This window comes from Mesoplodon bidens (genome assembly GCF_964165515.1).
Source record: "Mesoplodon bidens genome assembly, chromosome: 13".
Taxonomy (NCBI): Eukaryota; Metazoa; Chordata; class Mammalia; order Artiodactyla; family Ziphiidae; genus Mesoplodon; species Mesoplodon bidens.
Genome location: NC_138169.1, coordinates 39084111 through 39372468, shown reverse-complemented (window position 1 = coordinate 39372468; position 288358 = coordinate 39084111). Strand labels below are relative to the sequence as shown.

The 288358-nt window shown below is 44.6% G+C and overlaps 1 protein-coding gene and 1 long non-coding RNA gene across 6 annotated transcripts; one reads left to right on the top strand and one right to left on the bottom strand.

Annotated features, from left to right (window-relative positions):
- Nucleotides 1-45638: 45638 nt before the first annotated feature.
- GATA6 (GATA binding protein 6) lies at nt 45639-192743 on the bottom strand. 5 transcript variants are annotated; one of them, XR_014017352.1, is made up of 8 exons: nt 192514-192743; nt 189946-191108; nt 185466-185632; nt 181013-181138; nt 179791-179878; nt 179595-179698; nt 46090-46241; nt 45639-45834 (listed from the first exon to the last, which is right to left on the bottom strand). XR_014017352.1 is itself a non-coding variant. In XM_081252840.1 (7 exons), the coding sequence occupies exons 2-7, from the start codon at nt 191069-191071 to the stop codon at nt 46152-46154; spliced, it is 1701 nt and encodes a 566-aa protein (XP_081108966.1). In that variant the 5' UTR covers nt 191072-191108; nt 192514-192743; the 3' UTR covers nt 45857-46151. The 5 variants fall into 5 exon arrangements, 4 of the variants coding, with proteins under 4 accessions (XP_081108966.1, XP_081108963.1, XP_081108964.1 ...); XM_081252840.1 differs by lacking the exon at nt 45639-45834 and having other exon boundaries at nt 45857-46241; XM_081252837.1 differs by lacking the exons at nt 45639-45834; nt 46090-46241 and adding an exon at nt 161709-163085.
- Nucleotides 192744-226066: 33323 nt separating this feature from the next.
- LOC308627199 lies at nt 226067-229089 on the top strand. The gene is made up of 3 exons (XR_014017376.1): nt 226067-226304; nt 228060-228198; nt 228387-229089. It is a non-coding gene; the product is annotated as an uncharacterized lncRNA (long non-coding RNA).
- The last annotated feature ends 59269 nt before the right edge of the window (nt 229090-288358 follow it).

The following is a 288358-nucleotide window of genomic DNA, read 5'->3' as shown; positions in this document are numbered from 1 at the left end:
GACCCAATTTTGTCTTCATTTCTAAAAGACTATCAGCTTCTCTGTCTTCAAATATTAATCTCCTTGATTTTCAAAATACCTTCATTCCAGGACCCATAACTGGATATGTACCGGGTCTCCTTAGTCTAGCATCCATATAGCTAAATGATTCTTCAAATTTCCATTTCCTCATCTTTCTGTACTATATTCCAGGCGATTTCTTCAACTCTACCTTTGAGTTAAATAATGCTCCCTTTGACTATGACTAATTTGTTCTTTGACTCATCCACTGAATTCTAAATTTCTATATTTTTCATTTTTACAATTTCTATTTTATTTTTCAAATCTACTTACTCTTTTCTTATAAGGTCATTTTCTTTCTTACTATTTCTATAATTTATTTCTGTCCATTTTAAACATTTTTATCTTATGTCCCTTTCAGATTGTTCCATTTTCACAGATTCTTGGGAACCAGTATTCTCATTTATGGCATCTGGAAACTTTGCATCATTGTGGCCTTGTTTCTCACAGAATTTGTGATTTTTTTTTTTAGCTTATCTTCAGCCAAACTTGTTTTTCAGTAGGAGTTCTATGCACCCTTACTTGGGCAAAGGTCCCTTTGAAGAAATGTTTATCTTTGCTCCTATTAAACCAGAGTTTTTAGTCTGACCCAAAGATACTGTTTTTACAGCCCCTCTGGAAGGTTGCGAGCCCTTTGAGTGTCCCATATTGAGGGCCCAGTCCTCAAGGCCATGCCTTGTCACCGTGTAAGCACTAACACCCCCAGCACCCAGCTCCTGAGATGACATCCACGTCCGTTACGCCCACAGGTCATCTTAGCGCCAGCTATAGTTCCCTTCTCTCTGAGTCCCCTTTTTGTTTTTGAAACCCAAGACTTTCTCTTTCCTTGCAGTTTAACTGTATATTTTAAAGTATTTTCTGAACAATTTTTTCACCTAACATTTCTGTTTTTGCAACAGAAGAAATGCCTGCATAGGGTTAATCTTCCAAATACGGTAAACTCAGAAGTCCAGCACAAAATACTGGTCCCAGAGCACTCGGACTAAACTCAAAATTGAAAGTGGCCTCAAAATTCTTCTCAACCCAGAAACAAGTACCAATTTGTCAGAGTTAACATGGGAAATGAAAACTTTCTCCATCCCTGTGATACTACGGGAAGAGCAATTACTTTTTTCTCCCCTCAGGCAATTCAGGAAAAATTCAGTAACAGATCTCCATGGATCCTTAGAGAGAATTCCTGATTCCCAGCTTTTAGCCATATTTTTTTTCAAACTAGGGGGGTGTCTAAATGAGGATCAAAATAATAGTAAGGAAGGACATTCCCTGCATTGTACAGATGGACGCTCTGTGGACCAGACGGCTTGCTTCCTGTAGCATGCTTAGACTTCATGAAAATGAAAACCTAACCCTGCCTTGGAAGTATCGAGAAGGAGGATGCTGGTGTTTTATGCAGGAAGAACTAAGCAGGTTTGAAACATTTGGAGCATAAGAAGTCATTGATTTCATGGATTTTATTATTTTTATTTTTGAATAGATGGCCCTTAATGTATTAAAGAACCTTATATTAGGTTAAGAAGTTACAACACATAAACATTTTAATATGTGCCCGATAATACTCCTATATTTTTACCAGCCAATGTAACACAGAGATAGCAATCATCCCACTAATCTTCTCTGTTTATAAAGTTGTTAGTATTTTTAAATCTGGGACAGAAGTTCCACTTTGCAGCATAGATAATCCCATTCTATTCTCTTTAGTATATGTCCAGCTCTACTTATAACTCGAGTTTTACTGAAAGTGGAAATGTCATTAGGAGCTAAAACATTATGTTAAATAATCAACATGCAAAATAATCTTAATAATAATAATGCAATAATCAACATGTAAAACAAAAACATTATTTAATTTTTAATTTAATTACCTAAAGCTACAAGGTATTAAAGATTATAATTATGAAGACTGTACAAATGTGTGAAAAAAATATCAAAAATCTTAAATAAGTTCATGAAAATGGGTGCAAAAATGTCCTCTGTCTGCTGTAACATACTATAACACTAAATAAACACTAAATAACATTAAAGTGTTATGACAGAATGAAGAAAGGTAAGCCTCAAAATTATACTTCTCCTCTATTGCAATCATGTAAAAATCTATGTTTAAATATCAATAAATAGAAATATAGTTTGGAAACGTATTTAAATAAAATTATTTTATTTAAAAAATATTCTTGGGAATTCCCTAGTGGTCCAGTGGTTAGGACTCTGCGCTTTCACTGCCCAGGGCCCAGGTTCAATCCCTGGTCGGGGAACTAAGATCCTGCAAGCCATGCGGAGCAGCCAAAAAAAAAAAAAAAAAATCTTAAAACTATTGACTACAAGAAAATGTATCAAATGGTAATAGTGGTTCTCTATGGGCATTTTTCTTTCTTTTTGCCTGCCTGTTTTTCCTATATTTTCTTTCATGAGCTTGATTATTTGAAAACCTTTTTCAATTGAAAAGAGTCTATTTGCAGTAGAGGGGATCTATACTATCTTGGATTTATTCAACATAAGTGGTTCATCCTTACGTGGAATAATCACGCACGTTCTGATATTGCTTCCAAACTCATGGCCCAGCGTTGCTCTGTTAGGAAAAACACCATCTATGTGAAACAGTGTGGCTCAGCTGCTGACTTCTCCAAACCCATTTCCTTCTCTCCTGGCACATGGCTAGATGTCTTCCCAGCACACGCCACAGGTAGGTGTGTACCTGTGACCAAATTCTAGGCAATGGATCTGAGAAGAAGTAGCTGGTACCATTTCCAGAAAGGCCCACGACAGCCTTTCCGCGTGCAATGCTGCAGGCTCTTCTCACTCCTTGGGCATCATGGAGATGAGCACCGTGATCCCGGAGACCTCACATGGACGATGAGCCCGGACATGACAGGCCTCACAGCCCGCCCACCTTCGCTGCTTGGAGAAGAGCTGCCCACTGATCAGATATACTCATTTCCGATCTGATGCGAGCAAGACGTTAAGTTCTGATTGTGTTAAGCTACTGAGATGGGAGTGTCTGCAAAAGAAGAAAAAAGAAAAGAAACGCTCAACTAAAGGAAAAAGACAGAGATGAGGAATGACAATGAATTCAGTTTGAAAGTACAATAAAAGTCAACTTTGAATAATTGGATCTCTACAGCTCTTCCACATCAGTGGTGTTTATATAAGAGTAGTTTCCTCCAAAGTCTTCAGCAACTCATGAATCACGGTGCTTATCCTCACCCAGAGACAGCTATGGGGACAAAGGGAAAGAGCCTGCGATGGGAGTGAACTCCCATGGGCCCCCGTGCTCTCGCTTCAACCTTTATCCTTGCCAAGGGAGCCCTGGGAACAAGCAGGATATCATCCCCAGGTGTGAGGAGCCTCCCCACTATCTTTACTTCACCCCAATACTTGGATATTCAATGCTCAGATATTATCAGATCCCCCGCCATTCTTGGACTCATCCTGCATTAAATATCTGACAACCACGAGCAGCCTGTGTGGTGTGACTATAGTGGAGACGTATCCACAAAAGACCTGGGTCCCGGGCCCCATAGATAAACAACGCTGAAGCTTGCACAGAGCCCCTAAATCTCCCTCTGACTGTTTTTCATCTGCAAAACAGACGTCAAGAAGATTATGGGCCACTTACCTCACGGAGCTGTTGCGAAGGGCAAAGTGAGATCATAGGCTTAAATAAGATGCGAGGTATTGTATTTATTTCTAGAACTGGCAGAAATACAAAACTAACTGACTTCCTAGCCTTAAGGAAGTTGCCTGAATACTGTTTCATATGGACGTTTATCACAAGGATTTTGAAGATCCCTCAAACAGTTCCCTGCTTTGCCTAAATGAGCCAGCGACGGTCCATCTCTTTGGACAATGAGAGGTTAACATAAATCTGGGACCCTGCTTTAAACAGTTACAAATTCCCATCCTCATCTTGACTTTTTTAAAGTAATTTTTATTGGGGTATATAATTGATTTACAACGTTGTGTTAGTTTCTGCTGTACAGCAAAATGAATCAGTTATACATATACATATATCCACTCTTTTTTAGATTCTATTCCCATATAGGTCATTACAGAGTATTAAGTAGAATTCCCTGTGCTATACAGTAGGTTCTTATTAGTTATCTATTTTATATATAGTAGTGCGTATATGTCAATTCCAATCTCTCAGTTTATCCATCCCTTCTTTCCCTCTTGGTATCCATAAGTTTGTTTTCTACGTCTGTGACTCTATTTCTGTTTTGTAAATAGGTTCATTTGTACCTCATATTGATAAATCCACCACTGCATTGGACTGGAATACACAATAGTTACTATGTTAATAAGTCTTCTGCAAAGTATTTCCTGTTCTTATTTAATGTCTGGGAACATTATACACGTCTCAGAGGTTAGAATGGCACATCTCTTTCTCTGGATCACCTTGCTGCTGTTACATGTCATTCTTCCCTATCATGTTCTTCACCTCTACTTTAACACAGTGTCCCCAAGTCCTAAAAATGTTCAGCTTATCCACGTCACTGAGAGGCCAGATTTGCAAGGATGCTTGCAGGGGAATGCAGGAAGTTCAAATTTGGCTGTGCTATTAAGTGCATTTAGAGGAACACTAGTTCATGGTCACATTCAGTACAGCTGCTTGATGTATTAACTCACATTCAGGAGTCCAAAATTTCATGTGTGGCTGCTTCCTGTTTCCAGTTTTGAAGGAACCTGTCGGATTTCTGTGCAACTGCACGACAGCTCGAGGTGGTAAAGTGGCCGGTGAACCCTCTCTGTTGTTTGAAGTTTGGAACAGGACGTTTCTTCACCCTGAGCTTCTGCAAGGCTCTGACAAGCAGACAAGAAGACAGATGAGCCGGCATGTGGAAGAGACCTCTTCCCAGAGTTTAAGTCCCTTGCAGGAGAGCAGGACACTGAACTTGAGGGTTGATTCACACAGGGCCTATCTTAGTGAAAATTTTCTCATAACAGTCATGATCTAGAGCTGCATGCAGCTGACTAGGGGGATTTAGAAAGGACATACCCATAGTTTGATGCCTAAACTTGGTGCTATTCCATGATGGTTAAGAGTGAGAAGAAACAAAAAGTCCAAGAAAGCTGAAAGGAGAGAGAGAGAGAGAGAGACACAGCCGGCACGCCTGAGAACTGATTGAGACAAGTCTTGACCTTGATTTGCTTGACTTGACGGTCACAATTATACACATCAAAGAGGTGGCTGGGTGTGGCCTGGATGCGGCTGGGCATCCTTCAGTTGTTTTTCAAAGGCAGAGTGCTCCACAGACACTGAAGCCACACTTCCTGGGTTTAAGTCAGGGCTAGTCCCTAACTTGCAGGTTACTTAAGCTCTGTGCCTCGATTTTCTCATCTGTAAAATGAGCATCACAGGTGTGCTTACTTCACAGAGGATTAAAGTAAATCAGTGCAGACAGAGTGCTTGGAACAGTGGCTGCAGGCACCATTTACAGTTGTCACCATTCACTGCGCTTGTGAGGGACTTGGCCAGTGAGCTCTGCCATTTCTCCATTTCAACAATGTCTCTTGATTGTGGCAAGAAACTGACGGATCCAAGACGAGCAGGCAGAGAAGAGGGAAGGAAGCAGGGCACAGGGTGGTGATGGGAGAGGATCCAGGAGATCCCACTGATTTAACTCAACTGGACATTTAGTGAGCACTTACTCGCCAGGCATGCACTAGCCCAGGGGCGTTCGAGGATGAACTAGACTCAGGCTCAGTCACTGAACCGACTCCCAGCTCAGCCGGACTCGTGCCTCACCGCCTTGCCCATCTCTACCTCTAGCCCTTTGCAAAGCTGGTGCCCCTTCATCTCCCACCATCCAGACCTTACCTGTCCTTCAGAGACAATCCCCTGACCCCTGTCTCTGTTCAGGGACACCTCAGCAACTGCTATCACTTTATATGAATTTGAGGATGACAGATTAGTAAAGAAAAGATTTCATGTCTTGCTACTCACCCGAAGTGGACTTCTCTGTCTCCCTCCTCCCTACGCGCACACACATACACACGCATGCACACACGCACACACAAGCACACGCACACACGCACACATGCAAACACGCGCGCACACACGGCCATAAGCCAGGGTGCAAAGGAAAGGCCCAGACCTTGACAAATTACTCTGTTTCTTTGAGCCTCTTTGCCCCAACCTCAAATTGGAGGTGATAACTATGTACGTACCTTGAGGGGCAGCCGGGAGGATTGAATGTGCCTCGTTCATACAAAGTGCTCCCTTCATGGTAGCTTTTTGCAGAACCATTGAATAGATCTGTTTTCATTTCTTTTATTTTTTTTTTTGTGGACCGCGGGCCTCTCACTGTTGTGGCCTCTCCTGTTGCGGAGCACAGGCTCCGGACATGCAGGCTCAGCGGCCATGGCTCACGGGCCCAGCCGCTCCGCGGCATGTGGGATCTTCCCAGACTGGGGCACGAACCCATGTCCCCTGCATCGGCAGGTGGACTCTCAACCACTGCGCCACCAGGGAAGCCCTGTTTTTATTTCTTGATTGGCTTTGCCACTGACTTTTCAGTAGGAAATCGTATGGGAGGCAGTTCAAAATGGTGCTGTAAAGTCATTCCTGTTTCTTGGCTGTGTGGCCCCGGGTAAGTGACATAACCTTTTTCTGACTTCATTTCCTTATCTATAAAATTGGAGTAACAGGGGCCCAGCTCACTGAAGTTTTGTGAGGATTAAATGAGATCATGTATGCAGGCACTCAGCACAGGTGCTGGCATATTGTAAGTGTCCAGTAAATGTTAGCAGTTATTATTATTATCATTATTATTATTACCGTCGTTATTATTAAGGCTGAGCAAGAAGCGGAGGACAGTTGACGCCACTAACAGAGATGTGCTTTGAGCGACCTTCATGTGCTGAGGAAAATCCTCCTTTGGCTTTCATTTCTTACACTGTCCAGTGGACAGTTGGAATTATCTGCCTTGTGGACAATTTATTCTAAGAAGCACTTATTCAGCGTGCTGATGGCGTTTGATCTCCCTGCTTTTGACTTGCAGACCATCAAGAGGAAAACACTGTGTGATGTGTATGTAATGATATCGTGGTTTCCTTCTAAATCTAATGGAGCAGGAAAGATAATACCATGTTTAATGCAGACTTGTGTGTAGCTGTCTGAATGAGGGTTCCAAGCCCTAAAACCAACACCGTTTACCCAATTGCCTTTGAAGAAAAGTAACTGTTAATCATAAAGCGGAAAGAATCTTTGGGAAAACTTTATCAGTATGATCAGTCTAACACGGTCCGATCCATTTACTCAGGCACATTAAGTGCTTCTGGGTTAACCCTTGCTGGTACTGTTCTTCTCCATTTGGGGCGACATGTCCTTATGGGCTGTTCTTACATAGAATGTGACGGATATGCCATCAAATTGTGCAAAGAACAAAAAGAACATCCTGGTATCGGTTCCAGCAGCTCCCTGTGTGTTCGTTTCCAGCAAATATCAAGTCCTTCCATCTTTCACCAGCCTGTATGTGGGGAGAGATGAACAAAATGTTCTGATGTGTAAGCTTCTTTCAAAACTTCTACCAGGGAAGCAACTTGAGCGATTGCGCAGGGAAGGTGTGGGTGTATTATCCTGGTCATGCTTAAGGAACTTGGAAAACAAAGTCAGAAAATGGGGGTGGGGTGGGTGGGGAGTTATGTCAGAGATAACTTGGCAGTGGAACAAAAGCGAACCAACGAAAACAGCACAACCTGAGAGAGGAATCGAAGAGGCCGGCAGAGAAAGGGGACATCAAATTGACAACTTAGCCAGAAATCTGGACACTGTAAGACGGGGTCACGCCCCGGACTGAATTTATTGCTGCTTTCCTTGTTAACTCGCCTCATGTTTAAAGTCAAAACTGCCACAGGGATCTTATCTTCGTAATTTGTATGATCTGCCTCAAAATCCGAACCCTGAAAGAAGTCTCCTCAGCTTTGAGGTTCTTACCCGAAGGGAGGAGAATGATGCCGCTCCCATCAGAGGGGGAAAAAAAAAAAAAGCAGAGGATTTAGGGATGCTGAAATCTTTTTTTTTTTTTTAAGGTAGTGGCTTTGAAAGGAGGTTCTGAATGCGGCTTGTGCTCCGAGAAATGAGCGAGGCAGGGAGGTGGGGGGAGGACCGGGCCGATGGAAGGTGGCAAGGACACAGGTGAGGGAGACGCGTGGACGCCGGCAAAGGAGTAGAGGGGAGCGCGCCCGACCTCTGGGCCCCAGACAGCGGTCCAGCCGTCGCCACTTGTCACGGCTTGTGGTGGCAAGAGGATTCTGCTCCCTTCTCCCGCCCCAGGAGATTAAAAAGTAAACCTTAATATGAAGCCACGTTTTGTCAGTTCCAGGTGAGTAGAAAAGATTTCCTCCCGAGCCAAATATAATGTCACAAATGAGGTGCGTAACGAATGCAGCCGGGACATCACCTTTGGGTGCAGGAAAGAGAGGCGCGCCTCCTCTCCCTTTTGTGTCTGAGAAGGCGGCGCCCAGAAATGCAACAGAAAGGCGGAGAGGCGAGGGCTCCAGCCTCTTCTCGAACGCGAGGAGGCCGCAGTTTGTAAGGCGAAATTAAAAATGCACAACGTGTCAGCTCCGGAGGCTGATGATGTTTGTGCAGACATACCACGCCGGTGGAACGGTCCCAAAATTCCGCGCAAAAGGCGGAGGGGAGGAGGTAGGGGCGCGGCTGGGCCGCCCCTCCCCCGCCGCCTTCCTGCGCCGCAACCTGGACTTGACCCCTGGGAGCCTGGAGCGGCGCTGCTGGGGCCGCCCCGCCGGAGCCGGGCGCTGAGACTGGCCGCCCGGGCCGGCGTCGCCGCGCGCGCCCGCAGACGCCCGGCCGCGCCCCTCCGCGTGCTCGCCGAACCCGGCGCGGAGTAGCCGGAACCCGGGCCAGTCCAGCGTGGAAATATTTCAAACGCCCAGAGCCCTTGTTTGATAGGGGAGTGGGAGTGCCGATGGAGCAGAAGGGGGTTCTGACTCGAAGTGCTGAGAGAACGGACAGCTCAAAGGCCAGGGTTGAGAGCAGAGAAGGGCTGCGTGAGCCCCGGGTCGGATTCGACCCCGAGGACCCTGGGCCGCCCCCGCTGGGTGGTGCTGGGCGGGTCGCTCCAACCCTCTGGGCTTCCGTGTCCGAACTGTAAACCCAGGCACTGGGCTAGGGCATTTCCAAGGGCCCTCCAGCCCTGACATTCTGTGATTCTTCTAAACCTCTTTAATTTGTCTCATGTGGATCAAGACTCCAGGCAAAAGGAAAAATAAATCCATAACGAGGAATTAGCTAAAGCTCAGCTCTAGAGAGAGAGCCCCTTCCCCAAAAAAAGAAAGTTTCAAATAACCCCAAACACTAGAACCCAGTGCATTTTAACTGTTACTCTTTATAGATTATTTATTTCTTTAGTAACAAAGGTAATTGATTAGAGCTAGTGCTGAGGAAAAAATGTTCCTGGGTCATTTGTCTTTTGGAGGAAACGTAAATCCATAAATCCTCTGTCTCTAAGAAGTAAAACTCTCTTCGTCTCCAAAGTAGGCAGATCTTCCAAACAAGTCTTCTTTCTTCTTTCTAAATCTTTGCTCTTAGCCACCTAAAATCAATGAACCTAAAATCACTGGTTTTAGGTGATCTAGCCACCTAAAATCACTCGCCCGGCTTTCTTTTCCTGAGTTTCGTATACTCTTTCGATAACGGGAGAAACGAAAGCCTCATTCTACAGCCATGACCTGAGAAAGCTGTGCCCAGGAAGAAAGATATTTAGATTTTATTCAGAGAGCGTTTTTAATCTGAAACAAAATGGGTTTTTATCTCCTAAAAATAGTATGTAAAATAATTTATAAACTAGGTGTTACTTCAAGAATCATGTTGTATATCTGTGTATCTCTGGTTGGGAAAAGGAACATAAGATCTTCTAGTTACACCACGGAATGTACGACATGTGGATGATTCAGAGGCTGGCTAATCTCTCCCCACGTCCCCCAAACAGTAACATTAACAATCAGGATTATATTTCTAACATTTGTGGTTTTAAAAGTAATGAGGATTAAGGTGATTGACTCAAACTCTAGTTCTTACGGAAACAAGGTAACCAAGTGTTCAGTGATCATCAGGCAAAAGCTCATTCCAATTACAGCCTCTTAGATAATCTTCCAATATGCCCAAAGTAAGTGTTCCGCTGAGTTCCCAGCTCCTCCCCGACCTCATTCCTGCCCACCCCCAAATGTTCCTTCTCCAATCAGCAGTCTCCTCACTCTGGACTGGGCGGGGCAGGAGACCCAGCAGGACACGCCCCCCCCCACCTCCCCCAGCTTCCCAGGGACAGTCCTTGCAGTGGGGTGTTTGTTGTGCTGACCTTCTGAGTGGGTGACCCACAGAGAAGGACATTGTGTGCGGTCACTGGAGTTTTCTGGCCTCATTTGTCCCTGCCCATGTCCATGAGGCGGCCAGGGGAAGGCGGGAGAGGAAGTGGGAAAAAAATGATTATAAGGACATGCAGGACAAGAGATTGCAGCTGCTTTGGTGACAAAGAATAAATGGACTCGTGTTTCCTTCAAGGAATTGTTTTAAGTCAAAGGTGGGCCTGGTGTTCACAACGCTCTAACCAGCCTCTCTTCTCACTTCCTTCTACGCATGCCCAGCCGCTCTCCTCAGAGAGCTCCTATTCAAGGCCAGTGCCAAAGACCCGATGCCCCGGGGTCCAAATCCCACTTCTGCTTGAGGACCACAGTTGCAAATGGAAATAATGATAGCTGTAACTCAAAGGGTGCTCTGAGATTGAAATAAGTTACTATATGCTTCGAACAGTGCCTAGCGCGCATGCAACTTTCTAAATGTTTCCCTCCGCGGTTGTTTTGGTCAGCTGGTGGCTGCCTGCCTTCCTCACTGCTGCTTCAAGCCATTCCTAGCAATGATCCCACCTTGTCTTGTCCGGGAAGCAGGGAAGTGTTACCAAATCTGCGTTTGAAAAGATGTCATGGAGAATCTAAAAAAGTGTAGAAAACTCAGGAAAAAAAACCTCTTCCTGGGAAGGCTGCCATTTATCAAATCCAACTCAATAAACTCCACTTTGTACATGATTCCATTTAAACTTTAATGGCCCCAAGGTAAGTATTTTTACTGCATTTTATAAGAAGGAAATGAAGACTCAAAGAGGTTGCTTGCACAACTACGATTGGCACACAACAATAATAAATAACAGTGATTACCTGTTATGTTCCAGGCCTTAAACACACTGCATGTCTTCACTCATTTAATGCACCGGATGCCATTATTCTCCCCACTTTACAGCCGAGGAACTGAGGCAGAGAGAATAACTTACTTGCCCAAAGTCCCCCAAGTACAGAGTGAACGACAGCTGCAGTAGAGTGCAGGCCGGCTGGCTGCCCGCCCAGGGGCCCAACCACAGGACGTGCCGCCCTTGCTTGTGCATCATACCCCGCCCCCTGCCGCAACGGGAGAGTCTTGGCCACACGGACGTCCGCCTCCCACTGCCAAAGGCTGCCATCGCCATCCAGAAAGTCCTTGAGAACCGCAGATCTATTAAGAGTCAGCCCCAGGAGAAACACAAGCCACTATAATATATCATCCCTCTGTACTTGAAATTTCAAGACAGAATGAATGTTGATTTTTCTTTGTTCTGTTTTTTTGTTGTAGAGAAGTAACTTGCTCAAAGTCGCACAGCTGCTAAGTGGTGGAGCTGGGATTTGAACTCAGGCATTCTGTCTCCCAAGTCTGTTGTTCTGAACCACCACAAAGTACCATGTTTCTCTGGTTTAAACAGGTAATTCATATCTCAGTGAGGATGAAACAGAAAACATAGGCAGCAAGGAGAGGCAGTGAAGAGCAGAAGCGCTGCCACCAGACTGCTTGCTCCAGTCCTGACTGCGCTGGTCAAATGTGCAACCTCCGCTTGGTTTCTTAAGCTTTCTGCACGTCAGCCACTGCCAAAGGGGGAAGCAAAAAGAAACTACCCACAGGACTGTGTGGGGATTACACGGCATAAATGCTCTGGGAAGGTCGGCCATTGTTATTACGGTGTGCAGGTCCTTTCTGAAACCTGGAGATCCAGTTGCGTTTTTGATTCAGAATTTTTCCAATTTTAGAAGAGTAGTTCCATGCATTCCTTGAATTATGTAACTCCCCCGACGGCGAGGTCTGGGAGTCCAGAGTAGCATCCTGTAAGCAAACATATTAATAATTCTGCACAACCCGCTTGACACTCTAGGTGGGCAAATGCAGGTTATAGTGGCCTCATGCGAGTTATGAGATATGAAGAAACTTGCAGTGTTCAGGGCTTTTACGTTTCAGATGTGGAGAAGGATTGAGGATGTACCTCCGGTGAGGTTCAAAGCAGGCTGATTTCACTGGAGGGCGTAGAACCAGGAAGTGAGGGGAGTCAAAAGGTACAAACTTCCAGTTAGAAAATAAATCCATCCTGGGGACGTGATGTATGGCCTGGCGGCTGTAGTGAATAACACTGTGTTGTATATTTGAAAGTTGCTGAGAGTAGATCTTAAAAGTTCTTTTCACAAGGAAAAAAATTCTGTAATTGGGGATTCCCTGGTGGCGCAGTGGTTGGGAGTCCACCTGCTGATACGGGGGACACGGGTTTGTGCCCCGGTCTGGGAGGATCCCACATGCCGCAGAGCAGCTGGGCCCGTGAGCCATGGCCGCTGAGCCTGTGTGTCCGGAGCCTGTGCTCCGCAGCGGGAGAGGCCACTACAGTGAGAGGCCCGCGTACAACAAAAAAAAAAAAAAAAAAAAAATTAAAAATTCTGTAACCGTGTGTGGTGACAGATGTTAACTAGACTTACTGTGATCATTTTGAAATATATATAAATAAATTCAAGGGAAAGCTAGAAAGGAAGCTGCAGGTAAGACCCAGGAGGTGATCATGGGGGAGAGAGACGGACACCAGGGGTTCAGGGAGGGAGAGTCTTGTCATCGTGGGGCAACAGTGAAGGGCAACAGTGTCAGCTCAGCCAAGGAGTGACAGGGACGAGCTGGGGGAACAGAGCAGTGCTCGGCCCGCACCATCCCTTTTAACCCCGGAGCAAATGAGCCCTTATTTCGGGATTGACAGCAAAGGCACCCACAAGAGGTAGAAGGGGAGACAGAGGCTTTACCTCCCTAGCAACGGACTCTGGTTTTCAGCCCTCTGAGAACAAGAGGGATTTTGTGGACTTTTCACAAATGTGTGTCACCGGCAGCACCTATTAAGCACTTGCTGAATACCAGGCATGGCTTATGCTGTCACGTGCAACACTTAATCCCCAAACAACCCCGAGAAGTAGGTGTTGCCACCATTCCCGTTTTATGGATTTAGGGCTGTTCTGTAGGGTTTTGCTCAAGAGCTCACAGCTGGTCAAGGGAGAGACCTGGGTCTCCGGCATCCAAACGCTGCACTTTACCCAGAATGCTGGCCAATGCCGTGGGACTCACAGATGTGAAGTGACAGGATTAAGGACCCAGTGCTGCCATGTGTAACTCATTTCCATTCCTGTGACGGTAATTTGGCTCTTAAAAGATTGGCTTGCCCTTCTAGTACAAGAAAAAATGAGAACAAATGCACACGGCTCTGATTTTCAGCTCATAAGCACTCTGCTCAACAGCTAAAATAGACCATTTTGAATTGGAGAGTGAGGCAAACAGAAGCCCTCGTTGTTATAGTTAATTCAATTTAATTAAAGCCATAAAAGCAAAGCACCGTTTTGCAGTGGGTACTGACCATTCTGATTTGCTTGGAGGGCTCAGAGGAGTCGTGCTCTTATCTGATGGGCAGGGACTCAAGCCACCACCATCACTCAGCCTCGGTTACAGCCTTTCTACCTTGACTCGGCCCATTATTCTTTTTTTTTGCGGTACGCGGGCCTCTCACTGTTGTGGCCTCTCCCGTTGCGGAGCACAGGCTCCAGACGCACAGGCTCAGCGGCCATGGCTCACGGGCCCAGCCGCTCCGTGGCATGTGGGATCTTCCCGGACCGGGGCATGAACCCGTGTCTCCTGCATCGGCAGGCGGACTCAACCACTGCGCCACCAGGGAAGCCCGGCCCATTATTCTTTTGTGCACTGTTTCTCTTCTGTATTCTTTTGTTTGGAAGGTGATCTGCTGTGGTTCTTTTCCAGTGGTAGTACGAACTGCACTTGTATTCCCTTTCCCCAAGAAGCCCCCAGTGCTGACATAAATCTCCTATTTTCTTTCCCTTTTCTAGTTCTCTCCAGCTCTCAATATTCTGTCCCTCTCTGCCTCTGCATTCTCTTCCCCTTCTTGTCGACTACCTTAAGCTGACCCCAAACCATCTCCCTGGGAGGCCAGTGAGCTCACTGGCAAGACCAAGCCAGCCCGGGGGCATCCTGTGAGGATGGGGGCTTTGCCTTGTTCATTCAACCCCAGATGGGCAGCATTTACTCCGAAGGCGGAGGGCCTGCCGGAGGTGTAGGGATGGTCCCGCCTCAGCTTGCTCACAGCCCAGATGCAAGAGACACACAGGAAACAGGCAAGCGCAGTGCAGTGTGAGGCCTGGGGTGGCAGATGCATCACCTGGAATTGCTGGGGCACCGGAACAGGGTGAGGGAGCACGTGATAACGCAGAGCTGCTGGTGGTTCCCATCTTCGCTGAGCTGGCTTACCACGCGCTGGGAGAGCCGGCCTCTGCCTGTTCACCCAGGCCCACCTCTACCTCTTCTAGCTTTCAATGTCTGGATCATTTTTCTATCGTTCAATCACATGAATTTTCCTTTCTCGCCTCAGCCTTTGCTCGTGCTGTCTGGACCATGCTTCCCGCCCTCCCCTCCCCTCTCCTGGCTTATGACGTCTCACCCTTTACATCTCCAATTAAATGTCCTTTCCTCCAGGAAGCATCCTTAGCCCACCAAGCCCAGGCAGCATCCCATCTGCTCGTTCCCTTGGCACCCTGCACTTGGGTACCTAACACTTATTCCTCACCAATGTTATCACCTGTTTGTTTGTTTGTATTCCATCCTGGACCACCAGCTCCTTGGAAGCAGGAATGGTATCCCTATTGTTTGCCTCTCCAGGCCAGAAACAGTGTTAGGCACAGAGTAGGTGCCTTATCCAGCTTTGCTGGAGGCACTAAGCATGGCTACAGAGGAAGAGTGGTGTGAAATGAAAGCAGAAAGGTAAGCTGCAGCAAATCACCAACATCCCCAGCTGAGCGCTGAGCCCTGAAAGAGGAGACAGAACAGGGAACCAGAGCCAGAGGTAGCTCATCCCAATTTGGATGAATTTTCTCCAAGAAGAACAGAGAAAAACCCCGATGGCCAGAGCCATCTTGAATTCTCCTGTAATGGCAAGACAGCAGAATCAAATGGTGGGACCTAAACTTGTGTCAGCAGTTTCTCATCAGGATTAACAAGAGGTACTTTGTTCATATCCTGAAACAAGCGAGAAGCTTCTGGAGACACGAAGAGACTTACCAGTAACAAAGAGGGTAAGGCTGTCTCACTGTTGGGACTGCACGGCCGTCACTGAGCATCTCCCTTCAATGACTGTTTCGCAGTGCTTCACTGCCCATGGCTGGCACTGCCACCTCTACTGGGGGCCCCTCAGATGCTGGAGCCCAGTTTGCCTGCATGAGGGGAGTGCCTGGGAATTTGAAACCCCAAAGGCAGCCCTTAGCCAGACACAGGAGAGCAAACACTCCATCCCCTGAGCCCTGAGCTGGAGGACGCAGATGGAGGTGCACCTGCCCTGCTCACAGATCCTGCAGGACTTGGCTTCATATCATCTTCCCTTGGCTGTCTCCACACCACCCACCCAGGAACACTTACAAAAGACACCTGCACAAGGTTCCTGTCTCCAGGTTGTGCCTGGGGAACCTGGACGGCGTCCTGAAGCTCCGACAGAAGCAAGCATTCTGCTGGGAGAGGGATGCCCTGCTCTCCATCCACACCCACGGCATTGCCGTGGAAACCACAGCCATGGGAGGTGAGGGCACACTCTGAGATAGTTTCCAACCCTAAAGGGGAATTTTTAACCGAAAGGAGATGTTTCAGTTTTCAACTCCTCCAAAAGGAATTCAAAGCCAGGTGCTTTTGTGCATTTGTCATCCGGTGGCATCTGGTGGCCTCACATCCAACCCCCCGATGCCCCAGCCCCAGGAAGGAGTCCCCACCACCTGAACTGAACGTGTCAGGGAAAGGAGAGCGAATGATTCCATCCAGTTCTCCAATGGATGGTGCACCTTTCAAAATGTCCCTAGAGGGAGAAAATTGTGTTTGGGGTGTGTCTATATTCAAGGAAATATAAGGTTGTAAATGGTCAGTACTCCTAATTTTCTATGTCAGGTATTTATCAAAGGAAAAAGTTTCAAATGTTTATGGGTGGAGAAGAGAAGCCTTCAACTTCTGTAGGTCAGCTTTTGGAAGTCTATATGCTACGAACGTACAAAATTGTTCACACATTCTTCTTTCTGAGCTTTACCTCCGTTTATGTTTCAGTATTTTACATGGATGTGCTGCCAGGTAAAAAGAAATGTCAGGTTAGTCAAAAACAAGAGTTTTAAATAAATAAGAGGGAAAAATACAACTTTGCCATGTTGTCCCCTGAATAAGCAACAGAGATTCCTGAGCTGTTTATTTAAACCCTGAGGTTTGGCTTCTACACATGAACATTAACATCATTTTTGAGTAGTCATAATTTCTTTTCTCAGTCTGGCATCAGTCAAATTCAAGAAAGACTGGAAGCAGCATTTAAAGACCACGATGCCGTTCTAGATGGCAAAGCCTGCCCTGCCCTGCACCCAGCCCTCCCTTGACCACCCAGCAGCCTGGGCCTGGGGCCTTCAGCACCAGGTCATCCTTGACCTGACTCACCCCACCTGGACCCAGGGCAGTCTCTGGGCCTCTGCTTCCTTTTAGTGCCTGAAGCTCCTCCTTGAACCTAAAGCGCAGACAGAGGGGTCCCACCTAAACCTGGGTCAGCTTCCCTGGCTTCGCTGGCTAGCAAGTAACACTATGGCTTCTTGCAGGTGCCCTGCAAGGAGTCTGTATCACTAAGCCCTTTGTTGCCTGAACCTGGGAAGTCAGCTGAGACCCCAACCCCCCTTCAAGTGTAATTCTGCTTCTTTACTCCACACCAACCCTGGCACAGTTGTACCCCTTCCTCTGGCTATCCCAAAAGATCTCTTCACACCAAATCATTCACCGGGTCAGCAACGCTACTGGAGACTTTACTGGAGGGGGTCAAGAGGAAGAGGGGGTGTGGCGCACACCGCTCAGCACCCAGCTTCCCGGCTCTCCCTGGCTGCCATCCATGTCTTGGGGTGTCAGCATCGTCCCCCAAAAAGGACATTTAAATACGATTGAATACAACTGCTCCCGTGCAGAAACATATGGATGGGCACCCGGAAGTAGAGTAATTGCTTCCGGTTCACTCAGCTGATAAGACTCATAATCGGAATTTGAGCCCAGGTCTGCCTGAAGTCCCACTCCAATATGTCAAGCTGTCTCTCCAGGATGGAGTCACCTGCCTGGCACCTCATTTCTTCCTGTCTTCTTAGTCCCTTTCCTCACGCTGACCTGGTCCCTGATTTCATCCCAACAGCTGGGGCCCTATTACTGACTGTGGGCTCCCTGACCCCTTGCACACACTGCCCGGGGGTCCCCACTCTGCCCACCTCCCTGCTGTGCCTGTCCTTCCCTCTGAAGAGGGCTGATCACTGGGCCTGCCTCCCATCTGCTGTCGCACTTTCTCTGTCCATCTTTTTTTTTTTCCCGGCCGCGCCTTTTGGCACGCGCGATCTTAGTTCCCCAACCAGGGATTGAACCCGTGCCCCCTGCATTGGGAGCTCGGAGTCTTAACCACTGGACCACCAGGGAATTCCTCTCTGTCCGTCTTACTGGACCTCTTCCCATCCCCTGTGGCTGGGCCCCTTCCCTGCACTCTGGGCCACCTCCCATCCTGCTCGGTGCCTAAGGCAGCCGCCACGGGGCCATGCTGACGGTGTTCATTGTTTTCAGAAGACAACGAATCTCTCATCTCTTCCTTTCTCGTCCTTCCTCTTGGCCTGTCACAGGCAAAGGACATCTGCCCTCCTAAGAAGGATGGTTTCTCCACTGTCCCTAATGAGCAGGCGGCTCCAGGAAGGACCTCAAAATCGCCAGCGTTTAATGGAGTGGCCAAGACCTCTCCGTCTCCCTTCTCTCCTCTTGACTCCTTGTCTGTTGGCTGAGAGGAGAGCCGCGCTGGGAAAGGTTTCTGGCGGATCCATTTTCTCCCCACTTCCTCGGACTTTCCCGTGCAAAGCTAAAAAAAGCAATTCATCTCTGTGCTCAAACTAAAAGACAGAAGCTGACTCCCACCATCTGGGCAAGGAGATGGGGGGTCTTGCTCATTGTGTGCAGGTATGGAGGCCCCCAGCCTCAGGGAGGAAACAGAAATAGCTCGAAGGAGCTGGAAGGGACCTTCAGGAGGGGGCTGGTAGGCATCTAGTGTCCAAGAAGATAGACACCATTATCACAGGTATCAACACAAATATTACAGCAGGAGCTGAAATTCGCAGACAATCTGGCAGCCACTTGGGACTTTCCGAAGGGTCTCACGTGGTCCACCAGCGTGTGTGACCCTGGACCACATCAGCAACGCAGCCCCCAAGCTGTGGAGGCTACAGATCAAATGGAAGTCACCCCTGGGGGTACCTCCCTGGTGGTCCGGTGGGTAAGACTCTGCACTCCCAGTGCAGGGGGTCCAGGTTCAATCCCTGGTCAGGGAACTAGATCCCACATGCATGCCACAACTAAGAAGTCCGCATGCTGCAACTAAAGATCCTGCATGCCACATCTAAGACCCGGCGCAGCCTAAATAAATAAATAAATAAATAAATAAATAAATGTTAAAACCAAAACACACCAAAAAAACCAATTGCATGATACCTACACATAATTTAAAAAAGAAAGAGAAAAAGAAAGTCACTGGGGACTCTGGGCCTGTGCTGAAGAGCTGTGATATGTGCGGCTCCCTGGAATGAGCCAATCTCACCATCGCTGTTCCATCACTTGTGTCTTCCCACCTCTTCCCAGCCTGGCCCCCCGCAGTGCCTTCTCCTCCTCTCAGTTTCCTATTGTCTGCACCAGCCACTGGGCGTTTAATCAGGTGTGGTCTTGCGGCACCCCCAGCATCCTATATGGAACTTCTACCTTCTGCATTATTCTTTAAACAGGTGTGTGTGTGTGTGCGTGTGTGTTTGTGTGTGTCCTGGTGTGGGAGCTCCTGTTGGGAGCAGTGGGTAAGCTCTGCAGAGTTGAGGAGACACAAGCTTGGAGTCAGAGAGGCTCGGCCCCTCGTTCTGGTCTGGCTCTGCATAAGGGACAAGTCTTTCTGAGACACCCCTTTAAGGTATGGTGGATAACACTGGACTGGAAGGAACTGGTCTCTTCTCTAATTTGTCTGCAGTGAGGTAGTTCCAGGGATAAGTCCAGGAATTATTGGGGAAAAACAATAGAAGCAACTATACTCCAATAAAAATTAATCCAAAAATAATAGAGCAGGCTTTAAAAATACATTTTTAGAGATTCCAGGGAAGCAAGTAAGCTAGAAAATGTAATCAGGGTAAGGACCTGGGTGGTTAGAGGATAGATGATAGATTGATGATAGATGATAGATAGATAGATAGATAGATAGATAGATAGATTTAGATAGATAGATGCTGTCTATAACCAGAGAATTAAGAAAGATTCATGTTTAGGTTGGAAAATCAGGAGACTTTCCTGAGGTGCCCCAGAAAAATTTCCAGTGAAGAAAGAAAATTGAGAAGCCACCTGATTTTTAAGAGCTGTTCATGAAGATGTAAGAGGTCATTCCACCAGGTCACAACTCCTTGGGCTCAAAACCAAAAGATACTGTTTGGAACCCCTAAAGTAGCATCATCCCATGAGTGAGGTGAAAGGTAACAGTGGCTAAGAAAAGATCTCCTGAATCACTATAAATAAGGAAATGGATGTCTGTAACTTACCTTCCTGTACCCAATATCTGCTCACTCCTCTACAAAAAGCTTTTGGTCAAAAATGGCTAACGGACCTGATGGATCCTCCTTCCCCTCTGCCTTCTCCACTCCCTCCCCTCAATTCAGGTGGCCCCTCTCTCCTCTAAACCCCCAGGGTTCCTTATTTGACCATCTCATACCATTGAACTAGTTAGCTGTGCACATACCTGTGTTTGTCAGAAAAATGGCCCCCAAGGATGCCCACATCCTCATGCCCGGAGAGACTTTGAAGGTGCAATAAGGAGCTGGGGATGGGGAGATTCTCTGAATTATCTGCGTGGGCCCCATGTAATCACACAAATCCTTTAAAAAAATTTTTTTTCAAAAAGAACCTTTCATGCTGTAGTCAGTAAGAAGGGTATGTGATGACAGAGAAATGCATCCTAGCTGGTTTTAAAGACCGAGGAAGGGAGCCACAAGCCAAGGAATGCAGGCAGTTTCTGGAAGCCAGGAAAGACAAGGAAATGGAATCGCCTCTAAACCCTCCAGAAAGGAATGCAGCCTCCATCGCATCGTGATTTTTGCCCAGTCTGACTTCTGATCTCGGAAATACAAGACAGCAAGGAAACAATACACTCTCCCCGCAATGGACTGCAAGCCTTCTGAGAACAGGTGTCTTTTTCTGTTTCCTCAGTTGTTACACCTGTACCATCAATAAGTACATGTTGGAAAAATGAACACATGGACAACTGAAGGATATATGTACACAGAGCTCACCACCAAGGACGGCACTGGACCAAAGGAAAGGCAACAACCTCAAGGTCACAGAGAAAACAGGCTCTTGAGCCCTTGGGTGGGGAGGTTGAAAGCTGCCACCTGTGACCTCCTTTTGCTGAATGTCCTGCCCCTTTGGTTAGGTAGGAGAACGATACACACATAGGGGAAAAAATTCCAGAGAAAGATGAGACCGTATCTAATTAAGCACTAAATGGAAGAAAAGGGCTGTGCGAAGGTAGGATGAAGAGAAATTGAGTCTGGAAAGGGTTATTGATGAACCTGGACTTGCTCTGGCCTTTGCAGGGCGGCCAGGATTGGTTACGTGGAGCAGGTGGTAGGGCTGACTCCAGGAGACTGGCTTTGCCAGGAGTTGAATCATAACAAAGAATAGTTACATAGTAGAAACAGCCTCCATCTACTGAGTTCTTCCCAAATGCATCAGCTCACATAATCCTCCCAAAGACCCTCCAAAGTGGTGTCAAAGACATCTTGAAACCTTTTGACGTTTGTGTTCTTGGTTGTCCAGCGTCTGATCCCCCTTCTCAGGTGTGGGGAGGTTCTCCCTCTACGAGCTTTGGGTTCCCTTTCTCGCACTGTTGACAAGACCCTTTGCTGCAGAGCCCAGACCCTTGCTTTCTCCTCCCCCACTCCACCCCCCACCCCCGGCAACCAGGACATGGACATGTGACCTGGTATAACCATCAGATTTTAATCAGGAATAAGCGGCAGACAGAAAGCGGACAGGGAGACTTTGTTCCAGCAGCAGCTCTAGTAGCAACATCTGGATCCCAGAGGCAGTAGGGCGGATGGAGCTTCCCTTGTTTCCAGCACGTTTTCTGAGCCTGGTTTGATCCAGCCCTTCTCAGTGATTCTTTGAGCTACTCAAATCCCATTAGAAAAGTCTTTCTGTACCTCAGTTCGTCAGAATAAATCCCTGTTATTTACAACCAAGAACCCTGGCTGATACAGTAGATTAAAATTCTTATATTGCAGGTTAGGAATTTGAGGCTCAGAGAGGTGAAGTGACTTGCCCAAGGTCACACAGCTCATACCTGTTTGATTATAAAGCTTGTGTTCTTAACAGTACTACTCATTAAATGTTCAAAATGAGAATTGGATTATAAAAGTCTTCTTTTGTGGTTACTTCATAGATGGTATATTTTTCTAAGGGATAATTAGGATAAAACAATTATATAGCTGGAGATAGTATGTATCAGTACAAACCTTGTAAAAGGCAAACTGGGACTATGTACCAAGCCCCTTAAAGTGTTCAAGTCCTTTGAGTTAATGATTCCATTTCTGGGCCTCTGTCCCAAGGCAGTGTTTCTTAACCTTTTCTTTTTATTATGGCCCATTATTAGGTAATATTCTTAGACACTTTTCTCCTTGTCTCCCCCAACCATTTTATACCACAGATATATTATATGTTGTTTTTTTTAATTTATTTATTTTTGGCTGCATTGGGTCTTCATTGCTGACAGGGCTTTCTGTAGTTGCAGCGCACAGGGGCTACTCTTTGTTGCGGTGCATGGGCTTCTCATTGCGGTGACTTCTCTTGCTGCGGAGCACGGGCTCTAGGCGCACGGGCTTCAGTAGTTGTGGCACTCGGGCTCAGTAGTTGTGGCGCACGTGCTTAGTTGCTCCACGGCATGTGGGATCTTCCCGGACCAGGGCTCGAACCCGTGTCCCCTGCATTGGCTGGTGGATTTTTAACCACTGCGCCACCAGGGAAGTCCAAGATACACTATATGTTTATGTATTGCATTTATATCTGTGCTTTATCCATTAAAAGAGTAAGATTTATTTTACCCCCAAGAATCAGCTTTAGTTCCCTTAAGGGCGATTATCACTAGAGTTCATGTTCTAGGTAAAGAAATTCATGTACAAAGATGTTCAACACACATTAATTAAATAGTTAACAACTGAAGATGCACAGCAAAGTGGAATAATATATCTACCAATTTGAATATTGGCCATTTGAAATGATCTTCAGTGAATAAAAACCTGCCATTTAGAAAGTTTAAATATACTTCATAAACAACTCAAGTGAAATAGGAGATATAAATTGAGGACATAGAAAATTTAGAAAATACTATTAGTAAAAATACACTACTGCCCAAACAGACTTTTCCCAAAGGAAAAAGCATTGCCTGAAACATTTACATTATTAAGTTGCAAAAACATACATAAATAAAAGCAATTTGAGTTTAATTCAAGAAGTTAAAAAAGGGCAATGAGGGGCTTCCCTGGTGGCACAGTGGTTGAGAGTCCGCCTGCCGATGCAGGGGACACGGGTTCATGCCCTGGTCTGGAAGGATCCCACATGCCGCGGAGCGGCTGGGCCCGTGAGCCACGGCCGCTGAGCCTGTGCATCCGGAGCCTGTGCTCCTCAACGGGAGAGGCCACAACAGTGAGAGGCCCGTGTACCGCAAAAAACAAAAACAAAAAAACAAAACAAAAAAAAAAAGGGCAATGATAATAAAGTCTACAAAGTTTGTGATCACTTTTAAAATGCTTATATTAACTGAAAATTCTAAAAACCAGGATAAAATTATTTTGATTACATGGTTAAAACTTGATGAAACAAACAAAAATATCATAGATTAAAATATGAACAAGATATCATATGATCATGAGAGTGGGGGCTTTGAATAGTTTGATTGTGGACAATTTTTTCTTCCTTATACTTTGCCATATTTTCTAACTTTTTTTAAAATAAATTTATTTATTTTTGCCTGTGTTGGATCTTCGTTGCTTCACACGGGCTTTTCTCTAGTTGTGGCGAGCAGGGGCTACTCTTCGTTGCGGTGCGCGGGCTTCTCATTGCAGTGGCTTCTCGTGTTGCGGAGCACGGGCTCTAGGCGCGTGGGCTCCAGTAGCTGTGGCTCGCAGGCTCAGGAGTTGTGGCTCACGGGCTCTAGGGTGCAGGCTCAGTAATTGTGGTGCATGGGCTTAGTTGCTCGGCGGCATGTGGGACCTTCCTGGACCAGGGATTGAACCCGTGTCCCCTGCATTGGCAGGTAGGTTCTCAACCACTGCACCACCAGGGAAGCCCTCTAACTTTTTATAAAGTGCTTGTATTCCTTTCCGATAGAAAAACAGTTTCTGTTTTCCAGGGGGGCTACTTCCCCAAATGGGGTCTGGCTAGGTTATGTAGGCCTGAAGGTCCCCAGAGGGACGGGCGTCTGTTCCACGCTCTCTGCCACTGCCTCACTCTCTCCCTTGCTTAACACACTATCCCCACTCCCAGATGCCAAGTGTACCACCGAACCGGTGAGTGCAGATGCGGGAGCCCTGAGAAGGGGAATTTTCTGTGGTTGAAGCAAGTCTGCTGGCAGCCCAGGAACTTCCGTCCACCCAACGTGGGGAGGCTCAGGAACCCAGGGCAAGTCTGTTGGGTCCCAAACCTCTGGACAGGTTTTTGCAGGCTGACATCGGAGCCCATCCTGGAGAGAGGCATTCCATCCACCACGCTGCTGGTGAGATAATGGGTGTGAACGCTCTCCTCTCCCTGGGGCTGAAGTGACCTCGTACAATGACACAAGCAGCAGAACGGGCACTCTCGGCCAGCAGGCACCACCGAGGCAGGTTGATCGCCTCTAATGACGAGCATCACGCCCGCTCTAGGGCCTGGGTCCCGTCAGCTCTGAAAAGTCAGTGCTTCGAAATGTCATTTAGCGTCCCTGGGGCATTAAGTCACTTCAGATCCAGGCAGATGCTCCCAGCGCCCAACTCAAAGCCCAGAAGAGCCTTGGCCCTTTGCCTGGTCATGTGGCCTGAGATCAGGGGAAGCCTGGACTATCTCTGGCCTAGGTGCACTGCCTGGCTCTAGAGGAAAACACCTGCTAGGGACTGAGTTGTGTCCCATGTAATGTGTTTGGTGAAGCTTTTACCCCTGAGGTGACAGTATCTGGATACGGGGCCTTTAGGAGATAATTAAGGCTAAAGGACGGCTTACGAGTGGGGCCCTAACCCAATAGGATTGGTGACCTTATAATAAGAGGAATCTCCCTCTCTCTCTTCCACTGTGTGAGGACATCGCAGGAAGGCAGCTGTCTGCAAGCCAGGAAGAGAGATCTCACCAGAAACCAAACCTTGCCAGACCTTGATCTTGGACTTTCCAGCCTCCAGAACTGTGAGAGAAGAAATTTCTGTTGTTTAAGGCATGCAGTCTGTAGTAGTTTGTTACAGCAGCCTGAGCTGACTAAGACAATTTCCTTCGCAGGTGGGGACATGAGGATACTTCCCCTCCAGCTACTCAGTGGGCCCCAAAGAGAATCTTCCTGACTCACCCCTTCCTCCATGCCTGAACCTTTGCTTGGACCCTCCTCCATTCTCACCTGGAAGCCCCTGCAGGTTCCTCAAGGCTCCCTCCACAGGCTCATACCACTCCAAAGTGCCCACCTCCATCTGATCACGTCCCATCATTTACAGGACAGAGACCACACTCAAATGTGGCCGGGCAGCTATTCTTGTCTGCCTTGCTGACTGTGGCTGGCCTGCATGCACCCAGCCCTGCAGAACCCTTGCAGGCCTTGTGTGCACTGATGCTCCCTCTCCCCAAGCCCCTCTCTTCTCTCTTCTTCATCCTTCTCCTCTCGGTCCTCCAGGCCTGAGCCCAGGGAAGCTTCTCCGGGAAGTTCTTCCTGACAGTGCCCTGCAGTCTGTGCTGGGAGCCTGTTCTTCCCCGCTAGGAGCACTTACCTACTGACTTGGAATCGTCTACATGTCTGCTACTCTCACCCACCCGCTCTCCCTGGCGGGCTGTAAGCTCGTAAAGGTCAGAAACCGTATCCTGTCTCGTCACAGTGTCCCCAACCTTACAATGCTGGGTGTTTACTAGATGGTCGGGGAGAGCTCAGGAGACATGTAAGTAACCAAGTCCTCCTTCGGGGGTGGAGGGGTCCCCACCATCCAGGTGTAAAAAACGCAGGGGAGGCTCCTCCCCAGCCATCAGCATTCGCCCCTCCGCTGCAGGGTCTTCTGTGCTCTCTCTTTTCCCATGTTACCTCCACCTGAAGCTGGCAAAACAAACGCCCTCTCATTCGGCACATTAATTTTTTTTAACATCTTTATTGGAGTATAATTGCTTTACAATTGTGTGTTAGTTTCTGCTGTATAACAAAGTGAATCAGCTATACATATACATATATCCCAGTATCTCCTCCCTCTTGCATCTCCCTCCCACCCTCCCTATCCCACCCCTCTAGGTGGTCACAAAGCACCGAGCTGATCTCCCTGTGCTATGCAGCTGCTTCCCACTAGCTATCTACTTTACATTTGGTAGTGTATATATGTCCATGCCCCTCTCTCACTTCGTCCCAGCTTACCCTTCCCCCCTCCCCATATCCTCAAGTCCATTCTCTACCTCTCCATCTTTATTCCTGTCCTGCCCCTAGGTTCTTCAGAACCATTTTTTTTTTAAGATTCCTTATATGTGTGTTAGCATACAGTATTTGTTTTTCTCTTTCTGACTTACTTCACTCTGTATGACAGACTCTAGGTCCATCCACCTCACTACAAATAACTTAATTTCGTTTCTTTCTTTTTTACATCTTTATTGGAGTATAATTGCTAAACAATGGTGTGTTAGTTTCTGCTTTATAACAAAATGAATCAGTTATACATATACATATGTTCCCATATCCCCTCCCTCTTGCATCTCCCTCCCACCCTCCCTATCCCACCCCTCCAGGCGGTCACAAAGCACCGAGCTGATCTCCCTGTGCTATGCGGCTGCTTCCCACTAGCTATCTACCTTACGTTTGGTAGTGTATATATGTCCATGCCTCTCTTTCGCTTTGTCACAGCTTACCCTTCCCCCTCCCCATATCCTCAAGTCCATTCTCTCGTAGGTCTGTGTCTTTATTCCTGTCTTACCCCTATGATTTCATGACATTTTTTTTCCTTAAATTCCATATATATGTGTCAGCATACAGTATTTGTCTTTCTCTTTCTGACTTATTTCACTCTGTATGACAGACAGACTCTAGGTCCATCCACCTCATTACAAATAGCTCAATTTCGTTTCTTTTTATGGCTGAGTAAAATTCCATTGTATATATGTGCCACATCTTTATCCATTCATCTGTCGATGGACACTTAGGTTGCTTCCATGTCCTGGCTATTGTAAATAGTCCTGCAATGAACATTGTGGTACATGACTCTTTTTGAAGTATGGTTTTCTCAGGGTATATGCCCAGTAGTGGGATTGCTGGGTCATATGGTAGTTCTATTTTTAGTTTTTTAAGGAAACTCCATACTGTTCTTCATAGTGGCTGTATCAATCTACACTCCCACTAACAGCGCAAGAGGGTTCCCTTTTCTGCACACCCTCTCCTGCATTTATTGTTTGTAGATTTTTTGATGATGGCCATTCTGACTGGTGTGAGGTGATACTTTATTGTAGTTTTGATTTGCATTTCTCTAATGATTAGTGATGTTGAGCATCCTTTCATATGTTTGTTGGCAATCTGTATATCTTCTTGGGAGAAATGTCTATTTAGGTCTCCTACCCATTTTGGGATTGGATTGTTTGTTTTTTTGACTGAGCTTCATGAGCTGCTTGTAAATTTTGGAGATTAATCCTTTGTCAGTTACTTCATTGGCAAAGATTTTCTCTCATTCTGAGGGTTGTATTTTCGTCTTGTTTATAGTTTCCTTTGCCGTGCAAAACTTTTAAGTTTCATTAGGTCCCATTTGTTTATTTTTGTTTTTATTTCCATTTCTCTAGGAGGTGGGTCAAAAAGGATCTTGCTGTGATTTATGTCATAGAGTGTTCTGCCTATATTTTCATATAAGAGTTTTATAGTATCTGGCCCTACATTTAGGTCTTTAATCCATTTTGAGTTTATTTTTGTGTATGGTGTTAGCAAGTGTTCTAATTTCATTCTTTTACATATAGCTGTCCAGTTTTCCCAGAACCACTTATTGAAGAGGCTGTCTTTTCTCCATTGTATATTCTTCCCTCTGTTATCAAAAATAAGGTGACCATATGTGTGTGGGTTTACCTCTGGGCTTTCTATCCTGTTCCATTGATCTATATTTCTGTTTTTGTGCCAGTACCATACTATCTTGATTACTGTAACTTTCTGGTATAGTCTGAAGTCCGGGAGCCTGATTCCTCCAGCTCTGTTTTTCTTTCTCAAGATTTCTTTGGCTATTCGGGGTCTTTTGTGTTTCCATACAAATTGTGCAATTTTTTGTTCTAGTTCTGTGCAAAATGCCCTTGGTAGTTTGATAGGGATTGCATTGAATCTGTAGATTACTTTGGATAGTATAGTCATTTTCACAATGTTGATTCTTCCAATCCAAGAACATGGTATATCTCTCCATCTGCTTGTATCATCTTTAATTTCTTTCACCAGTGTCTTATAGTTTTCTGCATACAGGTCTTTTGTCTCCCTAGGTAGGTTTATTCCTAAGTATTTTATTCTTTTTATTGCGATGGTAACTGGGAAAGTTTCCTTAACTTCTCCTTCAGATTTTTCATCATTAGTGTATAGGAATGCAACAGATTTCTGTGCAATAATTTTGTATCCTGCTACTATACCAAATTTATTGATTAGCTCGAGTATTTTCTGGTAGCATCTTTAGGATTCTCTATGTATAGTATCATGTCATCTGCAAACAGTGACAGCTTTACTTCTTCTTTTCTGATTTGGATTCCTTTTATTTCTTTTTCTCCTCTGACTGCTGTGGCTAAAACTTCCAAAACTATGTTGAATAATAGTGGTGAGAGTGGACAACCTTGTCTTGTTCCTTATCTTAGAGGAAATGGTTTCAGTTTTTCACCATTGAGAATGATGTTGGCTATGGGTTTGTCATATATGGCCTTCATTATGTTGAGATAAGTTCCCTGTATGCCTTCTTTCTGGAGGGTTTTTATCATAAATGGCTGTTGAATTTTTGAAAAGGTGTCGAAAGTTTTTTCTGCATCTATTGAGATGATCATATGGCTTTTATCCTTCAGTATGTTAATATGATGTATCACATTGATTGATTTGTGTATATTGAAGAATCCTTGCATTCCTGGGTTAAACCCCACTTGATCATGGTGTATGATCCTTTTAATGTGCTGTTGGATTCTGTTTGCTAGTATTTTGTTGAGGATTTTTGCATCTATGTTCATCAGTGATATTGGCCTGTAGTTTTCTTTTTTGTGACATCTTTTGTTTTGGTATCAGGGTGATGGTGGCCTCGTAGAATGAGTTTGGGAGTGTTCCTCCCTCTGCTATATTTTGGAAGAGTTTGAGAAGGATAGGTGTTAGCTCTTCTCTAAATGTCTGATAGAATTTGCCTGTGAAGCCATCTGGTCCTGGGCTTTTGTTTGTTGGAATATGTTTAATCACAGTCTCAATTTCAGTGCTTGTGATTGGTCTGTTTATATTTTCTATTTCTTCCTGGTTCAGTGTCAGAAGGTTGTGCTTTTCTAAGAATGTGTCCATTTCTTCCAGGTTGTCCATTTTATTGACATATAGTTGCTTGTAGTAATCTCTCATGATCCTTTGTATTTCTGCAGTGTCAGTTGTTACTTCTCCTTTTTCATTTCTAATTCTATTGATTTGAGTCTTCTCCCTTTTTTTCTTGATGAGTCTGGCTAATGGTTTATGAATTTTGCTTATCTTCTCAAAGAACCAGCTTTTAGTTTTATTGATCTTTGCTATTGTTTCCTTCATTTCTTTTCCATTTATTTCTGATCTGATCTTTATGATTTCTTTCCTTCTGCTGACTTTGGAGTTTTTTTGTTCCTTTTTCTGTAATTGCTTTAGGTGGTTTACTTGAGATTTTTCTTGTTTCTTGAGGTAGAAGTTTATTGCTATAAACTTCCCTCTTAGAACTCCTTTTGCTGCATCCCATAGGTTTTGGGCCGTCCTGTTTCCATTGTCATTTGTTTCTAGGTATTTTTTGATTTCCTCTTTGATTTCTTCAGTGATCTTTTGGTTATTTAGTAGCATATTGTTTAGACTCCATGTTTTTGTATTTTTTGTGGATTTTTTCCTGTGATTGATATCTAGTCTCATAGCATTGTGGTCGGAAATGATACTTGATATGATTTCAATTTTCTTAAATTTACTAAGGCTTGATTTGTGACCCAAGATATGATTTATCCTGGAGAATGTTCCATGAGCACTTGATAAGAAAGTGTATTCTGTTGTTTTTGGATGGAATGTCCTATAAATATCAATTAGGTCCATCTTGTTTAATATCATTTAAAGCTTGTGTTTCCTTATTTATTTTCATTTTGAATGATCTGTCCATTGGTGAAAGTGGGTTGTTAATGTCCCCTACTATGATTGTGTTACTGTCGATTTCCCCTTTTATGGCTGTTAGCATCTGCCTTATGTATTGAGGTACTCCTATGTTGGGTGCATAAATATTTACAGTTGTTATACCTTCTTCTTGGATTGATGTGTTGATCATTATGTAGTGTCCTTCTTTGTCTCTTGTAATAGTCTTTATTTTAAAGTTTATTTTGTCTGATATGAGAATTGCTACTACAGCTTTCTTTTAATTTCCATTTGCATGGAATATCTTTTTCCATCCCCTCACTTTCAGTCCGTATGTGTTCCTAGGTCTGAAGTGGGTCTCTTGCAGACAGCATATGTACGGGTCTTGTTTTTGTATCCATTCAGCCAGTCTATGTCTTTTGGATGGAGCATTTAATCCATTTACATTTAAGGTAGTCATCGATATGTATGTTCCTATTACCATTTTTGTAATTGTTCTGGGTTTGTTATTGTAGGTCTTTTCTGTCTCTTGTGTTTCGTGCCTAGAGAAGTTCCTGTAGCATTTGTTGTAAAGCTGGTTTGGTGGTGCTGAATTCTCTTAGCTTTTGCTTCTCTGTACAGGTTTTAAGTTCTCTGTCGAATCTGAATGAGATCCCTGCTGGGGAGAGTAACCTTGGTTGTAGGTTTTCCCCTTTCATCACTTTAAATATGTCCTGCCACTTCCTTCTGGCTTGCAGAGTTTCTGCTGAAAGATCAGCAGTTAACCTTATGGGGATTCCCTTGTATGTTATTTGTTGTTCTTCCCTTGCTGCTTTTAATATTTTTCTTTGTATTTAATTTTTGATAGTTTGATTAATATGTGTCTTGGCATGTTTCTCCTTGTATTTATCCTCTGTGGGAATCTCTGTGCTTCCTGGACTTGATTGACTATTTCCTTTCCCATATTAGAGAAGTTTTCAACTATAGTCTCTTCAAATATTTTCTCAGTCCCTTTCTTTTTCTCTTTTTCTTCTGGGACCCCTATAATTCAAATATTGGTGCATTTAATGTTGTCCCAGAGGTCTCTGAGACTGTCCTCAATTCTTTTCATTCTTTTTTCTTTATTCTGCTCTGCAGTAGTTATTTCCACTATTTTATCTTCCAGGTCACTTATCCATTCTTCTGCCTCAGTTATTCTGTTATTGATTCCTACTAGAGAATTTTTAATTTCATTTATTGTGTGGTTCATCATTGTTTGTTGCTCTCTAGTTCTTCTAGGTCCTTGTTAAACATTTCTTGTATTTTCTCCATTCTATTTCCAAGATTTTGGATCATCTTTACTATCATTACTCTGAATTCTTTTTCAGGTAGACTGCCTATTTCCTCTTCATTGGTTTGGTCTGGTGGGTTTTTACCTTGCTGCTTCATCTGCCGTGTGTTTCTCTGTCTTCTCATTTTGCTTAACTTACTGTGTTTGGGGTCTCCTTTTTGCAGGCTGCAGGTTCCTAGTTCCCATTGTTTTTGGTGTCTTTCCCCAGTGGCTAAGATTGGTTCAGTGGGTTGTGTAGGCTTCCTGGTGGAGAGGACTGGTGCCTGTGTTCTGGTGGATGAGGCTGGATCTTGTCTTTCTGGTGGGCAAGACTGCATCCAGTGGTGTGTTTTGGGGTGTCTGTGACCTTATTATGATTTTAGGCAGCCTCTCTGCTAATGGTTGGGGTTGTGTTCCTGTCTTGCTAGTTGTTTGGCATGGGGTGTACAGCACTGTAGTTTGCTGGTCTCTGAGTGGAGCTGGGTCTTAGCTTTGAGATGGAGATCTGTGGGAGAGCTTTCGCCGTTTGATATTATGTGGAGCCGGGAGGTCTCTAGTGGACCAATGTCCTGAACTCAGCTCTCGCACCTCAGAGGCACAGGCCTGACACCTGGTCGGAGCACCAAGACCCTGTCAGCCACATGGCTCAGAAGAAAAGGGAGAAAAAATCAAAGAAATAAAATAAAATAAAATAAAGTTATTAAAATAAAAAATAAATTATTAAAAAGAAACAAATTAAAAAGTAATAATAAAAAGAAAGAAAGAAAGGGCTTCCCTGGTGGCGCAGTGGTTGAGAGTCCGCCTGCTGATGCAGGGGACATGGGTTCGTGCCCCGGTCCGGGAAGATCCCACATGCCGCGGAGCGGCTGGGCCCGTGAGCCATGGCCGCTGAGCCTGCATGTCCGGAGCCTGTGCTCCGCAACAGGAGAGGCCACAACAGTGAGAGGCCCGCGTACCACAAAAAAAAAAAAAAAAAAGAAAGAAAGAAAGTAGACAGGAACCAAACCAAAAAACAAATCCCCCAATGATAACAAGTGTTAAAAACTATACAAAAACAAAAAAAACCCGGACAGACAGAGCCCTAGGACAAATGGTAAAAGCAAAGCTATACAGACAAAATCATACAAAGAAGCATACACATACCCACTCACAAAAAGAGAAAAGGGAAAAACATATATATATATTGAATGTCATTCAAATGGTCCTTCTTTAGCTTTTGTTCTATGTTGGGTACAAACTTAATTATTCCTTTCTGAGAAGCTCAAGTACTGTCTTCTTCAGTGAAGAATGTTGCAATAGTCTGGATGAGGAAGTATCTTGAGCAGGACGGTGATTCTCCCATGGCAAAGTTTAGCTTTTTCACTCTGTAAGAATAACCTCAGCCATTTTTCCAAATATGAAAACTCAACTTCACGCTCTGCAAGAAAACTGTAACTCTGGTGCTGTTTGACCACAGTGCAGTGAGCTTCTGAGCTCTATTAACTCCCCAGCCTCCAGGACCCTTCAGTGGCAGCCTGTGTGGCTACATCAGTGGCACTTCGTTGAAATCTTGAGACCCTAAGGATCCTGCTGCTGTCTATATTTCAAAAGGGAGCCCAAATCCAGGCCAGTGTGTTGTCAGTTGCACAGTTTCTAAACCAGAGGCTTCGGTAGTCAAGGGATGTGCTTTTATTTCTGAATCTCTCCTGTGAGCCCCCTGAGCTCACCGCTTTCTTGCTGGTGGTGGGTGAGGCCCTACTCATTCCTAGCTCTGCAGCTTTTATGTCATGAGCTTTCAAACTTTCTTTGAGCAGCTCTTTTTCCTGGTTGGGTCCAGAAACTGGCTCTTCGGCACATTCTAAATGAACACCAACCACAAACCTTCCACTCTGATAAATCCACAGCTGCAACATTAAACAAGATGATATGGTGGGTGCCCTGAGCAATAAGCAAGCAAACATATTATAGCATGTAAAATTTTAAAAAGAGTTTTTAAACCAGGGGCACAACGTCAGTCTCATGGCACTGAACTGTGTCCCAAGCATAAGCCTGCATTACCTAATGAGCTGGGCTTGCATCTGAGCATTAAACCTCCTTCCAGGGGCACCCGCCATATCTTCCCCTCTCTCGCTCTGTCTCTGTTCTTTCCCAAAGCCTGTGGGGCAAGGGTCACTTTCCCTCCTTGTTTGCTTCCTGGCAACCCCTGCCACTCACCTCCAGCTTTGGCTGGATCCTTCCTCCATCGCCTCCTAAGCCCTCAGAGTAAGGCTGGTCCCCTCTGCACACCAGATGCTCTTGCATTGGCCCCAGCCTGAAGCTCACATCAAGCCCTCTCCAGCTCTAAGGAGGCTCCTTGAGCCGCTCAACAGGGAACCCGTAAGAACCTTTCTCCTGCATCCCACACCAAAATGCCCCCAATTAAGCTGCACGTCTTTTGTCATCATGCATTCATTCACACACTCATTTCGTCCACTGTTCATTCATCCATCCCCTAATACAGGTACCCCCTGCTTTTCGGAAGTTCGCTTTACACCACTTCACTTTTATAAAATTTCAAGGACTCTTTATTAATATCTATTGCTGCCTAACAAATTACCCGCAAACTCGGTGGCTTTAAACAACACACATTTATTATCTCACCATGTCTGTGGGGCAACAGTCTGGGCTCGGCTTAGGGGGTTCCTCTCCCATGATTGCCTCTCATAAGGCAGCAACCAAGCTCCAAGGAAGGATCCATTTCCAAGCTCACATGGCTATTGGCAGATTTCTGTTCTTTGGGGGTTTTCGGACTGTGAGCCTCAGTTTCTGGCTGGTTGTCACCTTCAGTTCCTCTTCACATGGTCCTTTCCAACATGGCCAGTGGCCCCACTGAAACATACAAACCAGGAAGGCAATAGAGAGTCTGCCAGCAAGACAGAAGTGGCATCTCTCATCACCTTTATCATAATTAGAAGCAAGCTGCTAGGCCAGCCCACGCTCAAGGGGATGGGATTCTACCAGGTAGTGGGGATCATCGGGGCCTCTGAGAGTCTGCCTCCTACAGTCCACTTGGGGAATTGCAGGCAGTCTTGTATGGAGGGCGGTGCAGAAGCAGGACAGTGTGGGCAGGTAGGTAGAGACCCCGAGGGCTTCATAAACCGAGCAAACGAACTAGGGCACCGTCCTGTGAGAGATGGATTCTGCTTCTTTTCTTTTACTTCACGTTTTGGTTTCATTGCGTTTCTGAAAATCACTTCAGCCTCCTTTGCTCCCGGAGACCCTCCTTAGACTTACATGGCCCACAGCGTCAGTTCCCAATCTCTTTTCTGCGTTTCCATCCCCCAACAGGAGTCGGCTCACCTGTCATTTAGAAACACCTCAGTAAGACTGGCACAGGTGCAACTGAACTCTACTCAACCCCCCTGACCGCAAACAGATGACACCCCCAAACCTATCAGCTAGGCTTCAGTAGAAGGTTGCTTTTGGCTGTCAGAAAAACCAGGACAGATGAGGGGCGGAGAGGGAGGGGGTCAGGCAGGACTGTACCCGCTTTGAGACCCAGCCTCTCCCACTGGTTTCTGAGTTGTTCCCTAATCATGGTGCTGCCACCAGGCCTCAGTCATTACAAATCCATCAACAGCCCAGCTGTTCAGCGAGCAGCCCCAGAAAAGCCAAAACTTCCCAAACCGCAACCAACTTTCCTTGAGGAAATGGCCTGAAGTCATGATCCCTCATTGCTGGAAATGTCACTTGACTGTGATTGTCACCATGATGACTGTTCTTTCTTTTCATCTAGGTTGAAAAAGTCCACCATTCTAGCTGCTAGAGATTTTTACTGGCTTCCTTACCTTGATCACTTTTCCTGCACGTGTAAGAGAGTGTTCTTGCCAAAGCTCATTTCTCTGGGCTTAATAAACCATTTTATGGGCTACATTTTTTGGCAGAAAGCCCTGTCCTCCATCCTTTGACCTGCGGACTCTGCACGTACAGAACTAGTGCTGAGTAAGCACTACCTGTGCAAATATCAACAGCCATGCCCGAGACATAACCCCAGCTTCCATTCGGAAGCCCTGGGGACTCCTCTCCTGTGATCCTTAGATCCCTTTGGCCTCCATCCTTGCCCCACCCATTAGTAATCTCCTAGGAAAAGGAAGAAAGTTCCATGATTCGTGGATTTTGAGGATTTCCACCCAAGTACTTCTTGCTGTCACCCTCACTGGTTACTGCACATCCATTTGGAGGATGGCCGCCTTTTAAAATGGATCATGACCACTTTCCAAGTGCAACAGCTTTGATCTCTCGGCCAGAGGACATCTGCTCGCCTGCTATGACATTTTTACCTTCTAGGTTCAGGCCAGAATTGTCCCCCTATTCCCCGAGCCCGTCTCCCTGCTGTAGTATCACTCGTTCTCCTCCACCTTTGTTTCCTAGGCTTCGAGTTCTCATCCTCTCGTTCCAACACTTTCGCCTCCTCCCTCCATGCCATATTTTACCTCGGACCAAGAGAAACACTGCGGCTGACAGGCCATCGTGGTGTCTTTGAAGTGTGCTGGCTCTGGCTGGAGACGCAGCTCACTGGAATTTCTTAGAAGCCTTCTTTCTGCTTTGTCTCCTTCTCTGTTTATTCACGGAGGAGAATGTCATGTTCAGGAGGGAAATTACCAGACACTCAGTTCTCTCTGCGAGTCAGCAGAGGATGCATTTTCCCGCTTCCTCCCCTCCCTCAAAAAGCGACAGTGTTGACCAAAGCCCCCCCCCCACCTTCATCTCCAACCTCATCCCCTCTTCCTGCCAATCCCAGCATTTCCCCTTCCTGGGAGAGGGGTTGAGGTTGAAGTCAGGGGTTATCCACCTGCCCAGAAGAGCCTGGCCAGAATCGCCCCCCTAACAATGAAACATTTCCTTTGGTTTCACCTGATCCCCTGTTCCCTTTGTAAAATACAAAGCCAGGCACGGGCCTCAGTGGGTTGCCAGGAGATTTGTTTAACTGCTTCAAAATCATTATTTGCACGCGGGAAAGCTTGGAACAAAAAGCCCTTGTCAGTGTAAAAATGCCGCAGGTTTAAGCCTTGGTTTGGGTCCCTTCTGAAAAAGAAGTGCAATTGTACAAATAGCAAGGGCGCCTGAGGGCTAAATGAGCTATCAGATGACCTGGTAGGCTCGAGAAGAAACCTAATCTGGCTCGCAGCCTCTGTTGTCCTCGTACACTGGTCAGTTACGCCTCAAGATTGACCCTTGTTTCTCTGCAAGTCATGCCTTTGTCTCCAATCAGGGGGTGTGCAGTGAGGCCTGCTGGAGGAGCCAGCAAAGATGAGCAAGGGAATGGGACAATCTGAGGATGCAGTCAGTGGGCACACGGTGCCTCGCACTTACAAGGACCCAGGAAACATTACTCAGTGAGCCATTTGGGCTACCGAGTCCACACCCACCGGTTACCAAGCCAGGATGAAGAAACGGGAGTTCAGGTAGCCCCCAAGACTCTTGCAAACCTTAATTCAAAGAGGAAGAAACTGACAGAAAACCGTGCCCGCCTTCCAATCCCCACCTCCTGAGAAAGCAGCGTGGTGTCCGGAACAGCAGTGAGTCATAGAACCTTAGTGGGTGTCACCCTACCCTCTCCTGGAAGTGGAGTCCTGGGAGGCAAGGAGAGGGCCCAAGGCCACACCGCAGTCTTTCCCAAATGGATTAAAAGTCTAACTTTCAGTCTGTGACGTTCAGTCACTCAGACGCAAGCTCTAACAACAGCGTCCCTTGAAGGTTTGCTAATAAAAATGAAGTCGTAATTGTAAAGTCCTTACCAAACAGCACTCACGAATGCTCTGCCTGAAGACTAACAAAGCAGAGTGGTAACACCAGGGTAGCCCTGGGTTCCCCACAGAGACCCCAAAGCCAGCACATGGACAACTGAACTTGGTAGCACTGCACACCCACCCCTCACACCCTCCACCTCCACCAGAGCCCACTCAGTGATCGATGGCCCCTGGTCTGCTTCCTGCTTCTTGCCTGGATTTCTGCCCGCCTGTGACAGCCTTCCCAGCACTCTCCCTGCCTCATCCTCCACTCCTTCCAATCCAATCTTCACAGGGAAGCAAACAGTGAACTGTCCAAAATGCAAACTAGATCCTGTTGTTCCTCTGTTTCAAATCCCTTGATGCTTCCCCAGGTCTAAGCAGGAGAACGTGCAGACTATATCGTGTTGCACAGCCAGCCTTGCGTGATCTGGCCTCTGCCTTCATTTCCAGCCTAATTTCTCCTGTACCTCTGCCCTGCCATGCAGAAATGCCTATAGGCTCTTTAGCACCTCTGTGCCTTTGCCTGTATTATTGCCTCTTCCCACAAGGCCACACCTAACTTTTATCTCCTGAACATGAAGTCTACTCATCCTTCAAGTCTCAGCTCAAATGCCATCTCCTCCAGGAAGTCCTCCAGTGCCACCATAACTCTTGTAGCAATTTGTGCAAACCCTGATCATGTTGCAGAATTAATGCTCATATTTCAGGGTCTCCATTAAACGGTAAACTCCTAAAGAGCAAGGACAGAACTCTGTCCAACTGTGTACATTCCGGCACATTGCCCGGAACGTAGGGGCTGGTTTATTACCAGAAGAGATGCTGGTTTATTAGAAGAACTGAACTGATTTATTGAGCACCTACGATATGCCCAGCACTAGGGCGACAGAAATGAACAAAACAGAAAAAAAAAAATCACGGTTTTCTGAAGTTTATATTATAGTGGGATAATAACCAAATGCTTAACCATATAACCAAAGGCATAACTATATAAGGTCAGCCAGTGACAAGTGCTAAGGGGAAAAGTAAAGCAGAATGAGGAGATGGGGATGAAGGGGTCACTATTTTAGATGGCAGGGGTCAGAGACAGTAACTCTGAGAGGTGACATTTGGGCCTGGACGCAGATGAATAGGGATTCCCGTCATGGGGAGAAGAATGGGGAAGGGCGAGTACCAAGACCCTGGGGTGGGAGTATGTTGGGCGTGTTTGAGGGACAGGAAGGAGGCCCCCGTGTCTGGTGTGCAGGGAAGGAGGGAGGGGAGGAAAAGTCAAGGCTGAAGAAATGGCCAGGCCACATATGCACATCTGAAAGGAGGATTTATTTTAAAGAGAAATAATAAAGACACAATTCAAGAGGGTGGTTATTTACAAGGAGGGAGGGGGGAAGACATGGAGGAGAATATAGGTTGCTGTGAATTACTGTCAATATTCTCGTCCTGGGGTTTACTGGTGGCTTCATGGGTGTTCGTTATAGAGGGAATAAGTAAGCAGCAAAGCCGTGCATGAACCGAAGATGATAAAGGGTCACAAGCCAGGAATGCTCACTAATCTGATTCTGCACACTGGAGAGAGAAAGTAATTCCCCAGGGCTAAAACTTTATTCTGAAATAAATGTCTATATACCTTGTACTTAAGAAAACCCTCTAAGTTAATACCTGCTTCACTGAGAAGTTCTCTCCAAAGGTTTTGGTGCTTTTTCTCCCCCAAGTAACATGGGAGTTGTGGCTGCTGTTCTCAGTTCCTTCTACCCGATGCTCTGAGCAACCTGTGGTTCAGTGTCTGGACCACAGGATCAAGTGCAGGAGAGACGAGGCTCCACGGTGCTGGGCAGGCGCACAGGACAGTGAGCCCTAATGCTGACGCTGGCTCTCACTGGAGGATGTCAGAGCAGTGCAGTGAGGCAGACAGACCCAAGTTCAAGTCCCAGGTCTGCTGCCACTAGTGCGCTGACCTTAGGCAAATCCCATGACTTCCTGAGCCTCAGGTTCTCAAGTGTCAACTTGGAGTGTATGAGTCCCGCAGGGACTACTTTGCTGGAGCAGAGAACCACAAACTGGGGGCCTTAAAACCACAGAAATCTCACAGTTCTGTACCCTGGAAGGAGTCAACAGGCCATGTGCCCTCTGAAGGCTCTGGGGAAGGAGCATCCCTGCCTCTTCCAGCTTCTGGTGGCTGCCACATTCCTTGGTGTTCTTTGGTTTGTCACTGTCTCTGTCCCTGTCTCACCTGGCATTCTTCCCATGTGTCTCTGTGTCTTTTTATGGGCTTCTTATAAGGATACCCGTCAGTGGATTTAGGGCCCACCCCCATCCAGTGTGACCTCATCTTAATTAGTTACATCTGCAAAGACCCTTTATTCCAATATAAGATCACATTTTGAGGTTCTGGGTAGACATGAATTTCAGAGGGATATTATTCAACAAGGTACGTGGAGAAGATGATATATAACAAAAAGGGCCATAAAAGGAATTAAATTAAATAATGTATATAAGACACCTAGCACAATGTTAAGCATTCGTCTTCACCATCATCATCTCAGAGGAAGAATCCTATTTCTGAAAACATTCCTTCCTGTTAGCTAAGGTGACCACAAGCGAAATGGCCAAATAGGCCTAGGTTCAAATCTTGGCTGGGCAACCTCTGGCAAATTACTTAACCTTTCTGAGCTTCAGTTTCTTTATCCACACGGATGGACATATATATCCAACACTTAAATGTCATTTACTGTGCAGGAGGCACCGTTCTAAAAGATTTATGAATATTGTCTCAGTGAATCCTCAGAACAACCCTGTGAGCTAGGTATCATTATTATCTCTATTTTACAACCAAGGAAATTGAATTAGCAAGTATTTTATTTAAGACAGTTGTCTAAGGTCACATAGGAAGTAAGTGATGGAGCCAGAGTTTAAACCCAGGCAGTCTGGCTCCAGAATTCCCCCAAGATTAAAAGAGAATAAATAAACGGATGTATTTTTGTGCCTGAATATTTGTTCTGATTTAATAAAATGCTTTCTGGAAAAAAAAGAGAATAAATAATAACATAAATAAATAAAATATGTAGCCAGCACTCACTCGCTACACAGCAGTCAAAAAATGGTGGGACGGTAACTAGGGCTCCCTCGTCCAAAACTTTCCCCTTTGCAGACCTCAGGGATGCCTTTCCTCCTTCCTCATTCTCAGTTCAGATGTTCTGGTTGTTATTAATCCATATTTAAAAGTCCAGGCTGCTCAAGTTCCATTCAGTGTCCTGTGGCATCTTGCCCTCTTTTTCATCTTATTCTCATTCTCTCCAGTGTCCTGTGACCAGGATGCCTGGGCTTGGGGGTGGGGAGTCAGAGAAGGGGAGGGAGCTGCAGCTCACTCTCTGGCAACTGGGGAACGTGGAGGGGGTGGGTGCTTCTCTCCTGGGGTGGGGACAGAGTTAGGCAACAGACTGTAAGACACATCTCAGGGACGTCCGCCCAGCGGGGCCACCCACTAAACCCAGGAACGTGTATGCTGTCCTTGGTACAAAGATCCCTGAGAGATCCATCGTGGAGCAAAACCTCTGTTAGATTTAGGAAAGCCACCACCAGAGAAGAAAGGAAAATTCTCCTGTTGAGGAAGCCGCTCCATGATGGTGGCAGAGGCAGGAGGAATGAGTGGTCCCCTGAGCATCCATCCTGGGGCACCTCTCCTCTCACCCTGCCCCACTCTACCATGAGCAGGAGGTGCTCGCACAGCTCAGTCCAATTTTCTGGGGCTCCGTGGCCCCCACCTTCTGGTGGTCGGGGTCTGCCCTCTGCCAGCTGGTGCGGGAGGAGACGCAGGAACCCTGCCCCACCCGGTCCTCCGTCTACCTTTTTGGCCATTGCCAGAATCCCAGCGGGAACCCGCGCTGTCGCAGTCATCAGAGAGTGTGCACATTTACCCCAGGACGGGGGAACCGGGTAGACCCAGGGATCACTTAAGCAACTCTGGGCAAATTTGTTCACCCTCCCCGACAGACCAAAGTCCTGGAGCCAGGCTTTCTCCAAGAGGTAAAGTAGGGGGCAGCACTTGGCAAATGGTGACGCAAGCGGTTTGCCGCTACCGCCCCACCCTTCCCCTTTCAGGGTCCCGCCCTCTTCTCTCCTGGGGACCTCGTGCCCTTGTGCCATGTGGGAACACCCACCCATTTAGCAGTCCTGCCTTCCCTCCTTTCTTCCTCATGAGATACACCTTTCCTCGCCCCAGACTTTTGAGGGCTCGAGCTCATCTTGGTAACAGTGGAAGTTATTAAAGGAACAAATCCCTGCTAATTTGTCAGCCAGCTCCCGGGCTGCACCTCCTGGGGGCACCACGCCTGCCTGGGTCAAATGTGGGAAAGCTCCGGCTGGTACAGAGTCTTTAGGTAATTCCTAAATTTGCCTGCTCTGCTGGGGGCTGCTAAGATGTGTGCAGAGCTCACACTTGCTGGGCGGGGGCGGGGGGCGGTGGGGGAAGCTGAGTCGGAGTATGAAATTACCAGACCTTCACTCAATCCCACAGACACAAATGACGAGAGCTACACGACGTAAATAAGAAAGCCAATGTAACAAGTTGGTAAGTATGTACTTTCTCTCCTTTCTTCTCCCAACTTCTTTAAAAGACATAAAATTATATAAAGCAATCATTATAATAATGGGGGAAAAAAAGAGTTTACACTTGATGCTGTGAGGCGAGGGCAGTTGCTATGAACTGGTTACTAAGTCCCTGAAAACACACTAACAGGAAGTAAGCAAGTCTCTGTTCTGGGAGCAGGGGATGCCACACACGAGCCTGGGCTCCAGGCAGCCTCACGCTTCACGGACTCCTCCTCAGTCCAGCCTGGCTGCCGCCACCCTCCCTCCAGAGTCCCCAAGACCGGGCTGTCACAGGGCTCAACTCAGCCCAGACATTTTGACTGGGATTTGGACTCATGGGGATTGAAATGAATTGTGCCCTCTGGGAGCATAAATTATAACCAACTTCTTTTTCTATCTGAACTCACTTGGCTTGCCTTTTAATTCTGTCTGTAATGCATGGAAAACCTCAGCTTTTTCCTTGACTTATACCTTCCTCATGCTTATTATTATATGATAAGTGTAGCACTATATATGCATATATATTATAGTGTCTATATATTGTCTGTTCCAAGTACCTCGTGTAAGTGGAATCATACAATATTTGTGTGTGTATAAATTCCACTTATATGATGTACCTGGAATATTCAGATTCCTAGGACAGAAATCACCAGGGCCTGGGAGGGAGGAAAGGGGAGTTAGTGTTTAAGCGGGGGGGGGGGGGGGGCGGTCAGAGTTTTGGTCTGGGAAGATGAAAAAGTTCTGGACATGGATGCTGGTGATGGCCGCACAGCATTGTGAATGCACTTAATGCCACAGAACTGTGTACTTAAAAGCGGTTAACGTGGGGTGACTTTTATGTTGTGTATATTTCACCACCAATATATAAAATGTACAGTGTATGTACCTATTAGCTCAACTCTTATTTAGATATACTTATGTAACTATTTTCAGACAGTTTAGATTTTCCTTTTTGCTCTCTCTCCTCCATTGTATGCCTTTGTCTGAGCCTTTTATGGCCTAGCTATTTTCTGGGTTTAGGTCTTACACAACGGAGGGGAGCATCCCTGGGATAAAAACCCATGGCCCTCTCTTCCCTCTTCTCAGTTGCTTTTTTTTTTTTTTTTTTTTTTTTTTTTTGCGGTACGCGGGCCTCTCACTGTTGTGGCCTCTCTCGTTGCGGAGCACAGGCTCCGGACGCGCAGGCTCAGCAGCCATGGCTCATGGGCCCAGCCGCTCCGTGGCATGTGGGATCTTCCCGGACCGGGGCACGAACCCGTGTCCCCTGCATCGGCAGGCGGACTCTCAACCACTGCGCCACCAGGGAAGCCCTTCTCAGTTGCTTTTAAGCAGAAAGCTTTACTAGTTAAAGTCCGTGATTTTCAGTGGTACATTTAATAATTCATAAATCATGAGAGGTTCAAACAGGTTCAAAGTTTAAAAGTTTAAAAGTTTTGCTGAAGCTTTAAAGTTTAAACTGTCAGAAGCTTTGACAAAAAACTTTTCCTGTCTGGAATATTTAAGATTGTTGTGCCATATTAGATTCAGGACTCCGCGATATACTCCACTCCCAAAACGTTTCTCCTAAGGAAATCCTGGCATCGTCTGCATGGTGATGTTCCTCTGTGGCGTGGACACGGCAGGTCCAGGAGACCAGCAGGTACCGGAGCAGCCTGGGGATGGTGCGGGAGCTGTGACAACCCACACTTTGGGCGGAAAGGCACTTAGTCGGCCAGAATCGCCTTTGTGTGTGGATTTCTCTTTAAAAGAAGGGAAATTGTAAAATGAGATCCTGGCCAGCGTGTGTAACAAGGTCTTGGCGGCGGAAGAGTGAGTTGTGCATATCTGCTATTTCAAAATCTGGAAGCAGAGAGGCCAAATCTTCTGCTGGCCTGCCGCTGACCTCTGATTTTTTAGGCATAATTACTGTATTTGCATGTGCAATTGAGTGTGGTGTCAGCCGCCCACGCCAAAACAGCTTTGTGGAGTTTGTGGGACAAGAGCAAACACCGTCACTTCCCTCGCAGACTGGGTGACCAAGCCCGGAACGTGTACCCTGATGCTGCATATACTGTGTTGTTCTGATAACGTCACTCTATTTCTCAGAAACCTACTGTGGGTCCCAGTGGCCTTTCAGGTCAGATCCAAGGCCTTAGTCACGGGCTTTCAGAGCCACTGTGCCTCACACCAGACACTCACCTCAGACCAGCAAACCCTCACTTCCCACCCGCCCGGCTCCCTGCAGCCTCTGACACTTTCCACTTGCTGTTCCTCAAAGCTGAGAAGATTTTCTTTCTTCTTTTCACCAAACACATCTTTGCCTTTCCTCCAAATTCTCCTCTACCGTTGGCTTCCACAAGCCATCGGCATCAACGCCAAGAACAAGGTCAGCAACATCGACATCTTTTCCCAGGTTCCAGGATTTGGTGACGGCAGGTTGTAAATGCTCCCATGACGCAAATGAAGTTATATGGACTCCCAACACGGGTAACCACCCTTGGACAATAATGACTGCACTTTCACATAAATTACCAGCTTTGATCCTAACAACCTCCCATCCACACCTTTTTCCTCCTGCGGTGACACTTCAAGGTGCTCTGCTGGCTTCTCCAAGGATTCCTGATGAGAAAACCCAACACCGATTTTCAGGTCTCTCCTCGATGGCCGCTTGGTGGCACCTAACACTCCCACCCCTGTTTTCTTAAACCTTTCCACCCTCTTGACTTTAATTTCCTTGCCTGCCTCTGTGACTTGCCCAGGTCGCCTTCTCCAGCCCTTCTCCTCCTCCTGCAGCGAGGGCACTCACATTCAGCTCCCTCCAATACTCCTGGTCAAGCTCCTTCACCTGTGGCTGAGCTACAACCCATATCCTAGTGAGCCCAATTCTGGGTCTCTCCTCCTCAACTCTCCTGGGTCCCAGGGCCACTGTCCGTGTCCCCACTGGCTCCCAAACCAGAATCCAGCAAACTCAGCAACCATGAATGGATTGCCCTTCCACCTGCAATGAAAACTGGTAAGACACACGCCCTGCCCACTCTCCACATCCTTCTCAAACTCGATATTTCGTTTTCTTTGTGCAACTTCTCCTTCCGTGCGTCCTGTTTAGTGTCTTGTTGTCCAGAGTAGAAACCTCAGGGTCACTCTTAGTGTCTTCCCCCCTCAAGTTCCCGGTCTGACCTGAGAGCAGCCCCTGCCGCCTTAGCACCACCCACCGCTCTCCCCGCTGCCTCGACTCCAACCTGCTATGATTTCCTTAATTCCTGCTCTACTCATCTCTGGTCGTGAACTATTGCAGTTCCCTCTTTTCTGGTTGCCCTTCCTCCAGTCTTTCCCTGTTCCAATCTTTACACGGTCTAACACAGAAACAGTCAGGTCACTGACTGTCGACAGTACCATTTCCCAAAGCTATAGTCCACACGCTTGGACATGAATACAATGCCTTTCCCAGCCTGGCCCCCATCAACCTTAACAGCTACATAGTCCCCGACATCCTCACCCTCCTCCTTCTCTCTTCACTCTCAGCTCCAGCCAGACCAAGCTTCCTTCTGTTTCCTGAGACTGAAGTCTCATTCAGTCTCCATACCTCTGCAAGTACAGTTTCTCCAATGTGGATGGCCTTTATCCTACTTTCTGCTTGGTGAGCCCTCATTCATTCACGGGGTCCAGCTCACTTCCACCAAGAAGCTTCTGAGGACTCCTCTGCCTGTGGAGAGACACACCCCTCCCTCCCGCTCCTGGACCGCTGTGCTCCATGCACACGCCCCTCCATGGGACAAGCGTTCCTCACCTGTGGGTCTCAGGACGGCTCATCTTTGAGCCCTTAGTGCTTAATACAGGGCCTGGCACTGCAGGTGCCCATCTCTCTTCGGAACAAATTAAATCTCATGGCAGCGCTTAATACAGGGCCTGGCACTGCAGGTGCCCATCTCTCTTCGGAACAAATTAAATCTCATGGCAGCGCTTAATACAGGGCCTGGAACTGCAGGTGCCCATCTCTCTTCGGAACAAATTAAATCTCACAAGCGTTCCTCACCTGTGGGTCTCAGGACGGCTCATCTTTGAGCCCTCAGCGCTTAATACAGGGCCTGGCACTGCAGGTGCCCATCTCTCTTCGGAACAAATTAAATCTCATGGCACCAAATGACACCCTCTGGATAATCAAGTGCAGGTAGGGTGGAGAAGCACAGCCCCTAATTCAGATTCTTTGTTCGTCTCCAGTTGCAACCTCATTGAAATTTTCACCATTCCTGGATAAGTGTGAACACTTGGAGAGAAAAGAGGGAAAATTCTCATTTCAATGAATCTTCTCTCCCCAGCGGACTCAATCTACCTTTCTGTGTGGGTTGTAAAACTCATTGATCCAGTGGCATGTGTTTTAGGTATCCCATGTAAAGTTCAGATTTCTACTAGAGTGGCTGTAACTCATTTTGTGCTAAAATCATGCAGATATTGGTCTGGTTCGTAGTTGACTCTCTTTTCTGGCATATGAATTAAGGATAATTTAGAGAAGTACAGGCACCGTGATATTTGTGGGTAGGTTTTCCTTTGCTTCAGTCTCTGGCGAGATGACCCTTGCATATGTCAGGTTTTGAAGTCAGACACTCCGGGTTTAAATCTGGCTCCATCAGTGTGTGACCTGTAGCATGTCTCTTTCTGCCTCAGTTTCCTCATCTGTAAAATGGAAAAAGTGACACCTCATAGGCCTGTTGTAAAGATTAAATGAGATCATATCTTTAAGCATTTATCACAGAGGAAGCCCTCAAGCATTGCTACCACTCACTGTGCTAAGTGCTTTATACATTATGTAACTATATACACATGCACAGACACACACATATTGCCTACCACAACATATAATCCTTACAACAAGTCTATATTCCAGGTACTATACTTACCTCCACTTTATAGGTGAAGAAAATGGAACAGATGAAGTATCTTGCCCAAAGTCACACAGCTAGTAAGGAGCAGACCTGGAATTTAAACCTAGGCAATCTGGAGTCCGAGTCTATGCTCTTAACACCCATCAAAATGCCTCAGTGCACTCAATAAATGGTAGCTATCATCACTATCCTCATCACCATCATGATCATCATCTCCATCATCATCATCTCCATCCCCATCGCTATCCAGGATGTCACCATGTCTGTCTATCTCATTACAAAATCGCTCTAGCAGGGCTGTTTACTCAGTCAGCCCTGGGGTGGTAACTTCGTTGCATAAATAAAATTGTATTCATCTGGCAACCTCTGGGGCTGCCCCAAAGGCCAACCTCGTGCGACGCTAATTCTTGGATAGTAGGAAAGACTGTCAAGGGAGGTCTTGGGATTCCGAAGAGTCAAGCCAGGATACAAGCTGGCCCAAAGCAGAGCGTGTGGCCCGGCACCACTTCATTCCACTTGCTTGTCTTCCATCTTTTAGCTGCAGAAAGAGGCCAATTGATTCCTTCTTCCCAACCAACTCCAGCTAGACTGAGAGATTTTGTAATCATGTCTGTCTCAGATCACAGCCCACAGAAATCAGACACAGAAATGCTCACTTGGGCTGTCCACGCGTTCCACCCCTGAGCCAGGAAATGAGAACTCTTAATCCAGTGTCACTGTTTTGTAGTAAAAAAATAACATTACTTGTAAAAAAAAATAAGAGGAATTCAATGTATCTTAGTGCCATGGGCTTGTTTACCAAAATTTCATTTAGCCTGTGTTTCCTTTTCTTCCCTGTCATCACCTACATTTACTGACTGTCCTTCTTTACCTACTTTCCCCCAACTCTCATCTCCAAATTTATTCTTTGGCTCGACCCCAATTAAGGGTCTTTACCCTCTGTCGTCCATACAAAACATGCTTTCCTGAAACACTCTTGCTTTTGGAATCAGGCGGGTCTGCCTTTCAATTCTGATTGCTCGGCATTAGGTGAGCTGCTTTCCCTATGCCTCAGTTTTTACATACATAAGATGGCTGTAGTAACAGTAACTAACACTGGCTGAGAATTGACACAGGTTGATTGCTATGCAAGATGCCTTTTCCCAAGCTTGCAGGCAAAATTACTGAAGGAAGGAAGTGACTAGAAGGTCCTATTCGGCACCTGGCCTCTCGGCAGGAGGCATAGTTCCACCCTGATGGAGAGAATGAAGACTGAGTCACCTGTCAGACCAGTGCACACAGCGCAGCACCACAGGCACCATTTAATCCTCAGGAAAATCCTATGGGGAAGGTATTGGCTCTACCCCCCTTTAGAGATAAAGAACTGAAGTTGAGAGTAACTTGCCCAAGGACACCTGATGACTAAGTGGCAGAGGAGGGACTCTTAGTTACCATGCGATACAACAATAATAAACAGTAGCAGCCACAATTAGCGGTCACTGAGCTTTTATCGTGTGCCAGGCACCGGTCCAGGAGCGGGACAGGGATGGTTTCATCTAATCCTCACATCAGCTCTATGAAGTAGATACTATTCCGAAGTCCATTTTACAAATGCGTAGATTGAGAGGAAGGGGTGTTAAGTGACTCACCAAAGGTTGCGTGCGTGGTAAACCGACAGCCAGAACTTAGAACCTGATGGACTGAATTTAGAGCCGGAACCCATCCCATGCTGTCTCTTTAAAATGAAATAATAAAATATGCAGATAAAGGGCTTAGCCCAGTGCCTGGCACACAGCAATCTTGAATATATTATCATTGTCGTTGTTACCACTATTTTAATGATAGTCAATATTTTAATATTGTTCTGCTCTGCAAGGCATCTCTTGGCTCGTCTGTAGGATGTGAACTCCAAGCACAGATCTGAGTGGACAGAAGCCCATATTCCTTGAGTCATTTGATCTTTGCTTATCTTAACTGCCTTCTGCAAATGTCGATAACAAGGTCCCCATCCCAACCTCGATTTGTCATCGCCCCAAGTTTTCTCTTCCAGCAGTCCTTCAACTAAAATGATCCTGGAAATTGCCTTTTCTTTTTGTAGCAGCTCAGTATTAGTTTTCTATTGCTGTATAAAAGATTATCTCAAATTTAGTGGATTGAAACAATACACTTTTATTACCTCACGGTTTCTGTAGGTCAGGAATCCAGGCACGGCTGAGCTTGGTCTTCTGCTCAGGGTCTTACAAGGCTGCCATCAAGGTATTGGCAGGGCTGCATTCCTTCTGGAGCTCAGAGTCCTCTTCGGAGCTCATGTGGTTGTTGGCAGAATTCAGTTCCTTGTGGTTGTAGGACTGTGGGCCCCTGGCTTCTTGATGATTATTGGCTGGAGCCCACCCACCCAAGTCCTAGAGGCCCCCCACAGTTCTCAGTCACATGGCTCTCTTCATGGGAAGCCCACATCAGAGCAGCTTGCTTCTTCAAGGCCAGCAGAAGAATCTCTCCCCCAGTCTGCGAAGATGGAGTCTTACAGAACAAAACAACTGAGGGAATGAGATCCCATCACTTTTGTCATATTCTATTGGTTAGAGGAAATTACACGAGTTGGGTCATTGAAGCTCATACTGGGGTGTGTCCACAAGTCTCTTGGCTTCAAATTTAATTCTTCCCCCACCTCAACTTCCTTTTCTTCCCCAAACAGTACCAGGTCCCATTTCATCTTCATTTTCACATCCACACAAAGCACTTTCTTACTGTTCTATAAATTTCTAAAATTCTTTCTTCTTTTTTCCACATTTATAGAATAGTAGGAGTCCAAGCCTAGACCTCTCATTTTCTTTCCATTTCACCCAGGACTATAGTTTATTCATTTTTAACAGCTTATTAATATGTAATTTACATACCATAACATTCAAAGTGTACCACTGGGTATATATTTAGAGAATTAGGCAACCATCCCCATGATATAATTTTAGATCTTTTTTCATCACCCCAGAAAGAAACTGCATACCTTTAGCAGTCACCCCCCCACACACACATTTCCCCTGTTCCCTCAGCCCTAGGCAACAACAAATCTGTTTTCTGTCTCTATAGATTCATCTGTCCTGGACATTTCATATGAATGGAACCATACAATATGAGGTCTGTTGTGACTGGCTTTTTTCACTGAGCATAATGTTTCTGAGGTTCATGTGTGTTATAGTACAAACAATATTATTATGGCTATATAGGAAGTTCAGAGTGTTGTAGACAAAACAGCCATGAAATGAAGGAGTTTAACTTACAAAAATAGGGTTAGAAATAAGCATCTTTACTCATTTTTCCACCTCTCAGTTTTTTTATAAGAGCTTATTATACATAAGTCCCTGGAGAGAAGAAAAGATAAATATGATTCAGCCAATGACCCTTAAGAAGCTCAGGCTGATAAAGAAACCAGGCAATTCACAGGTATAGAGAACAAACTAGTGGTTCCTAGTGGGGAGAGGAAGTGGGAGAGAAGCAATATAGGGGGAGGGGAGTAAGAGGTACAAACTATTATGTATAAAATTATCTGCAAGGATATATTGTACAACATGGGGAATATAGCTAATATTTTATAATAACTATAAATAGAGTATAACCTTTAAAAATTGTGAATCACTAATTGAACACCTGTAACTTATATAATATTGTATAGCAGCTATACTTCAATTAAAAACAAGCAAACAGAGGGTGGGAGGGAGGGAGATGCATGAGGGAAGGGATGTGGGAACAGATGTATATGTATGACTGATTCACTTTGTTATAAAGCAGAAACTAATTAAAAAATTTAAAAAAAAAAAAAAAAACAAGCAAACAGGGCTTCCCTGGTGGCGCAGTGGTTGAGAGTCCGCCTGCCGATGCAGGGGACACGGGTTCGTGCCCCGGTCCGGGAAGATCCCACATGCCGTGGAGCGGCTGGGCCCGTGAGCCATGGCCGCTGAGCCTGCGCGTCCGGAGCCTGTGCTCCGCAACGGGAGAGGCCACAGCAGTGAGAGGCCCGCGTACTGCAAAAAAAAAAAAGAAACCAGGCAAATACACAACTGATACACTATAGTTTTGCCAGGTTATTCAGCACCCATAAACATCAGAGAAGAGGAAATGCAGAGTGAATTTTCAACTCACTGGGATAAAACAGAAGCCAAAAGTAATCTAAGATGTGAATTGTTTTTTAGAAAAGTAGATAACGTTAACCCATAGTCTTCGCTTTTAGTTATACAGAGCTTGATGGTTTTTTTGATGGGGAGGTTTGGGTTTTGTTTGTTTGTTTGTTTTTGAGAGCTGTCACGCGTGGACCTGGCAGAGCCTAGGGGCTCCCAGGTCCCGTCAGAGAGCTGGGGGGAGGGGCAGGCTTTTCCCCTGGGGCTGGTGTTCCCTGTCCTGGCAGCAGCCCCAGGAATCCCGCAATGCATTCTGTAGCGATCAGCCCATGGATGTGTGTTCCAAGCCTGGAGGATTTTCACTGCGACTTTGCAATTTTTCTTTTACCCAGAGGTCAGCATTTGACTATGGAAAACAGTTCTGACTCAGACAAGCGAGGAATGATGAGCCTAAAGGGTTCTGTCAGCAGGAACTAACCTACATGTGGGAACTCTGGATGTTTCACAAAAGGGCAAGTTCAAGAATCCTTAAGACTAAGAGGTGTCTCTCACATCAGCTGAAGCAAACAGTAAAATAATGACACATTTACCACCAATGGAATACTCATAGTGTTCTCAAACATTCCTCTGGGATAAGCAAGATTCTTGCTCAAGATGTTCAGACGGGGCCTCACGATTTCAAACTCCGGTCATGGAGCAAGGCCAGGGGCTCGGCTGTGGGACCGGCCCCTCCCATGGCCAGCAGCCCAGCCCAGGCCTCAATCACCAGCCCCGGCTACCTTGGAGCTGGGGGGTTCTGGGATCAGGCCTACGGTGGCCTCAGGAAGATTCCTCACCCCTCAGCCCCTCTCCCACCTGGCTCGCTGCTCTGAAATTCCACCCTTAGACATTTAGATCTTTGCTCCAATGCAAATACTCCTGGGAGAAGAAGCACATTGTTTATTAGCCATTTACACCTCAGTGCAAACGTGTTTATCAGAGCTTTTGCCAGCAAGTGTTTTTAGAGGAGAGAAGGTGAAAGAAACTCAGAGAAGAAAAACATGCTTGAGGATGAAGAGAAAGTAACCCAAAGTCACAGAAGGACAGAAAAGGAACACAAGGGGCACCGAAGATGAATAAACTCCGCCTCTTCCCAGGAGTGCCTACCTGAGAGGATGAAGAGCTGACCCAGATTTGGGTTGGGATCAGATGGGAGTCGGGGGGACTCAACACTGTGCCCCTGGCTATGGGGCGGGGGCGGGTGGTGGCTCAGGACCTGACCCCTGGTTTGGACGCCCAGCCTGTCTTCTCTCCAAGCGGCGACATGCTCAAGGAACAAAGGCACGTTGAGCTCACCAGTGCTGCCCAAACAAAGCAGGAGGAAGCCAACACCTGTCCTTCCAATCACCGAGAGAGCTTCATTCCTCTTTAGAGCACCACCAAGAGCCTGGAGTCTACTTAATCACACACAGCCCTTCTGCACTGAAAGAAAGTGGACGGTGTTTGTCTAACAGAATGTGACCTCAAGCCCTGTGAGGGGAAGCCTCACCCGGTACTCACGCCGGGCTGCGTCTCAGACCTGTCAACAAGGTGGACCCCAAACCCGCGAGAGGCTTGCTTGTTTATGTGACATGATGATTTCACAACACTCACAAGGGATTAAAACTCAGAGCAGTCCAGTTCTACTGCAGGTCAGGGACCCCGATGAGAAGCTGTTTCAGAATTAATTGAATTGCACTCAAAAAAATCTGCTTGGCTTCCTATAGCTAGTATTATTCCAGAGAACCATAATTCATAGTCAAGCCTCTCTTTTTTTTAATGTTTTTTAAAATTTTTATTGGAGTATCGTTTTAGTTTCAGGTGTACGGCAAAGTGAGACAGTTATACCATAACCAAACCTCTTTGATGAGCCTGAATTTCCCAAACTTATAGTCAGTTTAGGTTACTGGTAACAAACCCACAGAGTTGGACTGTCTCTGTGTGCAGACCAGACCTGGGATACTGATGAATAATGGTGAGTCAAGGGACACATTTAACATCAGCTCTAGATACGTATATATCCACATCTTCATTTTTAAGATGTATGCATTTAGAAAGTTCTTTTTCAAAAAAGATGTGAATTGCTAACCTCAAAGAACCGGAGAGATTTACACAGAATGCTCCCCAAGTGACTTCATCTGCTAAAAACACAGTTTAAAAGCCTGGAAGAGAAAGACCCAACTCTCTTTAATTTGCCAGACCCCCACTTCTCGTTCTAGAGAATTTCATTCTTCTGGACGTTAAGAAGGAAAATGCCTGCCTCAGGAACGACAGTGATAACAGATCCTCCTTGCAAGTGAATGTCTAATGAACTGTAAAACCCATCATAAAACACTTCATATGGCTTTAGTTACTCCACAAGCCAAACTATGCCTGAGGTATACAAAATTATACCTTGCTCATCTTTTCAGATGCCTTAGAAACCTCTATTGAGAGTACTCCTTTTTTCCCAACCCAGGGTTTTTGTTATTCTTTTTTACCTTTCTTTTTGGTTAAAAAGATTGGAGAATCTAACTGTCTCTCTCTTCCTAGAGAACGCTGGCTCTGAAATGTTTTTTAAAGTGTGTTTGTGGCATCTGAAAGTTCCCTACCCCCCGCACTCAAGTTCTAAAGTTTGAAAGAATACATCATTCGTAGTTTGATGTATATCCAAAACCGAGAACACAATGCAAGGGAGTGTTTGCCATATTTCACTCCACAGTGGAGTCACAGTTTTTCCTTAGACGTGGTTTTAGCATAAAGTAAATAGTATTTCCAGGATTGCTGCCAAATGCAACAATACAAATAATGATGACCAAAAACAGCAAAGTGTGAGTGGACCAGAAGTGATGATGTTTCATAAGGAAATCCCAGATACGTGCTAAAGATACTTTGGTTTTACGTGAAGATTAATTAATTAAACCAGGTTAGCAAAGTCCCAACATATAGAACTGTACTAGGAGAGAATTCAGTAGAAACTCAACAAAGATACAAATAATGATTCAACGCTTCTTAGCAGAAATGATGAGTTGTATCTCAACAATTAGCGATTCTGAAAATGAATCTCAGAATAGTCTGTTTGGTTTCTTTGTTTAGGGGTTTGTTTTTGTTGTCATTTGTTTGTTTTTAGTATTGGTTTAATAATTAATAGTGACTGTTTTCCAGATCTCTAAGTTGCTCCATTTCCAGATTACAAGGATTTCTAGCAAATCATCATCACGTCAGCATCAAATTATTCATAAAACAACCATATGAGTTTCCCTCCTTAATATTCTTCAACTGAGTGTGGTGTGGAGCAAAGAACTAACATTTATTCCATACAGGAATTTTGCCAGGCTGTTCCAAGATTTTCTCATGTAATCCTCACAGCAACACTATGAGATAGGTACTAGTATCTCTATTTTACAGATAAAGAAATTTAAGTTCTGAAAAGTAGATTATTCAAGTTCAAATACCTTGTAGGTTCCAGAAGTGGAAAGCAAACAAATAGGGGCTTTAGAAGAATATTGCTCTATATATCCTCCTCTACATCATTCAAGCAACTCAAGTGAAGGCATTAGCTTAGTTTGACTGCTTTGGATGAGCGTGCTTCAGACAGCTGCGCTTCTTTGGGACCGAGGCACGCGCATTACAGCTTCACTAGTGTGGTTGGTGCTTTACCAAAATGATGAAGAAAAGATATTACACAGTACTATAATATGGTATAAAATCACCAAATCAAAATTATTCTTTCTCACTTCTCTTTTATTTTAATTGAGGTAAAAATTAAATTTTTAAAATTTTTATGTTATGTAACATAATGTAAAATTAACCATTTTAAAGTGTACAATTCAGCAGCTTCTAGCTTATTCACAGCACTGTGCAAACAGCACTTCTCTTTAATCCTTCAGACTAAGTCAAGGGGTAAGTCTGTTTGGTGCTGCTATATCTTTAATAACTCTAATATTTTATGATCTCTCTTTAAAAAAAAAGGGAAAGCAAGCTTAGAGTCTTTGGTAAATAAGCATACAATTAGAATTTGATAACCTAAATTTGGTGTTTTATTTGTATTTATTTTTTATTTACCCTGAATTTCTATTTACATAGTAACAAAATTTCCTTATTAAGTAAATATTTTCAGTGAAATGGTGAGTTGATTTAAAGAAAAATTTTAGGTAAATAGTTAGCATTAGTGGTACATACATATGGCAAAAATCACAAAAGAGGTACCTCTGCTCATCTGGTGGTTGGATGGAAAGTGATAAGGAGGACAGGTGATGGGCATTTAGAAGGAGGTGGCTGGGGACTTCCCTCCTGGCGGTCCAGTGGTTAGGACTCTGAGCTTCTACTGCAGGGGGCAGGGGTTCAATCCCTGATTGGGGAACTAGGATCCCACATGCCATGTGGCATGGCCAAAAAAAAAAAAAAAAAAAGGGGAGGCGGCTGGGGCAGGATGAAATAAGCTGTCAGAACGTCATAGGGATAAGGGGCTTGGATTCAGGAAGGTAGAGTCTCATTATAGATTCTAGAAGGTGGGCTGGGCCTGAGTCTTCTTTCCTGCAAGTCCACTGGTCCAGCCTGACTTCTACCCTGGTTCTGAAGGCGTGGAGATCCTGGCATTGTCTCCACTGTCTGAATTACAGAAAAATACCCCACGTCAGAGCAGGAGCAGATCCCCTCTCTGGCTGGGCAGGCAAATGAAAGGCAGCCACCCACGAGGGCTGCCTCTGAAAGGGAAGGGAGCTCGGAGATGGGCTGAAAGAGTGGGTCACACAGCCCAACAATGGCAGCTGTAACACAAGCAGACTTCAGTCTCTCAGATAACTGTTAAGGAAGGAGGGAAGGAAGAGAGGCAAGGCCAGGGTCTACAGAGCAGTTGTCCGTTTGCCTTCAGGCTGTTTTCGATGAAGACTGGGGTTAGAGCGGGATGGGCTTGACCCGGGTAAGGTGTCGTCTTCCCTTCCACAGATCTGCTCGCTGGGCCTGCTGGTGCAAGAAACTGAGTGCGAGCCGCAAGAGTGAAGCTCTGCTGCTGGGAGATGCTTCTCCGCCTACAAATCTGTTTCTAATGATTCACCATTTGTAAATGGAACTCCCATCCCAGGCTCTTCGTTAGTAAGAGGTTATCAAGAAGAAAAAGGGGGCGCCCATCTGGAGATTAAAATCCCTGATGCCGAACAGATTGTCAGGAAGATTTCCAGCCCCCTAGATGTGAAGACAATGTACACACACACACACACACACACACACACACCCCAGAGCTGCCTTAGCCAGAATATTCATGTATTCTAGGTGCCACACGTATACTGGACTATCTACTATATGAAAGACAAGGTCCCTCCTTTTAAATCACAAATACATGTGAAAGAAACAATACATTAAGCCACAGTCCTATACAAATTGGTCTAACACCATGTAAAGCGATGCCACCCCCTAACATCTAGGAGAGATCAGATAAATGGGAAAAAGAGTTAGATCCCTAGAAACTGCATTACCCTCCACTCACTGCCGCGTTTCTGTTTTCCTTCCTGCAAAATTTGTCCCAAGAGCTGGTCATTGTCCCCTGTACACATCTTCGTGCTCACCCCCACTTGGCAAGGTCACCAGTGACCTCACATTGTCCAGCCCAATGGCCACTTTCCCGTCTTTCCTCCTCCTTGATTCTTGGCAGTCAGACCCAGTTGAGGGCTCTAACTTGAAAAGCTCTCTTATCTTGGCTTCTGTAACATTAAGCTCTCCTGATTTTCATCCGACCTCACTGGCCACTCCTTCCCAATCTCCTTTCCCTCTGTGCTACTTTCTAGAAGTGGGAGAACACCAGGGTCACGGTTCTTTTCTCCATCGACAGCCTTTCCCAGGATGACACCATGTAGTCCAGGGGTGCTGAAGACCACCTGTAGGCTGACAATTCCTAATTGATATCTCAGTCCTGACCCCTCTCCAGAGTTCTGAACTCAAATACCCAACTATCTCCTTGATCGCTCTTATTGTGTGTCGAATAAAGTACTTGGAATAAAGTACCATACAAACCTTTAACTGTGGTCTAAAGGCCATGCCTGACCTGGCACTGCCACCCTCTCTTGGGTCCCAGTTCTAGCCATAACGTAAGCCAAACAGCTAACCTGAGCCTCTGAATTTTGAGGCTTAGTTCTTGCTAAGACAAACGGATATCAAGAGCCACAATTTAAGGTAACTCATCTTTCCTAGTGGTCTCTCCCTTTTAACTCATCTTAGACTTAATCTAACTATTTTTGCTTGGCTATACACAATATCTTATCTGGGATCTAAAGATACATGATATCTTAGCCATATCATGGGAAAGAGCCTACATGAATCAATTATCAATAGCACAGCCAGGAGGGGAACAAATTTAAATAGGGAAATGTCCCTTGTTCTAAAGGAGTGGATTTGAAGATTCTCAAAATTTTGGGGAATTAAGTCAAACAAGCGTAGGCCACAGATCCCAGTAAGGACATTTTTACTTTCTCCTCTCCTTTCCTGGTTTAATCTCATTGACCCTTGAGCTTAGTGTGATCTGCATCTCATAATTGTTTGACTTAAGTAATTAATGGAAATTACCAGGCCATAAAGACAAGGAACAAAGGTACATTCAAGAACATCATGGGATTTTATGACTAAAATGAAAAAATGTTAACCCTAACCCCACTCCAAGGAAAGGTATGAAGACATTAAAGCAAACCCATGAAAATAAATGTGTTGAATCTCACATGGTTCCCATTTCATCATTTTTCTTCAGTAAAATTAAATTATCAGATTACATCCAGTTAGACACATTTAGGAGTGGAAAGCAGATAAAACAGACCAGTTGAGGAGAGAAGATGTGTATAAATAGAACAACTATAGAGCAACCTTAAAGCAATCTTCAATTCACTTACAGTAATTTGGTACATGCAGACCATGGTCAGAAATATTATGTATAAAAAACAGATCACGCGGGCTTCCCTGGTGGCACAGTGGTTGAGAGTCCGCCTGCCGATGCAGGGGACGCGGGTTCGTGCCCCAGTCCTGGAAGATCCCACATGCCGCGGAGCGGCTGGGCCCATGACCCATGGCTGCTGAGCCTGCGCGTCCGGAGCCTGTGTTCCTCAACGGGAGAGGCCACAACAGTGAGAGGCCCGCGTACCGCAAAACAAACAAACAAACAAAAAACCAGATCACTGTGGGATGGGGTGAGAGCAGAGAGTCTTCAGGATTCTGAAGGGAAGGGACCATGTGGATTAAGGGAGAGGAGGCGAGAAGCTTCTCCAAGGAAGGTACAGCATAAACAAAGACATGAAGATGGAAAAATACGAGTAAAAGAGAGAAGAGAACATGAGGAAAACAAACTTACTGGAGTAGGACGTGTTTAGTGAGATACTCTGTGAGAGAAAATGTAAAAATATGATCTACTGAGCAAGGCTTATTGTTAGCAGGTTAAGGAGTCCAGACTTGAATTAATTAGTGTAAGATCTTCATCAGGGGAGAGAGATGCTGAAAGCAATGCTGAGCCTGGCGGCAGCCTGTGGGATAAACAAAGTGAAAAAATGAAAAAACTGGTTAAGAGGCTGCTTCAGTCATTTATATGGGTCTTGATAGGGACTTGGCTTTGAGAGGTGGCAGCTGAAACTGACACCCAGGGACAAATCCAAGAGATTCTGAAGTCTCTTGGAAAGGTGCTTGTGAATGATTGTACACAAGACGTGAAGGAGAGGAAGGAGTGAGTGGAACCCTGGACGGGGCAGCGGTGGTGGCACCGAGCAGGAGGAATTGCTGACGTATACAATGCATCTTTCAGATTAAATTTTGTAACACTTATTACTGAGTTAGTCATTGTGGAACCTTTCTTTTTAATTTCTAATTCTAAGACACATGGTTAAAATTAAGATTAATATTCTTGTTGGCTTTAGTTTCCTATAACTTTAAAATTTACAAAGTGTCTGCAGGGGGGTGGGGCAGGGGGGATGGAGTATACATATCAACATAGTATATACTCTCCAGATCATGTTTTAATCTATAACAGGATAGCAGAGCAGCGCTACATGTAATCAAAACATATTTTACTAGGAGAGGCAATCAGCACTCAAAACCAAAATGGTTCTTGAATGAGTATCACTGGTATAAGACAGCTAACTGACCTTTTAAGTATCGTGTAAACCTGACATTTTCTGCTCTTTTTTATAGTTATTTCTGTAGCAAGTTGAAAGTGGTGCAACTAATGCCAAAATCTAAAGAGAAATAGACCCTCCGCCCAAAGTAAGATAGACACTGGGAAAGATGTTAAAAACCTGGTGAAAAGCAAAGCATGCAAATTTCAGGAAGAAAGAAATGTTCATATGTGAAATGAATGTAAACACAGAGATCTGCCAGGAGGAACGGGAAAGACAGGGAACGAGCAAAAACTCCCACCAGTGAGCGGAGGATTTAGGAGAGAGAACGTTGGTAAACAGAAGATTCAAAAAGTAGAAAATGAAATCTTTACCAGAGAGTTTAGCCTTTGACACTGTCAAGAGTAGAATCTTGAGGGCTTCCCTGGTGGCGCAGTGGTTGAGAGTCCGCCTGCCGATGCAGGGGACATGGGTTCGTGCCCCGGTCCGGGAAGATCCCACATGCCGCGGAGCGGCTGGGCCCGTGAGCCATGGCCGCTGATCCTGCGCGTCTGGAGCCTGTGCTCCGCAACGGGAAAGGCCACAGCAGTGAGAGGCCTGCGTACCGCAAAAAAAAAAAAAAAAGAAAGAAAGAGTAGAATCTCTTCTCAGATTCTTGCACCTTCAGTGCCAGAGCAAAGGTGGCATCATTCATGGTGCTGTGGAGGGTAAAAGAGAGCCAATGGGAACAGGAATAAGTTCTTCAATAAAAGAACTATGTTCAGGATCTCTGCCATAGTATCCCCAAAGGCAAGACTGTAGAATTAAATAGTTCCTAACCTGCAATCCCACTTCTGGGTGTATATCTAAAGGAAATGGAAACAGGATCTCGAAGAGATATCTGCACTCCCATGTTCACTGCAGCATAATTCACAATAGCCAAGATATGGAAACCACCAAAGTTTCTGTCAACATATGAATGGATAAAGAAGATGTGAGATATATGTGAATATTATTCAGCCATGAGAAACAAGGAAATCCTGCCGTTGATGACAACATGGGTGGACCTTCAGGGCATTATTCTAAGTGAAATAAGTCAGACAGAGAAAGACAAATACTGTATGGTCTCACTTATACGTGGAATCGAATAAAGCCAAACTCAAAGAAACAGAGAGTAGAGTGTTGGTTACCAGGGGCTGAGGTGTGGGTGGGAGTGGAGGAAAGGGGGAGATGTTGGTCAAAGGGTACAAACTTCCAGCTAAAAGATGAAGAAGTTCTGGGGATCTAATGTACAGCATGGTGACTACAGTTAATGATAGTGTACTGTATCCTTGAAAGTCGCTAAAAGAGTAGATCTTGAATGTTCTCACCACAAAAAAGAACTGGTAATTATGCGATGTGATGGGGGTGTTAGCTAACACCATGGTAGTAATCATTTTGCAATATCTAAGTGCATCAAATCAACACATTGTACACCTTAAATTTACACAATATTACATGTCAGTTATATCTCAACAAAGCCAGAAAATAAAGTAAAATAAAATAAATAGCTCTCCAAATTTAGATGCCATAGGTGAGATGATAGAAGGGGGAGGAGTTGGGAATTTATTTGACATTATGGTATATATCAGGAATTTCTAATTTATCTCCAATATCTAATCCTCCCTTTTTGCTCAGTAACAGAATTCCCAAATGTCAGCAGGGCACAGGGCTGCCTAAAATAAAGACTATAGTTCCCAGCTTCCCTTGTAGCTGAGGTGGATCCATCAGACTGAGTTTTGGTCAATGGATATGCGGAAGTGTTTGTGCAACTTCAGGAAATGTCTTTAAAAGAAGGGAGCGTGGCTTGTTCTTGTGCCTTTTTCATTCTTGGTCACTGAGATATAAGTGTGATGGCTGAGACTGGAGAAGACATCTCAGGCCTTGGGGTGAAGGCCACACACACTAAGGAGCCAGGGTCCCTAATGATAACAGAACCGCCATACCAACCACGGAGAATGTTTCCTTGACAGTGAGATAAACTTCCGTCCTGGTGAGTCCCTGATAATGACCTGACTAATAAAGTTATCCTGAGAGTAACTAGAACTTACAGAGGCAGGACAGGCTCAATCCAAAACAAACTGGTATGAGGCTTCTAGCACTAGAAAGCTGACAAGGTCCTTTCAAAATAAATATTCGGGTAAATCTGATCAGTGTAAACAGACACAAGTTTTAGCTTGAGACTGAGAAAAAAAGGAAAGTAAGGTAACAGAACCACCTAATTAGACATCTGACAGGGTCGAGGTTGGTGAAGATGAAGTTGACATACACAGGTAACTTCTGTGCTTAGAAACATGCAAAAAATTTAAAAAGGATTTGGCTCTTGAGCTGAAAATGAGGGGCTTTACACGGTAGTCATTAGTAGAAGAAAAATCAACAATGCACCAAGAGCTTTCCATTACAAACATGAGAGAGGGGGAAGCGTGTTTCCAGAAAAGAGGTACCTTGTGTGTGAGGCACAAAGTCAACCACAACCTTGGAAAAGTCTTGCAGAGCTAAGAAAGAATTTCATGGTTAAATCATGACTATGGCGTTACAGAGTTTACTATAAGCCAAAATCCGTGAGATGAAACTAAAAATGTTAACTGAAAGTGTAGAAACCACAAGATGAGGAGAGGCAGAAAAACGGTGGATCTCGTGTTATCATACAAGCTGACGAAACACTGCTGGGGATCAAACAAAGGATGCCTCTTTAGAATTCACAAACAAAGGAAATATCATGTCTTGGCTTTGAGTGCCAGATAAGAACTTACATAGGGAGTATTTTCATAGGAACCACTATGTATAGTAGTTACAACACGGTTTAGTTCCACATTCTGGCAGAAAACTCAACAAAATCCATTAATCAGTTACCCATCTTTAAAAAGGGAACTGTGCCCAACACACAAGCAGTAAATGGGAAAGGTTAAAAGGAATCACATAAGGAGAAATTAATTGATAAAGCCAGGTTATTGCTTAAACATTACTAGAAGCCCAAGAAAAGCATTTGCCAGGAATTTTTTTAATTTATTTTTTAAAAAATCTGCATAACCACTAACTGTTAAAAACAAACAAACAAACACCTATATTTTAGGAGGGGTATTTTTTTTTCATGTAAAGATTGACCAAATGAGAGGGACAGAGAGACATAGAGTTTGAGGGGCAGGTGTAAACCAAAAATTGGGCGGCAAAAAGTATGTAAAGCCTGGTCAAGAGCTTCAAACATGGGGGTAAGAGAATATGACAGCCTGGCTGGGAGTCTGAGGGACCCCTTTCAATCATGGTGCAAAATATTTGATTCAAGATGAAAGGGGAAGACAGAGAAAGACGAATACTGTATGATGTCATTTATATGTGGAATGTAAAAAACAAAAACAAAACACAACTCCTAGAAAAAGAGATCAGATTTGTGGTTTCCAGAGGCAGAGGTTGGGGGTGGGGAATTGGAGGAGGAAGGTTCTCAAAAGGTACCAACTTCCAGTTATAAGATAAATAAGTGTAAAGGAGCTGTTGCAGTGGAGGATTACTGGACTGAATGTCAATATTATGACATAGTATGAGTGTGTTTCCTTGTGTGGTAATTGCAATCATTGTTGCTTATGTTGTGGTCATCCATTTACAATGCTTGGTGTCCGTTTATTTATCTCTTGTAAAAATAAAATACAATGTGTGTGTGTAAAAAAAAGATAAATAAGTGGTAGGGATGCACTGCATAATGTGATGACTGTAGTTAACAATGCTTTATGATATATATGAAAGTTGCTAAGACAGTAGATCCTAAGAGTTTTCATCACAAGGAGAAAATTTTTTTTCTCTTCTTTTTTGCTTTTTCTTTTTAGAGTATCTACATGAGGTGAAGCGCGTAATCATTTCACAATATATATAAGTCAAACCATTATGCTGTACACTTTAAACTTACACAGCGATGAATGTCAATTATATCTCAATAAAACTGAAAAAAAAAAGATGAAAGGGGAAAAGAGAGACTAAATGAGGTTTTTAGGGAAATTTTCCTTCCCAAATTCGGTTTGGAAATCCACTGATGGGAGATATTAAATGTCCAGAATGTTCTAGACATGGCTGATGGAACAAAAGTCATCACAGCCAGAGAGCAGCTACTCAAGGTCCTGAAGGAGCCGTTACCCTCATCAAAGCGTGACCCTCAGTAAGAGTCTGATCCACACGAAAATCTTGAAGAACATGCAAACTAAACAGGAGGTTCGCTTACACAACAGGTTAACTAGTAGAAGATAAACCAAGCAGAAACCCTACCTATTTTTTAAATGTACCAAAATGGGGGGAAATCATGCTAAGTTAACCTAATATTTCAGGAGAGAAAGAAACACGAAGACAAGGAGAATGCATGGACGTAATTTATTTAGAGCCTCGAAGCTCTTTCCATGGATGCCTGTAATAGAACAGGGCCTGTTTTGAAAAACAAAAGAAAGCAAAACAACAAAACTCAGCACTGTTTTTCATGATGAAGGAATGATGTGTGTACACATTGTATAGAAAAGTGCTGAATTCTTTCAATCTCTCTCTTCTCTGAGTCCTTCTCCCTCAGGCAGCCCTTTCTCCATCCCTCTGCCACACCTCTTGGCCCTGAGGGCTCCCCTCTTCACCCTCTCTTTCTCCATAATCCTGGTCACGGCACACTCTGCACCACACCGCCATCACCCGCTCAGACCTAGAAGGCTAGCGCTAGCTCGACGGTATTGAAAACCTTAACTACTTACAGTTCTTTGTGCTCTTAGGAAGACGCAATTCACACAGTCACTAAGATAGAAATTGTTTCAAAAAAAACTTAAAACATTGTTCTATCTTTGTGCACATGGGAAAAAATGATGATAATAACAAAAGCTAACATTTGTTAACAGCATTTACTATTACTGCTATATTATATTAACTCCTTTCCTCTAACACCGTCATCATCATCACCTCCCCTTTTCACTCATGAAGAAGTTAAGGTCACCCAGCTTACTTAGCAGAACATGTTTCTGATCCCTGCTCTTTAGTCTGGCTCCAGAATCCACATTCCTAACTACTATCGCGTATGGACTCCGTCTCTCCCCAGAGGGAGTCCCTTCCTGAGTTTTCTGTCTCTGTGGATGGCACCCCTGCACATCCACTAACTCCCTCTCCCTCACCCCATCCACTCGGCACACTGGGCCTGCATGGATTCCTGTGGCAGCCTCTCCCTCCCTTGTGTTTCTGCAGGAGCATGTCCATCTACTCTCTCTGTCTCTCTCTGTCTCTCTCTGTCTCTCTCTGTCTCTCTCTCTCTCTCTCACACACACACACACACACACTCCGTCTTTTCACCATATGTAGCCAGAGTGTGGGGTGTCCAGCTCTTAAAGCCAGCACTACAGCTTCTTGTCTAATAAGATTAAAAAAACAAATACACACACACACACAAAACAACAAAGCAACAAGGAACACAAATATCCACTTTTTAAATTATTAAAGATTTTGAGTGTGTAATCGGGTGTTGTAAGACCAGATCTCAACATTTCTGAACGCCTGAGGGTGAAATCAGGGACAAGATGTATTGGAAATCTTCCAGAAATTTTCTTCCTGTGGCTCTAAAACTGGAAGTAAGAACGTGTCTCCTGGGCAGGCTCTTCTTGGTTCTGGAAGGGAGCAAGTCAATGACCTCAGGGTAGTGGCCACTCAGGGTCCATGTGGCAGTGGACACTGGAGCCTGTCCCAAGCCAGCCCTCCCAAGGATTTTAAAAGGAGAATGTTTGGAGCAGGCTAGCTCGGGGTGGCCCTGGCTTGCATGTTGGTGAGAGGAGGGGAGCCCTGAACCGGTGGGGGAAGGGCAGGTCTGACAGCACTCGAACCCCTTTACCCTTCAAAGAACAACTGGGTGCCTGCAGCAGTGACCCAAAGCAGAGAACCAGACACAGTGCCTCTTTGGGGACAGAACCAGCAACAACGAAGTGTTCTTGGAACACAGCAAGGGCGTTCCTCCAGCCTGGGGCACCTGGGTTCTGGGCCAGCATAAGGAGATAAGTAGAAACGAGACCCTGTGGATTACTGGCCATATAAGGGGGAGAGAGGGGCAAAGAGAGAGACTAGATTACCTGCTTATCTAGGAATGTGGGGAGTACAAAATGTATTAATTTTCTTAGAAAAGGTGGAATGTGATCTTATTTGTCTCTCCTTATACATGAAATGGGTCATATAAAATTATATTGGTTATTATTATAATTACTCCCTTTCTCCATCCATCTCTGAGACCATGGCCTAGAACTTGCACCCCCTTTGACTTTGCCTAAGTCAACTCTGTATATCACTGTGTCTGACCGTGCTCTGCCATGACCTCATTTCTTCATCAAAGGGAGCCTTACACTTCAGTGAGAAGTTCATGTTCTGGTCTGGTCCTTCAGTGTCTAGGACCACATAATGCACGTTATCTGTTTGCTCTGTATGATCTGATGGCTGGTAAATTGATTCACACTAATTAAACCCACAAAAGGCTGATTCATGAGCTCAGAGAACAATATGTTAAGTTACAGAGAAAGATAAAACTGGCCTGAAAAGCAAGGACGTACATTTGAAGTGGACATTGTGTTTGGGGTAAGTCCACCCAGGAAGCCAAACAACAAAGCAAAGCATTGCCTTGTCGACAGAGAATCAAAGCAAAGGAGTTAGAATACTGTCTCATGATATTTCTAGAAAGTTCTGGTAGACTGAGAATTTGCCTTCCATGATTGCTATGCTTGAAAAACCAAGACAAGTATTTAGAATATGTCCCTCTCTCTCGAGGGTGCCAGAGTGACAATGATAAATTCTCACAGCCCAGCGCTCATTTTTCCCATTATCAATGAGAGACACTCTCATTCTGTTTGTACGTGTTACTATGCTTAGAACTGCTGAACTTGCAGGTAATTTGCAGCATCATATCTTTTTTTTTTTTTTTGCGGTACGCGGGCCTCTCACTGTTGTGGCCTCTCCCGTTGCGGAGCACAGGCTCCGGAGGCACAGGCTCAGCGGCCATGGCTCACGGGCCCAGCCGCTCTGCGGCACGTGGGATCTTCCTGGACCGGGGCACGAACCCGTGTCCCCTGCATCAGCAGGCGGACTCTCAACCACTGCACCACCAGGGAAGCCCTGCAGCATCATATCTTAATGGATAACTTAAATTGTGCCAAATAAGTCTAAGCCTTGTATCATCGCACGAAGGGCTAAAAGGACACCTGCAATCATCTAGCTCCCTGGTTTTTGAATTGTGTGCCATGGATCCAAGGGGCTGCTGAATTAGGAAACCACAGGTGTAGGGAGGAGCCTGAGCAGACAGGCTAGAGCTGACCACCCCCTTGTAAGGAGTGTGGATTCTTCAAAGAGCAGAAATCATTGATATGTTTTAATATCTAGGGACAGGATGAACTTCACATTTTAAATAACCAATTTGAAGAAAGTGACTGGAGGAAAGCAAAAGCAGAAGTAAGAAGACCACCTAGGAAGGTACAGTATTTGTCAAGGGGAGATACAATGATGTTGGGATCAGGGTAATAGCAGCAGAGCTGGAGAGAAGTGGATGGATTGGAGATGTCAACTTAAAAGCAGAATAGATAGCACTTGGCTAGTGAGGGAGCAGGTGTTATCAAGGGTTCACTCACTTATTTATCCCATCCAGAAAACTTATTGAGTGCTTACAATGGGCTGGGCCCTGGGCTAGGTGCTCATCTAGACAGCCAAGTCTCCAGCCTTCCTGGAGCTGATGTTCTAGTGGAGGGAGACAGACAATGGACAAGCACACAAGTAGGTAAAATATTAACGTGCTCTGGACTTCCCTGGTGGCTCAGTGGTTAAGAATCTGCCTGCCATTGCAGGGGACACGGATTCGAGCCCTGGTCCGTGAAGATCCCATGTGCCACGGAGCAACTAAGCCCGTGTGCCACAACTACTGAGACTGCTTCTGGCGCCCATGAGCCACAACTACGGAAGCCCCCATGCCACAACTGCTGAAACCCGTGTGCCTAGAGCCCGTGCTCCACAGCAAGAGAAACCACCGCAGTGAGAAACCCACGCACTGCAACGAAGATTAGCCCGCACTCGCCGCAACTAGAGAAAGCCCTCGCACAGCAATGAAGACCCAATGCAGCCAAAAAATAAATTTAAAAATACATGTATTAACGTGCTTGGAAAGAGCCTGGGAAATCAGTTTTCGGGCTCCATGAATTGTTTCCTGTCTCTCAGGCCTCACTGTCCTGCTCCACTTCTTCTCCAACCAACCAGCTGTCCACTCTCCTGAAAATCATTTCATATATTTTATCCAGTTTTCAGTCTGTAAGATGGAAGGGTGAATCTACCCCCTGTTAACCCCTTCATGGCCAGAGGTGGAAGTGACCTTTTCTTGCATGAATTTAATATAAGGGATAAAGGAAAGGGAAGAGTCAAAACTCACCACCAGGTTCTGACTCTAATAGTACAGTAGACGGTTGTGAAGCAAAACCAGATGGCTTTGGATTTATTTTTGTTTCTTCCTTTCTTCTGTTCTTCTTCTTTTCCCTCCTTCCTTCCTCCCCTCCCTCACTCCTTCCTGCCTTCATTCTCTCCTTCCTTCCTTCTTTCCTTCTTTCCTTTTGTGTATGCGTGTTTTAAAATTTGTTTTGCCTTGAAGATTCTTGAGAGCAGAGTGATGGTGGCAAGGATGGAAATCAATAGACTGGTTTTGGACATGTAGAGTTTGAGATGTCTGTAAGACATGTGAGGAGGAGTAGGCTAGAGATATCCTTCAGCATCTGGGCATATGGAGATGTAGTTCACCAGGATGGAGAATCCTGTAGAAAGAGCAGACATTTGGAGGGAGATCTGGAACTCAGATGTTTGAGATGTTAAGTTTGAGATGTTTACAAGACATTCCAATAACAGTATCAAGTTCACAGTTCAATATTTACATCTGGAGCTCAGAAAAGAGCACTGGGCTACAGCTATGGATTTGAGACTCTTCAACATATATGTAGAATTTAAATCATGAGAAAGGATGAGTTTACTTCAAAAGAGAGAGAAAAAAAAGGGAGAAAAAGAGAGGAAAAGGGAACCAAGGAGAGGAGGCAAGACAAGAAGGCCCAACAAAAACACACCATGAGGAACATCAGCAGTAGAAGCTGCAAAAGAAGATGAACCCTCAGAGGAAAAGAAAAAGGAGCAGCCATAGAAGAAGCGGGAAACCAGAGAGGACATTTTCAAAGGAAAAGAGTATTTCAAGAGGGAATACCAATTGGTTCAAGTGATACTGAGAGGTCAAGTAAGACAAGAATTTAAAAGTATCCATTAGATTTAGTAGCTTGGAAGTCAGTTTCGGTAGGATGGAGGAAGGGATAAAGAATGAATGGGAGGTAAGTGGAGGCAGCATATGCAGACAGCTCTTCCATGGGGAATGGAAAAGTAGGGTAAGGGACTTCCCTGGTGGTCCAGTGGTTAGGGCTCCGTGCTCTCACTGCCAAGGGCCCGGGTTCATCCCTGGTGGGGGAACTAAGCTCCCACAAGCTGTGCAGTGCAGCCAAAAATAAAAAAGCAGGGTAATCCTGGAGAGACATGATGAGTTAGTAGAGGTTTGCTGTTTATTTTTAAGATAGAAGACACAGAGAGTGAGAGAGTGTTTGGGTGATAAAGCCAAGAAGTCAGGAATGCAGAGAGAAGGATTAACAGAAGAGCAACTCTCCTGAGAAGGCTCCTGAAAGGTCCAGGATCCAGAACTCACTTTCTAACAGCCCTGCTACACCCTTCTGTCAGCCTTAGCAGGTCTCCCCTAACCGATGAAGATCTCTCTAAAAGCAGGGAATGCCTCCTCAATTCTTTTCTGAGCCCATGTGTGACATGGCATAAAATAAGTGTTTGATGTATATTTCTTCAACAAATTAGTGTATACATCATGCAAATGAATGAATAAGATTTATGTTGTAAAATCTGCCCTGAAAAGGGGAGCAAAGACATCTATGTATTTAATTACCTTGAGATCAGAAGACACTTTCTGTAGATTTTGGATAATGTCCCCAGAGTAGAAAATAAGCACAATAAAAACAAAATTCTTATTATTCATATTTTGGAGGCAAGGAATGTGATTTTTTTCCAAATTAATCACAACTGATGAATAGCGACTTCCTGTGTAGATCCAGAGGCTTCTTCCAGCATTCTAGGGTGAAGAGTAATTGCTGTATTTCACATCTGAAATCCATCCTCATTTATCAAAAGACACTTTAGTTTGGAAGTACTACATAATTATTTCCATTATTTCCATAACACCTCTATGTGTTGACATAGTATTATTATGCCATCAATTCTCAATCATTAGGCTAGTGATAGAATCAAATCCCGGGTAATCCAAAACAGTGAATAATAAGCTGAGTTGGAGACAGCAAGCAGGTTTGTCATCCTAATCTGGGCTCATTTGGGCTAATAGCCCATATCAACCTACAGATGACAGAGGTTCAGCTCAGAACCATTTGGTGTGGCAAGGGTCTGCTGGGGATTTTTAAATATCTGAGATTTATTCACAAAGCAGATCAAGAACTGGCTAAAGGATAGACCCCTCTACAGGAAGAAGGTTCTATAGTCCAAGGACATGGCAAAAGGCAAAATTGGATTCAGAGGATTTAGAACTAAGAACAAGAACTAAGAAACCACCCCGTCCTTCTTCCTCATTTTACAGATGAAAATAAAACCCAGAGTGATTCCACGACTTGCTCAAGGTCACACAGCGAGTTAATGAAACACCCTCCCGATAAGTGACTCGTGTTCCTCCCAGTCCAGCACGCCACGTCATCTTCATCCACAAAGAGTTCTGGTTCCCTTTTGTCTTCTCCAGCAAGAAGAATTGTTTTCAAATTCTAAAGGACATTTTAAAATGTAAAGAATAAATTGGACACCAAGATAGAGATGGCATTAAGGGAAATTCAGATTTTTGAAGCTTATGCTACTCCAGATACTTTCCCAGCTGTTAACTCATTTACTCCTTTCAAGCCCCTGTGAGGTTTTATCCCCATTTACAGATGAGGAAACAGAGGCTACATAGACTAAGTCATTTACTGCAAGTCATATATAGCAAATGATGCAGCAAGACAAGAATGAGGTCTACACTCTAGTCTGCTTCCCTTTTCACTACAACATGATTCAAGTGGGATCACACCTTCCAGCCTGGACAGATCATAATCCAAAGTACTGAAAGACTCAAAGATGTAATTATGCAACCACTGTTGGCAATCTTTGGGGGGAAGAAAACATGAAGAATAAAGAGGTGCCAGAAGACTGGAAAATAGTTTTTGATTGTGAAATTCGAGAAAGCCTAGATTCTGGGAATTACAGTTTGGTCAAAGCAAATTCTTGATGTCAAATCTTGGCAAAATTCTAGAATAAAATTACTAACTAGATGGCTTGTGAACCACTTAGAAAAGAATGCTGTGATCACGTGGAACCAACACGGGTTCACTAAGGTCAGGATGCCAAACCATCAAACATATCCACTAGGAAATGAGGTTAAGTCTGTTGGGATGTCATTGTGGTCAAATTGAAAATACGTGATTGAAATTATTGGACAGTTGGATATGTTCACAACTGGTTGCCAGTGGCCTGTCATATGACCCTGCCTAATATAATTCCATTAAAATTTTTAGCAATATCTTTCTTTTTTCAGCTTTGAAAATTGTCAGTTTTGTGGATAACTCAGTGTTCGAAGGGAGATGTTATACAATAAAAAGCAGTAATCATTTTGACAGACTGAAATGATGGTTACCCCTCAGTTTTAGATTTAAGAAGGAAAAGTATAGTTATACATGTAAGTAAAAATAAATAGATGGGTAGATGATAGCAAGATGACAGTCAGATAGATAGACAGACAGACAGATAGATAATAAATAGATGATAGATAGGTAGATAGATAGGGAGTCAGAGAAGTTCCAAATGGAGAAAATGTGACTTGACCAAAATTTGTGGGAGAAAAAACTAAACTTTAATTGACCACAAGCTCAGTACAAACCAACAGTAACACACAGATGCCCTCTAACATAGTGGACAAGAACTTGAACTTCACCATCAGCAAAGCTGGACTCACAGTCCAAGTTCATCACTTAATAGCTGTGTGACCTTGGGCAATTTGCTTAACTTTTAAAGCCTTGGGCTCCTATTCTATCAAGTGAGTATTCTACAATGTCATATTACTAGTGATAGAACTTGGTTTACAGTTCAAGTCTTCTGATCCTCATCCAGTGCTTTTTCCATAGAGGGCTACCTTCAAATGGTTGAAAAAGACATTTTAAGAAAAAGGATTAGAATTATTCCATGGGATCTTAGAGGGCCAACCAACATCAGATCAATGGAGGGGCTTTATGAAGAAGCTGATTTCAGCTCGAGTCCTGGAAGAACACCATGCCTGGCAGGCCAACATGGAACAGGCCCTTGCATGAAACACAGCCTTCATGGCACCGTACAGAGCAAACAGGCAGCAGGTGTATGATCAAATGTCGGGAATACTGCTGCAGTCATCCAATGAGGATGAGAAATGGGGCCAATGGTCTCTGAGGTCTCTCCAGCTCTAGGATTTCAGAAATTTCTATGATTCTGGGTTTCTATGATTTTGCAAGTGACGTGAAGAAAGGTTTTTACCAAAGAATCTATCATCGTCGACTTGGCTTTATGACAAGCCAGATTTACATGTATTTGAAGGGACAGCAAAAGAAATTCCCTTTCTCAGCATTCACCAGAGAGTGAAAGTAATAGCACAAATGAGTCAGAAGCCCCCCCACAATTCCAAGCGGCCCACAGAACAACCTTGAGCTTCTCCCCTATTTTCTAGCAATTACTTTTTTGCCTTTCGCCAAGTTTGTGTAATATCACTGGCACTGCACGCACCCCAAGTTTGTTTGTCTGCTCTGTGCGTCCCCTGCTGCAGATGCCTTAATTTCCTTGTGCTGTTTCCCATCCCATGGAAACCTGATGTAAGCAACTTCATTCTCCTTAAATCATTAACTTATTCACTCATTCATTCATTTATTCATTCAGCCAATATCTATGACTCACTACTTATAAGAAATAGTTCCCATTTGATGAACACATGTCACGTGCCGGGAGTTTTGCACACTTCAGCTCAACTAATCATGTAAGCAACACTAGGAGCTTTACACCTTTTTAAGATAAGAAGATTAAAACTCACAGAACCAAATGAATCCACTCAAGATTGCACTGCTAAAAAGTGATGAAACTTTGCTGTTCTCATTCTACTCCACTCTTATAAGTCAGGCCCTGTGCTGTGAGTAAGCTGGAGAGCAGAACTACAGTCTCTTCTATCCATCAGCTTACCCCTGGACAGTGAACATCCCATGCACACAGATAACTAACTTAGGGGTCTGTACATGATAATTACATAATACACTTTGGACAGAAACATGATTAGAATAGCCCTCCAGGGAGCAACTTGATAGTATATATCAAAAGTCTTTAGAAGCTGTAATCGTTAATTTTACATGTCTACTTGACTGGGCTAAGGGATGCCCAGAGAGCTGGGAAGACATTATTTCTGGGTGTGTCTGAGGGAAGAGATTAGCATTTGAATCAGTAGACTGAGTAGAGAAGATCTGCCCTCACGAATGCGAGTGGGCATCATTCAGTTGGTGGAGGGCCTGAATAGCGCAAATAAGGCAGAAAAAGGGCGATTGCCTTCCTCTCTTCTTGAGCTGGGACATGGGACATCCATTTTCGCCTGTCTCCGGACCTCAAGCTCCTGGTCTTAGCCTTGGTCCCTGGGATTTACACTGTCCCTCCCGTCTCCCCTCCCCCAGCCTCCGCTCTCCCATTCTCAGGCCTTCAGCCTCATCCTGGGACTTACCCCGCCAACTTTCCTGGTTCTCCAGCTGCTGACGACATATGGTGGCCTATCTCAGCCTCCATAATTGCATTAGCCAATTCCCATAATAAATCTCCTCTTATGTATCTACACTGGCTTTGTTCCTCTGGAGCACTAATACAGAAGTCCATATTATTTGACATTAAATGATCGCTTCTGATAATTTAACTTTCCAGCTATGATGTAGTAGGTTTTAGCAGACTAATACTCCCAAAGAAAACAACTAGAAAGCTGAATATAATACAAAGGAACAACTGTTTGAGGTCGTGAAAGAGCTGCTTGGACAGCCAGGACATGAGAAGCCAAGATTCTAGAATGAAGAGAAGATCTTTGAGGTAACCCCAACATTTTGCATGCAGCTGTTTTTCCCCCATGACATTTGTTGCTTCTCGGTAGAATGGTAGAAGAAGCTGGAAAACGAGAAAAAAAGACAGCTGCTAAGAAGCAGGACATCAACAGATCTTTTAGCAATCCCACAGGATTGGAAAGACAAAAAGTAAAATTGGGGGAGTATGTAAAAAGAACAAACTTCCAGTTTTAAAATAAATAAATCATGGAATTGAATGTACGGCATGGTGACTATAGTGGATAACACTGTATTATATATTTGAAAGTTTCTAAGAGAGTAAATAAAAAATTCTCATCACAAGGAAAAAACCTTGTAACTGTGTGTGGTGATGGATGTTAACTAGACTTGTGCTGATCATTTCACAATATACATATATCAAGTCACTATGTTGTACACCTGAAACTAATGTTATAAGTCAATTACATATCAATTTTTAAAATTCCTCCCTGTCTTAGACCATTAGGGCTGCTATAATAGAATACCATAGACTGGATGGCTCATAAACAGCAACCGTTTATTTCTTACAGTTCTGGAGACTGGGCAGTCCAAGATCATGGCACCAGCAGGTTTGGTGTCTGGTGAGAGCCTGCTTCCTCATCTTCTCACTGTCACCTCATATGACAAAAGAGGAGAGGGATCCCTCTGGGGCCTCTTTTATAAGGACACTAATCCCATTCATGAGGAAGTGAGCCCAACATTTGACAATTACCTTTGAGGTACTTTCCAAAGTCTTAAGCTACACAGGGGAGCTATAGTATTCTCACTATAATGAAGATTAAAGAAAAAAATATTGGAGTTTAAGACCTTCCAGGAAGAGACTCCTCTAGTAAATACTAATGCTCTAGTAAATAGTAGGTATTAGTTGGGACATCTGGACATTCACACCACAGAAATGAGGATGAGGAACAAACCAAACAGAAACAAGCCTTGCAGAGACTGCAGCTCAGTCTCAGAACAGTCCTACTTGAACTGCCTATTGGAAGATGGTGTAAATCCTTTCTGGAGGAAGATTGTTTCATCCAGAATACTTCTTACATTTTTTAATACAAAATGCCTGACCCTAATAAATAATTACCAGCCATGAAAAGAAACAAGACCAAAAAGTAAGTAGGCAATAAAAACAGACATACAGGTAACCCAGATATTGGACTTATCAAACAGACTTTAAAATAATTGCAATAACTGGGATTTGTATGTTCAAGAAAATTAATGACAAAATGGAAAATTTCACTAAAAAGGGAGAAGACACACAATGGGGTAGAAGCAATGTATTAAGAGATAACATCCTAGATATTTCAAAAACTCACAAAAGTCATCAAGGAAAATTCAGAGATGCTCTAGAACCTAAGTGGGATAAACATAAAGAAAACCACAACTTTGTATAGCCTCATAAAACTGCTGGAAACAAAGACCAAAATCTTAAAAGCAGTCAGAAAAAACACAGACCCGTTATATTCAGAGGAGCAACAGACCAAAACACAAACAAAAAACAAAGGAATGATGTCTTTAAAGTACTGAAAGAAAATAAATACCCACCGAAAATCCTATATCCACTGACTGAAGATATCCTTCAGAAATGAAGATAAATTAAGGACATTTCAGGCATATAAAGACAGAGAATTCATTGCCATCAGACTTCCATTAAAGGAAGTACTATGTTGTAATGGATGTTAAATAGACTTATTGTGCTGATCATTTCACCATGTATACAAATATCAAATCCCTATGTTGTATACCTGAAACTAATATATGTCAATTATATCTCAATAAAAAAAAGAAAAAGGAAATATTAATGAAAATTCTTATATAAGGAAAATAATACCAGGTAAAAACAGAAATGCATGAATAGAAAGGGTAAATTAGTGACATTAATTTTGACAGTATCAAGAAACAATAAAAATGTTTTGTAGGGTTGGCAATGTATGTAGAATTAAAATGCATACCAAAAATAACAAAAAGAGGCAAGAAGACGAGATGGGTTATGTTATTCTTTTTTTTTTTTTTTTTTTTTTTTTTTGCGGTATGCAGGCCTCTCACTGTTGTGGCCTCTCCCATTGCGGAGCACAGGCTCCGGACATGCAGGCTCAGCGGCCATGGCTCATGGGCCCAGCCGCTCCGCGGCACGTGGGATCCTCCCGGACTGGGGCACGAACCCGTGTCCCCTGAATCGGCAGGCGGACTCCCAACCACTGCACCACTAGGGAAGCCCGGGTTACGTTATTCTTTAGGAAGCTTTGTGTAACATGAAATGGTAAGCATATAAATCAGATTAGAAGCCAATAAGTCGAGGAATGATATTGTAATCTCTAAGGTAACAACTAAAAGAATAGTAAAAGGATGTATAACAAACAAGCTAATGAAAGGAAAAGTGGAATAATAAAAAACACTTGATTAAAAGAAAATAAGACAAAAAGGAGAGAAAAGGAACCATAAGACAGGTGAACATAAAGAAAGCAAATGTTAAGAAGATAGATATAAACCAAATTATCTCAGTAATTACATTAAATATAAACAGAATAAGAGCTCCAATTAAAAGACAAATATTGTCAATCTGTATAACAACCACAAGAACAACAAAACCAAAACAACTATGCAGCTTACAAGATACACACCCTAATATGAGGAGATGATTGAAAGTCCTCAATCACAGAAAGATTGAAAGTAAAACATGGGAAAAAATAAACCATGTGTATGCTAACAAAAAAGTGTTATAACTACATTAATATCAAACAAAGTAAACTTTAAGGCAAGAAATACCACTAAAGATAAAAGATATTCACAATGATAAAAACTCGAGTCCATCAGGGAACTATGATAATTCTAAATAATATAGTTTCACAAATTGAAGAACTAAAGGAAAAATATACAACTAAATGACAGTAGGAGACTTTAACAAATCTCTTTTAGCATATGAAAGAAAAATAGGCAAAAAATTAATAAATCAGTAAGGATATAAGAGATATGAATAACAAAATTAACAAATTTGATTTAACATATGTAGAATACTTTACCCAACAATAAAAAAGTGGTCATTCATTCCAAGTATGCATGGAACATCTACAAAATTTGCCTTATGCTTTCCATAAATAAATTCTCCAGAAATTTCAAATTATTAAAATAATTCAGAGCATATCTGCTGACCACAGTGAAACACCTGAATGTTTGGAAATTGAGCAATTCACCTTTTAAAATAATTAATATTTTTAAAAATCCATCCTGAATCAAAGAATAAATCACAATAAAAATTAGAAAATATTTTGAATTATACTATAATGGAAATAGACATCAACCTTCAGAATGTGGCTAAAATTATGCCTAAAGGAAAATGTGTCATGTTAAGTGCATCTACTAGCCAAAGAAAAAGGCTGAAAATCATCTATTTACTCATCCATCTCAAGCAGTTAGTACGTAAAATGGTACATTGAATCCAAAAATGTAAGAAACAATAAAAATAACAATGTGAATTAATGAAATAGAAAACAAATGTACAGAAAGAAAATCAATCAAGTTGCTTCTTTAAAAAGATAATAAGAATAAACACCTAACAAGATCAATCAAGAAAAAAGAATGCAAAAGTTGCCAAAATCAAGAATGGAATGAAAAAGGAAACATCAATCCTACCAATTCTTTAGACTTTAAATAATAATAAGAGGGCTTCCCTGGTGGCGCAGTGTTTGAGAGTCCGCCTGCCGATGCAGGGGACACGGGTTCGTGCCCCGGTCCGGGAAGATCCCACATGCCGCGGAGCGGCTGGGCCCGTGAACCATGGCTGCTGAGCCTGCACATCCGGAGCCTGTGCTCCGCAACGGGAGAGGCCACAGTAGTGAGAGGTCCGTGTACTGCAAAAATAATAATAATAATAATAATAATAAGAGATTGGCTCAGCCACTCCAGGTGGCTGGGTGGGACCTGAGGTGACAGGGCTGGTAAGGCCCCAGAGGAATCACTGTCCGGAACAGAGGCAGGTCTGAGGGGCTTGCTGACCCACAGTAGAGCCTGAATATGGACTGTCAATGGGCCCCACTCTGCTCACGGACTCTGATGGCAGCAGTCAGGCTGACAGACCTTCCTCGTTCTCCAGGCCTTCACCCGCCCTGACCTCCACCCAAATCCTAAAGCCACAAGTGAGGGGCACCCACTCACATCTCTGCAGCCCAGGTCCCTGTGTCCAGGCCTGTGAGGTTCTCCTGGGTGGGGTCCCGTTTCTGACAGCCAGTGAGATGGAGTGTGGGAGGAGTGTTTCAGGCAGAGGGACGACCGTGTGTAAAAGCTGGGAGGTGGGACTGAGCCAGGAAGATTCAGAAAACCTGGGTTCCTTCTTGTGTCTGAGGGGATGGAGAGCATGAGCAAAGTCATGCCTGGAATGGCTGAGGCACTGGACTTCATTCTGAGGGTCTTGGAGGGTCGTGAACAGGAGGAGGATGCAGTCTGAGTCAGGGTTTTAAGAGCTTTACAATGTATTCAAATGTCAAGTCACTATGGTGTACACTCAAAACTAAAATAATGTTGTATGTCGAGTATACTTCAATTCTAAAAAAAAGAAAAAATAGATAAGTTGTACTTCATCAAATTTTAAAACTTTTGTTCATCGAAGGATACTCTCAAGAAAATGAGGGGACTTCCCTCGTGGTCCAGTGGGTAAGACTCCGCACTCCTAATGCAGGGAGCCTGGGTTGGATCCCTGGTCGGGGAGCTAGATCCCACAAGCATGCCGCAACTAAAGATCCTGTGTGCAGCAACTAAGACCTGGCGCAGCCAAAATAAATAAATAAATATTAAAAAAAAAAAATGAGAAGACAACCCACAGAATAAGAGAAAATGCTTGCAAGTCATATATCTGGTAAAAGGCTAATATCCAGAATATATTAAAAATGCCTACAACTCAACAAGAAAACAAACACCCCAATTCAAAAATGGACAAAGGACTTAGGCATTTCTCCAAGGAAAATGTACAAATAGCCAATAAGCACATGAAAAGATACTCAACACCACTAGTCATTAGGGAAATGCAAATCAAAGCCATGAGATATCACTTCACACCCTAAATAAGATGGCTCATAAAAAAGAAACAAAAAATAACAAGTGTTGACAAGGATGTGGAGAAATTGGAACTCTTGTGTATTACTGGTGGGAATGTAAAATGGTGCAGCCACTGTAGACAACACTTTGACAGTTCCTCAGAAAGTTAAACATAGAATTACCATATGATCCAGCAATTCCACCTCTAGGTATAAACACAAAAGAAGTGATTCAAACAGATCCTGTACACCCATGTTTATAGTAGCATTATTCACAACAGTCAAAAGATACAAACAATCTAAAAATCCATCAACAGATGAATGAATAAACAAAATGTAGTATATGCATGCAAGAGAGTATTATTCAGCCTTAAAAAGGAATGAAATTCTAAAAAAAAAAAAAAGGAATGAAATTCTGACACATGTTACAACATAGGTAACCTTGAAGATGCTATGCTAAGTGAAATAAGCCAGACAAGAGGACAAATATTGTATGATTTCATTTACATGAGAAACCTAGAATAATCAAATTCATATGGACAGAAAGTAAAATAGAGGTTACCAGGGCTGAGCGAAGAGGGGAATGGGAATTTATTATTTACCGGGCACAGAGTTTTTGTTCAAGATGCCGAAAACATTCTGGAATTGAATAGTGTACAACATTGGGAAGGTACTTAATGTCACTGAATTATACACCTAAAAATGGTTAAAGTTGTCAATCTTGTGTTAAGTATACGTTACCACAATTTTTTAAAGTAATACAGAAAATTCAATCAACATAATTCACCAATTAACAGAATGAAGAAGAAACATCATGATCATTTCAATAGATATAGAAATACCATTTGATAAAATTCAACACCCATTTGTGAATAATTTTATGTCTTCGCTTACTAGGGATAGAGGAAACTTAACTAAATATCTGTAAAAATCTTAACTAAGTATCTTTTTTAAAAAGCTACAGCAAATGGGGCTTTCCTGGTGGCACAGTGGTTAAGAATCTGCCTGCCAGTGCAGGGAACACAGGTTCGAGCCCTGGTCCAGGAAGATCCCACATGCTGCAGAGCAACTAAGCCCGTGCGCCACAACTACTGAGCCTGTGCTCTAGAGCCCGCGAGCCATAACTACTGAGCCCGTGTGCCACAGCTACTGAAGCCCATGCGCCTAGAACCTGTGCTCCACAACAAGAGAAGCCACCGCAATGAGAAGCAGGTGCACCGCAACGAAGAGCAGCCCTGCTCGCCACAACTAGAGAAAGCCCGCATGCAGCAACGAAGACCCAATGCAGCCAAAATAAATAAATAAATAAATTTTTAATTTATTTTTTTATTTTTATTTTTTTTTGCTTTATAACAAATTTAATCAGTTATACATATACATATGTTCCCATATCCCCTCCCTTTTGCGTCTCCCTCCCACCCTCCCTATCCCACCCCTCCAGGCGGTCACAAAGCACCGAGCTGATCTCCCTGTGCTATGCGGCTGCTTCCCACTAGCTATCTACCTTACGTTTGGTAGTGTATATATGTCCATGCCGCTCTTTCACTTTGTCACAGCTCACCCTTCCCCCTCCCCATATCCTCAAATTAATTAATAAATAAATAAATAAATAATTTTTTTTAAAAAGAAAGAAATATTAAGCTATAGTAATTAAGACAATGTAATTTCAGCACAAAGATAAGTAGAGCGATAGAACAGAATAGAGAATCTAATATCTGGTCATATGTATAAGGTCACTTGACTTATGACAAAGGTGACATTACCACAGAGTAGGAAAATGATGGATGGGTCTTTTTAATAAATAGTGTGCTATCGATCAGGGACCCCAAAGGGGAAAATCAATTTTGACCTCACACCAGACACAAAAATCTATTCCTGATGGCTGTTGATCTAAATGTACAATGAAACTATAAATCTTCTAGGAGAAATGATACGAGAATGATCTTGTCGGTGGAAACAGATTTAAATGGGACACAAAGAGCAATGTAACAGTGATTCTGGAGTCAAACTGCCTGAACTTGAAATCTGATTCCGATCTTGGGCAAGTAATTTAAACTTTCTGTGCCTCTGTTTCCTCCTTTGTAAAATGAGGATAATAATAATAAGCAGAAGATTATTTTGAGGACTATGTGATGATACATGTAAAAGGTCCAGGACGGTGCCTGGTGCATAGCAAGCACTTACCAAGAGTCACTGTTATATCCTTTCTGTGCATATTGCCAAGCCCTCCTCTGAAGGGGAGGGGCTTGTTTTCATTTCTCATAGAAACTTTATGTTCAGTGCCTTGACATACGACTTTTTTATTTTTTAACTAGGAGATACCCATATTGGAGGCACCGCATTACCGTCCACAGCATTTGTTGAATACCTGCTGCGGATGTGGCTGGAGGGAAGGGAGACGGAGGTGAGGAGGATGCTTATAGAGGAAGCAGCGGACAGATTCCTTCCCCGTCCCAAAAACCTCCCGCGTCGTTGGGCAGTAAGACACAGACCTGAGAAACCACTGGAGAATGTGACAGCACTTAACTAAGAAAACGCTCCACTTCGCAGAGGAGCTAATCAGAAAGCACCACCGCATTTCCTAGGTGCTAACTACACAGAGAGACGTGAGGGTTACATGGAGGAGGGAGAAATCAAAGGCACAGGTGAGGCAGCGACACTGAGTCGTGAGAAAAAGTCAGGAGCAGCCGCCCTGGAATACAATTTATAAAAGGTGGCAACCCTTCACACTGGCAGGACCTGTTCTAGTTGCTTAAGAAACACCCAGAGCTGGAATTGCCCGGCCCGGGATTACAGGTTCTGGCAGGGAGAGGAAGGGGAGGAAGTCGTCCGGGGGACACCCACCCGCGGCCCTCTCCCCGCTGACGTCAGCCCTCTCCCTGGCACTTTGTCAAGTGATAGCTCTAAGAAGTCCTTTGTGTGCCAGCCTGGCGCTGCTGGACGACCCACGTCCAGCAAAGGCCCGTGTATGCATCTTCTCCATCCCACTTTCAGTTTCTTATTTAACCAGATTTGGGGGCGAAACGGTCTCTCGCTACTATTCAGAATCCACCCCCAAAATAAGATGACTAAACCTAAAAGAAATGAAATTCGAAAGACTCATAGGCAGTTTATGGAGCTCACCCACGCAGAGAAACACAAAGGTGTGAGTCCATAGATTCGCTCATTTGTGGCTATATCCTTAGATTCTTTCTTAACTTCTCCCAGTCTTGCATACTAGGTACTCCAAACTTTATCTGATGTAAGTAGGTGAATTGTCAATTTATGGATTATCCAAGCTCTATTTCTTTTTTGTTTTGTTTTTTGTTGTTGTTGTTGTTGTTTGCGTTACGCGGGCCTCTCACTGTTGTGGCCTCTCCCATTGCGGAACACACGCGCAGGCTCAGCGGCCACGGCTCACGGACCTAGCCGCTCCACGGCATGTGGGATCTTCCCGGACCAGGGCACGAACCCGTGTCCCCTGCATTGGCAGGCGGACTCTCAACCACTGCGCCACCAGGGAAGCCCCAAGCTCTATTTCTTCCTCTTCCTTCTATTGACTTCATTTTTTGCTATTCACCACTTATTCTAGAATCTTCATCACAGGATAATGGGAGCGGGCGGGGAGGAAGAAAGAGGTTGAAATGCATATAATTAAATGTCAGAGAAAAGGTGGAAAATATCTGAAGTCAGGATTTTTATATTTTTTAACTAGCATTACTATATTTGGTTTTCCTTTATCCAGCCTCCCTCTTAATATTTTTTCAAAGATTCTCCCCCTGCCTATGATAAATCATGAAGGTCATTTAAGCTTGGATATTGCTTGGTTCTGGCTGAGAATATATGACTATATAACTTCCTGTTTAGACATGCTTTCTGAAGATTTTGTTATTACAAATAATTTTTTCGATTATTGAATTCCAGATGTAATGAAAGAAAAGCACACTTGAATCGTTATCTTCCTAGACTGTAAGGTCTAGGAAGTTCTTTCAACAGGAGCAGAATCATCTTCCCCCCTCAAAACATGTTCTTCCTCTTTTATTTTAAAAATATCTCAGTGGGTGGCACCGCCATTTTCTCAGTTGTTTAAACTAGACGGCTGGGAGTCACCCCCAACTCTCCCTTCCCCTCATTTGTGGTTGCCCCAACATTCCCTACTGTTTCTTACCTTGATGCCTTTCGCAACCCAGAAACCCTCCTTGATCCATTCATCACTTTCTGCACCTCAATCCATTCAGGTACCCCTATCACTCCATTCCCTAGGTTGGCTCATCACTCCCAGTTTATGTGTCCATCCCCTCCCCCCTGTTCTGACTGCCTTCCCTCTGCATTGCCAGCCCCTAACTTGGCACACAGTAGGTGCTCAACAAATATTCACCAAATCCATTGTGTGAATAATTGCATAGGAAACATGTATATTTAAATTGTTTAGAAGTTAGGTATAGAGAACATAGCAGATGAAAGAGTAAAAAACAAATATGTTTTTGAAACTTTTTCATTGCTTTGGATCCAGAGCACAGAACCAGTCCTTTGTTCTTCCCACAAATCAGTGGCACATAGCCAATGCATTGGATTGCTTCTGCTTCCTGAATAATCAGAGTAAACATCTATTGCATTACTTATTAAATGCAGGTGCTGAGTGCTTCACGTGGATTGTCTCACTTAATCCACTGAACTACCCTGTAAGAACTAGGTAAGAACTAGTATTACATTTGAGGAAACTGAGGCTTAGTCAAATTAATGTTAGTTGTTGTTGGAGCTGGGATTTAGAATTTGACATCTAACCCCAAAGTTCAGGCTCTTAACCATTATAATCTCCATGAGAGTTAGGGTCAGAAGGGAGGATACTGGTGAAAAGCATGTAGAGTCGAAATTACTCTTGGAAATTCCTTTTCATCAGAAATCTGCACCTCTTGGGCAGGAAGTTAGAACCTGTGTTGTAATTCAGAGGCAAAACTCATGGTCCAGGCCCTCTAGACACAAGTCCGATGCTGTTTCAGTCTTCACCAAAGTCTTCTATATATTTGACTTGTCTCCTTAACAAACATTTCAGTACTTGATACCACAGCTTGACTTTTCTCTTGCCAATCTCTATGACCCCTGTTACACTGAGTCACATTGGAGAGGGCCATCCCATCTCCTGAAAGCTCAGCACAGCCAGCTCTTGCACTAGAGTTGAAACTGACCACTGGCTTCAGATGAAGGTGATATCTTATGTCAGGAAGCCATGCTATACAGGAAGAAAAACTGCTAGAATCACACTCAGCAGGAGGAGGTGTTTGCACAGAGATCATGTAAGAAAGCCCAGTTGCGAAATAGCAAATTCCTCTGTCCCCATCCTGTCTTCCTGTGGGACATGGGGTGGACTGGAAGGCCTGGTTGTCAGGCTCCCTCCTCACTCAAACTTATGCGTATTTGAGCTCATGTAAATTAAATACACAGAAGGAATGATTCCATTACAGCAGGATGCTCCCATGGCCTTGAGGGTCAGGGCATCCGTTATGGACAATGATATCCATTTTTATTTTGAGATCTCCATCTTGGGGAAATGGGATAACTGACATGCAGTTCTTCCTTTCCTTTGATCTAAATCCCTTAAGCTGCATCTTAAAATGATCCCTACCTGCCTTATACTTCTCAGAGGTAAGCACTGATGCTCCATCCCCAGGGGGTCAAAAGACGTACTTGAAACCCCTAAAATTTCTGTATTTCTTTCCTTTGCAATAATATAATTAAGTCTGATGTGTGCAAGGTCTTTGAACCATAGATTGATAGATAGATGAGAGATAGATAAATAGATGATAGATAGATGATAGATAGACAGATAGATAGATAGATGACAGATAGGTGCAGAACTGAAAATAGGGGCCAATAAGAGCTTCTTAAGTTCCTTTGAGAAAGTTTAAAGAAACCCACTGTTTTCTCATGGGAAATTATGATTTCCCATGATTCCCATGATTTTTTTGTTTTTTCTGTTTACCCCAAGCACACTAGGGCCAAACTCTAATTAACTTTAGGTAAAGGAGGTCAAGAACAGAAGGACTGAATATTTCTGCCCCGCAAACTGGTTCATCTGTACCATTTTTCTAGGTTCCACATACATGCGTTAATATACAATATTTGCTTTTCTCTTTCTGACTTACTTCACTCTGTATGACAGTCTCTAGATCCATCCACCTCTCTACAAATGACCCAATTTCATTCCCAAAAGGACTGAATTAACCTAGAGGAATCATCAACTCTCACAGAACACAAAGAGCACAACAGAATCTACTGTGTGATTTTTTTTTTTTTGCTGGACATAGTAGCTTAGCAACGCATATTTACTTCCTGTTATAAAAAAGATAGGTGCTATAAAATGAAAAGTTCCTGAATGGTGAATCATTTATGCAGCCACAGTTTTCCTTTAGAAATTACGTGCAGAGCCTTAGGAAATAGAAGGTGATCACGAGCCATCCTCGTATAGGAAAACTCTATGTCAGTAACAAGGTGGAGGACTGAAATAAAATTCTGCAGCAACTAGTCCAAAGTTTCCAGCAGAAGCATCCCAAAGCAAATCAAGGTCCTCCTCGTGCTGGTGTTCAAGGCCACGACCACCCACCACAGCTCAGGGAGCCCAGCAGGCAGCAGAGAGAGCTGAGTTGCCTCCCAGCAACTGTTTTTTTTTTTTTGGTGGAGGGGTGTCCATGGTCACCCAAAGCTAGCAGGTGAGACCAGGCCTCTCCGCTCCACACACACCTAAGGCTGCACACTCCATCTTCAGGCTCCTGTGTTTTCAACTCTTGCCTGATTTTTTACAATTGTGGTAAAATACACATAAAATAAAATTTGCCATCTTAAGTGCACAGTTCAGTGGCATTAAGTACATTCACGCTGTTGTGCAACCGTCTCCACCATCCTACCCCAGAACTTTTTTCATCTTGCACAACTGAAACTCTGTCGCCATGAAACACTAACTCCCCAGTATCTCCCTGCCACCCCTGGCAACCACCATTCTACTTTCAGTCCCGTTGAATTTGACTCCTCTAGCTACCTAGAGAATCATAAGTAGAATCATACAGTATTTCTCCTTTCCTGACTGGCTTATTTCACTCAGCATCATGTCCTCAAGGTTCATCCGTGTTGTAGCGTGTGTCAGAATCTCCTTCCTTTTCATGGCGGAATAATATTCCATGTGTCATAGTTATTGTGTGCTACTGTAGAATATTTGTGTGTGTGAGGGAAGTAAGAGGCTGATTATGTAATTGGCCCACTCCTTTCACCCCCTATAGGATGAACTTGCTGCCTGGATATCACTTTGTCCCTATCACTAAAGGGGCCACAGAGCGTCCAGAAGAAAAATCCCCTCTACAAAATATGAGGCCCAGAGTTTAAACCAAGATTCTAAACTGGAATCCATGGTTGGGCTCCCAGACGTCTGTGAATTCCCTGAAGCAGAAATCAAAATTGTGTACCTTTGTCTTTTTCTGGGGAAAGAGTCCTTATTTTTTATAATCTTTTCAAAAGAGTCTTTGACCCCCAAATGCTAAGCATCACTGGTCTCAGATACACCTCATTCAGGCTGAGTTGAGAACTGGATGAACTGCTGTTGCTCCTTCTGTCTCAGTGCGTGGTTCCACGAGGATGACAGCGCTTCAGAAATACCTACACCAACTCTCCACTGTACCTTGAACCCCAGAGCACCTGCTTCTCGGGAGCATGTTCAGAGAATTAGGGAGATGGCTGTGCTTGGTCTAGTTATTCTCCACAGTGTATAAGAAACTATTTCTGCAATGACAGAAGAAAAGTTAATACTCAAAAAAAATTTTTTTTTTTTTTTGCAGTACGCGGGCCTCTCACTGTTGTGGCCCCTCCCGTTGCGGAGCACAGGCCCCGGACGCGCAGGCTCAGCGGCCATGGCTCACGGGCCCAGCCGCTCCGTGGCATGTGGGATCTTCCCGGACCGGGGCACGAACCCGCGTCCCCTGCATCGGCAGGCGGACTCTCAACCACTGCGCCACCAGGGAAGTCCAATACTCAAAATATTTTCACTAGATTAAATTCAAAATAGTATGGTAACGGGAGGTAGCAAAGACACCCGAACTGTGGTCCCGGATCTCGAGGAGCATGAAATCCAGTGAGAGGCAGGGATTGGACGCCGTCTGTGAGCACTAATGAGCTCAACACAACCAGCGAGCGACACGGATGTGGGGCATCGACTGGATTTGCTGGAGGCATTTTCCTAGGGTCACAGTCCGCTTAAATCACACTGCCCCATGGAGAAAACTCCTATTCATGCTAAGGTCTAGGAAAAATCAGACTTCCACTACAAACCGGTAGGCTTTCACCTCTTGGACAAGGAAAACTATATAACTGACCTCATCGTCCTTCAAAATTTGGCCACCAGGAAGCTCAGACTCTTATTTCTGGCTCAACAGCACTGACTCTGTAAGTCCACATGATCTCCATATATTTGTTTTATTATCCAACCTTCTTCCCCCATTCCTCAAACTTGACCTTCGTGTTTTCTGTGGGCTGGATTCTATTTTTGAATTTTATTTCTTCATTGTGTGTTTTTGCTGCACGCTGGCCCGATCCTTTGCAGAACGAGGTGTGTTGTCTGTGATACAGACGATGAATGGGAGCTGGGATAGAAACAGGAGACGCGATTGATGTCTGCCATGCTGGCTGTTTTCTGCTGCCTTTCAGAAAACTCTCCATCTTTCTTCACCTGCTCTGTATCTCCCTGCCAGGCTGTGTGTTGGCAGTGGCTGCATCCTTTTACCAAAGTCCCCCACTCTTATCTGGCCGCCTTCTCCGAGGCTCGTAGCTATAGCTGTCCTGGGTTTTTTTGTTTGTTTGTTTTGTTTGTTTGGCCATGCTGTGCGTCGTGTGGGATCTTAGTTCCCCGACCAGGGATCGAACCCATGTGCCCTGCAGTGGAAGCACACAGTCTAAACCACTGGACAACTAGGGAAGTCTCCCGGCTGTCTTGGGGTTTTAATAACTCTTTCCTCCTCCTGTCCCTTAGCTAGAAGTGGTAACATCACTTCCTTTCTACGCATGCTAGCCCCAGGGTGTGTCCTCAAACCTTACTGGCTCCTTTCAGCCGTGCCCACACCTCTGTAAGTATTGGCCGTGAAGTCTCAGCTATTCCACTTGAGTGTGAGCTGATGGTGGCCGGCGAGGCTCTCAGAATGAGTCGGATTTTTGCCATTTCTCTCCACACACAGTCTGTTCCAGTCACGGCGCTTTACGTGTATGTCTGTGACAGCACCAGCTCCCTCTTGCCTCTCAGTCTTTATACGCTCTGTCCCCGCCACCTGAAACCCCCAGTCCTCGAGCTCATCCTCCTTGATTCCCTTCTACGCACTCCCGGTGACGGTGTGATGCTACCGCACCAACTAATCCCACCGACCTGTCACTCTTTGTTTCTGAGTCTGTCCCCTCCACTGAACTGTGAGGGCAGGCTTATGTCTGAGTATTTGTTTTGTTCCCAGAACCTGGCGTTCAATTTTAAAAAAATGTTGAATGGAGAAATGAATACATGAGTGAATAAAAACACTTCTGGATTTTCCATCAGCAGTGCCACCTCTGGGCTGTGTCCTGGGGCATGCCTGCAGGGCTGCCAAGGTGTCCTCCTCTATGGCCAATGGAGCTGCCCGCACCCAGCGCAGGCCCGGTGCTGCCTGGAGAAGGCACAAAGGTGGGATGGGCTGAGTCCACAGAGGGCACCCGAGGGGGTGTGCTTGTGGGGACTGAGGGAAGACGAAAGATGAGAAGGGGAGGGGAGGTCACCGTAGGCACCATCGTGGGACTCTTGGGCTTGAATTGACTTTAAGATAACTGGAAGTCACCTAGGCTCCGAAGAGCAAGATGGCGCCACCAAAAGTGACCAAGAGAAGGTGAGTTTGGAGATGGATATGGAATAAATGTAAGAGGAGGGATGCCAAGGACAGGGCATCTGCTGAGGGAATGGGGTGGCAGTTAAGCCATGAGACAGAAGGAGGAAAAAGACCAGAAGTGGATCCCACAAAACTGACAGCTCCCACTCCTTTCTGGCATCTCCCCAAACTTTCCCCCAGTCCCTGTGTGGCCATGGCAACCTTAGCCACTGCCCTGAAGCAGAAGGTTCCAATAACGGGCAGCTTTTGAGTAGAGTCAGTAAAGTTTAGTGACTGAGAATGTGGCCTCTGGTGTCATAAAACCCTCCTCTGAGTCCTAGCTCTGCCCCCACTAGCCGCGTGGCCCTGCTCAATTGACCCACTCTCTCCAAGACGCAGTTCTCTCATCTGCAAAGTGGGACGACCATGGCACCCACTGCCTGTGGTCTGTTGAATATTAATTTTTTCCACACGTAGAATGTGCAGCTTATCTGGCACATAATACAAATTTTACTGGTTTGTTTTATTCCTTTTATTTTATGGATAATTTCTAAGGTAAAGCACCATAGGGAAATCAGCTAAGATACTAAGTAAATAAAATCATAGAAGTTCTACTAAATCTGTCCATCATATTCCATATAAGAAGGGAAAAATTCTGACAGTAGCTTACAATGCTAAATCATAAACACCACAAAAGATTCCGCATTTCGAATTTCTATCATCATTGGACGCAGGTTCAGCTCTTTTCACACATTATCTTGACCCATGACAATGACCCCTAAATTCAGTATAATCTCCCCCACTTTGAGGACAGGACGAGGAAACGGAAACTGAGAAGGCTGCTGGCTTGCTGAGGCCACAAAACTGGAAAGAACAGAAAGTAAGAGGTGGCCTATAGTCTGTGCCTGTCCTCCAGGCCACTGTACCTTCTCAAAGTGACATTTTCAGTGGTCCTGACATTATTTACATGCAGCTGTTAATCAAAAAATATGAAACTCAGTGGCAATGTCTATTAGAAAACCCCTGTGTGTTTACAAAGGAGAATATAGTAGTTAGCGTAAGTGATGAATTTTAAACTGCTGACCCATGACATCCATCACATGTACAGAAATGTATTCGAAATTCTTCATTTGAAGTTGAACATCTGTCGAATTGGCTTCCTTTGCCTGCATAAGCTGGTCCCCTGCAGCATGTGGGGAACGTCTCAGCCCCCACTGATGTTGGCACTAGGTGATCAGCATGTACGGGTGAAGCTTGCACCCGTGCCCTGGAACATCTCTGAAATTCTTGTCTCCATGTGTAATGTTTGGACCGTCTCTGAGCACCATCACCCAGCCTGTACTACATCCTTGACACGTCTGCAGACACTCTGAGAGAGGTGGAGTTGAGAGAAAGAAGTAAAGCCCAGAAATGATTGGGCCCTAATAGTTCCAGCCCTACACAAGTGCTATTTTGGTATCTGGCCTTGTACCTGACAAATGAATGGGAATTCTGAGTGGAAACATAGATGTCCATTAGTAGGAGAAATCAAGGAGGAAAGGGTGGGCCCCTCTGAACACCCTCTTCATTCTTAGCTACTTGTTCATTTGACCTTGTTCCCTCAGAGGACAGAGAACATGCCAAGGTCTTCCAATGTCTGCACCCAACTGCCACTTTCATTTAGCTTGTCCTTAAAATGTCCTACAAGAAAACAAAAGCCAAATTATGATAGCACACACTTTAAAGCCTACACGATGCACCCATGTGTTGTGATTTCACAGCAAACCAGGGAAATTGGCAGGGCTGGTAGAATTATGCTCATCTTACAGATGAGGAAACTGGGGCACCGAAGTTAAGGCAATTAGCCGAGGCCACGGAACTGGAAAAAGCAAAACTCAAATCCAAGATCCCATTGGTCTCAGTCCAAGTCCAGTGTTCCTTTATCTCACCTTATATTTTTTAAAATCTCAGTGCTAGAAGCAAAAATGCATGGATAACATTTGGGAAAGTAGCAGGACAGGGCGCCACAGTGAGGCGCTGTCCCCCTCAAAGACCCCCAGGGCCCAGCCCTATAAATGGGTGTCTTGACCTGCGTCACTAAGCCTATACCTTACCCGCTGTTGTGGCCTTGCTCCTCTCTGCTCTGACAGCCACTCTCCTCCACAGGCCTGCTTGTGTCAGGAGACACCCGAGGTTGCAGCCAGGGTCCCCTCATATTACCCCAAACAACAAGAAAACAGGAACCGAGCAGGATGGCTCATCCTTGACAACACAGCTTGATCCCTTCCCACTCCTGCCCAGCCCTGCCTTGTCCTAAAGGGCCACTGGCCACATCCCGCCTGCCCTGTGAGGCCCACCAAGGCTGAAATGCACAACTCCATATAATATTTGTCATCTACTGACTCCTCTTCCCCAGTTTACAAAAGGGCAAACCGAGGGGGCTTCCCTGGTGGCGCAGTGGTTGAGAGTCCGCCTGCTGATGCAGGGGACGCAGGTCCGTGCCCCGGTCCGGGAAGATCCCACATGCCGCGGAGCGGCTGGGCCCGTGAGCCATGGCCACTGAGCCTGCGCGTCCGGAGCCTGTGCTCCGCAACGGGAGAGGCCACAACAGTGAGAGGCCCGCGTACCGCAAACAAAAATAAAAACAAAAACAAAGACAAACAACAAAAAAAAAGGCAAACCGAGGCTCAGAAATAGGAACACTGGTTGAGCCCAAGGTCACGCAGCCGGTTCATGGCAGAGCTGGGAACCAGGGCCCGACAAAGGCTGCCCTTTGCTTATCTGCCGTTATCACCCGCGCACACGCAGGCGCAGTGCAGGTTAGCAGGGACCTCGAGGCGCTGCAAAGGCGTGGTGAACGGGCCTGGGAAAAGGGCCCAGCTTTCCTGGATTCCAGTATGGGACTCCAGCCATGGGATCACGTCACTGTCCCTCAGTAAATCAATCTGGAAGTGGACAGTGAGTCTCACTAGAACAAGGCTGTCAGGTGTGAGGGTATTTTCCAGATGAATATTAGGGAAAAGAAAAAAAATGGAGTTCAGATTAATGCAGAGATCTATGGCCCAAAATACCAAAAGGGAAAGTACGGTAGTTCACAGAGGCTGAAAAAGAAAACAAAGGAGGGAAAATTGAAACAAAAGCTATCTCTTTGACGATCTGCCATTTCCTTTTTTCCAGTTGCTTTTTTTTTCCCTCTTGGGAAACTGGCATCTGTCTCTCCCCTCACCAAACACATAACGTGTAAAGACAGGACTTGAATAGCTGGTCTAATGAGGCATTAATAGAATGTGACTGCAGAGACCAGGTATCCATGGTGCCCTGAAGGACACCAGGCCCTTTGACCATAGCCAGGCAAACGATGTCCCACCTGCTTGGGAAGCTGTTTATTGACACTTAGAGGTTTAGACAAGGCCATGAGTTTTAAACAGGCCCCTTTCCTGAATCTTATTGTCTGGTTCCATATTGTTTGAGAAAAAAAAATTAACTTTCCATAACATGACTTATACTGCGCTTTCATTTAGCAAAAGCAAGGTTTAAAAAGAGAGTTGAAGTCTTCCCTCTGGCGCAGTGTTTGAGAGTCCGCCTGCCAATGCGGGGGACACGGGTTCATGCCCCGGTCTGGGAGGATCCCACATGCCGCGGAGCGGCTGGGCCCGTGAGCCATGGCCGCTGAGCCTGTGCGTCCGGAGCCTGTGCTCCGCAATGGGAGAGGCCACAACAGTGAGAGGCCCGCGTACCGCAAAAAAAAAAAAGAGAGAGCTGAGAGCTTAGCAGAAAACAAACAAATATGTAAATAATCCAAAAAGAAGGAAAATCCACCTCTAGCACAGTCACCTTTTTTAAAATTTGAAAGAACTACTAAACTTTCTTGAAGTTGTAAACCAGGTAAGTACTTAAAAGGAACCCTGTGATAATGAAGTGGTTCCACTCTGTCACCAAATGAACATAGATGATTCTCAGTTTTCCTTTCTTATGGCCGGAGTTAAAAAAGGCACACCTCCCCATGCTGCTTTAGCTGGTTCATCTCACCTGATTTCACTCCACTGGTTGGTGTGGTACACAGGATTTTTAGGAACAGCCCCCAATATTCCACACGCTAATGTCCAGAACATGGGAATGTGATGGATGATCATATCATGTTATATTATATGGTATTGTTGACCTTAAAAGGGGGAGATAATCCAGGTTGTTCTATTCTAGTCACATGGGCCCATGAAAGCAATGAACTTTCTCCAGCTGGTGGCAAAAGAAGATGGTAGAAGAAGACAGAGGGATTAAAGCATGAGAAGGAATGCAACATTGCTGGTTCCAAGATGAAGAAGACCACCTGCAAAGGAAGGCAGGCAGCCCCTAGGGGCAGAGAGTGGCCCAGGTTGATCAACAGCAAGGAAATGGACCTCAGCCCTACAACCACAAGTAACTGGATCCTGCCAACAACTAGAATTTTCAGCTTGGAAGTAGAATCTTCCCCAGAGTCTCCAGACAGGAGCCCAGCCAGCTGACATCTGATTTCTGCAAAGCCCAGTGGAGCCTACCTACCCTCATGACTTACAGAACTATGAGTGGGTTTTGTTTTAAGGTACTGTGTTTGGGGTAATTTGTTATAGCAGCAATAGAAAACTTATACAGTTGGCAAAGATGACAGCACTCAAACACTGGGACAGAAAAAGAAAAAGAAAAACATCAGGGCAGGACTGTGGAGAAGGAAAGGCAAGGAGGAGATTTCAGACTGGGACTCTCTAAATTGCCACCTACTGCCATTTCAAGTCCTGGTCTCGTCAACTCAGATCATCAGAGAAGTAACTAGAGAAGTCTCTTCTGATCCTTAAGAACTTTGTTCTCTTTCCAAATAGTGAGTTTTTCTGCTCCTGACCAATGGGTACCAGATTGTCATCAGTCAGGCAGTTCTGCTAGGTGACATGAGGACGATCAGAGCTTTGTGAAATATCCACCAGGCACAGCCTCCTGGCAGAGAATGGTGGGTGCCCAGGGCCATAGCAGGAGGTCAGCGTCTCAGAACCTTCAGTCTCTAGAATCCTCCCCCATACCTCCCTGTCCTTTCAGCCACTAGCTCCCCCCACAAACGCTTCCCTTTTTCTGTTGGCTTTCCTCCTTTTCACAGTCTTGGCCAGATTCTACTTATTTTCTTGAAGGCAGTCACAATAGCCAGAAAAGAAATATTATTTGGGAGGAAAGTTATTGTTGAAGGGTTTACTCTCCCTACTCAAATCCCATCTTTTCCATAAAGTTGAATCAATTTAAAATAAATTTTAAGTAAAGGAAGATGATGGGAGGTTTCAGGGATCTCCTGGAATTTAAAATATCAGATTCACTCTTCTGTATTTCACCCAAGGGCTCTTACAAATAAAAGAATGAGCCTTCCATGTCACTAAACTCTTTTGGATACTGATCCAAAAACAGAAGGAAAGTGTTTGTATTTCATATCTCTCCTTCCACCTTCCATCTCATGGGTCTGGACTCCCAACTCACTATTGTAGACAATGTATTGCTTTCTTTCTCTGGGGGATAAATGTCCAGTGGAGAGGGAGTTATAGTCCTGGGTAAAGGAGTGGTGTCACACCAACACCCCTCCCCCACTGTCTACCACTCAGGTAATTCCCCAAATGTAGCAGCCAGGCCTTCACTGACAAGCTTGGAAACTGCTTTTTAATGGTGAATGACTCCCTCAGTTTTCAGAAAACAAATGTATGTGTCCAAAGTTTCCAGAATCTCTATTTCCAGAGTACCTCTCTATTTCCAGAGTACCTCTCTATTTCTCACCCTGTGTATAAAATGGAAGTGATGTTCCATGTATTTCTGTAGAGACTGCTTATTATGACCAGAAATATTTATATAAAGTGTCTATACAGTGGGTTATATGTAGCAGACAACCACTGGATGGAAGGTTTTCTTTGATTCATAATGATTGTGATCATTCCCTACTGCCCTCTGAGCATCTGTACCGAGATGTCTCAAAGTGTCCTCAAACTTAACACCTCTAAACCTGAACTCATGATCTATATTCCCAAACCTGCTCCCTGTCTGCTGCATTCTGCTTCTGTCTAATGGTACTACCGCCCACCCAGTCACCCGGGCTACCTTACTTCGTGTCTTCTTCCTCTCCTCCTCCCCCCTCCTCCCCCTTGTCCTCCTACTCTTTTACTTCCTCCCCCTCCTTCTCCTCACTCCAGAAGGATTGGGCTTTATGTCCTGAGCATTCTATCTCCCAAAGATGGCTTGAATCCATTTCACTCACACTGTATTAGTCCAAGATTTTATTATTTTCTGCCTGGATGACAACAAAAACTATATAACTGTCTATCTGTTTCTACTCCACCACAAACCATCCTCTCCATTGTGCTCTACAACGTAAATCTGATCACGATGTGCTCATCACCAAAGCCCTTCAGTGACTTTGCACCGTGAACAAGAGAGTGCCCAGCTCCTGGTCACACACAAAATGCCCTCCACAGTCTAGCCCCTTCCTACCCTTCCTGCCTCATCTGCTGCCACCACCCGCCACTCTGGCCTCCATTCCAGCCACTCCAGCCACTCCAGCCTTCTGGCTGCTCCTCAGAGGTGCCGTTCCTTTTCATTCCTCCATGCCGTTGCAGTCACATTGCCTCTGTTCAGAATGCTTGTCCCATACTTTTCCACTTGGGAAACTTCCTCCTCAAGAATTGATTCGAACATTCCTTCAACTTGAAGATTTTGGATATCTGGATATTGGATACTGAATCAAAATTAATCTCTCCTTCCCTATATTCACATAGCATTTTCTAACAGCTTTATTAAGATAAAATTCACATACCATAAATTTAACCATTTAAAGTGTACCACTCAATGGTTTCCAGTATATTCACAGTTATACCACTATCATCACAATCTAATTTGAAAACACTTTCATTACCCTTAAAATAAACCTTATACTCATTAGCAGTCACCTCTCCTTCCTCTGCCCAGCCCTAGGCAACCACTACTCTGCTTTCTGTCTCTATCGACTTGCCTATTGTGGATAGTTCAATATAAATGGGATCATAGAATATGCAGAATCATACAGTATCTTTTTTGACTGGCTTCTTTTCTTGTTTTTAAGGTATATTCATGTTACACATACATCAGTGCTTCATTCTTTTTAATTGCTGGATAATATTCCATTGTATGGATATACCACATTTCATTCATCCATCCATCAGTTGATGGACATTTGGGTTGTTTCCACTTTTTGACTATTATGGATAATGTTGTTGTGAACATTAGTGTACAAGTTTTGTGTGTCCCATTGGAGTGTGCACACAACTCCACTGTGACATTTCTCACTATTATAATTATCTTTATATTCCTTTATATTCCTCTCCATTGAATCTTCTAGGGCCTTACCACTCTCAGGAACTGCCAAGCCATAAGCAAATCTGATGATTGAATGAATGAAGCTAATAATAAGCGGACACTTTTTTTTTTTTTTTTTTTTTTTTGCGGCACCCGGGCCTCTCACTGTTGTGGCCTCTCCCGTTGCGGAGCACAGGCTCCGGACGCGCAGGCCCAGCGGCCATGGCTCACGGGCCCAACCGCTTCACGGCATGTGGGATCTTCCTGGACGGGGGCACGAACCCGTGTCCCCTGCATTGACAGGCAGACTCTCAACCACCGCGCCACCAGGGAAGCCCGACACTTTTTTTTTTGTAGACATTTTTTAGAGCAGTTTTAGGTTCACAGTGGATACTCTTTTGAGCAAGGTGGAGCATGCATGGTCATATTTATTTTCAAGTAAGCAAAAGAAGAGTTTTGCCAATAAGCCAGGAAGTCAGTGGCAAAGTAAGGACAAAGTAATCCTAAACTCAACTAATGAAATAAATGACACCAACACCTTCCATGCACATGTAGATACCGCTTTATGGCTTCCCTTGTCCTTTCATAAGATCACCTCATTTGATAGTGTGAGGCTGGCAGGAAAGGCTGCTATGAAAACCAAGTGAGGGACTTCCCTGGAGGTCCAGTTGTTAAGACTCTGCACTTCCACTGCAGGGCACGCGGGTTTGGTCCCTGGTTGGGGAACTAAGATCCCATGTGTCCCGCAGTGCGGCCAAAAAAGAAAAACAAGTGAAGTGCCTCGGTAAACCGAGGCCATGTCTGCCTGCAGGGGAGGATGTTGAGCGCTTCCCAAAGCCACCCAGCAGGATCCCAGCTCTTCTCTCCCCACACCCGCCAACCCTCCCTCAGTCATGTTGGCTCCCGGCTCAGTTTTGAGACCCACGATTATTCTAATCACTTATTTTTAGTCCCCTGAGGGCATGGGACATAATACCTGCAAGAAGCCACTGCAGACCACACCTCCTTCGAACTCACATGGAAAACCAGCAGGATGGCTTGTCCAGAGGTCAAGGCAGAAGAACTGTCCTCAGACACTCAGGGCAGGACCACTTGCTGGATGAGTCATCTCTCTTTGAATTTCCTGTTGGATGATTTAGACATTATCATAAAAACTCCCATGGGTTTATCTCCAGAACGGCCTGGAGTTCACCTCCCTGGAGAATATGCCTCATCCTCTTTTGAGCTGATTAGAAATGACGAAGCGCATTCAATGAAGAGAGCTCAAGCCTGACTGGTTGCTATTTAGAGCACCTGATGGGCCATCCAGACCTCTGGGTGCCTCCCCACCCCTGACTCTGTGCACTGAGAATGCATGATGACACTGTTTCTCCAGACACCTTCAGTCACCCCTGAAGTTCAGGAGGTTCCTGGTGACAGCTCAGGATGCACAGACCCTAAAATAACTGATTAGGAGGTGGGTGCTATTTCTTTTTTTAAAAAATAAATTTATTTTATAACTTTTTTATTTTTGGCTGTGTTGGGTCTTCGTTGCTGCCCTCAGGCTTTCTCTAGTTGCAGAGAGCAGGGGCTACTCTTCATTGCGGTGCGCGGGCTTCTCATTGCAGTGGCTTCTCTTGTTGCGGAGCTTGACCTCTAGGCACACGGGCTACAGTAGTTGTGGCATGTGGGCTCAGTAGTTGTGGCTCGCAGGCTCTAGAGCACAGGCTCAGTTGTTGTGGCGCATGGGCTTAGTTGCTCCGCGGCATGTGGGATCTTCCTAGACCAGGGCTCGAACTCATGTCCCCTGCACTGTCAGGAGGATTCCTAACCCCTGCACCACCAGGGAAGTCCCGAGGTGGGTACTATTTCTAAAACAGTACAGCCTGTTCTGTTTGGGATGCGAGGGGATTACTTCACGTTATCTATTCCCATCACAGAGAGATGCTTTTCTGGCCTCCGGAGTACCGGATCCCAACACCTACTTCACTGAGTGGCGCGTGCACACGCTGGGTCCAGGAATCCCAACCAGGTAAAAGGTAAGAGTTTTGCCTCCCATCCCAAGGGAGGGATATTTGAAAACATTCCATCAAGAGAACAAGCATTCAGGTTGACATGCTTGCTGTGTAGGAGGAGGGACTGAAACCCTGGAACTCATAGAACTCCCAAATGACCTGAAAGAGCTGAGAGCAAGGCTCAGTCCCAGCCAAGGAGAGCAGCGCCCTTTCCCTCAAGCATGTGACAGGTGATGTCAGGAGAGGGGAAAGTGACCAAGCCTGTATGCCGCTGTGCCAGGAGGAAGGGTGCAGTGTTGGACCTCAGCTTCCCACAAAGGGGGAGAATGTATGTGACCCGAGATCACCCACCACAAGCCGGAAGTGGGGAAGAGCTCAGGCTGCCTGGGTTCGGATCCTAATTCTGTCACTTGCTAACAGGGCACCCAAACCATCCCTCCTCTGAAGAAGGAAGTCAATGTTAATATCCAGTGTGTAGGATTTTTATAAGGACTAAATGAATATTGACAGTTTAAACCTTTTTAAAAGGTCTGGCACATCAAAAGTGACATGTGTTTATAAGATGAATTTTAAAAGTTCGACTGTCACCCTGACTCGGGAAGGATTTTCTTCGAACCACCACACACTGCTGCATTTCTCTGTTAATGAAGCCTGGGTACCAGCAATCAGAAATCTCTTCATGCGGCAACTCTTCTAAGACCTGGGACTAAAGATACTGTGAGTGATGAAGATGTTAAAATAGTAAAAAATAATAATAGTAATATAAATGTACAATTGAACAAAGGCAGAATCTGAACTGGCAATATAGGTAAGACCATTTATTCAGATCCTTTTTAACTATCAAAAGACAAGGAACGGGCTTCCCTGGTGGCGCGGTGGTTGAGAGTCCACCTGCCAATGCAGGGGATACGGGTTCGTGCCCCGGTCCGGGAAGATCCCACATGCCGCGGAGCGGCTGGGCCCGTGAGCCATGGCCGCTGAGCCTGCGCGTCCGGAGCCTGTGCTCTGCAACGGGAGAGGCCACAACAGTGAGAGGCCCGCATACTGCAAAAAAAAGAAAGAGAAGGAATGCCTGTGATTTGGGGGACTCTTCTAAAAGTAAGCTTGGGAAGGAAGAAAATTTTGGTTTGTTTTAGTTTTTTTTCCTCAATCCCTAAATACTTCAAACTACATAACAGATTCAAAAAATGATTATCATCCGTTTCTGTCTGAAGCAGGAAGAAACCTTCATGTGACAATGGAAGGCAAGAACATCCTTGGATCCAAATATGTCAAATGCTCTATGACCTGTTTCAATATTTTGGGGGGAGATTTTTATTCATTACAAAAGAAATTTAGCTTTTCTATTCAGGGACACACTATGAGACAAATTTCAACTCTGGGCTGTGGGGCGCACCTGTGCAAACAGACTCTCCCACTTGGACCTGCCAGAGCCTGGAGATGTGCGTCTGTCACCATCCACCCGCAGAGTGTAGGAGGGAGGGGGTGCAGGCAGGCCTGGGGTGAGACTCCGCCCACAGGCTGGGGCTGAGGGTGGCTTCACTGGCACTTGGATGTAAGCCTCAAACACGCAGCGGTTCTGACCACAAAAGCTGCTGCAAGACACACTATCTTCCTATCCTTTCATTAGTGTGTTTTAACTAAATGTCTACCGCCACAAGGATTCTCACTTCAGCAACGCTATCTGCCACTTGCAATGGGAAACTTTTCTAGGATTTGAATGTTGTCCGCGCTAGGACATGCCTCTCACTCAGTACCATTTTAAGACATATAATGAGAGAACCATGAATATGTGTTTTCTCAAGAGGAGCATCTCAGGAACATAAAATCAAATGCATATCCAGAAGAAATGTCTGTTAGGCTTCTAGAAACAAAGACCAACAAGAATATTTAAAATCATGAAGAAGGGGGAGGAAGAGAAAAAGAAAAATCTTAGATGTAAAGCAGGTGTGACAAGGTTTGCTTTCCTCATCAGTAAGAACAAAGTAAATATTAAGTAAGATTCCTTATTTTATTGCACACACACACACACACACACACACAAAATGGGTGGCAGCTCGTTCCTTCACTTTGACAAATACCTACAAATACCTATGGCACCTGCCATGTGCCAGGCCTGCTCTAGGCACTGAGGGTCCATCAGTGAACTCAGATGCAGGGCTCTGCCCTCCTGGCACTTCCTCTCCCGGAGCAGGAAGACAACAAGCAAGTGAAGCATATGGATTATTGGTCGGTGCTCAGTGCTACAGAGGAGAATAAAACAGGGAGCGGCCACCTGCCAAGCAGGAAGACAGCCTTCTCCAGAAACTGAGCCCTGACTCGAGCTTGGACTTTCCAGAGGCCAGAATTGTGAGAAAATATATTTCTGTTGTTTAAGCCACCCAGTTGGTGCTATTTTGTTATGACAGCCCAAGCAGACTTGATTTGGGTTGGGTAGCGTGGAGGGGAGGAGGATGCTGTAACAAATACCTACCATGCGGAAGAGGCTTCGGGACTGGGAAATGGGTAGAGGCTGGAGGAGTTTCGAGGCGCATGTGAGAGAAAGACTGCATTTCCATGAAGGGACCATTGGTAGAAAGATGGACCTCAAAGGCAATGCTGATGAGGGGCCAGAAAGAAAATGGAGCAGTGGAGAGACTGTCTCCATCATCTCAGAGAACAGAGAAAGAATGTTGGCGGAAATGTGGATCCGAAAAGCCACTCTGGTGAGGTCTCACATGGAAAGGAGGAACATGTTTTTGGAACTGGAGAAAAGGCCACCCTTGTGATAAAGAGACAAAGAACTCGGCTGAATTGTGTTCTAGTGTTTTGTGGAAGGTAGAACTTGTAAGCAAGCGATCGGATTGGATATTTAGCTGAGGCGATTTCTAAGCAAAGTTTAGAAGGCTTCGCATTGGTTTCCCCTTACCACTTACAGTAAAATGCAAGAGGAGAGAGAGAAATTGAGGAAAATTTAAGCCAAGAAGAACCAGAGCTTGAAGATTTGGAAAATTCTCAGCCTGTTCATATTGCAAAAAATGAGAAGAATATGTTCTGAAGAGAACACTAAGGGTGTGGCTGAAACACTCACTCTTTGATAAGGAGATTAATATGGGTATGAACCACAAATTTAATCCACTGCCCCCGAAGAAGCCCAGAAGAGACGGGATTATACCAGCAGAAGCACTGCCAAGACCAGGGAGAGAGAAACGAAAGATGAAATGAAAGAAGGCTGTTGGATTTCTTGGATCCCACAGGACTGCACAACAGGGCTGTGAATGTTCGCTGCTCTTCAAGAGAAGAGAAGAATGACCCCAGAGGTGACTCAGATCATCGGGGCTGCCTCCATATTGGTTTCAAAGGGTGGAGCCACCACTGTGGTTTCAACGGGCTGAGCTGCCATGACCCAAAGCCCCTGGGGGCGGGGTCACTTGGCAGAGCCTGGAGTAGGGGGTACCTGCACCTAGAAGAACCGGGGACGCTTGCCTAGAGCATGTGAGTAGCCAGAAGGCAGAGCATTGAGCCAAAAAGGAAAATTCGTGAGCCTTAATATCTAATAGAATTCTCCTTGCTCGTTTTTGGATTTGCTTAGGACCCAAGGAAGCCAGTGGGGCTCAAGCAGAGTGAGTGAGGGGGACAGTGGTGGGTGAAGTCAGAGAGGAAACGGGAGTCAGACCACATGGGGGCTTGCAGAGCTCAGACTTCATGGGTTTTTTTTTTTTTTTTGGCCACACTGCACAATCTTTTTTTTTTTTTAAGATTTATTATTATTTTATTTTATTTTTATTTTTATTTTTATTTTTGGCTGCATCGAGTCTTAGTTGAGGCACGCGCGATCTTCATTGAGGCATGCAGGATCTTTCGTTGTTGCGTGTGGGCTCTTTGTTGCAGCACATGGGCTTCTCTCTAGTTGTGGCATGGGTTCCAGGGCCTGTGGGCTCTGTAGCTTGCAGCACTCAGGCTCTCTAGTTGAGGCACTTGGGCTCAGTAGTTGTGGCGCAAGGGTTTATGTGCCCCGCGGCATGTGGGATCTTAGTTCCCTGACCAGGGATCCAACCCGTGCCCCTCTGCAGTGGAAGTGTGGGGTCTTAACCACTGGACCGTCAGGAAATTCCCTCATGCTTCATTCATGAATCTGTAGTGAGTTATAATCCACACGTGGTGCTGGGGATATAATAAAAATATCCTCAGGTTAAAATAATAAAATGTAAATATAAAATCCTCAACGTTAAAAATCACAAAATAGGGTTTCCCAGGTGGCGCAGTGGTTGAGAATCTGCCTGCTAATGCAGGGGACACAGGTTTGAGCCCTGGTCTGGGAGGATCCCACATGCCACGGAGCAACTAGACCCGTAAGCCACAACTACTGAGCCTGCGCGTCTGGAGCCTGTGCTCCGCAACAAGAGAGGCCACGATAGTGAGAGGTCCGCACACCGCGATGAAGAGTGGCCCCCACTTGCCACAGCTAGAGAAAGCCCTCGCATAGAAATGAAGACCCAACACAGCATAAATAAATAAATAAATAAATTAACTCCTAGCCCCCACATCTTCTTAAAAAAAAAATCACAAAATAAATGTGAATAAATTCTACCAATAAAAAGGTGAGCTTATTTAAAGAAAAAGTATAGGGCCCCTTGAGGGTGTATAAAACATCACCCAAGCTGGGGGGTGAAGGGGGCGTTAGAAATGTCTCCTTGAGGACGAGACATCCCAGTTGAAATCTGTGATAAAGAGAATTTAACCAGGAGGACGGGGTGAGGATGCAATTGAGGAGAGAGGATTTCAAGCAGAGGGGAGGCCTACATGAAGCCTCTAAGGTACGTTGAAGACCAGTGGTTCCAGGAGGTGAAAGGTGAGCTGATATTCCTGATCCAAGGGCAAGTGCACAAACAGAGCTGGAACAGAGGCAGGGCTGGATCTTACAAGGCCTTGTGAAGTACGCTTAGATTTTGAACTTTAGAGTAAGGGGATGTCAGGATGATTTTAAGTTAGAGGAACATCATTTTTCCATGTGCATTTTTAATGGAAAACGAATCATAGGAACAAATAGGAACCAGTGGAGACCTACTGGGAAGCCCTCACAAAATGTCCAGATGGGGACTTCCCTGGTGGCACAGTGGTTGGGACTCCATGCTCCCAATGCAGGGGGCCTGGGTTCAGTCCCTGGTTGGGGAACTAGATCCCACATGCATGCCACAACTAAGAGTTGTCCTGCCACAACTAAAGAGCCAACTAAGGAGCACATGTGCCACAACTAAGGAGGCTGCCTGCCACAACTCAGGCCTGGTACAACCAAATAAATAAATAAATAAAATATTAAAAAAAAAAAAAGTCCAGATGAGAGATACCACAGGTGGGTCTGGGGCAGTGGTTATTATATATCACCTGAAGCAGTCTGCAAAGGCTCTCATGTGATTCCTAAGCCCAAGCATAAAGCAATGAAATGGATCATCAATGCAAAGGAGGGAGCAGGGCTGAAGCAACAGGCCCCAGACAAGGAATTCACAGCTATACTCCCCATTGCTGGGGACAGAGTAGCGTAAGGTGACCTCCACTAGTGAAAAGAAGAGACGAAGAAAAAGAAAAAGCTTGGTGCATACTACTGCCTGTGCTGAAGCTTTGAGCAAGTTACAGCCCCAGGAGGACAAAAGGACCTGGATATAGAACAGATTCCTCACCACCACGAACTGAGCCAAGCTGCCTGCCAGTTCTGTGACCAGCTCTGTAATAGCCCCAAATCACTGCAGGACCAAAGTTCTGAAAAAGCATTATAAGCCTGGATCTGGGCAGGGGGCCCCAGAGAACAGGTGGAGGAAATCTGAAAACCACTAGAGAGAGAAGTGTAAGACAAAGGGGGGAAAACTAATTCAATGAAAGAAAGTCAACAAAATCAACAATCTGAATAAAACCAATGCCAAATTAAATGCATCTTCTAGAATACTATATAAGTATATTATATAGAGAGGAATAAATTTCATTTTAAAAGTATAAGAAATTAGGAGACAAAAACAGTAAGAAATGAGACATGAACAAATGGATATAAATAATATTAAATCTTGGAAGTAAAAAAGATTGTCATTAGTATAATAACAAATAAATGGGACAGACTCTAGTCTAAACAAAACCAAAGTGTTCACTTCGGCAGCACATATACTAAAAAATCGGAATGATACAGAGAGGATTAGCATGGCCCCTGCACAAGCATGACATGCAAATTCGTGAAGCATTCCATATTTTTGGACATGGAAGCAACCTAAGTGTCCATCGACAGATGAATGGATAAAGAACATGTGGCACATATATACAATGGAATATTACTCAGCTATAAAAAGAAATGAAATTGAGTTATTCATAGTGAGGTGGATGGACCTAGAGTCTGTCATAAGTAAGTCAGAAAGAGAAAAGAAAATACCATATGCTAACATATATATATGGAATCTAAAAAAAAAAAAGTGGTTATGAAGAACCTAGGGGCAGGACAGGAATAAAGACACAGACGTAGAGAATGGACTTGAGGACACGGGAAAGGGGAAGGGTCAGCTGGGACGAAGTGAAAGAGCGGCATGGACATATATACACTACCAAATGTAAAATAGATAGCTAGTGGGAAGCAGCCGCATAGCACAGGGAGATCAGCTTGGTGCTTTGTGACCACCTAGAGGGGTCGGATAGGGAGGGTGGGAGGGAGACGCAACAGGGAGGAGATATGGGGATATATGTATATGTATAGCTGATTCACTTTGTTATAAAGCAGGAACTAACACACCATTGTAAAGCAATTATACTCCAATAAAGATGTTAAATAAATAAATAAATAAATAAAAATAAACAAAACCAAAGAGAGAATATCATATAATCAGCAAACTTGCTAAGAGACTAAAACTTAATTATTCCAATCACTAAAAAAAAATGACAATTATGTAAGATGAGAGAGGTGCTAATTTTCACTCCAACGGCAAACATATTACAATACATAAATGTATCAAAGTAACACACTGTACACCTTAAATTTACACAATGTTATATGTCAATAATATTTCTTTTTTTAATTTTAATTTTAATTTTTTAAATTAATTAATTAATTTATTTATTGCGGGATCTTAGTTCCCCGACCAGGGGTCGAACCCAGGCCCCGGCAGTGAAAGCGCCAAATCCTAACCACTGAACCTCCAGGACATTCCCCAATTATATTTCAATAGAAAAAAAAAAAGGTGTGGGAAATTGCCTTATTGTTCTAGGTTACTCACTTTTCCCTATATTCATGCCTTTTGATGCGTGACTTTGTGGTTGTTTGGGGGTTTTGTTTGGGGGGGTGTCTTTGTGCTGTTTTTAAAATATATAGTGTTAGTTGTTTTACATTAGTAATAATAATGAAAGTGAACTTTTATTAAGTGCTTACTATATGGAGAAAGTGTTCATTTGACTAATTTTCTTACAGGGTTTGTAGGGAGAATTAAATGCAGACAGTTTTACATCACAAAAGCAGGAAACTGTTGAAAGTATTTAATATCCTACGTGGGGTTTACATAGTTTGGTCCGTCAAAGTGTGCTGTTGTTTTCCTTTGAGTGATAACAGACAAAATGTGGATGCCACATTTTAAGACTGACATGGGTAAAGGAGAGTACTTCCTGAGGAAGTGATGGGATAGCAAGAGTATGGGAAACAAGGCCTGTAAGGACCAGTGAAAGGAAGTGAAGGTGTTTATACTAGAAGGAGAAGGCTTCAAGGAAACACAAGAACTGCTTTCAAACCCAACAAGACAGTGTGTGGAAAAGGGATTACATTTATTCTGAGTAGTTTGAAAGGACGAACCCTAACCAATAAATGAAACGCGTATGATCGTAGATTTTGGACCAAAAAAAAAAAGGAAAATGCACCAACAATTCAAGTTGTCTAACACGGAAGGACCTGTTGCGTGTGAACCAGTGGGCTTCTATTCCTGGATGTCCACGAAGATCAGAGCTTTGGAGAAGCAATTCGTAAATTAAGTTAAAAATTATACCAGATGATATGAAAAGACTCTTCTAAATCTAAGCTATTATATGACATCTCCAATATTATAATCCCTTTGTTTCACTACACCTGCTACTGGATATTGAAATATATGCTTTATATATAAATCTCCAAAATGCACCTATGGTGAGGTCAGTCTGCATAAAAGTGATGTTCGTGAACTTCAAATAGACGCTACACTGAGTGAGAATGAGAGGCTATTGTTGAATTAACGATTCATCATTTGGGAAAGAACGGACCTTTTCAAAGAAATACAGAACAATATTTAAAGTCTACAAAAGGAAAGTGTATTAGACCATATATCTACGTCTTGTGCATCCTTAGTATATGTTTAAAACCACCACATCCACTTTTGACCAAGCCTCAGTTCTGTCGGCTACTGAGGATTGAAGAAATCTCATTAAGTAGAAGCAAGAAGAGTCCCCGCCCTCAGTCTCAGGAGCCAGCAGGACTCTGAACCCTCCAGGGGATAAGAACAGTCCTGCTTCTGGCCCAAAGCACAGGGTCTCCCCCCACACCCATGCTCTCCAGGGAGGTAGACTGTGACCTATTCATAGTAAGGAAGAAAAACTCAGAGGACTTAGGTGTGCCAAGAAGGGTCTTTTTTTTCTTTCTGAGTCAGCAGCAGTTTGAATGCTCTAGCTCAGTGCATTAGAATGGCCTTCAGGATGGGGTGGAGGAGGGAAAAGGGGAAAGGGAAGGTGCATCACAAGGAGGTCCCTGGTGGGGTCACCTTGATTAGGGCGGTGATCATCCAGATATGCATGTGAGATAAAATTGCATAGAACTAAACACACACACACACACACACACACACACACACATATGCAAATACCGGTGAAAGCTGAATGAAACCTGTAGCCTGGTTACCAGTTTTGTACCAATGTCAGTTTCCGTACTTTGATAATTTCCTAAAGTTATAAGAGATGATACCAATGGGGGAAGCTGGGGGAAGGTTAAAGAGGACTCTGTACTATTTATGCTACTTCTTGTGAGTCTAAAATCATTTCAAAATAAAAAGTACAAAACAAAAGAAAGGAGGAGGAAGAGGAAGAGGATGGCCCTTCAGTCACTTGCCTCAAAGCTGTGAATGAAGAGGGAAATAGGAAAAAGAGGGAAAGAAGACAAACCCCCATAAGAGCTGGATTGCCTGTTTCCTGGATCCCCTAGTTGCATGAAGTCCCTACGAGGCTTCCTTCTCTAGCCTCACCTCCCTCAAGTCCATCTTCCTCTAGGCCACCGGATATACTTTTTAAAAATCTGACCAGGTCTCTCTCAAGCTAACCCATCATTAACAGGGTCCCCTGCCCCCCTGCTCCCCCCACCCCACGGACTTGGCCATCTGGGGATGCCTGCACAAGCCTTGCCTTTTAACACTTCTCACTCGGCTCAGCTGATGCCACTGCCTGTTACAGCCTTTCCCTCCCCCTTCAGCAACTCTGCCTCCTCTTTCAAGTCATCAGCTAAGAAACCCAGATTCTGAGGTGTCTCTCCTCCCCATCCCAGGGCTGAGCTAAGTCCCCCTCCCCGGTGCTCTGATTGCTTGGGTCCGGGGGATATATTCAGTTCTGTCTGTCTGGGCACCATCGACTCAGAAGAGGAGCCCAAACAGTCAGAATGGAGGCTGGACACAAACAGCAGGTTTGGCTAAACCCAACAGTCTGACGGACTTTCAGGGGAATTCCCCTTCTTCACCCCTCAATCCAGCACATTGTCTTGAAATGACAAGTTCATGTCTCCCCCCACCCCAGACTGACAGCTCCTCAAAGCAGGGATGGTCTTTCTTCTCTGGACCCTTGGAGCCTAGCAGAGCGCCCACCGCAGGTTTGGTTCTCAACAAATCTATGTTCTGATTACCTGACCTGGAAGACAGACTTCCTGGCCACATGTTGCTTAGAAGCAACCACTTCACGTCCAGATCCATAAGGCAGGATGAGTAGTCTTTTCCTGAGATTGTAAAGAGGCAACCAGAGAAGTCACTGCTTCCAAAGTGGATGCAGCATCCAGGTTGAACCAGAGGGAGGCCATGGAGGCCGAATTGCCAGAGCCAATGGCGTGGCTCCTGCCAGGACAGTGACCAGTCACACAGCCAAGGGACGGGCTCCTCAGAGATCTGGGAACCTGACCAGAGTGGAACTTTCCTGAACACAGAAAGAGGAGTATCTCCCATAAATAGAGAAATTCATCAAATTTAGAAATGTGCTGATGCAATAAAGCATCACAGCAGCAAAAAAGCAGTAGTAATTAAGGTTGAAAGCTGCACGCAATTCAAAAGCGACCTGTCCCTGCAGCTAGCCTAAGTGTAAATATGGGGCAGCAACAGTAGGAGACCCAGATCAGCAAGGACACGCAGGTAAGCCGAGGAGGACCAGGACTACCAGGGCTGGCCTGTCTCTCACACTCTGGGGTGAGGTGGATGCCACAGCTAATTCTTCTGTAGTCTCTTCAAAGTTCCCCAATTTTATTTGGGTACTTTTTAAAAAATTTTTATCTTATATTGGAGTATAGTTGATTAACAATGTTGTATTAGTTTCAGGTGTACAGCAAAGTGATTCCGTTATACATATAAATGTATCTATTCATCTTTGAGTTCTTTTCCCATGTAGATTATTACAGAATATTGAGCAGAGTTTATTTGGGTACTTTTCAATGTAGATTTCCAAACTTCTGAGTAACAGACACTCAGCTAAGGACAGTTAAAGGAGAAACAATTTAAAGTAGAGTGGAATTAGTCATCATCTCAGCCTGATGTCAATGCCCTTACTGTGACTGCCCATAACTGAATCTTCCAGGCCTCCAATCTCATAGACACTGGTTATCCACTGGGGCTCTGACTTAGGGAATTCTAGAGATCAGGCCTCCTCTGACCTTGCAAAGCCTCTGTGATTTGGCCGTGGTTTGCACTTAGGGAAGCCCTCAAGTGTATATGACTCAGTAAGGCAGTTGCAGAGGAAGAAGAGGACAAGTTCAGCCCAGTGATGCTTTTGAAAGGACCTGGGACTCATATACATCAAATATAAAGTCCTTCGGGCCACCAGGGCAAATCAGGCAGGTCAAGGCTTCTCCCCTTCAAACACATCGCTCAGACTGCCCCTTCTCCTTGAAGGCTGCCCTAGGCATCCACTGAGACCTCACCATTTCATTTGTCCAATTTTATTCTGGAGGGGAGGGCTCTCAACCAGCGGATAGGGGTCTCCTCTCTCCTCCCCCTCCACTCCCCAGCCCTTTAGGATGTCAACTATGGACAGCTGCATCCACCCATTGTGGGAAATGGAAAGCAGTGGGAACAGGGAAGGATGCTCAAGTTAACTGAAGACCCATTTTGTGCCAGACACTTGTCACAGACCAGCTCACACACAACAAGGAATAAAGGGCTTCACTAGCAAGTGAGAAAGATCACTACTGAAAGACCCTTTTCAGTTCCAGTTTGATCATTTCTCTTTATCATGTCCATTATTCTCTAAATTTAGGGTGGCCCCATGTAGAAGTAACTCTGCCACGATCGTTGCCTTCAGCTTGGAATCAGAGGAAGTCGGGTTTTTGCACCTTGCCTGGAGCTTCTGAAGGCTAATCTCGCCTGGAGTCAAAGGGGAATGCCCGGAGGTTTCTAATCGTGGGAGCTGAGGAATGCCTTAGGACAGGTCTGCTTTTCAAATATATTTACATTCCAAGGTAATGAATGGGCAGTACCTGGAAATTAGTCAGGGAAAGTGTTATTTTTGGTAAATGCCAACCTCCTGAAAAGCAGCCCTCCCTTTTCCTATTACTCCCACAATAGCTAAAGAAGAAAAGGGATGGACAGTGGGGAGAGGTCAGGGAGAAGCATCCGGGGTTATTTTCCAGCTGGGCTTTATGCAGGGAGTGGAGTAATAGCAAGTAAGGACAAGAGTGCTTAAATGAGAGAAGTCAGTGAAGAAGCAAAGTTTTTACAAGCAGGTGCCATCTTGGGGCAGTTTGTGATTCTAGAGCTAAAAAAAAATTTTTTTTAATCACCTTTATGTTTAAAATATAAAGACTGGAAGACCACCGTGTGAAAGTTCAATCGCCAGACCATGCCTTACACCAAGGGAGTGGAGATTTGCTGAAGAGCCTTCCAAGGCCAGCCCCACACAGGGAGAGAGGAACTGCCCTCTGGAGAAGGGGCTTGAGGGGCACCTGAGGTTTATTTCCCCCAGAGAGTCCAGAGGGCCTCTGTGGGGGTCTCGTCAGAGACTGCCTGACTCAGAGAACATCAGATCTTAACAGTTCCAGCTCCTTCATTTTACAAACGAGGACACTGAGGTCTGCAAAAGTGATCTGCTATCCAAAGGTTCAGAACAAACTGGCAGCCAGCACCTGTATGTAGGAGCATTTTCCCAAATGTAAAGCATCATTGTGAGCTAACCCATATTCCTCACCCTGAGCAGAGGGGCTGTCTCCTACAAGAGGCCGCGCAGTGGCCTGTCCCACCCGTCACCAAGGGCTCCCAGACAACCAGAAAAAGCTGCTGAGAGCAACACTCAGACTTCACTTTTTTTTTTAAGCCAAATGAAAAAAAAAGTAACCCAGAGTCTTCATGACTAACAGTTTCTAACACAACTGTGCAAAGTATTTGCAGAGCGCCCTTAGCAGAGCCATTTGGAAAGTTTTGTATTGTTTTCCTAGAGGCCCACGTGCTGCCTGAGCTCACTGTGAGCGTGAAAGACTTTGCCCTGACACTCTCCGCTTCCTGCTCATCCTCCTGTTAGCAGGATGTGAAGCGGGTGAGGAGGATGAGAGAGACTTCCTGCGGCCACACAGCTAAGCCTGGACTGACCCGAGCTGGAGGAGGAGGCTCTGTCCAGCAGAGCCAGGGAGAAAGGAATCTTGTTTCCTCTTAAGTCACCCAAGAGGTGGCACAGAGGGATGTGTAGGAAGTCAGTTCATTGTTGCTCAAGTCACAGTCTGTTGCTTAAGCAGGAGGGTCACAACTCTGATTATCTTAGAGCTGAGAGAGAAGGGGGAACTGAAGGAAAAGTTTCCTCAGTCACTTGGAGAAGCAGCAGCATTGGCTGAAGAGCTGCCAGTGGCTCAAGAAGGTCACATGACGCTCTCAGCCCCAGAGCCAGGACCCAGGCACCCTGAGTGCACTGGCCTCCATAACCAAAGGCCAGTGGGCACCCCGCTCAGCTTTATGCCAAAAGCAAGCAGGAAAATAAGTCTGGTTTTGAAAGCTGCTTCTCTATATTTCAGACAGGACCTTTCACATGCTTGGGAGGGGGCCCAGGGAAGGAAGACATTTGGGAACCATTGTTAGCTGGAGAAAAAAACACTCCCACTGTAAACACGTATAAACGCCTGGGTAACTTAGCTGCCTAAGATCCTGTCGAGAACTTTTACTCGTTACACTTGTTATTGTTACCATTGGAGACATTGCCTCCTACACATCCTTCCTTGCTCCTGGCGGGAGACATGTCTTGATCAAAAGCAAAGAGTATCCATGCTCCTGTTCCAGTTTTGAAGGATGGGGCTGGATGGGGGTGAGGGGGAAAGTCCACTGTCAGAGGCGTTTTCCACCATTAATAAGAAATGGGGATTTTCATAGGCATCAGACAAGCAAAAACATTTAGTCCAAACAGTGACTTCTGAAAAGGAGAATACAAGCCCCATGATCCAGAAAGCTATGAAGAGCAATTTAGGAAAATCCTTCAGAAAGGGGACACTGACAGCAAGCTTTCTATCAGACGCACAGAGACACGGTACCATCACAGCCAGGGACGGAATGGTCTCCACTAGGAATTTACACTAAAGAAGGCTTAATATAAATAAGGCAATCTGAAATGGAGCTGCATTTTTTCCCCCATTAAATCAGGGAAAAATAAGTCCAAATTTATTTTGCCATCAATGAACAACTGAGATCGAATGTGGGAGTCCATCCCTCAAGGTCCAGGTCCAAATGCCACTTCCTCCTGGAGGCCCTCCTGGATTTCCCAACCAAAAAAAATCATCCTTCCTTTGTGATCCCACAACACCTTCCTCTTACCTCTACTCATTTCCTCTGCTTTGTATGAGAGTCATTTGAACACATAACTTCTCCTTCCCTAAACTGTAAGTGCTTTAGAGGAGCGGTCCCCAACCTTTTTGGCACCAGGGACCAGTTTCATGGAAGACAATTTTTCCATGGACCGGGGAATGGGGGAGATGGTTCAGGCCGTAATGAGAGCTATGGGGAACAATGGGGAGCAGCAGATGAAGCTTCGCTCCCTCATCCACCGTTCACCTCCTGCTGTGTTGCCCGGTTCCTAACAGGCCAAGGACTGGTGCTGGTCCATGCCCCGGGGGTTGGGGACCCCTGCTTTAGAGAATGGAGTCCATCTTAAGGACTTTTGAGTCACATGAAATTAAATCCCAAGTCAGCTTGGTATGAGCTCTGAAACCTTAAGCAAAGTGTTTAACCCATGTAAGACAGTCTCATCATCTGTAAAGGGACATCATAATATTACTGACCTCATTCTTTTTATTCAACAAATATGTACGTGCCGGACACAATTTTAGGTACTGAAGCCAAAACAGTGAACAAGGGGCAAAGGCTCTACTCACATGGAGTCTTCATTCTAGAGGAATTATTATGAGGAAGTAAGATAAGACATAGAGAACGCTTTGCCTGGAACATAGTAAGCCCTAAATAAATGTTCACTTAATGGCCTATTAAATCAAAAAATCAGTGAATGAGTGAAAGATTAAGAACCATGGACAAGTCTTTCAAGGTGAAAGCACAGCCTTTATTCTCTAAGTGCTTTGAAAATATTTATCCACTTCTGGGAGTCTCTCCTAAGGAAATAGCCTTTTTGGGAGGGACTTACTATTCACTTCCTAAAGACTGGAAATTGAAAAACATAAAGATTGTACTCTGAGATTTGAATGTAAAAAGCACATCCAAAGCAAGGAAAGGAATATTGGTAACGTAGTCCTCAACTGTAGAGAGAAATTAACTCTTTCACCCTGGAGTCCAGTGTCTTGGTGAGAAATAGCCCACAGTATTTCTGATCTAGTTTTTTTCTGAGTTGAGCGCTGGAACCAAGATGTTAGAAAATGTTCTTCCATCTCACGTGCAAGAGAAAAGAAGTTGGGGCGTTGTGATATTTGCTATGGCCTTCTGCCTCTCTCCTCCCTCTCTCACTGGGGAACCCCTGTTTCCAACATCAGGACCATCCGTCCTCAAGGGTTCCCTCTTTTCATTGAAGAAGTGGCGAGGGTTTGGCGAGCTGCCTTCCTTTGCTCCGACCCAGCTCCAACTCCCACCTGGAGGAGACTTAAAGGAATTGTTTGTGTCGGAAGTGGCTCAGCCTGCCTCTCAGTCTTCGGCCACCCCACCCGCCCTCCTCTTGGCTTCACCACCTAATTCCCAGCAGCTGGCTTTGTTGCCGCAACAAATGGGAACTCTTTCTTAATGTGGCCCAGAGGTGTCTGTAGACAGCCAGCCCTGGGACACCGCTGGCCACAGCTGGCTAAATGTGGCTTTAGAAACTTGTTTGTGCCCCAGTGTGACTAATACTTAACCTACCGGCTGGCTGACAGGAGACCTCTCTCCTACTCATCTGGCGCTTGGAACACAATCCACTGGCTTCCCAGCCCTTAGCAAACTCATTCATAGGAGTGGCAGGGGGACGGAGTTTGGGTGGGACTGGAAGATAGGGCCCCCAGAGGCCCTCTCAGCTGATTGGGAGCTTATGGGTGGTCTGAGTAAAAAGCAGGGAATCCATACAAAGGCCTTTAACGTTCTCCTGTAGTTGAACATGTCTTTGCTTGCAAAATAACGTCATGTTTAATTACAGAAAGCTAGGGTCAAAGCAGTCAAGAACTTAGAGTGATAGGCGGCACAGAACAAGCTTTGGGTTGAAAGAATTGGTAAATAAACAAATGAGTGAGTGAGCACATGAGTGAACAGACTGATAAGGAAACATGGAGGAACAGGGGAGGCAAACAGCCTTGCATTCTAAGAATTTACCCAGCAGGTACCCTCCTTGCATGTCCGATGACTAATGAACAGATTAAATAAATTACGGTACATCCCTGTTATGGAATACACCACCATGTGACTGTTAAAAAAGTGAAACGTATTTATACATATGGATATGAAAGTATCTACCATCTACTTTGTGTGAAGAAGACAAAAGCTAGGAACAGAACAGCATGAATAGCACGCTACTATTTGTGTGTATATTTTTAAAAATATATGTCTATAAATGCATAGACTATCTCTAGAAGGGCACAGCATAAATAGTCACAGTGTTTGTGTGTGGAAGGAGAAAAAGATGCCTGGGACCAGAGGTAGATGGAGACTTATCACTGTGGCCCCTTTCACATCTTTTGAATTTTACATATATTATATATTCCAAAAAATTAGTACATTTTTATCAATAAAAAATAAAATTAAAAGCATAAGGTAGATTTATATCTATAGAAATAAACATATCAATCATATATTAAACATGAGAAAAGTCACACAAAATATATACAGTATGAAACCATTCATGTTTTTAAAAACACCCTGTGTGTGTGTGTATACACACATGTGTATACGTTAAGACAGTTTAAAAAGTCGTGGGAAGGGAATGGAAAGGGGCTTTCACTTCTTATTCTGTATATTTGTATATTATTTAAAGGTTTTATAACTTATGATTGTTTAGTAATTAAAAATATAAATTTAAAAATGAAACAGCTCTACACATACCGATAGTTATCATCTCTAAGATAGAGTGCTAGTTAAAAAAGGGAAAAAATCGTATGTATATTTTGCAACCATTTGTGGGAAATGTGCACATGAATGCACAGAGATTCTCTGAAAAGATTTATGTGGAATTGGCACAATGGTTCCCCCCCATGGGAGGGAAAATGAGTGGCTAAGGCAGCAATCAATGGGGAAATTTCCTTCCATGGTGTACAATTTGAATATTTTGTAATCTTGTGCCATGTGTACGTAGTTTCTAGTCAATTTTTTTAATTATTTCAATTTTTAAAATATAGCTCTTCCTTATTAGACTAGATTATGTCAACAATAAGATTAAAAGCCTAAAGGAACTTGGAGAATCAAGTGGTTTATTTCCCTCCACACATGTGCACACGATTCCCATTCTAGAACCTAGTGTTTGCTTGGCACCCGTGAAAACACCGCCTCAAAAGACTGAAACACAACTCTTCTCCTGTGCTCTCAGCACTCACCATGCTTTGGACATCCAGCCTAGAGCCCCCACCCTGCATAAAACTATACGGAGTCAAGACTCAAATCAAACTACCGCAATATGTGCTCGAAGAAAATTATTCTGACGATTCAAGAATTATTCTATTTATTCAAGTGACTATTATGTGCAGAGACTGGCAATTCACACTCCCATTTGTCTCTTAAACATGCCAGCATCACCAACCAAACACCAAATGAATCCAGTTGGATAGAATGTTGATTTTTAATTCTACCTTCTTCAAAGCATGGAGAGTGGGTAGAAGGTATCTTCTGCCAAAATTCCCCTCCTCTGGACAAAGTCACAATTTCATTTCTAGTCACAATTTGTCTAGATGTTTAATGAGTAGCTCTTAAAATAATTGCTTGAAAATTGGTCAAAGTTGTCCAGAGTCCCAGAAGAGGGTCCCTTCTGTTCCCACTGCGCCTACCCTGACCCAGACCAGGGCCGGGGGCGGGGAAGGGGGTGCAGTCAGCTGCCACTCAGCCTCTTCACTGGTCCCCTCCCAGCTCCTCCCTTCTCGCCCCACTGGGCGCCACTGACTAACAAGGTGATTCATGGTTCTCCACGAATACCTCACTCTCTACCCGCATCAGCACCACCACTGGAAGGTCTGCCCGTTTCTTGCACAGTCTGAAGCCTGCCATCAAGTCCAGCCTAAGCCTCAGCACTTCCCTGTTTCTCCAGCCACCATCCTGGACAGCCCTCTTCTTCCTCACTATAGAGTCCTTCTTTTATACTGACTACAATTCATTGTGCACCTCCTGGGACACTTGATGCTCTGCTTACTGGGAGTTCCGTGACTCGTATTTGCTGGTAATAATTACAGTGAGAAGGACCTAGGGCTTGGGAGGCGGAAGAGAAGTGCGCTGAAAGGACAGGAGTCGGGTTTCTGTGGTCCAGCCTGGCAGAGAGGAGGGAACCAGGTCAGATGCACCAGGGCCTTATCGCCACCTTCCTGCCCCTGGGGGAGAAATCTGGACGGGATAGGGTGGGAGAGGGCGGGCAGCCTAGCTCTTTGGGACACCTCAGGCCTGGTCAGGAGAGGGGTCTAAGGGCAGAAACTTTAGTGCTCCGCCCACATCCCACCCAGCCCTCTCTCCCCACCCCCACTTCAAGAAGCTTTCAATCCTACAGCTCTGCCCTCAGGCTCTTCTCTGGAGGACCGCCCTCAGGTTACTGGAACCACTTTACCCAAAGGGCAGGGAGCAAGAGGGCCTGGGAATTCTCCCCCCAGGGCAGCCCTGCCCAGTGAAGGACAGGTACTGGGATAACTCTGAGGCGTAACTCACCTTCCAGGATTCTTCCACAGAGTTGGGCTGAAGCCACCCCCTGGGGCACTCCTCCTGAACCGAGCCCTGGCCTGGGGACCTTGGCTTCCCTGCCTTGCTTTTCCTGCTCCCTTGCCTGTCTCCCCAGGGAGCAAGTCCTGATAAATCACAGGTGCGGGAGGCCTTCCTCTGGGGAGCTGGAACATGGTTTTTTTTGGTTTTGTAATTTCCTAAAATACCCAAGTTCTTTTGTGTTCTGGGAGTATTGGCAACACCGGGAGATGTAAGATAACAGAATGGTGCTTTGATTTCTCCTGTCCTTAAATCTCATTGACTAAACCAAGATCAAGGGCCAAGTATTAGACTTTATTCATAATTATTACCTCCACTTACTGGACCCTCCCTATGCAAGCACTGTGCCAGGAGGTCTAGGCCCACTCTCTCTCCCTCTCTCTCTCTTAATTCTTCAACACAACCCTCCATAATAGTATCCCCATTTCATAGATTAGGAAACTGAGACTCTGAGAAATGAGGTACTTGGCCCAGGGTGACAGAGCAGGGACCAGGCCTGCCTACTTCTGCCACGTGCATGTTTAGCCCTGATTCTAGACTCTGCGTCTGCCCCGTCCCCCATGCCCCCGCCAGGACCTCAAGATCAGACTTACTCATAGTTCTTTACTGATTGTTCTGAATGGGAGAACCCTCAAAATAACCAGAAAGAAGCCTCAAAATAAGTAGATTGCAAAGTAAAATAACCAGTTTTACTAAAATCTAAAGTAATATTGTTGGGGGTTGGGAGGGATTTTAAAAACAGTCTTAAGATCACAGATTCCCATCATCCCTCCCCCATTCCCCTGAAAAGGTCTGGGTGAAAAATAGATCTGAGGTCCCCATGGTTGTTCTGATTTCAACTTTATAACTTGATAACTTCCACTTTTCCCCTAGTTATATGTGAGTTTTAACTTCCTTTTTCCCTCTGACCTCCCAAATAGGCCAGGTGAGAATTTTTATAGAAATGTTCTTTGTACACATATAAAAAGTAAGGGGGAAAAAGTGAACAATGAGCTTTTCTGGTTGTCAGGAAATGATATCTACTTTATAAAACCAAACTCAAAACATATTGTGGGTCATAGGAAAGAGTGACACACAGATGTATGTAAAATTCTTCTCAAAAGAGATTAAAAATTAGTCCCTTTGAGATTAATCTCCAAAATATACAAACTGCTGGGCTTCCCTGGTGGCGCAGTGGTTGAGAGTCTGCCTGCCGATGCAGGGGACGCGGGTTCGTGCCCCGGTCCAGGAAGATCCCACATGCTGTGGAGCGGCTGGGCCCATAAGCCATGGCCGCTCAGCCTGCGTGTCTGGAGCCTGTGCTCCACAACGGGAGAGGCCACAACAGTGAGAGGCCCGCGTACTACAAAAAACAACAACAACAACAAAAAAAAAAAAAAAACCCCAAAATATACAAACTGCTCATACAGCTCAACAACAACAACAAAACAAACAACCCAAAACAAACAATCGAAAAAAGGACAGAAGACCTTAGTAGACTTTTCTCCAAAGAAGACATACAGATGGCCAGTGGGCACATGAAAAGATGCTCAACATCACTAATTATTAGAGAAATGCAAATCAAAACTACAGTGAGGTATCACCTCACACCAGTCAGAATGGCCATCATTAAAAAGTCTACAGATAACAAATGCTGGAAAGGGTGTGGAGAAAAGGGAACCCTCTTGCACTGTTGGTGGGAATGTAAGTTGGTGCAGCCACTATGGAAAACAACATGGAGGTTCCTCAGAAAACTAAAAATAGAATTACCACATGATCCAGCAACCCCACTCCTAGGAATACAACCGAACAAAACTATAATTCAAAAATATACATGCACCCCTATGTTCATAGCAGTGCTATTCACAAAAGCCAAAACATGGAAACAACCTAAATGTCCATTGACGGATGAATGGATAAAGAAGATGTGATACATATATACAATGGAATACTACTCAGCCATAACAAAGAACAAAGTAATGCCATTTGCAGCAACAGGGATGCAACTAGAGATATCATACTAAGTGAAGTAAGTCAGAATGAGAAAGACAAATACCACATGATATCACTTATATGTGGAATCTAATATATGGCACAAATGAACCTATCTACAAAACAAAATAGACTCATAGACATGGAGAACAGACCTGTGGTTGCCAAGGGGGAGCAGGGGAGGAGAGGGATGGACTGGGAGGTTGAGGTTGGTAGATGCAAGCTGTTACATTTAGAATGGATAAACAAGATCCTACTGTATAGCACAGGGAACTATTCAATATCCTGTGATAAACCATAAGGGAAAAGAATATAAAAAAAGAATGTCTATATGTGTATAACTGTGTCACAGAGACTGCCACAACATGGTAAATCAACTATACTTCAATTTTTAAAAAATTGAAAAAAAATTAGTCCTTTTGTTTGCTTCATTAATTGGAAAGTAGTTCCACGTGTTAGCTTACTAGGTGGTTATTAACATATATTAACAGCAACACAGCACTGTTATGGAAAATACTGAACACTGCTTATCTAAAAGAAAAATGAAAAGAAAGCTCCATTGTAGTTATTAAGCTCGCTGCCCCTCTTATATATCTTTGTTTTTGGCTTAACTTGTGAGCATATGGAATAGGACCTGCAACCTTCTCTTCCCTGGGCAGCAGGGTCAGTGGAGGGGTCGGGGAAGGGAGGCGTGTCTAGGAAGCAGCAGTGAGAGCGAAGGGAAACCACAGAGGTGGTACCAGGCCCAGTGGCCAAGCCAGATGCAGGAAGGGAAAAATGGGGGACCACAGAGGCAGCCGACCAAGGAGGCATTGGGAGTAGCGGGGAGATTGATGACATATGGGGGTCTGAGGAAGTAAATATATTAAGGACCATGGGAACCTGTTTCTCATCATCAGAAAAGAAATTTATGAATATTGAAAAAGAGAAGGCTAAAAAGAAAATGGAAGTGTTAGATTAGAATTAGATGTATCAGTGTACACTCATTTTATATGTGTACAGGAATATTGATGTATATGTGTGTATATGTCTGTGTATGAACCAGATCTTGGGCTTCTAAATTCCATTCTTCTCTAAAAAGAACAGTCCCTTAGAGAAGTGGCTGATTCCTAGCCTGAGGCAACGAGTCTGGAGCATGTGGTGCCACAAAGTAAGGAAAAGCTAAAAGAATGATGGGGCATTACAGCGCCAGTTTGAAGAGGTTCCCACTGGTCAAACATGTAGCACTTTGAGCATCAAAAATAAATAATGATAATAACAGATAGCCCTACAACAGAATACTACTCAGCAATAAAAAAAGGATGAAATCTTGTCATTTGCGACAACATGGATGGATCTTGAGGGCATTATGCTAAATGAAATAAGTCAGACAGAGTAAGACAAATGCCACACGATTTCACTTACATGTGGACTCCAAAAAACAAAACAACAAACAAAAAAAACAAAACCCAGACTCTTAGATACAGAGACCGGATTGGTGGTCACCAGAGGGGAGGGCTATGGGGGTGGAGGGGTGGAGAAATGAGTAAAAGGGATCAAGAGGTACAAACTTCCAGTTATAAAATAAATAAGTCATGGGGATGTAATGTACAGCATGGGGAATATACTTGATAATATTGCATTAACCTTATATGGTGACAGATGGTAACCAGACTTATTGTGGTGATCATTTTGCAGTGCATACAAATGTTGAATCATTATGTTGTACACATGAAACTAACATAATATTGTATGCCAATTACACTTCAATAAAAAAACCAGCCCATTAAATCATAGGAATTTATGCATTCATTCATATATATGTGGATATTCTATATCACATATATTATATATGTGAATATTTTATATATATGTATATATATACATAAATATATAACAAGCAAATAAATGGAGAAGGAAAAGTTCTGCTTACAATGGAATGTCAGTAGAAGGCAGAGGAATGATAAAAATAGAAAACCATTATTTGACAACCATCATAGAGGTGGTTGATTCAGAAGGCAGTCATCAGGGGAGACTCGGACTGGTGGGAACAGGATATTGATGTGGTCTCCTCACAAAATCCTTATCATTTATGAAGGGAAAATGGAAACTTTATGGTGAGAAACATCTCCCACGGTGACATAGCTGACAACTGCTCAGTGCACGGCATCATTTCTACAGGATTCCTGCCAAGAATATACGGCCTGAGTCTGGACAGGAGGAGGTATCAGACAGACCCAGGGGTGGCCCACCCTACAGAACAAGAGGCCAGTCCTCATTCCACTCAAGGTCCTGAAAGAGAGGGAAAGACCAAAGAGCCATTCCAGATCAAAAGACACTGGAGACACTTGACCACTAAACGCAACACAGGATCCTGAATTGTCTGCAGGACAAGAAAGAAAGAAGTGACATCATTGGGACAGTTGGCAAAATGAGAATGGGGTCTGTGGATGAAATGATAACACATGACAGTGACTTGGATGGCTGTATACTGGTTGTGTAGGGGTGTCCGCGCTTTGGGGAAATACACACTGGAATAATGAGGGGTGATGGAGTAGCATGACTGCGAGTTATTCTTAAGTGGCTCAGAAAAAGACTACGTACTAATTATTTATCTATGTATATTATGTGTAATTAAACTATATATATCGAGAGACAGAAGGCAAGAAAAAGGCTTGCACATATAAAATATTAATAACTGGGGAATCTGGGTGAAAAAGATACTAAGTCTCTTTGTACTGTTCTTACAACTTCTATAAGTTTAAAATTATTTTAAAATAAATTATTTTTAAAATATAGGAGCTAGGCAGGACTTGAGGTGACCAAGAGAGGAATTGGAATGAAGAAAAAAAAAAATGAAATGGGAGGTGAAGAGAAGAAAGCAATAAAGCCATATATGACCTTTTCCCCCTTGTCCCTTTTAAAATAAATGACTTGTCCACAAATAATAAATGCTGGAGAAGGTGTGGAGAAAAGGAACCTTCCTACACTGTTGGTAGGAATGTAAATTGGTGTAGCCACTATGGAGAACAGTATGGAGGTTCCTGAAAAAACTGAAAATAGAGTTGCCATATGATCCAGCAATTCCATTCCTGGGCATCTATTCAGAGAAAACTATAATTCAAAATGATACATGCACCCCCAATGTTCGCAGCAGCACTATTTACAATAGCCAAGACATGGAAGCAACCTAAGTGTCCATCAACAGATGAATGGATAAAGAAGATGTGGTACATATATACAATGGAATACAACCCAGCCATAAAAAATATGAAATTTTGCCATTTACAGCAACATGGATGGACCTAGAGATTATCATACTAAGTGAAGTAAGTCAGGCATAGAAAGACAACTATTACATGGTATCACTTACATGTGGAATCTAAAAAATAGTACAAATGAAAGAAGTGACCTCATATTTACAAAACAGAAACAGACTCACATACATAAAAAACAGACTTATGTTACCAAAGGGGAAGGGGGGCGGGGTGGGAAGAGAGATAAATTGGGAGTATGGGATTAACAGATGCACACTACCACATATAAAATAGAGAAACAGCAAGGATTTACTGGATAGCACAGGGAACTATATTCACTATCTTGTAATAAACTACTATGGAAAAGAATTTTTAAACAAGTAATATAGATATATATTCCAAATCACTTTACCACACACCTGAAACTAACACAATATTATAAATCAACTGTACTACAATTTTTAAAAAATTTCCTAAAAGCCAAATGGAAAAGGAAAAAATAAAATAAAATAAGTGGTTTGGAAAATATCTGAAATATAATTCCAACGGGCTCCCTTGCATGCCAAACCCAATTCTATGTATTAATATTGTGAAGTACGACAAGCAGGAGCTCTGTTGTCAGGCAGACCTGGATGCAAACGCTGCTGCAGCACTTACAGCTCTGCTCCTGGGCACATTATCTACCTTCTGAGCCTCAGTCTTCTCATGTGTATAATGGGGATGATCACATCTATCTCACAGGTTGTTATGCAGATTGGGGGGAATCAGACCACATGGGGTCAGTTGTTGAAGCAAAGTTCTCACTGAGGACTCACTATTATTTTGGATTTACACCGCGCATCATTGAGGTTTGGATTCCTGAAAGCTTAACTTTCATCCGAGTTTGTTGCTTAACAGTTTGTGTTTAAAGGACAGTTTGCTTTATTAGGCAATCCAAAAAACTGTTGCAGTTAGGGATCAGGATTGTTATATGCAGAAGATGGGATAAAAGGAACTTGAGGCACATTTATGATTCTGACACCTGGTGAGACGCCCACTGTTTAAACAAATTCTAACTTGCTGAATGTTATTTATCTACCCTGTGCTTGGCAGGATGTGTGCAGCAAAATCACCTCCATCCCCTTCTGAAACAAGTACCCGTCAGTCACACTCCTTCTACTATGCCCTGAAATGTATGACATCTCAAATAAAAACGTCTGTTTCTGACATTTGCTGGCCTTGTGGTAGGGTTTCTGTATTGACCAATATTGACTCATCAGTTTTCTTTTACTGTGAGCCCCTCAAACTCCATCTTCGTAACCCACAGAGGTAGCCAGTGGTGGGTCCAGAATTTCTATACAGTAGAGCATGAGGTTAAAAGGAGAAAATTCAGGAATGTGTCTTGAAGAAGTGTTTTTTATAGCAAGCATATCTTTGAGGCAAGTTTAATAAAAATAGCAATGTTCCTTTAGAATTATACACAGAATTCAAAAATAACATTGTCCAGGTCCAAAGATATTATGAGGATGACTATTTTCATTGCTGGGTAAATTTAGCAGGGACTGATGGAGACAATGATGGTGGCAAATCCACCTTTGGTGGCTCAGCCACTGGCACATAGTCGACTCTCATGCCAGCAGAGCCCTGTCTTGCCCGCTGAATTGTAGAGACTTTTAGATTCAGTTCCCAACCAATGACCAGGCAGAGTCAGTCACTCTACCTTCACTGTGCTATGAGGTGTTTCTCTTTCTATCCTGAGACTCTTACACTCACAAGCAGGAGAGAAAGCCAGTGCACGTGAGAAATAAAGGCAAATACAGCCCAAAGAAGGTATGTAACCAATCACAGCTGTGTAGCCCCCGTGGTGGGGGACTGTAGGAGTGACTGCAGGGATGGGCCGGTTCCTTTAATGGGGAAGAAATCTGGGGAGGGGGCAAGGTCAGCAGACCCGGCACTCATTGCTTGCTGCTCATTGAAAACAACAAGAAAGGTAAACGTTATTTCAGATCCTCTTGCCAAGGTAGATGATTAAAGTGGTCATGGGGAACCCGTTCAATATTTTTAAATTGATGACACCTCCCCCAAAGAGTCTAAATGACTGAGCCACCCCCAGATTCCCAGGTTCAGCCCTTCATTCTTTCCAGGGACTGCTAATAGCCTTGACTTGCCTATCTCTCTGATGATCTTTCCTGCAAGAATGGAAGCACGAAAGGCCGCCTTTTGGAGGTGTTGGCAAGTGGACCCAAAGGCAGGGCCATCTCAGAGGGCCACCCTGCATCCACGGCTCTGGATGCCTTTGAGTCCATGGCCAGACTTCTTGAAAGAACACAAAAGTTTGAAGCTCAGAACATTCTCTCCTATCCACGGAAGCCATCCTGGAGATCTGAAACGGTAACTAACTGATCATTAATCACCAGGAACAGGTTTTGTGGGCAGTACAAACACCCACCATTAACTTGGATGGCAGATGTCAGTAGGTGAGAACGCGGGGCTCTGAGTCCCAGGAATGCGTTTCTCCAGGACTGGAGGACGGTGAGGTGAAAAGAGAGATTTAGGAGATGCAAGCTCTTTCTCGCTTTTCTTTCTTCCTTGGATTTTTCTCTATCTTGGGTAAAGTTCGGTTTTTAGAAGATCAAGCCAGGTTGTAAACACAGTCTTTAAAACCTTTGCACTGCTTTACTGCAGAATTTATGATTTGTTTACATTTGAGGTGAGGAGAGGTAATCCTGAGGCCTTCGGGAGACTACTCAAAAGAAAAAAGGGAATGCAGGACACACGAATAAAAATACTTCCTTGTTCCATCCATGATTTGTAGGTGCAGAATTCTCCCAGAGAGAAAGGTCATGCCCTAAGGAAATTGACCTAACCAGCCCTTTGTAACCATTAGAATAAGCCCCTGAGGTCTTAACAGAAACTTCCAGAAAGCCACAGATTTCAGGATTTGGAAAGCGCACATGAGAAAAGATGGGACAGGTGCCTCCGGTGTTGTCTTCTGGGAACTAAAGGACCATCACCAGCTTGGCCTGGGATCTTCCCTAAGTGGAAACGCAGTGCAATCGAGTCCAGGGCCACAGAGCAGACGCCTGGAACGAGAACCTTCCAAACAGAAACCCAGGCATGAACTAACCTTTTGGTGAGGATTTTGCAAAAGTCAGAAGCCAAAGAGAGTGACTTAGCAGGAATCAAATAATCCAATTTATGTTTTTCAACATAAATCAAAGATTTAAATTCCTCCCTCAGAGTTACACAAGGATTTGTCATCTCAGTAACAGAAGGTTTAATATAAGTGAACGGACAAAGGAGAGGAATGAAAAGACCTGGGCTCTAGTGAGAGCTTGTACCTACTACCTACTCATACCTACTGGTTATGTGACCTCCAGCAAATGACATACTCAGCCCCAAGCCTCACCAGCAATATGGGAACACTAGCACCTGCCGCTCAAAGGTACAATGAGGATAAGAGGGCACGTGAAAGTACGGGAAAATGTTAATCCTATAAAATGCAAAATATAATAATGGTGATAATGGTTATGATAAATACTTTTGAAATAAACTATCAGCCCCTACTCTAGAACGAACAGGTTTTAGAAAAAGAGAAATGTTCCTGTTTTCTTAACAGGCCACCCAAGAGGGCAGCTGCAGCTTCTGCTGGTCAGCCTCACCTGTATGAGTTCCCAGCTCAAGGTGAGTCTGAGACTTCTTTCTTCAGAGGGAATGTTGAGGTCACGGCTGGGAGTGGGCATTGCCGTGAATCACTGGTGTCAGTCAGGAAAACTGGGTTCCATTCCTGGGTCATCACTAACTATCTCTGAAATTTCAGGGAAGTTATTTGATCGCTTTGGACCTCCAGTGTTTAGGTCTGAGATAAACAATAGGTTTCCTAAGTCTTTTCCAGTTCTAAATTCCTATGACTCTCTACCAGGTAAAAATAATAAATAGTTGACTTCAGGATTTTTTTTTTCAGTATAAGTCCCGTGTTAAGTAACAAAAGGGATTAAGCTGAGATGGATTGTGAATTGACATCAAGCAAGAACTAACTTGGATTTTGTTGAAAAGATGTTTTTAGTTACTGTACAACTCATATCTACACTAGGCTTGTCAGCCATTCTTACTGCTTGAAAGACAAGATTAAAAATCTTTAATCATTGATTTAAGGAATTTGAGTAATACTGTTTGGCTTTTTCCCAAGCATCGTCAATGTTTAAGAGAGAATGTGTCAATATTTGGGTTAAACAAAAGAAAGATGCAAGAACATATGCACCCTGTTGGTTACTGAGATAGCCCCCATTTCAGAAATGAGGTAGATTTTGTGGCCAGCATAAAGCTGCCCTGGTGTCAAGCTGGAAGAAATAGAGCAGGAAACAATTTGAATTCATGCAGATTCCATACTCTTTAAGGCTTCTTTGAACCCAAAACATGTTACCTAAAGTACATTGGATTACGTCACATAAGGATGGAGGGAGCCGGTTATTCAGAGGTTTAGATTTGTACCATGTAATTCCACAACATAAAGAAGATAATGTGAGTGAGAAACTGTGAACAATAAAGCTATGTAATAACAGAGCACTCTCGGGACTTCCCTGGTGGCGCAGTGGTTAAGAATCCACCTGCCAATGCGGGGGACTTGGGTTCCAGCCCTGGTTCGGGAAGATACCACATCCCGCGGAACAGTTAAGCCCGTGCACCACAACTACTGACCCTGTGCTCTAGAGCCCACAGGCGGCAACTACTGAGCTCACATGCCACAACTACTGAAGCCCGTGTGCCTAGAGCCCATGCTCCGCAACAAGAGAAGACATCGCAATGAGAAGCCCGTGCACTGCAACGAAGAGTAGCCCTCTCTCGCAGCAACTAGAGAAAGCCCGCGCACAGCAACGAAGACCCAACGCAACCAAAAATAAATAAATAAATAAGAAATGGTCATTTAAATAAATAACTAAATACCAGAGCACTCTCTTTGATCTGGATCTACAGCACGCCAAACCACTGAGAGATGAAATTTCCAAGCAAACCTGAGAAGACATAAATGACTTCTGAAACATTTTCAGTCTATCAGGTTCGGGATGCATTTTGCCGTTGCCTGAATTTCTGGAAACCTGCATCATTCGTTCATGAGTACATTAATTCACTCATGCCTAATAAGCCACGTGCCAGGCTATGTAAGGTGCCTGCTGGGTGAAGGGCCTGGCTAGTGCATCCCATCAACTTCCTCTCAATACTCCCGTGAGTGAGAATGGGTGGCTGTGGACTCTGTTTTAGGACAGCAGGGTGGAAAGTGACCTCTCCTGCTCTTGGCTCCAGTTCTCTGACATGAATGGGGAAAATCAGTAAGACAGGGTATGGGAATTCCCTGGCAGTACAGTGGTTAAGACCCGGTGCTTTCACTGTCATGGACCCAGGTTCGATCCCTGGTCAAGGAAGTAAGATCCTGCAAGCCACGAAGCGTGGCCAAAAAAATAAATCAGCTTTGGGACTTCCCTGGCGGTCCAGTGGTTAAGATTCCACGCTTCCACTGCAGGGTGCACAGGTTCGATTCCTGGTCAGGGAACTAAGATGCCTCATGCCGCATGGCGCAGCCAAAAAAAAAAGATGAGGGCAAGCAAGTTGTTGAGTCCTCCAAGAGTAAGGGGACTCAGTAGGGCAGACAGGGAAAGAATGCTAACAATGGAAAACTCACTTTCTTGCCCCAAAAGACATCACCATGTATTTCTTTTAAAAAAGCAAGTTACTCAGAATGGACTGAGGGGTTTTGTCTGCCTGGGGCAGTACTAGAAAAGTGCCTGACACTTAGGAGATGTTCAAAATTTGTTGAATGTGGATGAAATGGACTTAACACTTAAAACACCGTTATAAAAAAGGTAAAATTTCACCTCAGTCTTGGAACTTGATTTATAAACACAGGGCCCCAAGCTCACCCACATTATGGATTCATCAGATATTATGGCTGCAAGGAGCCTTATTTAGCACAATTCCCTTGTCTTACGGATGAGGCATCTGAGGCCCAAACTCCCTACGGTGACTATAGCAGGAGCACTGGCCTGGGAGTTGGAAACATATGCCAGGCCTGAAAAGCAGCAGGCAGGGCAGTATGCTGGTTAGGACCACGGGCTCTGAGTGAATCTGGAATTCACCCCAACTAGATATATGGCCTGAATATCTCTGAGCCTCAGTTTTTCATCTGTAAAATGGAGATTATGATAGTACGTACCACATTACACTGCTGTAAGGAGTAAATAAGGGAAAACATGTCATGTCACTGCCCCTGCGAAACCAAGAAGAAAAAGAAGATTCTCGGGGAATTCCCTGGTGGTCCAGTGGTTAGGGCTCTGTGCTTCTACTGCAGGAGGCACAGGTTCAATCCCTGGTCGGGAAGCTAGGATTCCACAAACCTCAAGGCATGGCAGGGAAGGAAGGAAGGAAGGAAGGAAGGAAGGAAGGAAGGAAGGAAGGAAGGAAGGAAGGAAGGAAGGGAGGGAGGGAGGGAGGGAGGGAGGGAGGGAGGGAGGGAGTAAAAAAGAGAAAGAAAGATGATTCTCTGTGTATTTATATGTTGTAGTGTACACGTGATCTCAGCCAGCCCAAGGAACATCTGTGCTCCTTCTACACTGAGAAGAAATCATAACCATCATCAGAAGCATCATCAGGTGCATCTGAGGGACATCAGAGCCAATCTCTGCTGGTTGACGGTGCCCTCTCCCGGGCATCCCCTCAGCCACTGAGGAGAGGAGCTGAGAGGTTGGGGTCTAGGGAGCACGGACAGTGTCTCGGTCTCTCCAGGCCTCCCTGCTGCAGACTGTTTGGGAGGAAAAAATGACCCAAAGAAATGACAGAAAGGCCAACTGGAGTGTAAGAGCATAACTGCAGGATATGCCTGAACTCCAGTGCTAACACAAAAGGACTGCAGAGTAATGTAAACTTTACACAGCATCTAAGACAGTGATCCCCAACCTCTTTTGGCACCAGGGACAGATTTCGTGGAAGACAATTTTTCCACGGACTGGCGGGGCTGGGGGATGGGGAGGGGAATTGTTTCGGGATGATTCAAGCACATTACATTTATTGTGCACTTTATTTCTATTATTATTACATTGTAATATATAATGAAATAATTATACAACTCACCATAATGCAAAATCAGTGGGAGCCCTGAGCTGGTTTTCACTTGCCACTCACTGATAGGGTTTCGATATGAGTCTGCAAGCAATTGGTTTATTATGGTCTCTGTGCAGTCAAACCTCTCTGCTAATGATAATCTGTATTTGCAGCCGCTCCCCAGCGCTAGCATCACTGCCTCAGCTCCACCTCAGATCATCAGGCATTAGATTCTCATAAGGAGCAAGCAACCTAGATCCCTGCACGCACAGTTCACTGTAGGGTTCGTGCTCCAATGAGAATCTAATGCTGCTGATGATCTAACAGGAGGCGGAGCTCAGGCGGTAACGCAAGCCATGGGGAGCGGCTGTAAATACAGATGAAGCTTCTTTCCCTCACCTGCTGCTCACCTCCTGCTGTGCGGCCCGGTTCCTAACAGACCACGGACCCATACCGATCCATGGCCCGTGGGTGGGGGACCCCTGATCTAAGAGAAGGGCTCATGGGGTTTCACAGGAGGAAGAGTTTCCATTGCATTTGCCTGCAGCAAATTTTAAAATCTTTATTAAATATTTTCTGCACCCTCCTCACCTGCTGTTCCCCCTCTGCCACCCCAAGCATTTCTGTCTCTGCTCCTACCCCGGGAAGGCCTGACCTGCTGGCTCCCCTTTCTCTGTTGGATTTTTCCTCTTCTGATCCCCCAACTTCAAATTCTTCTTACTTCCACTGTGTAGAGCTGGTCAGCACCCACAACCTCATATTCTAAACCTGGCTCATTTCCAAAGATGGCACCAGCAAGATGGTGTCCATCTAATAACACCCAGCATCATTAGATGGCAGCTGTGGTTATAGACAGCACAAAATGGCCCCATTGCATCTTAACCTATTGCTTGTATCCTATAGTGAACATACTTAACTGTTCAACCCAGTATCCATTTGATCCCTTTTCTTTCTAGGGATTTTCTTGATCTTCTGAGAGAGCTATGAGTTGCCAGCTCTCCCCTACTGGACACGAAGAAAGAGCCTTAACCTTGACTGCTACTAGCTGCCATCCTACAGCCCAAGATGAAACAGCTTTGGGACTGGCAGAGGGAAATGACTGGAAAAACCTGGGTCTTAAAAGTTTTTGAGCCTCTGGACCTCTAGCCTAAAACCAGTCCTAACTCTGATTATTATATGACTATCTATTTGGTTAAGCCAGTTTCAGCTGAGGTTTTTATTTCTCACAGTCAAAAGCATCCTTGGGGGCTTCCCTGGTGGCGCAGTGGTTGGGAGTCCGCCTGCCGATGCAGGGGACGCGGGTTCGTGCCCCGGTCTGGGAGGGTCCCATATGCCGTGGAGCGGCTGGGCCCATGAGCCATGGCTGCTGAGCCTGCGCGTCCAGAGCCTGTGCTCCGCAGCGGGAGAGGCCACAACAAGGAGAGGCCCACGTACTGCAAAAAATAATAATAATAAATAAATAATAATTTAAAAAGCATCCTTGGATAGGCCCCGTTGTTTCCCAAGTACTGACCTTAATATCCAAATAGACCACAAATTCTTGAAGGACACAAGCTTAGATTGCTTTTTTTTCTTAATTTATTTATTTTTTAATTTTGGCTGCATTGGGTCTTCATTGCTGCAGGCAGGCTTTTTCTAGTTGCGGCGAGCGGGGTCTACTCTTCGTTTTGGTGCACGGGCTTCTCATTGCAGTGGCTTCTCTTGTTGCAGAGCACAGGCTCTAGGTGCTCGGGCTTCAGTAGTTGTGGCACGTGGGCTCAGTAGTTGTGGCACGCGGGCTCTAGAGCACAGGCTCAGCAGTTGTGGTGCACGGGCCTAGTTGCTCCGTGGCATGTGGGATCTTCCAGGACCAGGGCTCAAGCCCAGGTCCCTTACATTGGCAGGCAGATTCTTAACCACTGTGCCACCAGGGAAGCCCTAGACTGCTTTTGTATTTCCCACAGTGCTTGGGACACCACTACATACATGGCAGGAGTTTGAGTATTCAACAAGGGGCTGGTTTTTTGATAAGATCCTTGAAGCAAGGGCCCTTGGTTTTTGTACCTTCACCCTGAAGTATTAGTTTGAGCTCAGACACCCATCAATAAACAATTATTAGTTAATGAAAATAATGGCTTTGGATATTCTGAAATTTTAACCATTTGGAAGTCATGATTATAAATTACAACTCTGAGCCTCAGGGAATTTGAACCTTCTTCTCTATCACATCCTCCATATTTCTAAGAATCAACTTCCACATAGGCAGGATCTGGCCAAAGCCGCAAAGCTGCAGAATCTCAGTGGTTTTGACTAAACGTGTTGTTGAATATGGAAACATAGCTTTTAATGAACATATTTTAATGAACTGCAAAGAAATAACCCTTTCAAAGTAAATTCAGCTAAGATTTCTCCAAAGGTCAAAAGAGAAATAAAAACTAGCTTAGTCAAGCAATCAGCCAGTAAGTGGCAGCTCCCATCCCACAGAGCTTAGACTGTGTTTTTTTCAGGAACCATACAGCAAGCAAGATATCCAGAAGGACCCAGAGACTTTGCCAAAATCACAGCACACAGCAGCATGTACAGTCCTTATTCCAAGGATCAGCTCTGACTTGATGGCGTACATTTCAGCAAATACATTTTCACTTGCACAGAAAGTCTGTTCAGAAGCCACACACATTTTCTGGAGGCCTTCAGTAAGACTCTACATGCACTAAAGGACCTGGCATTTGTGCTGAGTTTAGGGAAAGAAGATACATTTATCAGGATTTCTGACAACACATTGAAACCCTTGTGTGTTAACCCAGGACAGTGTCTTGGTAATTTATATTTCCTGCATATTTCAGTGATCAACCTGCAAATTTCTATTCCAAGCTCCAAGTCCTCTCTTTTTAAAAATATTTTTTAAATTTAACATCTTTATTGGAGCATAATTGCTTTACATTGTTGTGTTAGTTTCTGATGTATAACAAAGTGAATCAGATATATGTATACGTATATCCCCATATCCCCACTCTCTTGCGTCTCCCTCCCACTCTCCCCATCCCACCCCTCTAGGTGGTCACAAAGCACTGAGCTGATCTCCCCCTGCTATGAGCTACTTCCCACTAGCTATCTATTTTACATTTGGTAGTGTATATATGTCAATGCTACTCTCTCACTTTGTCCCAGCTTACCCTTCCCCCTCCCTGTGTCCTCAAGTCAATTCTCTACGTCTGTGTCTTTATTCCTGTCCCGCCCCTAGGTTCCTCAGAACCATTTTTTTTTAGATTCCATAAATATGTGTTAGCATACAGTATTTGTTTTTCTCTTTGTGACTTACTTCACTCTGTATGACAGACTCTAGGTCCATCCACCTCACTACAAATAACTCAATTTCATTTCTTTTTATGGCTGAGTAATATTCCATTATATATATGTGCCACACCTTCTTTATCCATTCATCTGTTGATGGACACTTAGGTTGCTTCCCTGTCCTGGCTATTGTAAATAGTGCTGCAGTGAACATTGTGGTACATGACTCCTTTTGAATGACGGTTTTCCAAGGGTATATGCCCAGTAGTGGGATTGCTGGGTCGTATGGTAGTTCTATTTTTAGTTTTTTAAGGAACCTCCATGCTGTTCTCCATAGTAGCTGTATCAATTTACATTCCCACCAAGAGTGTATGAGGGTCCCCTTTTCTCCACACCCTCTCCAGCATTTATCATTTGTAGATTTTTTGATGATGGCCATTCTGACCAGTGTGAAGTGATACCTCATTGTAGTTTTGATTCGCATTTCTCTAATGATCAGTGATGTTGAGCATTCTTTCATGTGTTAGTTGGCAATCTGTATTTCTTCTTTGGAGAAATGTCTGTTTAGGTCTTCTGCTCATTTTTGGATTGGGTTGTTTGGGGTTTTTTTGATATTGAGCTGCATGAGCTTCTTGTATATTTTGGAGATTAATCCTTTGGCAGTTGCTTTGTTTGCAAATATTTTCTCCCATTCTGAGGGTTGTCTTTTCATCTTGTTTATGCTTTCCTTTGCTATGCAAAAGCTTTTAAGTTTCATTAGGCCCCATTTGTTTATTTTTGTTTTTATTTCCATTTCCCTAGGAGGTGGGTCAAAAAGGATCTTGCTGTGATTTATGTCAGAGAGTGTTCTTCCTATGTTTTCCTCTAAGAGTTTTATAGTGTCTGGCCTTACATTTAGGTCTTTAATCCATTTTGAGTTTATTTTTGTGTATGGAGTTAGGGAGTGTTCTAATTTCATTCTTTTACATGTAGCTGTCCAGTTTTCCCAGCATCATTTATTGAAGAGGCTGTCTTTTCTCCATTGTATATTCTTGCCTATTTTATCAAAGATAAGGTGACCATATGTGTGTGGGTTTATCTCTGGGCTTTCTATCCTGTTCCATTGATCTATATTTCTATTTTTGTGCCAATACCATACTGTCTTGATTACTGTAGCTTGGTAGTATAGTCTGAAGTCAGGGAGCCTGATTCCCCTAGCTCCGTTTTTCTTTCTCAAGATTGCTTTGGCTATTTGGGGTGTTTTGTGTTTCCATACAAATTGTGAAGTTTTTTGTTCTAGTTCTGAGAAAAATGCCATTGATAGTTTGCTAGGGATTGCAATGTATATGTAGATTGCTTTGTGTAGCATAGTCATTTTCACAATGTTCATTCTTCCAATCCAAGAACATAGTATATCTCTCCATCTGTTTGTATCATCTTTAATTTCTTTCACCAGTGTCTTATAGTTTTCTACATACAGGTCTTTTCTCTCCTTAAGTAGGTTTATTCCTAGGAATTTTATTCGTTTTGTTGCAGTGGTAAATGGGAGTGTTTTCTTAATTTCTCTTTCAGATTTTTCATCATTAGTGTATAGGAATGCAAGAGATTTGTGTGCATTAATTTTGTATCTTGCTACCTTACCAAATTCATTGATTAGCTCTAGTTTTCTGGTAGCATCTTTAGGATTCTCTATGTACAGTATCATGTCATCTGCAAACAGTGACAGTTTTACTTCTTCTTTTCCAATTTGGATTCCTTTTATTTCTTCTTCTTCTCTGATTGCTGTGGCTAAAACTTCCAAAACTATGTTGAATAATACTGGTGAGAATGGACAACCTTGTTTTGTTCCTGATCTTAGAGGAAATGTTTTCAGTTTTTCACCATTGAGAATGATTTTGGCTGTGGGTTTGCTGTATATGGCCTTTATTATGTTGAGATAGGTTCCCTCTATGCCCACTTTCTGGAGAGTTTTTATCATAAATGGGTGTTGAATTTTGTCAAAAGCTTTTTCTACATCTATTGAGATGATCATATGGTTTTTATCCTTCCATTTGTTAATATGGTATATCTCATTGATTGATTTGCATATATTGAAGAATCCTTGCATTCCTGGGATAAACCCCACTGAATCATGGTGTATGATCCTTTTAATGTGTTGTTGGATCCTGATGGCTAGTATTTTGTTGAGGATTTTTGCATCTATGCTCATCAGTGATATTGGCCTGTAGTTTTCCTTTTTGTGACATCTTTGTCTGGTTTTGGTATCAGAGTGATGTTGGACTTGTAGAATGAGTTTGGGAGTGTTCCTCCCTCTACTATATTTTGGAAGAGTTTGAGAAGGATAGGTGTTAGCTCTTCTCTAAATGTTGATAGAATTCGCCTGTGAAGCCATCTGGTCCTGCACTTTTGTTTGTTGGAAGATGTTTAATCACAATTTCAATTTCAGTGCTTGTGATTGGTCTGTTTATATTTTCTATTTCTTCCTGGTTCAGTCTTGGAAGGTTGTGCTTTTCTAAGAATGTGTCCATTTCTTCCAGGTTCTCCATTTTATTGGCATACAGTTGCTTGTAGTAATCTTTCATGATTCTTTATATTTCTGCAGTGTCGGTTGTTACTTCTCCTTTTTCATTTCTAATTCTGTTGATTTGAGTCTTCTCCCTTTTTTTCTTGATGAGTCTGGCTAATGGTTTATCAATTTTGTTTATCTTCTCAAAGAACCAGCTTTTAGTTTTATTGATCTCTGCTATTGCTTCCTTCATTTCTTTTTCCTTTATTTCTGATCTAATCTTTTTTATTTCTTTCCTTCTGCTAACTTTGGGGTTTTTTTGTTCTTTTGATCTAATTGCTTTAGGTGTAAGTTTAGATTGTTTACTTGAGATTTTTCTTGTTTCTTGAGGTAGGATTATATTGCTATAAACTTCTCTCTTAGAACTAATTTTGCTGCATCCCATAGGTTTTGCGTTGTCATGTTTTCATTGTCATTTGTTTCTAGGTATTTTTTGATTTCCTCTTGGATTCCTTCAGTGATCTCTTGGTTATTTAGTAGTGTATTGTTTAGCCTCCATGTGTTTGTATTTTTTACAGTTTTTTTCCCTGTAATTGATATAATCTCATAGCATTGTGGTCAAAAAAGATACTTGATATGATTTCAATTTTCTAAAATTTACCAAGGCTTGATTTGTGAGCCAAGATATGATCTATCCTGGAGGATGTTCCATGAGCACTTGAGAAGAAAGTGTATTCTGTTGTTTTTGGATGGAATGTCCTATAAATATCAATTAAGTCCATGTTTTTTAATGTGTCATTTAAAGCTTGTGTTTCCTTATTTATTTTCATTTTGGATGATCTGTCCATTGGTGAAAGTGGGGTGTTAAAGTCCCCTACTATGACTGTTGATTTCCCCTTTTATGGATATTAGCATTTGCCTTATGTATTGAGGTGCTCCTATGTTTGGTGCATAAATATTTACAACTGTTATATCTTCTTCTTGGATTGATCCCTTGATCATTATGTAGTGTCCTCCTTTGTCTCTTGTAATAGTCTTTATTTTCAAGTCTATTTTGTCTGATATGAGAATTGCTACTCCAGCTTTCTTTTCTTTGATTTCCATTTGCATGGAATATCTTTTTCCATCCCCACACTTTCAGTCTGTGTGTGTCCCTAGGTCTGAAGTGGGTCTCTTGTAGACAGCATATACATGGGTGTTGTTTTTGTATCCATTCAGCTAGTCTATATCTTTTGGTTGGAGCATTTAATCTATTTACATTTAAGGTAATTATTGATATGTATGTTCCTATTACCATTTTCTTAATTGTTTCAGGTTTGTTTTTGTAGGTCTTTTCCTTCTTTTGTGTTTCCTGCCTAGAGAAGTTCCTTTAGCATTTGATGTAAAGCTGTTTGATGGTGGTGAATTCTCTTAACTTTTACTTGTCTGTAAAGGTTTTAATTTCTCTGTCGAATCTGAATGATATCCTTGCTGGGTAGAGTAATCTTGGTTGTAGGTTTTTCCCTTTCATCACTTTAAATATGTCCTGCCACTCCCTTCTGGCCTGCAGAGCCTCTGCTGAAAGATCAGCTGTTAATCTTATGGGGGTCCAAGTCCTCTCTTCAACCCCATCCTATGCCTGGACTCCCCTATCCTGCATCTAGAACTTCTCCCATGCTGTAAGGGCTACTGAAGTCTGCTTTTTCCTGCTGACTCCCTGGGAGTCAAGGGCATTTTCAGGCACCCTACGTGAAAATGAATTTCATAGAATTCGCCACCACCCGTCACCCTACTAACTGCATGTACAATAATGGAAATAGTTTATTTAACATAGATATGTGTTAATGTCTACACTATGTTTATCTATATCTCCATTGTCCCAATGATCATGAACTTCTAAATGGCAAGGATCTTGTCAGATTCACTGAAACTGAACAACAGGGAAAAACCACAAATAGTGAATAGGGTTTTCACTGTTCCTTCTCCTTTGCTCTGTGCTTGCTGCTTCTCCAACTTCTACTTCCTAGAGCACCACCAACCTCAGGTCATCTGCTTTCTCTCCCTACCTTCCCATTTCAAAATAAATCTGTCCTTTGCCCCAACACCTTAAAACTCTGCTCTCTGCTATATTTTCAAATAAACTACATTATAATGAGCATACCTTACTATATTGTCCTGTGAAGCTAACACACAAGCAGGACAAATGAAGGGAATTTGAGGTAACAAAACAAGGAGAGATATTTTGACCCTAGGAGGTTCCAGAGAGCCATCGAGTGGGTATTCACATGTTTTTTTTTTTAAGGACCCGTAGGTATTTATTTATTTATTTATTTATTTATGGCTGTGTTGGCTCTTCATTTCTGTGTGAAGGCTTTCTCTAGTTGCGGCAAGTGGGGGCCACTCCTCATCACGGTGCACGGGCCTCTCACTATCGCAGCCTCTTGTTGCGGAACACAGGCTCCAGACGCGCAGGCTCAGTTATTCACATGGTTTAAGCATTAAAAGCCAGCCTTAGAAAAGCCACCCCACAAAAAGCAGAGCTTTAATAGGTGGCATTCGTAACAGGACAAGAACAACAAGAATCACTTCCTAAACATACTTCTTTTACTGTTTACAGTGCACTTTCACATAAATTGTCTTATTTTGATAATGATGATACTGACACATGTACTTGCGTGAAACTAAAAGCTTACATCCAAGTGTCTCTTTAAACACGCCACTCATCATGTTATCACACAGGACAATGGAGCCATTTGTACTTTTGAAGGCGATTTTTATGAACTTAGGGAAACAACTATTTTTGTTTGTAGGTTCACTCTTCTACTTCCTCCAGATAGGCAGGAAGGGACTTGAAGCCATTTATATCTTCTTTTCTATTACATATCTCTGTAGTGTGACCATCTCCACACCTCGGAATATTCGTGGGAGGGGAGGAGAACCTATGTCTTCCTGCTAAGAAACCTAATAGCAAGGCAAGCAATATGTCAGGAAGCAGTGTTCTTCAGCCAAGGAAATATTTATGACTTCTTGACCCTTAAATACGTAAAGGGAGATACCCTTCCTCATCCTCTCCCCCACATCCCCACCACCCTATCCACGGTGGGATGAGATAGGTGACTTCAGGGAGAGGGTGGAAGCTGGGAACCCCAGGAAATTGGGGGGGTGGATATCCCCGGGTATCACCAGCATGTTAGACCCAACCCAAGACATGCGCTTCCAGCCAGGACCTCTGCGCCGTCACACAAACGTACACACCACAGGGGTGTGCCTGCCAAACCTCCAGGTGGTGGAACAATTCTTGCTTCTACCCAAACACACATTCACAACTCCCCGGATTCCAACTAGGAGTAGGAGGCAGAGAGTGGAAAGGCAGGTCAACCAGATACTTCAAGATGAAACATCCCAGGTATGAGGCCAGAGGCCAGGTGGCTCTGCATTAAAGAAAGGTGGCAGTTTTTGTTTATCTAGAAAATGCAGGAGGGGAGGCCTGGCACACTCAGATACCCATGTCTCTATTCTCTTCATCCAAACTGAAAGTTGAGCACCACAGATCACTGGGAGAAGAAGAGATTTCACAGCATCTTAGGATATAACAAAGTCTAGCTGCCGTTTTCCAAAAACCTTACTCTTTGAAAAATACCCCGGTAGATATAAAGCCTAGTCAGGTTAGGTTTTATAGGAGAGGCATTAAAGCAAATGCAAGAGTATTGCACACTTCACTTTTCAGTGTCTCTAAAACTCTGTTCTACAGAATACCTGGGTTTCCATAGTCAGACTCGATGGGGAAATGCTACATTTGATTCCCTGCTCAAGAAAATTCCTAATGCCTGAGAGCATATGCAATGCTTTCTAGTTGGATGGATGGACGGATGGATGGACAGATGGATAGATGGCTAAATAAAAATCTTTATATCAAAAAGAAAAGAGATAACAAGTGTTGGTGAGGATGTGGAGAAAAGGGAAACCCTGTACACTGTTGGTAAGAATGTAAATTGGTGCAGTGAGAACTGTATGGAGGTTCCTGACGAAATTTAAAATAGAACTACCATATGACCTGGCAATAATTCCACTTCTGAGTATTTATTGGAAGGAAGTGAAATCACCATCTCAAAAGGTATCTGCACCCCTATGTTCATTGCAACATTATTTACAATAAAGAAAATGTGATATATATGAGACAGAATATTACTCAGCCATAAAAAGGAAAAATCCTGCCATTTGTGACTACACAGATGAACCTTGAGGGCATTATGCCAAGTGAAATAAGACAGAGAAAGACAAAAACTGTATGATCTCATTTATATGTGTATCTAAAAACAGCACACTCTGAGGGAAATAGGGAGAGGTTGGTAAAAGGGTACAAAAAAGTTGAATAAAATCTGAGGATCTGGGCTTCCCTGGTGGCGCAATGATTAAGAATCTGCCTGCCGATGCAGGAGACATGGGTTCGAGCCCTGGTCCGGGAAGGTCCCACATGCCGCAGAGCAACTAAGCCCTTGCTTAGTTAATAATAATAAATTTTTAAAACTTAGAAACCACACTTATAAAAAGGAAGAACAGATTGTTGGTTGCCAGGGGCAGGGGATGGAGATGGAGGAAATGGGTGAAGATGGTCAAAGGGTACAAACTTCCAGTTATAAGATGAATAGGTCTTGGGGATGTAATGTACAGCATGGTGATTAGAGTTAACAATACTGTGTTGTATACTTAAAAGTTGCTAAGAGAGTAGATTTTAAAAGTTCTCAACATAAAAAAAATACTGTAACTACATAAGGTGATGGATGTGTTAACCAACCTTATTGTGGCAATCATTTTGGGGTATACACACATATAAAATCAGTACATTGTACACCTTAAACATGCACAATGTTATATGTCAATTATGTCTCAATAAAGCTAGAAAAAATTAAACTAAAATCTCTAGCCCCTAGGTGGTTGCATCTGGGTGTGCCCACCTGTACCCTTTAGTTTGCCAATAGTTCACTTTCTGAGCTCTAAGAAACTGCTAGAACAGCCACCTTGGAGACAGCTGATGCTCTTTGATGTTTAACAGTCTGCCAACCTAGGATCTCTCACGTATATTAAAAAGCTTGCGTCTGTTTGACACCTGTAAACTAAACAGGTCCAGAAGAGTTAAATAACAAAGTTAACACTGGGGATAAAAGGCATTTGCCTGAAAAGTTACATTTTAGAAACTTCTTGCAATAAACCCTCTCTGAGGGAGACAAGATCCTTTTAAAAAGCAGAATTCCAGTGACCACTACAATTTCTAGCACACACTCAGAACATGTTTGTTGAAGGGACACATGGAAGAATAAATGCATTTCAAACCACCTCTCTGAGACTGAATTCGCAGACACATGTGCCAAGCATCAGATCAGTCACTTTTCCAGCTGTTCTCATGCTCACCAGCTACGGGATGATGGTGCCACCAGCAACTTGAAGAAATAATCTGAGAGATAGGCGTTTTGGCTTCCCATTTTTATGAAAGTCTGCTTGTTCCCACAACCTTATGATTTTCAGAAACTGACCTTCTAAACTTCTGGCCTGGTCAATTTCAAGGAATGCAGTAAAATCACTGAGTTCCACTCCAGGCTTAATCCAGATGCCCTGGAAGACCAGAGTCATGAACCTCTGATCGTGGAACATAGATCTTCTAAATGGTTCTCTCTGCTACTGATTTGCTATAACCTTTCAAACAAATAATATCCACAAAATGGATCTGAACCCAGGTTCAAAAAGCGATTGAGCAAAAGAAGCCAGTGAAATGAAGAAAAACAAAGTGGAGAGATGACACGATGTAAATGTCAGGCTCAGCCTCTCAGTGGCTCACAGAACTTCCAGACAACGGTCACCCAGCTTTCTGTGCAGAGCCAGGTCACCCTGCTGGCGCCTGCGCTGTACTGTTCTCGGAAAGGCAGGCAGAGGAGGGGCCAAGACCCTCACTCTGGATGCTGCACATACAGCACCCACACCCATCCCTCCCCTGGTCCACTCCCCACTTAAAATAACCTGTTCTGCACACCATTGTGAATGTACTTAATGCCGCAGATCCATATGCTAAAAAATGGTTAAGATGGTAAATTTTATGTCACGTATACGTTACCACAATTTTTTAAAATGAAAAAAGAAATGTACTCATTACCAGTGGAAGAGCAAACCTAGCATTGATAATATGTGTGAGGACAAGTTAGCCTTTATAATAGCAATAATAGTTAACATTTATTGACTAGGGGACTAACTTAAACACAACCCATCCACCTAATAACCATATGTGGTAGAGACTAATATTACTGCCATTTCATAAATGAGGAAACTGAGGCACAGAGAGGTGAAGTCACTTGCCCAAAGTCACACAGTAGTGATATTGGATGTACCAAGAGACCCTAAGGACAAGATGAGCAATTTATGTAATTCAATTAAAATGTAATTTAAACACTTATGCTTCTCTATTAGCAGAGGGCAAAAATGTTCACTTCTGGTAAGGCCACAATTTACTGGAGATCAAATCAGCATTATCACGGCAGCTCTTCAGCATTTCTGGAGCAGTTACAGCATTCCAGAAACACCTTAGAAGTGACAACTCTCCTTCAACCCACACGTCAGAATATTTCTGTTTAGATGCCTCATGTGGGCTTCACATGGTGTCTAATGGGTTCTTTAGCTGACCGGGCTTTCCTTTCCTCCCCTCTTCCAATTCTATTTCCGGAAAATACCCGAGGCTGTCATTTCTGGGCCTCCTGTATTGACCATTTCACCAATACAGAGTCCAATGGGGTCTCTGGTATTTTAACAACACAAGAACGATACCCATGAGACAGACAGAAAGACTGTAAGAAGAGACAGTGGGAGCAAATCACGGAATACTCACAAAGACAAAAAAGGATGAGATTACGCTAGAAGTTACCATCACTTTCCATGTCAGAGAGACAGCCCACTAGACAAATACATAACACGGCGTTCAAACTCTGACGTAACAACTGAGCGCCTGAATCCCTTACCTTCTTCTGCCTCACCGTCCACTTCTATAAGTGGAAGCAGACCTATATCTACTTCACAAGTTGTTATAAGAATAAAGAGAAAATGTATATTAAAATGCTCGTTGAGCTATAGAACAATATGTAAATAGAAGTATAGGTACCCTTCCTATGCAAGTTATATAAACATAACAGCAAATTCATAACCACCAACACATTTCAAATACAAAAACAGATTCTGCATTAGAAAGAACCCTTTTGTAGAAGCAACCTACTCAGCTAAGTTGTTGTAAAACCTGAAGTGAAGGGCTCTTACCAGATAGGGTTTTGATTTCTCTCCTACTTGATGTAATTTTTGTTCAACTCATGAAAGACCTTAGCTAAAATTATCTAGGAAGGTTAAGTATATATCACTAATATCTTAGGATAAAGTCAAAAAGGATAACAGAGAATGGATGTCAACAGAAGACGGATGGTCCCCCTGGCTTGATCCAACAAGGGGTTTGTATACCTGAAAAATCCTCTCTCAAGTTCACCCTCCGTTCTGAAACTTCAAGTATTAAAATATAGAAACTGTCGAGTTCCGGTCCCACTGTTCAATGTCATTGAAGGATTATCCCAAAGCTATTTGCTTGTCATTCCCCTGAATTCAACTTGACGGGACTCAACATGCTCCATGGAGCTATATCTGAGTGGCCAGCACCCCATCCAAGCATCTTCTCGAGTGGCAATATCCCCCAGTAGCAGAAGCCCCAGACATCGCGTTTTCTGAAAACACAGATGACAGCTCAGAACTGCCCGCTTCCTGTGAAGCCTCTTCCCTTAGTGGTCCTCCCAGGAAGCCCCATTCATTTCTAGCACAGGTCCAAGCTCCCTCAACATTTCTGCACATCTTCCGATCACTGACACCTTATAACGACAACATTCCCTGTTGGCCAGGTGCCAGCAGGGCTCTCTGTTCTCCATGGTGCATGTAGAGGCAAGGCCCTTGCCTTGAGGGCTCGTGATGTAAGTGGGATGAGAAATAATATTGGGGGCTTCCCTGGTGGTGCAGTGGTTGAGAGTCTGCCTGCCGATGCAGGGGACACGGGTTCGTGCCCCGGTCCGGGAAGATCCCACGTGCCGTGGAGCAGCTAGGCCCGTGAGCCATGGCCACTGAGCCTGCGCTCCGCAACGGGAGATGCCACAACAGTGAGAGGCCCGCGTACCGCAAAAAAAAAAAAAAAAAGAAATAATATTGAGCTAAGACATCAGATCCAGAGACTGATACAATTCAAATGTATGTTGTTCCCCTCCCCTCTCCATCCCTCTGAGAACAGATCTTCAGAAAGGAGCCAGGAGCGAAAAGATGGATCAGTCAGACGAGACCCTTCCAGGGATGGGGAGACAGATGTTTTCGAGGAGTCCAAGAGGCAGATTTGGGTTGAGGAATGACAATGAGAGAGGGAGTAGGAGAGAATGCAGGCAGAAGCGTAAGTAGGAACCTAGGACAGATATTTTAAAGCGACTGAAAAAGCACTTCAAAGAGCAGCCTCTTGAGACGGTTTGAAAGCACTGAGCATCTCCCTCCAGTGTGGACAGAAACAGAAGAGTGGCGCCATCTGCCCAGCTGCCTTGTTTTCAGTTGTCACTGCCGGTATTTCCTTAAGACAGAAGACAAAGAATCTACACACCAAAATGTTGCTGACCAGCTCACTAACAGAAAATCTAGAAAGAATCAAAATGTTCATCAAAGGAATTGGCTAGTACATTCAAAGTGTCAACGTGATAAATATGGCGCAGACACGGAAAATTATCATGATGAAGGCAACGCATATGTATGATATCATATTAAGAGAGAAAAGTACAGTACTAAATGGTTACGTTACAGTGAGGTTGCCACAATACCAAATGCCCCGTGTGGACAAAGACTAAATGTTACAGTCACATTAGGATGGGAGTGTTATGAATTTTTTCATTTTTTTCAAACTTTCTTAGCATTCTTTTGACATCCATCTTTTCAGTTTTAAAAGTCTTGAATGCTATGGTGGTTTCATTAGTGGAGGCATCCTTCCACTGTTAATCCAAGTAGCTCAGAAGGGAAGAGAACAGGAGGAGTCGGTCTTCTATTTAAACACCCACCTATAACCTCCACTGCTTTAATTCGGTAGAGGGGTGCTAATTAGTAATTTCTCACATTTGCTAATGAATAAACCACCTCCGGGAAAACTGGTCCGAGGTGTGGAACACAGGTCACCGGGGGGCCCAGCTGAGTTACTGGCTTGGAATGGAAGCTGTAAATTCGAAGACGCTAAACAGCCACCTGGACCATTTGCCTCAAATCCTGATAATCGGGCTTCCCTGAGGGCCTCGTGGTTTCACCCAGTTTCCTCTCTGTTCAGGTGAGACCTTAGCTTGGCATGCCTGAGCCCCGCCTAAACATTTCACTCAGCCTTGTTTTCCCGGGTAGTTTGTTTCTTAAAACTTAGCTCCGTCGATAAAAATGAGGCTTATTTAAGCGCTTGGCAACAACAGCATCGCCAAATGAAAAAAAAGAAAAGTCCTTTTAAAGAATTGCTTTGTTATATTGTTTTCCACCCTGCTCCTAAATCTCTTTGAAAGTTCTATCTTTGGAAAAATCCCACAAACGCAAACACACACAGGGGTAATTTTCTCCCTCGATGGCTAACCAGTAAAGCGTCACCTATTTTGCTGACCTAGCTAGTATTTAAGCAGCATAAGTGGCACCCCAGGTCTTAGAAGACCAGAAACCTTGGGATGCCCGAGGAAGAGTCTTGGGAACCGTGGTTCATGTCGTCCACAGCACCCACGTCACCCACGTCGCCCACGTCGCCCACGTCGCCCACGTCACCCACGTCGCCCACCGGCATGCAGCTGGGGCTAGTCATTTCCCTCGCTGGATGCCTGCTTCTTCATTATCTGCAGGACAAGCACCAGCCACCCTGATGCTATCATTCACCCCTTCGTTTACCAGACACTGTCATGAGAATCAAATGAGATACAGAAATAAAACGTTTTTGAAAGCTTTATTCGTATGTTAGTAATATTATTAAATAAACCAAAAAACTGAGCAAAACTCATAAAAGGGCGTGTTTCAGGCATGTTAACTGCCCGAGGAATTGACGGTGAGGGCACAGCGTGGGAACTGGGCTGGAACGTCTATAAACTAAGGTCCGGGCTGCCTGGTGTTAGCAGAGCCCTTGAAAGAGCTACCACGGGTCACAACCATCCATTGAAGAACACAGAGGAAACGCAGCCCAGAACAGTGGAGAGAAGCCGAGGCCAGCGGCCGGCACTTGCGGGCGGGCAGGAGCCCACGGCCAGAGCCCCAGGCCTCATTACCGTCCGCATGGCCCCCTCCCACCAACTCCAAGCCCGGGCTGCTCACCACCAGCGGTGCGGGCCCTGAGTCACCCACATGTCAACACCCTGGGTTTCCCTTGGATCCTCTCCCACTGGTGTTGCCAGATGATGAGATCATGGCACTTGACAAAATCCTCTCTTTCAAAAGCACCTTTTATCCAAATGGATAAAAAAAGAATTCAACAGGCTTTATCTGACTGACTGCCCCATCTTTGGCAAAGCTCAGGGCTCACATATTCAATTGTAGTTGTTGTTTTTAACATATATCTTTAGAGCAGTTTTGGGCAAAATTGACTGGCAAGTACAGAAAGTTCCCACGTACCCCCGTCCCCATACATGCACAGCCCCCCACTGCAGACGTCTGCACCCGGGTGTCACATCGGTAACAACCCCTGAACCCCTCATCACCACAGCCCAAAGTTGACATTAGGTTCACTCCTGGTGTCGTGCATTCTGTGACCGATGCCGTTTTCAAGGAAGGAAGCCTGCAAAAGGGGATAGGAAATTCACAAACCAGTCAGTAAGCAAGGACTCCGCTCTCCACACCAGAACACCCGTCTGTCGTTCGTAGTGTGATGCTTTTCTTCTTCAACCATCAAGCCAGGAAACACTTGATGTTTATTAACATGTGGGACAAGTTTGTTTGTTTGTTTTTAAGTCATTTAAACCAGTGCTCCTCAAAGTTTCATGTGAATATGTATCCCCTGAGAATCTTATTAAATCCAGATTTTGCTTGAAGAGGTCTCGGGGGTGCACCAAGATGCTCCTACAAGCCCCTAGGTGACACCCATTCTGCCAGACCACACCTTGAGAAGCAAAACTCTGGCTTCAAGCTGTGTTTGCAGGGCGGGGAGCTTTCCAGCTAAGTGGGTTTGGGTTAAAATCATAGCTCAGCTCTGAAGGGAAAGGAAGAGAAGGGAACGGAAGGGAGAAAGGAAAAAGAAATTGTAATTTGGGGTGTTATCAACTTCATACTTTATTGAGGAAGAACTGTTTTCCACAGTTACTATTCACTATTATCATTATCCCGTAAAAGGAAAGGATATTTTAATGCCAAAAAAAAAATAGAATGGACATAATCCTAAAATAAAGGGCATTCTTAAAATTTTTAGGTTTATGAAAAACTCAATGGTATCTCCTTATTTTTCTCATTTTATTGCAAACCAGCAATCAGAAGTGATCACTGGTTCTTAATCTACTTTGAGTGACAAGTGCCTTTGAAAATCTGATGAATGAACCTTTCCCCAGAAAAATGCACATAACTATATTCATATAAAATTTCACATCACCTGCTCTTAGCTGACAATTTAGCCTCTACCTGACTCACTAATGACTTTATCTTCTGGTCATCACTAATGGCTCTGAGGTCCTCTGTAAGCTGTAGTAGACTCAGGACAAAGTCCCACACTCAGGCCCTGAGGCTCTCAGGACTAGCCTTCTGCACAGTGGCACACATTTTGATGAGAGGAATAACAAAGATGGAGCTTCTTATCCTTTTGCCTGGACCCTGCCCATCAATGATACTGCCAAACCCAAAAAGATCTCCCCAGAAAAGCCCCAAGCCCAGAAGTTCATCTGAGTCCAGGATCAAAAAGCTCCACCTGGTAGTGTAAGGTCTTTGGAATCTGGGAAGTAGACCAGGGAGAGGGAGGGTCACCCCGAAACAAGATCAAGGAACACAGATTTAGGTCCATCTGGGTCTCACATCCAGATCATTCTCAAAGTCCTATGGAAGAGGCAGCAAAAAGTAAGAGAGCTAAAAGTCGGTCCAGATTCAGCCCGGCAGGCAAGGGTGTAGGAATGGGGTAAGGGGCACCTAAAAATCCTAGAAACCATGTCTGGTGACACCTAGGAAATGAGGGATTGGCAGGTACACTCATAAAGTGATGTGTGTGGGTGATATCATCACTGCTTTTGAGTGATGAGCAATGGAAGATGCTTCTTGACCTTGAGTGGCAGGTAGACATCAGTGCTGCTCAGAATGGCCTCTCAGCCACCTGTCTGAAGATGACCTAACCTACCTGCACCATCCAAACACCCAGCTTGTAGTTCCCAAGGTCACCCATGCAGAACGGATGAAACCATTTACAACATCCCTCTGGAAAAGGCCAGACGAGGAAGAAGAGAATTCTTGGTTGCAAGCCTCAATTCTGCATATTAAAGAGAGGAAAATCGTATTTGCCACTTACCCTTCCATCCGTCTTCCTTGAAAGGCCTGAAAATGTCAAGTCCCTCATCTGTGCTGCCAAGGGGGGTATTGCTGCTTCCTCAAGTCTGTAAGGGTTCCTTGCTCCAACATCACAGAACGTAGGAAGGATTGGGTAGCTAAATGGATGTTATTCTTGGAAATAGGTCTCCCTCCCTATATGGATTATCAACCCACTTTTTGGCAGACAGAAATTGAGGGAAATCCTTAATAGTGGCAGGGGTCAGAGAGAGGTTAATGAATAGGTTTGGGGAAGTAGGCAATCTTTCAAGCCACTAAAACCAACTCTTACCTGGAGAATGTCAAAAGAGGTGATAATTTGACATATTTAAATGTAAATGTCTGGTGGATTCAGACATCTGGCTGTGGGTTAAGTTAGCCACAGGTAACTGAAAACTGCCTTTCTGCCCCACAAGGGGTTCAAAACTACTGGTAATGCTCTATTTCTTAAGCTGGGAGGTGGGTATCTGGGTATCTCATTATTTTTATAATTATTCTTTAAATTGATTATACGCAACATATATGCTCTTTTGATTGTATATTTCATTAAAATAAAAAATTTCATCTAAACAGTTTTCTCTGTTTCCATTGGCCTCTCTACCTGAAGTTAGCTGAATGCCAATTACTAGACCAGATTTGAGAGAGTATCGTTTCTGTGTCTTTAGGTCTCTCCCTCTGCACTTCTTTCCTTTGTTTGGCTTCCTGTTTCCTGACCCCGCTGGAATGTGAGCAGTGAACCTTCAAGAATTTGTGAACAGGACTTGGGCCAGTCCCAGCCTTTGTGTGTTCAGGACAGAGGCTGGGCCACCGGGACCCCTGACCTCCATGCCCAAAGGGAGAGACAGACCAGGTGAGCAGAACGGAGGACTCCCTCCTGGGGGCCCGCCTACCGTGGCCTCCACCCAGGGGAGAGTCAAGAAGCTGTCGGACAGGTGACAAACTACATGGGGGGTAACATGGGGCAAGGGCTCTACAGAAACACCCACTCAAGGCCTCTTTAGCGCTCTTTTTCTCTCTTTTCTCACCATATAAATGTCAGCCATCCACTGTAGGGAAAGATCCAGAGTCTGGTGAAGGAGGAGCTTGCCTTTCCACTTTGGAAAAGAAGAGAAAGAACCCAAAACCCTTAGCCCTTGGTTACAGTCAGCTCTGCTGGAAACGTCTTCATTTACTCCATGTAAACTTGGACTTGAGACTGGTGCTGGTTAGTAACCAACCTGAAGAAGATGTGAATCTAAGGGCACACGTGACACCAAGTCCCTACTGCAGTTATCTGTGGAGTGTCCATTACAATCACATTTAATGAGGTGACTTTTGTTTTGGGGTTTTTTGGGGTTTTTTTTTGTCCTGCCGCACGGCTTGTGGGATCTTAGTTCCCCAACCAGGGATCGAACCTAGGCCTCCTACAGTGGAAGCGCGGGGTCCTAACCACGAGACTGTCAGGGAAGTCCCCATTACAATTACATTTAGAATGCAGTGATGGGACCCCCAGCCACAATCAAAGGAAAGAATAACTGAGAACCTATCTTCTCTGAAGAGCAGAAAGGTTGAAAGAAAGTGATTAATCATAATTAACAATAATTTAGGGCTGGAATGAAACCAGGTGGAGAGAGAGAGTGAGCCCATCCTGGTCCAGCACAAATGATGCTGTAAAAAGCGTTGTAAGGGGGCTTCCCTGGTGGCACAGTGGTTGAGAGTCCGCCTGCCGATGCAGGGGACACGGGTTCGTGCCCTGGTCCGGGAAGATTCCACATGCCGCAGAGCGGCTGGGCCCGTGAGCCATGGCCGCTGAGCCTGCGCGTCCGGAGCCTGTGCTCCACAACGGGAGAGGCCACAACAGTGAGAGGCCCGTGTACCGCCAAAAAAAAAAAAAAAAAAAAGTTGTAAGCCCTTGTGCTCAGCCTGCCAGAGGGCAGTGTGGGCTGGCCTCAGTGCCCCAGCACCACAGCACTTTCCAGGCAAGTCGGGGCTTTTCTCCAGTACCCATAGAGTCCTGTTTTTAGTTAGTTAGTTAGTTAGAACACTATTTACCATTATTTCTTTCACTGATGGTATTCTAAGTCTTTTGATGTAAAGTTGTTTTTTTTTTTTTTGCCAGTGATTTGTTTTGTTTTCTTTTTAACTTTTAATTTTATATTGGAGTATAGCCGATTAACAATGTTGTGATAATTTCAGGTACACAGCAAAGGGACTCAGCCGTACATATACATGTATCCATTCTCCCCCATAAAGTTGTATTTTAAGTAATTTTTTTTCAATATATGAACCTTTCGAGGCCTTGGGGAGAGAGTGACAGGGATTAAAAGCCAGGATTAACTAACTCAAAGATGTTGACTCCAACCCTGGGATGGCAATCTCCACTCTGATGCCTCCCAAAATTGTTCTCAACTGAAGGTTCTATTTTTAATTACTTACATTGATAAGGTACTTGAGAAAGAAAACAGTATTTCTTGTAATGATTCATCACTTCTTCCTAGAATGGAAGAACGGCCAGTTCCTAGAAGACAGACCGTCTGTTGTAAAAGTAAAGCAACATGACTTAACCCTCCTTTTTCACATTTGACAAGCTCAGAAGGTGACCACATCCTGATGTGGGGTTCTTTTTTTTTTTTTTTTTTAAGAGAAGGCAGACATTGACATCTCTGAAAGTGAGCATCTTGCCTCAGACCACATGCCGCGGAGCAACATACTAGTGGCACTGCAGGGTTCCAGAACATCAGAAAAAATCCAAGGGAAGAGAAAGGAACGCACTTTTATTTCAAGTTTACTCTGTGCCAAGTGTTATGCTTGGCAGTTCACACACAGCATTTCATTTAATTTCATGACGACCCTGTCGTGACATCCCATTACTCCCATTTTATAGGTGAGTAAACTGAGGCTCAGGGAAGTTAAATTCTATGACCAAGTTCACACAGCTGCTAAGTGGAAAAGCTTAGGTTTAAGTCCAGTTCAGTCTTCTTCCAAAGCCTTGGTTCTTTCCAATATACTTTACATATTGCTAAACTTCAAGAAAATGAATGCAGAGGGTGTGTCTACCTATAATTACCCTGGAGTCTACCTATCCCTTACCCTGGAGCTTCCACTATGAACATGTCTTTTTAATGAGACATACTTTTAAAAATATTTTTAATCGAAAAAATACCTACGGGGACTTCTCTGGTGGCTCAGTGGTTAAGAATCCACCTGCCAATGCAGGGGACATGGGTTCGAGCCCTGGTCCGGGAAGATCCCACATGCCGCGGAGCAACTAAGCCCATGCACCACAACTACTGAGCCTGCTCTCTAGAGCCCGCGAGCCACAACTACTGAGCCCGCGTGCCTAGAGCCTGTGCTCAGCAACAAGAGAAGCCACCGCAATCAGAAGCCCGTGCATCGTGACGAAGAGTAGCCCCTACCCGCCACAACTAGGGAAAAGCCCGCATGCGGCAACGAAGACCCAACGCAGCCAAAAATAAATAAATAAATTTATTTTTTTTTAAAAAGACCCAATGCAGCCAAAAATAAATTAATTAATTTTTAAAAATACCTATGAAGTACTCACTAGATGAATGACATCATCACATTACAGTGATAAAAAAGGCATCACTCTTTTGGGCAATAAACACATGTGACATCAATTCTTAATGCTATTTGAAAACGGGGGCCATTTTCAAAAAAAGTGAAGCAATCACAAGCTGTAAATTCCTACCAAGTCTCTGCAAATCTTGTACCAAAAGAGGAGCAGAGAAATCCAGTGCTGAAAAGTGAGGAAGGAACTTAAAGTACATCAAGTCTAAATGTCACCCTTTGTAAGCAAGTAAGTTGAGGCCCAGAAGAGCCCAGTGACTTGACCCAGGTTACACCGCCAGACCACGCAAGAACTGAGCCCAGAAGTGAGGGGATGGCAATAGGCAGCTCCTACACTTCTGCACAGCACCCCTTCTACAAAACTCCCCCTTGGTAAGAACCTTGAGAGAGTCCCCAAGTAATACCCAACACAGAATACTGATCCTGAGTGAGTTCTAACAGATCCCTAAGGCCCTCTCCAAGCTGTGTCATCACAATGTCCACTTCATTTAAGCCCTTTAACCTTGGACTGAAGCCCAGTTGCTAAGGTTCGATGGCCAAGCTTGTAGAATGTGACGGTTAACTCTATGTGTCAAATTGGCTAGGCTATGGCACCCAGTTGTTTGGTCTAATGCCAGTCTCTGGATTGAGTACAGCAGATTATCCTCTATAATGTGGCTGGACATCATCCAATCAGTGGAAGTCCTAAGAGCAAAGACTGAGGTTTCACAAGGGAAAAAACTCCCCTCAAGAATGCAACATAGAGGCAGAAGACCTAAACAGACATTTCTCCAAAGACATATAGGTGGCCCACAGGCACATGAAAAGATGCTCAACATTGCTAATTATTAGAGAAATGCAAATCAAAACTACAATGAGGTATCACCTCACACCAGTCAGAATAGCCATCATTAAAAAGTCTGCAAATACTACTCAGCCATAAAAAGGAACGAAATTGGGCCATTTGTAGAGACGTGGATGGATCTAGAGCTTGTCATACAGAGTGAAGTAAGTCAGAAAGAGAAAAACAAATATCGTATATTAGCACATATATGTGGAACCTAGAAAAACAGTAGAGATGAGCCGGTTTGCAGGGTAGAAATAGAGACACAGATGTAGAGAACAAACATATGGACACTAAGGGGGGAAAGTGGCAGGGTGGTGGGTGGTGGTGTGATGAATTGGGAGATTGGGATTGACATGTATACACTGATGTGTATAAAATGGATAACTAATAAGAACCTGCTGTATAAAAAATAAATAAAATTAAATTTTAAAAAAGTCTACAAATAATATATGCTGGAGATGGTGTGGAAAAAAGGGAACCCTCTTACTTACTCTGTTGGTGGGAATGTAAACTGGTATAGCTACTATGGAAAACAGTATGAAGTTTCCTTAAAAAAAAAAAAAAAGTGTCACCATACAATCCAGCAATCCCACTCCTGGGCATATATCCAGAAGAGATAAAAGCTCTAACTTGAAAAGACCTAAGCACCCCCACGTTCACAGCAGCACTATTTACAATAGTCAAGACATGGAAGCAACCTAAGTGTCCATCGACAGATGAATGGATAAAGAAGATGTGGTAACATATATATACAAAGGAATATTACTCAGCCATAAAAAAGAGTGAAATAATGCCTTTGCAGCAACATGGATGGACCTAGAGATTATCATACTAAGTGAACTAAGTCAAAGACAAATATCACATGATATCACTTATATGTGGAACCTAAAAAAAATGATACAAATGAACTTATTTACAAAACAGAAACAGACTCACAGACATAGAAAACAAACTTATCCGGACTTCCCTGGTGGCACAGTGGTTAAGAATCCGCCCGCTAATTCAGGGAACACGGGTTTGAGCCCTGGTCTGCGAAGATCCCACATGCTGCGGAGCAACTAAGCCCGTGTGCCATAACTACTGAGCCTGCACTCTAGAGCCCATGAGCCACAACTACCGAGCCCATGTGCCACAACTACTGAAGTCCATGTACCTAGAGCCCATGCTCCGCAACAAGAGAAGCCACTGCAATGAGAAGCCTGCGCACCGCAACAAAGAGTAGCCTCCGCTCGCCACAACTAGAGAAAGCCTGTGCACAGCAACGAAGACCTAATGCAGCCAAAATAAATACATAAAATAAGTAAATTTATTTTTAAAAATTGTCTTAAAAAAAGAAAACAAACTTATCGTTACCAAGGGGGAAAGGAGAGGGGAGGGATTAGGAGTTTGGGATTAACAGATACACACTACTATATATAAAACAGATAAACAAGGACCTACTATATAGGACAGGGAATTGTATTCAGTATCTTTTTTTTTAATTGTCATTTATTTGCAGATAATATAATTGTCACCATAGAAAATACAAGACAACCTAAGGATCTTTTTTTTTTTTTTCTGGCTGCATGGCATGTGGGATCTTAGTTCCCCGACCAGGGATCAAACCCATGCCCCCTGCACTGGAAGCACAACATCTTAACCACTGGACCAACAGGGAAGTCCCTCAATATCTTGTAATAACCTATAGTGGAAAAGAATCTGAAAAAGTATATATATAGGTTATAAATATACATATATATATGTATGTTATATATATATATATATATATATATAACTGAATCACTTTGCTGTACACCTGAAACTAATACAATACTGTAAATCGACTATACTTTAATTAAAAAAAAGAATGCAACATAGTAATCTTGCCTGAGTTTCTAACAAGAATTCAGACTCAAGGCGCCGACATCAACTCAACCTTCAGACTCGGCAGCCCCCACAATAATCGAGTGAGCCAATTTCTTAAAATAAATATCTTTAAATAAGAAGAAAGGAAAGAGAGAAAGAAAGAAAGAGATAGATATCCACACACAGGGAAAGAGACGCATATATATATATATATATGTACATAAACTTACACATATGGTTCTCTTTCTCTGGAGAATCCTGACTAAAAGATGGAGAATGAATGAATGATGTTGTTCTAGGCTGCACACAGGAAGCAGAAAGCAATGAGTGTCTGTCTTGTGAAGGCACCACGCTAGCCCCATGCCTGGGGTTGCAAACGTTGCTCCTCCCCTCACAAAGCTGAAGTTGAGTGAGGCTTCAAGGCTGATGCCATCAGCCTTGCCATCAGGTGGTAACATTGCTCATCTTGAAGTAAGGAGACTGAAGCCTGGAGTGGTTAAGCAACAAGGTCAAGCCACAGAGCTGGTATGTAGAGCCAGGATCTTAACCCAGGTTTTCATGGCTCCAAAGTCCACAGTGTCCCCATTTCATCGAGTCCCTGATTTATCTATAACATCATGAAAGTCAACAGGGGAGGCTTCGGGAAGAACAGAGTGGGCCACAATGTCAAATGCTTGAAAGAGGTCAAGGAAGGAAGGCTGAACCGGGAGTAGCTCCTTCCACAGACCCGATCCAAGATATAACCAGCAACCAAAGGCTTCCTACCGTCAGTTCCGAAATAAAAGAGTCTCTCGCCCATTTGTAAATGAGGGGAGGCGCCTTTGAGAATTTCTCTTAGAAGGACCCAACTGGAAAGTCCATCATTGAATCTAGTGGTATCAAAGAGTCAGAAATATTCATTGTAGACTCAAGTCATTAACAAAATGTAAATGGAAGAATAGAATTTAAGAAAAAAAAGAAGTCCTGGTAAAAGTACAAAGAATAATAAATGTGTAAGAAAGAGTAAATAGGATAAGAGTTATAGAAATGTTAAATATCATGTAATCAAGCAGTGTGTTCCACAGGGACCAGTTGGTATTTGGCTTTATAAGTGATGGGAAATATACAGCAGGTGCTCCCAGCATGATTTTCCATGAAAAAGATGCCTTTTGTTCTCAAAATACAGGGTGCTCTGAATTAAGTAGAGTGAGTTTACAAAGTTCATTCAACTGGAATCATCTCTCTCTCCCAGCCAGCCCAGCTACTGGTCACTGCCCAGCTGATTGGAGCCAGAGATCTCCCCTCTGCCAGATTCAACACGAGGGGAGAATGAAGAATGCAGTCTCTTATTTACAAGCTGTGAGGCCTGCAAAAACTTTGCAGAGTCTATCTCTCCATTTGGTGATAACTGATCTCCAGGGGCTCAGAAAGGGAAGCTGTTTGGGTTAGCAAGTGTAGGTGTTTGTCCCGATTTCCTCCTCTCACAATGCTTTCACTTATTCCAGCAGATGCAGCCTGATGATTCACTGGAGACCAATGGTCATTTGTGCTGCTCCCTGGAGATAACTCAGAGCTGGTGTTTGGGGATGTACGCAATCTTTGAAAAACCAGACTGGCCCAAGTCTCAGTAGCTTGTTAATTCCTAAACTGATGAATGAAGCAATGCTCAGAGTAGTAAGAAGTTGCCAGCCTCTGCCAAAGGCCAAGCTTTTGCTCACAGTGGTTGGTTCTCAAGTTTCACTCAGTGATCTCTCAGCCTAGCCCAGAGCCAAGACCATTGAGCAAGGACTCTGGAAACACAGGTTCCATACTGATACACAGGACTTAACCTCTCGAGACTCAGTTTCCTCAGCAGGACCTCAGCAAGGTCCCTTCTATCTCTAAAGGTATATGAATCCATGATTTAAGTGAACAAGTGCACTTATATATTTCCTTAATCAGACAACACCAAGAGCAGGGGTTTCCCACCAACACCCAATACACCAGCCGTGCAAGTAGAAACTGCATGTTGCCCCAGAAAACGCAAGAGAATCAACTGAAAAAAAGATATCAAAATTCAGAATGATTCTAGGAAACAAGCTTAATATACTCACAACTTAATATACTAACTTAATAACTAACTTAATATACTAACGACAAATGAGAAGAGTTATACTAACATCAAAAAGTGTGAAACACCTAGGAATAAACTTCCCTGGAAACATGCACAAGACCTACATGAAAAAAAGTTTAAAATGTTCATGAGGGACACAGAAAAATATTTAAACAAGTGAAAACACACACTTCATCTTGGACAGGAAAACTTAACAAAATAAAGATATTAATTCTCCCTAAATTAATTTAAATTTTTTAATATTATCCCAATAAAAATACCAATGGGACATTTTTTAACTGAACAATGGTTCTAAATTTTGTATGGAAAAATAAATAAAAATAGTGATCAAACTCTTATTTTTAAAAAGATTAATAAGAAGGGGCTAGCTCTCTAAATATACTGCAAAGTATGATAGTCAAAGCAATTTGATATCGAAGCATGAATAAACAGATTATTGATACAGAATAGAAAAATCCAGAAATAAACCCAAATATATATAAAATTTTATGTTAAATATATATCCACATAAGAATTTATACAAGAATACATAGACATATGAGAATCTACATTTTTTTAATTCCCATTTTGAATTAGTGGGAGGTAAATAGATTATTCAGGAAATGACACTGGGACAATCAGGTTGCCATTTGGAAAAACATAAGGTTGAACATATGTATACTCTACATATTACAAACAACCAAAAACAAAAATTCCAGGTGAAAACAAAGTGTAAACCTTGAAAGCAAAACCACAGAAGTCCTAGAAGAAAACATGGGATTTTTAAAAATAATCTTAACAGTGGAGAAGGTTTTCCCAAATACTATGCAAAATTCCAAAATCATAAAAGAAAAGATTGATAAACTGAATTACCTTTAAAAAAAGAAAAGATCATCATGATTTTTTAAAAACATAAACAAAGTCAAATGAAAAACCAGGAATAAATATTTTTAAAGTATATTTCAGACAAAGGGCTAATTTCCTTCATGCAAAGAACTTCTCAAATCAATGAGATAAATAACCTGATAGAAAAAGGAAGTAAAAATATGAACAGAAATGGGCAAAGAGTTCACATAAAAGGAACTACACATGGCTCTTATCATAAGAAAAGATGTTCAATCTCAGTCACAATAAGATAAATGCAAAACAAATCTCAGAGATACAGAATTGACAAAAACCAGAATGTTGGATAACAGGCTCATTTGACTAAGGAAAAAAAGGGCACTCAAAATTGCCTGTGAGAGTGCAAATAGGAAAATCCTCTAAGAGCAATTTGGCAATTTCTATCAAAATTTAAAAAGTAGAGATACCCCTTGACTCAATAATGCCACTTCTAGAAACTCATCTTATAGGTATATTTGTATATGAGTGAAATGACACAGATGTGGGATAATAATTGCAGCATTGCTTGAATAGCAAAAGATTGGAAACAAATGTTCTTCAGTAGGGCACTGATTAAATAATGAACTACCCAGATATACTAAGTGAAAAAAGAAAACTGCAAAGCAATGTGTACAGTACACTACCACATGTGTTTAAAAAATATTGAATATTACTTACATATGTTTGTATATGCATGGATAGTCAATGCATATAATCAATACAAAATCTAAGAAGTTTTATCTGGGACAGGAACTGAGTAGCTAGGAAACAGGCATGAGAAGGGCAATTGTTTGTCACTGTACTCTCATTTATAACTTTTAAATTTTGTACTATTCAAGAAATTTCAATTACCTCAAAGGCCCACAAACTGCAGATTCTTCAGCCTTACACAGGACCTGCAGAATCAAATTCTCTGGGGAAGGAGTCAGGGGCTGCAATTCTAACAAGCACCGTGTGTGATTCTCATGCAGAGAAGTTTGAGAAGCCCCAACAGAGAGCATCACTGGTAATGCAACTTATCAAAATAATAATAGCAACAGTGATGTAAGCAGTAATGAACACGTATTTAAAAAGATAAAGCCTAAGATACCACTGCCAAAATCTTGCACAAGTTTTCCTGAAAAAAAAATGCTCTGGCACAACCTAGCATAGAAAGAGTTTACACCACGAAGAAGTATTCCTTGTTCTCTCTGGTGTTTGGCTTTAACCACTGTTAATCATTTCACTAGCTTTTTATCCTTTGCAAAATGCTTTACCCTAATCTTTTGAAATAGGTAAGAGCATAACAAGCCTTGAAGTTACAGGAAGAAGAGATAAGTGAAATGTTCAAAAACAGCACACCTCCAAATTCACTACTTTCCAGCTAACAACTATGAACCCACCTTCCGTGTTCTAAAGTAACTTACGTCTAGAAGAAACGTATACATTTACTAGGTTTCTTCAATCTAGGCATGGCTGTGCTACAAATCACAATTGTGTATTTCTGAGATGCTAGGGGAGAGAGAAAGGGCATAGCCCCAAGTCTCAGACAGTTCTGTCTCCCCCTCTGTGTTCTTCAATTTATTCCCCTGTAAATCAAGGTGAAAAAACAATATGGTGGGGCTTCCCTGGTGGCGCAGCGGTTGAGAGTCCGCCTGCCGATGCAGGGGACACGGGTTCATGAGCCGGCCCGGGAAGATCCCACATGCTGCAGAGCGGCTGGGCCCGTGAGCCATGGCCGCTGAGCCTGCGCGTCCGGAGCCTGTGCTCCGCAACGGGAGAGGCCACAGCAGTGAGAGGCCCGCGTACTGCAAAAAAAAGAAAAAAAAATATGGTAGAGTGATTAAGAGCATGTGCTCTGCAGCTAGAATGCCTGGGCTCAACTCCCAGCTCTGCCACTGTGTAACCTTGAGCAAGTTATTTAATTTCTCTGTGCCTCCGCAGACACATCTGTAAAATGGGGATGGTACCACCTCACTCACTTGGTATGGGGATTAGATAAATCAATACATGTGCAGCACTTTGTATAGAAACTGGCACATAGTAAGTGCTAGATAAATATTTGCTATTATTATTTCAGACCAGTCTTGGCGTACTAAAGGAAAAGAATTCACAAAAATAATGGTAAACCCAGGGAAGGGGTGGAGAGACAGGGAGGAAAACTCTGTAATGGCTAAAGAGAAGACACAGAAGGCAAACAACAATGAAAAGTTGGTTGTTTCCAAGAAATAAAAAACCAACTACAAGATATTGAAGCAATGGGCCAAGCAAAGCAAAGCTGTTTTTTCCTAGTTCTGTGGACTGCCCGGCAGCCAGACGTTTCCATTTTCCTGTCTGGGTCTGTATCGCTGTATAAGTTTTATGTCAGGAGCCCCAAACCAAGCAGGTTTGGTGTTGGGGGTGGCAGCACCTCTTACCAAGCCCCTGTGCTCATAAATATGACCAGGACTGTCACCCTCACTGTCCCCTAAGGCAACAGAAGGGCTTTGCCTCCACAGAAAAACCCGAGGTGGTGAAGGGACCGGAAGAGCTCAAAGGGAATCCCAAACCCACCAGCTTCCCTGGTCATGCATGGACTCAGGGAGCCCAGACCAGACCACAGACCCACCATCACTTCATTGCATACAATCTGCACATGGGACTGTGGGCAGCACATGCAGATGGAAGGGACCTCTGAGACCACACTGCCTGATTTCTCCATTTGATGGTTGCTGTGGAGACTGAGGTGCCGAAAGAGGAAATGACCTGCCCCTAGATGATTATCTTACCACGGGGACCACTGATAACTGAAATAGAAGCCCTTTTACTAATTATGCATTATTTCATCTTTAATTGCCATATTTTAGCCATTCTTAAAATGTCCATTCTTTAAAAACAAGAAAAAGCCCACTACGTAAAATAAGTATCTCGTGAAAATAGTGACTTCAACTGTGGAAACATCTCTTCCGTGTAACAGCGGCTGAGCAGGAAAAATGGTGAAGTAGCAGCTGTCCCCCTAGTTCTCCAGGGCAGATTTGGGAGACGCTACACAGTGCTTGGAAGGGTTGCCCACTCTGACCTGAAGCTCAGAGCTGCACCTCCATCATCCTAGCTTTCATTTCGAAGCTGTTTGGAACTACCAACCATAATTTATTTATCCAAAGTTCCTATGAACTTACTTGGGCTCTTAGCCTAATATCTTACAGTTGAACCAACCGAAAACACCACGATTCCTTTCCTCTGCAGGTCCTCACAGCCATCACTTTGTCCCTGACACACCCCTCCCCAGAGGCCACCGCAGAGAGATCTGCTCAGAACCAGCCCCAGCTAGGGAGTCCGCCACAGAGAATCCATCCTGGGGTCTCAACTGGCCAGAGCTGCAGGTACCAAATTTTGGCCCATGGACTGTGTTTTGAAAGATCTGGCCTAGCAAATTTATTTTTTATTTATTTATTTTTAAACATCTTTATTGGAGTATAATTGCTTTACAATGGTGTTTTAGCTTCTGCTTTATAACAAAGTGAATCAGTTATACATATACATATGTTCCCATATCTCTTCCCTCTTGCATCTCCCTCCCTCCCACCTTCCCTATCCCACCCCTCTAGGTGGTCACAAAGCACCCAGCTCACCTCCCTGTGCTATGCGGCTGCTTCCCACTAGCTATCTATTTTACATTTGGTAGTGTATATATGTCCATGCCTCTCTCTCACTTTGTCACAGCTTACCCTTCCAGCTCCACATATCCTCAAGTCCATGCTCTGGTAGGCCTGTGTCTTTATTCCCATCTTACCCCTAGGTCCTTCATGACTTTTTTTTTTTCTCTTAGATTCCACATGTATGTGTTAGCATATGGTATTTGTTTTTCTCTTTCTGACTTACTTCACTCTGTATGAGACTCTAGGTCCATCCACCTCACTACAAATAACTCAATTTTGTTTCTTTTTAGCAAATTTATTAATATTTGTTTCTCCTTTTAAATAATCAAACATATCTGATGGCCCATCAGAGCTTCCAAACAACAGAAGGTAACTAGTTTTGTCACCAAACTGACCTGCTATTACAACCCAGAAACAAAACGCATTTTAATTAGCCTGAGCTGCCTTATTCTGAATAAATGTTTGATTCCCTGCTCTGCCCTCCCACCCTCTCTCCACACCTTCTCAGAGTCACGGGGATCCGAAGATCCCGAGGACAATGCCAGTATATATACTGAAGCCACCACACTGCCTCGAATTGAAAGCAGCCTGGAATCTGGCAGAGCCAAAGACTTGCTGTATTGCCCTCCCAGCAGCAAAATTTATCTACAACCTGAAATTACATCAAATTTCCAAGGACTGGGGAAAACATTTCCCATGAGCAAGAAGTTAATTTATTTGCAGGGGAAAATGAATGGTTCCTCTGCTTTCCTGACCCTCCCATAGGCACCGGGAAACAACACGAAGTGACCCTGAGGAGAGACCCCAGACAGAGCCCTCACTTATGTAGGATGACCTAAAATCAGCCAGGGCTGACAGAGGACATAAATTCTGCAGTGCACAGTAATGGGTCTGAGGAGTCTTTAAGCCAAGATCCAGACTGGACCTCTATTTAAATGTACTCCCTAGGGCTTCCCTGGTGGTGCAGTGGTTGAGAGTCCGCCTGCCGATGCAGGGGACACGGGTTCCTGCCCCAGTCCGGGAAGATCCCACATGCCACAGAGCGGCTAGGCCCGTGAGCCATGGCCACTGAGCCTGCGCGTCCGGAGCCTGTGCTCTGCAACGGGAGAGGCCACAACAGTGAGAGGCCCGCGTACTGCAAAAAAAAAAAAAAAAAAAGTACTCCCTAGTGAGAAATAACTTGTTTTTTTGTATGTTACACTTTGGGGGAGGAGTGCTGAAATTGTGTATTTGGAAAGAATTATCAAACTTATGCCTTATACAATTACAGGTAAACAAGTTATTGAAAAGGCCCAGGTTAGTGGAGTTCATTGTGTTAGGACAGGCCACAAGAAGCCCTCTCCCCCACTTTCTGCCCCTTGTAACTTATTTCACAAATTCCTTCCACTTTGTGTTCAAAAAAAAAAAAGAAGAGGCACTTTAGAACCTAATGGCATCTTAGGATTAGAAGAAGCACTGTTTGCGACCATCCCCAGAAAAAAAAAAAAAAGATCCTTTGGAAGACCCAATAAGAAAAATTCATTTTCCAATCAAAACATTTTAAGTCTAACATCTCCCAACCCACCAGAAAGCACTCAAAGTAATGAGAACCTTAAGAAGAGGACCGTAAGAAGAGGAAGGGGGGAAAAAATGAGTCAGTTGGGGTAATTTCCTTCTGCTGTTGACCATCCCTGTTCTGTAAAACGATCTGCCAAACTCAGACTAATATCTCCGAAGCAACCATCTCTGCCATCACCTGGGCTGGTGGGGATCCCTCATTTCATTCTCCCCAGCTTTGTTCAAAAGTGCGGGTAAGCCAAGGGACATCAGACTCTCACAGGCCATAAACTTCAGATCCTCCACATGGAGTAAGACATCCAAACACCCATGTGCTAAGAGCGCACGCCACCCTCCTTCAAAGTCAAGTTAACACTTAGTGCTGGCTATGTGCCAGGCACCATGCTAGGCACTTCACATGGATCATCTCATTTAATCTCATGAGTTATATGCCTTATTTTACAGATGAGGAAAATGAGAGCTGGGTAACTTGCCCAAGGTCACAGAGAGCACGGACTTGAAACCTCGTGGTCTGACTCCAGACCCTGTTCTGTTAACCACTGTCCCAGCCCACCATAGGGTGTCAGGGTACAAGCGAGCTTCCCCAGACACACACGCACACACACACATCCCAGGCCTGAGTCTGGCTTCCAGCACCACCCCACCACAAAGGAAGACTTCCCTTCTCCTGATTCAGACTGGACGCCATAGACCGCTGTAATCAGTACATGAAAAATGAGCCACAGTTAGGGAGCCAAAATGAAATGCCATCATTCTGTGTTGTGAAACAGCCTCCCAATTTCCTGAAATCCATGCAGCAACATAGAAAAAACAAAGGGGCTGTTCAAATCATTTTATATCTTCCGCTGAGTGTAAAGACTTTAACTTCAAATGAGCTTTGAGATATCACAGCACTTTGTAAAAGGGAGGCGCGAGAAAGGAAATCATTCTGTTTCTGGGCCACAGAGTATTTTTCATTCAGAGGAAAAGAAACTCTGGCCTTTTTAAATGTTTTTAAGGATTGATCCTAAACAGAATGCTTATAATCACAGAAATGTCTTATAATACTGGGTCCTTTTCACTTAAAAAGTTGTCCCCAATGCAACTTGAGAGTTGATAACTTGACTCCATGTGCCAACTTCAAATGAACCAAGGTATAAAACAGCTCCAAAAGGACAATTCATTGAAAAGAAGGCCGTAAGGCAATTTGCAAACATCACATGCACTTGCTTTATATGAATAGCTATAGCCACATACAGTATCAAAATGAAATTATAAGGGAAGGAATTCACTGTACAGAAGACAAAACAATACCCTTTTTATTTTTAAAACTCTGGTGAAATAGGTTTCCATATGACATCCCATTTTTTAAAAAATTAACGTAAACCAACCTGCCTGTGGGTTAGTCACACTACAGAGACCTCATCATAGTGTGTACAGATGCCTAGAGTATTTACAAATGTTATTTGTTAGGTAGTAAAGTTTTGTTGCCATTTTTCCAGCACATATTCCACAGTAAAATAAAGGGGAGATATTGGTGTTCTTGTACAAAAATTCTTAACAAATGGATAAGGCAATTTACCTGAGAGAAGATTTGTTCTTGAAATATTTCTCTTTTCACAATTGGAAATATAGAAATGGGATGTAGTTGTAAAAGAAGCATAAGAATGTCTAAGTTTACATTTTTTCTTTTAAATTATTTAAGTACCATTAAGTTAAAATGTTTACATTCATTATAAAAAATGTTGTTAAATCTTATGCAAATGATTTAACACTGATTGCTGCAACGCAAATTGCACTTTAAAAAAAAATTATTGTATACATGGAAGAAAAATATCTTTTGTTTGCTACCCTGTTTACAAATTCAGACTGACTTCAGGTCAGCCACACAATATGAACTTTGAGAAACGTCAGTCACAGTGTATGTTACAGTTACGATGCAGTCCTGCAAACCGAGTGATATTTTTGACAGGAGACCTCAAGAACCGACTCAGCCTCCAGAGGCGTGTACCAAACGAATGGTCTTCTCCACGAACGCATGTGAAATCTGGGGGCGGAAAAGGTATGAAGAAATTCTGGAATAACCAAAACCGATCAGAAGACGCACATGAATTGGGGCAATACACATAAAACTTTTGCTTAAAAATCTCTCTCAATATTCCTTAGCAGGCAAGGCCCCGGTTCCTAGTCCAGGTTTCTGGAAGTGGCACACTGGACATCAAATCCCCTGGCCGACCCAGAAGTGGCCGTGGCTGGGGAGGCTGTGGGCTGCTCCGGCCCTTCTCCCGAGCCGGTCCATCTTCTCCCTGGGTCTTCAAGACAGGGCCAGGGTGGTAAAGGCTGAGCAAGCCTCGTGGGAGATACATCTCTTTCAAATAAAGGCACGGAAATCCTGTGTCAGAGGAAGATGTCCAGTCAGCATCCTCAGCCCAGTCCGGACTGCTTGCCAAGAAGATCATGAAGGCGGTCCCGCGGGCCCCGGCCGTGTCCTCCTCCTGGCCGCTCAGGCCAGGGCCAGGGCACACCAGGAATCCTGTCTCACCGACGACGTGACTTCGGCCGGCGAGGCCAGGCTGACGCCGATGTACAGCCCATCTTGACCTGAGTACTTGAGCTCACTGTTCTCGGGATTAGCGCTCTCCCCTGCTCCAGACATCACCGAGGCGCCTGCCTGATGGAAGACGGGGACGGAGGAAAGGAGAGAAAGAAGAGGAGAGACAGTTACCAATAAACTGTCAGGCAGCTGGTCCCTGCTAGGTAAACATTCGGGGACAAGTGAGAGGGTAGCACAGCTGGCAGAGCTGCTCACTGGGCAGTGCGGTGCCACTGACCTAACTCTAGCGATTTCTGCTCTTAGAAACAGCTTCTTATTCACATCACTAACTCGCGGCAGGAACCACCAGGCAAGATGTGCAGCTGGACGCAGGTAGGACAGGGGAACTGCAGGTGGCCTATTTGTAAAAAGTGCCCAACGCTCAGATCTCCGACAGTGAAACAAACCACACCACATAGGTCAACAGGCCTTAAGGATGCCCACACAATCTAATCACTGCAAAAGAGAAAAGGCAGAGCATGGCGCGTACACACACGCGCGCGCACACACACACACACAGAGGAACCACGAGGCTTAGCAGTTCTATCAAAGTCTGAGAAGGAAAGATACACAGTTCAGCAAGACCTGATAAATGAAATTTTTGAGCACTGACTTCATGGAAAATTAACCCATGCATACACAGGATTTAATTCTTCCCAAAAGCACAGGCCACGTTTGAAGCAGACCATGTGATAAAGAAAATGCTAACATCCTATATCTGTCATGATTGTGGCAATTATTTCTTGAAGCAAAAGGTCACCTTTCTCTTGTTTCATTCCTTCCTTCCTTCCATCCAAATAAGAAAAGCCAAATAGCAAACATGATATAATTTAGTAGAATCAAACCAAAATAACTAAAATCATGTTTAGACTATGGTTTGAGAAAACAGTTGCATTTGACTTTTTTGCTTTTAAATCTAGCCATAATCACATACTTGTGAATCATGCTTTCTTTCCTTCTAAAAGCTCTGAAGCCCATTATTTCTTCTGAGCTTTCAGGGTTCCATTCCATAAACTACTGGATACTTGTTTTTTAACACAGGTAGAACATCTTGTACTTTTCAAAGCATTCCTTTTCTACATTCACAATCCCATTAAATCCTAAAACATCCATCTGTCTGGCCAAGTTGATGGTACATCCACTTCAGGGAAATACAGGGCACCAGACACTGAGCGAACTGAATGGAAGGGTCCCAGACCCTCTGTGGCTCCACTCAGGAGCCTAGTAGTCAGCGTGGTCCTACCCTCTCCCGGAGAAGATCTGGTTTTCTCTCTGATCCTCACAATAACTGTATGGGACTGAGAGGTAGGATTTCGGGAGGTCTGACCATGGAACTTCCTGTCCGCCCATCCCAATCCCCTCCCAGCTGGACAGGCCAAGTGTGGCCCCCTCCACAGGTAACGAATCCTTCCCTTCCCTAGCAAAAACGAAGGTTTGTGCAAATCCAGCAACAACAGTCCCTACCCCTGCCCCCAAACTTCTTTTAAATAATACAAACTTAAAGATGTAAACCAAGGGCTTTGGGTGCCTAAAAAAGCAAATTTCACAAACTCACTGAGATGTCTAAAATTTAAAATAGATTCTTGTGAAATAGATGAAATAATCCTGTCAAACAAACTAAAGCTATGGATTTAGTTACACATACAAATACGGTGATTACTTTTAGCTCAGAACCTCGGCTATAAGCAAACTCAACAAAGATCCAGATTTAACCCACAAAGAAATACACAAAAGGATGATATTCAATTACAAAAAGAGTCTTCATTTTAGAAAAGAGCTATCATACAACTAGTAGAAAGAGTGAGCTCCCTTATAAATGACTAATGTCATACCCAGCTTGGTATTATCTACCTATTCCCCAAAAAGGCACATTTGCATTTATCTGACTAAATCTGACTTCACCGCAGCAAGTGCTATTTTCTGAAATGGAGGGGGTGCCTGGACTGGCCCAGAAAGCAGCCCACCTCAAATGGCCGGAAATGCTGAGACAGCAGAGGGGTCTGCGGTCACCACAAGTCGCAACAAGAAACATGAGCAGGGCCCCTCGGCCCCGGGGCCGAGAGACAGTCATTCCCAGGTTGTGTGGGGAACTAGGACACGCACGCACTCGAAAGTAAGACCACTCAACAGTTCTCGTGAGTTTCTGAGCGGCTGAGACAGGGAGGTGGAACAAGAGGTCAGAGAAGGAATCGCAGAGGGGAAAGGATGCCTGGGGACAGCCGCAGGCAGCCTGCACGGTAGGACCAGCTTGGACTTTCAAATTCTACCCTGGTTCAGCCACCCACCTCCTGAGCTTCCTCCTCGGGAAACTGACCCTACCTCAAGTATGTTTGTGATGATTAAGCGAGCTAATGTGTGCAGGCGCGTCAGAATGCCTTGCCATGTTAAACATTCCATGAAGGGAAGCTATTGTTGTGGGTGAGGAAAGGGTGTTCAAAATTGGAAGCATGCAGGATGTGGAGAGGTCTGTTCACAAGACAAGACAGCTGAAAGGGAAGGATATTAAGCAACGAGTCAGAAAAGATTCTGTGGGAGAGAGAAACTAGAGGGTCTGACCTAGAACTTTCTGTGCCTCAGTTTCCTCACCTAGAAAATGGAAATAATGAGGCACATATGTCAGAAGGTTGCTGCAAAAGAATTAAATTAGTGTATGTAAAGCCCTCGTGAAAGTGTCTGACAATAGTCAAGACTACATACGTATGTGCTATTGACACTATGAGAATTTTGTTACTGTAGTGAAGGAGCGTGGACCTAACTGAATCTCCCCAATGTCAGCCTTCACCAGGCGAGGTGCTGCCATCACTGGGTGGGACCAGCCCTACGAACTCAGCCAGAGCTAAGTGAAAACCACCGCAGCCATGACCTTATTCTAATCATCACTGATGGCTCTGCGCAGAGAGAAAGCAAGGTGCTCCTGCAGCCCTTCAAAAGGCTCATTGGCCCTTTTTCAAATAAGCCGCATTAAAGAAACCTTAATACCCTGAACATTAGTCTTATACCTGAACAACAGTCCCAAAAGCTACTGCTGAAATACCTATTTATTGTCTTCTTTGTTCAGACAAATATGTTAAGCTGTATGGCAGGCAAACCCCAAATTACGTGAGTGATGAGCTCCTGAAAAAAATATCAGCTTGCTGGAAATCAAAAGCAACATCTGAGTTTGTCAGAAAAAAATAAAACAAGTACTTGTGCCCAAGGTTTGAGAACCTTATTTTTAAATGGGGATATACTATTTAAACACGGAATGCTGCGATGCACAGCGTTTTTTTCTATGTCAGTCATACCTCAGTAAAAAATAACTTGAAATTTCATGTCACAATACATAATGAGATCATCATGATGAGATCAGATGGGATGGATAACGCCAGCCCCCTCATCCCTGGCTGGAGGGGTTATACGCTGGCGCACGCCTTAGAAGGTAGTTAGCAAAGCCATCAAGAACTTTATACCCTACTTAGCTCTGTAATTTCACTTCTGGAAATGGATTACAAGGAAAAAATTCAAAGGGACGGAAAGGCTCCCCACAGGAAGACATCCATTGCAGGGTTACTTATAATAGTGGAAACCATGGAAATAATCTAATGTCTCATAATATGAGGATGGTTTGGGAACGAAGGGATATCTGCTTAATGAACTATTATGCAAGTATTAAAAATAATAAGATCAATTAACAAAATGGAAAAAATCCTGTAATGCAATGCTAAGTGAAAAACAGCAGGATAGAAATTCTAGGTCATGATTACAACTTACCCATGTGCATGCAAAAGTATTTCAAGAGAACCCAGTGGGGGTGGGAGACTGGGGACCACCTGAGAGGGCCCAACCAGTTAGCCGTCTATACCGTCCTTTTGAATATGTTAACTGAGTGGCTTACTGCAGTCTAACTCCGGGGGAGAGGAACAGAAACATGAGGCACCAGTACTTGAGAAACGAGCCAGCCTGGACAGTCATAAAGCAGCATGAAAAACAGTGGGGAATCAGAGTGGAGGAAGGATCGGATGGGCCCCCATGCACCCCTGAGGACACCTCTGAGCCACCTGGCATAGGCTGGAACCCAGCCAGCCATGCACATGTGAAACACAGTTCCAGGTACGTGAAAACACCAAACACAGTACACAGATGGGTGCAACAGTATAACCTGAGCTCTTGAAACTGGCATTCTAACAGCAGAAGAAGACTAGAATTAGCACAACTCTCCTTAAGAAAGCCGGCTTGTCGCATTGTCATCTTAAGTGCCTTCCCTTTATTGGGGATATTCAAGAGTTACCTCTCAAGAATCAGTTCAATCTGGGATAAAAAAATCAGAGATAACTTATTAGGACCCTGGACCCAGTACACACAAACACACACACACACACACACACACACCAATATAAATGCCAATTGGTTAAGGTTTTCCCACGTCTACTTAAATCCCTGAAAGGATCAGATCGCAGACATCTCAACACGGCGAAAGCAGGCACGTCACTAACCTAAACCAGCCTAATCCCCCGAAAGTTCCTGGACAACAGTAGAGGAGAGTGTGCCGAACGCCCACAGCCGAGCCATCCTTCCCTCTTTGCGAGGCAGCTCGGACAGGCGAGGTCCTGGCTCTTTCTCTGATCAAAGTGCAAGACGAGGGTGGAGCAGAAATCTGTTCTGTGTTATCACTCCCAGCTTATCGGCCTCCACCCTCCCACTGACGACTGAAAATGGAGGCACTTCCTGTTGAAAGAATGTGTTATCAGCACCGACCCAGGCCGGGCTTAGCACTGCAAGCAGGCCGGGTCAGGTGGGGGACCCACAGCAACTGGCCGGACGCCCCCCTCCTAAAGGAATAAATGACTTCAGGGACAAGTCGCGGCTGCAGAGCTGGACATGGAAAATATCCACTGGCCTGTGGGGCAGCACAGTGATCTTTGGATTACCCAGATTGTTTTGCTGTGAAAATAAGCCTTCGCTTATTTTCAGACACGTATCTAGATGTCAAGGATTTCTGACTTGATGAGCTCCTCTAGCCGATGCCCAGCAGCGTCTGGCTCACAGCAGGCTCACCAACCATGAGCCTTGTCACATCCCATTACAGGCAGGCCCAGAGACAGCCTCCCACAATACCCAGGAAGCAGCTCTGGAAAGGTGACACGTCAGAGCAAAGGGAACCCTTAAAGGACACAGCCTTTCCAGAAGAATTACAGGGGTTCTCTGGCTTGTGAATTATAAACAGGAATTTCATTTTTGAGGAAGAAAACCAAAAAGGAGTCCGCTGGGGTGTGCTCTGTCTGCCTGCCATGCTACAATCTCTCCTAAGGCTGCCTCACAATCTGGAGAAACAAACCTCGGCACCCCCGGCAGGCTGGGGGGTGAGTGATCACTCCCAGAGCACAGGATTTTGAAGATGATCACACTGCCTCCTCAGTTTGGATTCGGGCTGTCAGCTTCCATGGCCTCTGGTCTGTCCTTCCTACACATCTAAGCAAGTTGTGGTTACAGCTTTTCCTTGTGTGAGGGGGAGCCAGCCGCCCCTCACTGCCAAAGCTCTCTTCTCTGCTTTCGTCACCTCTAGGTTAGACTCTGTGGTGTTTGATAGCATCCTTCCTCAAAAGAAAAATTAAAAACTAAGTCTAAGTTCCTAACAAAGGAGAAACACTTTCAGATAAACCTTAACTTCCACTCTAAAAACCAAGGTCATTTCAGTTTGGATGGAGGGAAGAGGACCAGTCACAAAAGTGACCCAAAAGTTGAGAAGGTAACACTAGGAAGATACACAAACACACACGGGTTCTGTCTCCACCAGGACACGTGAAAACCATCAATCACAACAAAACTCTCTAAGTCTCCCACAAGGGCTCAATAAAGCTCAAGAAGGGAGAGTCACGGTCACCTCAGCCGATGACCCAACTCAGTGTTTAGCAGAATAGTTTATTTTTTTGTAATTTAGCAAACAAATTCCTTACTGAGGAGAGCTCACTGGCTGTCCCCTTGACCCCTCGTGCCCCTTCTGGGCCTGAGCTGGCAGGGTTATATCCATAACCAGGATGCTGCTCTTTTCAAGGAGGGAAAGAATTATTCTATACACACTCTACTCTGGACAAAGGAGCAAACTGTTTTATGCATCCGTACATACACACAGCAAGCATGTCGTGATAAAGAAAGGCATGGCCCCAAGTTTATAAGTACTCTGGGATTATCAGTAAAACACTGATGTACAAATATAAATTGCAAGAAGAAGGGTTTGTCCCACAACTTGAAGTCATTGGCCTACTAAAGAAAAAGTTTATCTTCGGAAATGAATCAAAATGGATGGCTTTATTCTAGTCAAATTCAGAGATAAAAGATCCAGAGGTAAGATTTAAAACCTGATGGATTATGATCTTATTAAAGACTGGCTTTTTAGGAGCTTAGATGAGCATCTTCCTCTGGACATATCTACTAGACAAAGCAGACCACGGTCCAAGAACCAAGCAGCATTTACAAGAAGGCATTATGAAAGTGCTAAGAATCATAACGAATGAAAAATTGTTGCTATCAGGGAAATAAAAGTATTTAAACATGGTTACTTTGTTAACACAATAGCTTTACATCTCTAAATTCCCCCCATTAAGAAAGGGAATGACATTTATGTCTAATGTCTTGGGATGGAAAAAATGCCATGCAAATAAAGCACATCGTTATTAACTTCCAAGGTCATAGTTAAATAGTGCTATTCTTCTTGAGCTTCAAAGCGGTCTGCAGGCATCTCCCACTTATGCTACACTACACTCCTAAGGACCAGATGGTAGGAATTACTCTTCCCCTTTAGTAGAAGGAGGAAAACCTTGGCAGTTTGCTATAGTCACACACAGAGCTGGAGCTAGCGCTTGGTTGCCTGACTGCTTCCTTCCAGCTGCTAATCCATGAACCCCCAGGATAAACTTCAGACCATATTCAGGCTTCACCATGAATCAAGCGACTGAACATAAGGAGAGCTTTAAATTAAAAGTATTTCGCATTTAATAGGATAAAAATATGATTCTGGAGCGTGTGCACCAGCTCTGGTGAAACCATGCCATGCTAACAACTACCAAAAGGGGCAGTACACTAAGTAAATTATCATTTAAATATCATCAGAGGGCTTCCCTGGTAGCGCAGTGGTTGAGAGTCCTCCTGCCGATGCAGGGGACACGGGTTTGTGCCCCAGTCCGGGAAGATCCCACATGCCGCAGAGCGGCTACGCCCGTGGGCCATGGCCGCTGAGCCTGTGTGTCCGGAGCCTGTGCTCCGCAACGGGAGAGGCCACAGCAATGAGAGGCCCGCGTACCGCAAAAAATTTTTAAAAATAAATAAATAAATATCATCAGATAATGACTTGGAATTGTTCACTCAAAAGACTCCAACATGACATTGAAATCAATACCTGTTATTTGTTCAAAGCTTTCTTAAAATCTGAGGTCAATAACATAATTTCTTTTTGCTCTGGCTCACAAACTCTTTTGAGTACTGGCCCTGATATGATAGGTAGCTGAATCACGAATGATCACATATGTCAACACCTATCTTTGGAGATGCTTTTTGTAATTATTAAAGTTTCAGAGAAAATTAACAAATAGGTCTAAACACAGAGTTAACAGATTGTATTTAATTCATGTCCATTAGATCTTCATATTGCTAGTAACTCTTTTGGCAGACACCCATGAAATGCATAATAAATTACTTTTTGTTCCAGTAAAGGAATTCATTTTCTTCGAAGATTCATTTAGCAATAACATTTCAGAGTATCCTAAGCCAGATTTCTTAAATTTGGCTGTGTTTTCCGTACACATTATTTCATGTTTTGTGACAATTTTTGTATATTCTTATAGAGGCAGGGGGGGAAAAACACTGCAAAGCATCTGTAATTCGAAAAGAAAAGGTGTGTTCTGAGATGAAGCCTTCTAACTTGAGGCCATATGAAAAGGCAGCCCACACTTATTCTTTACCTAGTATTCTGGCTTTCAGATTGTGATAATGAGTCAGTTATTAAACAAACCACAGTCCTGTGATAAATTGGGTGGACGTATATGTTATCAACTATTTAAAGAGCAATACAGTTTTACTGTTTCCTAATATACATACAGGGACATTGTCATATTAATGTAGTAAGTGTATTTCTAATCACCATCCTCCCCATGACACACGCACGCGCACATGCACACAAGAAGAAGAAAAAAAAAAAAGAGGGAAGTCTAGAAAAGGCCTTCAGATCAAAGTGAAAGTATGCAAACTCCACATGCTTTCACATTCCCTGCCAGGGTGACGTGTGACTTTCACGGCGAAGGCCAATGTGGTCAGACAGGAACGTGAGTGAGTTATTAGAAGGGTCTGTGAAAGAAGAAAAGAAAGGGAGCCCGGCACATAAGGAGCGTGAAGATAAAATGCCAACAAAATATTTATGTTCATGGCTAGCAGCAAGTGGCGAGTGGGATATTAATAACTGTGATGACTGCCAACTCCCTGGGAGAGGTGGGAGACATCGGCTCCAGCCCCGGCTGCAACGCGGGCTTGTCTTATGACCTTACGGAGTCACTCCGGATCCTGGTTTATAAATGAGGCAATAATAATACCTAAGTGCAACCCTCTCGCAGACCGTCATGGGAGATTAATGCCTTTTTAACTCTTTTTATTCATTTAGAGAAAAGTATCTTGGACTATAAACTCTGGGGGGAAAATGGACACTTGCCTCTTAAGAAATGCTTTTTTAATGATTTTGTAAAAATTAAATTGAAGGCAATTTGGACATTCTAAAAGTTCCAACTAACTTGGCACTCACTGTGTATGGGTTTAAATGACACCTTCAGAAGGATTTTAATACTGCGATTTAAAGTATTTCATATTTTAAGGGAGACTTTTTACCATCACATGCACAAACAACAGTAAATTTTACTACTTATTATTTTTTTCTATTACCCAACTAACAAAGCCTTAGAATTATAATACATTTTATTGATAAGTATAATGTTTAACAAGAAAATTTATACAATGTGCCTTGTGTATTGGTCATGAGAAAATCACTTCTCTAGTGCTATTTTCCTAGCTGTACTTGATGCTGAAGTGATAACCAAAATTAGTCAGATTTCTTTAAGAACATGTTATTTCTTCTCTCTAAAGGCTTCAGCAGCACATATACTATCGCATATTAATCCAGTATGCCATAGGAGTAAAAACACTGACTTTGCCTCTGCCAGACCTGCGTCCAAACCCAAGCCCGGCCTCTTAATCTGATACATAACCTTGGGGCTATTACTGGGTCTCACTCCCCCAAATGGAAAATGTAAATAAAAACACTTCATTTGTACAGTGATAATTGGGAATAAAAGAGAAAGGGTATATAAAACATCTGGCACTTAAAAGGTACTTGACAGAGCTAGTTTCCTGCCTTCCTACATCCACAATCTTATGAGAAAGTACGAGAAAGAGAAGAAACTCCCCCAAAGCAACCATACGGTAATTAATCCACTAAGGCCTGGCTCTCAAGTACCCTAAAGGCGAGCGTGGAACATTCAAGGTAAGAGTTAAGCAGGGGGACTTCCCTGGTAGCGCAGTGGTTAGGAATCTGCCTGCCAATGCAGGGGACACAGGTTTGAGCCCTGGTCTGGGAAGATCCCACATGCCGCGGAGCAACTGGGCCCGTGCGCCACAACTACTGATCCTGCGCTCTAGAGCCCGTGAGCCACAACTACTGAGCCCGCGTGCCCCAACTACTGAAGCCCATGCACCTAGAGCCCGTGCTCCACAAGAGAAGCCCGCGCACCACAACGAAGAGTAGCCCCCACTTGCCGCAACTAGAGAAAACCCGCATTCAGCAACGAAGACCCAATACAGCCAAAAATAAATAAATAAATAAATAAATAAATAAATAAATGTATTAAAAAAAAAAGTTAAGCAGGAACTTTGGTCCCCACTCCAGCAGCCTCTTGAATCTTCGCTTCTTCACACTCAAGTTCCCCTGCATGAAAGCAACTCGTACTGTATGCAGATCCTTCATGAATGTTCCTTTCAAGTATTTAACTACTACAGAAATAGTTAATAATAATAGAAGCTATTATTTTGTGACCAATCATAGTTCCAAGTAAATCCAAAGTGATTCAGCTACTCAAAGAAAAAGACAGTGGAATATAAACTTGCTAATAAAGAAATAAGCTACGTGACTCGAGCAATGTTTTCCAATTTTCATCACAGGATACAAATATTAACATATAAAATAAAATCTATAAAAAGAATATAGAATATTAACCTGCCAAGTACCTAACCTTTCTTCAGAAGGTCTTATAAAGACAGCCAGATATCCCAACAAATGTCAGTCCCTAAATCATTGCCCCTCAGCTACGGAGCACTTAAGCACTTAACTCTTTCAAACCACTTCTAGCATGAGATTTGGCACCATGCAGCTCAGAGGTATTAATTCTGACAAGGTCATTGAATAAAGCTATTACCTAGGACTGACTGCAGTAGGGAAGTGGGTCCCGCTAGGCATAGAGCATCCCAGAAGGATAAATGAGGCAGGAATGAAGATACCTATTCAACACTGAGAAACTGACCAAACATGGGCAAGGCCCGCCCAAAGGCAGAGAACCAGCCAGAGAGGAATCTGAGATGTGGTCCTTGTCTCAGTCTAAGGATGCCTGCCTCTCTCTCTGTGGAAGCTGTCACCAACAACAAACCACAAAGTGAGGAAATGAATTACACTTAGACACACCATCTTTAACACGGCACCATTTGGAAGGGTCACCTGGCAGCCACCCTGAAACCATCTTGCCCCAAGGAGTCCCTCAGGTCAGGACACGTCACCCGCTCCAAGGAGGTAGTTTTCCTTATTAACTGTGAAAGGAAACCCTGCTTGTAAAATGTACAAACAGGCATGCTAACATTTGTTTACATTAATTATCAAAATGCACCCAGTTAAGGATGTTTTAATTGTTGGAGTATAACAACACATTTTTGGACAGAAACACCACAGTGGGTGTTAGAGAAAGTCCATCATTTAGAAATGAACATAGTGTGGACCCTACTTAAGGCTGACTTAAAATTGACTTGAAACAGTTTTAAATATCTGCCTTCCACCTAATTTATGCATCTCAGCTCCTGCCTTTGGCTTTTTCTACCCTACACTCCAGCCACACTGAATTCCTAAAACTATGTCCCTGAAGCATCATAGTTACCATGCTCTTCTTCCTCCTGGAAACCTCTATCCCAATTTTTCCCCCACAAAAATCCTACACAACTAATTCAAATTTCCTCTCCTCTGAGAAGCCATTTCCAACCCTGTGGTCAGAACTCACGGCTCCCTACTTTCTTTTTTTTTTCTTTTTTGTTTTTTTGTGTGTGTGTGGTAGCGTGCCTCTCACTGTTGTGGCCTCTCCCGCTGCAGAGCACAGGCTCCGGACGCGCAGGCTCGGTGGCCGTGGCTCACGGGCCCAGCTGCTCCGCGTCATGTGGGATCCTCCCATACCAGGGCACGAACCCGTGTCCCCCGCATCGGCAGGCGGACTCTCAACCACTGAGCCACCAGGGAAGCCCACGGCTCCCTACTTTCGACTCCCAACTTTGTTGCTCATTTAAAACACTTTCAAATCTGACCAGCAGGAAGATCTATCTGTCTATACACACATGTCCCCACCACGACCACCACGTTACCAACAATCTGATGTCCAGGACCTTGTTTTACTACACTGAAAACAGGGCATCCCGTAGCATAATGCTTCTTAAATGGAACAATGACCGTAGGGCAAGGGCTAGTCAGATAGAGTTCATCTCCATTTATTTCAACATTATATGTTTAATGATGACTTCAACGTTTTATTTGCAGTTTCAATATAAACTTAAGTAGGCTTTAATTTTTGTTAAATAATTATCTACAGAACTACTTGTAGGCAGGCAAAATATGTTCAGTGATTTTTTTTATCCTCAGCCATTGTCTTATTGCTCACTTTATCAAATTAATCCTTCCTGTCCCAAAGAAAATTAAGAGATAACTTTATAAATTGGGGGATGAGTTATAAAGTTTTTGTATATTATATGTTACATACATATATACAATATACATATGCATTTTATATATGTGTGTATATATGTAAAGTATCCTCCAGTTTTACAAATTTTTAGTTACAAGTCCTAAGAGGGATAGACTATATAGAGACTACTTATTAAATCTTATTTGGGAATTGCTGAAATAGAATGTTACCATATTTGCCTCCTAATAACAACAGACATAAAACATAACTCAGTCAATAAATGGAATTCAATGAAAAATTTAAATATTCTTACAATCCACAGTGACTATAAATGCCAAAGAAAATCTGATGTCCGTTTAGGTCAACTAAATAAACATTTTTCAGTAAATCTACAGATAAAGAAGATTTCAGACTGAATGAAAAAAAAACATTTGGAGGAAATTTATCTTCAAAAGTCCAAAATTAATGAACTGTATCAAAAATTAAGTTCAAAAAAATTAAGTTCAACACATTTCTTAACAAACACAAAGAATTCCATACAAGAAACTGATTATAAAATTCTGATAGGACTTCCCTGGTGGTCCAGTGGTTAGGACTCCACGCTCCGAACGCAGGGGGTCACGGGTTCGACCCCTGGTCAGGGAAGATCCCACATGCCACATGGCAAGGCCCCCCAAAATAAATAATTTTTAAAAATGTTTTAATACAGAGAAAATAAGGAAAAGAAAAATGAAAAATAATAAGGTCTAATGAATAGTAAATAGCATATAAATGAAAGCAAATAAATCATTTATTGCAATAGTTTAAAAAAAGAATGCCAAAGGAACAAAACAGGGGCTATTTTAATACCAGGCTGCCCGGCAGCAGCAACGGTCTTCCTGTTCTCATACAGGAGACAAACTGCCCTCCCTCTGCCTCCAAAACTTACACCACACCTGCACAGCCTGCAACAGAGAAACTGAGTCATAAGGGAGCAGGTCAGCAACCTGATGACCATCAGAAGAAATGAGACAGAGGTCTAGTTAAAACACAAAGGAGCAACACATACATAAAGCTAAGACATGCCACAAAGTCAACAAAATGAGGCTTCAGAGCAGTGCAAAAATGATTTTCGTGTGGTCCAGAATACTCAGCTCCAGCCAGGCTTGCTCAGGTGCCAGGTCACGACAGTACCACCACTGAATAGGCCCACATGCAGGGACATCAGAACTTTTAAAAAGTCCTCTAGGAATGCCTACTGGTGATCTCCTACAGATGACTTCTCAGAGGGGAATTAAAACAGCAAGTCTGATAGGGTCTCTGCAACGGTCTCTGTGCTTTAAATCACAGTCATTAAGGAAAGGTGGAGGAGCGGGTTTGTTGCCACTTGTATCTCTAAGCAGAGCGTGTGGCCCGTTTCCTTGTTCCACTGGGAGTATGCCTACGATTGTCCTTTGTTTTGTAGCTTGGCTGTCCCTATTAAATGAGGACAACCCTGCAGGACTAATTTCCACCCCGTCAGTCACAGGGGCCGCTGGAGATCCACGGGGCAGACCCATCATCCCTGGAGGTTTTAAACGCCAAGCCGAAGAAGGACCCAACCTTGCTGTGTGGATATAGTAACATCCCCCTCACCTACAGCGCTCACAAAATCCTATAAAGCAGTCATTCACCACGCCAGCTGCCCTCCAACGTGATAAACTGGGACCAAAATGGGAAAATGTCACTTCTTTGTCAACACAGACGCCTTTCACAAATGCTTCTGCCAGTTGCTCACAGATAACGGCTCCAGCAGGCTCTTCACGGCACCGCCGCTGCCACGCGCACGAAGAACCGGCCGGCCCAGGAGGGTCTCAAAAGTGTCCAGGGACCAACGGACACACACTGGCACTCCTGGGGAAACCACTGAGCCTGCTACAATTATCCTTGGAGGGGACAGTTTCCCAAGGCAGCCAGTCTACTGGCTTTTGCCGGGTAGTCAACACCCACATCAGGAAGGCACCGATGCTGGGAGACTCCGTGATGGGCTGGCCATCCGGAGAAAATCCACGAGCCCAGTGCCAGCCCAGGCCAGGAAGGGCGTGTCCCTGGAGGGAGGAGGGGATGATGGGCAATCCTCCCCCACCAAACCCCCCCACCCTCCCCTCCCCCGTCAAGCCCTGACCTCACCCCACCAGCTTCGGGAAAAACTGTCAGGAAGCACTTCTGAGGTCACCTGGGCTCGGAGAACTGACCACTCCCGGGTCTGCAGCTCACACCGCTGGTTCCCACAGAGGCTGCCCGGGCTCCGGGAGTGATGGGGAGCGTGCAGCAAAGACCTTGTAAGGAACTGCTCTCCAACTCCCCCAATCTCTAAAATACTTTTTAAAATATATTTTTTTAATACTAAAATTGCTTTGCCTCCCGGCCTCTGGTAGAAAACTGAGCCTTCCATCCGACGGTACTGGCCGACGAGCCGCCCCTGGCATGCTGGGTCCCAAGTGAGAGACAGATGCAGGGACACCAAAGCTGCCGTGGGACTAGCTGCTGGACTCCCGAGGTCCTTCTTCCATACAAGTCCGGGCCTGACCCTGTCACTGCTTTTGCACTGTTCCTCCCCTGGAGGGCAAAATTGATTGGACTTGCAAATAGCCAATTTTGAAATTTTACATCACAAAACCAGAAGGGCAAAACAGACTCCGCCCACTAAGGTTCCAAAGCCCATTGTTGGGCAAATCTCTATTTCTGTGCCATTTATCATTCAAATTTAGCTTTTGCCATGCTAAGCTTGGACTGTAGCACCAACAAAAGTGAGTTGGAGCTGGCAGCAATCCACTTTTTAGCCAGGAGAGACAGATACTGAGGCTGAAACCCTAGCTGGTCCCTCAATGCTTCAGAAAACCAGAACATCCCTTCACCTGATTTAAGCTGCGCAATTGCTTCTGAGGACTTAGGGCACAATAAAGGATATTTTAAAATAATATTGACCTTTTCATTTTCTCACAACTTCTATTTACCACTTTAGACCCTTGAAGTTACATCTTACCTTCCTGTAAAAAAAAGTCATTCACCAGAGTTCACCTTTATAAAGGCTAGAAACGTTCTTTAAGAATATGTGTCCAGGGCTTCCCTGGTGGCGCAGTGGTTGAGAGTCCACCTGCCGATGCAGGGGACACGGGTTCATGCCCCAGTCCGGGAAGATCCCACGTGCTGCGGAGCTGCTGGGCCCGTGAGCCATGGCTGCTGGGCCTGCGCGTCCGGAGCCTGTGCTCCACAATGGGAGAGGCCACAACAGTGAGAGGCCCGCGTATCGGGGGGGAAAAAAAAAAAGAATATGTGTCTGCAACAAGCAAAAAGGCTTTTTCCCTTTGGAAACTCTGAACGAACTTCTTGTTCATTAAAGAAAAAGAGTCCAAAACAGTTTGAATTGGAGGAGTCAAAGAAAAATATCAAATATACCTTTAAGCAGTTAACAACTTTTTTTTAATGTTTAATTTTTGTTTGTTTAAGCCAGTAAAAATACCAGCTCCCTGGTTCCTGGTTCAAAGACAGCTCAAGGGCAGTAGTTTCAATTTCACCTGTGGCGATTGTTCAAAAACACAAATTTCCAAGCCCCACCCCCAGAGACGCTGACTCAGAAAATCCAGGGTGGAGCCCAGGAATCTGTAGTATTTCAAAGTACCCCAAATAAAGCAAAATTAAATGTAGAAAAGAATTACTAAGTAGGAATTTTAATGCTAATGTTTCGTCCTAAACCAGTCTCAGTGTAATCCTCACCCGGGGCTGTGAAATGCTGCTGCACAGGTCGGGCCCTGGATCTCTGAGGACCAGGGTGCGGCCCGGTCATTTTTAAAGGGCATTCCAGGTAAATTTGGGAAACACTAGGGTGGGAAAGTGCTCTTCATTTGAGAAAAACTGAGTTTCAATTACAGCTTTACTGAAACGAAGTCCGTGATCTTCACAAAGACCCAGGCACCCTTGTCCTCAGGGGCGCGAAATCACACACAAACCGAACTGCTCACAGGCTGATCACCAGGCTGAAATAAGCCTGGGTACAATCAAGGTGCATTAGAAGATGGCAAGGCTGCCCAGCCCAGCAGAGGACTGTTAGGTGAAGATCAGCGAATACAGCAGCACATCACATGACTCATTGTGATGAGCTTTGCTCTGGGTAGATGATTTTTTTTTTTTTAATGTAAAGAAGGAAGAGAAGAAAGAAGGCTGGAGTTGATAAGATAAGCAAAAGCAATTTAAATGCCATGGGCACTGGGATATATAAAACCACTGAGCTGGTACTTTTCCTGATCTACATTAGAAATACATAATACATGTATATACATTAGAAATGTATATACATATACATATATATATATAAACTCAGATAAAAACCTGGAAATAAAAAAAATTTAAAGCACTTCAAACCAAAACTTCTTGCCTTTACTTGGGTTAATTTAACCATCAAAAATGATGTAGATCTTAATTAAGAGGTTTGTAAAGTACTTAAGTTTGTCATTTTGTTGACATTTAAATGTAATTTCCTCTAAAAACTATTCTTAGGTATCAGCTAACAAAACTGAACTGTTGGTTTAGATTATTGTACTGCCAGATAAGATAAAATTTGAGATAATATACCGGGAGAGCAACCCACTAGCTGAGAAGGAGTCTATACAGTTTTAACACTTACCCCTGAGGCTGTCGGTTGTGTCGTAGGGGAAGTATTTTTGCTGCAGTCATCTGAGTTAGAAGAGGTGGAAGTTGGAGTCATGGGAACAGAATTATTGCTATTACCTGCAACAATCAAAATTAACCTCATAAATATACATATATTCTGCTAAGTTTGGCAAATACTTGACAGTCAAATAGTATTTTGTTATATTTACCAGAGCAAGCTTTTGACTTATTTATGTTCTTAGGTTTTCGTTTCCTCGTTTGAATTCCCTCTTTTTTCATAGCAAGCGGTCGAGGCACCTAAAAAATTGTTCACATAGGCCATGAGTTTAATAAATATTATATCGAAGAAAAACCAAACTAAAGACCCAACCTCAGTACTGAAAGCCCTCATTTAAAAGAACTTGGCATAAATGTCAATCCAATTTTTACATACACTTCATAGATTCGAACTGCATAAAGACTACACTTTCCCCATCAAATGCAGAGATTCCTCCAGAAAAAAAAAAATAGGGAGGGTGATTTGCCAGGGAGAACTTACTCCTTCAACTTAATGTTTATTGTTTTAAACAACTTCAATTACAGAGTAAAATCACTGAATACATTCAGTGTAAAAACACTGAATACATACAATAAAAATATTTTTATTTCAAAGAGATCATGTATTCTTCTCCTTACATATACCAAGGATAATTTTCTTTTTAAAATTGACATATAATATCTTGCACTATCCTTAAAATGTAGAATCTAACTATAGCTATCAAATAGAGCTATTCCTCTTTTGTATAAATGTATTTGATTGCATTCACATTTTTTAAACTATAAACTAGTTAGTGTGAATTTCTAGTTGGTTCCATGCTACTTTTTCTTTTTAAGTGTACAGTTTTTTAACATATACACACTACTATATACAAAATAGATAACCAACAAGGACCTACTGTATAGTGCAGGGAACTATCTCAATATTTTGTAATAACCCATGAGGGAAAAGAATCTGATAAAGAATACATATATATTCTACGTATATAATATATATATTATACACACACATACGTGTCACTGAATCACTGTCCTGTACACCTGAAACTAACGAGAACATTATAAATCAACTATACTTCGACTTTACAGCTTGTTTCTTTAAAGCTTACTACCATCTTATCAATTCTAAAACGCAGTTTCCCACATTTTAGTATTTCTAAAATTGGGATGTCTTACTATGGATTTGTGTGACAGTTTAATTGGCAGTATTTTTTGTTTCTTACTAGTAAGATAAAAGTTTCTATTATAATTAACAGGACCCTTGAGTCGCAGAGGTACATAGAGAAAATCAGATTTTTCACTTTTATGCCCTCTCTTTTGCTGATTTTTTAAACTGAAACTATGTACAAACAAGACACTGAACGTGTATACACATGAGCAGAGTAGGTGGCGCACCCCATGGAGTTTCATGTAGAGTCCACAAGCATTGCACACAGGTTCACCCTCAGCGTTTCTGCGCCACAAAGTGGTGGTTGTGGTGTGACAGTTGGCACAGGACAATCCAAGCCGGCGGGAGGAAGGCTAGAAAGCAGCACAAGAATGTAAGTGTACAGATATATGATTTTTATGCATATGCTACATACATCAATGTATCACGTCCCTGCCATCAACAAGCATGTACCTGGTTATTATAAATAAGAGGTCCCTTGAGAAAAAAACCTTGACGTGTAATTAGGTTGACCTTCCTGGACCAAAGTGTGCTCCATCCAATACATAAGATTGATTTGCTCCAGCCCATTAGCATAGATTAAAGCAGTCACAATGCTGGTCAATGCCTGCACTCACTGTTGTCAGCCGGCTGAGACACAAGAGTAAAGAAATGAGTTTCTCTGTGCCCCCTCCTCTGGAATTCTGCTCGCACAAGGGAAACCAAGCTTCCTGGACAAGAAATGTTTTCTATCTGTGTGTATTGTCAGAGGCTCTGACAGACCTGGTCCCAAATGAGGAAATTGTTCATTGAGGAGAAACTTCTAGATTTTTTTCTCTTTTTATTTTTATTTTTTTTTTTTTTTTTTTTTTTTTGCGGTACGCGGGCTTCTCACTGTTGTGGCCTCTCCCGTTGCAGCGCACAGGCTCCGGACGCGCAGGCTCAGCGGCCATGGCTCACGGGCGCAGCCGCTCCGCGGCATGTGGGATCCTCCCAGACTGGGGCACGAACCCGTGTCCCCTGCATCGGCAGGCGGACTCTCAACCACTTGCGCCACCAGGGAAGCCCTTTTTTCTCTTTTTAAAAGAGGTTCTAGGGGACTTCCCTGGTGGCACGGTGGTTAAGAATCCGCCTGCCAGTGCAGGGGACACGGGTTCAAGCCCTGGTCCGGGAAGATCTCACATGCCGTGGAGCAACTAAGCCCGTGAGCCACAGCTACTGAGCCTGCGCTCTAGAGTCGGCGAGCCACAGCTACTGAACCCGCGTGCGTAGAGCCCGTGCTCCGCAACCACGCCCTGCAACGAAGAGCAGCCCCCCGCTCACCACAACTACAGAAAGCCCGCCTGCAGCAACAAAGACCCAGTGCAGCCAAAAATAAATAAATAAAATTAATAAAATTTAAAAAAAGAGATGCAGTCACAAACCACCTGCCAACATGTTAAGTGGCTTTGGGGAGTCTCTGCTTCACCTGAAAACTGAGATATCGATCTATTTTTCAGATATGTGCAGAGGAATAAACAAGAAACTGTAGAAGGGCCTATATATATTCACAGAAATGGATTTTGGAAAATGTACCAAAATTTTGGAAAGAAATATATTTTAATACAACTCATTAATTATCATCATGATTGCCTATTGCATGAATTTTTGTATTATCCATTTTACAAAGGATTTGCAAATTTTACAACATTGTGTTAGTGCTGGCATTGTCTTATATATGGTGATGCTGCTATATTTTATTTAGCCTGTCAACATAGTACTCAACTTTTGTTCATACAAAGGGTTAAATTTATCAGAAGAGGTCAACAGTCTGTCACTCTGATTTCTATGTTCCCTTTATACGCATAAACATCCTTATATGGAATTTATTTCCTCTAAATTATTATGTGTGAATTATAAAGAGGGGCTATTTAAGCTAGTATAAATTCCTGCCTAGAATGACAAAAATCTAAGTTTGTTTTTAAATTACCTAGATAGGCAACTAAAACCCTGCTGTGATTTCAGTTAAAAAAAAAAAAAAGCTATGGGGAAAATCCAGGGACCATAGCAAGTTGAAAGATACAGAATTAGGGAAGTTGGTCATGATGATTAATTTAAGAAAAGAAGTTATAAAGAATGGACACAAAAACACAGACTGAGCATTCACTGAATATTCAGATTAAAAGACAGAGAGTTCCAAAATCTTCATTGGCAAATTTAAAAGCTAAAATTGAATTTTGCTTTTATAACTCACATCTTGTATTGCTGTAGCATACTCTTTACAGACAAGTTGTAAAACCAAAGAGACACTGGGAAGCCTTTTAGTACTGCCACCTTTTTAAGAAATCAGTGCTAAGAAAGAATCAATTTGACTTTCGGTTGAAATGAATATGTTTGGCTAACAGAACTGTTTGGGAAATTGCTTGTTAAAATGATGAAAACATAAAATCTTACACATCAGGGCTTTTTTTTTTACTTTATGGTTAAAAGAAAATAATTTCCCAGAAGAGCACTCCTTTCTCTTCATAAATGTGAAATCAGTAAACTAGGGACAGGAAGTTTCATTCTATAAACAGGTCATTTATGACAGTTTCCAGTGGAATTTGGAGCCAATGTGAGGCAAACTTGTTATCAGAATTTGCCATTATAACAAAGAACTTTATGACTGTCAACTGCAGATCATAAGTGAAGCCAGTCCCCATAAACATGTGAAATGAAGGTGAGTGGGTTATAAAAGTTCCTGTAACAAGTGATCTCAGCTATATTCATCACTGACAAGGAATTCAAGTTACACCATAAATCTCTTATTTTGCAATGTATTACAAGTTCAAATTCAGTGATTGGTTCTGTACTGCTAGCTAAACAAACTTGGGTTCAATAATCTGAGAACTAACTAGATCCAGCAAAACAATAAATAAGAAGCCCACAAGGAGGACTAATTGATAGACACACCCTTCAATTGGTATCATTTATAACACATTTACCAAGCACATTGGCTGACCTTGGTCACTGCCAAGACACCTGCTACACAGAAGGAAAACTCAGAGATTCAGAGATGTTAAAAACTGGGGTTTTTTCCTGTTAACAGTTACTTTTACTGGTAAGTGCACAAAACTAATGCCGCCATCTAAATATGGATGTTACTAGATCAAATTTAAAATGCCACTAGAACCTAAATTCTGCCAGTTTTTTTGCTCAATCTTGAGAAAATGTTACCTTCTGGACTCAGCTCAATGCGCCTTTCCAAAAAAATAATAATCAGTTTCATTGTTCATACATTGGCTAATACATGAAAACAAGGAACTTCCTTGGAATATTTTCCGGCAGTACTTTTTCTTTTTAAATATGATGCATGTAAGAAAAATGAAAACCACAGGGAGTCAGGCACTGAAGTTAAGGATGCCCTTTGAAGAAAAGTTTAAGCTGTGGGAGACTGTAACAAGTTTAAGGCACATACGCTCATTAAATTAACCTCGGTCACTTTATTTTAAATGCATTAAAAACAAAACAACCATAAAACTAATTGCTTCTCTTTAAGGTGTCAGACTTACATTGTGATGCAATTTCACTCTAATCTATTTAACACAAACAACATGTGTAGCATTTGTTCCTGCTAATTAGAGTATAACAATTAAATAAATTACTTGGATACTTAAGATGTCTGGCATCTAACTGTAAAATATTTTACTTTAAAAGGTATTAGAGTATGAGGGCTTGGCTAAACAAATGTTAGCCTTACGGTGCGGCTTCTGAAAGCTTTCATTTATTTTCTCCAATCACTACAGCAGTAAATACCCTTTCTTTCTTAACAACACACAAGACAATAAGAGATTAATCCCTGAAGAAAATCAGAATTCCCACACTTCAATAAAACATAGTGAAATGTGTCGGGATGGTGAAAATCCTCTACTTGCAAAAAACATGCAGACTGCATTTTCTTCTCAAGTTCTATGTAGTTCTCTGAACAGCCACATTTCAAAATAACAAAGGTTAGAGTAAATAAATTTTTCACCCGACTCAAGGACAGTCCAAAAGACGGATGGAATTTGGAGCTAAAACTAGTCTGGCTCCGAGAAGAGGTGGAAGGGGCCCAGAGGTGGAAGGAACAGAGTCACAGGGGTCCAGGAGGATGAGGCTGTGGGGAGAAAGGGACTGTGGGCTCGCTGTTGTCATATCCATTTGAGGGGGCATGTTACAAAGAAGCATGATTTTTTTTTCAAGAATAAACTCCAAACCAGACCAAAGACTCCACCGTGAAAAAATAATCTCCTTCCTTCACCTGACCTGGGGCTGTAGCCTCAGTTTTTCTCCCTGGAGGTTACTAACATTACTCATTCCTTGTATCTCCTTCCAAAACTATTTCAGTGCATTTACATCTAGAGATTTGTAAATATAGGGAGTTCTGGTACTTTTAAAAGATGGTAGCACACTACATCTTTTTTTTTTTCTTTTTCTTTTTTTCCATTTAAGGACGTCACTCTCCTTGTGTAAATTTGGGGGGAGGGCTGCCTCCGTTCCCCGGTCTCAGGTTTCGGGACCTGCGCTCGTGGGCGCTCAAACGACCGGAGAACCGGGCGTACCGCTCGGGCCGGCGCTCGGCCCGCCCCTGGTGCCCCCGCGGGGACAGGTGCGGCCGGGCGGGGCCGGGCGGGGAGACCCCGGCCCCTGGGGAAGAAAGCTGCTTGGGGCCGGGCTGCAGGGGAGGGCGGCGCTCGCACTCACCACGCGCTTCTGCGGCTTGATGAGGGGCCGGCTGAGGCCGTTCATCTTGCTGTAGAGGCCGCAGGCGTTGCACAAGTAGTGGCCGGTGCCGTCCCGCCGCCACAGTGGCGTCTGGATGGAGCCGCAGTTCACGCACTCGCGGCTCTCAGGCAGGTCCTCCAGCAGGTCTGCGGGGACGAGAAGCCGGTGAGGTCCCGCCCGCCCGCCGGTCCGTCCGTCCGTCTCCGGGGGCCTCCCCGACACCCCAGCACCCCGAGCCGCAGTGCCGGCCTTCCCCACCGGGCTTTCTGCTCGGCGGCCCGGCCGGGAGCCGGCTGTTGATGTCATCGCGATCGACCTGTTGACCAACACTTTGTCCAATACTTCTGCACCCCTGGGCGCGCCCAGTGCAAACCCCAAGGCAGTCGGAGACAGAGCTGGAAGCGCGGCTCGAATCATCTGCCTCCTGTCTCCAAGGACCTCAGAGTTGAGCCGTGGGGAGGTCGGTTTGGGTCCTCTGACCCCTTCTTTCCGGCTGTTCCCAAGCTTTTCAAAACTGAAATCCATCATAATTACAATATACCACTTGCCAAACCCCAGCAAGCCTTGCAATATTAACAGTGATCACTGACCCCTGCCCTAACCCACAAATATCCCCGGACAAAGTGAGGCTGTCTTCTTTACTTCTATCTCAAGTTAACTTTTTGAAGGTATTTGCTGTAACTACTACTCTTCCTTTTCCTCAGTAAAAAATAGACAAGTGAAATTAGAAATACTGTTCTTGGGCACTTTTGCCAATTAATTAGAAATGACTCAGGGGGTGGGGAAAGCACTAAAATATTAATAAACACACAGATAAATGTTAAGCTTGATTTTCATGCCACAAGGACCAAATACTAAAATATTATGATTTCAAAGTGGGTCTTATTGCTTCAATCTACAAAACGTCTACAAATGGCTGATGCTTTACCAATTCAGAAAATGACTGAGACTGTCCCAATGCTAAATAAATTTTTTCCTATTTTCCTGCACTAAAATTTCAACTTATGTCATCTATTTAAATTATATTTGTCATTTGGCTACTTGGTTAGTTTTCCAGAGTTCAAAATTAACCTAAACCTGCTAGTTTACTCTAAAGAAGCCTTTAGAGTAAATGGTTTTAACATTTATTACTTCCCCTTGAATCAGTTAAATATGAATAATTATCTAAAATGAGATAGGTTCTTATCAAGCACTTTTTAAATAGACTTTAAAATATCTCCAGTCTAGAGTTACTTATATTATAGAAAATTTAAATGTTACAATTTGGCTTTCTTTAAGGAGCATTTTTGAATCAATTTTTAAAGTAAATAAACATTACACTTCAAAGTTTATTTGAAGAGTATGCTAGCAAGCCTTCCTATTCTTTCTCTTTCTATTCATGAGCAGTTTACAGCTTGTGTCTACCATCAGCTTTTGTAAAGATATTTAAACGGGATTTGGACATACAGAAATCTTTCATTCCATTAATATTATTTACCCTGCAAAATAAGTCTCCTTCCTCCTCAAGAAATAAGTTTAAAAGAAACTAGCCTCCCACATAACTCGAGTTCAAAGTTGTCATGGGGATACTGCAACTCAGAACACATCACAAAGATTTATTCTTCTCCGCCCTAAAAGCTACTATTGACTACGGTAATCAGTAAAATGCTCAGGACTTCAAGGACACTGAAGTTAAACAAGGTATTTGTCTTTGTTGTTGACTTTAAAATGTTACCTATCAGAGCCCCTCTCCATGGAGAATTGGGGCATTCCCTGGAGAACCCAGCCCTACGCCTGGCCTCCTTCTCCCGGGCTGGGAACAATAAAGACTCCCCGGAGAAGACAGTGTGAACGCCCCAGGTAAATCTCTTTAGTCAGCTGAAAACCCAGAGACAAAACTTAAAGTCTACTTTGGATAAATAAAATTTAAGAAGTTTGTTTTTTTAATTAAGTAAAATCTACAGCTCCCATTGCCTCCACACTTTTCCCCACTCCTCATTCAGCAGCTGCAATCCTATAACTAAAATAAGAAAAAGCTACTTTTTACAAATCTCGAAATCTGACTGTGCTGGAAGCTCTCTCACCATTTCCCCCCAATTCATCCTCTGTCTCCTAACCTGGCTGCTTTGGGTGGCCCTGGGCAGTGACAGGCTCAGGGGAGAAGGGCAAGGCCAGCGAATGTCATCCCAGGACCGAGAATGGAACCCAATTCAGTGGCAGCTTGGGAGGGCACTGGCCTCTGGAGACAGAACTCACCCCAAAACTCCCCACCAGCACCAGCACCAGCACCAGGGAGAGGTGAATGGAGCAGGTTCCCAGAGAACAGCCCCCTACTCCACCCCGCACTGTGCAGGTTGAGAAAGCTCAGGGCTCAGGTTTTAGCCCTGCCCATTTGCTCGAAAAAGAGTGCCTCCAAAAATGGTTTGTTTTTAAAAAAAATCAAAGTGGAGAAGCAGAGAATCAGTTAGGAAGCTGGGAGGAGGGGTGCTGGGGGTCGAGGTCTCTCTAGCATGGGAACACCTGTAATGGACAAGCAAAGTTAGGGTCATTCATCTCCCCCACCCCCAGACTGGCTTATTCTCAGCAGCTTCCTGCCTTCTTTAAAGACTCTTTATGCAAAAGCTGGGTGTTCCGAAACCCCTTTCCTTTTTTTTTTTTTTTTGAAACATGCTCTGAGTCTCCACAAGATTTTTCTAACTTTGCAGTGTTCTACCCAGAAAGGGAAAAAATTAGTGAAAGGATAGGCTAAGTTTAAATTGAAAAACTTACAACCTGTCTGTAATTGCACCCTACCACCTCTAAAAGGATTTTTCTCAGAAAACCAATTACTTTAAACATCCAAAGACTCCGATTATGTCTTTTGGACTGCTTCTCTGTCCTGTGTAATGCTGGAAGAGGGCAAAGGGAAACGGAGGTCACGCTAAGGTGCATCTCCAAGCAGGCAGAGCTGCCCCCTACCCAGCTCACACAACCTTTCGGATTCCCTGCTGGATGCCTGACTGACAGAAACCTCACAGCCTAACCACCACCCCCTTCCATCCTTTGAAGATCCTTCTCCGGGTCTCTCTGCTCCCGGGAGCCAGATGTGGGTCCCTATGCAGCAGGAAGGGTGACAGGGCTCTGTGGTATCAAGTCTCCAAACTTCAACAGGGCCCTCCCCACCGCCCTACTCTACACACAGACCATAAAGATGGTCTCCAGGACCAGCTTTGCAAGGAGAGGAGAGGGGATTTTCAGCCCAATGTTACTGAGAGAGGGCAGTTCAAATAAGATCCTTCACACCTTCAGGCCACTAGCATTCCCAGGCTGCCTCTGAACACAAGGCTGGCAGTGCCTCACTTGACCCTCACTAATTAGGGTCCCTAAAAGACATGCTGTCCCTAAGTGAAGGGCTCTCCCGCAAAGCCCAGACCTGGGGCCTGAGAGCACCAGGTAGGGTACCTTAGGCTGATGTGCCTCCTTGTCTTTGCCACTTCTTGACTCCCACAGCTCCCCTCAAAGAACAACGGCCAAAAAAAGCCCATTTTTTTGTCTTAGGAGACTGTCAGGTTATATCAAACAGGTTAAATACAAAGAGAGACCTCTGAAAGCACAACGAAGGACCCAGAACGCTGAAGCTGAGGAAAGAAGCCAACGTGCCTCTGTCAGGCCAGACAACAGTTCACACCCTCCCTTGTCCTTGAAGAGCAGGACAAACACTCTTCAAGATGAGGCATTTGCAGGAATTTTGACAATTGTGTTTTCCCAGTTCACTCCAAACTGCCCCCAGACACTGGGATGGAAAGCATGAGTGGGATTAGAAACTGAAAAATTGTTGGCCTGGACTCCAGAGGAAGAATAGGTGTGAGTGCTCCTGGACCTCTGGTCCCAGGCTGGGGGGCGCAGGCAGGAGCAGCAGCCCAACACCCTGCCAGCGTGCTGATGCCAAGCAAAAGGGCCCCGGCACCAGCCTTCCCTCGGGACAGTCACAAGGCTGACCTCTCTTCTTGCCCTCTCACTGAGGGTCAGGGAGATGCCAACTAGGCCCTTTTCCACCATGGACCACTTTAAACACTCTCCTTGAGGAAAACACACGCAACTCCCGACCTTGGGAGAGTTGAATTGGGTGTGACTGTGTGTATTGGAGGAGAGGGTGAATCGTATGCCCAGCACGCTCCTAAAGTTACCCTCCAAATGGACTCTCACGCTCCCACCCACGCAAACTGGAGTCTGCGACCAAGTTCAGGCCCTGTCCGTTCCCTCCTGGGCTCATTTTTTCCAACTGCCCACTCCAGTCACTATCCATCAAGTCCCTGGACCTCCTCCCAGACACTGAGGCATATCTGCGCATCTAGTCTCTCTCGTTCAAAACAGAAGCACCACAACAACGCGGCCAGACTCCAGGCACCCAGACAGGACCGCCCTGGAAACAGGGCCCAAGTCAAGTAGCCACTCCACACCCCCTCGCGCCCCGACTCCCATGCCGCGGCGCGACCCTTACCTGCGCTGGGGCCCCGCGGCACAGGGAGCGGGGCTCCGGCGCGGCTCTGCAGGCTGTGCAGCACCGGGGTCTCGAAGGGTCCGGCGGGCCAGGCAGGCGTCAGCGGTGCACCCACGTAGGGCGAGTAGGCGCTCGGGTGGTGGTGGTGATGGTGGTGGTACGTCCCGTTCAGCGGCCGCGCGGCCGACAGCGAGCCATACTGGTGCTCGCGGCCGCCCATGGCCGCCAGACTGCCGCCTCCACCGCTCACGCCGCCTGCGCCCCCGCCACCGGCCGCCGCGTAGCCCCCCGGGTCCCGAGCCGCGCCGTTGGCCATGGGCGGGCTGGGCGAGTAGGGGAAGCGCGCCGAAACGTGCGCCGCGGCGGAGCTGGCGCTGCCGGGCCCCGCCGCCCCGCCGGCCGCCGCGCCGCCTCCGCTGCCGTACGGGGGGCTGTCGGCGGAGGCCTGGGGCCAGCCGGGGTGCGGGCCAGCGCCGCCCGCGTGATTGGCGGGCCCGCCGCCCGCCCCCTGGAGGTACGGCAGGCCGGGCAGCATGGAGCCCACGCGCGTAGTGGGAACGTAGACTGGGGAGCTCGCTGCGGCCGCGGCCGCAGCCGCGGCGGCCGCCGAGTGCACGAAGCCTCCGGGCGCGCCGTCGTAAGCGGCGGGCCCCTGGCTGGAGAGGGCGGCGAGGGTCTGGTACATCTCCTCGGGCTGCTCGGGGGCGAAAGGGCTCAGCTTGGCTCCGCGGCTGGACCACAGCAGCTTGCTGGCGGTCGCGGCCTGGTCGAGGTCAGTGAAGAGCAATAGGTCCTCCCAGCTCGACAGGGCGCCCCCGGGGCCAGAGAGCCCCGGCGCCGAAGGTCCGTGGGGAGCCCCGAAGGGATGCGAGGCGTAGGGGCTAAGCAGCAGCGAGCGGGCCGTGGGTCCCGCCGCCGCCTCCGTGTCGAGCTGCGGTGTCCTGCAGTTGCTGGCGCCGCCGGGGCCGCGCTCCCCACCGCGAGAGCAGCAGGAGGAAGAAGAGGAGGAGATGGGGGAAGGCGGCGTAGAGGGCTCCCGCGCTGGAAAGGCTCCGGAGTCGCTGGCGTCCGCAGGCGCGGCCCCGAAGCGCTTCGGCAGGCACCAGCCGCCGTCAGTCAAGGCCATCCACGGTCCGGCGCCGCTCCTAGCTGACTTCTAGCTCCTGAGACCGGATGGGGAGGGAGACAGAGTCGGGAGGAGAAATAAAAAAGGAGTTATACAAAGCGCAGGCTGCACAACATCTCACCTCCACTCCCCTCTCTAGCTAATGAGATTCCTCAGAGATCCCGTTTCTGCCCCGGGCTCAAGGGGTGGGTAAGGAGAGGGGCATGGGGCCTGCGCAGCCGCCACAGGATCTTCCCAGGACCCGGATACCAGCTCTCCCTCACGCGCACGGCTCGGGTCCCTTCGCCCTCCCCTCCCACCCCCTCCGCAGCATCCTTCATCAGCGCGCGCGCCAGACCCCAAGGGTGACTGCGAGGCTGGCCGAGGTTTTCCTTCCGCCCCGAAGTGGCTCCCTCCTGGCCGATGACACACAAAGGAACTTTTTAAGTAGCCATGCGTGTCGGCGCTGCCTTATCAAATTCCTCCGTACGGGGGTCGCTCGCCCGGAATGCCTCAATATGAGAGCTGCCCGCGTGAAAATCATTAGCACAGGGAAGGCAACCTGTTCCCGAAAACGAAACCGCCGCGTTCTCCCATACTGGCTTTCCCAGAGCTTCCCGGACTGCGCTGACGAGACAGAACGCGAGCCCCAGAGAGAAATGCAACCCAGCCCTGGAAGGTGGGGCCGCAGGGCGGAGACCGCAGTCTCGGACTTTCGGGACATAAGCAGTTCGGGGTGCGTGCGGGGCCGGAGTCTCCTGCCCAACCCGCGTCCCCGCGGCGCCGCACACCTTAAGACACCGCTCGCCTCTGCAGCCGCCAGCGCGTGCGCTCACGCCGGCCGCGCCACGCCGGCCAGACCACCCCGGCCCACCCCGCGGTCATCCCCAGCCGCGGAAAGGCCAGACCGTTCCGGAATCGGACGTAGCGGGGTGGAGCGGAACGCAGAGAAAAGGAGGGGGAAATGTAAGGGGGGACGCGAGACCGCCCCGGAGCCGAGGCCACCCCAAAGAGTAGAGCAGGAAGAATGACAGGGAGACAAGGAGGGGGTGGAGGAGGGAGGCGAAATACAGCCGGACTGGCCTTCTCGGGGCTGCTTTTCCAAATCGCCTGGGCTCATCGGAGATAACCATACTAAAATTAATACCCACACACAGACCGGGACTAGATAGCAGGAAAGAAGTCTCTGCCCGCCTGACTGCCGGCTCCCGCCCCTTTGCGCCAAGATAACTCGGAGATAAGGCTGCGCGCAGATAAGCGCTTCGGGGAGAGGAAAAGACACCAGAAGTCGGTCCGCGGTGTCCCGGGAACCTGGGTGCCTGCTGGGAGTGGAGAAGGTAGAAACCCTCGGAGCCGATCGCGGCCCGCAGAGGGCCGGAGAGCCGAGGCCGACGGGCCAGCGACGGGTGGGGGGTGCAGAGGAGGAAAGAGGAGAGATCGAGCAAGAGAGGAAGCAGCCGAACCTCGGGTGGGCGCTGCGCATGGAGAACAGCCGTGGCGGAGGGGGCTCCAGAGCGCTGAGAGAGGCCGAGGGCGCCGGCAGGCGAGCGCGAGTCCGGGGTCTGCGCGGTGTTGCTGGTGAATAAAAAGGAGAGAGGAGGCGCCTCTTACAGCTCTGCCGGAAAACTGCAGCCTGCGCTCCTGATTGGACTCACCGAGCCCTAAACAAACAGCGCTCGCCGAAGGGTGCCAGGCTGTGGGTCGGAACTGCGCTCTGCGAGCAGCTGGGCGCTGGAGGTGAAGAGGAGGAGGAAGAGGAGGAGGAGGGAACTAGGGGAGGAGAGAAAAGAGGGTGGGGAGGAGACGGCGGGCGGCGGGGGGAGGGGAGAGCGCCGCCCGGGCAGACAATGAGCCCCGCGCAGCCTGCGGGTGTGGGCTAAGCCGCGAGCACCGTCCTGGGAGTAGGGGCGAGTCCATCCAGGGGGCGCCGATCCCGGGGACGCCGGGGGAGGGGCGGAGGTGGCAGAACGCCTGACCTGGCTGGTGACCCACACCCATTCCTCCTCCCCCAGTTACACGCGCGCTCAAGGGGGCGGGGGGGGCGGCGATGGCGCTGGAGGAGTTGACCGTGCACAGCCCCACGCAGCCACCGCAGCGGGAGAGACGCGCCAGCTCCCTGGTCAGCGCGCCCCCCAGAATAAGGGGGGAAAGTGCTTTCCTCCGTGGGCCTTCCCCGCTCCTCCCTGCACATTAAATGAGCTTTTAGCTCCGCAGTTGTGTGTGACCGACCTTAAACTTTCCCGACCTCTTCTCGAGACCCTGAGGCTCAGGTCGTAGTGGCCGTCGGGGGTCTCGTCTCCTGTGATCTAGGAAAAAAGGAACTCGAGTGCCCAGCTCCCTATCTCTGCCCTGGTTTTTAGAAATGTACTAAATTCCTGGGAAGTTTCGGGAGGTTCACGTCAGCCCTCCCCAGCTAAACTACGGGAACTTTGGGGGTCATGGTGTACGTAAAGGTTAGTCCATGAAGTGTGCAGAATGGAAAAGGGTTTCCACGCCGGTCACCCTCGGAGGTGGTCTCCGAGTTTTGGTGTCCCGTTTGCTCTGAGCTTTCCCTGGAGAACTTCAGGTAAGTATCAGATAAGTCGTTGGAAAGAGGAGAGGGTCACCTTCCCTGGTCCCAGCGCGAAATACCGCTTCTCCACCCCCATCCTCACATACACACCCCTTCTTCGCTCCTTCCAAATGGTTATCACAACTGTGTACAAACTGATACGGTCCTTAGCCAGCAAAGGGACTGGAAATGAACGTCGCGGGGTTATCAGCGCCGATCTGTCAGCGGGGAGTCGCGCGGCCGCAGGTTCCTCCTCGGCAGGAGCCGTGATATATGTCTCGCTCCCTTTCTCTCACAAAAAGGATTTCTTCCGACAGATGTGACCCCAGAAGACTGTCGAGAGAGAATTTTAACTAGGGCAGGAGCGGTTGTTTTGTGGTAATGGATTTTTACACTCTTTTTTTTTTTAAGGTAAATCGAAGTAAATGATTTTCTAAAGGTCAGTCTCCCTGAAAGCGTTTGGGCTGTGTGTGTGTGTGTGTGTGTGTGTGTGTATGTTTCCAGTTGGGGAAGAGAGAGGAGCCTGAGCAGAGTTGAGCCGGGGTAGGTAGGGCCATAGTAAAATAGGGTTTCGAGAGATTGTGAGACCTCCTGGCTAAATGTATGTTTCCTCTCTATGTGACTGTGAGCTACGAACCTGTGAATCCTAGGGGACAAGGGGACAGGGCCTGGCAGAGCGGGGGAAGAAAGAGCGGAATCGAAGAAGTCGGCGATTCTTTTTTTTTTCTTCTTCTTTTATCATTCTTCGTAGTAAATTGCTGCTAAACACTTTTGAATTTTAAATTGCTACCGAAAAGGTCCATAAACCGTTCTCATCCAATTTAGTCACTTTTATTACATTCCTCTTTGCCTCCCCCAATCACTGCGGCGGCTCCCAGTTTCAGCGTGGCCGCAATTCCGAAAAGGCTGAAGGTAGAAAACTCTGGAACGGAGACTGGCGACTGGAGCAGGATCCAGGGGCTTTAAAATTTAACCTGAGTTCGATCGAATGCGTCTACCAAAGCAGATAACCCGGCGTCCGCCGTCCACTTAACTCCGACCAGGGCTTCCAATGCCTTTCTTTTGTTTTTTACGTGAGTTCCGATCAAATTTTTACGTAGACTGAGTTTTGCAGAAGCTCCTTTGTAAGCCGTTACAGAAAGGTTGTGGGCATTTGATTTCCTTTGAGTCCAACTGTTCTTAAATATTTCTGAGGTTTGCTCTCAAAAGCAAAGTTTTCTTTTTAAAAATTCATATCTCAATGAGGTGATTTCTAATGAAGACAAGTTAACAAATAAATGAATCCTTTGGCTGAGTTGGAGTCTGGGCTGTGAACGGCCTCCAAGCCTGAGCCCCGAGGAGAACGAGCCCCGGGCGCGAACCTGATTCCTGCTGTGTGTGTGTTTCTTATATTTGCAATTACGTGGGTGACCGTGTGAATTTCCTTGGACAATAGTTGACCCCAGGGACCGGCTTTTCCCGCCAATCCGCAGCAGCGGGGAGAGGGTGCGCTGGCCCCGGCACGGCTGAGACAGAGGTGAGCGGCAGGACGCAGACCAACTCCACAACGTGCGAGTTCTCAGGCTCGAGAAAGGACAAGGCATTTTACCATCTAGATCCCCAATCAGTTTTGAACATTGCTTAAAACAAAGGTGGGGGCAGGGAGGTCATTGTTTGCTCTTTTGCAGGGTCACAAGTTGTTTTCTGTTTTTTTTAGACTGGTCTTGTTTCTCTTGTCAGTTAACAGAGAAATAAAACAAAACTGTTTGACCCGTGGAGTTTATTCAGACAGAATGCCAGGTTGCCTGACTGTTCCAGTTTGCAGTTTTCCCAACGCATCAGCTTTGGCCTTGGGGACAACACCCCCGGGGCCCCGGGGAGCGGCACATTTTCAAAGCCACCCCCCAGGGACCCGAGGCCCGGCGCTCTGAGCTTCCTCTGAGCGCCCCAGCTGGTCCGGGAAGGCCGGGGAGATTAGGGGGGCGCAGAGGAAGAAGTGCACCCCAAGAGCTGGCGATGGCTCCCACAGTGCTTCAGGTAGACGGTCATGCTCTTAGAAGTTTTCTTCGTGTTTCCTTTCCTTTCTTTTTTTCCATTTCTTTCCCTAACGCCTCACTCTTTTTGGTGGATTTGCTAATCTGGAACGAAATTGTTTCTCTCGGGACTGTTGAGACCCAAGGAGTGGCCCCTCCGGAGCGAGCCTGCCTCCGCGAGCGGCCCTCCTCACCCTCGGAGGGGGGCGGGGTGCCTCCCGGGCGAGGCCTGTCCCCAGGGCTGATTTATTTGGGCCGCGCGCGCCACCCCGCTCTTGGCGACTCGAATCCAGCCCGAACCCAGCCGCCGATAGGGCAGGGGGCGGGGGCCTGGCGGCCAAACTGGAAGGGTGTTTGGGAGCCCAGTTGTGCGCCGCTTCTGGACGAGCCGCGAGGCCCCGACGAGGACCCGCGTCTTCCGAGGATCCGCCTTTACGCCCGCAAACTTAAGCTCATCCTCTTATCATTTCACCAAGCTCCTGGGTGCTCCAGCGACGTTTCAGGAAGAAAAAGAATACATACGATTTCTGACTTTAAAGCATAGGTTTTAACTTGAGAAGTTTTGTTGTTGTTGTTGTTGTTTTTAACCAGATTTATGGGGCCTTCTCGCTTGTACCATATTTCTTCCCGTCCCGGGGACGCTTTGGCCAAAGGACACTTGGTCACCTCGGCGTCCTCCACCCCCGCCAGCGCCCGGGCCCACTAGCCGGGTCGGGGCGGCGCGTTCTCCGATTCAACTCGGTGGCTGTCACTCCGACGCAGGCCATCGCCCAGGGCCCTGACAGTGGTTGGAGGGAGGGGGGGCGTTGTCGTTGTTTTGTTTTTTAATTCTCGAAAATCCCAAAATACTCCTTAGAAATGTCAGGTGGTGACGGCGGAAGCGCGGGACGTGCGCAGCCTAGAGGTCGCCCCAACCGCGTACCCCGGCTCCCCACCCCCTGCCCGCCGCTGGTCCCCGGACTCAGGAAGGCGCAGCGCCCACGCCGGACCCCGGGCGGCCGCGATCGCGGCCCCGCAGCCCCGCGCCGACCCCGCGCGCCGCCGGCGGCCGCCAGCGCGGCGCGGAGGTGGGCTCGCGGCGGCGGCGCGCGAAAGGTCACCGCGGTGGCATTCCTCTCCGCGCGCTGTTTACGTGACTTAATGTACTTCATCCGCCGCGGGTAAGTTAGGGCCGCGATAAGGGGGCGGCCGGAGGAGGGTCGCTGTAAAAGCCCCACGCTGGGCGCCTTCCAGCCCTCCCCTCATCCATTAACCTTTTTACTTTCTTCTTCCCTCTCTCTTTTAAAGCTTGTTATCTAGGCCACCCAATGACCGACGAAAGATTTTCCCTCCCTGCTTCTCCCAAGGCCGCTTTAAACCAAATAAATTTAGCTATTAAGGGCCAAGATGTCTGACAAAAGATCGAAAGGTGTCTTTCCGTGATCGCTTAAAGAAGCGAAGGAGAAGCTTGTGGCTCTCGGATCCCGATAAGACATTCCACACCGGCGCCGGCCTCCCTCCCCGAGGCCTGCTTGCGTCCCGACACGCTGAGAACCCCACTTGGTGGCCCCAATCTCGGATGGCCGCCAAGTGGGGAGTGCCAAGCCCTGGGGTCCCGGGAGCCGGGGACTCCAGGCCGGAGCTGGACTCCCCAAACAGCCCCCCTGCACTAGGCAGAAAAACTAAACCGAACTCAGTGGGACCCATATTACCTCCCATTTGGATTATTTTCTGATACTGAATAATACTACAAAGCCAAACCACTCCTAACCTCGCGCCCCGCTCCCCGCGGTTTGCCGAGCTAGGGGCAGTGTTACTCCCCATCTCTGGTCGTCCGAAGCAGACCTTTTGAACCCCAGTCAGAACGTGGTGGGTGGAAGGAAGCCACCGGCGTCGGGATCATACAGAGGCTAATGGTGAGGGTGTGGACCCGCAGAATAACAGTGTCCAGGTTGTAGGCAGCAGTCCAAATACTCAGCCATCCTCAGGTTGAGTTTGGTTATGAAGTGTGGTATTTATTATTAGTACTATTAATTACTACAGGCTTCACTACATAAAGCCTCGGGCTACCGGCTGGGCTGAGGCCCTGACCCTGGAGTAATCCCTTCCCTCTCACCAAAGGTGAAGCAAAAAATAATCCAGTTTCCTGATCCAGGACTGAGAAGTGGGCTTGGGGAGTCAGATGCCATGTTTTCAGTTTCCTGCACAGAGCTGCTGCTTCTCCCCTTAAGTAGATGGAGAATCCTCCATACTCCAGGTCCACTTAAGCCTTTTCTACCACTTTGAAATACGGCAGGATAAGAAACTGGGGGTAATAGATGAGACCACTCTTGGCTTCGCTGCTATGGGGCTTCTTCCCACAGCTTCTGCCTTTCCCATCTGTTCTTCTCTGGCAACATCAGAGACAGGACTCTGAATTCCAAAAGGCAATCCAGTATCTTCAGCGTCTGTCTGTCCTCTCATGCTGGGCCCCAGAAGTTAAAAATGTCTTTCTTCTCACTTCTCCCTCCAAATAAGGTGAAGTCCCAAATCATTCACCTTAGCTAATCCTAACCTCTTACCCAGCCTCTGGAGGTGAGAAAAATCAGAGCATCAGAGGGAAAGGGACCATTTATGCTCTTAAGAAGGTGAGAGCGATGCAGAAATTTCCATCCCACTAGACAGGCAAAACCTGGGCTTTCTCTGGGCTTTGCAGGTATCACTAAGTGTTTAGGCAATGCCCATTCCAGGGTCAGGGTGCAGATGCCACTGCCCCAGAGCTGTTTCAGCTCAGAGACCTTTGTGACTGGTTTCCTAGTGGGGAAGGAGGCATTGGGGAAGCAGAAAAAATGAGATGATAGGCTTTTGGTGATTTGCTAAGTGACTAATGTCCTCCTTGAATCAAAGAAAAAAAAGTGCCCAAGAAATTAAAAAAAAAAATTTACTGCGTTTGCCACCCAGAAATATGACCTCTCCAACTGTGTTGCAAATATGCAGAGAATTAGGACCAAAAGGCTGTCTACTCACATGCAGTCCTTCAGTTTCCTGCACTTGCCCGACAGTACAGAGTATGCACTGCACAAAGAAGAACTAGAAGAGGTAGCTACTAGTTTTGAAGTGTTTACAGTCTGGAAGGTTTGCAGTTCTGTAGAGCCGGTTAGGCAAAGTACCACAGACAACTTTCAAGATGGAGGGAGATGTCTGAGTCTTTTTTCTTTCTCTAGAAAAGTATCCATGCTCGGATTTTCCTCTAGGCTTCACAATGAGCTTATTAAAAGGGGAGGGTGGTGTTCTAGCTCAAACACTAGGGAATTCCTAGGAGCCCAGACTCTGGGCCAACCTTCCTGGGTTTGAATCATGACCCCACCCCTTCCTAGCTGAGTGACGAAGACAAATTGCCTAACCTCTCTGCTTCAGTTTCCTCATCTTTAAAATGGGGTTGATAAAAGTACCTCCCTTACAGGATCATTGAGAGGATTAAAAGCATCTTATGTATCAAGGGCTAAGAGTAACCAGCATATCGTAAGCATGAACCGTTTTTACCAATATCTATATTGTAATAGACTCACACCTACTACATCAGATTTCAATTTTTGGGGAGACCCACCTATCCCCCAGAGCTAAATTAACTCCCAGGAAAGAACTTCTTTGAGCACTCATTCAACTTTGAGACCTGCCATTCACCAGAGGTCTTGGGCTTTTTCTATGTACCAGCAGTGAGGACTTTATTTATCGCATTATGGTAGGAAAGGGTGACGGGGGAGACAAGTGTAGATCTACTTTTTTTGGTTCCTTTGAAGAGGAAAAATTCCTTGTTCCCCTTGCAAATGCCAGCAGCAGACTACAGGACAAAGATAATAATCTTAAGGCTTGTCCTCTGCTCTGAGAAAAGAACTCCAGTCCTCCGAAGCACCCCTCTCCCTGGAAGCTTCTTTCTGGCAGGAGATAGGAGTGAATTAACAGATGGGGCCATGAAGGAGGGCAACCTTGAGGACTGGCGTTAGATATAAGGGAGAAAAAAGAATTACTTAAATTGACCTGGTCATCTAACTACTCTCATGCTTTTTGCCTTTCAATTTGGTATTGCTGTTTATGCAGGAGACTTATTCTACATTCATCACATTTTGTTAAGGAATAAAAAAATAAATAAATAAAGTTCTGTGAGAAGCTAGGGGACCCAGTATCGATAGAGGAAAATCTAGACCATTCCAGACTTTTTCCAACTGATTCTCTTTCTTTCTGTTTTTCTTTTTCTTATAGCATCCCATCTTCTAAAACAAGATCTAAGCTGCAATACGAAAACTTAAAAAAGAATCCATGGGACATAACAAAGAATACGGTTCTCTAGATAAGATGATGGGGAAAGAGCTTTGTTTTTCAGGAGGCCAAGTCTGGAGGGAACATAAAAGTCTCCCACATTGTGCAGGTCTCCAGCCACGTTTGTGCCCAGAGCCTGTTGTTCTCTTTCTCTGACGGTCGTGATCTTCTCTCCATTTGATTTACTGAGTGCTGTCATTTCTCTGCTCTTTACTTTCACAATCACACATTCAAACCTGATAAAGTTCAAGACCCTGAATACTTGCAGCTTTCCCAGATTTACAGTCCTGTTGCCCCCCACCCCAGCCAGCGGTCCCCCGGCTGATTGAATCCTCATGGACAAAAGCCATGGCGGATCAGCAGAAAGCCAGCAGGTCCACAAGGGCTGGATCTCCAGAGAACGATATCCCCCATGTCAACTCTGTTAGTCAAAGTGAACCTTGGTAGCTTCCTCCCCCTAAAAAGTGATGTCAACATTCTGTCATTTTAGTTCCAACTTCCAGTTTGTAACCTGCCTGTGGGTGGGGACAGGAACGGTAACTTGCAAATTTTACAGTTGGTGAGAATTGGATGTAAAATCCTGGTCAGCTTACATGATTTTCCTGGATCTACTAAACAGCCTTGTGATCGAGGACAAGCCACTTAACCTCTCAGTGCCTCAGTTGCTCCATCCATAAAATGGTAGAAATATTACTTTCTACAAACATTAATCACAAACCAATGACTTGAGTCCTCCTCCCTGTGTGTAGCTCTGTCAGGGCCCCAGTAAGACCACTAACACCTGTCTGATCTGGCTGTTTGGATTCTCCCAGGTTAAATACAAACCTACAAGTTAATCTAAATACTATACCAATGGGCTAAACAAAAGGAATGATTCATCTCCAAAGACTGATCAGTTAAATTAGGCTCAAGTTTTCAAACCGCTGAAATGTCTTATGATGGAAGATGCTATCTAAATAATCTATTCTTTGCCTATAAATATGTCATAAGTCAACTAAATCACAGAACAGTGACAAAAAGCCATCAGTGACTGTGAATGTCCTTATTTCCAGTATGGTGACTATATGGGGACTTCATATTTATGACATAAGTAATTATTTTACATGATTTAATGTTTTCATTTATCTTGAACTATCAGAATTTTCTAGTAAGGTAAGCAGAGATTTAAGTAGGTTTTTTTTTAAATCATTGTTGCAAATCCATGAATTAAAAAGGTGTGATTTCCCCCCCTCCTTTTTTTTCATATTCTAGAAAGCTAAACTGTCATAATATCCAAGAGGAAAATTGTATTCACCTGTTAGGAAAGAAGCTGAATTATTCCCTACCTTCTTCAGAAGGCATATTTTTAATGTAACCAATCAGGAGACACCGATTAGAGTATATTACTATGTTGCTTTTTTTCCTGACCATAACAATGTTTACTTCTACAGAGGTGAATAAAAATAGAAACTTGACTTAGTGGATATCAAATAACTTTTTCTGGCTACTCCTGAGCTAGGTGACTACTCTGTTTATAATCCCACAAATTAAAGACATGCAGTTATCCAACAAAAACAGTGGGAATATTACACCATTTTTTAAAAGACTGACTACCACATAGCGGTGCCCAGCCAGCTCTAGCCAAAAACCACAGTGTGGATCCACAAATAAAGCTGTCAGCCTTTGCATTTCAAAGGCACCTTTCTGTAGAGAGCTCGGCTTGCTCTGGGCAGAAGTGAAAAACACTCGGTGAATAGAAAAGGGTCTACCCAGTGGTTGAGCTGGTGGGCCGGCAGCAGAATCCGTCCACACCTCAGCATTATGGCTAGATTAAGCTCCTGAGTGGAGGTTGAGAGCTGGGGGTCTGGATTCGAATCCCAGCTCTGCAGCTCATTCTCTGCGTCCTTATGCAAGCTACTTAATCCCTCTACTTGTCATTTTCCTCATCTGTAAAAAAAAGGGGGGTGGTAAGAACAGTAGCCTCCTCAAAGAGTTTTTATGAAGTCTCAATGAGTTAATATTTAGTAAATGCTTAGAAGAGTGTCTGGCTCAACATGCAGACTATTTGAACCATTTGATAAACAAGGAAAAACACAAACTTCTATTTCAGGCTGCCTTCCTAGAGGAAGAGGGATGAGGGAGGAAGGGAGGATGCCCCAAGTCCTCAAAAAAGTTAGGTAGGAAGGCCATCAAAGGCATAAAGAAAAGATATGAGAAGAAGCCTTTAAGAATGTCAAATATTTCCTACTGGGGATTATTTAAGGTCATAAACTCACCCTTTCTGTGTATAAAACCTTCCAATGTGCTGTCTTTACAATGACAAATGTGCCGATATCTTGATCAGTGAATAGAGTCATAAGGTCTTGCCCAGCGTATCGTGTTTATATCAGAGGCAAAAGTGAAGGTTGCAGAGGCAATAAAACTCTCAGGGCGCAAATATTTTAACAGCTAACACATGTAAAAATTCTTCTTTCTGGCACTTCGGTAAATTTTCTCACTTGAGGAAGCCCTGCTTGATGGCTAGAACTTGGCCCTGGGGTTGCGGCACCAATTCTGTCCTTGTGAGCTCCCCAAGTGTCCACAGTCACAACTGGTATGACTCTAATGGCCATGAGATCCATCCTAAAACCAACGAAGGCTAACACGTCTTTCTCCACCACACAATGGCCCTCTTCTTTCTCCACTCACCCCACCACATTCTCACGATTATGGCTGCCTTCTCGATGCTCAGGCAGCACTGTGGTCATTGGGACGTGAGGTGGGTCATAAGTGGGTCATCTTTACTGCGTCCCTGTGCTCCTCTGGTCTGAGACACCTGGGGGCTCGGATCACGTCTTGCTCATCTTTGTATCCTCATGGATACATGCGGTGTCTAGCCAGACTCTTGAGTGTGATCATTTTGAAAGTTTTAAGATACCACGCTCCAAGCCCAAAGCATGAGTTCCAACATTATTAATATCAGACTTTTCTACACTAGAGATAATGATCTCTTTATCTGAAGTTTTAAAATTCACTCTTTTCTCCTACATCCTCCTAAATAGAATTTCAACCAGAAGGTTTGAACGTCGACTTTTGACGGGATTCTATATTGAATAGTGTTGATTATCAAATGATATCTTTATAAGCCACTTTCTGATCCAATAATCCTAATACAAACAAAACCTGACTGTAGCCTGTGGAAATTCGCTAATTCCAAGTACTGTATACTTGGTCCTTAAAGGAGCTATTGTGAGGCTATTATTGCAGCAGACGTGTTCCTTTACTTCCTAGACTCTGTCTCAGTTTTTATGGACTTTATATTTCACTACGTTCTACTACTTCTAACTTCAAAATACTTTCCACATTTTTCTCTCTTAATTCAGCCACTTGAGAACATTATATTGTCTGTGTTCAGAATTCTATATTGGCCAATAATTTATTAAGCCAATTAGAGCACTTTAAAAGAAGAATCAATGGCAAACAGTCAACAGCATCGCCAGCACCATGAACACGAAGTGGAGGTGTAAATTCCGTTTTGAGTCCTGGCCACATACTCCTCTTTTGTTTCCATCATTCTAACGTTAAGGAAGAGATGTCAGTCCTGAGAGCAAAGGACTTTTGCCAGTAGGTATAACAAAGGAACAGATTTATAACTGGCACCTACCAAAAATACAATAGGATAAGGTCACACCAAAAAAAGTTAAACAGCACGAGAGAAACAAGGTCCCTTCTGAAGGATTCATTTGAATACAATGTCAAGTTCCTGTCACTTACATTTTCCACTGTGTGGTCAGGGCAGTGAAGATTGCTTTTCAGCTGCAGGGACTTGCCTGGTGTGAGAGCGGGTGCCCTATCTGGAGAAAACCAGCCATCCACTGCACCACGGTCCTCCCTCCCTGGAAGCACCCAAGTACATGGGAAACAGGGCAAGACATGCTAAGGACATGAAGTTCAAACATTCTCACACAACACCACAAAATATAGAGCACCTTACAAGGATACCGTCCATAAAGTTCCTGCCCTACAGAATCCCTTTTTAAAGAATTGTCACCATAAGATATCCTACCTAATTAGAAGCACCCCAATGAGATTCATAGCACAGTCCCGAACCCACCTCAAATCAACTATACTTCTTCTGTAACCATCAAGAGCAAACATCAATATCATATTTTCTCATATTTGCTTCATCTCTCACACGGATGCAGGGACTATAGGCTGGCCGTGAGGAAGAGGCAAAAAAAGAATTGTCTCTCTCTTCCTCCCTCCATGTACCAAACCAGGGGTTCACTGAACCCGTATTAGTTCTGGACATAAACCTAAGGAACTCATTCAAGAAAAGCAGCATCCAAACAGCTACTCTTTTGCCTACGGAGCAACTGCCGGGCCGCACACAGGGGTCCTGTTGAGACTTCTTTGTAGGTGACCAAAGAATGAGCAACAACAGGGCAGAGAACGGGGATTGATGTGGAGGGAAGAGCTGTTCCAGTCCACACCCTCTGAACCTCAAGAAGGAAAATGAGATCTACTGAATCGAGATATATAGGGAAAGCCCAAGGCAACGCTATGAAATACGTCAGATTGTCTTTCAAAGGTCTCTTGTTCCCCTACCCAGTGCTGTGTAGCCAACAGGGACTGTCATCAGTTACCTCACATTCAATCCTTCCCTTCTTCCCTTTCCCAACAGCCCACCCCAAACAGGTAGACACCAGGCTGATCTAAGTAAGGCTACTGGGAGTTCATGGGCTAATAACCAGGCCATCAGAGGTGATACACTCCTGTTTCAGCAGAGACTTTGTATAGTATGGTTTCTAAAAGGCGTGATTGGTGGAATTTCAGACTCCTTGGCAGTCCTGTGGGAGAGATTTTGGGGGACGAGTCTCTTAGTAACATTTAATTCAGGTAGGCTATCTCCTGCCACACCTATATGTGAAGTAAGTTTTACCCAATCACGATTCCAAGCATGGATCCTTTCATTTCAAGGCACTCTCTCTGCTTACTTGACCAATTGTTTTTCAATCTATAACTTAAGTGTTGAGCCCAAAGTATTACGAACCGTTGCATTTTTGTGTTGAAACCATCTAAAGATGACAGATATCTCTGCTCTTAGAAAAAGTCCCTGCTTTGACTAACCCATGGGTAGAGAAGGAGAAAATTACTATTTGCTTTTGCTTAGAAATATGAGCCTGTTTGGATCTCTCAAGTTTCCATAAATCTGACAACTCAAAAAATGAGTTTACTGTAGGAAATATGGTATATAAGTATTTAGAGGCAAGATGTGAGCACTATTCTAGAATTTCAAAAATGGTTAAAATAATGATGACAAATCCTCAACTGCTGTGAAAACAAACAAGATACAGCTTGCTGAATGGCAAATGAACAATTGGCAGATGCCATATTATTCAAGAATGCTGCCCTGTTACAAGAACTCACTCTTTTTTTAAAAAAATAAATTTATTTATTTATTTTTGGCTGTATTGGGTCTTCCTTTCTGTGCGAGGGCTTTCTCTAGTTGTGGCAAGCGGGGGCCACTCTTCATCGCGGTGCGCGGACCTCTCACTGTCGCGGCCTCTCTTGTTGCGGAGCACAGGCTCCAGACGTGCAGGCTCAGTAGTTGTGGCTCACGGGCCCAGTTGCTCCGTGGCACGTGGGATCTTCCCAGACCAGGGCTCGAACCCGTATCCCCTGCATTGGCAGGCAGATTCTCAACCACTGTGCCACCAGGGAAGCCCAAGAACTCACTTTTACTTACTTTCTCACCCTTGTGAGAAACCTGAGACCCAGATGATCCCCAAAAGTTCATTTGTAAGTTGCTTCCAAGAAGTTGGAGCAGATTTTCTTATAGAAATAATGTGATAAATGATGGTTAGAGCTCAAAATACCACCCCTCCCTTCATCATTATACAGTATTGTATACATGAACACTGTTTTCTAGTATTGTTCACTGCAAGTATATACCATTTAATCTACATTCCTGGTTAATATGAGCAATTGACTGCCATTCATAACATGTCAGAAGGAAGATACAGCCCCTAGAGATGGACCATATGATGCCTAGATATGAGACACCCCCAACCCTCTTTAAAGGTCCCAAGACGCAGAAACTCTCTCTAACTGGATTGAGCAGTGAGAACGGTCATGTGTGGATGTAACTGAAGTTCAGAGTCAGTTTAATCCAGGAGCTCCTGCCCCATTTCTCTGCCACTCCCCCTGTATATGTCTCTCCCATTTGTTGACTTCATCTTGAGGTCACTTCTCTCAGGTGGCAAAAGGACTTCTTCTGGCATCCAGCAGAAGAGGAAGAAAACCCTGGTCACAGGATTCTAAGCAGGAGTCCTGCAATTCACTTTGATTGGTCCCTGTAAGTCATATGCAGCCCTGAACCACTGACCTTAGCTTGGGAATGGAATGGGCTGATTGGGTTAAGCCGATCAAGAGGTAAGGTTGAGGGCTTCCCTGGTGGTGCAGTGGTTGAGAGTCCCCCTGCCAATGCAGGGGACACGGGTTCGTGCCCTGGTCCGGGAAGATCCCACATGCCGTGGAGCGGCTGGGCCTGTGAGCCATGGCCACTGAGCCTGCACGTCCGGAGCCTGTGCTCCACAACGGGAGAGGCCACAACAGTGAGAGGTCCATGTACCACCAAAAAAAAAAGAGTTAAGGTTGAGATCATCTCCCCTCAAAGTACACGGGTGATGATGTAAACTAAAATGAAAATGTGGGCCCACTGAGCTGTATGAAGGGGAGAAATGGATAGATAACCAACAATATCCACTAAACCATCTTTCCCTGTTGACCCCAGCCCCTGCCACTGAAGGAACGTGTTATATGGCATGGTGGAGCTAAGGAAGCTAGATTAGCAGGGGCAGGCACACAAGTGTGGGGATCAGAGGAAGGAAATGGCAATGTTCTGCTCTGTTCACTCCATCCTAGAGTACCCTCTACCCCCAACCTCTAGGAGCCCCGTAGATCCCCACTCTGTCTCAGATCCCAGCTACTAGACCTTCACTCTACCTTAGAACTTTAGCACCTACCACCACCACTAAAAAAGAAAATATCAATAGAAAAATACATCTTTTCCTGCATCATTTAAAAGTGGCTACATGTCTTCCATCTTCCTCTTCATTCCACTTCCTTGTCGAAGGGAAACTCAAGGGCCCTAGGAATTCGACTCATGCTTTCTCCCCTGACAAAGTGACTCTGGTACTCACTGACTTCCCAGCATACTTTGAGACGAAACTGTGGTGGCTTTGAATCTACTCTTTAATCGACTGTCTGTAGCCAATCACTCACTAAAAACTGCAAGTTCAACCATGAGGCTGTCTAAAGAAATACACAAAGAAAGTGGGATTAATACTGCTTTCCCAACTACCTCATATTAATAAAACTACATATACCCAACTTTTGGCAGGGTATCCTCTTTTTGACTAACAGTGGGCACAGTGTCCATCCCTGAGCCATGAAGCTATAAAATATAATAAACAGGCTTGTGATTGGAAAATAGGCTGGAATTAGATTCACGACAATCAATGAAAACACAGAAGTAAAATATAGAAAGGGTCAATTACTCAGGCTTCTCAGCAAAATTGCCCCACATAAAGACTGATTTCAATCTCACTCCCACTATACTCCAAAAATCCCGCTTTCTAAAATGGTGGTTTCCCACTGCAGGACTGGCTCAGAGCCCAGGCCTGTATCTCTAGAGCTTTCCCCAGAGTTCCAAGTAATGCAGACTTTGCTTGACTGGAAGTGGAAGGCTGGAAATAAATTGTCCCATTAAGTGTTAAATGGAAAAGAGTTAAGCTATTGTATTGCGATAATAATAATTTAGCTGTTTGTAATGGCTCACGGTCATTTGAAATGCTGACTTAATAAAGAGATGGGCACATGCTATATTTAGAAACTGACCATACCTGCCGTAGGTCCTGAGCAAAGCTGACACCTGCTCTGCAGTCTCAGAGGCGGAATATGCAGTCGCAGAAAAAGACAAGCACCAGAATGGAATTTTCTTTCTGATAATGGCAAATAACTTTTGAAAGATTTGGCTTTTATTATATATCATTTTTGAAAATGAGGTTTTTGTTTCTGAATGAAACAAATATAGTCCTCAGAGTAAAAGTAAATTTTTTTAAAGTATTCTCTTTTTGACTGATTCCTCTCTCAAATAGTTTCGCCTTTTCACTAGCATGATTTTATCCTCTGTAAAGAGAAAATCACTTTTAATTTGGGGTCATGAATACAAGGACGACAATCAGCATAACAATATTGGTTGTTCTGTGTTATTATCGCTCAATTTGGGGTGTCATTGCCCCTTTGCTTTATTGCACAAGCTTTTTTTAAAAGGGCGAACTCTCTCTCCTCCATTTGGGTTGCGGTTTCCAGGAATGTTTTCCAAATTATCCACTCCCCTGTGATTTACCCTTTGCAGGGGCCCAGAGTTAAGTCTGGAGGAAAAGGTTAGTTCACTCTCATCACACTGGAGGCTGTTTAAATGGAAAGGAGCTGTTTCGAAACCCTCATTTCTCAACTGTCAGCATTTAAAATATATGGGGCAGTCGCAAATGGACTTAAATGGACATAATCTTTTGGAAAGTAACGTGATAATCAGCTTTAATAGCCAGAGAGTTTATTGTGCAACATTGCAACACTCTTGCCAATGGTGGCAAACTGTAAAGAATTTATATGACCCACAACAAAGAAGTGGTTAAACATGGCACATCCACACAATGGACCATTCTATTGCCATTAAAAACATGTTTTTGAAGAATATTTAGTAAATAGGAAAATGTTCATCTTTATGGCCTAGTCATCTCTGTGGCTAGTGAGATAGGGAAGCCTTTATTTTCTCTTTCGTGCGTGCGTGAGTTTCTCTATTTTACATGTATCTATAATGAGCATGCCTTGTTTATGAAATAAGAAAAAAAATTCCAGGAATTCAGGAAGGCTGAGGCTGGGCCCTCATCCTGGGTGTGAAGTCTGGCTGTCAGTGGGTCAGTGGATCAGGGAGCAATATTTATCCAGCGCCTACTTTGTACCAGGCACAGGGATGAATACTGGGGATACAAAAATGACAAAAATAAAATTAAATGATGCCAATCAGCAGGAGTGGCTGGGCTGAGGCACTCGGAGTTCACAAGTCTTGATTATGTGAACAAATGTGGATGCTTGGTGTCCCCTTGGTCAACTCTAATTACTGGTACCCTAAGGATAAGAAGCTGGTGTAACAACAGCTGTCTTAGTAACTTTTTTTTTTTTTTTTTTTTTTTTTTTTTTGCGGTACGCGGGCCTCTCACTGTTGTGGCCTCTCCCGTTGTGGAGCACAGGCTCCGGACATGCAGGCTCAGCGGCCATGGCTCACGGGCCCAGCCGCTCCATGGCATGTGGGATCTTCCCGGACCAGGGCACGAACCCGCGTCCCCTGCATCGGCAGGCGGACTCTCAACCACTGCGCCACCAGGGAAGCCCTTAGTAACTTTTTAAAATGCAAGATACCAGGACTTCCCTGGCAGTCCAGTGGTTAAGACTCCAAGATCTCACTGCAAAGGACCCAAGAAGCCATGTGGTGAAGCAAAAAAACCCCAAAAACTCCAGGATACCAATCATCAGAAAGTCCACCTAATCCAAAATTTCTTTCTCCTATATGCTATTTTTAGGAGAAAAAATAAATGATAAGAAAACAAGGTAACATAAGAAGTGAATATTTTTTTAAAAATCACCTCATCTCCTACCTCCTTTTTAATGGGACTGTGCAATGAGTTCTCTTTCATGTTAATGTAAGATATTGTCTAATTTTTTTTCCAGCCAAATTTCATTCTCTTTTTTTTATAGTAACTTGACTAATCCTGCACATCTAAGGAGTGGCCTAAAATGTGCATTTGATTCTAAAGAATACTTTTCCTACATCTTTGTGTTTGGATTCTTTGAAGAGTGGGAATCCTGCTATATATAGAAATGTTTAGTTGACTAGAACTTCTTAACCATTCTGGATAAACGGAAGATTCTGTATTTAGAATTTCAGGTCATCGTGAAGAATTCAGCTTGAGATAAAAATAATTTTTGTAATTTATGTCTGCAAGAAGCTTCTGTTTAAATAACTATTGTTGCTTGCAAATAATAGATTGGATTACAATGGGTGAAAATTTACATAATAATTAGCCAAAAGAATGATAGTCTTATTGATAATAATTTTGTTCAAAAGCAACATCTTTTCTTGAAGACATATCATGTTATTAAATACAAATAGAAGTAATGTAATTTTTAGTCAGTCCCAGAGAGGAACTAAAAAACTCCAGGCACTGTGGCTATGTGATCTAGGGTGGAGTATCAACACTCTTAGGTTTCATTTTTCTCATCTGTAAAGTGGAAGTGGCAATGGCTACTTTCTTATTACTTTACAGCGATTATTTAAGGATAAATCACGTAGTAAAAACTGCCTGTGATTCCTTCGCAGAACGATCTATAATTAGCTGAAACTCAGAAAATCAGGAGTCAGTGCAGATACATGAAGATGCCCCATCATCTCCAAGCCTTTGTCTGGATACCTCCACCTTTGGCAGTCCCCAGGTGTTTGGGTAACAGGAACAACAGAATAAGCAGTAGGTAAATATTCTCTTTTTTTGCTTTAACAAAAGTATAATCTAAGGCTGTATAGGTAAAAAAAAAAAAAAAATCTATAAAGCCTGCCCAAGGTAAATCACAGCTAGTATTCATAGAAAGAATAATGAAAGTAGAAAATCACCATCTGGAAAACACCACAATAATTGGTTCAGGGATGAATCATCACCGAAAGCTAAAATTAGTTAGTGAAAGTATGATAAGAAACAAGATTTTTACATAGTCTCAGAGTAGATCCCTATAATATTTACTAAGGAAAAAACAGTAACTTTATGGTGGAGAAACCTGACAAAGACCACCTTAACTAAGTAATTAAAGTTATCATTTCTTGTAATGAGACAGATCTACATCACGTGCCTCCCCACATAGATGCTCTGAAAAGGACCCAACATCACTCTGGTGGTACACAAAAATTCATGAGGAAATACAAGACAACTCAAATTGAGGGTCATTCTATTAAATAGTTGGCCAGTACTTTTCAAAAGTGTCAAAGTTGTGAACAACAAAGAAGGATTGAGAAAATGCTCTGGATTAAAGGAGATTAAGGAGATGCAGACAGCTACTGCAACCTGTAATCCCTCATTGGATCTGAGACCAGAAACAAATGGTGAAAGTTGAATCAGGTCTGTAGATTTGATAAGAGTGATGCATCAAAGATAATTTTCCAATTTTGATCATTGTATTATGTAAAATGTTAACTTTGGGGGAATCTGGATGAAATGTATACAGGAATTCTTTGTTCTAATTGGTGTGTTTTTCTTTTCTTTATTTTTTTTTTTTTGGTACATCTGGAAAAAAAACTGTCAAAGATAGGCAACTAGATAGAAATTTCTTAAAATTGTTTTTATGAAAGTGATACTCAGAGGAAATAAACAGAACTGTGACTTGATGGGGACTTTCCTGATGGTCCAGGGGTTAAGACTCTGGGCTTCCACTGCAGGAGGCACAGGTTCCATCCTTGGTCAGGAAACTAAGATCCCGCATGCCATGTGGTGTGGCCAAAAAAAAAAGAAAAAAGAAAGACGACTTGATACACCATGTCAGGGAGTCTCAAAAGGCCCCTCTTAAGAATTAGAGAAGAAGATAATTTGAGAAGTCGTTTTCTTTTCCCTTTGCCAAACATAGAATCATAGAATCTCAGTACTGGAAGGAACCTTAGGGAGAATATTGATAAGGAAGAAACTAGCCACAACCTTAACATCCAACAATAGGGGAATCATTTATTATGCTTCACACACTCCATGGACTTCTGCAGCCATTAAAAGTTATCCTTATTAGAAATCATGTAGCAAAATGGGAACATGTTTGTAGTAAAATTTTATTCCTTTAAAAATCAGGATGCAGGGCTTCCCTGATGGCGCAGTGGTTGAGAATCTGCCTGCCAATGCAGGGGACACGGGTTCGAGCCCTGGTCTGGGAAGATCCCACATGCCGCGGAGCAACTAGGCCCGTGAGCCACAATTACTGAGCCTGCGCGTCTGGAGCCTGTGCTCTGCAACAAGAGAGGCCGCGACAGTGAGAGGCCCACGCACCGTGATGAGGAGTGGCCCCCACTCGCCACAACTAGAGAAAGCCCTCGCACTGAAAGCAAGAGCCAACGCAGCCATAAATAAATAAATAAATAAATAATTTTTAAAAAATCAGGATGCAAATTATATGCACACTTTCTAAACCCAATACCTGAAGTATACATACATGAAGAAAGGCAAAGGAAATACATGGTGAATTTGGTTAAGATGGTGGGATTGTGGGGAGAATTGTTTTCTTTTCCTATTTTCCAAATTTCCATTTGATATTTTAAACATCAAATGTTTTTAAAAAGAAAAACTCAGGGGCTTCCCTGGTGGCACAGTGGTTAAGAATCTGCCTGCCAACTCAGGGGACACGGGTTAGAGCCCTGGTCCAGGAAGATCCCACATGCTGCAGAGCAACTAAGCCTGTGCGCCACAACTACTGAGCCTGCACTGTAGAGCCCACAAGCCACAACTACTGAGCCCGAATGCCTAGAGCCTGTGCTCCGCAACAAGAGAAGCCACCGCAGTGAGAAACCCGCGCACCACAACGAAGAGTAGCCCCCTCTCGCAGCAACTAGAGAAAGCCCGTGCGCAGCAACAAAGACCCAATGCAGCCAAAAATAAATAAGTAAAATAAATTTATTTTTAAAAAAAGAAAAAATGAAAGTTCTCCTAACTTTGAGCCAAAATTTACCCTCCTCTATGATAAATTCTATATCTTCTTTCACACGACTGCCTTGCCTACACCCACTCAGCCATAGATACTGGGGACTTTCACACACATGCCAACCTGACCCAGACACTGGGCCATTCCCATGGAGGCAACCGGCCTTCTTAAGCTCTTACTGCCCTGGATTTGATGTCAGATCTTTTACGTTTAGGAGATGAGTCCTGGGAAAGCACGTGAGTGCAGCTTTAACATCGCTGAGTTTGCCCCAAATTCACTAGGCTTTATCTTGGTTCCCCTTTTTCACTTTCATTCCTCCGTGGGGTTGAAGTTTCACTCGCCTACTTGGCTGTTACTCTGACATCCTGCCTGGTCCTTGCCAGTCCCCCTCCTCCTCTGGGAGCTGAGCTCTAGTCCTGTGTATTGGTTTGCTAGCGCTACTGTAATAAAGCACCACAGGCTGAGTGGCTTAAACAACAGAAATACGTTGTCTCACAGCTCTGGAGGCCAGAAGTCCAAGATCAAGGTGTCGGCATGGTTGGTTCCTCCTGAGGGCCGTGATGGAGAGCTCTGGTCCAGGCCTCTCTCCCTGGCACCAAATGTCCACCTTTTCTTTTTGTCCTTCACATTGTCTTCCCTCTATGTGTTTCTCTGTGTCCAAATTTCCCTCTTCTTAAAAAGACACTAGTCTTTGGATTAGGGCTTACCCTAATCCAATATGCCCTCATTTGAACTTGATTACATCTGAAAAGACCTTATTTCCAAATAAGTTCATATCCTGAGGTTCACTGAGGGTTGGACTTTTTTTTTTAACACATTCTTTTTTTTTTAATTAATTTATTTTATTTTATTTATTTTTGGCTGTGTTGAGTCTTAGTTGCTTTGCGTGGGCTTCCTCTAGTTGCAGCGAGCGGGGGCTACTCTTCGTTGTGGTGTGCGGGCTTCCCATTGTGGTGGCTTCTCTTGTTGCGGAGCACAGGCTCTAGGCACGTGAGCTTCAGTAGTTGTGGCAGGTGGGCTTCAGTAGTTGTGGCTCTCGGGCTCTAGAGCACAGGCTCAGTAGCTGTGGCACACAGGCTTAGATGCTCCGCGGCATGTGGGATATTCCCGGACCAGGGCTCGAACCCGTGAACCCTGCATTGGCAGGCGGATTCTTAACCACTGCGCCCCCAGGGAAGCCCCGGGTTGGACTTCTACATAAGAACTTGAGGTAGGGTGGGGAAGAGGACACAGTTCAACCCATAACATCCCCAGGCACGGAGGGACTATGGCTCTAAATGAGATTAGACCACCTGAGAGCATCAACATGCCTCTGACCTGGCACTTTCTAGATACTCTCTGATAGTGATTTCTTTTTTTTTTTGGCTGCACAGCTTGTGGGACAACCAGGGACCAAACCAACCAGAGACCAAACCAGAGACCAAACCCACACCCTTGGCAGTGAAAGCTCAGAGTCCTAACCACTGGACCACCAGGGAATTCCCCACTCATAATGAATTTTTTATCAGACCCCTTTTTAACAGACTCATGATCCTTGGCTACAGGGGGTTATTAACCTGGCTAGGGGGTTTTCCCCATGGGTGAACTACAAGTGTATCTGTGAAACTGTGTAACCCAGATTGGGACTTGAACCCACAGTCTTTTTTTTTTTTTTTTTTTTTTTTTTTTGCTGTATGCGGGCCTCTCACTGTTGTGGCCTCTCCCGTTGCGGAGCACAGGCTCCGGACGCGCAGGCCCAACGGCCATGGCTCACGGGCCCAGCCGCTCCGCGGCATGTGGGATCTTCCCGGACCGGGGCACGAACCCGTGTCCCCTGCATCGGCAGGCGGACTCTCAACCACTGCGCCACCAGGGAAGCCCACCCACAGTCTTTTAATTGAGGTCACACACCTGGTCTCAGAAAGAATTCAGTGAGAGACAAAGTGATAGGTAAGAAGTGGATTTATTTAGAGAGAAACACACTCCACAGAGAGTGTGGGCCATCTCAGAAGGCAAGAGTGGCCCCAGAGTACGGGGTTGTCCGTTTTTATAGGCGTGGGTAATGTCATAGGCAAATGAGTGGGAGGAGTATTCCAGCTATTTTGGGGAAGGGGTGGGGATTTCCAGAAATTGGGCAGCCACCCACTTTTTGACCTTTATGGTCAGCCTTGGAACTGTCATGGCGCCTGTGGGTGTGTCATTTAGCTGATGTGTTACAATGAGCAATAGTGAGGCTCGAGGTCTGCCATCTTGGACTTATTAGGTTCTAATCAGTTTATGTCATGTCCTCGGGCTATGTCACCGTTTTAAAGGTTGTGTTCTGCCCCTTTCCCTCCTTTTTCATCTGCCCATTGTAAAGAATCTGTTTGTCTTGTCACATGAATTTTAACATTATATTTGTCAATGAAAAAAAGGAAGTACTGTTTGATTTTCTATAGTCTCAGTTGTTGAGACTTTTAAATCTTTAAAACTTTTAAATTTTAAAAAATTTTAAATCTTTATAAAAATATTTAATTTTTAGGGGTGGCTTCCCTGGTGGCACAGTGGTTAAGAATCCACCTGCCAATGCAGGGGACACAGGTTTGAGCCCTGATCTGCAAAGATCCCACATGCCGTGGAGCAACTAAGCCTGTGCGCCACAACTATTGATTCTGTGCTCTAGAGCCCACGTGCCACAACTACTGAGCCCATAAGCCACAACTACTGAGCCTGTACTCTAAGACCCACGAGCCACAACTACTGAAGCCTGCACACCTAGAGCCTGTGCTCCACAGGAGAAGCTACCGCAATGAGAGGCCCACTCTCCGCAACCAGAGAAAGCCCACCCACAGCAACAAAGACCCAATGCAGCCATAAATAAATAAATTAATAAATAAACAAGCAAATAAATAAATAAATAAAAGAAATCAGGGTCAGATTTTCCATTAAAATTTTTTGAAAGGATTTTATCTGAATGTTTTATACAAATTTGCTATTTAATATTTTCCCTATTACCTTCTGGCCAAATGGTGTGTAGTAATTGCTTTAATGCTCTGATCCTCTCCTCCTAAATATTTATCTTTATGCCCTTCCACTTAGTTCCTCTACAATACACACCAGTCTCCTTCCCCACCTCATAAACATGCTTCTTTTGAATGGGCATAGATTTGATTTCATTACTGTATGTCAGTCTTCTTTTTTTTTGAAAACAGTAATAGTTTCTTTATTTTACCAAAATTAGATCATATTATGTACATCTATTTGTAACTTACTTTGTTTATTTAATATGTTTTCATGTTTCTTCTATGTAGATATACAAGGAGTTGTCTCATTTCTTTTTTTAATTAATATTTTTTTAAAGTTATTTTTTTATGTAAGTATAGTTGATTTACAATGTTGTGTTAATTTCTGCTGTACAGCAAAGTATGTATGTCAGTCTTGAGTCTACAAAGTTCCAATGAGATCACCTTGTTTACCCCTGGTATTACAATCTCAAGTTTACTTTGCTTGTTACCTATGCCCTGTGTGTTTATACCTAGACATCTAAGGCCCTAAGTATTGTTTCTGGCTTCCTTCCCAACTAGTTTCTCATGTGAATCACCAGGACCTCCCTGCTCCCTTATTCTTTCTGTATTATGCCTATTACTCTTTAGAGTAACTGGATTCACAGGCTTACCTGGGTGCTTTCCTCCCTTCCCTTACTTATTCTCTTTTCAATCTCTATGGATAAATGATTATTTATCCAGTAAACTCCTGGGTTAATTATTATTTCCCAATTTTTTGAGATGTCCTCTCTCCCAGATCAGAAGTGCATCATTTTCATAACATAACTACCCAGAAATAAGATCCATAAATCCAAATACAATAAAATGAAACCATCTTCATGGCCTGCCACTCAAGTCTCAGACCTTCAAACGTACAAACATCACTCGTAAGATACAAGATAAATAACCAGTTGGGCTCCCAAGTCCTAACTTTTATAGTCTCTTAAAAATGCTTCCTTTCTTTGCCGACAAAGTCATTCGTTCCCACAGGAAGCAGAGTGATCATTTTTCAAAGTCCTAAGTATAACCTTCAAGCAACCAATCTCTTCCACTCACTCCAGCCAATTCATTATCCTGTTCATTCTTCCTCATAAAGGCTTCTTGGACCTGTCCCATTTCTATCTCTACTGTATTCTCCCGTTGGAAACATTGCACTGGTCTCCTTTACAGTTTAGTGTCCACTCTGCTATCAGAGTTAATGCGTGACGCTTCTCAAAAATTGTCAGTAGCTCACATTACTACTACACAGTGAAATTCATCATCTTTGACAATATGGACCCAGCCCTCTTTTCTGGCCTCATCCTCCATTTTGTGCCAATAATCTTGTGCAAAGTGAGCAATTTGCAATTCCCTGAATGTATCACGTGCTTCCATGCTTTGGGGCCTTTTCCCATCCGCTAGTTACCTATTATTCCATCTTTCAAAACTCATTCAGGGAACCTTCTCTGATTCTCCTCCTTCCCCACACCCTGCCAAAGTTAATCTCTTCTTCCTCTAGTTCCTCTTTTAGCCCCGCCGCTGTATGTCTGTTGTCTGGCAGACAAGGATTGCATCATAATCTTTTCTCCATCTTCTCCATACTTGACCCGGAGCCTGGCACATAACAATTGCTTGAATTGTTAAATTTCTCAGAATTTGTGAGCTAGTTGACTTTACTTTGGTTGCTTGAAATTAGCCATAGTGGAAGTATTTACACCATGGAAAACCCTGTGGTAGGACAACACTACAATAGGAATTTTTTTTTGGGGGGAGGGAGTTGCTTCTTTAACATTTACCAGCACACCACTGAGTATACAGGTAATACAAGTAATTTTTGATTGAGTGCAATCAAAATCAATGATCCCCTTTAGTATCTCCCATACTTAATCCTAGTATCCTCCTCAGAACTCAACAGTTTGGTGTATATCTTCCAGAGCATTTTTCACATGTTTTATACATTGTAGCATTTGCTGCATTTAAGTCTGATGGCGCATCAGCACTCAGCCGTGAAGCTTTCTCAGACTTCCCTTGCTGTCAGTGTTGTGACTTTCCTCTCATCTCCTTCAGCACCCACTACATCTTTTCTAACTTCTGTGTGCCTTGTGTTAGCAAAACTTTAAGTTGTTTGGAGAAAGGTGTCATTAAAACCCTGTATTTTCCACTGAACTGCCAACCCTCATTAAAATGAGTACGTTCTAGGGATCTAATGTAGAGCCCGGGGACTCTAGTTAACAGTACTGTATTGTATACTTGAAAGTTGCTAAGAGAGCAGATCTTAAGTGTTCTCACCACATAAAAAGGCAGTTATATGAGATGATGGTGTTAATTAACCTTATTGCCGTAATTATTTCACAATACATATGTGTATCAAATCATCACATTGAACACCTTAAACGTATACACTGCTATATGTCAAATTAATCTCAATAAAGCTGGAAAAAAATTAAAACAGAATAGAATAAAAAGAACAGACCCTCCAGAATGTCAGTGGTTTAATTCTTCGATCCAAAACTTGCTAGGAATCATCCAGTGCTGTCTGAATATAACATTAGATATGAAAGTATGCAAACAATAGGCACTTTGGGGTTTTTTCCTTCATTTTTTTATGTAAAGGACAACTTCCTTTTTCTGCACTGCAGTGCCTCAGTTAGGGAGTAAAAGACAAGGGATAGTGCTGTGTTTTCACCAGTTAGCATGTCTTTAGTTAGGTAAGCTTTCAGTCTCTTCCTCTGTCACCCTGCCAGCCTGGAGCTGCACAGTATAAGAAGGAACCTCCGGCTCTCAGCAGAGATTCTCATGCTAAGTAGCCTTTCCCTGTGGATGTGGAGCTGCCATCTGCCTAGTAAATCTACTCTGCTGTGCCCAGCAAAACACTGTGATACAGCTTGAGGGCCAAAGTGGAACCCCCTCTCTTGAGTTGCACACCCAAATTTCAGATACAGAGAAGAGGTCATATCCAATAAGTCTAGTGCCACTGAATTTCTTTATGACCCTGGAAGCAGAAAGAGTAAGGTTTCTTCCAGCAACCTCTGCCCCACTCTCTGCAACAGTACAATATAAAATTTAGATATCCAAGGAAAGGTGATAGAGGTCACAAATTTTCGGCCTTATGCATTGTTTTCTTATGTGTTTCTCAAGTGTTAAATGAAGAAGTTAAAGCAAATAGGGATACGCATGGGAAGACTTAGTCCCCTTGATTGCAATATGAGAAAAGCAGTTAAATCTTTCCTAGAGATGAGTAATCACAGCTATGACTACCCTGTACCATCAATCATGTAAGAGTCATTTGGAAAAACTAGGAGATGCTGTTCTCCTTTGAAGGAGAAATGAGTCCTGCATCCTTTTAAAAGTCTTCTTACATTTGAAGTGTCATCCTTCACTTCTTTTCAAATAAGTAAGGAGGGTTCATTCCCTTGCATTCAAAACTTACTTGTAACAACTTAGGGTAATTATACTACAAGGCTCACTTCTGATGGATTCCAGGAAATGGGAAGCAAGTCATTTCTAGAGGACGGGGCCTCAAGATCTCACTATGGCCAGGGGCCCCCGAACTTGTGCATTACCAACACCAGGGCTGACTCATCAGCATAGCAAGCCCAAGAAACTTCAGGCAGGATTCCTGGCAGACCCCAGCCCTGGGAACCATTTTCTTTTTCTTTCCCAAAAAAAGTAGAGGCAACCTCTTTACTAATCTCAGAAAGCATTTTGGGCTTAAAACTTTTAGAGTGGTCAGCTTCAGTATCTTCCAGAGCTGGCTCTACTCTGTGGATGGATCTTACTTACACTGGTGCCTGGGCTTCTCTCTGCTCAGAATCACTTACTCCATCACTGAGAAGCAGTTCCCCAAATCTTCCAAGCCTTGTCAAATTCCCATGTCTTCAGCCATGCTGCTCTCTTTACCTGAAATATACTTCCCTGGAATACCACCATGATCAGGCCATATTATAGGTTTTTGTTTTGTTTTGTTTTGTTTTTGTCTTATGCTCTACCTTGTCCCATACACCATGAGCAGCTTGAGCTCAAGCAACAGAACTCACTCATATTTGTTTACACAAAGGCTACCAGAGTGCCAAGCATACAGTGGATGCTCAATAAATGGCAACAGAACAAATCAGTGAGTCTAAGTGAAGGATATCATGATGTCCCTTGTACTGTTCTTTCAACTTTTATATAGGCTTGAAATTTTTCAAGAAAAAAAGGTTGAGGAAAAAAGATGAATTCAAAGGGGTGGGGGGGTCATTAAATTTCTGAGTCACGGTGCCTAGGACATTAAGTTTGATAAATTTAGTTCTTCCTAAAAAGCAGCAGTCCTTCCAGGATCTAAAAGCCTCTGAAACGTTCAAAGGTGGTTCTGTCTGGTGTGAGTGTGCATTGGAGTGGGCGGGAGAGGGATGGGCGGCAGCCTCTGGGCAGGGGCAGCTTCCATCAGGGGAGGGGTCCCTCCCAAGTCTGGGGTCTGTCCAAGGAAGGCTTGAATAAGGACATTGTATGTGGAGCAAAAATCTGAGATGCAGAACTCCAACCACTCCATCCCAAGGACCAACCTCTCTATACACTGCCACAGGTGCAGCAAGACCCGCCCCTGGGAAGTGGCCAACTTGCCTGGCTCCACAGGTCTCCACCTCGGGGATCACCTTCTCAGGTTCAGAGCCCTCAGCTACCAGGCTGTGCCTACTAATCTTAGTAAGTCAAGGTCACCTACAGCCTTAATCTGGCCATTCCACTACCACAACCCTGATTCTCCATTTCAGAGACTGGGAGCACTTGTATTGTTTATCTCTTGAGAAATTAAGAATTCACAGTATTTAAAAAAAAAAAGAATTCACAGTATATCTTTGCTCACATCTTAGAAATTTTCAGCCCCAAACTCAACCTCCTCTTCTCTTTTACTTAATGTCAAATGGTGACATTGTCCCGGTGACCTGGCCTTCACAACATCCCTGAGCCCTTCCGAATATAGCTCCCTTCTCTAATAGTGAGCTCTCTGGTCGATGTCAGTAGTAGCCACAGAAGAACACTTAAGAAATCAAAATACTTTCCCTGAGAACGCTTTCCTAGTGAAATGATTAGCTATCATCTATTGAGCTCTAATAGCCTCACATCTGCTAAGCACTAATAATAATAGTATTAGATATGTATTGAGCACTTACTATGTGCCAAGGACTGGTTAGTGCTACCTTAATTTTCTCATTGAATTCTAATATAGGTCCTTTCTGGTGAGTGTTATTTCTATCCCACACATAAGAAAACTGAGACATAAGGAAGTCAGTAAGTCATAGAACCAGAATTTGAAGCTGGTCATTGTTTCCAAAATCCGTGCCCTTCATGCATTATGCTAAAGTGTCTTTTCCTAAGTAACTTATTTTGAAGTGGAATGAGTAACTTTAGTTCTAAAAGTGTTGAGGGAATTCTCTGGCATTCCAGTGGTTAGGACTCGGTGCTTTCTCACTTTCACTGCTGTCACCCAGGTTCAATCCCTGGTTGGTGGGGAACTAAGATCCCACATGCCACACGGCACAGCTAAAAAACAAAACAAGCAAACAAACAAAAACAGTTTTCCTCTAAGGCTCTGGGCATAAGAATGTCTGAGGGGATGTCAATAATGACTCTAGAATCAACAGACAGAAACAATAAAATACTTTGGAATAAATTTAACTAAGGAGGTGAAAGATCTCTAAAAACTCCAAGAAATTGATGAAAGAAATCAAAGACAAATAAATGAAAAGGTATCCTATGTTCATGAACTGGAAGAATTAATATGGTTAAAATGTCAATACTACCAAAAGCCCTTTACAGATTCAATGCATTCTTATTAATATTCCAAAGGCATTTTTTACAGGGGTAGAAAAAACACTCCTAAAGTTTCTATGGAACTATGAAAGACTCTGAATAGCCAAAGAAATCTTGAAAAAGAAGAGCAGAGCAGGAAACACCACATTTCCTGATTTCAAGCTATACTATAAAGCTATAATCATCAAAAGAGTATGGTACTCACATAAAACAAAGACAAATGGAACAGAATCAAGAGCCCAGAAACAAACCCAAGCATACACAGTCAACTAATATTTGACAAGGGAGTCAAGAATACTCAATGGAGAGAAGACAGTTTTTTTCAATAAATTGTGCTAAATGAACATTCACAGGTAAAAAAATAAAACTGAACCCATATCTTACACCACTCACAAAAATTAACTCAAAATAAATTAAAGACTTAAGTGTTAGACTTCAAATCATGTAATTCCTAGAAGAAAACATAGGAATAAAGCTCCTTTACATCAGTGTTGGCAATCATTTTTTGATATGACACCTAAAGCACAATCAACAAAATAAACAATAAATAAGTGGTACTACATCAAACTAAAAAGCTTCTGCACAGCAAAAGAAATCATCAACAAAGTGAAACAAAAACCTGTGGAATGGGGAAAAAATGCAAGCCATCTATCAGATAAGAGGCTAATATCCAAAATCTCATACAACTCAGTAGCAAAAAAAAAAAAAAAAGATGAATGACCCAATTTTAAAACTGGGCAAAGAATCTGAAGAGACATTTCTCCAAAGAAGATATATAAAAGGCCAATAGATCCAGGAGAAGATGCTCAACACCACTAGTCATTAAGAAAATGCAAATTAAATCCACAATGAGATATCACCTCACACTTGTTAGAATGGCCATGATCAAAGGACAAAAAATAATAAATGCTGGTGTGGATGTGGAGAAAAGGGAACACTTGTGCACTGTTGGTGGGATTGTAAGTTGGTGTAGTCTAGTCACTATGGAAAACACTGTGGAGGATCCTCAAGAAATTAAAAATAGAACAACCATATAATCCAGCAATTCCACTTTTGGGAATGTAACCAAAGGAAACAAAAATACCAACTTGAAAATATATCTGTACCCCCATGTTCATTGCAGCATTATTTATAATAGCCAAGACATGGAAACAACCTAAATGCCCATCAGTGGATGAATGAATAAAAAAGTTGGATATATAATAGGAAATCCTATCATTTACAAAGAACTGTGCCAATTTACACTCTTATGAGAAGTATATGAGAGTCCTAGTTTCTCCGCATCCTCACCAACACTTGATATTATCAGTCACTTTAACTTTTGCCATTCTGGTAGGTGTGTAGGAGTATATTACTGTGGTTTTAATTTGTATATCCCTTATGGTTAATGATGTTGGATACTTTTTTATATGTTCATTGGACATTTGAATATCGTTTTTTAGACATGTACCCACTCAAGTCTTTTGCCCATTTTTTATTGGGTTGTTTTTTCTTATTAATTTGTAGGAACTCTTCAGTATTCTGGATATGAGTCCTTTGTCAGACACTTTTATTGCAAATATCTTTTCCCAAGAATGTCTGTGTCTTGCCTTCTCACTCTCTATATATTATGTCTAGGTTGAATTTTTAGAAAATCATTATATGGAGAAAAGATAGCACAAATGACCTCAAAACAACATTTTAGGTCTTTTGATTGGTGGAAATATATGTGACTCTTTTCTTCTTATTTTCACTTCTTAATATTTTCCTAAACTTTTATTTCTTATTATAAATAATAACATTTCTATTTTAAGGCTAATGATATTAGACTCTAACGATGAAATCATGAAATGCTAATGATGATGATAAAGATAAAACAGAAAGAAAAAAATCCAGGAAACAAATTTGATTTTATCATTTGAAATGAAGAAGGAGTTTCTCTTCTTCTTATTAGAAAACAAAAATTTAAATAGAGGATTCCTAAAGTCTACTGGAAAGCCCTCAGGAGATAACACTGTGAATGTAAGAGAGAGTCTCCAAGGCAAAGCAATACTTGTCTAAGCTCCTCAACTTCCTCCATTTTCCTTGGGTCATCACTCACCTGCCATGACATCCAGATGCTTCCGCAAGCCCAGGAGTCACTGTTTCCTTCTTGGGACCAATAGGACTAAAGCCAGTGGGGGATAGATAGAGGGGCATGTTGGTGGCTGAGAGTCCTCCTGGTCAAACTTGAAACAGCCAGTCAGGACACTGGATGAACCTATTACTTATCTTGATGTACTAGAGCTTTTGGTTGAACATGAGACCATGAGTTTGAAAGAATTTAAAGCAACATCTACTTTAAGTTTTCTTTCCTGAGAAAATCCAATTTTTGAGGAGGAAAGCAGTGGAAATGAGAACTATTTGGATGTGTGATGAGACAGTGTTCCTTTAGAATTGGTTTTTAATCATGCTAATCTCACCCATTTGTGCTTGGACACAAGGCACAGCTTCCTTCCTTTGCCATTCCTAAAGGGTATTTTTATTTCTTCTTTTGAATGGAGTTGTTTTATGGGGATACAATTACTTTCCTACATTACTTCATAAATCTGAGAAATACACTTGTCCTAGAAAGTCTTTTTTTTTTAATATGACATGGAAACTAGAATATTTGGAACATGGAATATTTTGAAACTGCTACTGACTGCTAAGAAACATAGCAGTTCTATTTTGTTCTGTTCCCCACCCCGTGCCTTAAACACTCAAAGAGGCTCATGGATTTCCTTATTTAATATTTCCCAACCATCTAAATCTACAGTTTCCAACTGTAAAACAGGGAGCAAGAGACAACATGGGACGATGCATGAAGATTCTTAAGTCTACCTTCCTTGTGCATCTGTGATCACAGTAATACCTTTCTTTAAATTTCCATGTTCAAAAGAGTAAAGCAAAGTTTGATTTTCGTCCCCCAGATGTGTTAACTCCTCTTTGAAAGTATTCATTTTGGAATCTGGAAAGTGTTTGAGAAAGATGCAGGGTTCTGGGCAGCTCAAAGGGGTCGCACACATCCCTGAGCATCCTGTCTGGCTCAATTAACAGGACGAACCCCCTCCCAGTAGCACCGTACAGGTGTTTCAGGGATACACAACCCGTGCCTGCACCTGGACCTCGTCTTGGGTGCCCCACTCAGCCTAGGAAGTGCCACCCTCCCCCTCACGTTCCCAGGGCAACGAGCAGCTCCCCCACCCCTTTCCTCTGTTTTCCCCTCCAGCCTGACCAAACCCTTCCTTCCTACCTAAATATTCACAAAGCACCAGCACAGACTTCGGAAGCTGGGAAGTCACATGACCACAGTGCCTTTGCCACCCTTTTATATTTCTTACTGAAATCCACGCTGAACTTTACTTTGTTTTTGTTTGTTTTGAATTAGTTTTGTTGTTTGCTCTATCTCTAACTGTGACAATATCTAATCTTGTCAATGATACGCTCAGCCAGGGTGTGAAACCGTCTTCTTTGTGAATTAAACTAGATTTTCCTAACTGTCCTACACTTTCAAAGTGATGTGAATGCTGTTAGCAATTTAAGCTAAGCAGGCTGTCTCTCAGGTTTTCCTTTACAATATTATCACCAAGACATTTGTCAAACTACAGTTACCTAGAGGGATGACAATAAATATGTTTTCGAGTGAAAAAAAGCACACTGGATTCCCAAACCCATCTGAAAGAGTGTTTCTCCCTATGGGACCTGCTCTACCTTCCCAGGCAGCTAAAGCTCCACTCAAACTAGGCTGCTCAGAAAACCAGTGGCGCGAGGGTTTACATTCCCCTTACGACTCTGTCTTCTTTTAGGGACTAACTGTAGCATCAACAACAACAAAAGTAATTCCTTGAGTCTCTAGTTCTCTCAAGACCTAATTTTCCCTTGCCTTCTTTTTAACTTATGTTTTACTCTGCAGAAACACAAGCCAAACAGACTTAAAAATCGGCCGTCGAGAAGAACAAGTCCCCAGCTCTCCCTACTTCTGATTCTCCAGCCATGCGTCCCTGGAGATTCCTTCCCAGCCAGGATGCAGAGAAAGTTACCCCTCTTCTCTGGAACACTCCAGTGTTCTTTTTCTTTTGTGGCGAAGCACAAAATGACATTTAGGCAATCCCACTTCCATCACTGAGATGGCTATACAAGAGCAAGGGGCTGTTTTCCTGCTCTTGACCTTCCTTCCCACTGAAGTGATTTCTGACAGGTGTGCGGATCTGGAGAGGGGCTGGGTTAGAAATGATAGCGCTTCAGACTCTGTGGGAGGAAACTCCAGCTGAGGGAAGGGCTACTGCTGATTCGTCATACCATCCCGCATTGGCTTGTGTGTCATCCGGCAGGCATGGTGCCAGATTCTGTTTCCTAACACTGTCGGTGGGCGGCAGGTAGGGGAGGTGAATGAGATGAGATAGGGTTTTATTTGGGTCAACCCCAGTAAAATTAATTAAGGGCAAGGGAGGCACTGGAGGGTAGTTTCAGAAAGAAATATCCTGCTAGGATCACCATTTTCTCTGTTTTCAATTCATCAAAGGAACTATAAAATCCTTGAGATTTTGAGCTCTCCAGAAGATTCTAACCGGCAGCCAGAGTTGAGAACCACTGGTCCACACCTACCATTCTATTTATTAATCATTCTACTTATTAATAAGGCTTTGAAAGATATTTGATGAAAGAGCATCAAGGAAGTCCACAATGCTTTGGGTGTATTCAAATAGGTACTTTCTGGAAACTTACTCCCAATCCTAGAACCAGTATGTCAGAGAAGCAGCCATCCCTGGCAGGGCACAGGGCACCCATCACCTCCCTCCTTCCTACGAAGATGTTCTTACAGATGAACTCTGCTGCAAGTGAACTTGGAGCCCAAAGAGAGGAAAGATGCCTCAGAAGAACAACCCTAAGCCACAGAGGTACGGAGGGGCACAGGGCATTTGCCTCCTGGACCAGGGTGCTGATTATTATGGGATGGTTCTGACCTACAACCTATATACACAGAACCCATCCCAGGATAATTGGATGCCCTATCATTTATTAAATAAAATATTGGAGCCATATCATGTTCCTTTTCCAGGCTGCCTTGTGGATAGAAATTCAAATGCAGGGAGACAAGCCTCAGAATTTCTCTCCCATTTTCTTTTCTTTTCTTTTTTTTTTTTTGCAGTACGCGGGCCTCTCACTATAGTGGCCTCTCCCGTTACGGAGCACAGGCTCTGGACGCGCAGGCTCAGTGGCCATGGCTCACGGCATGTGGGATCTTCCCAGACCTGGGCTCGAACCCGTGTCCCCTGCATTGGTAGGCAGATTCTCAACCACTGCGCCACCAGGGAAGCCCAACAATACTTTTATATCTTGAAAACAGTTTAAGGAGTATCTCATTTAACCCCATTTGAGGACACTGAGGGCCAGAGAAATGCTTGTGTCCCCATGTCCCCTTATACGCCTCAGCTGCCCATGGGTTTTGCTGCTCTTCCTGGTTAAGGGGCAACAGGAAGGAGGGGCAGAGCTGCTCAGGCCTGAGTTAAAATCCTTCTCTACAGCTCAGCATTGCCGTGTAAACCGCCTAACCACTTGGAGTCTTGGACCCCTTCATCTGTAAAATGGAGACGGGAAAGCCTGCGTTTCAGGGTTGTTACGAGGCTTAAGTAAGATCATGTAAAGTGCTTGACACATAGTCAGTGCTGATAGTAAGTACTCAAGAAATACAAGATCCTTACTTTCTTCCTCGAGTTTATTCTTTTCTTCTTTGGGTTTTTTACTCAATGGTTTTAAATCCCTCATAAATACTTTTTTGATATGCTAAGAGATCTTAATAAAAATAACAAATGCCTGGGTAGCTCAGCTGGTAGAGCATCAGACTTTTTTTTTTTTTTAATTTATTTTTGGCTGTGTTGGGTCTTCGTTGCTGTGCATGGGCTTTCTCTAGTTGCGGCGAGCGAGGGCAACTCTTCGTTGCGGTGCTCAGGCTTCTCATTGTGGTGGCTTCCCTCATTGTGGCTCATGGGCTCTAGAGCACAGGCTCAGTAGTTGTGGCGCACGAGCTTAGTTGCTCCACAGCATGTGGGATCTTCCCGGGACAGGGATGAAACCCGTGTCCCCTGCATTGGCAGGCGGTTTCTCAACCACTGCGCCACCAGGGAAGCCCGAGCATCAGACTTATAATCTGAGGGCCCAGGGTTCAAGTCCCTGTCCAGGCACAAAATAAATAAGTAAAGTTAAATTTTTAAAAAAATAATGAAATAAGGAAACCAAGCTTCACCTTATTATGAAATGTGGTGTTTGAAAAATTACTTGGAACTGGGAGTTTGAGCCCACACAACAATGAGCACCCTCATCCATGGAGGGGTAGGACACTCAGTGTTCAAACCCATTGTCATCCAGGTGGGAACTTGTCAAGTGCCGATAGCAAGTGCTGGCCATGAAGGCACTGGGTGAGAGCAACTGCCCCTCCATCATTGCTCCCTACGGCCACTCCCCCAAAACCAAGAGAAGGCTTGCTCCTTCCACCTCCCTGGATGAAGGTCCCACTGCTGCTTATTCTGTGAGTGTTCTTAGGGTAACACCAGAATGAGGAGTACCTGCTTTCAATTTGGGGACGTGTATCTTCATGAGAGGCATACTCTTCACGCTGGGCCTGCGCCACTGCATTACCTCTTCCCATGACACAGGTGAGCACCTGGAACGAGAGCAAAGATCCCAACAGAGCAAAGCCAGTGAGGGAAAGGCCGTCAAGCCAGGCTCACGGAAGGGGGCACCACCAATGGAAAGTTAAACAAGGACCCCAAAATTCACCTCAACCTGGGACAGGTGAGTGGTGATCACCAGAACCAGATTTCTTGAACTTATTTACAGAACAGAAAGAGACTCACAGACTTTGAGAAGGAACTTATGGTACCAGTGGGGGAAGGGTGGTGGGGAGGGATAGTTAGGGAGTTTGGGACTGACATGTACACACTGCTATATTTTATTTTATTATTTATTTATTTATTTTGCAGTACGCGGGCCTCTCCTGTTGTGGAGCACAGGCTCCGGACGCGCAGGCTCAGCGGCCATGGCTCACGGGCCTAGACGCTCCGCGGCATGTGGGATCTTCCCAGACCGGGGCACGAACCCATGTCCCCTGCATCGGCAGGCGGACTCTCAACCACTGCGCCACCAGGGAAGCCCTGCTATATTTTAAATGGATAACCAACAAGGACCTACAGTATAGCATAGGGAACCCTGCTCAATATTATGTAACAACCTAAATGGAAAAAGAATTGGAAAAAGAATAGATACATGTATATGTGTAACTGATTCCACTTTACTGTACACCTGAAACTAATACAGCATTGTTAATCAACTATATGCCAGTATAAAATAAAAAGTTAAAAAAAAACAAGAACCAGATTTCTGCTCGAAATTTCACAGAAACATGAGTCAACTGTAAGCAGTGCCAGAATAATGAGCAGAGGGGCTAGAGAGTAAAAATAAGATTAATCAATCTATAATACTTAGATAAAATGTTAATAATATCTTCAGAAAATACCCTTGCTCCAGGCTCCTTGAAATGTTTAACACAAATATATCTCCCCACGAATCTAAATTGTCTGGAAAAACATGTTTTTCATTTTGCCACTCTGGTTCCACATCTTATTTTTCACACCTTTTTGTGCCATATTTTGAATGTGTTTGTTAAACCACCCTCTTTATATATAATCAGTGCATTGCAATGGGTTTTGATTGTTGTCATTTTTAATTTTAAAAACTCATAATATAGCTCATTGGTTTATCATTGTAATGTCTTTTATTGAAAAAAAATCAAAATTAGACAAGCAACCACTAAGGCTTTGCTCTTGAGCAAACATGCCTTCCAAGAAATCAGATGAATTATCCAATGAAATACTGAATATTGGCCTTATTCAGTCAGCTGGACTTCAGAATTTTCTAGCTAAAAATTATTTGAATGTACACACATATACATGTCTGCCTTTTAAACAGGCCTAGACATTTAAAAGCCTTTTAGATATTTAAAAGCTTAAGAAATGCCATCCAAAAGAAGGCACTGCGGATAAAGAAAAGGACTCTGAGGAATGGGAAAGAAGCCTGAAAGAGGACTCGAGTAATCATTCTGACGTGTTATCCCAGTAAGGGTGGAGAGCAGACGGCCTTCAGCAGGAACATCACCACCGTCAAGCAGAAGGCTCTCCATCACCCGGGCCTACTCAGGCCACGCCCTCCAAACTCGTCTTTGGTACCCCTCTCGAACACGACCCTGGCTTTCCTTCACAGGTTAACCTGAGCGCTTACCAAGTGCAGGAAGCTGACCAGATGCCCTTTAAGTCCTTTCAGCCTCAGGAAGCCCTGGTACAGACAGGAGGTGGTGGGAGCTCTCCCGACAGTCTTGTGCATGTTCCTGAAGGCTTGGAGCCAGGACCAATGATAGGAGGAGCATACCTGTGCCATCTGCGAGAAAAGGACTGTCCGTCTCACTTTACAGAAGTGGAAACTGAGGCTCGTTAGTAGAAAAGCAAAGGATTCCAGCGCCTCTCCCTCCCATACCAGCTGCCTCCACCCAAAGCAAGAAGTGGGCTCAGGCTCTCTTTCTGCTTCTCTGCACTGTCTCAGTACTTACCTGAGTGTCCCCAGAGGCCGTTGGGATGCACACTCACCCTTCTCCCCCACTCCCAACCTCCCTTCTCTGGGAGATCGGCAACGGTGGAGATTGGTGAGAGGCAAGGTGAGTTGAGGGAGGTGTGATAGGTAGGCAGAGACAAAGCAGCTTGTGTTCCAGCACCCTGGGGCCTTTCTCTCTCCATTTCAGGAGGAAGTGAGACCCTCCAGACGTAGGCAGATGTATAAAGGAGCAGGCCAGTGACCAGGGCTGGGACTCACCACTTCCACAGGTACCACACCTGGGCCAATGTCCAGCCTGGTGGTCAGTCACCCTGAGGCTTTCTTCCCCATGTAAAGACGTCATCAAGCCTGCGTCAGCTCTGCCAACCACCATGAAATGCCACCAGGTCTCGGGGCAGAATTCCAAGGTTCTGCAAGCTCCACTGATCCAAAAGCCAATGCCTGATGTCCTTGGAAGAAGCCTCTAGAACTTTATGATGGTCTGTTCAGGCCACACATGGGGAAGGTGGGGTTTGGAGGTGGGGACCCCAAAGGAGGAGTGAGCCCACCCATATCACCTTGGGGAGGTCATATTCCCAGGAAGCACCTGCCCTACTACACATGATGGCCTTCCTCATAGGCCACTGCAAGAAGGTGCAAATGAACAAGAAACTCAGTCCTTGAAAATGGAAGGTTAAAAACCTGACATGGAAAGCCAGGAGGAGCCAGCCCTGTCCAGGGTGAGGAGGGTGTTTGCACAGGGACGGGTCCCACCAGCACCATCTGTTGGTGAGCTCACTTCGTTAAGGACATTTCACGTGGGATCAGTCAGGTGTTGTTTAAAAAACAAAGAAAGAAAGAAAGAAAAAAGCTGTTCAAGGACATTTTCTGCACAGGCTTGGTCAGGTGAGGCAGCCTCAGGGGACTGATAGGGGCAGGAGCCCCGGGCCCTCCCTGGGGCTGTGCGGGTGGGAACCCAGGGCTCCACAGCCAGGACTCTGCTTGCACAGGAATTGGGCGGGTCAGGGGAAGCCTTTGGAAACTTTGGGCTCAGTGAAAGTTTCTGGATTTTCTTTCCCCCATACCCTATGTATTCTTCTCCACCTCTATTTAAAACATACAGATACATAGCACAGAATACACACGCACGTGTAGTAGGTGTCTGAAGATTTCACTCACTTCGGGCAAGTGGGGCTGAGCCAGACGGGTGGATGCTTACACTGTGCCCTGCCTGCAGCAGTGTTGGGGATGGCCAGCTCCACGAAGAGAATGCCGGGGACACTGTCCTCAGAGACACCCTCAGACAAGCCTTATTTCCACTAATGAACGAAATACTTATTAACAGTTACCATACTGTAGGCCAAGACATACCACAAGGCAAAATTTCTTGGAGATCTTTTGCCCCTTTAAGGAAGTGTTTTGGATACACAGCATATTTCTTCTCAATTTTATCCAAAGAAGAAATAAGCATTAAAATGGAAGAAGCTTGGGCTTCCCTGGTGTCGCAGTGGTTAAGAAACTGCCTGCCAATGCAGGGGACACGGGTTCAAGCCCTGGTCCGGGAAGATCCCACATGCCTCGGAGCAACTAAGCCCGTGCGCTACAACTACTGAGACTGCACTCTAGAGCCCGCGAGCCACAACTACTGAGCCCGCGAGCCGCAACTGCTGGAGCCCACGCGCCTAGAGCCTGTGCTCTGCATGCAACAAGAGAAGCCACTGCAATGAGAAGCCCGCGCAACGCAACGAAGAGTAGCCCCCGCTCGCCGCAACTAGAGAAAGCCCCGCGTGCAGGAACGAAGACCCAATGCGGCCAAAATAAATAAATAAATATTTTAAATAAATAAATAAAATAAAATGGAAGAAGCTTAATTTTGATAATATCCAGGGGTAATAATCATAATAACTAATTTATATTTGTATTAGAATAACTTTCAATGTTGATAAAATTTTATAGCCCAGGGCATCTTCATGATCTCCTACTCCAAGACCTCCAAAATGATCGTCACAAAACACCAGAGTAATTCCCCCAACCAGCCCTGTGCTCAGCCCTTGACGGCTCCCTATCACCTACAGAAAAAAAGGCCAAGCTCTTTGGCTTGACACGTAGTCCTGCCCCAACCTGAGTTTCACCTCCTCTTTCCACCACAACTAAAATACGTGCTGTTCTTTCCTCCTTGACCTTGAGCACACTGTTCCCTTTTCCTAGAATTGCCTTTTCTCCTTTATCTGACCTCTGAACTCTCATCCTTCAGGATTCTGTTCAAATATTGCCTGGTTCCTGATAATTTCTCATTCCCCAAAATGAGAAATTATTCTCCTTTCTGTGGAGAATATAACATAACTTAGTATATGCATTTAATGATCTGTTTGCCAGTCTCTGTCACTACTTTGCGATCTTAACAAACAGGAATTTGTTGTTCACTAATGGATACCTCTAGAACCTAGCACAAGACATCACAAGTACTAAGCATCATTGTGCTGCAAGATGCAAGGGAGGGGGGAAATGCCACCTCTCAGGCCTTTCATGAGATTAATATCATATGAATAAGAGGTCTAGCTACCTAGAATGAATCCATTAAAAGTATCAGTATTGGGCTTCCCTGGTGGAGCAGTGGTTGAGAGTCCGCCTGCCAATGCAGGGGACACGGGTTCGTGCCCCGGTCCGGGAAGATCCCACATGCTACGGAGCGGCTGGGCCTGTGAGGCATGGCCGCTGAGCCTGCGAGCCATGGCCGCTGAGCCTGCGCATCTGGAGCCTGTGCTCCGCAATGGGAGAGGCCACAACAGTGAGAGGCCCGCGTACCGCAAAAAAAAAAAATTATACTTTTGTTAACTGAATGCTTGAATCTCACTCTATCAAATTTTACTCACGTCGTCATGCAGAAAGTACATGTTTAAATTTGTGCAAAGAGGACACGGTAAGAGCAGGCAGGTTGGAGGCAGAGCCTTGGAACGAGCCCTGGAATCCTCAGTCACTTGGCCCCTCTACGGCTCAGCTTCCATGCTCTGCAAATTCACCAGGACTTTTAGTCACGCCCACCCCACAAGGCAGGCAGGTCCAGGAGAGCCTGTCGATAATATTCCTGAAGTTCTGTCACCAGCGCAGAGGACTTACTGTGAGGTGAGGACAGTGGTGGACACAAAAATAAATCGACCTTTTCCTGGCTCTCAAAGAGCCTACAGTTTCACGCAGGCAGCAAAGACAGACGTGAGGACAACACAAGCTAGACTTTGGTGACTGTTGTCAGACAGGTACAAGCAAAGTCCATTCACAGCACGAGGGAAGGAGTGAGTTTTGGCTGAGGGGATGGGAGGTAGGGGCTCAGGTATATTCTGTGCCTGTCCTGGGTCTGGGGGTTACATGGGTATGTCATTTAGTCCTCATAATATGGTGAGGTAAAGGGTGTTAGCCCATCTTAGAGATGAGCGTGGAGACTCGGAGAGGCTAAGTCACTTGCCAAAACCATACTGATGACACACGACGCTTCCAACTGTGATACTAATGCTCTGTATGACACCAGCCTGATCCCCAAGCGGGATGGGGAGCCCTCTTGAAGGTAGAGGGACCACAGTCAGGAGGATGGAGTGTCCCAGGTACAAGGCACCATGTGGACAAAGACCCAGAGGGTAAATAAAGTTTGACAAAAGGGATAACATCTGTGGGGTGTGTGTGTGTGTGTGTGTGTGTGTGTGTGTGTGTGTGTGTGATGGAGGAGTGGGAAAAGGGAGCTGTGTCTGGAAAAAAGACTGATGGACTGGTAGACTAGGGCTAGATCATGGAGTGCTTTGAGTTTCAGGCCTAATTTTTTTTACCAGTGGTAATGATAATTTTTAAAGTAATAATAACACTTTCTGATTACTGTGGTGCCTTTCTGAGGACCAACTTAAAGGTCTTTCCAATCTGTGATGTCAACTTCCTGCCGCCTTTTACCTCATTTTATGAATTGGGAAACTGAAACAAAGAATGTTTTAGGAACTTGGGCAAAGTCACGACACAAGGAGCACCTGGAACACCTAGTCCCTGGCAATCTGAAATACTCTCTACAAAACTTATTAACAGCTGAACCCTGAGCCTCACTTTCCTCATCTGTAAAATGGAAATAATAACATCTGTGAAGTTGTCTTGAAGAGCTTTTCAAACTTTATAAGATAGCACAGGGGAGGATGTACAGATAGGGAGATAAGCAAATATTTCCTGTAATCCTGGAAATGTCATTAGGGTCCTTTGGAATAGGGGTCTAATGTTCAGAGAGACTTATCTGGAAGAGAGAAATCTGCAGCTCAATGAGGCTGTGCTGGTGGGCCCTCAGGAGAGGAAACCACCACCTTTGCACATCTGAACCACTAACAATTGCTGAATGTGCTACTTTGCTCCTGCTAGTAAAATCTTGTCAAACAGGAAACAGGTTTTTAAGGCAACGGGGTCCCCGTGAGTTCAAACTTCTGCTTTCAAATGTCCTTCCAAGATGCACAATTGGCACAGACTTACAGGAAATATTTAATTGGAATCGGAAGGCGCTGGCTCCACGGACCTTGTTTTATATTGTCTGCGGGCTCCTGCTGCAATGGCTTAGGCGTGGAAGCAGCGGTCACTCATTTTTATATTTGCCCGTGGGGAGTGAAACCAAAGTAGACTCCAAGGGTGCTGGGGGGCCCGAGTGCAGGCAGTCTCCACGGGGTCAGGAAAAGAAAGGAGGAGGAAACCTGTTGCATGAGAATTAGGCTTAGAGGAGAGAAGGGCTGAGGCTGACTCCGAGTGACATATTTATGAGCTCGGTATCAGTTGCTTGTGCTGATAAGCGTTGGTCATTCAAGGAAGGAAAAGTCACCTTTGTGTATATAAAATATACAAGATTCATAGCCTGAAAGGACTGAACAGGAAAGCATTAGGTAAATAGAGGATTTCCCTTCAACTATAATGTGAAAATTAAATTACTTCAAGAAGGAAGAAGGGAGGTGTTTCTTTCTGAGTCAAATGTTGAGAAAACGAACGACTCAATTTGAAATCAAGGTTAACTGGCTTTCAGCCTTTTGTGGCCCGCTTCTGAGAACACAGAGGAAAGAAATTACTCCTCCACAAAAGCCCTTCAGTCTCCCTTTTGCGGGTCCCCTGCCCAGCCTCAGAGTGAGAGAGAGCACAGGTTTTAGGGTGTGACGGATGGAGGTTAGGCTCTCAGATCTGCCCCTAACTGGCTCAGTGGGATTGGGCAAATTACCTGGTTCTCCAAGCCTCCCTTTATTTGCAAACTATGGATAACAATAGCACTTGTGAGGACTTCGCTGGCAGTTCAGTGGTTAAGACTGCGCTTCCGGGCTTCCCTGGTGGTGCAGTGGTTGGGAGTCCGCCTGCCGATGCAGGGGACACGGGTTCGTGCCCCGGTCCGGGAGGATCCCGCGTGCCGCGGAACGGCTGGGCCTGTGAGCCATGGCCGCTGAGCCTGCGCGTCCGTAGCCTGTGCTCTGCAACGGGAGAGGCCACAGCGGTGAGAGGCCCGCATAACGCAAAAAAAAAAAAAAAAAAAGACTGCGATTCCACTGCAGGGGGCATGGGTTCGATCCTTGGTCAGGGAACTAAGATCCCACATGCCCCATGGCCGAGTAAAATAATTAACATTTTAAAAAGTGAAGAAATTACTTAAAAAAAAATAGCACTTGCCTCCTCAGATTGAATGAAGATTAGGTGAGAAAATGCACCTTCCTTGCCTTCCCAGTGCCTGGCACTTAGCAAGTGTTCCGTAAAGGTGAGCTATGATTATCACTGTGCCACAGACCACTGTTTTTTTCCAGAGTTTTCCAATCGTGGGACACTGCAGAGTTTTGCAGTTATTCCCACTAAGTGTCAAGAAAGTCTCCCAAAGCCCTCCAAAAATAGATTTCGTTTTAAAATCTATGTCCAAGTCTGGAGCACTTTAGTAGGGGAGGGGTGGAGACAGAAGAAGAGCCCTTTCCGGAAATTCTAGCCTGATTTCGTTTCCCAATTCCCAAAATACCTTTATCCATGGAGATGACCTCCATGCCTTCCTTGGCTTTTCGAGTATTCCGTGGCTTCTGGATTAGACCTCCCAATGTAGATAAAGGTCCTTCTGCCCTACTCCAGTTACCCCTAAACCTTCCCCTTTCCTTGTTCCCGACTTCCTCTGGAACTGGCAAGATTCCGGTCTGATAAGCCTATTTCCATTCACAGTCAGGCTTTGCATATCTCAGAGCCCACCCTCACCCTCAGAATATTCTCTTCTGTGAGCCACTCACTGACCCATCCCCTTTCAGGCACCACTGTAGGTTTCTGCCTGATGAGGGTTTGTGACAAATGTTCTTCCCTCAGGCTAGGTTAGACAAGATATTCTCTAGAAGAAAAAGACAGGAAAAGAAATTATCTTTACAGAATTTTCTATCACACTGGATAACCTCCTGTCCATTTGCATCCACCAAGTATACTCTCCATATCATAGGTCACCACTTAACTAGTACGTAGTTGATCATTTATTTTGTTGAATTTACATCTCATCTCACTGACCTCACTAGAATGTAAGCTCCGGAAGGGCAGGGGTTTTGTCTACTTTGGTTCTATATCTCCAGCGTCTGGAGCAATATCTGGTACCCAGGAGATGCTCTAATCATATTCAGGCTCATACTCAGGCTCAAAAACCCTTCCTTCAATGCCTCAGTCCTGTGGGAGGCGGGCATAATCACTCAAGTGAGAATAGGAGTTAGAACTGGTCTTAAACCCCCTTGTCCACCATTTACTACCTGTATGACCTTGAGCAAGACACCTAATCTCAAAACCTTAGGTTCTTATCAGTAAAATGGGAATAATAACAGTATCCATCTCATAGGATTGTGTGGCTAAATAATTCCTAGAGAGTATTCTGTCCAGAACTTCAATAAGTGATAAATTTATTACTGTTGCTATCATTATTCTCAGGTGTCATAAACACCCAGAGTAAATCTCTTCAGCCACAGGATGGAAGAAAAAGGACATGGAATCCTTTTTTAACTAATTACCAAGTGGGAGAGCAGCCGTGACTCAGGAATGTGTTGGACTTCTCACTAGAAATTGCTTCATTTCCATTATTGTAAAGTATACCACTAATAACTTCCTTAGAGAAGAAAAAAAGGGCATGGCAGGAAGTAGAAAAATATTTTCCAACCGCTGCAGACTCCCTGCATTAATCAAGTGTTTTCTTCTTCCAGTGGGGTAATCTCAAGTACATGACACAAGATAAACACAGAGCCATGCTCCATTAAATTTATGAAAGGGTGTTGTTTATTTTTATCACATTTATTAGACTTGAAAGATATCCTTTAGTTCTCAGATCAACATCAGCATCCATGTTTATTTCTGGGTTGCTGAGTGCTTTAACAAATAATAGAAAGCTGATCTTTCACCTCCTGCAGGCTAGTCACGAGCCAGAGCGTGAGGGTTGAAGATGGTTCTGGGGGTGACGCACTACACTGATATGTTGGGGGTTTATTTTTTAATTAATTAATTTTTTCTGGCTGTGCCTCATGGCTTGTGGGATGAACCCAGGACCTCGGCAGTGAGAGCGCAGAGTCCTAACCACTGGACCTCCAGGGAATTCTCTGTTGGGGTTTTATTTCATTTATGTTTTTGAAACAGATATCGTTTTTTTAAGTTTTTTTTGTTTGATGTGGACCATTTTTAAAGTCTTTATTGAGTTTGTTACAATATTGCTTCTGTTTTATGTTTTGGTTTCTTGGCTGCGAGGCATGTACGATCTTAGCTCCCCGACCAGGGATTGAACCTACACCCCCTGCACTGGAAGGCAAAGTTTTAAGCACTGGACCGCCAAGGAAGTCCTCCTGTTGGGTTTTGGTTTTGTTTGTTTGTTTGTTTGTTTTTGGTTGCATTGGGTCTTTGTCGCTGCATGCAGGCTTTCTCTGGTTGTGGCGAGCGGGGGCTACCCTTCATTGTGGTGCACAGGCTTCTCACTGTGGTGGCTTCTCTTCTTGTGGACCACAGGCTCTAGGCACACAGGCTTCAGTAGTTGTGGCATGTGGGCTCAGTAGTTGTGGCTCGCGAGTTCTAGAGTGCAGGCTCAGTAGTTGTGGCTCACGGGCCTAGTTGCTCCACGGCATGTGGGATCTTCCCGGACCAGGGATCGAACCCGTGTCCCCTGCACTAGCAGGCAGACTCTTAACCACTGCACCACCAGGGAAGCCACCCTGCTGGGGTTTTAAAACAGCTTTTTTTCTGGTGATTTAAGGCAACCTGGAATTCTGTGAGATTCAGAAAATAGGAATGGATCAATCTGCTGGGAGAAGCTATCAACTCTGGTTAGGCTGCTGGAGCCTTACTTGGGCTTCTCATGAGTGGTGACCACACTATCCATGATTCAGAGCAGTTCGGTGCTCTGCTACTGCCTACGCAGCCAAGAAATGGCTCACATAACCCTTCCCCAGCTGCCCCCCTGCCCTCTCCCCTTGCCTCTCAACACTGCTGTCTTCCCTCCTGGAGAAGTCCAACTACGCAGAGGTCATGGCTAGGACAGTGACCTCTGAGTCGTTGGACTTACCCAGGAGGGAAGCATGATCTCATGGGTGTCTTCCCTGGCCCCGTGGTTCTGTCCGGCGGTGCTACTATGCTCTCATGCTTCCTTCTGCTCTACTTCTGAGCTAAAAAGGAGATAGGGGAGCTGTTAGGCAGTGAAGATTTCTCCATCTTTGATCTTTTACTATCCTCTTAATATCAAAAGTATCAAAATTACTCTTAACTCCAAATAAAAGTAAAACAGGGATCTCAGATATTTTACCTCTTTTTTTTTAACTTTTTTTTTTTTGAAGGAAGACAATTTGGTAGGATTTTTGATGAGAGAGGCTCGAGGATAAATGCCCTAGGAGGGTCCAAAATATTCTCCAAATTCTAACAACAGGCAGGGCATGACTGAAGTACTGAGGGCTGAGTGGGGAAACCCGGGTACTTGGAGATTTCTGCGTCTTTTTTTTTTTTTTTTTTGCGGTACGCGGGCCTCTCACTGCTGTGGCCTCTCCCGTCGCGGAGCACAGGCTCCGGACGTGCAGGCTCAGCGGCCATGGCTCACGGGCCCAGCTGCTCCACGGCATGTGGGATCTTCCCGGACCGGGGCACGAACCCGTGTCCCCTGCATCGGCAGGCGGACTCTCAACCACTGCGCCACCAGGGAGCAGCTTTCTGTGTCTTATTGCTCCAAGAACATCTGCTGTTAGATGCTAATTCTGCAAGCCCCGCCCCCATCCCACTACCATTTCCAGTACATTCTCTTCCCAAAAGATTTAGTCCAGGACAAGGCCAGTATCCCCCTTCCCTCCCCACTCCCTCCACACTCAAACCTCCCCAGCCTACTGCTCATCCAAAAATCAACCTTCCTGGATATTCACCCCACAGTGAAGACTGGCACAGATGCCTGTGGTCAGGCCCCCCAGGAAAGCCACTGCCCCCAACACAGTAACAATTAATAAGTCTCCCAAAGGATATGCAGTCTGTTCCCAGGAAGGGTATCCCCTGCAGTGGGATGGAGCACCAGCTTTCTGGTCTGAAACCTGATTGGCACCACTCCTTTGGAGTTAGGACCATACTAAGACGGTGGCCAGAGTCTGGAAAACATGGTCTTAGCCATTTACCCTAAGTCTAAGAAAAGGTAAAGTCTTTGCATTTCACCTGAAAGAAACGGTCACCCTGGAGACAGAAGACACTGAAAAATTGACATTCTTCACTCGTGCTTGGAAAGGCTCTCATCCTCAGTGAGAGACACTTTGTGATTAAAACAACCTTTAAGGCTGATAAAGGATGCTTGAAACTTCCTGTCTGTGCTGAAGACTCAAGGGACTTGGGGAACTATGTTAGGTGGGGTCTCTGATCTTCCCTGGTGCTCGCTAATGCTCCTGGAGCCTGCAAGGTGAGCTGCAAAGCACCCTGTACTCAGGCAGCACACATGTAGATCCAGCTTGGGAAAGCTGCTCAATCAGCCCTGGCCTCTGTCCTCTGCTGTAAAATGGAGACCTGGGGCTCATGAGCTTTGCAATCCCTTCCCCCTCCAAAGTTCTGGGATGCTGTGTAAGCATTGACTTCCCCTGTGACACTTTTGGGCCTGGAGTGAAGTCTTCAGAGTGGTAACCAGTGGCCCCTGAATCTAAAAGGTCTCCTGCAAGTCCTGTGTCCACCACGCTCAGAATGCCTGGCCCTTGGGAGTCAGCTCTGCAGGGCCCACCAGGAAGTCCCTGGGAGGATGAAGTGACCCCCACCCAAAAGGAGACTGCCTTTGTGCTGAGATCACCATGGCGTCAGCCCTGGGTTATGGATGAGAATCCCTGAGATGAGTCCTGCCTCGTTGAACGGAACAGCTCGGTCATTTAATCACACTCTTTTTTTTTTTTTTTTTTAAATTACCAAGTCCTTTCCCCTGAAACTACAGGTTTGGTGGAGCTGAGTGTCAGAGGCACAAGAACAAAGGACACCCTCCCCCAGAGAGGAAATGCAGAGGGGATTATCCTTTTTCAAAGGTACAATAATGAAATACTTTCCTTCCCCTGGACAGGCAATTTTATCAGGGTTTACCGTGGGGAACAAGATGCGATTGCCTCGATTTATTGGCATAATATCTCCCCCTCCCCTAAATGATCGCCCAGATGGCTGCTAAGTGCTTTCTGCTTGAAGATGAAACCCCTTTCAACTGGGCATCTTTCATCCTGACCAGGCCTCTCACTTCACCTTTGCCCAGTGACTGCCTCCTTCACTGAGCTGGTGGGTGCTGGCTGCCTGGATCTGGAACATTCTCCCTGTTATCTTTACCCCTCACCTCCACGAAGCATGGGTGTTCAACTATCCAAAAAGGGAGCAGCGGGACCGTCCCCACAAAAGTCATAGAATTCTTGAAGTCCTTTCTGGACCTTTACTGAGACTTGGCAGCTGCAGTGGGGGAGTCCAGGGGCGGGGACTCCCAGAGAATTCTATCATGAAGACGTGACCTTTTTGCCCCTTGGAATGGAAGAAAGGGGAATGCTGGGTAATCGGCAAAGCGTCCTGCTGGCCGGAGCTTACCCGACCCGACTAATTTGCCTCTGCAGCCCCTCTGTCCTATTGCTTGAGCCGAACACTTCAGCCAACAAAGCCAGGTAGGCTCCCCAGCGCAGGGCTGGGCGGCCACTGCTGCTGTTCCCACCACTTTCTGGCTAAGAGAACATGGAAGCTGTCCAGACATGGCAACTGCCTGCCTGCCACCTCCGGGACCTTCTTTCCAGAGGAATTTAAGAACAGAAACTCGAAAGGGAATCAGGCGGTGGGTTGGAAGGTGTAATCTCCAAGGAGAACAATGCGAAGTCCGAATATCAAGCAGACTGATAGCGGGAGACACTTGCATACAGAGCCCCACTGTCCTGATGCTGAGCTCCGTTGATAACCGAACCCATGACTAATGGATCTGCCACCCTGCCCACCCCCAAGTCATGCATATGACTGAGAAAGACTCAGATCTCAGGTTAGAACTTCAACCCAATAGTAGGTTAATATATTCTTCAAGCTTAAATTAAACTTACTCATGAGATTGCTGTTCAATCCCCCCCACCATTTTACCTCTTCCCCACCCAACCTATTCTGCAATTAGGTTAAGAGGATTGAAATCTCTAGGATTTTTTATCAGGACTTTCTGCTCAAGATAACTTGTCTCTAACCCAACTTGTCCTGACAGCACTTTGGCATGGGTATTTCAAGAGCCCTGTTTCTGGTGAGTTGCGAGATCTCCAGGAAGACCAGGTCTCTGAATCAGACTGTTAAAAATAACATGAATTACCCCAGAGAGACAGCAAATTTAAATGTCAAGAAATAAGGGTTTGTAGGTGTTTTCTTCTTGTGGTGTTTGGTTTTTCAGGAAGCCTAGAAAGCTCAAAAAGACTTAAGTGAAGTGGGGGAATTTCTAAGGTTATCTTCCACTTTTTAAATTAAGAACACCTTTCACCAGAAGCATATTTTACACAAGGCACTTCCGACCTCCAGACCAAAAAAGAAAGAAAAAAAAAACAATACAAGAAAATAAAAACTAACTCATGAAAAGAAGCCTGTTTTCTCCATTTGGTAGGAAGAATATGATGAACCTTCATTTTAAAATTTTAATTCTGGAACATATGATTACATCATAGGTTGCCCAGGATAAAATCAGTGGCATCTACCTGTGTACCAGCCCAGTATGATACAGGTGTTTTTGTCTAAAGGGACTTTTCCAAAACTCTGTGAGTCAAAGAAACGTTGTAGAGGTGCATGCCTACCAAAGCTCTCAGACTTCTGATTGGAAAGGAATTCTTTCCTTTGAAGCCTCCCCAGCTTGTGTGAGCAGCTGAGAAAGCAGAGTGATGGTCACCTCATTATATGAAGACCCTGAACCAAGAATGACTCAAACCTGAAATAGGCTTCCATCTTCCATCACAGTGATGGCTAAATCCCCATTCACATTCCAACACACACACACACACAGAGGCAATGACGACAGTCATTAGTTGCACTAAGAGGGGATATGGAACTAGAATGGAAAGAGGTCTCAGCTGTAAAATAGGGTCTTGGACTTCCAGTATAAGATGAATAAGTCCTGGGGGTGTAACGTACAGTATGGTGACTGTAGTTAACAATACGGTACTGTGTACTCGAAAGCTGCTAAGAGAGCAGATCTTAAAAGTTCTCAACACAAGGGAAAAAATTTGTAACTGTGCGGTGATGGATGTTAACTGGACTTATTGTGGAGATCATTTCGCAGTGTATACATATATCAAATCATTAGGTACCCAAATAGAATACAATGTTATATGTCAATTACGTCTCAATTTAAAAAACTACGGGCTTGGGGCAGAACTTCATCTCATGAGAATGGTGATGCCCATTAAGCAAACGGGGTGGGGGGTTCTAATTCCCCCCAACCCAACCCCACTGAGAAAAGTGTTCACATCTACCCAGACACAGCTCCAAGGGGAGAAGGATGACTCAGTGTCCTTGCTCTGAGTCTTGAGCTGAGTCAGCATTTCACTAACTGCTCTGACTTTCTTCTCTAAACCTTTTACATTTAACATTCCCCGCATTGGCTCCCATTCAGGCCTCCTCTCCATAAACCACCACGAAGGAGCCCAGCAATGAGCCCATCGGAAAGCCTCTTCTGCCCAGAGGGTCGGGAAGCGACCCTTCTTTCTGACGAAGGGGTTGGGTTCTTCTCAGATCTGCTAAGTGAGACCAAAAAAAGAGCCAACAGAAGGGCAGAAGGAAAGGTTTACCTTCCAAAACACCGCCAAGTGTATAGGCCTTTCGGTATTTCCATCCTTGAGTGAAAGTTCATTTTGCAGCCCTGCCTATAAAAAGATGTTAAATATTTTTCAAAAAGAAAAAAAAAAGCATAGCTATTAGATCTGAGAAGTAAATCCTGTTGTAGAGTGGCAATTGTAATGTCACCTGATAAGAAAACAGTAAACAATGAAGTCCCCAGGGCCACATAACTGCTGCTTCCCCCTTGGCATGGTGCCATCCGTTTGCTCCCAGGGTGGCCTAGAACAGTCTGCTACTGCTGCTGGGCAAATGGACAACGGAACCATTCTAGACAATGGGTTATCCATTATCTACCAGAGATGTGGATGCCCCCTGACTCTTTCCCAAAAACCTGGGTCATTCATATGTATTCTTCTATTGCCACTTACATTTCATATATATGAAGTAGTATTACTTACAAACTTCATTTCAGAAAAAAACTTTAAGCATCATATTTTCATTCTTTTCTCCCCACCCCCACCCACACCCCGTACACTTTACACTTTTCCATGGTGACTGGTTGATTTTGTTTACTCTTTTATTTTTTAAGCCTGGGCATTTCTGCTGCCCTCCAGGGTATGGCCACAGTGTGGTTCTCCTTCTGCATTTCTTTGTAACAAGGATGTATTAGTTCCCCTTTGTAGACACCTGGAACCACCAATGACCTCCTTCATCATGAGGGTTAACACTTTTATTTCCTCAAACTAGCTTCTTGGGTTGTTGTTTTTTTTTTTTAATACTTCTTAAATCACAGAAAATTGAGTGACTAATCCTAGACATACTGTTCCTGGTGTCTATGTGTTGTTTACAAAAAAAAAAAAAAGGAAAGGAGAGGAGCAGATAGTAAGAGAAGTTTAATACCTAAGCATGGATTGGGTGTCAGCTCTTCTCATGGAGGGTTTAACATCTTGTTTCCAAAAATGCGTTCTCAGGGCAGGTTAGCGGTCGATTGTCAAATACTTTTGATGCTACTCTTAGTTAGCAAGTTCCATAATTAACCAATCATATCAGGAGAGTTTATAGCCCACATTTGTTACTTTAACTGTAATTTGCTTATTTCACACAGGGCAATGGCTCCAGTCTGTAGGTCAGAGCCACGGAGAAGAAGCAGGCAGCTGTCAGCATCCCCGGCACTGTCTCAATTTGCTATGTCACTCTGGGTAATTCATTTAGCCACAGGGTCTTCATTTCTTCATGCAAAATAGACTTTCTTCCTGCCTACCCACAACTCAGGGCCATTGCAAGATTAAAAGAGTGCTGGCAAAGCTGCTTGCAAGAAAGAGATGGGAATCATTCATTCACTCGTTCAATCAGCGTTTCACGTGGGCCACCATGGGTATGAGACAAGTTGCTTGGCACAAGGATGAGGACATGTGAGGGATCCTGGAGCCTTAGACAGTCTTACTGTGCCATCAAATGAGACTCACTCGGGTCAGAGAAGTGCAGGGGAACAGCTACAGGGGAGGAGAGAGGTGACCATCTCGTGTGAGCCCAGCTATGAAGACCTGGTTTTAAACCCTCTGACTTTGTCCCTATGCGGGTGCTTGTTATTGTCAAATAAAAATCCTCGTTATCAATTTTAGATTGGGAAAACTTGGGCCCTACAGCCTGAGAGGTGACTGTTCTGATCTGTTGTGGGACCAGTCACCTTGGTAAGCCAACTGAATTGATGACAATAGAGGTGGAACCATCTGTCAGTTCCTTGTTTGGCTTTTTTTTTTTTTTTTTCTCTCCCGTTGCGGAGCACAGGCTCCGGACACGCAGGCTCAGAGGCCATGGCTCACGGGCCCAGTCGCTCTGCGGCATGTGGGATCTTCCCGGACCGGGGCACGAACCCGTGTCCCCTGCATCGGCAGGCGGACTCTCAACCACTGCGCCACCAGGGAAGCCCTGTCAGTTTCTTTTTATAGCCCCAACCTATCCTATGATGTGAAATGGCAAACTACTTGCTCCAGAGAAGAACTTGATTTTGAGAAGACACAGTAAAGTTGTGATAGAGACTCCTGGAAAATGCTTTTTTCATAATTCAATGGGATTCTTTGCTATTTTTTTTAAGATGTTGGGGGTAGGAGTTTATTAATTAATTAATTAATTTTTGCTGTGTTGGGTCTTTGTTTCTGTGCGAGGGTTTTCTCTAGTTGTGTCAAGCGAGGGCCATTCTTCATCGCGGTGCGCGGGCCTCTCACTATTGCGGCCTCTCCTGTTGCGGAGCACAGGCTCCAGACGCGCAGGCTCAGTAGTTGTGGCTCACGGGCCTAGTTGCTCCGCGGCATGTGGGATCCTCCCAGGCCAGGGCTCGAACCCGTGTCCCCTGCATTAGCAGGCAGATTCTCAACCACTGCGCCACCAGGGATGCCCTGCTAGTTTTTTAAAAAGCAATAAACTCTTTAATCATCTCAACTGGTGAATTTAATAATAAATTTAATCCATTGCCGACTCTGGCATATGTTAGATTTTTAGTCATATGTGTACCTGGCGCCTTTAAGATACATTTAGACAGAACTTGCGTAAAACATGGAAACTAGGGTTTTGCGTCGGGGAGCCTGCTGTCCACCCCACGAGAGTATTTCTCCCGGCTGATGTTGGGGAATGCGCAGCACCTCTGACCTGCCACATCCAAGTTGAACACAGGCATGTGGAGAGCCAGGGGCCAGTTTCTTTGGTCAGATCAGGGGGTCTCAGGTCCCCAAGACCAAGGCAACGTTAGGAGGGCTTTTAAAACATCTAACAGGGCTTCACTGGTGGCGCAGTGGTTAAGAATCCGCCTGCCAGTGCAGGGGACACGGGTTCAAGCTCTGGTCCGGGAAGTTCCCACATGCCGCGGAGCAACTAAGCCCCTGCGCCACAACTACTGAGCCTGCAATCTAGAGCCCACGAGCCACAGCTACTGAGCCCGCGTGCCCAGAGCCCGTGCTCCGCAACAAGAGAAGCTGCTGCAATGAGAAGCCTGCGCAACGCAACAAAGAGTGGCCCCCGCTCACTGCAACTAGAGAGAGCACGCGTGCAGCAAGGAAGACCCAATGCAGCCAAAAATAAATAAATAAAATAAATAAGTAAATTTAAAACATGTAACATTTATTCTGATATTATCTATCTACATGTGCCTCCCCCCACCAGATCCTTGAGAGTAGACCCTTCCTTCCTTCCTTCCTTCCTTCCTTCCTCCCTCCCTACTTCCCTCCCTCACTTCCTTCCTCCCTTCCTTCATTTACTTTTACCTCTAACTTCTAGCTCTGTCCCAGGCATTCAGTAGCTGCTCAAAATCCATTGAGCTGGGGAACTGAGGTTGACTTCCTGGGAGGCCCAGACTGTCCCAGCAGGCCTGCACATCCCCCTCTTTCCCCCTCACTGATCTTGTGAGGAAGGGGCTGTCACCTACCTAAAGAAACTTAACTCCAGGCCATCCTGTGTCCCTCCCTGAACCCTCCCCCCATCCCCACCCGCAGCCTCTCTGATCACAAGGAGAAGGCTGAGCTACTGCAGGAAGGACCCCTGGTTCTATGCAGCCCACCTCCCTGGTTCTGTGCCCCTACGCGCCTCTCTGAATGCATGAGAGACAATGGGGTCTAAAATTCTCCCTCCCTTTTCTTCTGAAATAGGGTTCGAGGGGCACGATGAGAAGCCCCATAACCTAACTACCCCAGCCAGGGCTGGCTTCAGGGCTTCAAAGGACCCCACGCTTGGCTCAGTGCCCTGCTCTCACTCTCTTGAAACTCTTAATAATTCTTGAACACGGGGCTCTGCATTTTCACTGGGCCCTGGGTCTTGCAAATTAGGTAGCAGTCCTGTCTCTCAGGCACACGGCATTAACAACGAGAAAATGGAAGGGCGAAATCAAAGTGTGCTTATCAAATAATGTCTTTGGGGGGGAAAAAGAAGGTCCCAAGTTAACATTCATCACTGGCCAGCTTGTAAACAGGAAGTATCTGTAAATTGAAACTTGGGGGAAATGAGTCTTTTCTTCTTGGAAGAAAGGTGGTGAGCCCAGAGGACACATTCTTTGCTGCCTGTGACCCTTTCTGGGTCTGACACAGAGGTCTGTTGGCAGGAAGCATGAAGAAATTTAAGTTGTGATGGTTGAGTGGTGGGGTAAAGGGAAAAACCATTTTGCCTTAAATTTTTTTTAAATTTACCCTTAATTTAATGGTAAACAGACATTTCAATGGAAGAATCATAGGCTGCAAGGAGGTGAGGAATGGAAGTTATACAATGTACTATGGCTCTAAACTGAGCCTATAGATTCTTCCTGTCATATTTTATCCTCTCGGTTCCAAAAAGAAAAAGAAAAGATGGTTACAGAGATGAGGGTCCAGGAAAACTTGGTTAGTTACATCTTTAGCCATTATCAAAGGAGTCTTGAAGTGTTACAGGGAAAAATTACTTGAAATTTCTGAATGGATTTTGTTAAGACATTGTGGTGTCCTTGTGTTTTTTTTTTTTCCCCCAGGTTAAATCTCTAAGCTACGGGAAAAAAAACACAGCCTTTAATATCAAATAAAGGGAGATGGGAGTCAAATTATTGGGTGTCCAGAGTAGGAATTCTTTCCAGTCAGCTCATTCCTTGTATCTGTCCCCAGGGAGTGCCTTCCAGCAAAGTTGCCATAGAATTCTTCATCACCTTCAACAATGAATTTTGCAGTATGCACTTATCTTTTTAAAAAAATTTTGTAAAATAAACTTTTTACTTTAAAATGGTTTTAGGGACTTCCCTGGCGGTCCAGTGGTTAAGACCGTGCTTCCACTGCAGGGGGCATGGATTTGATCCCTGGTTGGGGAATTAAGATGTCACATGCCACGTGGCACAGCCAAAAATAAATAAATAAAAGGAGTTTTGTTGTTTTTTTAATGAACTTTAAAAAAATAAAAATAAAAATAAATGGCTTTGGACTTACAAAAAAGTTGCAGAGGTAGTACAGAGAGTTCCTGTATACTCTGCACCCAGTTCCCCTACTGTCAACATCTTCTGTAACCATGGTACTTTTGCCATGACTAAGAAACCAAGTCTTTCCCCCCACATTTTGTATGATTCTGTTTATATGAAATGTCCAGAATAGGCAAACCCTTAGAAAGCAGATTAATGGTTGCTGGGGACTGAGGGCAGGAGGCAATGGGCAGTGAGTGCTTAATGGGTAGGGAATTTCTTTGGGGGTAATGAAAAGGTTCAGAAACTAGAGAGTGGTGATGGTTGCACTTTTCTTGTGAATGTACTGGAAGTTACTGGCCTGTGTGTTTTAACGTGGTTAACTGAATAGTCTGTGAATTTTATCTCAATTTTAAAAGAATGGCCAGACAGCAGCCTAGAAATTTTAATTTCACAATTCTGGGACGAGGCTTTTTTGAAAGCTTCCCAGATGATTCTAAGGTGTAGATTGACTGAAAACCACTAACCAGCTGGGAATTCAAGTAACAGTAACTAAGGATGGTTAGTACTGAGCACTCCAGGTGTGGTTCACAGGAAGGGGATGGAGCTTTAGAAGATGAAGGGCCAACTCCAAACTCTGCCACTTTGCTGCTCAGCATCTGTGTCCTGCAGCATCGGCTCCACCTGGGAGCTTGTCAGAAATGTAGACTCTCCAGCCCCACCCCAGATCCCCTGAATCATAACCTGCCTTTTAACAAGATCCCCATGGCTAAGAAACCAACTTTGGTACATTGCTATCAACTAAACTTCAGGCTTTATTCTTTTTTTTTTTTTTTTTTGAATTATGAGCTGGTACCCAGCTTTCTCTTTCTTATTTATTTATTTATTTGGCTGCATTGGGTCTTAGTTGTGGCACGCAGGATCTCCATTGGGGCGTGTGGGGCCTTTCGTTGCATCACGAGGGCTCTTCATTGCAGGGTGAGGGTTTCTCTCTAGTTGTGGTGTGCGGGCTAGAGAGCACGGGCTTAGTTGCCCCGTGGCATGTGGGATCTTAGTTCCCCAACCCGGTATCGAACCCACGTCCCCTGCATTGGAAGGCGGATTCTTAACAACTGGACCACCAGGGAAGTCCCTTCATGCTTTATTCTGATTTCATTAGCTTTTCCACTGATATCCTGTCACTGATCCAGGATACCACATTGCATTTCGTCGTCATGTCTCTTTTGTTTCCTCTGGTCTATGACAGGTTATCAGACTTTTCTAGTTTGTTAATGACCTTGACAGTTTTGAGGAGTACCGGTCAGGTATTTTGTTGAATGTCCCTCAATTTGGGTCTATCTGATAATTTTCTTATGGTTATATGGGGTTATAGGTAAGACCACCATGGAAGTGAAGTGCCCTTCTCACCACATCACATCAGAAGTGCGAGCTATCAACACGACTTATCGCTGAAGATATTGACCTTGATCACCAAGCCAAGGTAGTGTTTGCCAGATTCCTCCACCGTGAAGTTATACCCCCTCCCCCTTCTACCTTTTGGAAGCAAGTCAGAAGCAAGTCACTCAGCACAGCCCACACTCCAGGTGGGGAGAGGCTGGGAGGGGAACTTAGCTCCACCCCCTGGCAGAAATTTCTATGTAAATTATTTGGAATTCTACAAAGATTTGCCTCTTCTCTCCTCATTTATTTATATCAGTATGGACTCATGGATATTTATTTTATACTTTGGGTTATAATCCAATACTACATTGTTTATTTTATTGCACAAATTATTCCAGCTTTAGCCGTTGGGAGCTCTCAGGTTGGGTCTTGTGTCCCTTTGACGTGCCCCATCATTTTGTTTTGTTTCATTTCATTTCGTTTTACTTCCTTACTTTCCAGCACTGCAAGATGCTTCAGCCTTATCTTGTATTTCCCTGCTCCAGCCTTAGCATCAGCCTTTTTTCCAAGGAGCTCTTGTTCCTTTTACTGGACAATAGTATTAGAAACCAGGATCTGCGTGCTGGGTTCACCTACCGTTTTGTCCCTACCTTGTACCTCAACCTTAACTCTCAGTAACTCCTCTGCTTAAGAGTCTCTGTAGTTCTGATTATCTGCAGAACGAAGTCCAGACTCGCTTACTTGGCATCAAGGCTCTCTTACAATTAGCTACCAATCCAGCTTCCTTGGGGCTCATCTTAACTCCCCACAGGCCTCTCATACCTCACCCAGATACTCACAAGTTCCTCAAATCCTCTTACCCTCTCGCATCTCCCCAACTCTGTTTATTCAGTTCCTGCCACTTGGCCCATCCTTTCTCTACAATCTCACAGTGTCAAAATCCACCCCCATTCAACACTTAGGATAATTTCACCTCTTCCACTAGTCCTCTGAATCTTCCCAACAGGAAATGATGACTTCTTCCTTTGAAATCGCAGAGATACCAGGTTTACATGTGAAAGCATGAGCAAACTGCAAAATATTTTGAGATCCCTAGTTTCACTTAATTCTCCTACAACCTATTTTGCAGGTAAGGAAATTAACCACCCCCTCCCCCCAAAAAAGAAATTAAAGCCTAGGATGATGAAGTGACTTTTCCAAAGTTACACAGCTAATAAGAGGCCAAAGCCAAGGTTAGAAACCAAGTCTTCTGATTCCAAATCCAATCCTCTTACTGTCTGTCCATTTTACCTTGTATTATCTTTATTTGGACGTCTGTGATCCCTCTTGCTTGATCATAACCTCCATAAAGATCGGGGGTATATCCCACTTCTTTCTTTCTTTTTTTTTTTTTTCCTCGCTGCACTGCTTGCAGGATCTTAGTCCTCTGACCAGGGATTGAATCCAGGCCACGGCAGTGAAAGTACAGAGCCCTACCCACTAGGCCGCCAGGAAATTCCCAGTGCCATATATTTTTATATGACTCCCAATACCGAAAAACATGTTTGGATATGGTAGGGACCTGATAATTGTTGACGAATAAATCAATAAACAAAATCTCCTTAAAAACAAAAAGGACATATCGATTTACTTTTCCACGAGGAGTATTATAACCTGCTATCTCTCTCACCTGCATTATTACTGTCACCAGCATTACATTTTCTGGGTTTTGTTTTGCTTTTATCTTTGCCAACCTTACAGGCACCAAAAACAGGATCACATTGTTGTCTTAATTTGTGTCTCTTGATTACCAGTGATTTTGAAAATATTTTCATGTATTTATAGGTACTGAATAATCCATCTACATCATTTCTGTGTCTATTTTACCATAAAGGCAATGGTGATTTTCATAATTATTTAAAAGAGTCCTTCATATATTAAGAACACTGACCCTTTGTCATTTTTTGGCAAATATTTTCTTCTTCATAGTTCAACACCTCTTAATTGTATTTATCTTTTTAGTTGTGCTATGCTCTAAATTTATGGGAAGAATGTTGATCACAGTATAATTATGAGAGAAAAAACTGGAAACAGTATGAACATCCAATAATATGTAGTAACTAAATGAAATGCCGTGCATCCATTTGACGAAGATATTATTCATTGATTTTTTTAAAATCATGTTCCTTAGGGACTTCCCTGGTGGCCCAGTGGTTAAGAATCCGCCTGCCAGTGCGGGGGACACGGGTTCGAGCCTTGGTCTGGGAAGATCCCGCATGCTGTGGAGCAACTAAGCCAGTGCGCCACAACTACTGAGCCCATGTGCCGCAACTACTGAAGCCCATGCTCCACAACAGAAGTCACCACAATGAGAAGCCCACGCGCTGCAACTAGAGAAAGCCAGCGTTCAGCAACGAAAACCCAACGCAGCCAAAAATAAATAAATAAATTTTAATAAATGAATAAATAATAAAAAAATCGTGTTCCATAATAAAAGTAAAATACTCATACACCTTCTCACCAAATATTAGATGGAAAAGTATATCACTCTGTATACAGTATGACCTCAATTTAAAATATACACTCAAGGGAATTCCCTGGCAGTACAGTGGTTAGGACTCAGCGCTTTCACTGCCAGGGCCTGGGTTCAATCCCTGGTCAGGGAACTAAGATCCCGTAAGCTGCGCAGCACCGCCAAAAATAAAATAAAATAAAATATATATTCAATTAGGGGGAGAAAAGCTGCAGGTGAATTCACGAAACTATTAGCAATGATTATCTGGGGGTTATGGAATCATAGGCAATTTCTATTTAAAATATTTCTGTTTTCCAAATCTTCTATGATGAACATATGTTTACAAATAAGGGGGAAAATGTGTTACTGCTAAATGCCATCAAAAAGTGTGTATCTGAGGGGCATCTTTGAGGGTGGCAGGGTTAGTAGGAAGCATCTATAACTCCCATTTGCCAAAGAGAGAGAACCAAGGCCCAGAGCAGCAGAACGTCTTTCCCAAGGTGACCCAGAAGTGTACACTCTGTAGCCCTGCCTTTCCAGAGAGTTGCCTAGCAACCCAAGCCCGCCACAACCTCTCAATAAATATATTCTCACACATCACACACAGGACGCATGTAGATAAGAAAGCAGGCAGTTTCTGTAGAGCTGCATAAGAGTGATCAAATAAAAGATGTGGACTAGACTGCAGATTCCCAGAATGCGTGGTGTCCTTATACCCCAAATGTCACCGCAACCCAGTATTTACCATAAGAAGCCAAACAATCGTGCCTCTTAGTTATCAAGCTATGCAAGAGTCACATTTCTCAGTGACCCCCTGGGGGAATTCATAACCTGCTAATCCTAGCCAGAGCATTCTTGGAAATGTCACCTGCCAAAGCCAACCGTTCTGAGAACAGAGTCGTGGGTCACAGTCGTCGGTGAGGGAGCTAGAGAAGTTATTTAGGGATGAGTGTTTCTGCGAGAACATTGGTGCCTTGCGAGCACCTCCACGGGAGCGTTGCTCTGTCTGCACTGAGCACAGGCTTGGCAGAATCTCGTACCACTCTCTTTCCAGGACCCTGGCCTTCACCCCTTGTCCTGTGACTTTCTGGTTTTCCAAGAAGGAGGAAGTCCCAAAGCAGGCTTCTGCACCCTGGGAGCTGGAGCGCCTTCTCACTCTCCCCTGCTCTGCTATGAGTCTTCAGGGAGGGGAGAGTGGCTGAGGCTTGCAGGCTGTGATTCCCAGGATCAGTGCTAACAGGCTTCTGTCTGGGTTCAGCGATGGCCGATGAGAGCTTGGGCAAGAAGATGAGCATCTCTCCCCACCTCCCTCTCGGCCAGTAAAGGAGGCATCTCCTCCAGCTCCAGCTCCGGCAAGATGGACTCACTGTGATCCTAGCTTCTGCCAGATGACCCAGCCCTACACTCAAGTAATGCCACCTCCTTCTTTTGTCCCTCCAGGCTTCCTGCTCTAGCTAACCCCTTGGCTGCCTCACTGTCCCCTGTTGGGCTTCTCAGCCGTTCCTTCACCAACTTAACTGATTCCTGGCACTGAAGTCCCTCTGTTGGAAATGCTCAGGGTGGGTCCACTCCTCACTGGTTGGACGCTCACCCTGGCAGAACCAGCAGATACCATCTCCGTAGCCTTCTGTTCCGTTTGCAGTTCAAAGATCCAAAAGTGGGAAGAAATGGGTTTGGACTGAAAGGAACCACGTTTTGGGCAAGGAAGCCTTCCCATGAAAATCCTCCTCGCGGCCGGCCACAGCTTCCGCAGGACCGGGGCACTGAAAACCAGCACAGCAGCGAGCACCTCCGTTGTGCTGCGTCACCTTACAGGTGGAGAGGTTTCATAACCTGCCTGCAAGAACTGGGCGAGACGTGGCAGCTAAACACGTTCCTTACATTCTGTCAAGACTTTTCGTCCAAGATGTCTAGGAAACCCTGGCACAGTCAGTCCTGTGGCTGATTCTAGGGAGACTTTTCCCCGAATGCAGTTCCTCGGGCAGCCACCCCTGAGGACTTCCCCCCTTGGGGAATCACCTTCCCAAGTGATGCGTCAGAGGGTGTTCAGCAAGGGTTCGGGGTGACCTCGTGGAAGAGGAAGGAAGGCCGAGGGTCAGGGAACCCTTCCCCATGGCAGGAACCCTCCAGAGCTTCCAGAGAAGGGAGCTGGGCTCCCAAGGCCTCTGGCCTTTGCAGGCCTAAGAGCCAGACCTGAGGGACGCAGGCGGCCCCTCGGCCACACTGGCTCTGGCCGGTGCTCCGGGCAGACAGGAGGAGGCCTCCTCTGTGGCGGCGGATCCCCTGGCCTGGGAGGAACAGAGAGTGGAGGATCAAATGAGTTCACCTCCTCCAAAGTGCTCTGCGGACTGAAGATGTTTGAAGCCAAGGCCCAGAGGGCACATTTGTCAAGCTCTCAAAAAATAGAAACCAGGATCAAAGCAGAAGCACTTTCCAAATATAAACATTTGTCACCTACATTCACTTTTGATGTGCCCCATTTTGAACGCGTTTCTCCTTTATGAGAAGGACAGCTTAATCTTTCCGTACACACACTTGGGTCCTTCAAACGGAGCCCAGGGATAATTTGGGGTGGGTGGGGGGAGGTGAGAAAGGAAGTTCCAGCCAGGCAAAATAAAAGATGGGAGGAGAGAGAGCCCACCAGAAGAGCGAAACCGGAAGGAGGAAAGGAAACGAGCATTTATGGAGCCCCTGGCACTTTGTACATTACCTCATATTTTCCTTCAGATTAACTCTGGAAAGAGGACATCATTATTCCCCTTCTATAAAGAGCATAAGTCATGAATCCAAGCTCTTAAGCCTAGAGTCAAAATCCCTTCCTGGCTGTGTCTGACCCCGCGGTCCTTGCTGCCACCTGTAATAAGTGGCCTCAGCTAAAGAAAGATACGTGACCTCAGGTCGGCACAATGCCCGTTGGACATTCAGGGCCCACTCATATCTGTGCATCTGGAAGCGACCATGTTTTAGAGCTGGAAAGCAGCTCCGTAGTTCTCTAATCCAGCTCTCACCCAAGACCCACTGCCCAATTCCAGAAGCACAGCATATCGGTTTTACTTTTGAAAATACCCAGCTGTGTCATGTTTCTACGAAATGTCACTGAAGACCTATGTCTATAAAATGAGTATGTGCCTGCCACTTACAGATGGCGTGCCATTTCCCTCTTCTAGAACGCCCACTGCTCGTCAGTCTAAACCTTACTTACTCTCGAAGGCCCAGCTCAGGGATCAACTCTCGCCACAAAGCCTTTCAGGCCATTTCCACACCCATGGACTACCCACTCTCATTTCTAATTCTACTGTCTTATATTTGGTCTCTAATGATTTTCATGGATTAGCCCCTATCCTTTCACAGGATTGTAAGTGCCTTAAAGCAAGTGCAGCAAAGGGAACACAGTTCAGCAAGGCATATGGGCTATTCTCTTCCCAGAACCAGGCTATGTGGTTGCAGCCATTGGAGTTGCCAGTAAAGGGACAGAACAATCAAGAGGGTGGCTGGTGAGGGGTCTGGCCCTCGCAAGAGTTCAGAGGAGGGGCTTCCCTGGTGGCGCGGTGGTTGAGAGTCCGCCTGCCGATGCAGGGGACACAGGTTCATGCCCCGGTCTGGGAAGATCCCACATGCCGCGGAGCGGCTGGGCCCGTGAGCCATGGCTGCTGAGCCTGCGCGTCCGGAGCGTAAAAAAAAAAAAAAAAAAAAAGAAGAGTTCAGAGGAGTCTCTGCCAGTGACTGGCTTCTCCAACTGGCCTAGGCAAAGGAAAAAGAGAAACTAGTGTTCTCTGTCATAAATCATGGACCTCGAAATCCTCACTTTCCAAAAGCAAAAGAGACAAGGAATTAGGATCTGGAAGGAGGAAGACGGGACAGAAGTTGAGAGGGAGGTTCTTCCAACCTGCCCTTCTGACCGGGTACCAGTTCTGGTTCCCACCTTTCCCAAACGAAAAACCTTCCCCTCTTTGCTTCTCCTGAACTGGGAATCAGCCTGCAGACTCATGTAAAAGCCAACCCAGGGCTTCCCTGGTGGCGCAGCGGTTGAGAGTCCGCCTGCCGATGCAGGGGACACGGGTTCATGCCCTGGTCCGGGAAGATCCCACATGCCGCGGAGCGGCTGGGCCCGTGAGCCATGGCCACTGAGCCTGCGCGTCTGGAGCCTGTGCTCTGCAACGGGAGAGGCCACAACAGTGAGAGGCCCGCGTATTGCAAAAAAAAAAAAAAAAAAAGCCAACCCAGAGAGATTTGCACTCCCAGAGTTGAACTATTCCTCTAGATGAAACTGTGAGATATATAATTATAGCAAGAGATCAGGTTCAATTTAGGAAATTTGGTAATTGTGGAGCATGGTAAATCATCTTTCAAGCAAACACACTTACAGTCTCAGAGATAAAATTCATTCCCCTGTGATGAGGTCGTTTGATGGAATGCTACTAGGTCCCGGGCAGGGTTTCAAAGCTGTTAAGTTACCCTAGGTGAGATAGAGCTGCTGGGATTTATGGGAATGTTGGCACCCAGGGGACACGTTGGATAATCTTTAACAGAGGAAGTCTGTCTGGTGCCTGCTCTTTGTTCCAACTCCACTTTCATATTTGAGAACCCTTGTGATATACTTGCTATTCACGGCGCGTTTTGGACTGTCACAAGCATGGTCTGGCGTTGGATGCTGAGCAAATAACCCCCACCCCACCACCGGCCTGAGTCTCCCTGCCTGAAAGCCTGAGGGCAAGGGTGGAATTTGCTCTCCACCCAGTAACATTTGGCAGGGGCAGGGGGGTGCATTTTCTAAAACATATTTTATATCCGATGCTTATTTTCTTAAGTAAAACGTTATACATTTGGGGCTCCGAACACATTTTGTGGGTTTGCTTGCTGGTGTCGCACAATATCTCTTGTAAAGAGTAGTTTCTCCAGGAGAACGTACACTTTCGTCCAGACAGTTGCTTGAAGATTTATAATAGAGAAGAACACGGGAGACAAGTCAGTGTCTTCATAACCAATAAAAGACTTTGGAAAAGAGCATCTGAGACACCAGGCGATTTGTTGGAAACTTGGAATCTTTCTCTCCCCTGCAGGGAGAAATTCTTTGAGATACACAGAGTATACACACAAATGGGTGGTTAAACCAAGAATGACTTGACCAGCCATTGCTTTTCACCTACGCATCACCTAACACCAGCTGGACACTACCAACGGCAACAACGATATCCAAGATGACTTTGAGGTCATTGACTTTCTCCCAATGCCTTTCTGGCAAAGAAGAGTGTCTAGTCCCCACCACAAGGCCACTGGTGAACGCATTTGGATTGAGTGACTCCATTCTGTTTGTCATATTAGTTAACTGGAAACTGCATTTCCAGCCCTACTTGGCACGCCGGGAGGATGGGCTCGATACCGCTTACTAATAAGTGATCGAAATGAAAGCTATAGTTTGGTTTGGTTTTATTTTTCACAGACTCGAATGGCCAGTTAGCATCTCTTCCTGCAACAAATATCTCTTAAATACTCACCCCAGGTTAAAAATGGGTATGCAGAGGTAAATCAGACATGGTGACTGTCATCCCAGGCTCCATGGGGACAGGCAGATTGGGAAGCAGCTATGGAAGAATTGCTATAGGAAGTCCAGGCAAGGAGTCAGGAGGATGGCTGGGCCCCCCTCCCTGGAGGGAAAACATGGCCAAACTCACCACTGTGTTCCTGGGCTGAAGGGGGCTCACCCTTCTCAGAAAAGATCCCCCCCCCCACAATGCTGACCCCCGACAGACAGGGTTAACAGAGGCTGAGGTTGGGAGCTGGGGCCAGTGGACAGAGCCAAGTGCTGTCAGCAGCCCCAGAGCCGAGTGGAGCAGAAGTCTGCGTGTCACGCTGAGCATGTGAGCCCACAGCCTCCTGCCCTGAGCCCCCAGGGAAACAGCAGCATCAGCACTGCCCCCACGAGGCTCACCAAACGTTTTCCTATGGGGTGAGACTTTGGGTGATGAGGGAGCAGCGACAAAACCCCAAAATACGACACCTCTGAAGGATCAACCATAGACTGAGACTCAGCACAGCCCCAATTCACTAGATGTTAAACTAGACGCCTGGGGGAAATAACACCTCCCCCCAACAACAAGCTTTCCATCAGCAAGTGACTTTGCTACCAAAGACGATGCAGACAGTAGAGGTCATTACGAGGTAACTGAAGGATTTCTTTCCTAAGGGGATTTTCATTAGAGCACCAGGTTGCTGGAAAAATAAGTGTATTCCTTATGTCTCCTGACACAGATGAGTTCTGAAATGTTCATGAGATGAGGATTTGCACTCAGTACCTTATGTGTAAAATGAAGGATTCGACTGGGTGATCTCTGAGGTCTCACATTTAATCTATTACCTTCTCTGCCCAAACGAATCGTTTCCCCAAACCCTCTATCAGCAAAGCCCAACACTGGCTTTTCATTCAACTGCTATTTGTCTTCATCACGAAAGGCCTTTCTCAAAGACAAAGAAAACTTACAGGAAAGAAAAAGGAAGGAAAAAGAGAAAAAGACGCAATAATCTCACCCAGATATTTATCCATCACGGTGCTTTATGTAGAGAGTGATTTTCCTGTTATATTTAGATTACAATCAAACTGTAAAAGAACTCTTATCTCCTTGTGCCTGCTTTTTACTTTAAACTCTGAGACCTTTGTCCCCCAACATTAGAGAAGCTGTAAATACTACAAGAGAATGTTTACATTTTAAAAATCCATTTTCCTTGATTATTTGTAGAAGGAAGAAAAAAATCTTTGTACTAACACACCAATTCATCTTGACTTTGTAAAAACTGTTTCCCACAGAAGTTACGTTTTGCACAAAGTCACATGAAGGCCACCCTTGCATACAGCAACCTTCATTTCTCCCAGCTTTTGTCGTAGTTTGCTATGGGTCTGTCTCTTTCCTTCTCTTGTCCTTGACAAGTCCCTGAGAGCTGAAAGTACTCTCCAGGCTGGGAAGGAGAAAGGCAGAACCTGACCTTGTAAACTTGGGACAGACCTTGTAAGGGATGCAGGGCTTGGGTTTGTTTCGTTCTAAATCTGCAGTTAGTAGTGTGGGGTTTACTTCTACCCTTTTAGGAAAATGGGTTTGGGAGTCCTTCATAAGAATTAGAAAAATCCCAATCTAGTTATCAAGAAACCCAATAGCAGATCTCACTTGGTCACCAGGAAAGCAAACATCTTGCCAGAGAAGCCTCTGATGGCCAGCGAAAGGTGAAGTGAAAGACAAGCAGAGGAAATCCAAGGGAGATGTTGGACCAGAGCGCTCGGGTGAATTTCGGTTCGTGAAGGTCTGCACTTACACTCCACTGTACACTTGCTCGGAGAGGGAAAACCCCAGCCGCTTAGATCAGAACGTCTGCAGACGAGTGTTCATATGAAGCATCCACCTGGCAGGAAACAGCCGGGTGCAGATCACATAAAGTGAGTGGAAACGGTGGAAGCTGGATGGCCGCGAAGTCATCACAGTTCGCTTGCCAAACTACTCAGGTCCTAGCTGCCGAGGAAGAGACTCTGGAGTAGTCGTTTTTTCACCCATTACAAAAGCAGTTGGAAGAATTTGGAGGGGGCGCCATGTGACGAGCCCTAACCGGAGGCTTCCTTTCATTGTAAAGTCACTCCCCAACCTTCCATAGATGTCGTGACTTACAGAGCCTTGATTGGTCAAAACAGATACCTTTATCCCGAAGAAAACCCATGCCCAGTTCACATCACTAAGAATATTAACAAGACCCAACTCAGTCAACTGCATTCTTATTGCATGTGACCTTATTTTCATAGGCCCTGTTCTTAGAATGGAGGGCAGAGGAGAGAGAGGAAAAGGGACAAGATTCAGCCACTGCTCTCAAGAGGAGAAAGCAAAAATAATTGTAATATAGAATGAGACCACAGATAAGCGAAGATGGCACATATTTTGTGCTTAATAAATATTTACAGAATAAACGAGTGATTAGATGGTAAGAAAGTATTTTAGAAGCACAGATGAGAAGGAGATTATTTCTGGTGGGGGACATCCAGGAGCTGACATTTGAATTTGACCTTGAATGGTGGGTAGGATTTTCTCAGTGATAGCTCGAAATCCATCCCAGGTCAAGGAAGAATGTGCACGGTCCTAACAGAGTGGCTAGAGGTCTGTTGAGATAGAATATTTAAAGTGGAAGCTGCTTAGGAGCATGACAGGCAGCTCTGAGTTTGAAAAAGGAAACTTCAGGTGCCAAAGTAATTGAGACTCGGGGGACTTCTTTTCTTAGGATAAAGTCTATGAGGTTCATCAATTGATCAATCTATCTGCAAGCCAGTGTTCAGTTCACTGCTTTAGTATTATCTTCATATTTGTTGGCCTGAACCATTCCAAGTGCGTTCTAAGGCCCTCAGACCAATCCTCTAATTAATGTTTGTGCCCATCTGGACTTCTTGCAGTCAGTGTGGCCCACGTCATGACGTGCAAACTATCAGGGCAAGAGAGAAAATGGTGCAGCCTCTCGGCCCAGGGTGGATGAAGAAAGGAATCTAACTCTCTGACAACCCACCAGAAGCAGCTGAGGTTTCCAATGCATTCAATCTAATCAAGTTATTAAAACTCCACGATACTCTGGGCATTCTGATCTATGCTACCAAGGGTAGTCCAGAAGCTGATATTCTGGAGGAGACATCCATCCCAAATAACCATAATGAGTTATCGTAAGAGTGGTCCAAATGGAGCATCACCCATGATCACACAAAAGAACCATTTGGATTTGGGTGCCTCGGGAAAGAAGTTACAAAGTAAGTAGCATCTTTTAGGCAGGAGCCTGGGTCCGGCAGAGAGGATCTTCTGCTGGGAGGAGCAGCAAAGGCCTTGGTGGTAGTTCTCAGCACTGGCTGCACATTAGAAGCAGCTGAGAAGCTCTTAAAATTACTCACATCTGGGGACTTCTCCTGTGGTCCAGTGGGTAAGACCCTGCGCTCCCAATGCAGAGGGCCCGGGTTCGATCCCTGATCGGGGAACTAAATCCCGCATGCCACAACTAGAAGATCCTGCACGCAATGCTGCAACTAATCCTGCCGCCATGAAGATCCCGGGTACCACAACTAAGACCCGGTGCAGCCAAAATAAATAAATGAATATTTAAAAAAAATTTACACCCAAGCCCAGCCCAGAAATTCTCATTCAAATGATGTAGGGAATGCCCTGGGCATCTGTATTTCTTAAACGCCTGGTTTTCCTGAGGCACAGCCTGGGCTAAGAACTACTTCTGCAGAGCAGGGGCATGCTGGCGACTTTGGGGGGAGCGTGAGCTGCACTGTTTGAAGTTGAGCTTAGGAGGTGAGCGGGGTGGGCCGGAGGAGAACCTGCAGAATCAGGGACACATTGACCAAGACGCGGTGATCCAGTTCCCAAGTACTGAAAGCATTCTTCTCCTTGGACACATCCTTTCCCTGTCGTCTAGGACAGAAAACAAAAGCAGCTGTTTTACACATCTCAAACCTAGAGAGAGTCCTAAGCTGGTAATTGAGTGGCAGTTCTCACCCCTTTTCCTAACAAATCCTTCCAACCGGCGCTCATAGATAGTAAGGAGAACAGAGAGAGAACGCGGAAAGATACTTTACTTTATGTTAGCAAAGGGAGGAATAGCATGCATTTAAAGGAGAGCTAGAGAGACGAGCATCCTGAAACGTACTCTTTCTTCTCTTACCACCTCCAACCCCCGACACCACCAAATAATGCATAACAGAGCAGGTGTTCTCTCTTTCAAGTGGCTGTTCCTCCATATTCTAGAGAAAACAGTGTGTTTATCAGATATTGGGGGGACAGGACCCTAACGATTCTAATGCTATCAGGCTTAACTTGTGAGCCACAGACTGTATACATCAGGGAAGTCTTCATTCAGCAAACTTTACTGAGCATCTGCTCTGTGTGCCAGGCTCTGTGTTTTAGGGGCTTGAGAACATAGTACTGAGCAAGTCTTGGCCCTGCCCCCAAGGACCTTGCCATCCAGCAGAGGAGACAGACGTGTCCCAGACACTGAGCTGCTCCTATGATTGGGGGAGCACAGGATTTCACTGGGGCACTCGGGAGGGAGACACACCCCAGCCAGGCCAGGGAGACTTCTCTACTCTCCTTACTATCTATGAGTGCTGGCTGGAAGGATTTGTTAGAATCCAGAGCAATGGCTGTGTGGGTGTGTCTTCATTCTCGGCAGAGAAGACAGCAAGAGCTAAGGCATATGAAACCTGACAGAGGACAGAGGGCATGACCAGTTACAGGAACTAGGAGTTCAGTTAAAGTCAACAGAACTTAGAATTCCAAGGATGAGCTTATTTTTTAAAGATGAGACTGGAGAGAGAAGCAGAATGGACTCAACTTTATCTGGGGCAGTGGGAGGCCAGAGGAGGTTTTTAAGTAGGGAAATGATACGATCAAGGTTTGTGTTTGGAAAGATAATTCTGCAGTTTGGAGGATGGATGGGGACCAGAGGGAGGGACGAAGCAGACAGTTGGGGAAGAGAATGAGGCACAGAGCCGTTCATCTGACCCGCGGGGGTCGAGTGACGGTTCACCGGGATGGAAGGTGAATAAGACCCATGAGGACTACTTTCAGTGAGCCTACATTTTAGAGGGAATTACTTTAAAATGTTAAATAAATGATTACACAAGTAATTAATTACAATTATGATAAATGCTGGGAAGGAGAGGTATGGTGTGTGGAGAGAAACATACAACCAGGAGGACCCAGCCTGGGGTATCAGAAAAGGCTTCCTGAGGAAGTGACCATTAACTAAGACTAGAAGTTGGTTTGGGGCAAGATGAGGCCTGCAAGGTAGTCAAGAGCCTAGTAGCCGTGTTGAGTGAAGACTGTGGTCTGTATCCTAAGAGCCAAGGGTGGGTTTTTTGTTTTTTTTTTTTTCCAAGGGTGGGTTTGATGGAGGAGAGAATGACCCAGTCAGATCTGGAGGTGGCTCCAGCTGCTGGGTGAAGAGAAATCAGCGGGTTCTGGAGCTATAAAGGAACTGGGAGTGATCAGAGTAGGGTCTAGGACAGACCCCGAGAAACAACCACATGGAAGGGATTGTGGGGAAGAGAAGCCCGTGAAGGGGGCAGTGAGGCAGCGGCCAGAGAGGCAGGAAGAAAACCGGACGAGAGAGCCAACCCATAAGGGAAGAACGTCACTGTGGAGTCAGGTAAGACAGCAACAGAAAGGCATCTGCTAGATGTTGCCCCAAGCAGGTCTCAGGTGACCCTGACCGGAGCAGTTCCAAGTGAACAGTGGGTCCAAACTAGATTCCAGAGGTTTGAGGTGTAAATGGAGGTGAGGACACAAAGACTTGAATGTAAAAAACTGTTGCCTGAAGCAGAGCGATCAGAGAGATAGCTTAATGACTCCTTGAGAGGGTCAAATGGGAGAATGTATGTGAAAGGGCCCAAGTAGCTCTGCTGCTCAGTTACAGACTAGCTCATTATTATTATTAGGTCACAAAGCAGGGTCCAAATCCACATGGCCAATCGCTCTCTTCCTGCAAGCCAGGTAGGGCCGAGTGCTGTAAGTAGACCAGCCTGTGAGATAGGGGCTGCTGTTCCACTTTATAGATGACAACACTGAGGCTCAGAGAGGCTCTTGCCCACATGTTATCAAGTTAGAGACAGGATTCAACCCAGGTCTGTCTGCCTGCGAGGCCTGCGCTCTTTCCGCCATATCACACTGGCCATACCACACTGTCTCTTTGTGTTATGGCAACATCTTCACACACACGTCTCCCCCAGACCCCTGAATTCCCACGTGATTGTGGCTACAGTAACTGGCTCTGTTCACTCACTGTCTATCCCCTGAGGTTTGTGAGCTTAGGCCATGGAGCGGTAATGTGCATGAAATTTGGATACGGTCAGACCTGCTTTTATCACCTATTATCTGTGAGCTTTAACTTTCTTTTCTTTTTTTCCTTTTTTCTTTTTGGCTATGCCATGTGGCACGCAGGATCTTCATTTCCCAACCAGAGATCGAACCCGTGCACCCCCTGCCTTGGGAGCGTGGAGTCTTAACCACTGGACCACCAGGGACGTCCCCTGTAAGCTCTAATTTTCATGTCATGAGGAAAGAAAAGAGAGAGATTTTTTTTTTTAATCTATTAGCTTCATGGAGAGAATTAATCGCGGGCTTAGATGGGCGCATGTATAGAAAGCCCTTTGCCCAGTGCTGACACAGTAAGAGCTTGCGAACGGCAGTGACTGGTGTTTCTATGGTTCCTCCCCCAGCACACGCCTGCACACGAGCCCAAACCCAGACTTTCTCCCCGACAGCACGATGGCCAGGAACAATGTGCTGCGGCTGAACAGCCCACCACCTTCAAACATGAGCTGTCGAGCCTCAGACCCACACCAGCTATCTCAGGGTCATATCAGGGAAGTCCCTGACCATAAGGGTCTCCTTCCGCCATCACCTTGCCCACTGGCGGGCTCTGACTTTGCTTCATGGAAAACCCTCCCCATTTTCCAGAATTCCCTATTTAAACACGATACAGGCAGGACAGTGACAGCTGACAGACAAAGCAGACAGGAGGCAGAGAAAACTCAATCATGTCAGTGCGAATAACCTCAGAGCTTTAAGGTCATGTACTCTAACCCTACACTGCCCCCACTGGGCTGGGGTAATTCAGCACTCAAGCCACTACAAGAAATAGCATGTAAAAATGACAATTCCTCCCACTATTTTCTGTATCCCATTCCCAGGAATGAACCTAGTCTTCCATGTGATGTGTATCTTCCAGACCTCTTCCTATAGGCATGAAAAATGCAGATATTTGAGGACGATCCTGTTCAAGTTTTTCAACTCACTTTCTCATCCGACACCAAGGACATCCCGCCATGTCAACAATACAAGTCTACACCCTTCTTACAAATAGTTACATCATTTTCTGTGCTGTCAATTTCCCTGGATCTTTTGACCATTGATCAGCTCCGATACACAGTTCTCGAGAACCACACTTAAGATAGGACCCTAGAAGTAGAATTCTTCAATCAAACTCGTTGTTTAAAGCTGTTAAAACAAGAATGCCCTCTGAAAATCATTCCTTTTTGCAGGTCTGGAGCACGAGGACTCCAGGCCCAGCACCCTCTCCACCATACCCAGCACAGTCTTTTCAGGAAAACCACTGAGCCAACCAAAAATAGTTACATGTTGTCAAGAATGCTTTAAGAAGGCATATCTAATGCATATTGGGAAGATTTCTATTTAAAATGACTGAGAAAACAATTACTGAGCACCTGTATTTTGCCACCTCTGTAAGGTGCTGGGATAAAAGAACAAATATAATAATAATAATAATAGTAATAGTAGTAATAATAATGTTTTTTTAAAGAAAGACAAATAAAAGCCATGCCTGTCCTCATTTATTCAAACTGGAAGAAAAGGCAGATCTGGTCTCAGTGGAACAGTCATTCAGGGCTGCAGAGTTGCATAAGACAGCCAGAGACATGCAGCAGAAATAACCTGGAGAAATTCGACCTGTGAGTGGCACAGGGTAAGGAAAGAGAGAGGGAGGGGGTGCCATATCCTTAAGGACCCTGAATGTCTTGTGAGGGTTTTTTGCAAAAACTATAGGAAACTATTAGAACTTTCTAAGCTGGGGAATGACATGCAGCTTTTCACTGCGGGGAAACTCACTCTGGCCGTGGGGTGGAGCCCGGGTGAAGGGGGACCTAACAGGAGATGAGGAGGTGGGCTAAGAGGTCCCAGATCTCTGCACAGAGGGACCCAGTGAGGGACCCCTGGCCAAACTGGAGAGCTTGCAAGGCGGAAGCGTGGTGCTGGGCCTTACTGGGCTGGGGGGTAGGGGCCAAGGGGGAAAGATGGGAGTTTCTTGAAAGGGTACCTTTTCGGTCACCCCGGAAGATACTGACTTCACTAATGTTGTGAATTGCCCTTGATGAAGAAGATCAGGGAAGAGCTGTGTTAGACCCCTCAGTCTGCTGAAAGCAAGTCCTACAAGAATGCGCAGGGAGTAGCCTTAGGGCAGAGTCCCAGGGTGAGCACAGTCCCTGGAAGAATGTGGGAGGAGATCCAAGACTGACTCGGCTGTTGAGCCCTTCGAGGAGGCTGACCTGAGGTCCTCTCTGACCTGCGGCCCTACCTCCGGATCTAGCTTCTTTTTACTCAGCTTATAATCCCTTTAGCAGGACAAAGGGCCTGAAATGCCCACAGCGTTTCTGGAGGGGGAAAACTAAAACTACAGCAAAACAGCTGCTGGAGTTTTTCAACATGAGAGACCATTGCTACGATTAAAGTGACTGTGGAGAAAGATGTGTTTCAGCCGCACAGATCTCGCTGTCAGGGATATTTTGGATGAACTCTTGCAGCCCCAGTTTTCCAGGGACCCAACTCTGAGGAACACTGCCCTCAACTCATCCCAAGGAGACGGTCGACTTCTCCATGAACCCGATGCCTGAAGTTTTCCCTCTGCCCCAAACCTAGTCAGAAACTTGTTCTCAGAGACCCAGGAATGAGCTCACCCTCCAGGGGTGTAATTCAGTATCACCCCAACCAAGAAGGATCACAGGACGCCCTCAAGCCTTGGCCAAATGCTCCCAACAGACCCCAGAGACTAACAGAGGCCAGCATTGTCGTCCCCATCCCCAGGAGAATCAGTAGGAGCCAGAGTCGTAAACAGATCCTCCCCTGCTCCGATGAAGCCACACAGGAGCATCTAAAGGAGCATTAACAAGGCTGCTTTGTGAGGCTGCTGGCGTGGCGCCATCCTGCGTCACACTCCCGAGAGGCGGCGAGCCGTGCGGGCTGCACATCTGTGCGTAAGCCTCACTGCACATTTGGGAGCTATTCGAGTAGTTCCACCGGGGCTGCAGGTTCACCCCAGGCAGAGGCCAAAGCCCCACATTATGGTCCGAGTGTTCTCTCTCCTACTTGCAGGGTCGACTTTTTTATGCAAGCGAACCTGTGTCCGATCTGATTTGAAAGAAAGGAAGCAAAAAAGGGAAGAGCCGAGGCAGGGAGCATAGTGGGTGGCCACCTGGGTCCCTTTCCACCCTACCAGCCTTGAGCCTCACACAAAGACCCTCCTGTACGCAGCCAGTCTGTGCCAAGTCGGTTCTGTTTTCACACCTCTCTTTAGAGATAAGAGGTAATGCTCGGGAATCACATAACCGAGTTGCGAAATGAAAATGATCAGCTAAAATTGACCATTTTAGGTGCCAAAGTGGGAGCTAGCTCGGTAGGTCCTCAATGGGGCCCCTGTTTCCCTTCCTCTTCACCCATGAGGAAGCCTCCGGTCGGTCGGCCCATTGGCTCATTGGACGGGGAGCAGACAGGGATTTGTTCTCAGTCAAGTGCACCGATGTTCACTCACTGCCCTTTGGGAAGCTCTGGAGTCAGCTGACACCAGGAAGCCTGCTCTGACCCTCCCAGCAGTACAGGCAACTGCTCCGTTGGCAGGCAACACCTGTCAGAAGCTCAATTACCTAGACTTGGGGGATTTTAGGGGACAAAGGCAAGATGTCAAAGGACCCTTGGATCTCTGGTCTCCTGAGTACTACCCACTAGGACGCCCACAGCTCAGAAAAGCATTATGTGCAAGAATTTTGCACTCAGGACCCACTGACAACTGATACTTCGTCCACTTCCTGAAATAGGATGGGAGGGAGCCCAAATCCAGGTGTGTAAGCAGAAGCTGTAGGGAGGTGCACCTCTGGGAGAGACCACTGGCTCAGGCTGAGTTTGCCCAGATCGCTTCTTTAAAGCTAGTTATCCCATCACCCCCCACAGTCACCCCTCAGAGCTCCTGCCCTCCCCAGCCAGCCTCCTCTCCTAGCCAATCAGGCTTAGGGGAGGCTCCCAGCCACCGGGCCAAACTCTGGCTAATTACAGTTCATCATTGCAGTTGTCCTAGTGTCAGAATCAGCATCCCTGTCACTGCCATTGAGCTGGGAGTGCAATGTTTAGGGCATCATCAACTTCATAGACCTTGGGCTCAGAGATGGAGGCCCCCAGGCCCCATAATACCTTGCACAAAGACACTTGTTGAATGACGATGAGAAAATGGGTGGATGAAGAGTCTTTCTCATCATGAAAATTGAATGAGAATAAATATCAAGTCTTGGACAGAGCTAACCTGCATGTGGCTGCTCTAGGCTGAGAGTGGGGTGGGGACAGGATGGGGAGGGGTTTCCAGGGTGCTTAGCTTGTCCTTGCAAACATGTGCATCAATGGGCAGGTATCAACTGACACCAGATTTGGATAGGAAGCCTGATAGAGACTCAGAACTCTTCCTAAGGTTGGTTACAAATGGTGACCTCCACTCAAAGACAATCAGAAATGAGTTGCAGGACACCTCTGCCTTGCCTTCTTCTCTCCCACATGCCACGGTCTTGACTGTGGCTCTTACCTGGATAGAAGGTGCTCTGCCGGGCGTATGCCACTTTCCCGTGTCCTTATTCCCCCTTGCTTAGCAGAACTTGCTTCTCTTTCAATTACTTACCAATCTTTGTTCACCCACTACCCTTTATTATTATTATTGTTGTTGTTGCTGTTGTTATTATTATTATTCCATAGACTCCACGTACTGAAGATCCAGTCTACGAAACAAACTGCATTTGTTAAGAAATACTTCTTTGCAATCAGGATAGTTGACCAATGTCACCACATTGGGTAGACAAAATGTCTAGCCCAAAGCAAAAAGGACTTGAGTCTCTTTATCATATGCATCTTATCCTGGGTCAGTGCATTAATTTTAATGCAAATTTTGTAATGCATAATTTCTATAACTTTATATTTTAATATTCTGCCATTTGTAATATTAAAATAATTGAGATTGTCCTCTCTCCCCATACCCACCCACCCAGTACTATTTAGAGACCCCAAGTTAGAACTGAAGACATTAAGCTGAGGTCCTCTTTAAGGAGTGAGGTTTTTGGAGCTTGCAGAATGGGAAGAATTCTTTTCTTCTGGTTTTCTGGAATAAGAAAAGCTAGTGGGCTGAGACAGATCTTGTGGAAAAGAGCTACCCAACTCCACAGCCTCCGGGTTGACCAAGCCAAATTCTTTTATATGTCTGGCTCCCTCCCCCCCATCCAACAAGGACTGAGAGCTGAAGGGGGTCCCACAGAGGTGGGCTCCTTCCATTCCTGTATGCCCTTAAATGGCCTTCCTTTGCCCACCTCTTATAGGAAGAATTTGTGCCTCCGGTGGGAGTGGTTACAGTAGCAGGGACATTAGCAACATCTAAGGCCCTCTTATCTGGCCCTAACCTACTTTCCTGGGGAGCTTATCTCTCTCCCACCTACACTACTTATTTTGCAATCAATGGTCTAGGGGTAGACAGTGGTAGGGAGGGGTGGGTGAAACTTGAAAAGCATAGTTTGTATGATAATTTTATGTAGGGGTGGGGTCTGGGGGAATGAAAACAAAATACTTACAGAAAGAAAAGCTCGATAAAATCTTGGCTAATGGAGATCCACAGAAGATAACTGGGAACCAGCCTAATTTTGAGTTAATGAGCATCTTCAGGGGTTGTGTGTGGGGGTGAGGAGGGTATGAGATTCTTCTGTTTATCCAAAGGGGGCAGGTTTGAACAAGACCACTTTCTCTGGCCATGGGGTCTACTCCCAGAGCTGGTCAGATTCTGCTTTCTCGTCCCTGCAGTGTGCCTTTCGTTTATTCGGTCCATGCTTCCCTCCAGCCCTCCAGCCCTTCTACCAGCCCACAGGCTACTCTCTGAGGCCCCTACCCTCCTCTGAACCCTGCATTGGCTGCCCCGCCCAGCCCTCAACATTCACTTGCTCCTGGTGTCATCACTTCCACGGGCCATGCCGGTGTTGAACACTGCTATGTAGGTGTTCATGGTCGTTCTCCTCAATTTGACTTCTAAGTTATTCAATATCTTAAAAATCTCTAAAGTCCTAACAGTGAGCCCCCAGGATAAGTCCAGAACTTTTTAAATGATCTCATAGCACCCTATAGCTTCGTTGCACTAATTTTGATAAGTAAACTTTTTTGTACACAGATTTGTCTAAGGTTCTCTCTTCCATTGGACTGCAGGGACTTTCTTTGGCTCCATCACAGGTACAGCAGAGTTAGAAGTTACTGTTTACTACGGGCTGGCTATATATACTCTGGGTCAAGTAGCTCGTGTAAGGAGCTTTGCACACATTGTTCACACCAACCCTATAAATTATTTAGATGTCACTTCCAATTTGCAAATTAGGAAATTTAGTCCTTGGGGGGTTAACCAAGGCCACCCAGCAAATATGTATGGAAGCAGGATCGGAACCCCAGCCCCCCTGATCCCAGAGCCTTTGCACTTTCCCCACACCACCTGCCTCTTAGCTCCTTGGCTGTGAATAGTGTGTTTGTTAGGTGATTGAGTGAATGAATGAAGGAATGAACGGTAGGACATTTAACAACTTACCATCCACAGTCCCAACGTGGACCATGTCACTTCCAAATTGTGTTTTTCTCCTCTTTTTAGTTTATTTCTTTATTTATTTTTATTATATTTTTTGGCCCTGCTCTGCGGCTTGTGGGAGCTTAGTTCCCTGACCAGGGATCGAACCCCAGGCCCTCGACAGTAAGAGCACGGAACCGTAACCACTGGACCACCAGGGAATACCTTATTATTATTTTTTTGGATTCTCATTCCCAGTCCTTTCCCTGTCTTAAACCTCTAAGAATACATGTCTTTGTAAAAATACATTGTGGTGTTTTGTGTACATATTTTTAATCTATTTTAATTATGGAGGGATTAGAGACTTTGTTCTATTTCTTACTGTTTCAACCAACAGTGTGCTTTTTATATACATGCTGGTGTATCAATATCGAATTCCTTACTTCCCAGTGCTGGACAGAATTCCATAGTTTATAGCCACCAGTGTAGACTTACCTGGTCCCCAACACCTCTGTTGCCTCTACTCCCCACCACGACACACAATACGCCAGCGCACTGTCAATCCCATTGGAGGCAGGCTGCATTTTTCCATGAACGCATCTAGCAGGTTGCACCTGGAGATGTGAGGCTCGGGCAGCAGGCTGCCCTCTACCCTCTGACATCTTGGACTGTGACAGGCAGCCTAAGAAGGGATCAATCAATCCCTTTTGGCTTTGTGCACTCAAATTCTAAAAGTCTCCAAGGACACTTTCAGAAAGAATTTTCTACTGCGTGGTTTGATTTTTTTCCTTTCTTATGCATGTGAACCTGGCCTATATACTGTTAAAAATCACTATAACTTAGTAGTTATGTGGGCAGATTCTGGAAACACACAACCTCAGTTCAGATTCCAATTTTACTACTTACCAGCTATACTCAACTTCTGTGTCTCATTCTTCTCATCTGTAAAACGGGTATAGCAATAATAATAGTACCCACCACCCAGCCTGTTGCATTTAGAACAGTGCTTGTCAGGAGAAAGCATCTAATAAGTGTTGACCCTCATTGTTTAAAATACATATAGGATCTGAACCTACAAATCCATTTACATAACTTCTGATACTGTCAGCATAGAAAAGTTGGGACGTTAAAAAGAAAATGAAGAGAAACAGATGATGTGTCTGGCTACACCAAAGTAATTCTCTTTGTAATCTCTAAGGGTCAGAGCTTTACAGGCCCATTTTGGGCTTCTAAGACCAAACACAGCCATAAACAACAGAACCCCAAAGAAATCTGTTTCTTTCTCTCGGTCTGGCTCTGAGGGGTTTACAACTAACAAGTTCTGGCTCCAGGGGGACACTGTTCCCCCCAGTGTATAAGACGTTCTTGGCCATCGCCATTGATTCTCTGCTTCTTTGTCACTTTCGGATGCTGGAGCCCTTGAGCGTCTAAGTTGGATTCAGAAGAGACAAGGATAAGCCACAGGGAGCTTGAGAGCTTGAGAGCTGTAGAGAAGAGCTTCTCTTTCATGTCGTGTGGCTCCAGAGTGACTCAGTCCTGGCAGCCTTGATTTGGGCCGTATTTAGGAGGCAGCTCTGGTGGGGCTCAAGCTTGAAATTTATGGCTTGTTTGTCCTGGACCCATGCAATACTTTTTCCTGCCTTGAAGATGAAAGGGTTACTACTATTCTCTACACTTCCCCATCTCCTGCATTTTGTGGGATGTAGGCTTCTGCAGTGTCCCTTTTATTTATCTGGAGAATTAACTTCTAAAGGATATGCTCATCTCCCTAACCAGCCATAGCTGAGGGCCTTGATATATAAGACCCTAAAAGGACAATTGGATGGCTTTCTGAAAAAAAGTCTTCACGTTCACTCTGTCATGGTTCTTCCCACCCCTATGACTATTATCTGTACTATAAACTCCATGGGAAGACCTTTGAGTGGACAAAGAAAAGCCAATCCTTCCACAAATTTATAAATTCCTTGCAAGAAGGGCTGGTCTCTTGTATTTCTTTGATCCCCTACAGCGCCTAGCACAGTGTCTGGTACATGGTAGATACTCAAATATTTGTTGATTGATAAGATTCCAAGACTCAGAGTGGAGTGAATGGACAACATTTGTCTAAGGAAAACTGAATGGTTTGCTATACAAAACCTTTTAATTCTCCTTATCAGGAGTGATCAAAATTCTAATTTACGCTAAAATATTTAAAAGTAAAAATTGTGGTATCTATAAAATATTTTACAAGGTTTAAAATCTGCCTAGTGAGGTGAATTCAGCTGTTTAATCATTTCCTTTTTCTTTTTTTTTTTTTTTTTTAGCCATGCCACTCGGCTTGTGGGATCTTAGTTCCCCGACCAGGAACCGAACCCAGGCCCTCCACAGTGAGAGCGCAGGGTCCTAACCATGGGCCCGCCAGGGAATTTTCCTTTTGTCTCTTGATAGACAGGTATTGAGTTCCCATATACTTCAGACACTATTCTGGGCATCAGAGAAACAGAGACACTTCCTGACCTAAATTCACCAACAGAGTAGAGACTGGCAGGCCAGCAATTAAGATATTATAAAGGAAGCACTTTGATGAGGGCATCAGATTGACAGTAGCGAGTGAAATTGAGGTTCTGAGGCTCAGGGGCTGATCTGGAGTTGACCTCGACCCATGTGGAATCAGAACACCTTGGTGTTGGCCCACAAGCTTGGACTGAGAGCTGGGTTCACGGGAGACTGGTGCTGAGCAGCAGCAGACTTAGGAAAGCCACTGAGACGTCACATCATAATTTGCTCATTTTAAAATAGTGATGAAAGGGAATTCCCTGGCAGTCCAGTGGTTAGGACACCACGCTTTCACTGCCGAGGCCCCAGGTTCAATCCCTGGTCGGGGAACTAAGATCCTGCAAGCTGATTGGTTCAGCCAAAAAAAAAAAAATGTGATGACAACACCAAAATTACTAATTTGCCCAGGGAATTTAAATTGCAGTTTGAAAATTATAAAGTGTACGCAAATAAGTGATCTAAAAAGAAGCGTGCTCCCAGGACCTACCTCGGAGAATTGTCACCAGGATACATTGATGTCATGCCTGTGAGGACGCTTCAACACTTGAAGAGCTAACGTCTGCACCGTTTTAAATCAATTAACGTCCTGTCCTCTCACCTTCTCCAAGGTTAAAGCCAAAAGCCAAAGCTGAACAGCTGGACATTGCCCCTTCAAAGTGCCTTATTTTTGTACAGGACAATGTGACTCAGAGTTTAGCCAAATCTCAGGGAGGGGATTTTGATGTGGCCGACTTTGGCTAAATCGACTGCAGCACTGGTTAATATATTTAATCTCCACAATCCACGATGACAAAAGTTGTGCAAATCATGACTGAAGGGATGAGCCTCTTAAAAGTAGGTCAGATACTAACCAGCCAGGAATAGAGAAAATTAAATACAGGTGTGAGAGCCAGTGAATTGTTTGGGGTCTCCACCCTATTCAGTTAAAAAAATAGTAAAGGAGGAAGGGAAATGAAATCAAATGAGCTTTGCAAACATGCCCCCATTTTCTCCATTTCCTAATCCTTTTATAAATTCCATTGAGATGGGATTTGCTTTCAGACTGATTATGTGGCTTAAAGATCAGCATAATTACAAGATATGTGCTGAAAGGAAATTCCTCGTCTTGGCTGTTTGGTTTCCTTTCCAGTATTGAGTAGTGGATGACCTGGCTGCAACCAGTTTCATCTGGGACCTTCCCCAAGCATCTCAGAGGTAAAGAGGACCTTCACAATAACCTCACAATTTTTAAATGAGGAAACCAGGACCCAGAAGAAGGCAGATGGTTTTCCCAGCAACTCAGCGGCAAAGCCAAGGATAGGGTTTTTTTCTTTTAAATGAGTTCATTTATTAACGTTAATTATTGTTCACGTAAAGCTAGAAAATGGGATCTTGAAAAAACTAAGTTTAAATATAACATCACAGAGTCGATATTTCAACAGTAACATGAATCAAGTAATGAATAGCCCCTTATGATCAAGAATGGGGCTCTTTTTTTTATATAAAAATTATATTTATTTCAACCACGGAAAGAAATCACAAGTTACGAATTTTAAAAGCTGACCAACATCACAAAATCTGTAACTGCCAAGAATGGGGCTCTTGACCAAAGAATTTTTTGGAAATGGAAAGCACAGGCTTCATCCATATCTTCCACTTCCCTTTTGGCCTCAGAATGGACCTTCTGGGCTCTTCCAGGCCAGGATTTTTCTTTCTTTTTCTTTTTTTTTTTTTTAAGTATCAGTTGTCTTCCAGTGATCTGACTCGACTTTATTTATTTATTTATTTATTTATTTATTTATTTATTTATTTATTTATGGCTGTGTTGGGTCTTTGTTTCTGCACGAGGTCTTTCTCTAGTTGCGGCAAGCGGGGGCCACTCTTCATCACGGTGCACGGGCCTCTCACTATATCGCGGCCTCTCTTGTTGCGGAGCACAGGCTCCAGACACGCAGGCTCAGTAATTGTGGCTCACGGGCCCAGTTGCTCTGCAGTATGTGGGATCCTCCCAGACCAGGGCTCGAACCCGTGTCCCCTGCATTGGCAGGCAGACTCTCAACCACTGCGCCACCAGGGAAGCCCCCAGGATTTTTCTTGTTCTGCCTTTGGCCCTCCAAAAAAGTTCCAGAATTTCTAGCATCAGTCATCATTATATTATCAACAACTATCACTTGCTGATTATCGTAAATGACCTTTGTAAGAGTGAGATAAAGTAACCACTTTCACAGAGCTTCAGTCTGGAGAACATGACCTGAGATTAGGAGAAAATTTTATAATAATAATAAAATAACAATAATAGATTTTTTTAAGCCAACTGTTAAAAGTTTTACCTGTTTGTCCTTTCTGTCTCTTCTAATGCTTTCACTGAACTCCACACCCATTTTACAGATGAGGAAACTGAGACCAGCTCAGAGGTCACAGAGCCTGAGTGACACATGTGTATCTCACTCCAAAGCTCTTACTCTTAAACATTCATGATCTGGACTTCCCTGGCGGTCCAGTGGTTAAGACTCTGCATCTCCACTGCAGGGGGCAAGGGCCTGACCCCTGGTCAGGGAACTAAGATCCCACATGCCACATCGTGCAACCTGAAAAATAAAAAACGTTAATGATCATCCATGAGAGAATGGGTGTGGGAGAATGGAATGCCTAAGAAAATGGAATAATATGTGCTCTTTCCTCAAGGAGGGTCCTAAAATATTATGTATTTACATAATATTTTATAGTTATTGTAATAATTATACCGTCTCATCTTACACTCCAGAAAACAGGAGTTTTTCTCAGCAAGGACACTTACTGGAAACAAAGCCTCTCTTCACAACACCCCTTCACATTGATTGGACGTTTTAATGTATTAATATTCCTTTTGTATGCATAGATTCATCAAAGAGATTTTTTAAATTTCTTCTCATTCTGAACTAATTTATTAAATACATATAACATTTCTGAGCACCAGGCAAGCTTCTAATTATGTCATCCTCACAATCACCCGAAGAGGGTGGTACTATTCTTGTTTCCATTTTACAGATGAAGAAACTGAGACACAGAGAGGTTGGACAACTTGTCCAGAGTTACACAGCTAGTAAGTTGTGACCCCAGAGGATTCAAAGGCAGGCAGTCAGGCTCCTGAGTGCAGACTTTGGCCACAACACAGTGTCACCTGGTCCACACGGTACAACTGCCTGGGAAATGTTAGAGGCTAACTCACACCGATGCGGAATAAGTTCTTGGCTTTGCAGAGCTGTGTAGGGTTGTGAGAGGTGCTTGTAAAAGTGCACAAGTGCTTCCTAATTGTTCTCACTCCTGTTGCCTCCTCCGGGCCCCTCACAGAGTTTGGGTGTCTGGTCAGTTCTTAATAAAGAGAAGCTGAGCTGAATGAGCCAAAATGTTGTAAAGGTCAATGCTGAAAGAGGTGCCCTTGAGTGTTTCCTTTTACATGTTTCTTCTGGAAGTAAACAGACATTTGGGTCACAAAAAGCAGCTGGGAATGCGGACCAAGGACAGTCAGGGTGCAGAGAAAAACTCAGCATTGTTGAGGCTGTTTTGGATAGAAAGTATTTGGGGGTTTTCTTCTTTTTTGGTAGGAAAATTGCACAATAGCTTAATATACAGTCAAATGGGCCTTTTTCATGATTCCCTTGTAATGCTCCAAACTTCCCACTTGATCTCTGGTCACTTCTTCTAAAGATTTGAAATCATTTCATCTTTATGGAAGAGGATTTTTTATAAGCATTTTTAACCATCACAACTAATTTATTTTTACACCTTAAGAAAATGGCTTCCAAAAAAAAGAAAAGAAAATGACTTCACAGTGTAATCCAGCTTTGTTAACAAAGACTGAGAAGCTATGGTAGACTGAGAAACTTTATGATGATCAGAATATCCACAAAATGCTGAAGGAACATTTGAATACAACATTTCATCCACATTCGAACTCAAACAGGAGAGGCAATGGGGAATCGGGAATGGCTGGTTTTCTTTCTAACTAAGCCAGAGACTGGGCAGAATGTGAGGGATAGTAATTCTCACCTACCCCCAACTTTATTCCCAGGACTCTAGAAATGACTAAGACATCAGACAATAAAATACAATACCTGGGAAGTTAAAGAGTGACTTGTGTGTGCTCACTCTTATGAAACATAGACAGGAGCACCTGAGAGAGCACTTACTACAGCCAGGCCTTACCTTCTTATTGGCTTTTCATGAAAAAGGTGTGGAATGGGGAGCAACGCAGAGGAGTTTTGGCTTTAAGTGGGTGCCTGACCATTTTAGCCTAGGCAACCAATGGGGAATTGAATGGTGGAAGCAGCTCCGGTCATGATACACAGGTTAATAAATATGGGGAGGAATAATATTTTATGTGACATATAGGATCTGGAGGGGAAAGAGGAACATTATGTTTAAGACTAAGGTTATGGTAGGTTTTTTTGCAAAAATAGCTGAGATAATTCCTCCATCCCTGTCTTATACCCCTTTGTAATGCAACTTTGCCACTTCTCCCACTGAGAGGTGAGGTGCATTTCCCTACCCCTTGAATCTGGGCCAGCCTGTGACTTGCTTTGACCAACAGAATGTGGCAGAAGTGACATTTACAACTTCTGGGCCCAGATGACTTGCAGCTTCCACTCTTGCCATGCTGCCCTTCTGAAGAAGCCCAGGCTAGCCTCTCTGAGGCTGAGAGACCACGTGGAGAGAGAGGCCCAGCTGGAGCCAACACCAGTTCCAGCCATGTGAGTGAGGCCATAAGAGCAGCCAGTCCCAGCCTACCTGCCATCCGACTGCAGTCATGAGTGACCCCAGGTGAGACCCACAGAAGAACTACCCAACTGAGCCCAAACTGCTGACCCACAGAAATGTGAGCAAATAAATGGTTATCATTTAAAGCCACTATATTTTGGGAAGGTGTATTATGTATCCATAAACAACTAATATAGAAGTTGGTATTAGAAGTGGGATGCTGGGATAATTAACCTAAAATAAGTGGCATTTGCTTTAGAACCAGATAGAGGGCAGAGGCTGGAAAAATGGTCAGGAAATTGTTAGTGAGCAAACTGCACTAGAAATGCATTGAGGAAACTGCTAAAGGAGACTGGAGAAAAGGCAATCTGTGTTCAATAGTGACCAAACAATTGCTCAAAAATTGCCTGTGGTAACTTGGAAGATAGAAAATATACCTAATGAACTGTGGATCTGAGTAAGGAGATTCTGTCTTAGAGAGAGAGAGATAAGCTAAAGGAGGAACTACTCAGTTTGCAAGTAGAATTTAGAGGGACTATATAGAAGGCCTAGTATGTGCTTGCACAGAACCATGAGTCAAGGACTAGGGAACAATAGACTGCTGGGGCCCCGGGTTCAATCCCTTGCTGGGGAACTAAGATCCTGCAAGATATGCAACGTGGCCCAAAAAACCCAAAAACCAAAACCCAAAAAAACTGGTTTCTAATCAAGAATCTTTCCTTAGAGTAGAAGGAGATGAAAGTATGTATCCAGCTGGGTTTCAAAATTGTCATGTACCAGTGACTGCTACGGGTCTCTAGTTGTTCCCTTTTTCTGAATGGGGAAACGTCTACAGTGGTTCTCTGGTCTCTCTTCATAGTGTATTTAGGGGCAGAATGGTGCAGATTTCTGTAAATTAAAAATACAAGTTCTCTGCAGCATTCTGCCCCTAAACATACTATGGTGTTTTTTATGATATACCAGGGGAGGTTCATCCAGATGTGGACCTACTTTTAATGACTAGAACCTGAACTTCAAGCTTAATACCCTAATGGAATGAATCCTGTAGGGAGAAGTGCTTGCTGTTATTGTTTTGATTGAACCCCGGCCATGGCAATAAAAGTGCCGAATCCTAACCACTAGACCACCAGGGAATTCCCAGGGAGAAGTGCTTTTTATGGAGGAGGGATGTGACTGACTATGGCCAGAGGTGGACTTTGGTATATGATTTGCAAAAATGGGCACCATAATTTCTCCCACCCCTGCATGCACGTCCCTTTTCAGGAGGACTTGGCTGTGTTTCCCCATCAAGAGTTAAAGCCTATTTACCCACAGTCCGAATCTGATTTCGTAGATTGTGGCAGAAGGGAGACGTTGCAGTCTAGGCTTCAAAAGGTCTTGCAGCTTCTGCTCTTGCCTTCTTGGAAGGCTTCCCCAAGCCTTCCAAGGGAGGAGCCCAGGCTTGCCTCCTTGAGGATGATGGACCACATGTAGGGACCCCTCGCCCCACTGACCCACCAGCAGCCCCAGGCAAGACCTGCAGAACTGTCCGGCTGAGCTCAACCCAAATTGCTGACCCACAGAGTCATGAGTAGATAAAAATTGTTATTGTTTTAGGCCATTTGGGGTTGACTTGTTACACAGTAATAGATAACTGATAAAAGGGGGAAAAGTCTATCTCAACAGTAAAAGACATTTTTTCGTCTTCCTTCAACATAGCTCCTGGCTCACGATGAAGTGGGCAAAATTAGTCTGGGCTTGGGCCTGGGGTGGAACTTGAGTTTCTGTGACTCTCCCCGGAGGAGGGAGGAACATTAACTCCTTTTGAGACTCGGGACTTCCTCAGTAGTGGATAAGAATAATGATTACAACCTGAGCACTTTTTAGGGTCAGACACAGCACCCAGCGCTTTCCTTGGATCATCTACCTTAACAACAGGCCCTATTGTACCTATCTGTGGTTGAGGTAAGTAAGCCTTAGAGAGGTTATTTAGCTGGAATTCAAACTTAGTCTCACCCTTGAGTTTTAACTACTGTGCTGAAGCCCCGACTTTGTTGACACAAGAACACAAATGTAGAGGCAGGTAGAAAATAGCGATTGGTGGGGGGCATTCAGAGGTGCTGAAGGCTGACTATGGAAAAAACTTTCAGACGGTTCTTAGCTTAGGTGAGCTCTTTCCTCCAGACTCTCATACCCCCAACTTGATTATTTTGCCAGTTTTCTGCAGTTGTGACATCTTTTGCAAATTACTTCTGAAGCTTCCCTTCACATTCATAAACTCTGGGGATTCCTACTGTAACCATCAGGTGAATAGAATGCAAGTCAGTCTGAACTGGCTTCAACACAGTCTTCTCACCAACTCCTCATCGCCCGTTTGGCTCTTTTGCTCTTCGTCAGCTCACCACCTGCTGGAAAGTCAGCCACCTCCATTTGATCAGCAGCTCTTAAAATCAAAAGGTCAATTCAGAATTCAGAACAAAAGCAGAACCTGGGCACGTGTACTACAATAAACTCCACAAGTCTCGTGCTGGCAGACTTTATTTTAAAGAAACGTGATAGCAGTATAACTGATGCTTCTGGCTGTGCTCTAGGTCAAGTTCAAGTTCTCCGACTTACAGCTCCCAGGGAGAGCAGCAAGAGAGAAAATAGATAGGAGGGAGGAAGTTTACTAGTAGAATGAGGAGAAATAGGGAAAAAATAAAAATTCAAAAATAGAGAAGAAGGAGGTGATGAGAGAAAAATGAAAGAAAATGAGAGCAGAAAGGATCCATTTAAAGAAAAAAGTGAAATAAAGAAATGAGAGAAAATGTGGAACACGGGAAGGTGAGGAAAGGGAGCAGAAAGAAAAATTGGGCTGAGGTAGTGTGATAATTTTATTAAAAATTTTTAATGAGTCATGGGGATGTAATGTGCAGCATGGTTATTATAATCAATAGTACTGAGTTGTATATTTGACAGTTGCTAAGAGAGCAGATCTTAAAAATTCTCATCACAAGAAAAAAAATTGTAACTATGTGTGGTGACAGGTGTAGTGATCATTTGACAATATACACAAATATCAAATCATTATGTTGTACACCTAAAACTAAAATAATGTTATATGTCAATTTTATCTAGATAAACATAATATGTTTTAAAATTCTGTTTTCCACATTTCTCACCTTCCACCGCAAAGCGCAAGGCACACGTCTAAATGAAAATATAGATCCCTACAGAATCAGTATCTTCCACTACAAACACACACACACACCCCACAAACACACACACACACACACAGTGATATAGGAAGGAGTCAGGGAGCCAGACTCTCTGCAGGAATATTCTGTGGTCTGTCCTTCCCTGGCACTCGCGTCCTCTTCAAGAGACCTATCACTTTCCAGGTCTCCTTAGCAAAGGGCAGACACACTGGTCTCTGCTGAGTCTCATGCTGTCATCCCCCAAGCATCTTCATAAGATAGCAAGCAAGGGACCAGTGTGTTCAAAGGGAGGATTTCGTCTATTTACAGATTCATATCAGTGGGTGGCCAACTGAGTTTGAATCTTGTAAGAGGACAGGAAAACAAGAAAGCCAGCTTGCTTAATCAAAGGTTTTCAAATATCCACTTGGAAAATAGAGTTTTGAGGAAAATCCCAAACATATTTTCAGCAGAGTCTGCTCCTCCAATGTAAGTTCCACGTGACCCACAATCAACACCGTGTCTCCCTCAGATTTGACTTTTCTGAGGCTTAGAACAAGTGAGAGAAGATTCCACAATAGCTATGAAGGATATTTTAACAATTATTTTTTGGTAATTTAAGGAGATATTTTTGCCTTTTCTCCCTTAAAAAAATGTGTTTTCCAAAAAGGAATGAAAAAGAAATACAGACACTTCCAGTGGTTAAGATTTCATGCTTCCACTGCAAGGGGACACGGGTTCGATCCCTGGTCAGGGAATTAAGATCACGCATGCCTTGGGGCGTGACCAAAAAATTTAAAATAAAATAAAAAAGAAAAGAAAAGAAATACAAAGAGTTATATACTAAATTAGAGAGCTAAATACCAGCACCTCCATCTTCTGAATTTTAATGTTGGCAAAGTTCAGACACTTTTCATCGAAGTACAGGTTGTCAGATATTGAAGTTACATATATTTTTGTTTTTAGCTTTCCAAAGGTCTGGAAAACACAGCAAACAAAATAAGAAAAGCCAACAAAAGAGCAAAAAAAAAAAACAGTCTAGGTGTCTTCATTTCGTCTGTCACTTTCCCCTCCTCCCCCTGTCTCCATCCCCATCCCGGCTTCCCTGTAACTGACAGAGAGGGGTCTGGGTGTTGAGTGAGATTCTGCTTTCATATCAGAGCAACTAGAGAAGCACTTCCACCATCTGGATTCTACCCAGTCATAACTTGAGGTGCTTGTGTGAAGTCTGGGTTCCCACTGGCCTTCAGCAAACACCGATTTATTCATCCCCACGCTCATTCGAGCAAAGGCAGCAGAATCAGATCCTCTTTCCACAGCTAGAAAAATAAAACCTTGGAGTCAGGCTTCCCTGGTGGCGCAGTGGTTAAGAATCCGCCTGCCAATGCAGGGGACCAGGTTCGAGCCGTGGTCCGGGAAGATCCCACATGCTGTGGAGCAACTGAGCCCATGTGTCACAACTACTGAGCCTGTGCTCTAGAGCCTGTGAGCCACAAATACCGAAGCCCATGTGCCACAACTACTGAAGCCCGCGCACCTAGAGCCCATGCTCCCCAACAAGAGAAACCATTACAATGAGAGGCCCGCGCACCGCAACAAAGAGTAGCCCCTGCTCGCCACAACTAGAGAAAGCCCATGCGCAGCAACGAAGACCCAACACAGCCAAAAAAATAAAAATAAAAATAAAAATAAAATTTTAAAATTAAAAACAAACAAACAAAAACCTTGGCGTCGTCAAAGGTCACACACACAGTCAGAACCCAAATTAGTGGCAGTGGTACAGAGAACTGTGGGGCAAGAACCCCAGGGCCCCTGGCTTTGAAGTGGCCGGTTTCTAGCAGCACTGAGCTCTCCTGCTACCTTACAAGTCCACACCCTGCGCCTCACTGCCAGCTCCGTTTCCACAATCATAAGGCAGTACAACTGCAGAGCTCCCATTAAATGAAAAGTACAAAAAGAAGAAAGGGAGGAAGGGAGGAAGGGAGGGAGGGAGGGAGGGTGCTGGCATTTCTCTGCAAGGCTTTTAAATTTTCCCATGCCATAGGAAACAAACGTTTTGTGTAATTTTCCAGTGGCCTTGATTAAAGATGTTATGTAATTCAATATAGCTAAAGCTTGAAGAAATTAAAGGCCATGCCAGGCTTATCATATGTTTGGACCCAGCTAGAGATCCAGAAACATTAAGCCCTCAAAGTGTGGCCAGCTTGTTTCTGTGGAGTCTTGTCCTGCAGGACCTCCCCTCCTTTGCCTGGTACTCAAGGCCTTTTATAATCTGTCCCTGCTCTCCTTTTTTGCACAGTCCCAGCCCCTGCCGACCCACACATGTCATTGCCTCCAGCCGGCCTGCTGGCACAAGCCCATGACAAGGCTTCTGTGCAGTCTTCCGGCCTCATTTCCAGTTCTCTCTCACATTCCCTGCTGATCTGAATCTGCTTCCTCCTGGAGAATCCATCCACTCCTCTTGGAGAAGACTTCCTTCACCAACCCGTCCTCTGAACTCCAAACATTGGTCCCGGTCCAGGTCAGTCCCTTGGTTCAGGAATAGATTCAAGCAGTACCCCTTGCCAGCCTGTAACTTGGGCGTGACCTTAGCCTCCCTGACCTGCTTCTTCCTTAACATGAACATCATGAGATCCTCCTGCAGGGAGTTTTGTGAAGACGAAGTGAGGTAGCATAGCTAAAGTGCCTAGCACAGTGCCTGGAATGTTGGGGGGCCCCTGAGAACACATTTTCCCGTTCCCTGTGCCAGACACAGCACCAGGCACAAGGCCAGACACAGAGAGAGAGCAGCTGTCTGTGTCTGACATTACACATTTCCATCTCTCTGTGCCTCACATTCCTCACCTTAAAAATAGGGCTGTTGGGACTTCCCTGGCAGTCCAGTGATTAGGACTCCAAGCTTCCACTGCAGGGAGCACGGGTTCGATTCCTGGTCAGGGAACTGAGATCTCACATGCCACAAGGCGCAGCCAAAAAAAAAAAAAAAATGGGGCTGTTGATGTATCTCCATTATAGTCTGTATTATAAGCTTAGAGGAGTTAATACCTAGAAAGGGCAAAAGTGCCTGGGCCATAGTAAATGCTCAGTAAATCTTAGCAATAATGCAGATGTGGGCAGAGGGACACTGCGGTAAACAACACAGATGTGATTTTAGTCTTCGAGGAGTAAGTAGAAGATAAGACACAGGTTCGTTTGTCTACAATACAACTCTTTTGGCATTTGACATATATTATCTTGAGTTGTTAGTTAGCTATTTACATGTATGTCTTGTCCCCATCAAGATAGTAAATTTATTGAGGGAGGAGGGCCTGGATCAATTCTGCCACATCCCCATAACTACCCAGTGTGTCATGTAGATGGCAGACATTCAAGTAATATTTACTGCTAATCACTGAAGAGATTGATCTTTCCTCTGCAATAAAAACTTTATTATGAAGCTCCTATTCATCAGTGAGGATCTATGGGCTCTTTCTCAGTGTGTTCAAAGCAATGCATGAAAAATCAACACATAACCACCATCCCATGGGCACAAGTGTCTCCAAGTCTCCCCCACCTGGAAATTCACCATCATTTTGGTTCACACACCTTGAGCTCAGCCACCATCAATCTACACCTAAGGTGACCACTGGTCCCCCGAACTGCATTTTTCCGAGAAGTAACAACCCCACTGGATCTCATTTCTCCCTGGCAACACCCTATGAGGCAGGGACAGTTACCATTCACATTTTATAGGTGGGGAAGCTGAGGCTCAGGGAGCGGAAGTTACTTGCTCAAAGCCACAAGTGAGGGACTTCCCTGGCGGTCCAGTGGTTAAGACTCTGCCCTCCCACTGCAGGGGGCACGGGTTCGATCCCTGGTCGGGGGGTGGGGGGGAACTAAGATCCCGCATGCCACACCTCATGGCCGAAAAAAAAATTAAAAAGCCACACAAGTGAGTGCTGGAGTTGAGATTTGAACCCAGACAGTCTGGCACAAGGTGGGGAGCGGGCAACCCTATGCCAGACTGCCTGATCTGGTGTCGAAAGACAACTGGGCCTCCTCTAAGAAGAAGGCGATGGCATATAAGAGCCGGCAGCATGGCACAGCCCCCTCTGCCAGCCCCCCAGGGAAGATCTTTTTGGCAGAGACATCTTTCCTCACAGCCACGGTGAGAAAGACAGCCCGTGGGCAGGTGGCCACTTTCTCATGCGGCTCATAGCAACTGGGCCGCTCGTGCTTGTCTGGAGAACATTGGCTCAGCCTCTCACCCTGGGCCTTCACAAGGGCCCCCACCCGTGGCTCTTCACCCACGACCCCCTGACCCTGGGCCCCCCACCCAGGGGCCTCTGGAGCAAAGACACTGACCCACTGCTTCCCTCCTTCCTCTTACGCTTCCTCTTGTTGGTGATTTTTTTTTTTTTTAATTTATGATTTTCAGCCCAGCCGGTTGTTAGCCTGCTGTGTTTGGAAATGGTAGATGATTAAACCTCCTGGCCAGGTGTAAATGCAACCTTTGTCATCTGGAGGCTGGGAGAATTACCTTGCTGGGTTGCAACCTCCCTCTGGCTCCGAACTTTCTGCTCTGAGCAGACCCTCTTCCAGGCCAAAGCCGGCAAGCCTTAGACCTCCCACCTGATTTCCCCGCTCTGAGCCCAGCCCAGAAGCCAGAGATTTCAGAGGGACGAACACGGTCACAAAGGCACTGAACAGAGCCTAAAATTCAGGAGAAACATCAAGCCTCCTGTCTCTCTCATTCTTTTCCGCCCCCACCCCCAGGGAATTTTTACCAGGTAAATAATAAAAATATGTAATCATTGACTAGTCCTTTCCACTTGAACCAAAGATACGTGAGCATTTCTGTTGCCAATAAATATTCCCACTGTCCCCTCCTTTGCCCCAGCAGCCACGCCGTAGCCCTGTGTCCACTGTCCACTTATCCACTCAGATGTGGCTTCGGCTTGAGCCCCTGGGAGATGCAGCCAGGTGGGGAGGTGCAGCAACTAGAGGATCCACTTCTAGAAATAGGTTTCCAGGCTCCCTCCCTCAAGGAAGCCCTGACAACTAGCATGAGCCCTGACCCTCAGTGGCCTGTGAGAGGGGGAGGCCGAGCCAGGACTCCCTGTTCTGTGCAATTGCTAAACCGAGGACAGGAAGTTCTGGATCTGTGCTAAGGGCAGCAGTGGCCCTGTGCTCCTGGAGAAGCAGCCAGAAGCCGGCTGTTGACTTTTTCAGGCTGAGTTCTCACCACCAGACATGTGCTTCGGGAAGGTTATTGCTGAGCAAACAGCACGCGGCAAGCGTGCTTTCCGTGCGTCCCAGCCCACGGAGCTGCTCCAGAGGAGCTAGAGACCTGCTCTCCCGCTGCTTCCGTTTGTCAAAGTCCCCTTTCAGGCAGGCGCTGGGGGGCTTTCACTGCATTTCAGTGCAGTTTGGGCAGAGAAGTAAGAGTCTACTTGGGAGTTCTCTGCAGGCAGTAAATAAATGTTTGTAGAAGGCAGAATGAAGAAATCAATAAATCAATTAAGGTGTGTTTAGTGAGGCCCCCTGAGCCCCGCCCTGAGTCACACTCTGTGGGAGACTTGACGCCCCTCCAGCAGCTGCAGACAGATTGCGGGGGGGGGGGGGCGGGGGACCGACAAAACTAACAACCGTGGGATCACTTGAAACAAACACGCTAAACTACCATCCCTGCGCTTAGAAATTTGGGTTCCATTTGGGTCTTTACAATTGATGTTACAGATCACAGGGCTCTGTGAATTTTGCAGAGGCTTTCGGTTGAAAGCGATACAATTCTAACCAGTAGCAGGATGGCGACATATCTACAGCCATGGCAGACATGCAAGCAAAGGAAGAGATTGGAGGATGGGTTCATGGATGGCAGGATGCAGGTGTGAGGAGAGGAGAAAGGATGATCTCAAGCATAGGAGGAAGCAGTGGAGGGGGCAGCTGCCGGAGACATTACAGCTCCGTAGGCTGCAGTGAAGTGTTTCAGGCTGGAGGAAGAACTCAGTGTGCAGAGTGGGGAGGAAACACATACACCCCACCCTGGAGGGCCTTGAGGGTGCTCACGTTTCTTTAACCGGGGAAGGGCGCCATTAAAGGGGTATGCTTGGAGGACTGGCCGGTGGCCCAGATGCAGAACCAATGCAGAGAAAAGAGATCAGCCTCGGGGATGGAAAGTGATGGGGTGGAAAAGAAAGGACCGACCTTAGAGACATTTTGAAGAAGCAAAAGACAGAATGGTGACAGGCAGGACGTGGAAGGTAGTGGCGAGAGGGAAGGGGATGGCGCTGACTCTATCTTGAGAGATGGGCTGGGGGGTAAACAGGATCAGAAGAGAAGGGAAGGTCACCAGCAACCTGCTGAAATCTCGGCCCCTGGGGTCCACTGAGAGACTCCCCACTCCTGCTTCCCCTACTGTTGGGCTCAGGATCTCCTTTTCTCCTGGTTCTCAAATTAGCCTCATTTTGCCCCAGATTTCCTTCCTACTCAATCTTTCTCGCTCTTCAGATGACTGGTTATTCATTTTTGAGGAAGCGTTGATATTGCTGAAAAAAAGATGCACCCATGAGATTGTTCTCAGCATGGAAACCTGAGCCTTGGACACCATGGGGAGGTTTGTCTGTGAAAGTTTCAATGGTTTGTTTCCGAAAGGCCAGCCCTCAGAGCACACTGGAGTTTTTAAATTTTATTTATTTATTTATTTATTTATTTATTTATTTATTTATTTATTTATTTATTTATGGCTGTGCTGGGTCTTCATTGCTGCGCATAGACTTCCTCTAGTCCCGGTGAGCGAGGGCTACTCTTTGTTGCGCTGCGCGGGCCTCTCATTACACACACCTCTCATTGCGCACACTGGGTTTTTGAACAGGGGAAATTCTAATAAAAGGAGAGACAAGGGCATTCTAAAGAAGGAAAGGGGGGGGACTCCCCTGGTGGTGCAGTGGGTAAGAATCCGCCTGCCAGTGCAGGGGACATGGGTTCAAGCCCTGGTCCGGGGAGATCCCATATGCCGCAGAGCAACTAAGCCCGTGCGCCACAACTACTGAGCCCGTGCGCCACAACTACTGAAGCCTGCACACCTAGAGCCCGTGCTCTGCAACAAGAGAAGCCACAACAATAAGAAGCCCACGCACTGCGCCACAACTAGAGAAAGCCCAGGTACAGCAATGAAGACCCAATGCAGCCAAAAATCAATACCTAAAAAAAAAGAAGGAAAGGGGAAAAGAAACCACTCAAGGAGGTGGTCAGGAAGGAATGTAGGGTATTGATGGCAAGCAAGGGAGGGGCTAAGCCGTTAGCCTTGGCCCAGCCCCCAGGAGTGGTTTTTGTCTGTTAAGTCCCTGTACTGGGAGGGAGACAGATTAGGAAAAACAGACACCAGCCTGGTAGTGGCCAATGGAGTGAATGAATGGAGGGAAGGTGGGAGGGAGCGGCTTTACCACTAACTGTGCTGGGCGGGAACATCCATCAAGAAAAAGAAAACACAGTCCCTGTGCTTTGGTCCACAGTTTATGTGAAGAAACATGAAGAGAGATAATCCCCACAATGTGAAAGGTCCTAGAAAAGAAGAACTAGGGATTGATTCTTCCAGGAGGAACTGGGAAA

Coding starts and splice junctions, on each gene's coding strand:
- GATA6 (XM_081252837.1), bottom strand. CDS start 191,071: ATGGCCTTGACTGACGGCGGCTGGTGCCTGCCGAAGCGCTTCGGGGCC. Junction 181,139..185,465: donor TCAAGCCGCAGAAGCGCGTG/GTGAGTGCGAGC, acceptor GCTGCTTTCTAG/CCTTCCTCCCGCCGGCTTGG. Junction 179,879..181,012: donor TCTACATGAAACTCCATGGG/GTGCGCCACCTA, acceptor ACAATTTTTTAG/GTGCCTCGACCGCTTGCTAT.